Raw genomic sequence first — 288358 nt, 5'->3', positions numbered from 1 at the left:
TAGGTATCAAGGTAATGGAGGACCTCATGGGCCAAATTAGGTATCAAGGTACTGGAGGACCTCATGGGCTGAATTAGGCAATCTACGATGGGCCAAATTAGGTATCAAGTTACTGGAGGACCTCATGGGCCGAATTAGCCATTGAACGATGGGCCAAATTAGGTATTAAGGTACTGGAGGACTTCAAGGGCTAAATAAGGCATTGACCGATGTGCCGACTTTGGTATCAAGGTACTGGAGGACCTCATGGGCCGAATTAGGCAATCTACGATGGGCCAAATTAGGTATCAAGGTACTGGAGGACTTCATGGGCCGAACGATGGGCCAAATTATGTATCAAGGTACTGTAGGACTTCAAGGGCTGAATTAGGCATTGAATGTTGGGCCGAATTAGGTATCAAGGTACTGGAGGACCTCATGGGCCGAATTAGCCATTGAAGATGGGCCAAATTAGGTATTAAGGTACTGGAGGACTTCAAGGGCTGAATTAGTCATTGACCGACGTGCCGAATTAGGTATCAATGCACTGGAGGACCTCATGGGCTGAATTAGGCATTGAACGATGGGCCAAATTAGGTATCAAGGTACTGGAGGACTACATGGGCCGAATTAGGCATTGAACGATGGTCCGAGTTAGCTATCAAGGTACTGGAGGTCCTCATGGGCCGAAATAGGCATTGAACGATGGGTTGAATTAGGTATCAAGATACTGGAGGACTTCATCGGCCAAATTAGGCATTGAACGGTGGGCCAAATTAAGTATCAAGGTACTGGAGGACCTCATGGGCCGAAATAGGCATTGAACGATGGGCTAAATTAGGTATCAAGATACAGGAGGACCTCATGGGCCGAATTAGAAATTGAACGATGGGCCGAATCAGGTGTCAATTTACTGGAGGATCTCAGGGGCTGAATGAGGCATTGAACAGTGGGCCGAATTAGGTATCAAAGTGCTGGAGGACCTCATGGGCCAAATTAGGCATTGAAAGATGGGCCAAATTAGGTATTAAGGTACTGGAGGACTTCAAGGGCTAAATTAGGCATTGACCGATGTGCCGAATTAGGTATCAAAGTACTGGAGGACCTCATGGGCCGAATTAGGTATTAAGGTACGGGAGGACCTCATGGGCCGAATTAGGCAATCTACAATGGGCCAAATTAGGTATCAAGCTACTGGAGAACTTCATGGGCCGAACGATGGGCCAAATTATGTATCAAGCTACTGTAGGACTTCAAGGGCTGAATTAGGCATTGAATGTTGGGCCGAATTAGGTATCAAGGTACTGGAGGACCTCATGGGCCGAATTAGCCATTGAACGATGGGCCAAATTAGGTATTAAGGTACTGGAGGACTTCAAGGGCTAAATTAGGCATTGACCGATGTGCCGAATTAGGTATCAAGGTACTGGAGGACCTTATGGGCCGAATTAGGTATCAAGGTACTGGAGGACCTCATGGGCCGAAGGATGGGCCAAATTATGTATCAAGGTACTGTAGGACTTCAAGGGCTGAATTAGGCATTGAATGTTGGGCCGAATTAGGTATCAATGCACTGGAGGACCTCATGGGCTGAATTAGGCATTGAACGATGGGCCAAATTAGGTATCAAGGTACTGGAGGACTACATGGGCCGAATTAGGCATTGAATGATGGTCCGAATTAGGTATCAAGGTACTGGAGGTCCTCATGGGCCGAAATAGGCATTGAACGATGGGTTGAATTAGGTATCAAGGTACTGGAGGACTTCATGGGCCCAATTAGGCATTGAACGATGGGCCAAATTAGGTATCAAGGTAGTGGAGGGCCTCATGGGCCGAATTAGGCATTGAACAATGGGCCGAATTTGGTATCAAAGTACTGGAGGCCTTCATGGGCCAAATTAGGCATTGAACAATGGGCCAAATTAGGTATCAAGGTACTGGAGGACCTCAGGGGCCGAATTAGGCATTGAACGATGGGCCAAATTTGTTATCAAGGTACTGGAGGACCTCATGGGCCGAATAAGGCATTGAACAATGGGCCGAATTAGGTATCAAGGTACTCGAGGACCTCATGGGCTGAAATAGGCATTGAACGATGGGCCAAATTAGGTATCAAGGTACTGGAGGACATCATGGGGCGAATTAGGCATTGAATGTTGGGCCGAATTAGGTATCAAGGTACTGGAGGACCTCATGGGCCGAATTAGCCATTGAACGATGGGCCAAATTAGGTATTAAGGTACTGGAGGACTTCAAGGGCTAAATTAGGCATTGACCGATGTGCCGAATTAGGTATCAAGGTACTGGAGGACCTCATGGGCCGAATTAGGTATCAAGGTACTGGAGGACCTCATGGGCCGAATTAGGCATTGAACGATGGGCCAAATTTATCAAGGTACTGGAGGACCTCATAGGCCGAATAAGGCATTGAACAATGGGCCGAATTAGGTATCGAGGTACTGGAGGACCTCATGGGCCGAAATAGGGATTGAACGATGGGCCAAATTAGGTATCAAGGTACTGGAGGACATCATGGGGCGAATTAGGCATTGAATGTTGGGCCGAATTAGGTATCAAGGTACTGGAGGACATCATGGGCCGAATTAGCCATTGAACGGTGGGCCAAGTTAGGTATTAAGGTACTGGAGGACTTCAAGGGCTAAATTAGGCATTGAACGATGTGCCGAATTAGGTATCAAAGTACTGGAGGACCTCATGGGCCGAATTAGGTATCAAGGTACTGGAGGACCTCATGGGCCGAATTAGGCAATCTACGATGGGCCAAATTAGGTATCAAGGTACTGGAGGACTTCATGGGCCGAAGGATGGGCCAAATTATGTATCAAGGTACTGTAGGACTTCAAGGGCTGAATTAGGCATTGAATGTTGGGCCGAATTAGGTATCAAGGTACTGGAGGACCTCATGGGCCGAATTAGCCATTGAAGATGGGCCAAATTAGGTATTAAGGTACTGGAGGACTTCGAGGGCTGAATTAGGCATTGACCGACGTGCCGAATTAGGTATCAATGCACTGGAGGACCTCATGGGCTGAATTAGGCATTGAACGATGGGCCAAATTAGGTATCAAGGTACTGGAGGACTAGATGGGCTGAATTAGGCATTGAACGATGGTCCGAATTAGGTATCAAGGTACTGGAGGTCCTCATGGGCCGAAATAGGCATTGAACGATGGGTTGAATTAGGTATCAAGGTACTGGAGGACTTCATGGGCCAAATGAGGCATTGAACGGTGGGCTAAATTAGGTATCAAGATACAGGAGGACCTCATGGGCCGAATTAGAAATTGATCGATGGGCCGAATTAGGTGTCAATTTACTGGAGGATCTCAGGGGCTGAATGAGGCATTGAACAGTGGGCCGAATTAGGTATCAAAGTACTGGAGGACCTCACGGGCCAAATTAGGCATTGAAAGATGGGCCAAATTAGGTATCAAGGTACTGGAGGACTTCATCGGCAGAATTAGGTGTTGAACGATGGGCCAAATTAGGTATCAAGGTACTGGAGGACTTCATCGGCAGAATTAGGTGTTGAACGATGGGCCAAATTAGGTATCAAGGCACTGGAGGACTTCATGGGCTGAATTAGGCATTGAATGTTGGGCCGAATTAGGTATCAAGGTACTGGAGGACCTCATGGGCCGAATTAGCCATTGAACGATGGGCCAAATTAGGTATTAAGGTACTGGAGGACTTCAAGGGCTAAATAAGGCATTGACCGATGTGCCGACTTTGGTATCAAGGTACTGGAGGACCTCATGGGCCGAATTAGGCAATCTACGATGGGCCAAATTAGGTATCAAGGTACTGGAGGACTTCATGGGCCGAACGATGGGCCAAATTATGTATCAAGGTACTGTAGGACTTCAAGGGCTGAATTAGGCATTGAATGTTGGGCCGAATTAGGTATCAAGGTACTGGAGGACCTCATGGGCCGAATTAGCCATTGAAGATGGGCCAAATTAGGTATTAAGGTACTGGAGGACTTCAAGGGCTGAATTAGTCATTGACCGACGTGCCGAATTAGGTATCAATGCACTGGAGGACCTCATGGGCTGAATTAGGCATTGAACGATGGGCCAAATTAGGTATCAAGGTACTGGAGGACTACATGGGCCGAATTAGGCATTGAACGATGGTCCGAGTTAGCTATCAAGGTACTGGAGGTCCTCATGGGCCGAAATAGGCATTGAACGATGGGTTGAATTAGGTATCAAGATACTGGAGGACTTCATCGGCCAAATTAGGCATTGAACGGTGGGCCAAATTAAGTATCAAGGTACTGGAGGACCTCATGGGCCGAAATAGGCATTGAACGATGGGCTAAATTAGGTATCAAGATACAGGAGGACCTCATGGGCCGAATTAGAAATTGAACGATGGGCCGAATCAGGTGTCAATTTACTGGAGGATCTCAGGGGCTGAATGAGGCATTGAACAGTGGGCCGAATTAGGTATCAAAGTGCTGGAGGACCTCATGGGCCAAATAAGGCATTGAAAGATGTGCCAAATTAGGTATTAAGGTACTGGAGGACTTCAAGGGCTAAATTAGGCATTGACCGATGTGCCGAATTAGGTATCAAAGTACTGGAGGACCTCATGGGCCGAATTAGGTATTAAGGTACGGGAGGACCTCATGGGCCGAATTAGGCAATCTACAATGGGCCAAATTAGGTATCAAGCTACTGGAGAACTTCATGGGCCGAACGATGGGCCAAATTATGTATCAAGCTACTGTAGGACTTCAAGGGCTGAATTAGGCATTGAATGTTGGGCCGAATTAGGTATCAAGGTACTGGAGGACCTCATGGGCCGAATTAGCCATTGAACGATGGGCCAAATTAGGTATTAAGGTACTGGAGGACTTCAAGGGCTAAATTAGGCATTGACCGATGTGCCGAATTAGGTATCAAGGTACTGGAGGACCTTATGGGCCGAATTAGGTATCAAGGTACTGGAGGACCTCATGGGCCTAATTAGGCAATCTACGATGGGCCAAATTAGGTATCAAGGTACTGGAGGACTTCATGGGCCGAAGGATGGGCCAAATTATGTATCAAGGTACTGTAGGACTTCAAGGGCTGAATTAGGCATTGAATGTTGGGCCGAATTAGGTATCAATGCACTGGAGGACCTCATGGGCCGAATTAGCCATTGAACGATGGGCCAAATTAGGTATTAAGGTACTGGAGGACTTCAAGGGCTAAATTAGGCATTGACCGATGTGCCGAATTAGGTATCAAGGTACTGGAGGACCTTATGGGCCGAATTAGGTATCAAGGTACTGGAGGACCTCATGGGCCTAATTAGGCAATCTACGATGGGCCAAATTAGGTATCAAGGTACTGGAGGACTTCATGGGCCGAAGGATGGGCCAAATTATGTATCAAGGTACTGTAGGACTTCAAGGGCTGAATTAGGCATTGAATGTTGGGCCGAATTAGGTATCAATGCACTGGAGGACCTCATGGGCTGAATTAGGCATTGAACGATGGGCCAAATTAGGTATCAAGGTACTGGAGGACTACATGGGCCGAATTAGGCATTGAACGATGGTCCGAATTAGGTATCAAGGTACTGGAGGTCCTCATGGGCCGAAATAGGCATTGAACGATGGGTTGAATTAGGTATCAAGGTACTGGAGGACTTCATGGGCCCAATTAGGCATGGAACGATGGGCCAAATTAGGTATCAAGGTAGTGGAGGGCCTCATGGGCCGAATTAGGCATTGAACAATGGGCCGAATTTGGTATCAAAGTACTGGAGGCCTTCATGGGCCAAATTAGGCATTGAACAATGGGCCAAATTAGGTATCAAGGTACTGGAGGACCTCAGGGGCCGAATTAGGCATTGCACGATGGGCCAAATTTGTTATCAAGGTACTGGAGGACCTCATGGGCCAAATAAGGCATTGAACAATGGGCCGAATTAGGTATCAAGGTACTCGAGGACCTCATGGGCTGAAATAGGCATTGAACGATGGGCCAAATTAGGTATCAAGGTACTGGAGGACATCATGGGGCGAATTAGGCATTGAATGTTGGGCCGAATTAGGTATCAAGGTACTGGAGCACCTCATGGGCCGAATTAGCCATTGAACGATGGGCCAAATTAGGTATTAAGGTACTGGAGGACTTCAAGGGCTAAATTAGGCATTGACCGATGTGCCGAATTAGGTATCAAGGTACTGGAGGACCTCATGGGCCGAAATAGGCATTGAACGATGGGCTAAATTAGGTATCAAGATACAGGAGGACCTCATGGGCCGAATTAGAAATTGAACGATGGGCCGAATTAGGTGTCAATTTACTGGAGGATCTCAGGGGCTGAATGAGGCATTGAACAGTGGGCCGAATTAGGTATCAAAGTGCTGGAGGACCTCATGGGCCAAATAAGGCATTGAAAGATGTGCCAAATTAGGTATTAAGGTACTGGAGGACTTCAAGGGCTAAATTAGGCATTGACCGATGTGCCGAATTAGGTATCAAAGTACTGGAGGACCTCATGGGCCGAATTAGGTATTAAGGTACGGGAGGACCTCATGGGCCGAATTAGGCAATCTACAATGGGCCAAATTAGGTATCAAGCTACTGGAGAACTTCATGGGCCGAACGATGGGCCAAATTATGTATCAAGCTACTGTAGGACTTCAAGGGCTGAATTAGGCATTGAATGTTGGGCCGAATTAGGTATCAAGGTACTGGAGGACCTCATGGGCCGAATTAGCCATTGAACGATGGGCCAAATTAGGTATTAAGGTACTGGAGGACTTCAAGGGCTAAATTAGGCATTGACCGATGTGCCGAATTAGGTATCAAGGTACTGGAGGACCTTATGGGCCGAATTAGGTATCAAGGTACTGGAGGACCTCATGGGCCTAATTAGGCAATCTACGATGGGCCAAATTAGGTATCAAGGTACTGGAGGACTTCATGGGCCGAAGGATGGGCCAAATTATGTATCAAGGTACTGTAGGACTTCAAGGGCTGAATTAGGCATTGAATGTTGGGCCGAATTAGGTATCAATGCACTGGAGGACCTCATGGGCCGAATTAGCCATTGAACGATGGGCCAAATTAGGTATTAAGGTACTGGAGGACTTCAAGGGCTAAATTAGGCATTGACCGATGTGCCGAATTAGGTATCAAGGTACTGGAGGACCTTATGGGCCGAATTAGGTATCAAGGTACTGGAGGACCTCATGGGCCTAATTAGGCAATCTACGATGGGCCAAATTAGGTATCAAGGTACTGGAGGACTTCATGGGCCGAAGGATGGGCCAAATTATGTATCAAGGTACTGTAGGACTTCAAGGGCTGAATTAGGCATTGAATGTTGGGCCGAATTAGGTATCAATGCACTGGAGGACCTCATGGGCTGAATTAGGCATTGAACGATGGGCCAAATTAGGTATCAAGGTACTGGAGGACTACATGGGCCGAATTAGGCATTGAACGATGGTCCGAATTAGGTATCAAGGTACTGGAGGTCCTCATGGGCCGAAATAGGCATTGAACGATGGGTTGAATTAGGTATCAAGGTACTGGAGGACTTCATGGGCCCAATTAGGCATTGAACGATGGGCCAAATTAGGTATCAAGGTAGTGGAGGGCCTCATGGGCCGAATTAGGCATTGAACAATGGGCCGAATTTGGTATCAAAGTACTGGAGGCCTTCATGGGCCAAATTAGGCATTGAACAATGGGCCAAATTAGGTATCAAGGTACTGGAGGACCTCAGGGGCCGAATTAGGCATTGAACGATGGGCCAAATTTGTTATCAAGGTACTGGAGGACCTCATGGGCCAAATAAGGCATTGAACAATGGGCCGAATTAGGTATCAAGGTACTCGAGGACCTCATGGGCTGAAATAGGCATTGAACGATGGGCCAAATTAGGTATCAAGGTACTGGAGGACATCATGGGGCGAATTAGGCATTGAATGTTGGGCCGAATTAGGTATCAAGGTACTGGAGCACCTCATGGGCCGAATTAGGTATCAAGGTACTGGAGGACCTCATGGGCCGAATTAGGCATTGAACGATGGGCCAAATTTATCAAGGTACTGGAGGACCTCATAGGCCGAATAAGGCATTGAACAATGCGCCGAATTAGGTATCGAGGTACTGGAGGACCTCATGGGCCGAAATAGGCATTAAACGATGGGCCAAATTAGGTATCAAGGTACTGGAGGACATCATGGGGCGAATTAGGCATTGAATGTTGGGCCGAATTAGGTATCAAGGTACTGGAGGACCTCATGGGCCGAATTAGCCATTGAACGGTGTGCCAAGTTAGGTATTAAGGTACTGGAGGACTTCAAGGGCTAAATTAGGCATTGAACGATGTGCCGAATTAGGTATCAAAGTACTGGAGGACCTCATGGGCCGAATTAGGTATTAAGGTACTGGAGGACCTCATGGGCCGAATTAGGCAATCTACGATGGGCCAAATTAGGTATCAAGCTACTGGAGGACTTCATGGGCCGAACGATGGGCCAAATTATGTATCAAGGTACTGTAGGACTTCAAGGGCTGAATTAGGCATTGAATGTTGGGCCGAATTAGGTATCAATGCACTGGAGGACCTCATGGGCTGAATTAGGCATTGAACTATGGGCCAAATTAGGTATTAAGGTACTGGAGGACTTCAAGGGCTAAATTAGGCATTGACCGATGTGCCGAATTAGGTATCAAGGTACTGGAGGACCTCATGGGCCGAATTAGGTATCAAGGTACTGGAGGACCTCATGGGCCGAATTAGGCAATCTACGATGGGCCAAATTAGGTATCAAGTTACTGGAGGACTTCATGGGCCGAACGATGGGCCAAATTATGTATCAAGGTACTGTAGGACTTCAAGGGCAGAATTAGGCATTGAATGTTGGGCCGAATTAGGTATCAAGGTACTGGAGGACCTCATGGGCTGAATTAGCCATTGAACGATGGGCCAAATTAGGTATTAAGGTACTGGAGGACTTCAAGGGCTAAATAAGGCATTGACCGATGTGCCGACTTTGGTATCAAGGTACTGGAGGACCTCATGGGCCGAATTAGGCAATCTACGATGGGCCAAATTAGGTATCAAGGTACTGGAGGACTTCATGGGCCGAACGATGGGCCAAATTATGTATCAAGGTACTGTAGGACTTCAAGGGCTGAATTAGGCATTGAATGTTGGGCCGAATTAGGTATCAAGGTACTGGAGGACCTCATGGGCCGAATTAGCCATTGAAGATGGGCCAAATTAGGTATTAAGGTACTGGAGGACTTCAAGGGCTGAATTAGTCATTGACCGACGTGCCGATTTAGGTATCAATGCACTGGAGGACCTCATGGGCTGAATTAGGCATTGAACGATGGGCCAAATTAGGTATCAAGGTACTGGAGGACTACATGGGCCGAATTAGGCATTGAACGATGGTCCGAATTAGCTATCATGGTACTGGAGGTCCTCATGGGCCGAAATAGGCATTGAACGATGGGTTGAATTAGGTATCAAGATACTGGAGGACTTCATGGGCCAAATTAGGCATTGAACGGTGGGCCAAATTAAGTATCAAGGTACTGGAGGACCTCATGGGCCGAAATAGGCATTGAACGATGGGCTAAATTAGGTATCAAGATACAGGAGGACCTCATGGGCCGAATTAGAAATTGAACGATGGGCCGAATTAGGTGTCAATTTACTGGAGGATCTCAGGGGCTGAATGAGGCATTGAACAGTGGGCCGAATTAGGTATCAAGGTACTGGAGGACCTCATGGGCCGAATTAGGTATTAAGGTACGGGAGGACCTCATGGGCCGAATTAGTCAATCTACAATGGGCCAAATTAGGTATCAAGCTACTGGAGGACTTCATGGGCCGAACGATGGGCCAAATTATGTATCAAGCTACTGTAGGACTTCAAGGGCTGAATTAGGCATTGAATGTTGGGCCGAATTAGGTATCAAGGTACTGGAGGACCTCATGGGCCGAATTAGCCATTGAACAATGGGCCAAATTAGGTATTAAGGTACTGGAGGACTTCAAGGGCTAAATTAGGCATTGACCGATGTGCCGAATTAGGTATCAAGGTACTGGAGGACCTTATGGGCCGAATTAGGTATCAAGGTACTGGAGGACCTCATGGGCCTCATTAGGCAATCTACGATGGGCCAAATTAGGTATCAAGGTACTGGAGGACTTCATGGGCCGAAAGATGGGCCAAATTATGTATCAAGGTACTGTAGGACTTCAAGGGCTGAATTAGGCATTGAATGTTGGGCCGAATTAGGTATCAATGCACTGGAGGACCTCATGGGCTGAATTAGGCATTGAACGATGGGCCAAATTAGGTATCAAGGTACTGGAGGACTACATGGGCCGAATTAGGCATTGAACGATGGGCCAAATTAGGTATCAAGGTACTGGAGGTCCTCATGGGCCGAAATAGGCATTGAACGATGGGTTGAATTAGGTATCAAGGTACTGGAGGACTTCATGGGCCCAATTAGGCATTGAACGATGGGCCAAATTAGGTATCAAGGTAGTGGAGGGCCTCATGGGCCGAATGAGGCATTGAACAATGGGCCGAATTTGGTATCAAAGTACTGGAGGCCTTCATGGGCCAAATTAGGCATTGAACAATGGGCCAAATTAGGTATCAAGGTACTGAAGGACCTCAGGGGCCGAATTAGGCATTGAACGATGGGCCAAATTTGTTATCAATGTACTGGAGGACCTCATGGGCCGAATAAGGCATTGAACAATGGGCCGAATTAGGTATCAAGGTACTCGAGGACCTCATGGGCTGAAATAGGCATTGAACGATGGGCCAAATTAGGTATCAAGTTGCTGGAGGACATCATGGGGCGAATTAGGCATTGAATGTTGGGCCGAATTAGGTATCAAGGTACTGGGGGACCTCATGGGCCGAATTAGCCATTGAACGATGGGCCAAATTAGGTATTAAGGTACTGGAGGACTTCAAGGGCTAAATTAGGCATTGACCGATGTGCCGAATTAGGTATCAAGGTACTGGAGGACCTCATGGGCCGAATTAGGTATCAAGGTACTGGAGGACCTAATGGGCCGAATTAGGCATTGAACGATGGGCCAAATTTATCAAGGTACTGGAGGACCTCGTAGGCCGAATAAGGCATTGAACAATGGGCCGAATTAGGTATCGAGGTACTGGAGGACCTCATGGGCCGAAATAGACATTGAACGATGGGCCAAATTAGGTATCAAGGTACTGGAGGACATCATGGGGCGAATTAGGCATTGAAAGTTGGGCCGAATTAGGTATCAAGGTACTGGAGGACCTCATGGGCCGAATTAGCCATTGAACGGTGGGCCAAGTTAGGTATTAAGGTACTGGAGGACTTCAAGGGCTAAATTAGGCATTGACCGATGTGCCGAATTAGGTATCAAAGTACTGGAGGACCTCATGGGCCGAATTAGGTATTAAGGTACTGGAGGACCTCATGGGCCGAATTAGGCAATCTACGATGGGCCAAATTAGGTATCAAGCTACTGGAGGACTTCATGGGCCGAACGATGGGCCAAATTATGTATCAAGGTACTGTAGGACTTCAAGGGCTGAATTAGGCATTGAATGTTGGGCCGAATTAGGTATCAAGGTACTGGAGCACCTCATGGGCCGAATTAGCCATTGAACGATGGGCCAAATTAGGTATTAAGGTACTGGAGGACTTCAAGGGCTAAATTAGGCATTGACCGATGTGCCGAATTTGGTATCAAGGTACTGGAGGACCTTATGGGCCAAATTAGGTATCAAGGTACTGGAGGACATCATCGGCCGAATTAGGCAATCTACGATGGGCCAAATTAGGTATCAAGGTACTGGAGGACTTCATGGGCCGAAGGATGGGCCAAATTATGTATCAAGGTACTGTAGGACTTCAAGGGCTGAATTAGGCATTGAATGTTGGGCCGAATTAGGTATCAATGCACTGGAGGACCTCTTGGGCTGAATTAGGCATTGAACGATGGGCCAAATTAGGTATCAAGGTACTGGAGGACTACATGGGCCGAATTAGGCATTGAACGATGGTCCGAATTAGGTATCAAGGTACTGGAGGTCCTTATGGGCCGAAATAGGCATTGAACGATGGGTTGAATTAGGTATCAAGGTACTGGAAGACCTCATGGGCCGAAATAGGCATTGAACGATCGGCTAAATTAGGTATCAAGATACAGGAGGACCTCATGGGCCGAATTAGAAATTGAACGATAGGCCGAATTAGGTGTCAATTTACTGGAGGATCTCAGGGGCTGAATGAGGCATTGAACAGAGGGCCGAATTAGGTATCAAAGTACTGGAGGACCTCATGGGCCAAATTAGGCATTGAAAGATGGGCCAACTTAGGTATCAAGGTAGTGGAGGGCCTTATGGGCCGAATTAGGCATTGAACGATGGGCCGAATTTGGTATCAAAGTACTGGAGGCCTTCATGGGCCAAATTAGGCATTGAACGATGGGCCAAATTAGGTATCAAGGTACTGGAGGACCTCAGGGGACGAATTAGGCATTGAACGATGGGCCAAATTTGTTATCAAGGTACTGGAGGACCTCATGGGCCGAATAACGCATTGAACGATGGGCCAAATTAGGTATCAAGGTACTGGAGGACCTCAGGGGACGAATTAGGCATTGAACGATGGGCTAAATTAGGTATCAAGATACAGGAGGACCTCATGGGCCGAATTAGAAATTGAACGATGGGCCGAATTAGGTGTCAATTTACTGGAGGATCTCAGGGGCTGAATGAGGCATTGAACAGTGGGCCGAATTAGGTATCAAGGTACTGGAGGACCTCATGGGCCGAATTAGGTATTAAGGTACGGGAGGACCTCATGGGCCGAATTAGTCAATCTACAATAGGCCAAATTAGGTATCAAGCTACTGGAGGACTTCATGGGCCGAACGATGGGCCAAATTATGTATCAAGCTACTGTAGGACTTCAAGGGCTGAATTAGGCATTGAATGTTGGGCCGAATTAGGTATCAAGGTACTGGAGGACCTCATGGGCCGAATTAGCCATTGAACAATGGGCCAAATTAGGTATTAAGGTACTGGAGGACTTCAAGGGCTAAATTAGGCATTGACCGATGTGCCGAATTAGGTATCAAGGTACTGGAGGACCTTATGGGCCGAATTAGGTATCAAGGTACTGGAGGACCTCATGGGCCTCATTAGGCAATCTACGATGGGCCAAATTAGGTATCAAGGTACTGGAGGACTTCATGGGCCGAAAGATGGGCCAAATTATGTATCAAGGTACTGTAGGACTTCAAGGGCTGAATTAGGCATTGAATGTTGGGCCGAATTAGGTATCAATGCACTGGAGGACCTCATGGGCTGAATTAGGCATTGAACGATGGGCCAAATTAGGTATCAAGGTACTGGAGGACTACATGGGCCGAATTAGGCATTGAACGATGGTCCAAATTAGGTATCAAGGTACTGGAGGTCCTCATGGGCCGAAATAGGCATTGAACGATGGGTTGAATTAGGTATCAAGGTACTGGAGGACTTCATGGGCCCAATTAGGCATTGAACGATGGGCCAAATTAGGTATCAAGGTAGTGGAGGGCCTCATGGGCCGAATGAGGCATTGAACAATGGGCCGAATTTGGTATCAAAGTACTGGAGGCCTTCATGGGCCAAATTAGGCATTGAACAATGGGCCAAATTAGGTATCAAGGTACTGAAGGACCTCAGGGGCCGAATTAGGCATTGAACGATGGGCCAAATTTGTTATCAATGTACTGGAGGACCTCATGGGCCGAATAAGGCATTGAACAATGGGCCGAATTAGGTATCAAGGTACTCGAGGACCTCATGGGCTGAAATAGGCATTGAACGATGGGCCAAATTAGGTATCAAGGTGCTGGAGGACATCATGGGGCGAATTAGGCATTGAATGTTGGGCCGAATTAGGTATCAAGGTACTGGGGGACCTCATGGGCCGAATTAGACATTGAACGATGGGCCAAATTAGGTATTAAGGTACTGGAGGACTTCAAGGGCTAAATTAGGCATTGACCGATGTGCCGAATTAGGTATCAAGGTACTGGAGGACCTCATGGGCCGAATTAGGTATCAAGGTACTGGAGGACCTCATGGGCCGAATTAGGCATTGAACGATGGGCCAAATTTATCAAGGTACTGGAGGACCTCGTAGGCCGAATAAGGCATTGAACAATGGGCCGAATTAGGTATCGAGGTACTGGAGGACCTCATGGGCCGAAATAGACATTGAACGATGGGCCAAATTAGGTATCAAGGTACTGGAGGACATCATGGGGCGAATTAGGCATTGAATGTTGGGCCGAATTAGGTATCAAGGTACTGGAGGACCTCATGGGCCGAATTAGCCATTGAACGGTGGGCCAAGTTAGGTATTAAGGTACTGGAGGACTTCAAGGGCTAAATTAGGCATTGACCGATGTGCCGAATTAGGTATCAAAGTACTGGAGGACCTCATGGGCCGAATTAGGTATTAAGGTACTGGAGGACCTCATGGGCCGAATTAGGCAATCTACGATGGGCCAAATTAGGTATCAAGCTACTGGAGGACTTCATGGGCCGAACGATGGGCCAAATTATGTATCAAGGTACTGTAGGACTTCAAGGGCTGAATTAGGCATTGAATGTTGGGCCGAATTAGGTATCAAGGTACTGGAGCACCTCATGGGCCGAATTAGCCATTGAACGATGGGCCAAATTAGGTATTAAGGTACTGGAGGACTTCAAGGGCTAAATTAGGCATTGACCGATGTGCCGAATTTGGTATCAAGGTACTGGAGGACCTTATGGGCCGAATTAGGTATCAAGGTACTGGAGGACATCATCGGCCGAATTAGGCAATCTACGATCGGCCAAATTAGGTATCAAGGTACTGGAGGACTTCATGGGCCGAAGGATGGGCCAAATTATGTATCAAGGTACTGTAGGACTTCAAGGGCTGAATTAGGCATTGAATGTTGGGCCGAATTAGGTATCAATGCACTGGAGGACCTCTTGGGCTGAATTAGGCCTTGAACGATGGGCCAAATTAGGTATCAAGGTACTGGAGGACTACATGGGCCGAATTAGGCATTGAACGATGGTCCGAATTAGGTATCAAGGTACTGGAGGTCCTCATGGGCCGAAATAGGCATTGAACGATGGGTTGAATTAGGTATCAAGGTACTGGAAGACCTCATGGGCCGAAATAGGCATTGAACGATCGGCTAAATTAGGTATCAAGATACAGGAGGACTTCATGGGCCGAATTAGAAATTGAACGATGGGCCGAATTAGGTGTCAATTTACTGGAGGATCTCAGGGGCTGAATGAGGCATTGAACAGAGGGCCGAATTAGGTATCAAAGTACTGGAGGACCTCATGGGCCAAATTAGGCATTGAAAGATGGGCCAACTTAGGTATCAAGGTACGGGAGGACTTCATCGGCAGAATTAGGTGTTGAACAATGGGCCAAATTAGGTATCTAGGTACTGGAGGACTTCATGGGCCGAATTAGGCATTGAACGATGGGCCAACTTAGGTATCAAGGTAGTGGAGGGCCTTATGGGCCGAATTAGGCATTGAACGATGGGCCGAATTTGGTATCAAAGTACTGGAGGCCTTCATGGGCCAAATTAGGCATTGAACGATGGGCCAAATTAGGTATCAAGGTACTGGAGGACCTCAGGGGACGAATTAGGCATTGAACGATGGGCCAAATTTGTTATCAAGGTACTGGAGGACCTCATGGGCCGAATAACGCATTGAACAATGGGCCGAATTAGGTATCAAGGTACTCGAGGACCTCATGGGCTGAAATAGGCATTGAACGATGGGCCAAATTAGGTATCAAGGTACTGGAGGACATCATGGGGCGAATTAGGCATTGAATGTTGGGCCGAATTAGGTATTAAGGTACTGGAGGACCTCATGGGCCGAATTAGCCATTGAACGATGGGCCAAATTAGGTATTAAGGTACTGGAGGACTTCAAGGGCTAAATTAGGCATTGACCGATGTGCCGAATTAGGTATCAAGGTACTGGAGGACCTCATGGGCCGAATTAGGTATCAAGGTACTGGAGGACCCCATGGGCCGAATTAGGCATTGAACGATGGGCCAAATTTATCAAGGTACTGGAGGACCTCATAGGCCGAATAAGGCATTGAACAATGGGCCGAATTAGGTATCGAGGTACTGGAGGACCTCATGGGCCGAATTAGGCATTGAACGATGGGCCAAATTAGGTATTAAGGTACTGGAGGACTTCAAGGGCTAAATTAGGCATTGACCGATGTGCCGAATTACGTATCAAGGTACTGGAGGACCTTATGGGCCGAATTAGGTATCAAGCTACTGGAGGACTTCATGGGCCGAACGATGGGCCAAATTATGTATCAAGGTACTGTAGGACTTCAAGGGCTGAATTAGGCATTGAATGTTGGGCCGAATTAGGTATCAAGGTACTGGAGCACCTCATGGGCCGAATTAGCCATTGAACGATGGGCCAAATTAGGTATTAAGGTACTGGAGGACTTCAAGGGCTAAATTAGGCATTGACCGATGTGCCGAATTAGGTATCAAGGTACTGGAGGACCTTATGGGCCGAATTAGGTATCAAGGTACTGGAGGACATCATGGGCCGAATTAGACATTGAACGATGGGCCGAATTAGGTATCAAAGTACTGGAGGACCTCATGGGCCAAATTAGGCATTGAATGATGGACCAAATTAGGTTTTAAGGTAATGGAGGACTTCAAGGGCTGAATTAGGAATTGACCGACATGCAGAATTAGGTATCAATGCACTGGAGGACCTCATGGGCTGAATTAGGCATTGAACGATGGGCCAAATTAAGTATCAAGGTACTGGAGGACTACATGGGTCGAATTAGGCATTGAACGATGGTCCGAATTAGGTATCAAGGTACTGGAGGACATCATGGGCCGAATTAGACTTTGAACTATGGGCTGAAGAAGGTATCAAGGTACTGGAGGACCTCATGGGCCGAATTAGACATTGAACGATGGGCCGAATTAAGTATCAAAGTACTGGAGGACCTCATGGGCCAAATTAGGCATTGAATGATGGACCAAATTAGGTTTTAAGGTAATGGAGGACTTCAGGTGCTGAATAAGGCATTGAATGTTGGGCCGAATTAGTTATCAAGATACTAGAGGAAGTCATGGGCCGAATTAGCCCTTGAACGATGGGCCAAATTAGGTATCAAGGTACTGGAGGACTTCATGGGACAAATTAGGCATTGAATGATGGGCCAAATTAGATATCAAAGTACTGGAGGTCCTCATGGGCCGAAATAGGCATTGAACGATGGGTTGAATTATGTATCAAGATACTGGAGGACTTTATGGGCCGAATTAGGCATTGAACAATGGGCCGAATAAGATATCAAGGTACTAGAGGACCTCATGGGAAAAATTAGGCATTGAACGATGGGTCAAATTAGGTGTGAAGGTGCTGGAGGACCTCATGAGCCGAATTGGGCATTGAATGATGGGACGAATTAGGTATCAAGGTACTGGAGGAACGTATGGGCCGAAATAAGCATTGAACGATGGTTGAATTAGGTCTCAAGGTACTGGAGGACCTCATGGGCCAAATTAGGCATTGAACGATGGACCGAATTAGGTATCAAGGTACTCGTGGTCCCCATGGACCGAATTAGGCATTGAACGATGGGCCAAATTAGGTCTAATAGTACTAGAGGACCTCACGGGCCGAATGAGGCATTGAATGACGGGCCGGATTATGTATCATGGTACTGGAGGACCTCATGGGCCGAATTAGGCATTGAACGATGGGCCGAAAAAGATATCAAGGTACTGGAGGTCCTCATTGGCCAAATGAGGCATTGAACAATGGGCCGAATTAGGTCTCAAGGTACTAGAAGACCTCGTGGGCTGAATTAGGCATTGAACGATGGGATGAATTATGTATCAAGGTAGTGGAGGACCTCATGGGCTGAAATAGGTATCAAGGTACTGGAGGACCTCATGGGCCGAATTAGGCATTGAACAATGGGCCGAATTAGGTATCAAGGTACTGGAGGCCCTCATGGGCTGAAATAGGCATTGAACAATGGGCCAAATTAGGTATCAAGGTACTGGAGTACCTCATGAGCCGAATTAGGCAATCTACAAAAGGGGTAAATTAGGTATCAAGGTACTGGGGGACCTCATGGGGTGAATTAGGCATTGAACGATGGGCCAAATTAGGTATCAAGGTACTGGAGGACTTCAAGGGCTGAATTAGGCATTGAATGTTGGGCCGAATTAGGTATCAAGGTACTGGAGCACCTCATGGGCCGAATTAGCCATTGAACGATGGGCCAAATTAGGTATTAAGGTACTGGAGGACTTCAAGGGCTAAATTAGGCATTGACCGATGTGCCGAATTAGGTATCAAGGTACTGGAGGACCTTATGGGCCGAATTAGGTATCAAGGTACTGGAGGACATCATGGGCCGAATTAGACATTGAACGATGGGCCGAATTAGGTATCAAAGTACTGGAGGACCTCATGGGCCAAATTAGGCATTGAATGATGGACCAAATTAGGTTTTAAGGTAATGGAGGACTTCAAGGGCTGAATTAGGCATTGACCGACATGCAGAATTAGGTATCAATGCACTGGAGGACCTCATGGGCTGAAGTAGGCATTGAACGATGGGCCAAATTAAGTATCAAGGTACTGGAGGACTACATGGGTCGAATTAGGCATTGAACGATGGTCCGAATTAGGTATCAAGGTACTGGAGGACATCATGGGCCGAATTAGACTTTGAACTATGGGCTGAAGAAGGTATCAAGGTACTGGAGGACCTCATGGGCCGAATTAGACATTGAACGATGGGCCGAATTAGGTATCAAAGTACTGGAGGACCTCATGGGCCGAATTAGACATTGAACGATGGGCCGAATTAGGTATCAAGGTACTGGAGGACCTCATGGGCTGAAATAGGCATTGAACGATGGGCCAAATTAGGTGTCCATTTACTGGAGGCCCTCATGGGCTGAATGAGGCATTGAACAATGGGCCAAATTAGGTATCAAGGTACTGGAGTACCTCATGGGGTGAATTAGGCATTGAACGATGGGCCAAATTAGGTATCAAGGTACTGTAGGACTTCAAGGGCTGAATTAGGCATTGAATGTTGGGCCGAATTAGGTATCAAGGTACTGGAGCACCTCATGGGCCGAATTAGCCATTGAACGATGGGCCAAATTAGGTATTAAGGTACTGGAGGACTTCAAGGGCTAAATTAGGCATTGACCGATGTGCCGAATTAGGTATCAAGGTACTGGAGGACCTTATGGGCCGAATTAGGTATCAAGGTACTGGAGGACATCATGGGCCGAATTAGACATTGAACGATGGGCCGAATTAGGTATCAAAGTACTGGAGGACCTCATGGGCCAAATTAGGCATTGAATGATGGACCAAATTAGGTTTTAAGGTAATGGAGGACTTCAAGGGCTGAATTAGGAATTGACCGACATGCAGAATTAGGTATCAATGCACTGGAGGACCTCATGGGCTGAATTAGGCATTGAACGATGGGCCAAATTAAGTATCAAGGTACTGGAGGACTACATGGGTCGAATTAGGCATTGAACGATGGTCCGAATTAGGTATCAAGGTACTGGAGGACATCATGGGCCGAATTAGACTTTGAACTATGGGCTGAAGAAGGTATCAAGGTACTGGAGGACCTCATGGGCCGAATTAGACATTGAACGATGGGCCGAATTAAGTATCAAAGTACTGGAGGACCTCATGGGCCAAATTAGGCATTGAATGATGGACCAAATTAGGTTTTAAGGTAATGGAGGACTTCAGGTGCTGAATAAGGCATTGAATGTTGGGCCGAATTAGTTATCAAGATACTAGAGGAAGTCATGGGCCGAATTAGCCCTTGAACGATGGGCCAAATTAGGTATCAAGGTACTGGAGGACTTCATGGGACAAATTAGGCATTGAATGATGGGCCAAATTAGATATCAAAGTACTGGAGGTCCTCATGGGCCGAAATAGGCATTGAACGATGGGTTGAATTATGTATCAAGATACTGGAGGACTTTATGGGCCGAATTAGGCATTGAACGATGGGCCGAATAAGATATCAAGGTACTAGAGGACCTCATGGGAAAAATTAGGCATTGAACGATGGGTCAAATTAGGTGTGAAGGTGCTGGAGGACCTCATGAGCCGAATTGGGCATTGAATGATGGGACGAATTAGGTATCAAGGTACTGGAGGAACGTATGGGCCGAAATAAGCATTGAACGATGGTTGAATTAGGTCTCAAGGTACTGGAGGACCTCATGGGCCAAATTAGGCATTGAACGATGGACCGAATTAGGTATCAAGGTACTCGTGGTCCCCATGGACCGAATTAGGCATTGAACGATGGGCCAAATTAGGTCTAATAGTACTAGAGGACCTCACGGGCCGAATGAGGCATTGAATGACGGGCCGGATTATGTATCATGGTACTGGAGGACCTCATGGGCCGAATTAGGCATTGAACGATGGGCCGAAAAAGATATCAAGGTACTGGAGGTCCTCATTGGCCAAATGAGGCATTGAACAATGGGCCGAATTAGGTCTCAAGGTACTAGAAGACCTCGTGGGCTGAATTAGGCATTGAACGATGGGATGAATTATGTATCAAGGTAGTGGAGGACCTCATGGGCTGAAATAGGTATCAAGGTACTGGAGGACCTCATGGGCCGAATTAGGCATTGAACAATGGGCCGAATTAGGTATCAAGGTACTGGAGGCCCTCATGGGCTGAAATAGGCATTGAACAATGGGCCAAATTAGGTATCAAGGTACTGGAGTACCTCATGAGCCGAATTAGGCAATCTACAAAAGGGGTAAATTAGGTATCAAGGTACTGGGGGACCTCATGGGGTGAATTAGGCATTGAACGATGGGCCAAATTAGGTATCAAGGTACTGGAGGACTTCAAGGGCTGAATTAGGCATTGAATGTTGGGCCGAATTAGGTATCAAGGTACTGGAGCACCTCATGGGCCGAATTAGCCATTGAACGATGGGCCAAATTAGGTATTAAGGTACTGGAGGACTTCAAGGGCTAAATTAGGCATTGACCGATGTGCCGAATTAGGTATCAAGGTACTGGAGGACCTTATGGGCCGAATTAGGTATCAAGGTACTGGAGGACATCATGGGCCGAATTAGACATTGAACGATGGGCCGAATTAGGTATCAAAGTACTGGAGGACCTCATGGGCCAAATTAGGCATTGAATGATGGACCAAATTAGGTTTTAAGGTAATGGAGGACTTCAAGGGCTGAATTAGGCATTGACCGACATGCAGAATTAGGTATCAATGCACTGGAGGACCTCATGGGCTGAAGTAGGCATTGAACGATGGGCCAAATTAAGTATCAAGGTACTGGAGGACTACATGGGTCGAATTAGGCATTGAACGATGGTCCGAATTAGGTATCAAGGTACTGGAGGACATCATGGGCCGAATTAGACTTTGAACTATGGGCTGAAGAAGGTATCAAGGTACTGGAGGACCTCATGGGCCGAATTAGACATTGAACGATGGGCCGAATTAGGTATCAAAGTACTGGAGGACCTCATGGGCCGAATTAGACATTGAACGATGGGCCGAATTAGGTATCAAGGTACTGGAGGACCTCATGGGCTGAAATAGGCATTGAACGATGGGCCAAATTAGGTGTCCATTTACTGGAGGCCCTCATGGGCTGAATGAGGCATTGAACAATGGGCCAAATTAGGTATCAAGGTACTGGAGTACCTCATGGGGTGAATTAGGCATTGAACGATGGGCCAAATTAGGTATCAAGGTACTGGAGGACTTCAAGGGCTGAATTAGGCATTGAATGTTGGGCCGAATTAGGTATCAAGGTACTGGAGCACCTCATGGGCCGAATTAGCCATTGAACGATGGGCCAAATTAGGTATTAAGGTACTGGAGGACTTCAAGGGCTAAATTAGGCATTGACCGCTGTGCCGAATTAGGTATCAAGGTACTGGAGGACCTTATGGGCCGAATTAGGTATCAAGGTACTGGAGGACATCATGGGCCGAATTAGACATTGAACGATGGGCCGAATTAGGTATCAAAGTACTGGAGGACCTCATGGGCCAAATTAGGCATTGAATGATGGACCAAATTAGGTTTTAAGGTAATGGAGGACTTCAAGGGCTGAATTAGGCATTGACCGACATGCAGAATTAGGTATCATAGAATCATAGAATAGAATAGTAGGGTTGGAAGGGGCCTACAAGGCCATCGAGTCCAACCCCCTGCTCAATGCAGGAATCCAAGTCAGAGCATCCCTGACAAATGGCTGTCCAGCCTTGTCTTGAAGGCCTCCAGTGTGGGAGAGCCCACCACCTCCCCAGGTAATTGGTTCCATTGCCGTATTGCTCTGACACTCAGGAAGTTTTTCCTGATGTTCAGTCGGAATCTGGCTTCCTGTAACTTGAGCCCATTATTCCGTGTCCTGCACTCTGGGATGATCAAGAAGAGATCCTGGCCTTCTTCTCTGTGACAACCTTTCAAGTACTTGAAGAGCGCTATCATATCTCCCCTCAGTCTTCTCTTCTCAAGGCTAAACATGCCCAGTTCTTTCAGTCTCTCTTCATAGGGCTTTGTTTCCAGTCCCCTGATCATCTTTGTTGCCCTCCTTTGAACCCTCTCCAGCTTGTCTGCATCCTTCTTAAAGTGTGGTGCCCAGAACTGGACACAGTACTCCAGATGAGGCCTAACCAGTGCTGAGTAGAGGGGAACTAGTACTTCCCGGGATTTGGAAGCGATGCTTCTATGAATGCAGCCCAAAATAGCATTGGCCTTTTTTGCAGCCACATCACATTGTTGGCTCATATTCAGCTTGTGATCGACGACAATTCCAAGATCCTTCTCGCTCGTAGTGTGGTTGAGCCACGTATCCCCCATCTTGTAACTGTGCATTTGGTTTCTTTTTCCTAGGTGCAGAACTTGGCATTTGTCCCTATTAAATGCCATTCTGTTGTTTTCTGCCCAGCACTCCAGTCTATCCAGATCACTTTGAATTTTGTTTCTGTCTTCCAAAGTATTAGCTATCCCTCCCAATTTTGTGTCATCTGCAAATTTGATCAGCATTCCCTGCACCTCCTCCTCCAAGTCATTAATAAAAATGTTGAAGAGCACTGGGCCCAGGACTGAGCCCTGCGGTACCCCACTCGTTACCTCTCCCCAGCTTGAGAAGGTCCCATTGATAAGCACTCTTTGAGTCCGATTCTGTAGCCAACTGTGGATCCACTGGATCGTTGTTTCATCTAGCCCACTTCGAGCTAGTTTGCTCATCAGGATATCATGGGGCACTTTGTCGAAAGCTTTGCTGAAGTCGAGGTATATGATGTCTACAGCATTCCCACGGTCTACAAGGGAGGTGACTTGATCAAAAAATGAGATCAGATTTGTCTGGCAGGACTTGTTTTTGACAAATCCATGTTGGCTTCGAGTAATCACTGCATTGTTGTCAAGGTGCTTCCAGATGGATTGCTTTATGATCTGCTCCAGAATTTTCCCAGGGATTGATGTCAGACTGACTGGTCTGTAGTTCCCAGGTTCCTCCTTTTTACCCTTTTTGAAGATAGGGACAACGTTAGCCCTCCTCCAGTCATCTGGCACTTCCCCGGTCCTCCATGATTTCTCAAAGAGAATAGACAGCGGTTCTGAGAGCTCTTCTGCCAGTTCCTTTATGACTCTAGGATGCAGTTCATCTGGCCCTGGAGATTTGAACTCATTCAAAGTAATGAGGTGTTCCTTGACCATATGCCTGTCGATCTCAAGCTGCAATCCTGCCCCTTCAGCCTGTACTTCGCCTTTGCCAGGGGGGTCATAGACCCTCTTTTGGGAGAAGACTGAGCCAAAGTAGGAATTGAGCACCTCTGCCTTTTCTTTGTCATCTGTTATCATTTTGCCATCCTTATTTAATAGCTGAACAACCATTTCTTTCCTCTGCCTTTTACTATGCACGTAGCTGAAGAAAGCCTTTTTGTTGTTTTTAGCATCCCTCGCTAACCTCACCTCGTTCTCCGCTTTAGCCTTCCTGACGCCATCCCTGCAATTCTGTGCTACCTGCCTGTACTCTTCCTTTGTTACTTGGCCTTCTTTCCACTTCCTATATGTGTCCTTTTTTGTTTTCAGGTCATCCCTAAGCTTTTTGTGAAGCCACATTGGCTTCTTCTGTTGTCTTCCACCTTTTCTTCTTGTTGGAATTGTTTGTGATTGTGCCTTGAGAATTTCCTTTTTTAAAAGTTCCCACCCATCTTGGACTCCTTTTCTCGCTAGCATTGCTTGCCATGGGACCTTACTGATCATTGTTCTGAGTTTGTTAAAATCAGCTTTCCTAAAATCCAGGGTACGCGTTTGAGTACACTCGGCTTTTGCTTCCCTTAGAACCAAGAACTCAAGTACAACATGGTCGCTTTCCCCCAGAGTTCCTGTAACTGCTACTTTATCCACTAAGTCATCTCTGTTGGTTAGGATCAAGTCAAGGATAGCCGATCCTCTAGTTCCTTCCTCTACTTTCTGTAGGAGGAAGTTATCCGCCACACAAGTCAGGAATTTCCTGGAGGGGCCATGTTTTGCAGAATTTGTCTCCCAACAAATATCGGGGAAATTGAAGTCCCCCATTACTACTACATCATGCTTCCTTAAAACATTGGCTATTTGCTTTTCAAAAGTTTCATCCTTGGCTTCTCCTTGATTGGGTGGCCGGTAGTAGACTCCGACCACCAGGTTCCTTTTATTCTTTGCTCCATTTATTTCAACCCAGATGCTCTCGATGGGGCTACCAAGCTCCTCCTCCTGTATTTCTGTGCAGAGATATGTATTTTTCACATACAGTGCAACCCCGCCTCCCTTTCTGTTCCTCCTGTTCTTTTTGAACAAGTTATATCCTTCAACTGCTGTATTCCAGTCATGAGAGTCATCCCACCAAGTCTCAGTTATACCTATCAAGTCATAATTTCCCTCCTGTATTAAGAGTTCAAGTTCGTTCTGTTTGTTTCCCATACTCTGGGCATTAGTATATAGACATCGAAGACCATGTGCTTCATAGTCTGGCTTTCTTCCTACATGTGTCTGAAGACTATTATTGGGCGCTATCAGCGCTGTTCTCTCCACTGCAGTGCATGCGCCTATGTCCATTGTTACCCCCAACATTACATCTCCCTTCCCCGTAGGATTCAGTTTAAAGCCCTCCTGATGAAGTTCTTCATGCTGTGGCCAAACACATTCTTCCCAGCCTTTGTGAGGTGCAACCCATCCCTAGCCAACAGCCCATCTTCCAGGAAGTATAGCCCGTGGTCCCAGAATCCAAATCTCTCTCGTCGGCACCACCTTCGTAGCCAGTCATTCACCCGGAGTATTTTTCGTTCCCTTTCTATCCCTCTTCTAACTACTGGAAGGATGGATGAGAAAACTATCTGGGCCCCAAAGTTCTTGAGTTTCCTTCCCAAAGCTTCAAAGTCTGACGTGATCTCTTCGTAGCTCCGCTTGGCGGTATCATTTGTTCCCACATGGATGAGAAGAAAGGGATACCTGTCAGTGGGCTTTATGAGTGCAGGCAACCTTTCAGTCACGTCTCTAATCTGTCCTCCCGGGAGACAACATACCTGGCGAGTCCACGGGTCTTCGCGACATACTTGGGTCTCGATCCCACGCAGCAAGGAGTCTCCCACTACTACCACTCTTCTCTTCTTCTTCTTGTAGGCCTGGGTTTCATCGCCTCTGTTTGACTGACCTTCAGCCTCTTGCTCACTCTCATGCAGATTCCCCTGTGATTCTTCCTCTGCAGGCTGTCCTCCAGTCTCATCTGCAAGTACCTGGAATCGGTTCCACAGCTCCACCGCTTCCACTGGTGCAGAGTGGCGTATCAATGCACTGGAGGACCTCATGGGCTGAATTAGGCATTGAACGATGGGCCAAATTAAGTATCAAGGTACTGGAGGACTACATGGGTCGAATTAGGCATTGAACGATGGTCCGAATTAGGTATCAAGGTACTGGAGGACATCATGGGCCGAATTAGACTTTGAACTATGGGCTGAAGAAGGTATCAAGGTACTGGAGGACCTCATGGGCCGAATTAGACATTGAACGATGGGCCGAATTAGGTATCAAAGTACTGGAGGACCTCATGGGCCAAATTAGGCATTGAATGATGGACCAAATTAGGTTTTAAGGTAATGGAGGACTTCAGGTGCTGAATTAGGCATTGAATGTTGGGCCGAATTAGGTATCAAGATACTAGAGGAAGTCATGGGCCGAATTAGCCCTTGAACGATGGGCCAAATTAGGTATCAAGGTACTGGAGGACTTCATGGGACAAATTAGGCATTGAATGATGGGCCAAATTAGATATCAAAGTACTGGAGGTCCTCATGGGCCGAAATAGGCATTGAACGATGGGTTGAATTATGTATCAAGATACTGGAGGACTTTATGGGCCGAATTAGGCATTGAACGATGGGCCGAATAAGATATCAAGGTACTAGAGGACCTCATGGGCAAAATTAGGCATTGAACGAAGGGCCAAATTAGGTGTTAAGGTGCTGGAGGAACGTATGGGCCAAAATAAGTATTGAACGATGGTTGAATTAGGTCTCAAGGTACTGGAGGACCTCATGGGCCAAATTAGGCATTGAACGATGGACCGAATTAGGTATCAAGGTACTCGTGGTCCCCATGGACCGAATTAGGCATTGAACGATGGGCCAAATTAGGTCTAATAGTACTAGAGGACCTCACGGGCCGAATGAGGCATTGAATGACGGGCCGGATTATGTATCATGGTACTGGAGGACCTCATGGGCTGAATTAGGCATTGAACGATGGGCCGAATTAGGTATCAAGGTACTCGTGAACCTCATGGGCCGAATTAGGCATTGAACGATGGGCCGAAAAAGATATCAAGGTACTGGAGGTCCTCATTGGCCGAATGAGGCATTGAACAATGGGCCGAATTAGGTCTCAAGGTACTAGAAGACCTCGTGGGCTGAATTAGGCATTGAACGATGGGATGAATTATGTATCAAGGTAGTGGAGGACCTCATGGGCTGAATTAGGTATCAAGGTACTGGAGGACCTCATGGGCCGAATTAGGCATTGAACAATGGGCCGAATTAGGTATCAAGGTACTGGAGGACCTCATGGGCTGAAATAGGCATTGAACGATGGGCCAAATTAGGTGTCCATTTACTGGAGGCCCTCATGGGCTGAATGAGGCATTGAACAATGGGCCAAATTAGGTATCAAGGTACTGGAGTACCTCATGAGCCGACTTAGGCAATCTACAAAGGGGCAAATTAGGTATCAAGGTACTGGAGGACCTCATGGGGTGAATTAGGCATTGAACGATGGGCCAAATTAGGTATCAAGGTACTGGAGGACTTCATGGGCCAAATTAAGCATGGAACGATGGGCCGAATTAGGTATCAAGGTACTGGAAAACCTCATGGGCAGAATTAGGCATTGAACGATGGGCCAAATTAGGTATTAAGGTACTGGAGGAGTTCAGGGGCTGAATTAGGCATTGACCGATGGGCCGAATTAGGTATCAAGGTACTGGAGGACCTCCTGGGCCGAAATAGGAATTGAACGATGGGCTAAATTAGGTATCAAGATACTGGAGGACCTCATGGGCCGAATTAGGCATTGAACGATGGGCCAACTTAGGTATCAAGGTACTGGAGGACTTCATGGGCCGAATTAGGCATTGAACGATGGGCCAAATTAGGTATCAAGGTACTGGAGGACTTCATCGGCAGAATTAGGTGTTGAACGATAGCCCAAATTAGGTATCAAGATACTGGAAGGCCTCATGGGCCGAATTAGGCATTGAACGATGGGCCGAATTGGGTATCAAAGTACTGGAGGCCTTCATGGGCCAAATTAGGCATTGAACGATGGGCCAAATTAGGTATCAAGGTAATGGAGGACCTCATGGGCCAAATTAGGTATCAAGGTACTGGAGGACCTCATGGGCTGAATTAGGCAATCTACGATGGGCCAAATTAGGTATCAAGTTACTGGAGGACCTCATGGGCCGAATTAGCCATTGAACGATGGGCCAAATTAGGTATTAAGGTACTGGAGGACTTCAAGGGCTAAATAAGGCATTGACCGATGTGCCGACTTTGGTATCAAGGTACTGGAGGACCTCATGGGCCGAATTAGGCAATCTACGATGGGCCAAATTAGGTATCAAGGTACTGGAGGACTTCATGGGCCGAACGATGGGCCAAATTATGTATCAAGGTACTGTAGGACTTCAAGGGCTGAATTAGGCATTGAATGTTGGGCCGAATTAGGTATCAAGGTACTGGAGGACCTCATGGGCCGAATTAGCCATTGAAGATGGGCCAAATTAGGTATTAAGGTACTGGAGGACTTCAAGGGCTGAATTAGTCATTGACCGACGTGCCGAATTAGGTATCAATGCACTGGAGGACCTCATGGGCTGAATTAGGCATTGAACGATGGGCCAAATTAGGTATCAAGGTACTGGAGGACTACATGGGCCGAATTAGGCATTGAACGATGGTCCGAGTTAGCTATCAAGGTACTGGAGGTCCTCATGGGCCGAAATAGGCATTGAACGATGGGTTGAATTAGGTATCAAGATACTGGAGGACTTCATCGGCCAAATTAGGCATTGAACGGTGGGCCAAATTAAGTATCAAGGTACTGGAGGACCTCATGGGCCGAAATAGGCATTGAACGATGGGCTAAATTAGGTATCAAGATACAGGAGGACCTCATGGGCCGAATTAGAAATTGAACGATGGGCCGAATCAGGTGTCAATTTACTGGAGGATCTCAGGGGCTGAATGAGGCATTGAACAGTGGGCCGAATTAGGTATCAAAGTGCTGGAGGACCTCATGGGCCAAATTAGGCATTGAAAGATGGGCCAAATTAGGTATTAAGGTACTGGAGGACTTCAAGGGCTAAATTAGGCATTGACCGATGTGCCGAATTAGGTATCAAAGTACTGGAGGACCTCATGGGCCGAATTAGGTATTAAGGTACGGGAGGACCTCATGGGCCGAATTAGGCAATCTACAATGGGCCAAATTAGGTATCAAGCTACTGGAGAACTTCATGGGCCGAACGATGGGCCAAATTATGTATCAAGCTACTGTAGGACTTCAAGGGCTGAATTAGGCATTGAATGTTGGGCCGAATTAGGTATCAAGGTACTGGAGGACCTCATGGGCCGAATTAGCCATTGAACGATGGGCCAAATTAGGTATTAAGGTACTGGAGGACTTCAAGGGCTAAATTAGGCATTGACCGATGTGCCGAATTAGGTATCAAGGTACTGGAGGACCTTATGGGCCGAATTAGGTATCAAGGTACTGGAGGACCTCATGGGCCTAATTAGGCAATCTACGATGGGCCAAATTAGGTATCAAGGTACTGGAGGACTTCATGGGCCGAAGGATGGGCCAAATTATGTATCAAGGTACTGTAGGACTTCAAGGGCTGAATTAGGCATTGAATGTTGGGCCGAATTAGGTATCAATGCACTGGAGGACCTCATGGGCCGAATTAGCCATTGAACGATGGGCCAAATTAGGTATTAAGGTACTGGAGGACTTCAAGGGCTAAATTAGGCATTGACCGATGTGCCGAATTAGGTATCAAGGTACTGGAGGACCTTATGGGCCGAATTAGGTATCAAGGTACTGGAGGACCTCATGGGCCTAATTAGGCAATCTACGATGGGCCAAATTAGGTATCAAGGTACTGGAGGACTTCATGGGCCGAAGGATGGGCCAAATTATGTATCAAGGTACTGTAGGACTTCAAGGGCTGAATTAGGCATTGAATGTTGGGCCGAATTAGGTATCAATGCACTGGAGGACCTCATGGGCTGAATTAGGCATTGAACGATGGGCCAAATTAGGTATCAAGGTACTGGAGGACTACATGGGCCGAATTAGGCATTGAACGATGGTCCGAATTAGGTATCAAGGTACTGGAGGTCCTCATGGGCCGAAATAGGCATTGAACGATGGGTTGAATTAGGTATCAAGGTACTGGAGGACTTCATGGGCCCAATTAGGCATTGAACGATGGGCCAAATTAGGTATCAAGGTAGTGGAGGGCCTCATGGGCCGAATTAGGCATTGAACAATGGGCCGAATTTGGTATCAAAGTACTGGAGGCCTTCATGGGCCAAATTAGGCATTGAACAATGGGCCAAATTAGGTATCAAGGTACTGGAGGACCTCAGGGGCCGAATTAGGCATTGCACGATGGGCCAAATTTGTTATCAAGGTACTGGAGGACCTCATGGGCCAAATAAGGCATTGAACAATGGGCCGAATTAGGTATCAAGGTACTCGAGGACCTCATGGGCTGAAATAGGCATTGAACGATGGGCCAAATTAGGTATCAAGGTACTGGAGGACATCATGGGGCGAATTAGGCATTGAATGTTGGGCCGAATTAGGTATCAAGGTACTGGAGCACCTCATGGGCCGAATTAGCCATTGAACGATGGGCCAAATTAGGTATTAAGGTACTGGAGGACTTCAAGGGCTAAATTAGGCATTGACCGATGTGCCGAATTAGGTATCAAGGTACTGGAGGACCTCATGGGGCGAAATAGGCATTGAACGATGGGCTAAATTAGGTATCAAGATACAGGAGGACCTCATGGGCCGAATTAGAAATTGAACGATGGGCCGAATTAGGTGTCAATTTACTGGAGGATCTCAGGGGCTGAATGAGGCATTGAACAGTGGGCCGAATTAGGTATCAAAGTGCTGGAGGACCTCATGGGCCAAATAAGGCATTGAAAGATGTGCCAAATTAGGTATTAAGGTACTGGAGGACTTCAAGGGCTAAATTAGGCATTGACCGATGTGCCGAATTAGGTATCAAAGTACTGGAGGACCTCATGGGCCGAATTAGGTATTAAGGTACGGGAGGACCTCATGGGCCGAATTAGGCAATCTACAATGGGCCAAATTAGGTATCAAGCTACTGGAGAACTTCATGGGCCGAACGATGGGCCAAATTATGTATCAAGCTACTGTAGGACTTCAAGGGCTGAATTAGGCATTGAATGTTGGGCCGAATTAGGTATCAAGGTACTGGAGGACCTCATGGGCCGAATTAGCCATTGAACGATGGGCCAAATTAGGTATTAAGGTACTGGAGGACTTCAAGGGCTAAATTAGGCATTGACCGATGTGCCGAATTAGGTATCAAGGTACTGGAGGACCTTATGGGCCGAATTAGGTATCAAGGTACTGGAGGACCTCATGGGCCTAATTAGGCAATCTACGATGGGCCAAATTAGGTATCAAGGTACTGGAGGACTTCATGGGCCGAAGGATGGGCCAAATTATGTATCAAGGTACTGTAGGACTTCAAGGGCTGAATTAGGCATTGAATGTTGGGCCGAATTAGGTATCAATGCACTGGAGGACCTCATGGGCCGAATTAGCCATTGAACGATGGGCCAAATTAGGTATTAAGGTACTGGAGGACTTCAAGGGCTAAATTAGGCATTGACCGATGTGCCGAATTAGGTATCAAGGTACTGGAGGACCTTATGGGCCGAATTAGGTATCAAGGTACTGGAGGACCTCATGGGCCTAATTAGGCAATCTACGATGGGCCAAATTAGGTATCAAGGTACTGGAGGACTTCATGGGCCGAAGGATGGGCCAAATTATGTATCAAGGTACTGTAGGACTTCAAGGGCTGAATTAGGCATTGAATGTTGGGCCGAATTAGGTATCAATGCACTGGAGGACCTCATGGGCTGAATTAGGCATTGAACGATGGGCCAAATTAGGTATCAAGGTACTGGAGGACTACATGGGCCGAATTAGGCATTGAACGATGGTCCGAATTAGGTATCAAGGTACTGGAGGTCCTCATGGGCCGAAATAGGCATTGAACGATGGGTTGAATTAGGTATCAAGGTACTGGAGGACTTCATGGGCCCAATTAGGCATTGAACGATGGGCCAAATTAGGTATCAAGGTAGTGGAGGGCCTCATGGGCCGAATTAGGCATTGAACAATGGGCCGAATTTGGTATCAAAGTACTGGAGGCCTTCATGGGCCAAATTAGGCATTGAACAATGGGCCAAATTAGGTATCAAGGTACTGGAGGACCTCAGGGGCCGAATTAGGCATTGAACGATGGGCCAAATTTGTTATCAAGGTACTGGAGGACCTCATGGGCCAAATAAGGCATTGAACAATGGGCCGAATTAGGTATCAAGGTACTCGAGGACCTCATGGGCTGAAATAGGCATTGAACGATGGGCCAAATTAGGTATCAAGGTACTGGAGGACATCATGGGGCGAATTAGGCATTGAATGTTGGGCCGAATTAGGTATCAAGGTACTGGAGCACCTCATGGGCCGAATTAGGTATCAAGGTACTGGAGGACCTCATGGGCCGAATTAGGCATTGAACGATGGGCCAAATTTATCAAGGTACTGGAGGACCTCATAGGCCGAATAAGGCATTGAACAATGCGCCGAATTAGGTATCGAGGTACTGGAGGACCTCATGGGCCGAAATAGGCATTAAACGATGGGCCAAATTAGGTATCAAGGTACTGGAGGACATCATGGGGCGAATTAGGCATTGAATGTTGGGCCGAATTAGGTATCAAGGTACTGGAGGACCTCATGGGCCGAATTAGCCATTGAACGGTGTGCCAAGTTAGGTATTAAGGTACTGGAGGACTTCAAGGGCTAAATTAGGCATTGAACGATGTGCCGAATTAGGTATCAAAGTACTGGAGGACCTCATGGGCCGAATTAGGTATTAAGGTACTGGAGGACCTCATGGGCCGAATTAGGCAATCTACGATGGGCCAAATTAGGTATCAAGCTACTGGAGGACTTCATGGGCCGAACGATGGGCCAAATTATGTATCAAGGTACTGTAGGACTTCAAGGGCTGAATTAGGCATTGAATGTTGGGCCGAATTAGGTATCAATGCACTGGAGGACCTCATGGGCTGAATTAGGCATTGAACTATGGGCCAAATTAGGTATTAAGGTACTGGAGGACTTCAAGGGCTAAATTAGGCATTGACCGATGTGCCGAATTAGGTATCAAGGTACTGGAGGACCTCATGGGCCGAATTAGGTATCAAGGTACTGGAGGACCTCATGGGCCGAATTAGGCAATCTACGATGGGCCAAATTAGGTATCAAGTTACTGGAGGACTTCATGGGCCGAACGATGGGCCAAATTATGTATCAAGGTACTGTAGGACTTCAAGGGCAGAATTAGGCATTGAATGTTGGGCCGAATTAGGTATCAAGGTACTGGAGGACCTCATGGGCTGAATTAGCCATTGAACGATGGGCCAAATTAGGTATTAAGGTACTGGAGGACTTCAAGGGCTAAATAAGGCATTGACCGATGTGCCGACTTTGGTATCAAGGTACTGGAGGACCTCATGGGCCGAATTAGGCAATCTACGATGGGCCAAATTAGGTATCAAGGTACTGGAGGACTTCATGGGCCGAACGATGGGCCAAATTATGTATCAAGGTACTGTAGGACTTCAAGGGCTGAATTAGGCATTGAATGTTGGGCCGAATTAGGTATCAAGGTACTGGAGGACCTCATGGGCCGAATTAGCCATTGAAGATGGGCCAAATTAGGTATTAAGGTACTGGAGGACTTCAAGGGCTGAATTAGTCATTGACCGACGTGCCGATTTAGGTATCAATGCACTGGAGGACCTCATGGGCTGAATTAGGCATTGAACGATGGGCCAAATTAGGTATCAAGGTTCTGGAGGACTACATGGGCCGAATTAGGCATTGAACGATGGTCCGAATTAGCTATCATGGTACTGGAGGTCCTCATGGGCCGAAATAGGCATTGAACGATGGGTTGAATTAGGTATCAAGATACTGGAGGACTTCATGGGCCAAATTAGGCATTGAACGGTGGGCCAAATTAAGTATCAAGGTACTGGAGGACCTCATGGGCCGAAATAGGCATTGAACGATGGGCTAAATTAGGTATCAAGATACAGGAGGACCTCATGGGCCGAATTAGAAATTGAACGATGGGCCGAATTAGGTGTCAATTTACTGGAGGATCTCAGGGGCTGAATGAGGCATTGAACAGTGGGCCGAATTAGGTATCAAGGTACTGGAGGACCTCATGGGCCGAATTAGGTATTAAGGTACGGGAGGACCTCATGGGCCGAATTAGTCAATCTACAATGGGCCAAATTAGGTATCAAGCTACTGGAGGACTTCATGGGCCGAACGATGGGCCAAATTATGTATCAAGCTACTGTAGGACTTCAAGGGCTGAATTAGGCATTGAATGTTGGGCCGAATTAGGTATCAAGGTACTGGAGGACCTCATGGGCCGAATTAGCCATTGAACAATGGGCCAAATTAGGTATTAAGGTACTGGAGGACTTCAAGGGCTAAATTAGGCATTGACCGATGTGCCGAATTAGGTATCAAGGTACTGGAGGACCTTATGGGCCGAATTAGGTATCAAGGTACTGGAGGACCTCATGGGCCTCATTAGGCAATCTACGATGGGCCAAATTAGGTATCAAGGTACTGGAGGACTTCATGGGCCGAAAGATGGGCCAAATTATGTATCAAGGTACTGTAGGACTTCAAGGGCTGAATTAGGCATTGAATGTTGGGCCGAATTAGGTATCAATGCACTGGAGGACCTCATGGGCTGAATTAGGCATTGAACGATGGGCCAAATTAGGTATCAAGGTACTGGAGGACTACATGGGCCGAATTAGGCATTGAACGATGGGCCAAATTAGGTATCAAGGTACTGGAGGTCCTCATGGGCCGAAATAGGCATTGAACGATGGGTTGAATTAGGTATCAAGGTACTGGAGGACTTCATGGGCCGAATGAGGCATTGAACAATGGGCCGAATTTGGTATCAAAGTACTGGAGGCCTTCATGGGCCAAATTAGGCATTGAACAATGGGCCAAATTAGGTATCAAGGTACTGAAGGACCTCAGGGGCCGAATTAGGCATTGAACGATGGGCCAAATTTGTTATCAATGTACTGGAGGACCTCATGGGCCGAATAAGGCATTGAACAATGGGCCGAATTAGGTATCAAGGTACTCGAGGACCTCATGGGCTGAAATAGGCATTGAACGATGGGCCAAATTAGGTATCAAGTTGCTGGAGGACATCATGGGGCGAATTAGGCATTGAATGTTGGGCCGAATTAGGTATCAAGGTACTGGGGGACCTCATGGGCCGAATTAGCCATTGAACGATGGGCCAAATTAGGTATTAAGGTACTGGAGGACTTCAAGGGCTAAATTAGGCATTGACCGATGTGCCGAATTAGGTATCAAGGTACTGGAGGACCTCATGGGCCGAATTAGGTATCAAGGTACTGGAGGACCTCATGGGCCGAATTAGGCATTGAACGATGGGCCAAATTTATCAAGGTACTGGAGGACCTCGTAGGCCGAATAAGGCATTGAACAATGGGCCGAATTAGGTATCGAGGTACTGGAGGACCTCATGGGCCGAAATAGACATTGAACGATGGGCCAAATTAGGTATCAAGGTACTGGAGGACATCATGGGGCGAATTAGGCATTGAATGTTGGGCCGAATTAGGTATCAAGGTACTGGAGGACCTCATGGGCCGAATTAGCCATTGAACGGTGGGCCAAGTTAGGTATTAAGGTACTGGAGGACTTCAAGGGCTAAATTAGGCATTGACCGATGTGCCGAATTAGGTATCAAAGTACTGGAGGACCTCATGGGCCGAATTAGGTATTAAGGTACTGGAGGACCTCATGGGCCGAATTAGGCAATCTACGATGGGCCAAATTAGGTATCAAGCTACTGGAGGACTTCATGGGCCGAACGATGGGCCAAATTATGTATCAAGGTACTGTAGGACTTCAAGGGCTGAATTAGGCATTGAATGTTGGGCCGAATTAGGTATCAAGGTACTGGAGCACCTCATGGGCCGAATTAGCCATTGAACGATGGGCCAAATTAGGTATTAAGGTACTGGAGGACTTCAAGGGCTAAATTAGGCATTGACCGATGTGCCGAATTTGGTATCAAGGTACTGGAGGACCTTATGGGCCAAATTAGGTATCAAGGTACTGGAGGACATCATCGGCCGAATTAGGCAATCTACGATGGGCCAAATTAGGTATCAAGGTACTGGAGGACTTCATGGGCCGAAGGATGGGCCAAATTATGTATCAAGGTACTGTAGGACTTCAAGGGCTGAATTAGGCATTGAATGTTGGGCCGAATTAGGTATCAATGCACTGGAGGACCTCTTGGGCTGAATTAGGCATTGAACGATGGGCCAAATTAGGTATCAAGGTACTGGAGGACTACATGGGCCGAATTAGGCATTGAACGATGGTCCGAATTAGGTATCAAGGTACTGGAGGTCCTTATGGGCCGAAATAGGCTTTGAACGATGGGTTGAATTAGGTATCAAGGTACTGGAAGACCTCATGGGCCGAAATAGGCATTGAACGATCGGCTAAATTAGGTATCAAGATACAGGAGGACCTCATGGGCCGAATTAGAAATTGAACGATAGGCCGAATTAGGTGTCAATTTACTGGAGGATCTCAGGGGCTGAATGAGGCATTGAACAGAGGGCCGAATTAGGTATCAAAGTACTGGAGGACCTCATGGGCCAAATTAGGCATTGAAAGATGGGCCAACTTAGGTATCAAGGTAGTGGAGGGCCTTATGGGCCGAATTAGGCATTGAACGATGGGCCGAATTTGGTATCAAAGTACTGGAGGCCTTCATGGGCCAAATTAGGCATTGAACGATGGGCCAAATTAGGTATCAAGGTACTGGAGGACCTCAGGGGACGAATTAGGCATTGAACGATGGGCCAAATTTGTTATCAAGGTACTGGAGGACCTCATGGGCCGAATAACGCATTGAACGATGGGCCAAATTAGGTATCAAGGTACTGGAGGACCTCAGGGGACGAATTAGGCATTGAACGATGGGCTAAATTAGGTATCAAGATACAGGAGGACCTCATGGGCCGAATTAGAAATTGAACGATGGGCCGAATTAGGTGTCAATTTACTGGAGGATCTCAGGGGCTGAATGAGGCATTGAACAGTGGGCCGAATTAGGTATCAAGGTACTGGAGGACCTCATGGGCCGAATTAGGTATTAAGGTACGGGAGGACCTCATGGGCCGAATTAGTCAATCTACAATGGGCCAAATTAGGTATCAAGCTACTGGAGGACTTCATGGGCCGAACGATGGGCCAAATTATGTATCAAGCTACTGTAGGACTTCAAGGGCTGAATTAGGCATTGAATGTTGGGCCGAATTAGGTATCAAGGTACTGGAGGACCTCATGGGCCGAATTAGCCATTGAACAATGGGCCAAATTAGGTATTAAGGTACTGGAGGACTTCAAGGGCTAAATTAGGCATTGACCGATGTGCCGAATTAGGTATCAAGGTACTGGAGGACCTTATGGGCCGAATTAGGTATCAAGGTACTGGAGGACCTCATGGGCCTCATTAGGCAATCTACGATGGGCCAAATTAGGTATCAAGGTACTGGAGGACTTCATGGGCCGAAAGATGGGCCAAATTATGTATCAAGGTACTGTAGGACTTCAAGGGCTGAATTAGGCATTGAATGTTGGGCCGAATTAGGTATCAATGCACTGGAGGACCTCATGGGCTGAATTAGGCATTGAACGATGGGCCAAATTAGGTATCAAGGTACTGGAGGACTACATGGGCCGAATTAGGCATTGAACGATGGTCCAAATTAGGTATCAAGGTACTGGAGGTCCTCATGGGCCGAAATAGGCATTGAACGATGGGTTGAATTAGGTATCAAGGTACTGGAGGACTTCATGGGCCCAATTAGGCATTGAACGATGGGCCAAATTAGGTATCAAGGTAGTGGAGGGCCTCATGGGCCGAATGAGGCATTGAACAATGGGCCGAATTTGGTATCAAAGTACTGGAGGCCTTCATGGGCCAAATTAGGCATTGAACAATGGGCCAAATTAGGTATCAAGGTACTGAAGGACCTCAGGGGCCGAATTAGGCATTGAACGATGGGCCAAATTTGTTATCAATGTACTGGAGGACCTCATGGGCCGAATAAGGCATTGAACAATGGGCCGAATTAGGTATCAAGGTACTCGAGGACCTCATGGGCTGAAATAGGCATTGAACGATGGGCCAAATTAGGTATCAAGGTGCTGGAGGACATCATGGGGCGAATTAGGCATTGAATGTTGGGCCGAATTAGGTATCAAGGTACTGGGGGACCTCATGGGCCGAATTAGACATTGAACGATGGGCCAAATTAGGTATTAAGGTACTGGAGGACTTCAAGGGCTAAATTAGGCATTGACCGATGTGCCGAATTAGGTATCAAGGTACTGGAGGACCTCATGGGCCGAATTAGGTATCAAGGTACTGGAGGACCTCATGGGCCGAATTAGGCATTGAACGATGGGCCAAATTTATCAAGGTACTGGAGGACCTCGTAGGCCGAATAAGGCATTGAACAATGGGCCGAATTAGGTATCGAGGTACTGGAGGACCTCATGGGCCGAAATAGACATTGAACGATGGGCCAAATTAGGTATCAAGGTACTGGAGGACATCATGGGGCGAATTAGGCATTGAATGTTGGGCCGAATTAGGTATCAAGGTACTGGAGGACCTCATGGGCCGAATTAGCCATTGAACGGTGGGCCAAGTTAGGTATTAAGGTACTGGAGGACTTCAAGGGCTAAATTAGGCATTGACCGATGTGCCGAATTAGGTATCAAAGTACTGGAGGACCTCATGGGCCGAATTAGGTATTAAGGTACTGGAGGACCTCATGGGCCGAATTAGGCAATCTACGATGGGCCAAATTAGGTATCAAGCTACTGGAGGACTTCATGGGCCGAACGATGGGCCAAATTATGTATCAAGCTACTGTAGGACTTCAAGGGCTGAATTAGGCATTGAATGTTGGGCCGAATTAGGTATCAAGGTACTGGAGCACCTCATGGGCCGAATTAGCCATTGAACGATGGGCCAAATTAGGTATTAAGGTACTGGAGGACTTCAAGGGCTAAATTAGGCATTGACCGATGTGCCGAATTTGGTATCAAGGTACTGGAGGACCTTATGGGCCGAATTAGGTATCAAGGTACTGGAGGACATCATCGGCCGAATTAGGCAATCTACGATCGGCCAAATTAGGTATCAAGGTACTGGAGGACTTCATGGGCCGAAGGATGGGCCAAATTATGTATCAAGGTACTGTAGGACTTCAAGGGCTGAATTAGGCATTGAATGTTGGGCCGAATTAGGTATCAATGCACTGGAGGACCTCTTGGGCTGAATTAGGCCTTGAACGATGGGCCAAATTAGGTATCAAGGTACTGGAGGACTACATGGGCCGAATTAGGCATTGAACGATGGTCCGAATTAGGTATCAAGGTACTGGAGGTCCTCATGGGCCGAAATAGGCATTTAACGATGGGTTGAATTAGGTATCAAGGTACTGGAAGACCTCATGGGCCGAAATAGGCATTGAACGATCGGCTAAATTAGGTATCAAGATACAGGAGGACCTCATGGGCCGAATTAGAAATTGAACGATGGGCCGAATTAGGTGTCAATTTACTGGAGGATCTCAGGGGCTGAATGAGGCATTGAACAGAGGGCCGAATTAGGTATCAAAGTACTGGAGGACCTCATGGGCCAAATTAGGCATTGAAAGATGGGCCAACTTAGGTATCAAGGTACGGGAGGACTTCATCGGCAGAATTAGGTGTTGAACAATGGGCCAAATTAGGTATCTAGGTACTGGAGGACTTCATGGGCCGAATTAGGCATTGAACGATGGGCCAACTTAGGTATCAAGGTAGTGGAGGGCCTTATGGGCCGAATTAGGCATTGAACGATGGGCCGAATTTGGTATCAAAGTACTGGAGGCCTTCATGGGCCAAATTAGGCATTGAACGATGGGCCAAATTAGGTATCAAGGTACTGGAGGACCTCAGGGGACGAATTAGGCATTGAACGATGGGCCAAATTTGTTATCAAGGTACTGGAGGACCTCATGGGCCGAATAACGCATTGAACAATGGGCCGAATTAGGTATCAAGGTACTCGAGGACCTCATGGGCTGAAATAGGCATTGAACGATGGGCCAAATTAGGTATCAAGGTACTGGAGGACATCATGGGGCGAATTAGGCATTGAATGTTGGGCCGAATTAGGTATTAAGGTACTGGAGGACCTCATGGGCCGAATTAGCCATTGAACGATGGGCCAAATTAGGTATTAAGGTACTGGAGGACTTCAAGGGCTAAATTAGGCATTGACCGATGTGCCGAATTAGGTATCAAGGTACTGGAGGACCTCATGGGCCGAATTAGGTATCAAGGTACTGGAGGACCCCATGGGCCGAATTAGGCATTGAACGATGGGCCAAATTTATCAAGGTACTGGAGGACCTCATAGGCCGAATAAGGCATTGAACAATGGGCCGAATTAGGTATCGAGGTACTGGAGGACCCCATGGGCCGAATTAGCCATTGAACGATGGGCCAAATTTATCAAGGTACTGGAGGACTTCAAGGGCTAAATTAGGCATTGACCGATGTGCCGAATTAGGTATCAAGGTACTGGAGGACCTTATGGGCCGAATTAGGTATCAAGGTACTGGAGGACATCATGGGCCGAATTAGACATTGAACGATGGGCCGAATTAGGTATCAAAGTACTGGAGGACCTCATGGGCCAAATTAGGCATTGAATGATGGACCAAATTAGGTTTTAAGGTAATGGAGGACTTCAAGGGCTGAATTAGGAATTGACCGACATGCAGAATTAGGTATCAATGCACTGGAGGACCTCATGGGCTGAATTAGGCATTGAACGATGGGCCAAATTAAGTATCAAGGTACTGGAGGACTACATGGGTCGAATTAGGCATTGAACGATGGTCTGAATTAGGTATCAAGGTACTGGAGGACATCATGGGCCGAATTAGACTTTGAACTATGGGCTGAAGAAGGTATCAAGGTACTGGAGGACCTCATGGGCCGAATTAGACATTGAACGATGGGCCGAATTAAGTATCAAAGTACTGGAGGACCTCATGGGCCAAATTAGGCATTGAATGATGGACCAAATTAGGTTTTAAGGTAATGGAGGACTTCAGGTGCTGAATAAGGCATTGAATGTTGGGCCGAATTAGTTATCAAGATACTAGAGGAAGTCATGGGCCGAATTAGCCCTTGAACGATGGGCCAAATTAGGTATCAAGGTACTGGAGGACTTCATGGGACAAATTAGGCATTGAATGATGGGCCAAATTAGATATCAAAGTACTGGAGGTCCTCATGGGCCGAAATAGGCATTGAACGATGGGTTGAATTATGTATCAAGATACTGGAGGACTTTATGGGCCGAATTAGGCATTGAACGATGGGCCGAATAAGATATCAAGGTACTAGAGGACCTCATGGGAAAAATTAGGCATTGAACGATGGGTCAAATTAGGTGTGAAGGTGCTGGAGGACCTCATGAGCCGAATTGGGCATTGAATGATGGGACGAATTAGGTATCAAGGTACTGGAGGAACGTATGGGCCGAAATAAGCATTGAACGATGGTTGAATTAGGTCTCAAGGTACTGGAGGACCTCATGGGCCAAATTAGGCATTGAACGATGGACCGAATTAGGTATCAAGGTACTCGTGGTCCCCATGGACCGAATTAGGCATTGAACGATGGGCCAAATTAGGTCTAATAGTACTAGAGGACCTCACGGGCCGAATGAGGCATTGAATGACGGGCCGGATTATGTATCATGGTACTGGAGGACCTCATGGGCCGAATTAGGCATTGAACGATGGGCCGAAAAAGATATCAAGGTACTGGAGGTCCTCATTGGCCAAATGAGGCATTGAACAATGGGCCGAATTAGGTCTCAAGGTACTAGAAGACCTCGTGGGCTGAATTAGGCATTGAACGATGGGATGAATTATGTATCAAGGTAGTGGAGGACCTCATGGGCTGAAATAGGTATCAAGGTACTGGAGGACCTCATGGGCCGAATTAGGCATTGAACAATGGGCCGAATTAGGTATCAAGGTACTGGAGGCCCTCATGGGCTGAAATAGGCATTGAACAATGGGCCAAATTAGGTATCAAGGTACTGGAGTACCTCATGAGCCGAATTAGGCAATCTACAAAAGGGGTAAATTAGGTATCAAGGTACTGGGGGACCTCATGGGGTGAATTAGGCATTGAACGATGGGCCAAATTAGGTATCAAGGTACTGGAGGACTTCAAGGGCTGAATTAGGCATTGAATGTTGGGCCGAATTAGGTATCAAGGTACTGGAGCACCTCATGGGCCGAATTAGCCATTGAACGATGGGCCAAATTAGGTATTAAGGTACTGGAGGACTTCAAGGGCTAAATTAGGCATTGACCGATGTGCCGAATTAGGTATCAAGGTACTGGAGGACCTTATGGGCCGAATTAGGTATCAAGGTACTGGAGGACATCATGGGCCGAATTAGACATTGAACGATGGGCCGAATTAGGTATCAAAGTACTGGAGGACCTCATGGGCCAAATTAGGCATTGAATGATGGACCAAATTAGGTTTTAAGGTAATGGAGGACTTCAAGGGCTGAATTAGGCATTGACCGACATGCAGAATTAGGTATCAATGCACTGGAGGACCTCATGGGCTGAAGTAGGCATTGAACGATGGGCCAAATTAAGTATCAAGGTACTGGAGGACTACATGGGTCGAATTAGGCATTGAACGATGGTCCGAATTAGGTATCAAGGTACTGGAGGACATCATGGGCCGAATTAGACTTTGAACTATGGGCTGAAGAAGGTATCAAGGTACTGGAGGACCTCATGGGCCGAATTAGACATTGAACGATGGGCCGAATTAGGTATCAAAGTACTGGAGGACCTCATGGGCCGAATTAGACATTGAACGATGGGCCGAATTAGGTATCAAGGTACTGGAGGACCTCATGGGCTGAAATAGGCATTGAACGATGGGCCAAATTAGGTGTCCATTTACTGGAGGCCCTCATGGGCTGAATGAGGCATTGAACAATGGGCCAAATTAGGTATCAAGGTACTGGAGTACCTCATGGGGTGAATTAGGCATTGAACGATGGGCCAAATTAGGTATCAAGGTACTGGAGGACTTCAAGGGCTGAATTAGGCATTGAATGTTGGGCCGAATTAGGTATCAAGGTACTGGAGCACCTCATGGGCCGAATTAGCCATTGAACGATGGGCCAAATTAGGTATTAAGGTACTGGAGGACTTCAAGGGCTAAATTAGGCATTGACCGCTGTGCCGAATTAGGTATCAAGGTACTGGAGGACCTTATGGGCCGAATTAGGTATCAAGGTACTGGAGGACATCATGGGCCGAATTAGACATTGAACGATGGGCCGAATTAGGTATCAAAGTACTGGAGGACCTCATGGGCCAAATTAGGCATTGAATGATGGACCAAATTAGGTTTTAAGGTAATGGAGGACTTCAAGGGCTGAATTAGGCATTGACCGACATGCAGAATTAGGTATCATAGAATCATAGAATAGAATAGTAGGGTTGGAAGGGGCCTACAAGGCCATCGAGTCCAACCCCCTGCTCAATGCAGGAATCCAAGTCAGAGCATCCCTGACAAATGGCTGTCCAGCCTTGTCTTGAAGGCCTCCAGTGTGGGAGAGCCCACCACCTCCCCAGGTAATTGGTTCCATTGCCGTATTGCTCTGACACTCAGGAAGTTTTTCCTGATGTTCAGTCGGAATCTGGCTTCCTGTAACTTGAGCCCATTATTCCGTGTCCTGCACTCTGGGATGATCAAGAAGAGATCCTGGCCTTCTTCTCTGTGACAACCTTTCAAGTACTTGAAGAGCGCTATCATATCTCCCCTCAGTCTTCTCTTCTCAAGGCTAAACATGCCCAGTTCTTTCAGTCTCTCTTCATAGGGCTTTGTTTCCAGTCCCCTGATCATCTTTGTTGCCCTCCTTTGAACCCTCTCCAGCTTGTCTGCATCCTTCTTAAAGTGTGGTGCCCAGAACTGGACACAGTACTCCAGATGAGGCCTAACCAGTGCTGAGTAGAGGGGAACTAGTACTTCCCGGGATTTGGAAGCGATGCTTCTATGAATGCAGCCCAAAATAGCATTGGCCTTTTTTGCAGCCACATCACATTGTTGGCTCATATTCAGCTTGTGATCGACGACAATTCCAAGATCCTTCTCGCTCGTAGTGTGGTTGAGCCACGTATCCCCCATCTTGTAACTGTGCATTTGGTTTCTTTTTCCTAGGTGCAGAACTTGGCATTTGTCCCTATTAAATGCCATTCTGTTGTTTTCTGCCCAGCACTCCAGTCTATCCAGATCACTTTGAATTTTGTTTCTGTCTTCCAAAGTATTAGCTATCCCTCCCAATTTTGTGTCATCTGCAAATTTGATCAGCATTCCCTGCACCTCCTCCTCCAAGTCATTAATAAAAATGTTGAAGAGCACTGGGCCCAGGACTGAGCCCTGCGGTACCCCACTCGTTACCTCTCCCCAGCTTGAGAAGGTCCCATTGATAAGCACTCTTTGAGTCCGATTCTGTAGCCAACTGTGGATCCACTGGATCGTTGTTTCATCTAGCCCACTTCGAGCTAGTTTGCTCATCAGGATATCATGGGGCACTTTGTCGAAAGCTTTGCTGAAGTCGAGGTATATGATGTCTACAGCATTCCCACGGTCTACAAGGGAGGTGACTTGATCAAAAAATGAGATCAGATTTGTCTGGCAGGACTTGTTTTTGACAAATCCATGTTGGCTTCGAGTAATCACTGCATTGTTGTCAAGGTGCTTCCAGATGGATTGCTTTATGATCTGCTCCAGAATTTTCCCAGGGATTGATGTCAGACTGACTGGTCTGTAGTTCCCAGGTTCCTCCTTTTTACCCTTTTTGAAGATAGGGACAACGTTAGCCCTCCTCCAGTCATCTGGCACTTCCCCGGTCCTCCATGATTTCTCAAAGAGAATAGACAGCGGTTCTGAGAGCTCTTCTGCCAGTTCCTTTATGACTCTAGGATGCAGTTCATCTGGCCCTGGAGATTTGAACTCATTCAAAGTAATGAGGTGTTCCTTGACCATATGCCTGTCGATCTCAAGCTGCAATCCTGCCCCTTCAGCCTGTACTTCGCCTTTGCCAGGGGGGTCATAGACCCTCTTTTGGGAGAAGACTGAGCCAAAGTAGGAATTGAGCACCTCTGCCTTTTCTTTGTCATCTGTTATCATTTTGCCATCCTTATTTAATAGCTGAACAACCATTTCTTTCCTCTGCCTTTTACTATGCACGTAGCTGAAGAAAGCCTTTTTGTTGTTTTTAGCATCCCTCGCTAACCTCACCTCGTTCTCCGCTTTAGCCTTCCTGACGCCATCCCTGCAATTCTGTGCTACCTGCCTGTACTCTTCCTTTGTTACTTGGCCTTCTTTCCACTTCCTATATGTGTCCTTTTTTGTTTTCAGGTCATCCCTAAGCTTTTTGTGAAGCCACATTGGCTTCTTCTGTTGTCTTCCACCTTTTCTTCTTGTTGGAATTGTTTGTGATTGTGCCTTGAGAATTTCCTTTTTTAAAAGTTCCCACCCATCTTGGACTCCTTTTCTTGCTAGCATTGCTTGCCATGGGACCTTACTGATCATTGTTCTGAGTTTGTTAAAATCAGCTTTCCTAAAATCCAGGGTACGCGTTTGAGTACACTCGGCTTTTGCTTCCCTTAGAACCAAGAACTCAAGTACAACATGGTCGCTTTCCCCCAGAGTTCCTGTAACTGCTACTTTATCCACTAAGTCATCTCTGTTGGTTAGGATCAAGTCAAGGATAGCCGATCCTCTAGTTCCTTCCTCTACTTTCTGTAGGAGGAAGTTATCCGCCACACAAGTCAGGAATTTCCTGGAGGGGCCATGTTTTGCAGAATTTGTCTCCCAACAAATATCGGGGAAATTGAAGTCCCCCATTACTACTACATCATGCTTCCTTAAAACATTGGCTATTTGCTTTTCAAAAGTTTCATCCTTGGCTTCTCCTTGATTGGGTGGCCGGTAGTAGACTCCGACCACCAGGTTCCTTTTATTCTTTGCTCCATTTATTTCAACCCAGATGCTCTCGATGGGGCTACCAAGCTCCTCCTCCTGTATTTCTGTGCAGAGATATGTATTTTTCACATACAGTGCAACCCCGCCTCCCTTTCTGTTCCTCCTGTTCTTTTTGAACAAGTTATATCCTTCAACTGCTGTATTCCAGTCATGAGAGTCATCCCACCAAGTCTCAGTTATACCTATCAAGTCATAATTTCCCTCCTGTATTAAGAGTTCAAGTTCGTTCTGTTTGTTTCCCATACTCTGGGCATTAGTATATAGACATCGAAGACCATGTGCTTCATAGTCTGGCTTTCTTCCTACATGTGTCTGAAGACTATTATTGGGCGCTATCAGCGCTGTTCTCTCCACTGCAGTGCATGCGCCTACGTCCATTGTTACCCCCAACATTACATCTCCCTTCCCCGTAGGATTCAGTTTAAAGCCCTCCTGATGAAGTTCTTCATGCTGTGGCCAAACACATTCTTCCCAGCCTTTGTGAGGTGCAACCCATCCCTAGCCAACAGCCCATCTTCCAGGAAGTATAGCCCGTGGTCCCAGAATCCAAATCTCTCTCGTCGGCACCACCTTCGTAGCCAGTCATTCACCCGGAGTATTTTTCGTTCCCTTTCTATCCCTCTTCTAACTACTGGAAGGATGGATGAGAAAACTATCTGGGCCCCAAAGTTCTTGAGTTTCCTTCCCAAAGCTTCAAAGTCTGACGTGATCTCTTCGTAGCTCCGCTTGGCGGTATCATTTGTTCCCACATGGATGAGAAGAAAGGGATACCTGTCAGTGGGCTTTATGAGTGCAGGCAACCTTTCAGTCACGTCTCTAATCTGTCCTCCCGGGAGACAACATACCTGGCGAGTCCACGGGTCTTCGCGACATACTTGGGTCTCGATCCCACGCAGCAAGGAGTCTCCCACTACTACCACTCTTCTCTTCTTCTTCTTGTAGGCCTGGGTTTCATCGCCTCTGTTTGACTGACCTTCAGCCTCTTGCTCACTCTCATGCAGGTTCCCCTGTGATTCTTCCTCTGCAGGCTGTCCTCCAGTCTCATCTGCAAGTACCTGGAATCGGTTCCACAGCTCCACCGCTTCCACTGGTGCAGAGTGGCGTATCAATGCACTGGAGGACCTCATGGGCTGAATTAGGCATTGAATGTTGGGCCGAATTAGGTATCAAGGTACTGGAGGACCTCATGGGCCGAATTAGCCATTGAACGGTGGGCCAAGTTAGGTATTAAGGTACTGGAGGACTTCAAGGGCTAAATTAGGCATTGACCGATGTGCCGAATTAGGTATCAAAGTACTGGAGGACCTCATGGGCCGAATTAGGTATTAAGGTACTGGAGGACCTCATGGGCCGAATTAGGCAATCTACGATGGGCCAAATTAGGTATCAAGCTACTGGAGGACTTCATGGGCCGAACGATGGGCCAAATTATGTATCAAGGTACTGTAGGACTTCAAGGGCTGAATTAGGCATTGAATGTTGGGCCGAATTAGGTATCAAGGTACTGGAGCACCTCATGGGCCGAATTAGCCATTGAACGATGGGCCAAATTAGGTATTAAGGTACTGGAGGACTTCAAGGGCTAAATTAGGCATTGACCGATGTGCCGAATTTGGTATCAAGGTACTGGAGGACCTTATGGGCCAAATTAGGTATCAAGGTACTGGAGGACATCATCGGCCGAATTAGGCAATCTACGATGGGCCAAATTAGGTATCAAGGTACTGGAGGACTTCATGGGCCGAAGGATGGGCCAAATTATGTATCAAGGTACTGTAGGACTTCAAGGGCTGAATTAGGCATTGAATGTTGGGCCGAATTAGGTATCAATGCACTGGAGGACCTCTTGGGCTGAATTAGGCATTGAACGATGGGCCAAATTAGGTATCAAGGTACTGGAGGACTACATGGGCCGAATTAGGCATTGAACGATGGTCCGAATTAGGTATCAAGGTACTGGAGGTCCTTATGGGCCGAAATAGGCTTTGAACGATGGGTTGAATTAGGTATCAAGGTACTGGAAGACCTCATGGGCCGAAATAGGCATTGAACGATCGGCTAAATTAGGTATCAAGATACAGGAGGACCTCATGGGCCGAATTAGAAATTGAACGATAGGCCGAATTAGGTGTCAATTTACTGGAGGATCTCAGGGGCTGAATGAGGCATTGAACAGAGGGCCGAATTAGGTATCAAAGTACTGGAGGACCTCATGGGCCAAATTAGGCATTGAAAGATGGGCCAACTTAGGTATCAAGGTAGTGGAGGGCCTTATGGGCCGAATTAGGCATTGAACGATGGGCCGAATTTGGTATCAAAGTACTGGAGGCCTTCATGGGCCAAATTAGGCATTGAACGATGGGCCAAATTAGGTATCAAGGTACTGGAGGACCTCAGGGGACGAATTAGGCATTGAACGATGGGCCAAATTTGTTATCAAGGTACTGGAGGACCTCATGGGCCGAATAACGCATTGAACGATGGGCCAAATTAGGTATCAAGGTACTGGAGGACCTCAGGGGACGAATTAGGCATTGAACGATGGGCTAAATTAGGTATCAAGATACAGGAGGACCTCATGGGCCGAATTAGAAATTGAACGATGGGCCGAATTAGGTGTCAATTTACTGGAGGATCTCAGGGGCTGAATGAGGCATTGAACAGTGGGCCGAATTAGGTATCAAGGTACTGGAGGACCTCATGGGCCGAATTAGGTATTAAGGTACGGGAGGACCTCATGGGCCGAATTAGTCAATCTACAATGGGCCAAATTAGGTATCAAGCTACTGGAGGACTTCATGGGCCGAACGATGGGCCAAATTATGTATCAAGCTACTGTAGGACTTCAAGGGCTGAATTAGGCATTGAATGTTGGGCCGAATTAGGTATCAAGGTACTGGAGGACCTCATGGGCCGAATTAGCCATTGAACAATGGGCCAAATTAGGTATTAAGGTACTGGAGGACTTCAAGGGCTAAATTAGGCATTGACCGATGTGCCGAATTAGGTATCAAGGTACTGGAGGACCTTATGGGCCGAATTAGGTATCAAGGTACTGGAGGACCTCATGGGCCTCATTAGGCAATCTACGATGGGCCAAATTAGGTATCAAGGTACTGGAGGACTTCATGGGCCGAAAGATGGGCCAAATTATGTATCAAGGTACTGTAGGACTTCAAGGGCTGAATTAGGCATTGAATGTTGGGCCGAATTAGGTATCAATGCACTGGAGGACCTCATGGGCTGAATTAGGCATTGAACGATGGGCCAAATTAGGTATCAAGGTACTGGAGGACTACATGGGCCGAATTAGGCATTGAACGATGGTCCAAATTAGGTATCAAGGTACTGGAGGTCCTCATGGGCCGAAATAGGCATTGAACGATGGGTTGAATTAGGTATCAAGGTACTGGAGGACTTCATGGGCCCAATTAGGCATTGAACGATGGGCCAAATTAGGTATCAAGGTAGTGGAGGGCCTCATGGGCCGAATGAGGCATTGAACAATGGGCCGAATTTGGTATCAAAGTACTGGAGGCCTTCATGGGCCAAATTAGGCATTGAACAATGGGCCAAATTAGGTATCAAGGTACTGAAGGACCTCAGGGGCCGAATTAGGCATTGAACGATGGGCCAAATTTGTTATCAATGTACTGGAGGACCTCATGGGCCGAATAAGGCATTGAACAATGGGCCGAATTAGGTATCAAGGTACTCGAGGACCTCATGGGCTGAAATAGGCATTGAACGATGGGCCAAATTAGGTATCAAGGTGCTGGAGGACATCATGGGGCGAATTAGGCATTGAATGTTGGGCCGAATTAGGTATCAAGGTACTGGGGGACCTCATGGGCCGAATTAGACATTGAACGATGGGCCAAATTAGGTATTAAGGTACTGGAGGACTTCAAGGGCTAAATTAGGCATTGACCGATGTGCCGAATTAGGTATCAAGGTACTGGAGGACCTCATGGGCCGAATTAGGTATCAAGGTACTGGAGGACCTCATGGGCCGAATTAGGCATTGAACGATGGGCCAAATTTATCAAGGTACTGGAGGACCTCGTAGGCCGAATAAGGCATTGAACAATGGGCCGAATTAGGTATCGAGGTACTGGAGGACCTCATGGGCCGAAATAGACATTGAACGATGGGCCAAATTAGGTATCAAGGTACTGGAGGACATCATGGGGCGAATTAGGCATTGAATGTTGGGCCGAATTAGGTATCAAGGTACTGGAGGACCTCATGGGCCGAATTAGCCATTGAACGGTGGGCCAAGTTAGGTATTAAGGTACTGGAGGACTTCAAGGGCTAAATTAGGCATTGACCGATGTGCCGAATTAGGTATCAAAGTACTGGAGGACCTCATGGGCCGAATTAGGTATTAAGGTACTGGAGGACCTCATGGGCCGAATTAGGCAATCTACGATGGGCCAAATTAGGTATCAAGCTACTGGAGGACTTCATGGGCCGAACGATGGGCCAAATTATGTATCAAGGTACTGTAGGACTTCAAGGGCTGAATTAGGCATTGAATGTTGGGCCGAATTAGGTATCAAGGTACTGGAGCACCTCATGGGCCGAATTAGCCATTGAACGATGGGCCAAATTAGGTATTAAGGTACTGGAGGACTTCAAGGGCTAAATTAGGCATTGACCGATGTGCCGAATTTGGTATCAAGGTACTGGAGGACCTTATGGGCCGAATTAGGTATCAAGGTACTGGAGGACATCATCGGCCGAATTAGGCAATCTACGATCGGCCAAATTAGGTATCAAGGTACTGGAGGACTTCATGGGCCGAAGGATGGGCCAAATTATGTATCAAGGTACTGTAGGACTTCAAGGGCTGAATTAGGCATTGAATGTTGGGCCGAATTAGGTATCAATGCACTGGAGGACCTCTTGGGCTGAATTAGGCCTTGAACGATGGGCCAAATTAGGTATCAAGGTACTGGAGGACTACATGGGCCGAATTAGGCATTGAACGATGGTCCGAATTAGGTATCAAGGTACTGGAGGTCCTCATGGGCCGAAATAGGCATTGAACGATGGGTTGAATTAGGTATCAAGGTACTGGAAGACCTCATGGGCCGAAATAGGCATTGAACGATCGGCTAAATTAGGTATCAAGATACAGGAGGACCTCATGGGCCGAATTAGAAATTGAACGATGGGCCGAATTAGGTGTCAATTTACTGGAGGATCTCAGGGGCTGAATGAGGCATTGAACAGAGGGCCGAATTAGGTATCAAAGTACTGGAGGACCTCATGGGCCAAATTAGGCATTGAAAGATGGGCCAACTTAGGTATCAAGGTACGGGAGGACTTCATCGGCAGAATTAGGTGTTGAACAATGGGCCAAATTAGGTATCTAGGTACTGGAGGACTTCATGGGCCGAATTAGGCATTGAACGATGGGCCAACTTAGGTATCAAGGTAGTGGAGGGCCTTATGGGCCGAATTAGGCATTGAACGATGGGCCGAATTTGGTATCAAAGTACTGGAGGCCTTCATGGGCCAAATTAGGCATTGAACGATGGGCCAAATTAGGTATCAAGGTACTGGAGGACCTCAGGGGACGAATTAGGCATTGAACGATGGGCCAAATTTGTTATCAAGGTACTGGAGGACCTCATGGGCCGAATAACGCATTGAACAATGGGCCGAATTAGGTATCAAGGTACTCGAGGACCTCATGGGCTGAAATAGGCATTGAACGATGGGCCAAATTAGGTATCAAGGTACTGGAGGACATCATGGGGCGAATTAGGCATTGAATGTTGGGCCGAATTAGGTATTAAGGTACTGGAGGACCTCATGGGCCGAATTAGCCATTGAACGATGGGCCAAATTAGGTATTAAGGTACTGGAGGACTTCAAGGGCTAAATTAGGCATTGACCGATGTGCCGAATTAGGTATCAAGGTACTGGAGGACCTCATGGGCCGAATTAGGTATCAAGGTACTGGAGGACCCCATGGGCCGAATTAGCCATTGAACGATGGGCCAAATTTATCAAGGTACTGGAGGACTTCAAGGGCTAAATTAGGCATTGACCGATGTGCCGAATTAGGTATCAAGGTACTGGAGGACCTTATGGGCCGAATTAGGTATCAAGGTACTGGAGGACATCATGGGCCGAATTAGACATTGAACGATGGGCCGAATTAGGTATCAAAGTACTGGAGGACCTCATGGGCCAAATTAGGCATTGAATGATGGACCAAATTAGGTTTTAAGGTAATGGAGGACTTCAAGGGCTGAATTAGGAATTGACCGACATGCAGAATTAGGTATCAATGCACTGGAGGACCTCATGGGCTGAATTAGGCATTGAACGATGGGCCAAATTAAGTATCAAGGTACTGGAGGACTACATGGGTCGAATTAGGCATTGAACGATGGTCCGAATTAGGTATCAAGGTACTGGAGGACATCATGGGCCGAATTAGACTTTGAACTATGGGCTGAAGAAGGTATCAAGGTACTGGAGGACCTCATGGGCCGAATTAGACATTGAACGATGGGCCGAATTAAGTATCAAAGTACTGGAGGACCTCATGGGCCAAATTAGGCATTGAATGATGGACCAAATTAGGTTTTAAGGTAATGGAGGACTTCAGGTGCTGAATAAGGCATTGAATGTTGGGCCGAATTAGTTATCAAGATACTAGAGGAAGTCATGGGCCGAATTAGCCCTTGAACGATGGGCCAAATTAGGTATCAAGGTACTGGAGGACTTCATGGGACAAATTAGGCATTGAATGATGGGCCAAATTAGATATCAAAGTACTGGAGGTCCTCATGGGCCGAAATAGGCATTGAACGATGGGTTGAATTATGTATCAAGATACTGGAGGACTTTATGGGCCGAATTAGGCATTGAACGATGGGCCGAATAAGATATCAAGGTACTAGAGGACCTCATGGGAAAAATTAGGCATTGAACGATGGGTCAAATTAGGTGTGAAGGTGCTGGAGGACCTCATGAGCCGAATTGGGCATTGAATGATGGGACGAATTAGGTATCAAGGTACTGGAGGAACGTATGGGCCGAAATAAGCATTGAACGATGGTTGAATTAGGTCTCAAGGTACTGGAGGACCTCATGGGCCAAATTAGGCATTGAACGATGGACCGAATTAGGTATCAAGGTACTCGTGGTCCCCATGGACCGAATTAGGCATTGAACGATGGGCCAAATTAGGTCTAATAGTACTAGAGGACCTCACGGGCCGAATGAGGCATTGAATGACGGGCCGGATTATGTATCATGGTACTGGAGGACCTCATGGGCCGAATTAGGCATTGAACGATGGGCCGAAAAAGATATCAAGGTACTGGAGGTCCTCATTGGCCAAATGAGGCATTGAACAATGGGCCGAATTAGGTCTCAAGGTACTAGAAGACCTCGTGGGCTGAATTAGGCATTGAACGATGGGATGAATTATGTATCAAGGTAGTGGAGGACCTCATGGGCTGAAATAGGTATCAAGGTACTGGAGGACCTCATGGGCCGAATTAGGCATTGAACAATGGGCCGAATTAGGTATCAAGGTACTGGAGGCCCTCATGGGCTGAAATAGGCATTGAACAATGGGCCAAATTAGGTATCAAGGTACTGGAGTACCTCATGAGCCGAATTAGGCAATCTACAAAAGGGGTAAATTAGGTATCAAGGTACTGGGGGACCTCATGGGGTGAGTTAGGCATTGAACGATGGGCCAAATTAGGTATCAAGGTACTGGAGGACTTCAAGGGCTGAATTAGGCATTGAATGTTGGGCCGAATTAGGTATCAAGGTACTGGAGCACCTCATGGGCCGAATTAGCCATTGAACGATGGGCCAAATTAGGTATTAAGGTACTGGAGGACTTCAAGGGCTAAATTAGGCATTGACCGATGTGCCGAATTAGGTATCAAGGTACTGGAGGACCTTATGGGCCGAATTAGGTATCAAGGTACTGGAGGACATCATGGGCCGAATTAGACATTGAACGATGGGCCGAATTAGGTATCAAAGTACTGGAGGACCTCATGGGCCAAATTAGGCATTGAATGATGGACCAAATTAGGTTTTAAGGTAATGGAGGACTTCAAGGGCTGAATTAGGCATTGACCGACATGCAGAATTAGGTATCAATGCACTGGAGGACCTCATGGGCTGAAGTAGGCATTGAACGATGGGCCAAATTAAGTATCAAGGTACTGGAGGACTACATGGGTCGAATTAGGCATTGAACGATGGTCCGAATTAGGTATCAAGGTACTGGAGGACATCATGGGCCGAATTAGACTTTGAACTATGGGCTGAAGAAGGTATCAAGGTACTGGAGGACCTCATGGGCCGAATTAGACATTGAACGATGGGCCGAATTAGGTATCAAAGTACTGGAGGACCTCATGGGCCGAATTAGACATTGAACGATGGGCCGAATTAGGTATCAAGGTACTGGAGGACCTCATGGGCTGAAATAGGCATTGAACGATGGGCCAAATTAGGTGTCCATTTACTGGAGGCCCTCATGGGCTGAATGAGGCATTGAACAATGGGCCAAATTAGGTATCAAGGTACTGGAGTACCTCATGGGGTGAATTAGGCATTGAACGATGGGCCAAATTAGGTATCAAGGTACTGGAGGACTTCAAGGGCTGAATTAGGCATTGAATGTTGGGCCGAATTAGGTATCAAGGTACTGGAGCACCTCATGGGCCGAATTAGCCATTGAACGATGGGCCAAATTAGGTATTAAGGTACTGGAGGACTTCAAGGGCTAAATTAGGCATTGACCGCTGTGCCGAATTAGGTATCAAGGTACTGGAGGACCTTATGGGCCGAATTAGGTATCAAGGTACTGGAGGACATCATGGGCCGAATTAGACATTGAACGATGGGCCGAATTAGGTATCAAAGTACTGGAGGACCTCATGGGCCAAATTAGGCATTGAATGATGGACCAAATTAGGTTTTAAGGTAATGGAGGACTTCAAGGGCTGAATTAGGCATTGACCGACATGCAGAATTAGGTATCATAGAATCATAGAATAGAATAGTAGGGTTGGAAGGGGCCTACAAGGCCATCGAGTCCAACCCCCTGCTCAATGCAGGAATCCAAGTCAGAGCATCCCTGACAAATGGCTGTCCAGCCTTGTCTTGAAGGCCTCCAGTGTGGGAGAGCCCACCACCTCCCCAGGTAATTGGTTCCATTGCCGTATTGCTCTGACACTCAGGAAGTTTTTCCTGATGTTCAGTCGGAATCTGGCTTCCTGTAACTTGAGCCCATTATTCCGTGTCCTGCACTCTGGGATGATCAAGAAGAGATCCTGGCCTTCTTCTCTGTGACAACCTTTCAAGTACTTGAAGAGCGCTATCATATCTCCCCTCAGTCTTCTCTTCTCAAGGCTAAACATGCCCAGTTCTTTCAGTCTCTCTTCATAGGGCTTTGTTTCCAGTCCCCTGATCATCTTTGTTGCCCTCCTTTGAACCCTCTCCAGCTTGTCTGCATCCTTCTTAAAGTGTGGTGCCCAGAACTGGACACAGTACTCCAGATGAGGCCTAACCAGTGCTGAGTAGAGGGGAACTAGTACTTCCCGGGATTTGGAAGCGATGCTTCTATGAATGCAGCCCAAAATAGCATTGGCCTTTTTTGCAGCCACATCACATTGTTGGCTCATATTCAGCTTGTGATCGACGACAATTCCAAGATCCTTCTCGCTCGTAGTGTGGTTGAGCCACGTATCCCCCATCTTGTAACTGTGCATTTGGTTTCTTTTTCCTAGGTGCAGAACTTGGCATTTGTCCCTATTAAATGCCATTCTGTTGTTTTCTGCCCAGCACTCCAGTCTATCCAGATCACTTTGAATTTTGTTTCTGTCTTCCAAAGTATTAGCTATCCCTCCCAATTTTGTGTCATCTGCAAATTTGATCAGCATTCCCTGCACCTCCTCCTCCAAGTCATTAATAAAAATGTTGAAGAGCACTGGGCCCAGGACTGAGCCCTGCGGTACCCCACTCGTTACCTCTCCCCAGCTTGAGAAGGTCCCATTGATAAGCACTCTTTGAGTCCGATTCTGTAGCCAACTGTGGATCCACTGGATCGTTGTTTCATCTAGCCCACTTCGAGCTAGTTTGCTCATCAGGATATCATGGGGCACTTTGTCGAAAGCTTTGCTGAAGTCGAGGTATATGATGTCTACAGCATTCCCACGGTCTACAAGGGAGGTGACTTGATCAAAAAATGAGATCAGATTTGTCTGGCAGGACTTGTTTTTGACAAATCCATGTTGGCTTCGAGTAATCACTGCATTGTTGTCAAGGTGCTTCCAGATGGATTGCTTTATGATCTGCTCCAGAATTTTCCCAGGGATTGATGTCAGACTGACTGGTCTGTAGTTCCCAGGTTCCTCCTTTTTACCCTTTTTGAAGATAGGGACAACGTTAGCCCTCCTCCAGTCATCTGGCACTTCCCCGGTCCTCCATGATTTCTCAAAGAGAATAGACAGCGGTTCTGAGAGCTCTTCTGCCAGTTCCTTTATGACTCTAGGATGCAGTTCATCTGGCCCTGGAGATTTGAACTCATTCAAAGTAATGAGGTGTTCCTTGACCATATGCCTGTCGATCTCAAGCTGCAATCCTGCCCCTTCAGCCTGTACTTCGCCTTTGCCAGGGGGGTCATAGACCCTCTTTTGGGAGAAGACTGAGCCAAAGTAGGAATTGAGCACCTCTGCCTTTTCTTTGTCATCTGTTATCATTTTGCCATCCTTATTTAATAGCTGAACAACCATTTCTTTCCTCTGCCTTTTACTATGCACGTAGCTGAAGAAAGCCTTTTTGTTGTTTTTAGCATCCCTCGCTAACCTCACCTCGTTCTCCGCTTTAGCCTTCCTGACGCCATCCCTGCAATTCTGTGCTACCTGCCTGTACTCTTCCTTTGTTACTTGGCCTTCTTTCCACTTCCTATATGTGTCCTTTTTTGTTTTCAGGTCATCCCTAAGCTTTTTGTGAAGCCACATTGGCTTCTTCTGTTGTCTTCCACCTTTTCTTCTTGTTGGAATTGTTTGTGATTGTGCCTTGAGAATTTCCTTTTTTAAAAGTTCCCACCCATCTTGGACTCCTTTTCTCGCTAGCATTGCTTGCCATGGGACCTTACTGATCATTGTTCTGAGTTTGTTAAAATCAGCTTTCCTAAAATCCAGGGTACGCGTTTGAGTACACTCGGCTTTTGCTTCCCTTAGAACCAAGAACTCAAGTACAACATGGTCGCTTTCCCCCAGAGTTCCTGTAACTGCTACTTTATCCACTAAGTCATCTCTGTTGGTTAGGATCAAGTCAAGGATAGCCGATCCTCTAGTTCCTTCCTCTACTTTCTGTAGGAGGAAGTTATCCGCCACACAAGTCAGGAATTTCCTGGAGGGGCCATGTTTTGCAGAATTTGTCTCCCAACAAATATCGGGGAAATTGAAGTCCCCCATTACTACTACATCATGCTTCCTTAAAACATTGGCTATTTGCTTTTCAAAAGTTTCATCCTTGGCTTCTCCTTGATTGGGTGGCCGGTAGTAGACTCCGACCACCAGGTTCCTTTTATTCTTTGCTCCATTTATTTCAACCCAGATGCTCTCGATGGGGCTACCAAGCTCCTCCTCCTGTATTTCTGTGCAGAGATATGTATTTTTCACATACAGTGCAACCCCGCCTCCCTTTCTGTTCCTCCTGTTCTTTTTGAACAAGTTATATCCTTCAACTGCTGTATTCCAGTCATGAGAGTCATCCCACCAAGTCTCAGTTATACCTATCAAGTCATAATTTCCCTCCTGTATTAAGAGTTCAAGTTCGTTCTGTTTGTTTCCCATACTCTGGGCATTAGTATATAGACATCGAAGACCATGTGCTTCATAGTCTGGCTTTCTTCCTACATGTGTCTGAAGACTATTATTGGGCGCTATCAGCGCTGTTCTCTCCACTGCAGTGCATGCGCCTACGTCCATTGTTACCCCCAACATTACATCTCCCTTCCCCGTAGGATTCAGTTTAAAGCCCTCCTGATGAAGTTCTTCATGCTGTGGCCAAACACATTCTTCCCAGCCTTTGTGAGGTGCAACCCATCCCTAGCCAACAGCCCATCTTCCAGGAAGTATAGCCCGTGGTCCCAGAATCCAAATCTCTCTCGTCGGCACCACCTTCGTAGCCAGTCATTCACCCGGAGTATTTTTCGTTCCCTTTCTATCCCTCTTCTAACTACTGGAAGGATGGATGAGAAAACTATCTGGGCCCCAAAGTTCTTGAGTTTCCTTCCCAAAGCTTCAAAGTCTGACGTGATCTCTTCGTAGCTCCGCTTGGCGGTATCATTTGTTCCCACATGGATGAGAAGAAAGGGATACCTGTCAGTGGGCTTTATGAGTGCAGGCAACCTTTCAGTCACGTCTCTAATCTGTCCTCCCGGGAGACAACATACCTGGCGAGTCCACGGGTCTTCGCGACATACTTGGGTCTCGATCCCACGCAGCAAGGAGTCTCCCACTACTACCACTCTTCTCTTCTTCTTCTTGTAGGCCTGGGTTTCATCGCCTCTGTTTGACTGACCTTCAGCCTCTTGCTCACTCTCATGCAGGTTCCCCTGTGATTCTTCCTCTGCAGGCTGTCCTCCAGTCTCATCTGCAAGTACCTGGAATCGGTTCCACAGCTCCACCGCTTCCACTGGTGCAGAGTGGCGTATCAATGCACTGGAGGACCTCATGGGCTGAATTAGGCATTGAACGATGGGCCAAATTAAGTATCAAGGTACTGGAGGACTACATGGGTCGAATTAGGCATTGAACGATGGTCCGAATTAGGTATCAAGGTACTGGAGGACATCATGGGCCGAATTAGACTTTGAACTATGGGCTGAAGAAGGTATCAAGGTACTGGAGGACCTCATGGGCCGAATTAGACATTGAACGATGGGCCGAATTAGGTATCAAAGTACTGGAGGACCTCATGGGCCAAATTAGGCATTGAATGATGGACCAAATTAGGTTTTAAGGTAATGGAGGACTTCAGGTGCTGAATTAGGCATTGAATGTTGGGCCGAATTAGGTATCAAGATACTAGAGGAAGTCATGGGCCGAATTAGCCCTTGAACGATGGGCCAAATTAGGTATCAAGGTACTGGAGGACTTCATGGGACAAATTAGGCATTGAATGATGGGCCAAATTAGATATCAAAGTACTGGAGGTCCTCATGGGCCGAAATAGGCATTGAACGATGGGTTGAATTATGTATCAAGATACTGGAGGACTTTATGGGCCGAATTAGGCATTGAACGATGGGCCGAATAAGATATCAAGGTACTAGAGGACCTCATGGGCAAAATTAGGCATTGAACGAAGGGCCAAATTAGGTGTTAAGGTGCTGGAGGAACGTATGGGCCAAAATAAGTATTGAACGATGGTTGAATTAGGTCTCAAGGTACTGGAGGACCTCATGGGCCAAATTAGGCATTGAACGATGGACCGAATTAGGTATCAAGGTACTCGTGGTCCCCATGGACCGAATTAGGCATTGAACGATGGGCCAAATTAGGTCTAATAGTACTAGAGGACCTCACGGGCCGAATGAGGCATTGAATGACGGGCCGGATTATGTATCATGGTACTGGAGGACCTCATGGGCTGAATTAGGCATTGAACGATGGGCCGAATTAGGTATCAAGGTACTCGTGAACCTCATGGGCCGAATTAGGCATTGAACGATGGGCCGAAAAAGATATCAAGGTACTGGAGGTCCTCATTGGCCGAATGAGGCATTGAACAATGGGCCGAATTAGGTCTCAAGGTACTAGAAGACCTCGTGGGCTGAATTAGGCATTGAACGATGGGATGAATTATGTATCAAGGTAGTGGAGGACCTCATGGGCTGAATTAGGTATCAAGGTACTGGAGGACCTCATGGGCCGAATTAGGCATTGAACAATGGGCCGAATTAGGTATCAAGGTACTGGAGGACCTCATGGGCTGAAATAGGCATTGAACGATGGGCCAAATTAGGTGTCCATTTACTGGAGGCCCTCATGGGCTGAATGAGGCATTGAACAATGGGCCAAATTAGGTATCAAGGTACTGGAGTACCTCATGAGCCGACTTAGGCAATCTACAAAGGGGCAAATTAGGTATCAAGGTACTGGAGGACCTCATGGGGTGAATTAGGCATTGAACGATGGGCCAAATTAGGTATCAAGGTACTGGAGGACTTCATGGGCCAAATTAAGCATGGAACGATGGGCCGAATTAGGTATCAAGGTACTGGAAAACCTCATGGGCAGAATTAGGCATTGAACGATGGGCCAAATTAGGTATTAAGGTACTGGAGGAGTTCAGGGGCTGAATTAGGCATTGACCGATGGGCCGAATTAGGTATCAAGGTACTGGAGGACCTCCTGGGCCGAAATAGGCATTGAACGATGGGCTAAATTAGGTATCAAGATGCTGGAGGACCTCATGGGCCGAATTAGACATTGAACGATGCGCCGAATTAGGTGACAATTTACTGGAGGACGTCATGGGCTGAATGAGGCATTGAACAATGGGCCGAATTAGGTATCAAAGTACTGGAGGACCTCATGGGCCGAATTAGGTATCAAGGTACTGGAGGACCTCATGGGCCGAATTAGGCATTGAACGATGGGCCGAAATAGGTATCAAGGTGCTCGTGGACCTCATGGGCTGAAACAGACATTGAACGATGGGTTGAATTAGGTATCAAGATACTGGAGGACTTCATGGGCCGAATTAGGCATTAAACGATGGGCCGAATTAGATATCAAGGTACTCGCGGACCTCATGGGCCGAATTAGCCCTTGAACGATGGGCCGAATAAGTTATCAAGGTACTAGAGGACCTCATGAGCCGAATTAGTCATTGAACGATGGGCCACAATAGTTATCAAGGTAGTGGAGGACCTCATGGGCCAAATTAGGCATTGAACAATGGGCCAAATTATTTATCAAGGTACTGGAGGACCGCATGGGCCGAATTAGGTATCAAGGTACTGGAGGACCTCATGGGCCAAATTCGGCAATCTACAATGGGCTAAATTAGGTATCAAGGTACTGGAGGACCTCATGGGCCGAATTAGGCATTGAACAAAGGACCAAATTATGTATCAAGGTACTGTAGGACTTCAAGGGCTGAATTAGGCATTGACCGATGTGCCGAATTAGGTATCAATGTACTGGAGGACCTCATGGGCCGAATTAGGCATTGAACGATGGGCCGAATTAGGTATCAAGTAGCGGAGGACATCATGAGCCGAATTAGGCATTGAAGGTTGGGCCAAATTACGTATCAAGGTACTGGAGGAATTCATGGGCCAAATTAGTCATTGAAAGATGGGCCAAATTAGCTATCAAGGTACTGGAGGACTTCAGGGGCCGAATAAGGCATTGAACGATGTGCCAAATTACTTATCAAAGTTCTGTATAACCTCATGGGCAGAAATAGGCATTGAACGATGGGTTGAATTAGGTATCAAGTTACTCGTGGACCTCATGGGCCGAATTAGGTATCAAGGTACTCGTGGACCTCATGGGCCAAATTAGGTATCAAGGTACTCGTGGACCTCATGGGCCGAATTAGGCATTGAACGATGGGCCAAATTAGGTATTAAGGTACTGGAGGACTTCAAGGGCTAAATTAGGCATTGACCGATGTGCCGAATTACGTATCAAGGTACTGGAGGACCTTATGGGCCGAATTAGGTATCAAGCTACTGGAGGACTTCATGGGCCGAACGATGGGCCAAATTATGTATCAAGGTACTGTAGGACTTCAAGGGCTGAATTAGGCATTGAATGTTGGGCCGAATTAGGTATCAAGGTACTGGAGCACCTCATGGGCCGAATTAGCCATTGAACGATGGGCCAAATTAGGTATTAAGGTACTGGAGGACTTCAAGGGCTAAATTAGGCATTGACCGATGTGCCGAATTAGGTATCAAGGTACTGGAGGACCTTATGGGCCGAATTAGGTATCAAGGTACTGGAGGACATCATGGGCCAAATTAGACATTGAACGATGGGCCGAATTAGGTATCAAAGTACTGGAGGACCTCATGGGCCAAATTAGGCATTGAATGATGGACCAAATTAGGTTTTAAGGTAATGGAGGACTTCAAGGGCTGAATTAGGAATTGACCGACATGCAGAATTAGGTATCAATGCACTGGAGGACCTCATGGGCTGAATTAGGCATTGAACGATGGGCCAAATTAAGTATCAAGGTACTGGAGGACTACATGGGTCGAATTAGGCATTGAACGATGGTCCGAATTAGGTATCAAGGTACTGGAGGACATCATGGGCCGAATTAGACTTTGAACTATGGGCTGAAGAAGGTATCAAGGTACTGGAGGACTCATGGGCCGAATTAGACATTGAACGATGGGCCGAATTAAGTATCAAAGTACTGGAGGACCTCATGGGCCAAATTAGGCATTGAATGATGGACCAAATTAGGTTTTAAGGTAATGGAGGACTTCAGGTGCTGAATAAGGCATTGAATGTTGGGCCGAATTAGTTATCAAGATACTAGAGGAAGTCATGGGCCGAATTAGCCCTTGAACGATGGGCCAAATTAGGTATCAAGGTACTGGAGGACTTCATGGGACAAATTAGGCATTGAATGATGGGCCAAATTAGATATCAAAGTACTGGAGGTCCTCATGGGCCGAAATAGGCATTGAACGATGGGTTGAATTATGTATCAAGATACTGGAGGACTTTATGGGCCGAATTAGGCATTGAACGATGGGCCGAATAAGATATCAAGGTACTAGAGGACCTCATGGGAAAAATTAGGCATTGAACGATGGGTCAAATTAGGTGTGAAGGTGCTGGAGGACCTCATGAGCCGAATTGGGCATTGAATGATGGGACGAATTAGGTATCAAGGTACTGGAGGAACGTATGGGCCGAAATAAGCATTGAACGATGGTTGAATTAGGTCTCAAGGTACTGGAGGACCTCATGGGCCAAATTAGGCATTGAACGATGGACCGAATTAGGTATCAAGGTACTCGTGGTCCCCATGGACCGAATTAGGCATTGAACGATGGGCCAAATTAGGTCTAATAGTACTAGAGGACCTCACGGGCCGAATGAGGCATTGAATGACGGGCCGGATTATGTATCATGGTACTGGAGGACCTCATGGGCCGAATTAGGCATTGAACGATGGGCCGAAAAAGATATCAAGGTACTGGAGGTCCTCATTGGCCAAATGAGGCATTGAACAATGGGCCGAATTAGGTCTCAAGGTACTGGAGTACCTCATGAGCCGAATTAGGCAATCTACAAAAGGGGTAAATTAGGTATCAAGGTACTGGGGGACCTCATGGGGTGAATTAGGCATTGAACGATGGGCCAAATTAGGTATCAAGGTACTGGAGGACTTCAAGGGCTGAATTAGGCATTGAATGTTGGGCCGAATTAGGTATCAAGGTACTGGAGCACCTCATGGGCCGAATTAGCCATTGAACGATGGGCCAAATTAGGTATTAAGGTACTGGAGGACTTCAAGGGCTAAATTAGGCATTGACCGATGTGCCGAATTAGGTATCAAGGTACTGGAGGACCTTATGGGCCGAATTAGGTATCAAGGTACTGGAGGACATCATGGGCCGAATTAGACATTGAACGATGGGCCGAATTAGGTATCAAAGTACTGGAGGACCTCATGGGCCAAATTAGGCATTGAATGATGGACCAAATTAGGTTTTAAGGTAATGGAGGACTTCAAGGGCTGAATTAGGCATTGACCGACATGCAGAATTAGGTATCAATGCACTGGAGGACCTCATGGGCTGAAGTAGGCATTGAACGATGGGCCAAATTAAGTATCAAGGTACTGGAGGACTACATGGGTCGAATTAGGCATTGAACGATGGTCCGAATTAGGTATCAAGGTACTGGAGGACATCATGGGCCGAATTAGACTTTGAACTATGGGCTGAAGAAGGTATCAAGGTACTGGAGGACCTCATGGGCCGAATTAGACATTGAACGATGGGCCGAATTAGGTATCAAAGTACTGGAGGACCTCATGGGCCGAATTAGACATTGAACGATGGGCCGAATTAGGTATCAAGGTACTGGAGGACCTCATGGGCTGAAATAGGCATTGAACGATGGGCCAAATTAGGTGTCCATTTACTGGAGGCCCTCATGGGCTGAATGAGGCATTGAACAATGGGCCAAATTAGGTATCAAGGTACTGGAGTACCTCATGGGGTGAATTAGGCATTGAACGATGGGCCAAATTAGGTATCAAGGTACTGGAGGACTTCAAGGGCTGAATTAGGCATTGAATGTTGGGCCGAATTAGGTATCAAGGTACTGGAGCACCTCATGGGCCGAATTAGCCATTGAACGATGGGCCAAATTAGGTATTAAGGTACTGGAGGACTTCAAGGGCTAAATTAGGCATTGACCGCTGTGCCGAATTAGGTATCAAGGTACTGGAGGACCTTATGGGCCGAATTAGGTATCAAGGTACTGGAGGACATCATGGGCCGAATTAGACATTGAACGATGGGCCGAATTAGGTATCAAAGTACTGGAGGACCTCATGGGCCAAATTAGGCATTGAATGATGGACCAAATTAGGTTTTAAGGTAATGGAGGACTTCAAGGGCTGAATTAGGCATTGACCGACATGCAGAATTAGGTATCATAGAATCATAGAATAGAATAGTAGGGTTGGAAGGGGCCTACAAGGCCATCGAGTCCAACCCCCTGCTCAATGCAGGAATCCAAGTCAGAGCATCCCTGACAAATGGCTGTCCAGCCTTGTCTTGAAGGCCTCCAGTGTGGGAGAGCCCACCACCTCCCCAGGTAATTGGTTCCATTGCCGTATTGCTCTGACACTCAGGAAGTTTTTCCTGATGTTCAGTCGGAATCTGGCTTCCTGTAACTTGAGCCCATTATTCCGTGTCCTGCACTCTGGGATGATCAAGAAGAGATCCTGGCCTTCTTCTCTGTGACAACCTTTCAAGTACTTGAAGAGCGCTATCATATCTCCCCTCAGTCTTCTCTTCTCAAGGCTAAACATGCCCAGTTCTTTCAGTCTCTCTTCATAGGGCTTTGTTTCCAGTCCCCTGATCATCTTTGTTGCCCTCCTTTGAACCCTCTCCAGCTTGTCTGCATCCTTCTTAAAGTGTGGTGCCCAGAACTGGACACAGTACTCCAGATGAGGCCTAACCAGTGCTGAGTAGAGGGGAACTAGTACTTCCCGGGATTTGGAAGCGATGCTTCTATGAATGCAGCCCAAAATAGCATTGGCCTTTTTTGCAGCCACATCACATTGTTGGCTCATATTCAGCTTGTGATCGACGACAATTCCAAGATCCTTCTCGCTCGTAGTGTGGTTGAGCCACGTATCCCCCATCTTGTAACTGTGCATTTGGTTTCTTTTTCCTAGGTGCAGAACTTGGCATTTGTCCCTATTAAATGCCATTCTGTTGTTTTCTGCCCAGCACTCCAGTCTATCCAGATCACTTTGAATTTTGTTTCTGTCTTCCAAAGTATTAGCTATCCCTCCCAATTTTGTGTCATCTGCAAATTTGATCAGCATTCCCTGCACCTCCTCCTCCAAGTCATTAATAAAAATGTTGAAGAGCACTGGGCCCAGGACTGAGCCCTGCGGTACCCCACTCGTTACCTCTCCCCAGCTTGAGAAGGTCCCATTGATAAGCACTCTTTGAGTCCGATTCTGTAGCCAACTGTGGATCCACTGGATCGTTGTTTCATCTAGCCCACTTCGAGCTAGTTTGCTCATCAGGATATCATGGGGCACTTTGTCGAAAGCTTTGCTGAAGTCGAGGTATATGATGTCTACAGCATTCCCACGGTCTACAAGGGAGGTGACTTGATCAAAAAATGAGATCAGATTTGTCTGGCAGGACTTGTTTTTGACAAATCCATGTTGGCTTCGAGTAATCACTGCATTGTTGTCAAGGTGCTTCCAGATGGATTGCTTTATGATCTGCTCCAGAATTTTCCCAGGGATTGATGTCAGACTGACTGGTCTGTAGTTCCCAGGTTCCTCCTTTTTACCCTTTTTGAAGATAGGGACAACGTTAGCCCTCCTCCAGTCATCTGGCACTTCCCCGGTCCTCCATGATTTCTCAAAGAGAATAGACAGCGGTTCTGAGAGCTCTTCTGCCAGTTCCTTTATGACTCTAGGATGCAGTTCATCTGGCCCTGGAGATTTGAACTCATTCAAAGTAATGAGGTGTTCCTTGACCATATGCCTGTCGATCTCAAGCTGCAATCCTGCCCCTTCAGCCTGTACTTCGCCTTTGCCAGGGGGGTCATAGACCCTCTTTTGGGAGAAGACTGAGCCAAAGTAGGAATTGAGCACCTCTGCCTTTTCTTTGTCATCTGTTATCATTTTGCCATCCTTATTTAATAGCTGAACAACCATTTCTTTCCTCTGCCTTTTACTATGCACGTAGCTGAAGAAAGCCTTTTTGTTGTTTTTAGCATCCCTCGCTAACCTCACCTCGTTCTCCGCTTTAGCCTTCCTGACGCCATCCCTGCAATTCTGTGCTACCTGCCTGTACTCTTCCTTTGTTACTTGGCCTTCTTTCCACTTCCTATATGTGTCCTTTTTTGTTTTCAGGTCATCCCTAAGCTTTTTGTGAAGCCACATTGGCTTCTTCTGTTGTCTTCCACCTTTTCTTCTTGTTGGAATTGTTTGTGATTGTGCCTTGAGAATTTCCTTTTTTAAAAGTTCCCACCCATCTTGGACTCCTTTTCTCGCTAGCATTGCTTGCCATGGGACCTTACTGATCATTGTTCTGAGTTTGTTAAAATCAGCTTTCCTAAAATCCAGGGTACGCGTTTGAGTACACTCGGCTTTTGCTTCCCTTAGAACCAAGAACTCAAGTACAACATGGTCGCTTTCCCCCAGAGTTCCTGTAACTGCTACTTTATCCACTAAGTCATCTCTGTTGGTTAGGATCAAGTCAAGGATAGCCGATCCTCTAGTTCCTTCCTCTACTTTCTGTAGGAGGAAGTTATCCGCCACACAAGTCAGGAATTTCCTGGAGGGGCCATGTTTTGCAGAATTTGTCTCCCAACAAATATCGGGGAAATTGAAGTCCCCCATTACTACTACATCATGCTTCCTTAAAACATTGGCTATTTGCTTTTCAAAAGTTTCATCCTTGGCTTCTCCTTGATTGGGTGGCCGGTAGTAGACTCCGACCACCAGGTTCCTTTTATTCTTTGCTCCATTTATTTCAACCCAGATGCTCTCGATGGGGCTACCAAGCTCCTCCTCCTGTATTTCTGTGCAGAGATATGTATTTTTCACATACAGTGCAACCCCGCCTCCCTTTCTGTTCCTCCTGTTCTTTTTGAACAAGTTATATCCTTCAACTGCTGTATTCCAGTCATGAGAGTCATCCCACCAAGTCTCAGTTATACCTATCAAGTCATAATTTCCCTCCTGTATTAAGAGTTCAAGTTCGTTCTGTTTGTTTCCCATACTCTGGGCATTAGTATATAGACATCGAAGACCATGTGCTTCATAGTCTGGCTTTCTTCCTACATGTGTCTGAAGACTATTATTGGGCGCTATCAGCGCTGTTCTCTCCACTGCAGTGCATGCGCCTACGTCCATTGTTACCCCCAACATTACATCTCCCTTCCCCGTAGGATTCAGTTTAAAGCCCTCCTGATGAAGTTCTTCATGCTGTGGCCAAACACATTCTTCCCAGCCTTTGTGAGGTGCAACCCATCCCTAGCCAACAGCCCATCTTCCAGGAAGTATAGCCCGTGGTCCCAGAATCCAAATCTCTCTCGTCGGCACCACCTTCGTAGCCAGTCATTCACCCGGAGTATTTTTCGTTCCCTTTCTATCCCTCTTCTAACTACTGGAAGGATGGATGAGAAAACTATCTGGGCCCCAAAGTTCTTGAGTTTCCTTCCCAAAGCTTCAAAGTCTGACGTGATCTCTTCGTAGCTCCGCTTGGCGGTATCATTTGTTCCCACATGGATGAGAAGAAAGGGATACCTGTCAGTGGGCTTTATGAGTGCAGGCAACCTTTCAGTCACGTCTCTAATCTGTCCTCCCGGGAGACAACATACCTGGCGAGTCCACGGGTCTTCGCGACATACTTGGGTCTCGATCCCACGCAGCAAGGAGTCTCCCACTACTACCACTCTTCTCTTCTTCTTCTTGTAGGCCTGGGTTTCATCGCCTCTGTTTGACTGACCTTCAGCCTCTTGCTCACTCTCATGCAGGTTCCCCTGTGATTCTTCCTCTGCAGGCTGTCCTCCAGTCTCATCTGCAAGTACCTGGAATCGGTTCCACAGCTCCACCGCTTCCACTGGTGCAGAGTGGCGTATCAATGCACTGGAGGACCTCATGGGCTGAATTAGGCATTGAACGATGGGCCAAATTAAGTATCAAGGTACTGGAGGACTACATGGGTCGAATTAGGCATTGAACGATGGTCCGAATTAGGTATCAAGGTACTGGAGGACATCATGGGCCGAATTAGACTTTGAACTATGGGCTGAAGAAGGTATCAAGGTACTGGAGGACCTCATGGGCCGAATTAGACATTGAACGATGGGCCGAATTAGGTATCAAAGTACTGGAGGACCTCATGGGCCAAATTAGGCATTGAATGATGGACCAAATTAGGTTTTAAGGTAATGGAGGACTTCAGGTGCTGAATTAGGCATTGAATGTTGGGCCGAATTAGGTATCAAGATACTAGAGGAAGTCATGGGCCGAATTAGCCCTTGAACGATGGGCCAAATTAGGTATCAAGGTACTGGAGGACTTCATGGGACAAATTAGGCATTGAATGATGGGCCAAATTAGATATCAAAGTACTGGAGGTCCTCATGGGCCGAAATAGGCATTGAACGATGGGTTGAATTATGTATCAAGATACTGGAGGACTTTATGGGCCGAATTAGGCATTGAACGATGGGCCGAATAAGATATCAAGGTACTAGAGGACCTCATGGGCAAAATTAGGCATTGAACGAAGGGCCAAATTAGGTGTTAAGGTGCTGGAGGAACGTATGGGCCAAAATAAGTATTGAACGATGGTTGAATTAGGTCTCAAGGTACTGGAGGACCTCATGGGCCAAATTAGGCATTGAACGATGGACCGAATTAGGTATCAAGGTACTCGTGGTCCCCATGGACCGAATTAGGCATTGAACGATGGGCCAAATTAGGTCTAATAGTACTAGAGGACCTCACGGGCCGAATGAGGCATTGAATGACGGGCCGGATTATGTATCATGGTACTGGAGGACCTCATGGGCTGAATTAGGCATTGAACGATGGGCCGAATTAGGTATCAAGGTACTCGTGAACCTCATGGGCCGAATTAGGCATTGAACGATGGGCCGAAAAAGATATCAAGGTACTGGAGGTCCTCATTGGCCGAATGAGGCATTGAACAATGGGCCGAATTAGGTCTCAAGGTACTAGAAGACCTCGTGGGCTGAATTAGGCATTGAACGATGGGATGAATTATGTATCAAGGTAGTGGAGGACCTCATGGGCTGAATTAGGTATCAAGGTACTGGAGGACCTCATGGGCCGAATTAGGCATTGAACAATGGGCCGAATTAGGTATCAAGGTACTGGAGGACCTCATGGGCTGAAATAGGCATTGAACGATGGGCCAAATTAGGTGTCCATTTACTGGAGGCCCTCATGGGCTGAATGAGGCATTGAACAATGGGCCAAATTAGGTATCAAGGTACTGGAGTACCTCATGAGCCGACTTAGGCAATCTACAAAGGGGCAAATTAGGTATCAAGGTACTGGAGGACCTCATGGGGTGAATTAGGCATTGAACGATGGGCCAAATTAGGTATCAAGGTACTGGAGGACTTCATGGGCCAAATTAAGCATGGAACGATGGGCCGAATTAGGTATCAAGGTACTGGAAAACCTCATGGGCAGAATTAGGCATTGAACGATGGGCCAAATTAGGTATTAAGGTACTGGAGGAGTTCAGGGGCTGAATTAGGCATTGACCGATGGGCCGAATTAGGTATCAAGGTACTGGAGGACCTCCTGGGCCGAAATAGGCATTGAACGATGGGCTAAATTAGGTATCAAGATGCTGGAGGACCTCATGGGCCGAATTAGACATTGAACGATGCGCCGAATTAGGTGACAATTTACTGGAGGACGTCATGGGCTGAATGAGGCATTGAACAATGGGCCGAATTAGGTATCAAAGTACTGGAGGACCTCATGGGCCGAATTAGGTATCAAGGTACTGGAGGACCTCATGGGCCGAATTAGGCATTGAACGATGGGCCGAAATAGGTATCAAGGTGCTCGTGGACCTCATGGGCTGAAACAGACATTGAACGATGGGTTGAATTAGGTATCAAGATACTGGAGGACTTCATGGGCCGAATTAGGCATTAAACGATGGGCCGAATTAGATATCAAGGTACTCGCGGACCTCATGGGCCGAATTAGCCCTTGAACGATGGGCCGAATAAGTTATCAAGGTACTAGAGGACCTCATGAGCCGAATTAGTCATTGAACGATGGGCCACAATAGTTATCAAGGTAGTGGAGGACCTCATGGGCCAAATTAGGCATTGAACAATGGGCCAAATTATTTATCAAGGTACTGGAGGACCGCATGGGCCGAATTAGGTATCAAGGTACTGGAGGACCTCATGGGCCAAATTCGGCAATCTACAATGGGCTAAATTAGGTATCAAGGTACTGGAGGACCTCATGGGCCGAATTAGGCATTGAACAAAGGACCAAATTATGTATCAAGGTACTGTAGGACTTCAAGGGCTGAATTAGGCATTGACCGATGTGCCGAATTAGGTATCAATGTACTGGAGGACCTCATGGGCCGAATTAGGCATTGAACGATGGGCCGAATTAGGTATCAAGTAGCGGAGGACATCATGAGCCGAATTAGGCATTGAAGGTTGGGCCAAATTACGTATCAAGGTACTGGAGGAATTCATGGGCCAAATTAGTCATTGAAAGATGGGCCAAATTAGCTATCAAGGTACTGGAGGACTTCAGGGGCCGAATAAGGCATTGAACGATGTGCCAAATTACTTATCAAAGTTCTGTATAACCTCATGGGCAGAAATAGGCATTGAACGATGGGTTGAATTAGGTATCAAGTTACTCGTGGACCTCATGGGCCGAATTAGGTATCAAGGTACTCGTGGACCTCATGGGCCAAATTAGGTATCAAGGTACTCGTGGACCTCATGGGCCGAATTAGGCATTGAACGATGGGCCAAATTAGGTATTAAGGTACTGGAGGACTTCAAGGGCTAAATTAGGCATTGACCGATGTGCCGAATTACGTATCAAGGTACTGGAGGACCTTATGGGCCGAATTAGGTATCAAGCTACTGGAGGACTTCATGGGCCGAACGATGGGCCAAATTATGTATCAAGGTACTGTAGGACTTCAAGGGCTGAATTAGGCATTGAATGTTGGGCCGAATTAGGTATCAAGGTACTGGAGCACCTCATGGGCCGAATTAGCCATTGAACGATGGGCCAAATTAGGTATTAAGGTACTGGAGGACTTCAAGGGCTAAATTAGGCATTGACCGATGTGCCGAATTAGGTATCAAGGTACTGGAGGACCTTATGGGCCGAATTAGGTATCAAGGTACTGGAGGACATCATGGGCCAAATTAGACATTGAACGATGGGCCGAATTAGGTATCAAAGTACTGGAGGACCTCATGGGCCAAATTAGGCATTGAATGATGGACCAAATTAGGTTTTAAGGTAATGGAGGACTTCAAGGGCTGAATTAGGAATTGACCGACATGCAGAATTAGGTATCAATGCACTGGAGGACCTCATGGGCTGAATTAGGCATTGAACGATGGGCCAAATTAAGTATCAAGGTACTGGAGGACTACATGGGTCGAATTAGGCATTGAACGATGGTCCGAATTAGGTATCAAGGTACTGGAGGACATCATGGGCCGAATTAGACTTTGAACTATGGGCTGAAGAAGGTATCAAGGTACTGGAGGACTCATGGGCCGAATTAGACATTGAACGATGGGCCGAATTAAGTATCAAAGTACTGGAGGACCTCATGGGCCAAATTAGGCATTGAATGATGGACCAAATTAGGTTTTAAGGTAATGGAGGACTTCAGGTGCTGAATAAGGCATTGAATGTTGGGCCGAATTAGTTATCAAGATACTAGAGGAAGTCATGGGCCGAATTAGCCCTTGAACGATGGGCCAAATTAGGTATCAAGGTACTGGAGGACTTCATGGGACAAATTAGGCATTGAATGATGGGCCAAATTAGATATCAAAGTACTGGAGGTCCTCATGGGCCGAAATAGGCATTGAACGATGGGTTGAATTATGTATCAAGATACTGGAGGACTTTATGGGCCGAATTAGGCATTGAACGATGGGCCGAATAAGATATCAAGGTACTAGAGGACCTCATGGGAAAAATTAGGCATTGAACGATGGGTCAAATTAGGTGTGAAGGTGCTGGAGGACCTCATGAGCCGAATTGGGCATTGAATGATGGGACGAATTAGGTATCAAGGTACTGGAGGAACGTATGGGCCGAAATAAGCATTGAACGATGGTTGAATTAGGTCTCAAGGTACTGGAGGACCTCATGGGCCAAATTAGGCATTGAACGATGGACCGAATTAGGTATCAAGGTACTCGTGGTCCCCATGGACCGAATTAGGCATTGAACGATGGGCCAAATTAGGTCTAATAGTACTAGAGGACCTCACGGGCCGAATGAGGCATTGAATGACGGGCCGGATTATGTATCATGGTACTGGAGGACCTCATGGGCCGAATTAGGCATTGAACGATGGGCCGAAAAAGATATCAAGGTACTGGAGGTCCTCATTGGCCAAATGAGGCATTGAACAATGGGCCGAATTAGGTCTCAAGGTACTGGAGTACCTCATGAGCCGAATTAGGCAATCTACAAAAGGGGTAAATTAGGTATCAAGGTACTGGGGGACCTCATGGGGTGAATTAGGCATTGAACGATGGGCCAAATTAGGTATCAAGGTACTGGAGGACTTCAAGGGCTGAATTAGGCATTGAATGTTGGGCCGAATTAGGTATCAAGGTACTGGAGCACCTCATGGGCCGAATTAGCCATTGAACGATGGGCCAAATTAGGTATTAAGGTACTGGAGGACTTCAAGGGCTAAATTAGGCATTGACCGATGTGCCGAATTAGGTATCAAGGTACTGGAGGACCTTATGGGCCGAATTAGGTATCAAGGTACTGGAGGACATCATGGGCCGAATTAGACATTGAACGATGGGCCGAATTAGGTATCAAAGTACTGGAGGACCTCATGGGCCAAATTAGGCATTGAATGATGGACCAAATTAGGTTTTAAGGTAATGGAGGACTTCAAGGGCTGAATTAGGCATTGACCGACATGCAGAATTAGGTATCAATGCACTGGAGGACCTCATGGGCTGAAGTAGGCATTGAACGATGGGCCAAATTAAGTATCAAGGTACTGGAGGACTACATGGGTCGAATTAGGCATTGAACGATGGTCCGAATTAGGTATCAAGGTACTGGAGGACATCATGGGCCGAATTAGACTTTGAACTATGGGCTGAAGAAGGTATCAAGGTACTGGAGGACCTCATGGGCCGAATTAGACATTGAACGATGGGCCGAATTAGGTATCAAAGTACTGGAGGACCTCATGGGCCGAATTAGACATTGAACGATGGGCCGAATTAGGTATCAAGGTACTGGAGGACCTCATGGGCTGAAATAGGCATTGAACGATGGGCCAAATTAGGTGTCCATTTACTGGAGGCCCTCATGGGCTGAATGAGGCATTGAACAATGGGCCAAATTAGGTATCAAGGTACTGGAGTACCTCATGGGGTGAATTAGGCATTGAACGATGGGCCAAATTAGGTATCAAGGTACTGGAGGACTTCAAGGGCTGAATTAGGCATTGAATGTTGGGCCGAATTAGGTATCAAGGTACTGGAGCACCTCATGGGCCGAATTAGCCATTGAACGATGGGCCAAATTAGGTATTAAGGTACTGGAGGACTTCAAGGGCTAAATTAGGCATTGACCGCTGTGCCGAATTAGGTATCAAGGTACTGGAGGACCTTATGGGCCGAATTAGGTATCAAGGTACTGGAGGACATCATGGGCCGAATTAGACATTGAACGATGGGCCGAATTAGGTATCAAAGTACTGGAGGACCTCATGGGCCAAATTAGGCATTGAATGATGGACCAAATTAGGTTTTAAGGTAATGGAGGACTTCAAGGGCTGAATTAGGCATTGACCGACATGCAGAATTAGGTATCATAGAATCATAGAATAGAATAGTAGGGTTGGAAGGGGCCTACAAGGCCATCGAGTCCAACCCCCTGCTCAATGCAGGAATCCAAGTCAGAGCATCCCTGACAAATGGCTGTCCAGCCTTGTCTTGAAGGCCTCCAGTGTGGGAGAGCCCACCACCTCCCCAGGTAATTGGTTCCATTGCCGTATTGCTCTGACACTCAGGAAGTTTTTCCTGATGTTCAGTCGGAATCTGGCTTCCTGTAACTTGAGCCCATTATTCCGTGTCCTGCACTCTGGGATGATCAAGAAGAGATCCTGGCCTTCTTCTCTGTGACAACCTTTCAAGTACTTGAAGAGCGCTATCATATCTCCCCTCAGTCTTCTCTTCTCAAGGCTAAACATGCCCAGTTCTTTCAGTCTCTCTTCATAGGGCTTTGTTTCCAGTCCCCTGATCATCTTTGTTGCCCTCCTTTGAACCCTCTCCAGCTTGTCTGCATCCTTCTTAAAGTGTGGTGCCCAGAACTGGACACAGTACTCCAGATGAGGCCTAACCAGTGCTGAGTAGAGGGGAACTAGTACTTCCCGGGATTTGGAAGCGATGCTTCTATGAATGCAGCCCAAAATAGCATTGGCCTTTTTTGCAGCCACATCACATTGTTGGCTCATATTCAGCTTGTGATCGACGACAATTCCAAGATCCTTCTCGCTCGTAGTGTGGTTGAGCCACGTATCCCCCATCTTGTAACTGTGCATTTGGTTTCTTTTTCCTAGGTGCAGAACTTGGCATTTGTCCCTATTAAATGCCATTCTGTTGTTTTCTGCCCAGCACTCCAGTCTATCCAGATCACTTTGAATTTTGTTTCTGTCTTCCAAAGTATTAGCTATCCCTCCCAATTTTGTGTCATCTGCAAATTTGATCAGCATTCCCTGCACCTCCTCCTCCAAGTCATTAATAAAAATGTTGAAGAGCACTGGGCCCAGGACTGAGCCCTGCGGTACCCCACTCGTTACCTCTCCCCAGCTTGAGAAGGTCCCATTGATAAGCACTCTTTGAGTCCGATTCTGTAGCCAACTGTGGATCCACTGGATCGTTGTTTCATCTAGCCCACTTCGAGCTAGTTTGCTCATCAGGATATCATGGGGCACTTTGTCGAAAGCTTTGCTGAAGTCGAGGTATATGATGTCTACAGCATTCCCACGGTCTACAAGGGAGGTGACTTGATCAAAAAATGAGATCAGATTTGTCTGGCAGGACTTGTTTTTGACAAATCCATGTTGGCTTCGAGTAATCACTGCATTGTTGTCAAGGTGCTTCCAGATGGATTGCTTTATGATCTGCTCCAGAATTTTCCCAGGGATTGATGTCAGACTGACTGGTCTGTAGTTCCCAGGTTCCTCCTTTTTACCCTTTTTGAAGATAGGGACAACGTTAGCCCTCCTCCAGTCATCTGGCACTTCCCCGGTCCTCCATGATTTCTCAAAGAGAATAGACAGCGGTTCTGAGAGCTCTTCTGCCAGTTCCTTTATGACTCTAGGATGCAGTTCATCTGGCCCTGGAGATTTGAACTCATTCAAAGTAATGAGGTGTTCCTTGACCATATGCCTGTCGATCTCAAGCTGCAATCCTGCCCCTTCAGCCTGTACTTCGCCTTTGCCAGGGGGGTCATAGACCCTCTTTTGGGAGAAGACTGAGCCAAAGTAGGAATTGAGCACCTCTGCCTTTTCTTTGTCATCTGTTATCATTTTGCCATCCTTATTTAATAGCTGAACAACCATTTCTTTCCTCTGCCTTTTACTATGCACGTAGCTGAAGAAAGCCTTTTTGTTGTTTTTAGCATCCCTCGCTAACCTCACCTCGTTCTCCGCTTTAGCCTTCCTGACGCCATCCCTGCAATTCTGTGCTACCTGCCTGTACTCTTCCTTTGTTACTTGGCCTTCTTTCCACTTCCTATATGTGTCCTTTTTTGTTTTCAGGTCATCCCTAAGCTTTTTGTGAAGCCACATTGGCTTCTTCTGTTGTCTTCCACCTTTTCTTCTTGTTGGAATTGTTTGTGATTGTGCCTTGAGAATTTCCTTTTTTAAAAGTTCCCACCCATCTTGGACTCCTTTTCTCGCTAGCATTGCTTGCCATGGGACCTTACTGATCATTGTTCTGAGTTTGTTAAAATCAGCTTTCCTAAAATCCAGGGTACGCGTTTGAGTACACTCGGCTTTTGCTTCCCTTAGAACCAAGAACTCAAGTACAACATGGTCGCTTTCCCCCAGAGTTCCTGTAACTGCTACTTTATCCACTAAGTCATCTCTGTTGGTTAGGATCAAGTCAAGGATAGCCGATCCTCTAGTTCCTTCCTCTACTTTCTGTAGGAGGAAGTTATCCGCCACACAAGTCAGGAATTTCCTGGAGGGGCCATGTTTTGCAGAATTTGTCTCCCAACAAATATCGGGGAAATTGAAGTCCCCCATTACTACTACATCATGCTTCCTTAAAACATTGGCTATTTGCTTTTCAAAAGTTTCATCCTTGGCTTCTCCTTGATTGGGTGGCCGGTAGTAGACTCCGACCACCAGGTTCCTTTTATTCTTTGCTCCATTTATTTCAACCCAGATGCTCTCGATGGGGCTACCAAGCTCCTCCTCCTGTATTTCTGTGCAGAGATATGTATTTTTCACATACAGTGCAACCCCGCCTCCCTTTCTGTTCCTCCTGTTCTTTTTGAACAAGTTATATCCTTCAACTGCTGTATTCCAGTCATGAGAGTCATCCCACCAAGTCTCAGTTATACCTATCAAGTCATAATTTCCCTCCTGTATTAAGAGTTCAAGTTCGTTCTGTTTGTTTCCCATACTCTGGGCATTAGTATATAGACATCGAAGACCATGTGCTTCATAGTCTGGCTTTCTTCCTACATGTGTCTGAAGACTATTATTGGGCGCTATCAGCGCTGTTCTCTCCACTGCAGTGCATGCGCCTACGTCCATTGTTACCCCCAACATTACATCTCCCTTCCCCGTAGGATTCAGTTTAAAGCCCTCCTGATGAAGTTCTTCATGCTGTGGCCAAACACATTCTTCCCAGCCTTTGTGAGGTGCAACCCATCCCTAGCCAACAGCCCATCTTCCAGGAAGTATAGCCCGTGGTCCCAGAATCCAAATCTCTCTCGTCGGCACCACCTTCGTAGCCAGTCATTCACCCGGAGTATTTTTCGTTCCCTTTCTATCCCTCTTCTAACTACTGGAAGGATGGATGAGAAAACTATCTGGGCCCCAAAGTTCTTGAGTTTCCTTCCCAAAGCTTCAAAGTCTGACGTGATCTCTTCGTAGCTCCGCTTGGCGGTATCATTTGTTCCCACATGGATGAGAAGAAAGGGATACCTGTCAGTGGGCTTTATGAGTGCAGGCAACCTTTCAGTCACGTCTCTAATCTGTCCTCCCGGGAGACAACATACCTGGCGAGTCCACGGGTCTTCGCGACATACTTGGGTCTCGATCCCACGCAGCAAGGAGTCTCCCACTACTACCACTCTTCTCTTCTTCTTCTTGTAGGCCTGGGTTTCATCGCCTCTGTTTGACTGACCTTCAGCCTCTTGCTCACTCTCATGCAGGTTCCCCTGTGATTCTTCCTCTGCAGGCTGTCCTCCAGTCTCATCTGCAAGTACCTGGAATCGGTTCCACAGCTCCACCGCTTCCACTGGTGCAGAGTGGCGTATCAATGCACTGGAGGACCTCATGGGCTGAATTAGGCATTGAACGATGGGCCAAATTAAGTATCAAGGTACTGGAGGACTACATGGGTCGAATTAGGCATTGAACGATGGTCCGAATTAGGTATCAAGGTACTGGAGGACATCATGGGCCGAATTAGACTTTGAACTATGGGCTGAAGAAGGTATCAAGGTACTGGAGGACCTCATGGGCCGAATTAGACATTGAACGATGGGCCGAATTAGGTATCAAAGTACTGGAGGACCTCATGGGCCAAATTAGGCATTGAATGATGGACCAAATTAGGTTTTAAGGTAATGGAGGACTTCAGGTGCTGAATTAGGCATTGAATGTTGGGCCGAATTAGGTATCAAGATACTAGAGGAAGTCATGGGCCGAATTAGCCCTTGAACGATGGGCCAAATTAGGTATCAAGGTACTGGAGGACTTCATGGGACAAATTAGGCATTGAATGATGGGCCAAATTAGATATCAAAGTACTGGAGGTCCTCATGGGCCGAAATAGGCATTGAACGATGGGTTGAATTATGTATCAAGATACTGGAGGACTTTATGGGCCGAATTAGGCATTGAACGATGGGCCGAATAAGATATCAAGGTACTAGAGGACCTCATGGGCAAAATTAGGCATTGAACGAAGGGCCAAATTAGGTGTTAAGGTGCTGGAGGAACGTATGGGCCAAAATAAGTATTGAACGATGGTTGAATTAGGTCTCAAGGTACTGGAGGACCTCATGGGCCAAATTAGGCATTGAACGATGGACCGAATTAGGTATCAAGGTACTCGTGGTCCCCATGGACCGAATTAGGCATTGAACGATGGGCCAAATTAGGTCTAATAGTACTAGAGGACCTCACGGGCCGAATGAGGCATTGAATGACGGGCCGGATTATGTATCATGGTACTGGAGGACCTCATGGGCTGAATTAGGCATTGAACGATGGGCCGAATTAGGTATCAAGGTACTCGTGAACCTCATGGGCCGAATTAGGCATTGAACGATGGGCCGAAAAAGATATCAAGGTACTGGAGGTCCTCATTGGCCGAATGAGGCATTGAACAATGGGCCGAATTAGGTCTCAAGGTACTAGAAGACCTCGTGGGCTGAATTAGGCATTGAACGATGGGATGAATTATGTATCAAGGTAGTGGAGGACCTCATGGGCTGAATTAGGTATCAAGGTACTGGAGGACCTCATGGGCCGAATTAGGCATTGAACAATGGGCCGAATTAGGTATCAAGGTACTGGAGGACCTCATGGGCTGAAATAGGCATTGAACGATGGGCCAAATTAGGTGTCCATTTACTGGAGGCCCTCATGGGCTGAATGAGGCATTGAACAATGGGCCAAATTAGGTATCAAGGTACTGGAGTACCTCATGAGCCGACTTAGGCAATCTACAAAGGGGCAAATTAGGTATCAAGGTACTGGAGGACCTCATGGGGTGAATTAGGCATTGAACGATGGGCCAAATTAGGTATCAAGGTACTGGAGGACTTCATGGGCCAAATTAAGCATGGAACGATGGGCCGAATTAGGTATCAAGGTACTGGAAAACCTCATGGGCAGAATTAGGCATTGAACGATGGGCCAAATTAGGTATTAAGGTACTGGAGGAGTTCAGGGGCTGAATTAGGCATTGACCGATGGGCCGAATTAGGTATCAAGGTACTGGAGGACCTCCTGGGCCGAAATAGGCATTGAACGATGGGCTAAATTAGGTATCAAGATACTGGAGGACCTCATGGGCCGAATTAGACATTGAACGATGCGCCGAATTAGGTGACAATTTACTGGAGGACGTCATGGGCTGAATGAGGCATTGAACAATGGGCCGAATTAGGTATCAAAGTACTGGAGGACCTCATGGGCCGAATTAGGTATCAAGGTACTGGAGGACCTCATGGGCCGAATTAGGCATTGAACGATGGGCCGAAATAGGTATCAAGGTGCTCGTGGACCTCATGGGCTGAAACAGACATTGAACGATGGGTTGAATTAGGTATCAAGATACTGGAGGACTTCATGGGCCGAATTAGGCATTAAACGATGGGCCGAATTAGATATCAAGGTACTCGCGGACCTCATGGGCCGAATTAGCCCTTGAACGATGGGCCGAATAAGTTATCAAGGTACTAGAGGACCTCATGAGCCGAATTAGTCATTGAACGATGGGCCACAATAGTTATCAAGGTAGTGGAGGACCTCATGGGCCAAATTAGGCATTGAACAATGGGCCAAATTATTTATCAAGGTACTGGAGGACCGCATGGGCCGAATTAGGTATCAAGGTACTGGAGGACCTCATGGGCCAAATTCGGCAATCTACAATGGGCTAAATTAGGTATCAAGGTACTGGAGGACCTCATGGGCCGAATTAGGCATTGAACAAAGGACCAAATTATGTATCAAGGTACTGTAGGACTTCAAGGGCTGAATTAGGCATTGACCGATGTGCCGAATTAGGTATCAATGTACTGGAGGACCTCATGGGCCGAATTAGGCATTGAACGATGGGCCGAATTAGGTATCAAGTAGCGGAGGACATCATGAGCCGAATTAGGCATTGAAGGTTGGGCCAAATTACGTATCAAGGTACTGGAGGAATTCATGGGCCAAATTAGTCATTGAAAGATGGGCCAAATTAGCTATCAAGGTACTGGAGGACTTCAGGGGCCGAATAAGGCATTGAACGATGTGCCAAATTACTTATCAAAGTTCTGTATAACCTCATGGGCAGAAATAGGCATTGAACGATGGGTTGAATTAGGTATCAAGTTACTCGTGGACCTCATGGGCCGAATTAGGTATCAAGGTACTCGTGGACCTCATGGGCCAAATTAGGTATCAAGGTACTCGTGGACCTCATGGGCCGAATTAGGCATTGAACGATGGGCCAAATTAGGTATTAAGGTACTGGAGGACTTCAAGGGCTAAATTAGGCATTGACCGATGTGCCGAATTACGTATCAAGGTACTGGAGGACCTTATGGGCCGAATTAGGTATCAAGCTACTGGAGGACTTCATGGGCCGAACGATGGGCCAAATTATGTATCAAGGTACTGTAGGACTTCAAGGGCTGAATTAGGCATTGAATGTTGGGCCGAATTAGGTATCAAGGTACTGGAGCACCTCATGGGCCGAATTAGCCATTGAACGATGGGCCAAATTAGGTATTAAGGTACTGGAGGACTTCAAGGGCTAAATTAGGCATTGACCGATGTGCCGAATTAGGTATCAAGGTACTGGAGGACCTTATGGGCCGAATTAGGTATCAAGGTACTGGAGGACATCATGGGCCAAATTAGACATTGAACGATGGGCCGAATTAGGTATCAAAGTACTGGAGGACCTCATGGGCCAAATTAGGCATTGAATGATGGACCAAATTAGGTTTTAAGGTAATGGAGGACTTCAAGGGCTGAATTAGGAATTGACCGACATGCAGAATTAGGTATCAATGCACTGGAGGACCTCATGGGCTGAATTAGGCATTGAACGATGGGCCAAATTAAGTATCAAGGTACTGGAGGACTACATGGGTCGAATTAGGCATTGAACGATGGTCCGAATTAGGTATCAAGGTACTGGAGGACATCATGGGCCGAATTAGACTTTGAACTATGGGCTGAAGAAGGTATCAAGGTACTGGAGGACTCATGGGCCGAATTAGACATTGAACGATGGGCCGAATTAAGTATCAAAGTACTGGAGGACCTCATGGGCCAAATTAGGCATTGAATGATGGACCAAATTAGGTTTTAAGGTAATGGAGGACTTCAGGTGCTGAATAAGGCATTGAATGTTGGGCCGAATTAGTTATCAAGATACTAGAGGAAGTCATGGGCCGAATTAGCCCTTGAACGATGGGCCAAATTAGGTATCAAGGTACTGGAGGACTTCATGGGACAAATTAGGCATTGAATGATGGGCCAAATTAGATATCAAAGTACTGGAGGTCCTCATGGGCCGAAATAGGCATTGAACGATGGGTTGAATTATGTATCAAGATACTGGAGGACTTTATGGGCCGAATTAGGCATTGAACGATGGGCCGAATAAGATATCAAGGTACTAGAGGACCTCATGGGAAAAATTAGGCATTGAACGATGGGTCAAATTAGGTGTGAAGGTGCTGGAGGACCTCATGAGCCGAATTGGGCATTGAATGATGGGACGAATTAGGTATCAAGGTACTGGAGGAACGTATGGGCCGAAATAAGCATTGAACGATGGTTGAATTAGGTCTCAAGGTACTGGAGGACCTCATGGGCCAAATTAGGCATTGAACGATGGACCGAATTAGGTATCAAGGTACTCGTGGTCCCCATGGACCGAATTAGGCATTGAACGATGGGCCAAATTAGGTCTAATAGTACTAGAGGACCTCACGGGCCGAATGAGGCATTGAATGACGGGCCGGATTATGTATCATGGTACTGGAGGACCTCATGGGCCGAATTAGGCATTGAACGATGGGCCGAAAAAGATATCAAGGTACTGGAGGTCCTCATTGGCCAAATGAGGCATTGAACAATGGGCCGAATTAGGTCTCAAGGTACTGGAGTACCTCATGAGCCGAATTAGGCAATCTACAAAAGGGGTAAATTAGGTATCAAGGTACTGGGGGACCTCATGGGGTGAATTAGGCATTGAACGATGGGCCAAATTAGGTATCAAGGTACTGGAGGACTTCAAGGGCTGAATTAGGCATTGAATGTTGGGCCGAATTAGGTATCAAGGTACTGGAGCACCTCATGGGCCGAATTAGCCATTGAACGATGGGCCAAATTAGGTATTAAGGTACTGGAGGACTTCAAGGGCTAAATTAGGCATTGACCGACGTGCCGAATTAGGTATCAAGGTACTGGAGGACCTTATGGGCCGAATTAGGTATCAAGGTACTGGAGGACATCATGGGCCGAATTAGACATTGAACGATGGGCCGAATTAGGTATCAAAGTACTGGAGGACCTCATGGGCCAAATTAGGCATTGAATGATGGACCAAATTAGGTTTTAAGGTAATGGAGGACTTCAAGGGCTGAATTAGGCATTGACCGACATGCAGAATTAGGTATCAATGCACTGGAGGACCTCATGGGCTGAAGTAGGCATTGAACGATGGGCCAAATTAAGTATCAAGGTACTGGAGGACTACATGGGTCGAATTAGGCATTGAACGATGGTCCGAATTAGGTATCAAGGTACTGGAGGACATCATGGGCCGAATTAGACTTTGAACTATGGGCTGAAGAAGGTATCAAGGTACTGGAGGACCTCATGGGCCGAATTAGACATTGAACGATGGGCCGAATTAGGTATCAAAGTACTGGAGGACCTCATGGGCCGAATTAGACATTGAACGATGGGCCGAATTAGGTATCAAGGTACTGGAGGACCTCATGGGCTGAAATAGGCATTGAACGATGGGCCAAATTAGGTGTCCATTTACTGGAGGCCCTCATGGGCTGAATGAGGCATTGAACAATGGGCCAAATTAGGTATCAAGGTACTGGAGTACCTCATGGGGTGAATTAGGCATTGAACGATGGGCCAAATTAGGTATCAAGGTACTGGAGGACTTCAAGGGCTGAATTAGGCATTGAATGTTGGGCCGAATTAGGTATCAAGGTACTGGAGCACCTCATGGGCCGAATTAGCCATTGAACGATGGGCCAAATTAGGTATTAAGGTACTGGAGGACTTCAAGGGCTAAATTAGGCATTGACCGCTGTGCCGAATTAGGTATCAAGGTACTGGAGGACCTTATGGGCCGAATTAGGTATCAAGGTACTGGAGGACATCATGGGCCGAATTAGACATTGAACGATGGGCCGAATTAGGTATCAAAGTACTGGAGGACCTCATGGGCCAAATTAGGCATTGAATGATGGACCAAATTAGGTTTTAAGGTAATGGAGGACTTCAAGGGCTGAATTAGGCATTGACCGACATGCAGAATTAGGTATCATAGAATCATAGAATAGAATAGTAGGGTTGGAAGGGGCCTACAAGGCCATCGAGTCCAACCCCCTGCTCAATGCAGGAATCCAAGTCAGAGCATCCCTGACAAATGGCTGTCCAGCCTTGTCTTGAAGGCCTCCAGTGTGGGAGAGCCCACCACCTCCCCAGGTAATTGGTTCCATTGCCGTATTGCTCTGACACTCAGGAAGTTTTTCCTGATGTTCAGTCGGAATCTGGCTTCCTGTAACTTGAGCCCATTATTCCGTGTCCTGCACTCTGGGATGATCAAGAAGAGATCCTGGCCTTCTTCTCTGTGACAACCTTTCAAGTACTTGAAGAGCGCTATCATATCTCCCCTCAGTCTTCTCTTCTCAAGGCTAAACATGCCCAGTTCTTTCAGTCTCTCTTCATAGGGCTTTGTTTCCAGTCCCCTGATCATCTTTGTTGCCCTCCTTTGAACCCTCTCCAGCTTGTCTGCATCCTTCTTAAAGTGTGGTGCCCAGAACTGGACACAGTACTCCAGATGAGGCCTAACCAGTGCTGAGTAGAGGGGAACTAGTACTTCCCGGGATTTGGAAGCGATGCTTCTATGAATGCAGCCCAAAATAGCATTGGCCTTTTTTGCAGCCACATCACATTGTTGGCTCATATTCAGCTTGTGATCGACGACAATTCCAAGATCCTTCTCGCTCGTAGTGTGGTTGAGCCACGTATCCCCCATCTTGTAACTGTGCATTTGGTTTCTTTTTCCTAGGTGCAGAACTTGGCATTTGTCCCTATTAAATGCCATTCTGTTGTTTTCTGCCCAGCACTCCAGTCTATCCAGATCACTTTGAATTTTGTTTCTGTCTTCCAAAGTATTAGCTATCCCTCCCAATTTTGTGTCATCTGCAAATTTGATCAGCATTCCCTGCACCTCCTCCTCCAAGTCATTAATAAAAATGTTGAAGAGCACTGGGCCCAGGACTGAGCCCTGCGGTACCCCACTCGTTACCTCTCCCCAGCTTGAGAAGGTCCCATTGATAAGCACTCTTTGAGTCCGATTCTGTAGCCAACTGTGGATCCACTGGATCGTTGTTTCATCTAGCCCACTTCGAGCTAGTTTGCTCATCAGGATATCATGGGGCACTTTGTCGAAAGCTTTGCTGAAGTCGAGGTATATGATGTCTACAGCATTCCCACGGTCTACAAGGGAGGTGACTTGATCAAAAAATGAGATCAGATTTGTCTGGCAGGACTTGTTTTTGACAAATCCATGTTGGCTTCGAGTAATCACTGCATTGTTGTCAAGGTGCTTCCAGATGGATTGCTTTATGATCTGCTCCAGAATTTTCCCAGGGATTGATGTCAGACTGACTGGTCTGTAGTTCCCAGGTTCCTCCTTTTTACCCTTTTTGAAGATAGGGACAACGTTAGCCCTCCTCCAGTCATCTGGCACTTCCCCGGTCCTCCATGATTTCTCAAAGAGAATAGACAGCGGTTCTGAGAGCTCTTCTGCCAGTTCCTTTATGACTCTAGGATGCAGTTCATCTGGCCCTGGAGATTTGAACTCATTCAAAGTAATGAGGTGTTCCTTGACCATATGCCTGTCGATCTCAAGCTGCAATCCTGCCCCTTCAGCCTGTACTTCGCCTTTGCCAGGGGGGTCATAGACCCTCTTTTGGGAGAAGACTGAGCCAAAGTAGGAATTGAGCACCTCTGCCTTTTCTTTGTCATCTGTTATCATTTTGCCATCCTTATTTAATAGCTGAACAACCATTTCTTTCCTCTGCCTTTTACTATGCACGTAGCTGAAGAAAGCCTTTTTGTTGTTTTTAGCATCCCTCGCTAACCTCACCTCGTTCTCCGCTTTAGCCTTCCTGACGCCATCCCTGCAATTCTGTGCTACCTGCCTGTACTCTTCCTTTGTTACTTGGCCTTCTTTCCACTTCCTATATGTGTCCTTTTTTGTTTTCAGGTCATCCCTAAGCTTTTTGTGAAGCCACATTGGCTTCTTCTGTTGTCTTCCACCTTTTCTTCTTGTTGGAATTGTTTGTGATTGTGCCTTGAGAATTTCCTTTTTTAAAAGTTCCCACCCATCTTGGACTCCTTTTCTCGCTAGCATTGCTTGCCATGGGACCTTACTGATCATTGTTCTGAGTTTGTTAAAATCAGCTTTCCTAAAATCCAGGGTACGCGTTTGAGTACACTCGGCTTTTGCTTCCCTTAGAACCAAGAACTCAAGTACAACATGGTCGCTTTCCCCCAGAGTTCCTGTAACTGCTACTTTATCCACTAAGTCATCTCTGTTGGTTAGGATCAAGTCAAGGATAGCCGATCCTCTAGTTCCTTCCTCTACTTTCTGTAGGAGGAAGTTATCCGCCACACAAGTCAGGAATTTCCTGGAGGGGCCATGTTTTGCAGAATTTGTCTCCCAACAAATATCGGGGAAATTGAAGTCCCCCATTACTACTACATCATGCTTCCTTAAAACATTGGCTATTTGCTTTTCAAAAGTTTCATCCTTGGCTTCTCCTTGATTGGGTGGCCGGTAGTAGACTCCGACCACCAGGTTCCTTTTATTCTTTGCTCCATTTATTTCAACCCAGATGCTCTCGATGGGGCTACCAAGCTCCTCCTCCTGTATTTCTGTGCAGAGATATGTATTTTTCACATACAGTGCAACCCCGCCTCCCTTTCTGTTCCTCCTGTTCTTTTTGAACAAGTTATATCCTTCAACTGCTGTATTCCAGTCATGAGAGTCATCCCACCAAGTCTCAGTTATACCTATCAAGTCATAATTTCCCTCCTGTATTAAGAGTTCAAGTTCGTTCTGTTTGTTTCCCATACTCTGGGCATTAGTATATAGACATCGAAGACCATGTGCTTCATAGTCTGGCTTTCTTCCTACATGTGTCTGAAGACTATTATTGGGCGCTATCAGCGCTGTTCTCTCCACTGCAGTGCATGCGCCTACGTCCATTGTTACCCCCAACATTACATCTCCCTTCCCCGTAGGATTCAGTTTAAAGCCCTCCTGATGAAGTTCTTCATGCTGTGGCCAAACACATTCTTCCCAGCCTTTGTGAGGTGCAACCCATCCCTAGCCAACAGCCCATCTTCCAGGAAGTATAGCCCGTGGTCCCAGAATCCAAATCTCTCTCGTCGGCACCACCTTCGTAGCCAGTCATTCACCCGGAGTATTTTTCGTTCCCTTTCTATCCCTCTTCTAACTACTGGAAGGATGGATGAGAAAACTATCTGGGCCCCAAAGTTCTTGAGTTTCCTTCCCAAAGCTTCAAAGTCTGACGTGATCTCTTCGTAGCTCCGCTTGGCGGTATCATTTGTTCCCACATGGATGAGAAGAAAGGGATACCTGTCAGTGGGCTTTATGAGTGCAGGCAACCTTTCAGTCACGTCTCTAATCTGTCCTCCCGGGAGACAACATACCTGGCGAGTCCACGGGTCTTCGCGACATACTTGGGTCTCGATCCCACGCAGCAAGGAGTCTCCCACTACTACCACTCTTCTCTTCTTCTTCTTGTAGGCCTGGGTTTCATCGCCTCTGTTTGACTGACCTTCAGCCTCTTGCTCACTCTCATGCAGGTTCCCCTGTGATTCTTCCTCTGCAGGCTGTCCTCCAGTCTCATCTGCAAGTACCTGGAATCGGTTCCACAGCTCCACCGCTTCCACTGGTGCAGAGTGGCGTATCAATGCACTGGAGGACCTCATGGGCTGAATTAGGCATTGAACGATGGGCCAAATTAAGTATCAAGGTACTGGAGGACTACATGGGTCGAATTAGGCATTGAACGATGGTCCGAATTAGGTATCAAGGTACTGGAGGACATCATGGGCCGAATTAGACTTTGAACTATGGGCTGAAGAAGGTATCAAGGTACTGGAGGACCTCATGGGCCGAATTAGACATTGAACGATGGGCCGAATTAGGTATCAAAGTACTGGAGGACCTCATGGGCCAAATTAGGCATTGAATGATGGACCAAATTAGGTTTTAAGGTAATGGAGGACTTCAGGTGCTGAATTAGGCATTGAATGTTGGGCCGAATTAGGTATCAAGATACTAGAGGAAGTCATGGGCCGAATTAGCCCTTGAACGATGGGCCAAATTAGGTATCAAGGTACTGGAGGACTTCATGGGACAAATTAGGCATTGAATGATGGGCCAAATTAGATATCAAAGTACTGGAGGTCCTCATGGGCCGAAATAGGCATTGAACGATGGGTTGAATTATGTATCAAGATACTGGAGGACTTTATGGGCCGAATTAGGCATTGAACGATGGGCCGAATAAGATATCAAGGTACTAGAGGACCTCATGGGCAAAATTAGGCATTGAACGAAGGGCCAAATTAGGTGTTAAGGTGCTGGAGGAACGTATGGGCCAAAATAAGTATTGAACGATGGTTGAATTAGGTCTCAAGGTACTGGAGGACCTCATGGGCCAAATTAGGCATTGAACGATGGACCGAATTAGGTATCAAGGTACTCGTGGTCCCCATGGACCGAATTAGGCATTGAACGATGGGCCAAATTAGGTCTAATAGTACTAGAGGACCTCACGGGCCGAATGAGGCATTGAATGACGGGCCGGATTATGTATCATGGTACTGGAGGACCTCATGGGCTGAATTAGGCATTGAACGATGGGCCGAATTAGGTATCAAGGTACTCGTGAACCTCATGGGCCGAATTAGGCATTGAACGATGGGCCGAAAAAGATATCAAGGTACTGGAGGTCCTCATTGGCCGAATGAGGCATTGAACAATGGGCCGAATTAGGTCTCAAGGTACTAGAAGACCTCGTGGGCTGAATTAGGCATTGAACGATGGGATGAATTATGTATCAAGGTAGTGGAGGACCTCATGGGCTGAATTAGGTATCAAGGTACTGGAGGACCTCATGGGCCGAATTAGGCATTGAACAATGGGCCGAATTAGGTATCAAGGTACTGGAGGACCTCATGGGCTGAAATAGGCATTGAACGATGGGCCAAATTAGGTGTCCATTTACTGGAGGCCCTCATGGGCTGAATGAGGCATTGAACAATGGGCCAAATTAGGTATCAAGGTACTGGAGTACCTCATGAGCCGACTTAGGCAATCTACAAAGGGGCAAATTAGGTATCAAGGTACTGGAGGACCTCATGGGGTGAATTAGGCATTGAACGATGGGCCAAATTAGGTATCAAGGTACTGGAGGACTTCATGGGCCAAATTAAGCATGGAACGATGGGCCGAATTAGGTATCAAGGTACTGGAAAACCTCATGGGCAGAATTAGGCATTGAACGATGGGCCAAATTAGGTATTAAGGTACTGGAGGAGTTCAGGGGCTGAATTAGGCATTGACCGATGGGCCGAATTAGGTATCAAGGTACTGGAGGACCTCCTGGGCCGAAATAGGCATTGAACGATGGGCTAAATTAGGTATCAAGATATTGGAGGACCTCATGGGCCGAATTAGACATTGAACGATGCGCCGAATTAGGTGACAATTTACTGGAGGACGTCATGGGCTGAATGAGGCATTGAACAATGGGCCGAATTAGGTATCAAAGTACTGGAGGACCTCATGGGCCGAATTAGGTATCAAGGTACTGGAGGACCTCATGGGCCGAATTAGGCATTGAACGATGGGCCGAAATAGGTATCAAGGTGCTCGTGGACCTCATGGGCTGAAACAGACATTGAACGATGGGTTGAATTAGGTATCAAGATACTGGAGGACTTCATGGGCCGAATTAGGCATTAAACGATGGGCCGAATTAGATATCAAGGTACTCGCGGACCTCATGGGCCGAATTAGCCCTTGAACGATGGGCCGAATAAGTTATCAAGGTACTAGAGGACCTCATGAGCCGAATTAGTCATTGAACGATGGGCCACAATAGTTATCAAGGTAGTGGAGGACCTCATGGGCCAAATTAGGCATTGAACAATGGGCCAAATTATTTATCAAGGTACTGGAGGACCGCATGGGCCGAATTAGGTATCAAGGTACTGGAGGACCTCATGGGCCAAATTCGGCAATCTACAATGGGCTAAATTAGGTATCAAGGTACTGGAGGACCTCATGGGCCGAATTAGGCATTGAACAAAGGACCAAATTATGTATCAAGGTACTGTAGGACTTCAAGGGCTGAATTAGGCATTGACCGATGTGCCGAATTAGGTATCAATGTACTGGAGGACCTCATGGGCCGAATTAGGCATTGAACGATGGGCCGAATTAGGTATCAAGTAGCGGAGGACATCATGAGCCGAATTAGGCATTGAAGGTTGGGCCAAATTACGTATCAAGGTACTGGAGGAATTCATGGGCCAAATTAGTCATTGAAAGATGGGCCAAATTAGCTATCAAGGTACTGGAGGACTTCAGGGGCCGAATAAGGCATTGAACGATGTGCCAAATTACTTATCAAAGTTCTGTATAACCTCATGGGCAGAAATAGGCATTGAACGATGGGTTGAATTAGGTATCAAGTTACTCGTGGACCTCATGGGCCGAATTAGGTATCAAGGTACTCGTGGACCTCATGGGCCAAATTAGGTATCAAGGTACTCGTGGACCTCATGGGCCGAATTAGGCATTGAACGGTGGGCCGAATTAGGTATCAAGGTACTGGAGGACCTCCTGGGCCGAAATAAGCATTGAACGATGGGCTAAATTAGGTATCAAGATACTGGAGTACCTCATGGGCCGAATTAGACATTGAACGGTGGGCCGAATTAGGTGTCAATTTACTGGAGGACCTCATGGGCTGAATGAGGCATTGAACAATGGGCCGAATTAGATATCAAAGTACTGGAGGACCTCATGGGCCGAATTAGGTATCAAGGTACTGGAGGACCTAATGGGCCGAATTAGGCAATGTACGATGTGCCAAATTATTTAGCAAGGTACTGGAGGACCTCATGGGCCGAATTAGGCATTGAACGAAGGGCCAAATTAGATATCAAAGTACTGGAGGACCTCATGGGCCGAAATAGGCATTGAACAATGGGTTGAATTAGGTCTCAAGATACTGGAGGACTTCATGGGCCGAATTGGGCATTGAACGATGGGCCGAATTAGGTATCAAGGTTCTCGTGGACCTCATGGGCCGAAATAGGCATTGAACGATGGGTTGAATTATGTATCAAGATACCGGAGGACTTCATGGGACGAATTAGGCATTGAACGATGGGCCAAATTAGGTATCAAGGTACTCGTGGACCTCATGTGCCAAATAAGCCCTTGAACGATGGGCCAAATTAGGTATCAATGTACTGGAGGACCTCATGGGCCGAAATAGGCATTGAACGATGGGTTGAATTAGGTATCAAGATACTGGATGACTTCATGTGCCGAAGTAGGCATTGATCGATTTGCCAAATTAGGTAACAAGGTACTCGTGGACCTCATGGGCCGAATTAGGGATTGAACGATGGGCCGAATAAGATATCAAGGTACTAGAGGACCTCATGAGCCGAATTAGTCATTGAACGATTGGCCAAAATAGTTATCAAGGAACTGGAGGACCTCATGGGCCAAATTAGGCATTGAACGATGCGCCAAATTAGGTATCAAGGTGCTGGAGGACCTCATGAGCCAAATTAGGAATTGAATGATGGGCTGGATTATGTATCAATGTACTGGAGGACCTCATGGGCTGAATTAGGCATTGAACAATGGGCCAAATTTGTTATCGAGGTACTGGAGGACCTCATGGGATGAATTAGGCAATGAACAATGGGCCGAATTAGGTATCTAGGTACTGGAGGACCTCCTGGGCTGAAATAGGCATTGAACGATGGGACAAATTAGGTATCAAGATACTGGAGGACCTCATGGGCTGAATTACGCATTGAACGATGGGCCGACTTAGGTGTCAATTTCCTGGAGGCCTTCATGGGCCAAATTAGGCATTGAACGATGGGCCAAATTAGGTATCAAGGTACTGGAGGACCTCATGGGCCGAATTAGGTATTGAACGATGGGCCAAATTTATCAAGGTACTGGAGGACCTCATAGGCCAAATAAGGCATTGAACAATGGGCCGAATTATGTATCAAGGTACTGGAGGACCTCAGGGGCCGAATTAGGCATTGAACGATGGGCCGAATTTGGTATCAAAGTACTGGAGGCCTTCATGGGCCAAATTAGGCATTGAACGATGGGCCAAATTAGGTATCAAGGTACTGGAGGACCTCAGTGGCCGAATTAGGCATTGAACGATGGGCCGAATTTGGTATCAAAGTACTGGAGGCCTTCATGGGCCAAATTAGGCATTGAAAGATGGGCCAAATTAGGTATCAAGGTACTGGAGGACTTCAGGGGCCGAATAAGGCATTGAACGATGTGCCAAATTACTTATCAAAGTTCTGTATAACCTCATGGGCAGAAATAGGCATTGAACGATGGGTTGAATTAGGTATCAAGTTACTCGTGGACCTCATGGGCCGAATTAGGTATCAAGGTACTCGTGGACCTCATGGGCCAAATTAGGTATCAAGGTACTCGTGGACCTCATGGGCCCAATTAGGCATTGAACGGTGGGCCGAATTAGGTGTCAATTTACTGGAGGACCTCATGGGCTGAATGAGGCATTGAACAATGGGCCGAATTAGATATCAAAGTACTGGAGGACCTCATGGGCCGAATTAGGTATCAAGGTACTGGAGGACCTAATGGGCCGAATTAGGCAATGTACGATGTGCCAAATTATTTAGCAAGGTACTGGAGGACCTCATGGGCCGAATTAGGCATTGAACGAAGGGCCAAATTAGATATCAAAGTACTGGAGGACCTCATGGGCCGAAATAGGCATTGAACAATGGGTTGAATTAGGTCTCAAGATACTGGAGGACTTCATGGGCCGAATTGGGCATTGAACGATGGGCCGAATTAGGTATCAAGGTTCTCGTGGACCTCATGGGCCGAAATAGGCATTGAACGATGGGTTGAATTATGTATCAAGATACCGGAGGACTTCATGGGACGAATTAGGCATTGAACGATGGGCCAAATTAGGTATCAAGGTACTCGTGGACCTCATGTGCCAAATAAGCCCTTGAACGATGTGCCAAATTATTTAGCAAGGTACTGGAGGACCTCATGGGCCGAATTAGGCATTGAACGAAGGGCCAAATTAGATATCAAAGTACTGGAGGACCTCATGGGCCGAAATAGGCATTGAACAATGGGTTGAATTAGGTCTCAAGATACTGGAGGACTTCATGGGCCGAATTGGGCATTGAACGATGGGCCGAATTAGGTATCAAGGTTCTCGTGGACCTCATGGGCCGAAATAGGCATTGAACGATGGGTTGAATTATGTATCAAGATACCGGAGGACTTCATGGGACGAATTAGGCATTGAACGATGGGCCAAATTAGGTATCAAGGTACTCGTGGACCTCATGTGCCAAATAAGCCCTTGAACGATGGGCCAAATTAGGTATCAATGTACTGGAGGACCTCATGGGCCGAAATAGGCATTGAACGATGGGTTGAATTAGGTATCAAGATACTGGATGACTTCATGTGCCGAAGTAGGCATTGATCGATTTGCCAAATTAGGTAACAAGGTACTCGTGGACCTCATGGGCCGAATTAGGCATTGAACGATGGGCCGAATAAGATATCAAGGTACTAGAGGACCTCATGAGCCGAATTAGTCATTGAACGATTGGCCAAAATAGTTATCAAGGAACTGGAGGACCTCATGGGCCAAATTAGGCATTGAACGATGCGCCAAATTAGGTATCAAGGTGCTGGAGGACCTCATGAGCCAAATTAGGAATTGAATGATGGGCTGGATTATGTATCAACGTACTGGAGGACCTCATGGGCTGAATTAGGCATTGAACAATGGGCCAAATTTGTTATCGAGGTACTGGAGGACCTCATGGGATGAATTAGGCAATGAACAATGGGCCGAATTAGGTATCTAGGTACTGGAGGACCTCCTGGGCTGAAATAGGCATTGAACGATGGGACAAATTAGGTATCAAGATACTGGAGGACCTCATGGGCTGAATTACGCATTGAACGATGGGCCGACTTAGGTGTCAATTTCCTGGAGGCCTTCATGGGCCAAATTAGGCATTGAACGATGGGCCAAATTAGGTATCAAGGTACTGGAGGACCTCATGGGCCGAATTAGGTATTGAACGATGGGCCAAATTTATCAAGGTACTGGAGGACCTCATAGGCCAAATAAGGCATTGAACAATGGGCCGAATTATGTATCAAGGTACTGGAGGACCTCAGGGGCCGAATTAGGCATTGAACGATGGGCCGAATTTGGTATCAAAGTACTGGAGGCCTTCATGGGCCAAATTAGGCATTGAACGATGGGCCAAATTAGGTATCAAGGTACTGGAGGACCTCAGTGGCCGAATTAGGCATTGAACGATGGGCCGAATTTGGTATCAAAGTACTGGAGGCCTTCATGGGCCAAATTAGGCATTGAAAGATGGGCCAAATTAGGTATCAAGGTACTGGAGGACTTCAGGGGCCGAATAAGGCATTGAACGATGTGCCAAATTACTTATCAAAGTTCTGTATAACCTCATGGGCAGAAATAGGCATTGAACGATGGGTTGAATTAGGTATCAAGTTACTCGTGGACCTCATGGGCCGAATTAGGTATCAAGGTACTCGTGGACCTCATGGGCCAAATTAGGTATCAAGGTACTCGTGGACCTCATGGGCCCAATTAGGCATTGAACGGTGGGCCGAATTAGGTATCAAGGTACTGGAGGACCTCCTGGGCCGAAATAAGCATTGAACGATGGGCTAAATTAGGTATCAAGATACTGGAGTACCTCATGGGCCGAATTAGACATTGAACGGTGGGCCGAATTAGGTGTCAATTTACTGGAGGACCTCATGGGCTGAATGAGGCATTGAACAATGGGCCGAATTAGATATCAAAGTACTGGAGGACCTCATGGGCCGAATTAGGTATCAAGGTACTGGAGGACTTCATGGGCCAAATTAAGCATGGAACGATGGGCCGAATTAGGTATCAAGGTACTGGAAAACCTCATCGGCAGAATTAGGCATTGAACGATGGGCCAAATTAGGTATTAAGGTACTGGAGGAGTTCAGGGGCTGAATTAGGCATTGACCGATGGGCCGAATTAGGTATCAAGGTACTGGAGGACCTCCTGGGCCGAAATAGGCATTGAACGATGGGCTAAATTAGGTATCAAGATGCTGGAGGACCTCATGGGCCGAATTAGACATTGAACGATGCGCCGAATTAGGTGACAATTTACTGGAGGACGTCATGGGCTGAATGAGGCATTGAACAATGGGCCGAATTAGGTATCAAAGTACTGGAGGACCTCATGGGCCGAATTAGGTATCAAGGTACTGGAGGACCTCATGGGCCGAATTAGGCATTGAACGATGGGCCGAAATAGGTATCAAGGTGCTCGTGGACCTCATGGGCTGAAACAGACATTGAACGATGGGTTGAATTAGGTATCAAGATACTGGAGGACTTCATGGGCCGAATTAGGCATTAAACGATGGGCCGAATTAGATATCAAGGTACTCGCGGACCTCATGGGCCGAATTAGCCCTTGAACGATGGGCCGAATAAGTTATCAAGGTACTAGAGGACCTCATGAGCCGAATTAGTCATTGAACGATGGGCCACAATAGTTATCAAGGTAGTGGAGGACCTCATGGGCCAAATTAGGCATTGAACAATGGGCCAAATTATTTATCAAGGTACTGGAGGACCGCATGGGCCGAATTAGGTATCAAGGTACTGGAGGACCTCATGGGCCAAATTCGGCAATCTACAATGGGCTAAATTAGGTATCAAGGTACTGGAGGACCTCATGGGCCGAATTAGGCATTGAACAAAGGACCAAATTATGTATCAAGGTACTGTAGGACTTCAAGGGCTGAATTAGGCATTGACCGATGTGCCGAATTAGGTATCAATGTACTGGAGGACCTCATGGGCCGAATTAGGCATTGAACGATGGGCCGAATTAGGTATCAAGTAGCGGAGGACATCATGAGCCGAATTAGGCATTGAAGGTTGGGCCAAATTACGTATCAAGGTACTGGAGGAATTCATGGGCCAAATTAGTCATTGAAAGATGGGCCAAATTAGCTATCAAGGTACTGGAGGACTTCAGGGGCCGAATAAGGCATTGAACGATGTGCCAAATTACTTATCAAAGTTCTGTATAACCTCATGGGCAGAAATAGGCATTGAACGATGGGTTGAATTAGGTATCAAGTTACTCGTGGACCTCATGGGCCGAATTAGGTATCAAGGTACTCGTGGACCTCATGGGCCAAATTAGGTATCAAGGTACTCGTGGACCTCATGGGCCGAATTAGGCATTGAACGATGGGCCAAATTAGGTATTAAGGTACTGGAGGACTTCAAGGGCTAAATTAGGCATTGACCGATGTGCCGAATTACGTATCAAGGTACTGGAGGACCTTATGGGCCGAATTAGGTATCAAGCTACTGGAGGACTTCATGGGCCGAACGATGGGCCAAATTATGTATCAAGGTACTGTAGGACTTCAAGGGCTGAATTAGGCATTGAATGTTGGGCCGAATTAGGTATCAAGGTACTGGAGCACCTCATGGGCCGAATTAGCCATTGAACGATGGGCCAAATTAGGTATTAAGGTACTGGAGGACTTCAAGGGCTAAATTAGGCATTGACCGATGTGCCGAATTAGGTATCAAGGTACTGGAGGACCTTATGGGCCGAATTAGGTATCAAGGTACTGGAGGACATCATGGGCCAAATTAGACATTGAACGATGGGCCGAATTAGGTATCAAAGTACTGGAGGACCTCATGGGCCAAATTAGGCATTGAATGATGGACCAAATTAGGTTTTAAGGTAATGGAGGACTTCAAGGGCTGAATTAGGAATTGACCGACATGCAGAATTAGGTATCAATGCACTGGAGGACCTCATGGGCTGAATTAGGCATTGAACGATGGGCCAAATTAAGTATCAAGGTACTGGAGGACTACATGGGTCGAATTAGGCATTGAACGATGGTCCGAATTAGGTATCAAGGTACTGGAGGACATCATGGGCCGAATTAGACTTTGAACTATGGGCTGAAGAAGGTATCAAGGTACTGGAGGACTCATGGGCCGAATTAGACATTGAACGATGGGCCGAATTAAGTATCAAAGTACTGGAGGACCTCATGGGCCAAATTAGGCATTGAATGATGGACCAAATTAGGTTTTAAGGTAATGGAGGACTTCAGGTGCTGAATAAGGCATTGAATGTTGGGCCGAATTAGTTATCAAGATACTAGAGGAAGTCATGGGCCGAATTAGCCCTTGAACGATGGGCCAAATTAGGTATCAAGGTACTGGAGGACTTCATGGGACAAATTAGGCATTGAATGATGGGCCAAATTAGATATCAAAGTACTGGAGGTCCTCATGGGCCGAAATAGGCATTGAACGATGGGTTGAATTATGTATCAAGATACTGGAGGACTTTATGGGCCGAATTAGGCATTGAACGATGGGCCGAATAAGATATCAAGGTACTAGAGGACCTCATGGGAAAAATTAGGCATTGAACGATGGGTCAAATTAGGTGTGAAGGTGCTGGAGGACCTCATGAGCCGAATTGGGCATTGAATGATGGGACGAATTAGGTATCAAGGTACTGGAGGAACGTATGGGCCGAAATAAGCATTGAACGATGGTTGAATTAGGTCTCAAGGTACTGGAGGACCTCATGGGCCAAATTAGGCATTGAACGATGGACCGAATTAGGTATCAAGGTACTCGTGGTCCCCATGGACCGAATTAGGCATTGAACGATGGGCCAAATTAGGTCTAATAGTACTAGAGGACCTCACGGGCCGAATGAGGCATTGAATGACGGGCCGGATTATGTATCATGGTACTGGAGGACCTCATGGGCCGAATTAGGCATTGAACGATGGGCCGAAAAAGATATCAAGGTACTGGAGGTCCTCATTGGCCAAATGAGGCATTGAACAATGGGCCGAATTAGGTCTCAAGGTACTGGAGTACCTCATGAGCCGAATTAGGCAATCTACAAAAGGGGTAAATTAGGTATCAAGGTACTGGGGGACCTCATGGGGTGAATTAGGCATTGAACGATGGGCCAAATTAGGTATCAAGGTACTGGAGGACTTCAAGGGCTGAATTAGGCATTGAATGTTGGGCCGAATTAGGTATCAAGGTACTGGAGCACCTCATGGGCCGAATTAGCCATTGAACGATGGGCCAAATTAGGTATTAAGGTACTGGAGGACTTCAAGGGCTAAATTAGGCATTGACCGATGTGCCGAATTAGGTATCAAGGTACTGGAGGACCTTATGGGCCGAATTAGGTATCAAGGTACTGGAGGACATCATGGGCCGAATTAGACATTGAACGATGGGCCGAATTAGGTATCAAAGTACTGGAGGACCTCATGGGCCAAATTAGGCATTGAATGATGGACCAAATTAGGTTTTAAGGTAATGGAGGACTTCAAGGGCTGAATTAGGCATTGACCGACATGCAGAATTAGGTATCAATGCACTGGAGGACCTCATGGGCTGAAGTAGGCATTGAACGATGGGCCAAATTAAGTATCAAGGTACTGGAGGACTACATGGGTCGAATTAGGCATTGAACGATGGTCCGAATTAGGTATCAAGGTACTGGAGGACATCATGGGCCGAATTAGACTTTGAACTATGGGCTGAAGAAGGTATCAAGGTACTGGAGGACCTCATGGGCCGAATTAGACATTGAACGATGGGCCGAATTAGGTATCAAAGTACTGGAGGACCTCATGGGCCGAATTAGACATTGAACGATGGGCCGAATTAGGTATCAAGGTACTGGAGGACCTCATGGGCTGAAATAGGCATTGAACGATGGGCCAAATTAGGTGTCCATTTACTGGAGGCCCTCATGGGCTGAATGAGGCATTGAACAATGGGCCAAATTAGGTATCAAGGTACTGGAGTACCTCATGGGGTGAATTAGGCATTGAACGATGGGCCAAATTAGGTATCAAGGTACTGGAGGACTTCAAGGGCTGAATTAGGCATTGAATGTTGGGCCGAATTAGGTATCAAGGTACTGGAGCACCTCATGGGCCGAATTAGCCATTGAACGATGGGCCAAATTAGGTATTAAGGTACTGGAGGACTTCAAGGGCTAAATTAGGCATTGACCGCTGTGCCGAATTAGGTATCAAGGTACTGGAGGACCTTATGGGCCGAATTAGGTATCAAGGTACTGGAGGACATCATGGGCCGAATTAGACATTGAACGATGGGCCGAATTAGGTATCAAAGTACTGGAGGACCTCATGGGCCAAATTAGGCATTGAATGATGGACCAAATTAGGTTTTAAGGTAATGGAGGACTTCAAGGGCTGAATTAGGCATTGACCGACATGCAGAATTAGGTATCATAGAATCATAGAATAGAATAGTAGGGTTGGAAGGGGCCTACAAGGCCATCGAGTCCAACCCCCTGCTCAATGCAGGAATCCAAGTCAGAGCATCCCTGACAAATGGCTGTCCAGCCTTGTCTTGAAGGCCTCCAGTGTGGGAGAGCCCACCACCTCCCCAGGTAATTGGTTCCATTGCCGTATTGCTCTGACACTCAGGAAGTTTTTCCTGATGTTCAGTCGGAATCTGGCTTCCTGTAACTTGAGCCCATTATTCCGTGTCCTGCACTCTGGGATGATCAAGAAGAGATCCTGGCCTTCTTCTCTGTGACAACCTTTCAAGTACTTGAAGAGCGCTATCATATCTCCCCTCAGTCTTCTCTTCTCAAGGCTAAACATGCCCAGTTCTTTCAGTCTCTCTTCATAGGGCTTTGTTTCCAGTCCCCTGATCATCTTTGTTGCCCTCCTTTGAACCCTCTCCAGCTTGTCTGCATCCTTCTTAAAGTGTGGTGCCCAGAACTGGACACAGTACTCCAGATGAGGCCTAACCAGTGCTGAGTAGAGGGGAACTAGTACTTCCCGGGATTTGGAAGCGATGCTTCTATGAATGCAGCCCAAAATAGCATTGGCCTTTTTTGCAGCCACATCACATTGTTGGCTCATATTCAGCTTGTGATCGACGACAATTCCAAGATCCTTCTCGCTCGTAGTGTGGTTGAGCCACGTATCCCCCATCTTGTAACTGTGCATTTGGTTTCTTTTTCCTAGGTGCAGAACTTGGCATTTGTCCCTATTAAATGCCATTCTGTTGTTTTCTGCCCAGCACTCCAGTCTATCCAGATCACTTTGAATTTTGTTTCTGTCTTCCAAAGTATTAGCTATCCCTCCCAATTTTGTGTCATCTGCAAATTTGATCAGCATTCCCTGCACCTCCTCCTCCAAGTCATTAATAAAAATGTTGAAGAGCACTGGGCCCAGGACTGAGCCCTGCGGTACCCCACTCGTTACCTCTCCCCAGCTTGAGAAGGTCCCATTGAGAAGCACTCTTTGAGTCCGATTCTGTAGCCAACTGTGGATCCACTGGATCGTTGTTTCATCTAGCCCACTTCGAGCTAGTTTGCTCATCAGGATATCATGGGGCACTTTGTCGAAAGCTTTGCTGAAGTCGAGGTATATGATGTCTACAGCATTCCCACGGTCTACAAGGGAGGTGACTTGATCAAAAAATGAGATCAGATTTGTCTGGCAGGACTTGTTTTTGACAAATCCATGTTGGCTTCGAGTAATCACTGCATTGTTGTCAAGGTGCTTCCAGATGGATTGCTTTATGATCTGCTCCAGAATTTTCCCAGGGATTGATGTCAGACTGACTGGTCTGTAGTTCCCAGGTTCCTCCTTTTTACCCTTTTTGAAGATAGGGACAACGTTAGCCCTCCTCCAGTCATCTGGCACTTCCCCGGTCCTCCATGATTTCTCAAAGAGAATAGACAGCGGTTCTGAGAGCTCTTCTGCCAGTTCCTTTATGACTCTAGGATGCAGTTCATCTGGCCCTGGAGATTTGAACTCATTCAAAGTAATGAGGTGTTCCTTGACCATATGCCTGTCGATCTCAAGCTGCAATCCTGCCCCTTCAGCCTGTACTTCGCCTTTGCCAGGGGGGTCATAGACCCTCTTTTGGGAGAAGACTGAGCCAAAGTAGGAATTGAGCACCTCTGCCTTTTCTTTGTCATCTGTTATCATTTTGCCATCCTTATTTAATAGCTGAACAACCATTTCTTTCCTCTGCCTTTTACTATGCACGTAGCTGAAGAAAGCCTTTTTGTTGTTTTTAGCATCCCTCGCTAACCTCACCTCGTTCTCCGCTTTAGCCTTCCTGACGCCATCCCTGCAATTCTGTGCTACCTGCCTGTACTCTTCCTTTGTTACTTGGCCTTCTTTCCACTTCCTATATGTGTCCTTTTTTGTTTTCAGGTCATCCCTAAGCTTTTTGTGAAGCCACATTGGCTTCTTCTGTTGTCTTCCACCTTTTCTTCTTGTTGGAATTGTTTGTGATTGTGCCTTGAGAATTTCCTTTTTTAAAAGTTCCCACCCATCTTGGACTCCTTTTCTCGCTAGCATTGCTTGCCATGGGACCTTACTGATCATTGTTCTGAGTTTGTTAAAATCAGCTTTCCTAAAATCCAGGGTACGCGTTTGAGTACACTCGGCTTTTGCTTCCCTTAGAACCAAGAACTCAAGTACAACATGGTCGCTTTCCCCCAGAGTTCCTGTAACTGCTACTTTATCCACTAAGTCATCTCTGTTGGTTAGGATCAAGTCAAGGATAGCCGATCCTCTAGTTCCTTCCTCTACTTTCTGTAGGAGGAAGTTATCCGCCACACAAGTCAGGAATTTCCTGGAGGGGCCATGTTTTGCAGAATTTGTCTCCCAACAAATATCGGGGAAATTGAAGTCCCCCATTACTACTACATCATGCTTCCTTAAAACATTGGCTATTTGCTTTTCAAAAGTTTCATCCTTGGCTTCTCCTTGATTGGGTGGCCGGTAGTAGACTCCGACCACCAGGTTCCTTTTATTCTTTGCTCCATTTATTTCAACCCAGATGCTCTCGATGGGGCTACCAAGCTCCTCCTCCTGTATTTCTGTGCAGAGATATGTATTTTTCACATACAGTGCAACCCCGCCTCCCTTTCTGTTCCTCCTGTTCTTTTTGAACAAGTTATATCCTTCAACTGCTGTATTCCAGTCATGAGAGTCATCCCACCAAGTCTCAGTTATACCTATCAAGTCATAATTTCCCTCCTGTATTAAGAGTTCAAGTTCGTTCTGTTTGTTTCCCATACTCTGGGCATTAGTATATAGACATCGAAGACCATGTGCTTCATAGTCTGGCTTTCTTCCTACATGTGTCTGAAGACTATTATTGGGCGCTATCAGCGCTGTTCTCTCCACTGCAGTGCATGCGCCTACGTCCATTGTTACCCCCAACATTACATCTCCCTTCCCCGTAGGATTCAGTTTAAAGCCCTCCTGATGAAGTTCTTCATGCTGTGGCCAAACACATTCTTCCCAGCCTTTGTGAGGTGCAACCCATCCCTAGCCAACAGCCCATCTTCCAGGAAGTATAGCCCGTGGTCCCAGAATCCAAATCTCTCTCGTCGGCACCACCTTCGTAGCCAGTCATTCACCCGGAGTATTTTTCGTTCCCTTTCTATCCCTCTTCTAACTACTGGAAGGATGGATGAGAAAACTATCTGGGCCCCAAAGTTCTTGAGTTTCCTTCCCAAAGCTTCAAAGTCTGACGTGATCTCTTCGTAGCTCCGCTTGGCGGTATCATTTGTTCCCACATGGATGAGAAGAAAGGGATACCTGTCAGTGGGCTTTATGAGTGCAGGCAACCTTTCAGTCACGTCTCTAATCTGTCCTCCCGGGAGACAACATACCTGGCGAGTCCACGGGTCTTCGCGACATACTTGGGTCTCGATCCCACGCAGCAAGGAGTCTCCCACTACTACCACTCTTCTCTTCTTCTTCTTGTAGGCCTGGGTTTCATCGCCTCTGTTTGACTGACCTTCAGCCTCTTGCTCACTCTCATGCAGGTTCCCCTGTGATTCTTCCTCTGCAGGCTGTCCTCCAGTCTCATCTGCAAGTACCTGGAATCGGTTCCACAGCTCCACCGCTTCCACTGGTGCAGAGTGGCGTATCAATGCACTGGAGGACCTCATGGGCTGAATTAGGCATTGAACGATGGGCCAAATTAAGTATCAAGGTACTGGAGGACTACATGGGTCGAATTAGGCATTGAACGATGGTCCGAATTAGGTATCAAGGTACTGGAGGACATCATGGGCCGAATTAGACTTTGAACTATGGGCTGAAGAAGGTATCAAGGTACTGGAGGACCTCATGGGCCGAATTAGACATTGAACGATGGGCCGAATTAGGTATCAAAGTACTGGAGGACCTCATGGGCCAAATTAGGCATTGAATGATGGACCAAATTAGGTTTTAAGGTAATGGAGGACTTCAGGTGCTGAATTAGGCATTGAATGTTGGGCCGAATTAGGTATCAAGATACTAGAGGAAGTCATGGGCCGAATTAGCCCTTGAACGATGGGCCAAATTAGGTATCAAGGTACTGGAGGACTTCATGGGACAAATTAGGCATTGAATGATGGGCCAAATTAGATATCAAAGTACTGGAGGTCCTCATGGGCCGAAATAGGCATTGAACGATGGGTTGAATTATGTATCAAGATACTGGAGGACTTTATGGGCCGAATTAGGCATTGAACGATGGGCCGAATAAGATATCAAGGTACTAGAGGACCTCATGGGCAAAATTAGGCATTGAACGAAGGGCCAAATTAGGTGTTAAGGTGCTGGAGGAACGTATGGGCCAAAATAAGTATTGAACGATGGTTGAATTAGGTCTCAAGGTACTGGAGGACCTCATGGGCCAAATTAGGCATTGAACGATGGACCGAATTAGGTATCAAGGTACTCGTGGTCCCCATGGACCGAATTAGGCATTGAACGATGGGCCAAATTAGGTCTAATAGTACTAGAGGACCTCACGGGCCGAATGAGGCATTGAATGACGGGCCGGATTATGTATCATGGTACTGGAGGACCTCATGGGCTGAATTAGGCATTGAACGATGGGCCGAATTAGGTATCAAGGTACTCGTGAACCTCATGGGCCGAATTAGGCATTGAACGATGGGCCGAAAAAGATATCAAGGTACTGGAGGTCCTCATTGGCCGAATGAGGCATTGAACAATGGGCCGAATTAGGTCTCAAGGTACTAGAAGACCTCGTGGGCTGAATTAGGCATTGAACGATGGGATGAATTATGTATCAAGGTAGTGGAGGACCTCATGGGCTGAATTAGGTATCAAGGTACTGGAGGACCTCATGGGCCGAATTAGGCATTGAACAATGGGCCGAATTAGGTATCAAGGTACTGGAGGACCTCATGGGCTGAAATAGGCATTGAACGATGGGCCAAATTAGGTGTCCATTTACTGGAGGCCCTCATGGGCTGAATGAGGCATTGAACAATGGGCCAAATTAGGTATCAAGGTACTGGAGTACCTCATGAGCCGACTTAGGCAATCTACAAAGGGGCAAATTAGGTATCAAGGTACTGGAGGACCTCATGGGGTGAATTAGGCATTGAACGATGGGCCAAATTAGGTATCAAGGTACTGGAGGACTTCATGGGCCAAATTAAGCATGGAACGATGGGCCGAATTAGGTATCAAGGTACTGGAAAACCTCATGGGCAGAATTAGGCATTGAACGATGGGCCAAATTAGGTATTAAGGTACTGGAGGAGTTCAGGGGCTGAATTAGGCATTGACCGATGGGCCGAATTAGGTATCAAGGTACTGGAGGACCTCCTGGGCCGAAATAGGCATTGAACGATGGGCTAAATTAGGTATCAAGATACTGGAGGACCTCATGGGCCGAATTAGACATTGAACGATGCGCCGAATTAGGTGACAATTTACTGGAGGACGTCATGGGCTGAATGAGGCATTGAACAATGGGCCGAATTAGGTATCAAAGTACTGGAGGACCTCATGGGCCGAATTAGGTATCAAGGTACTGGAGGACCTCATGGGCCGAATTAGGCATTGAACGATGGGCCGAAATAGGTATCAAGGTGCTCGTGGACCTCATGGGCTGAAACAGACATTGAACGATGGGTTGAATTAGGTATCAAGATACTGGAGGACTTCATGGGCCGAATTAGGCATTAAACGATGGGCCGAATTAGATATCAAGGTACTCGCGGACCTCATGGGCCGAATTAGCCCTTGAACGATGGGCCGAATAAGTTATCAAGGTACTAGAGGACCTCATGAGCCGAATTAGTCATTGAACGATGGGCCACAATAGTTATCAAGGTAGTGGAGGACCTCATGGGCCAAATTAGGCATTGAACAATGGGCCAAATTATTTATCAAGGTACTGGAGGACCGCATGGGCCGAATTAGGTATCAAGGTACTGGAGGACCTCATGGGCCAAATTCGGCAATCTACAATGGGCTAAATTAGGTATCAAGGTACTGGAGGACCTCATGGGCCGAATTAGGCATTGAACAAAGGACCAAATTATGTATCAAGGTACTGTAGGACTTCAAGGGCTGAATTAGGCATTGACCGATGTGCCGAATTAGGTATCAATGTACTGGAGGACCTCATGGGCCGAATTAGGCATTGAACGATGGGCCGAATTAGGTATCAAGTAGCGGAGGACATCATGAGCCGAATTAGGCATTGAAGGTTGGGCCAAATTACGTATCAAGGTACTGGAGGAATTCATGGGCCAAATTAGTCATTGAAAGATGGGCCAAATTAGCTATCAAGGTACTGGAGGACTTCAGGGGCCGAATAAGGCATTGAACGATGTGCCAAATTACTTATCAAAGTTCTGTATAACCTCATGGGCAGAAATAGGCATTGAACGATGGGTTGAATTAGGTATCAAGTTACTCGTGGACCTCATGGGCCGAATTAGGTATCAAGGTACTCGTGGACCTCATGGGCCAAATTAGGTATCAAGGTACTCGTGGACCTCATGGGCCGAATTAGGCATTGAACGATGGGCCAAATTAGGTATTAAGGTACTGGAGGACTTCAAGGGCTAAATTAGGCATTGACCGATGTGCCGAATTACGTATCAAGGTACTGGAGGACCTTATGGGCCGAATTAGGTATCAAGCTACTGGAGGACTTCATGGGCCGAACGATGGGCCAAATTATGTATCAAGGTACTGTAGGACTTCAAGGGCTGAATTAGGCATTGAATGTTGGGCCGAATTAGGTATCAAGGTACTGGAGCACCTCATGGGCCGAATTAGCCATTGAACGATGGGCCAAATTAGGTATTAAGGTACTGGAGGACTTCAAGGGCTAAATTAGGCATTGACCGATGTGCCGAATTAGGTATCAAGGTACTGGAGGACCTTATGGGCCGAATTAGGTATCAAGGTACTGGAGGACATCATGGGCCAAATTAGACATTGAACGATGGGCCGAATTAGGTATCAAAGTACTGGAGGACCTCATGGGCCAAATTAGGCATTGAATGATGGACCAAATTAGGTTTTAAGGTAATGGAGGACTTCAAGGGCTGAATTAGGAATTGACCGACATGCAGAATTAGGTATCAATGCACTGGAGGACCTCATGGGCTGAATTAGGCATTGAACGATGGGCCAAATTAAGTATCAAGGTACTGGAGGACTACATGGGCTGAATGAGGCATTGAACAATGGGCCAAATTAGGTATCAAGGTACTGGAGTACCTCATGAGCCGACTTAGGCAATCTACAAAGGGGCAAATTAGGTATCAAGGTACTGGAGGACCTCATGGGGTGAATTAGGCATTGAACGATGGGCCAAATTAGGTATCAAGGTACTGGAGGACTTCATGGGCCAAATTAAGCATGGAACGATGGGCCGAATTAGGTATCAAGGTACTGGAAAACCTCATGGGCAGAATTAGGCATTGAACGATGGGCCAAATTAGGTATTAAGGTACTGGAGGAGTTCAGGGGCTGAATTAGGCATTGACCGATGGGCCGAATTAGGTATCAAGGTACTGGAGGACCTCCTGGGCCGAAATAGGCATTGAACGATGGGCTAAATTAGGTATCAAGATACTGGAGGACCTCATGGGCCGAATTAGACATTGAACGATGCGCCGAATTAGGTGACAATTTACTGGAGGACGTCATGGGCTGAATGAGGCATTGAACAATGGGCCGAATTAGGTATCAAAGTACTGGAGGACCTCATGGGCCGAATTAGGTATCAAGGTACTGGAGGACCTCATGGGCCGAATTAGGCATTGAACGATGGGCCGAAATAGGTATCAAGGTGCTCGTGGACCTCATGGGCTGAAACAGACATTGAACGATGGGTTGAATTAGGTATCAAGATACTGGAGGACTTCATGGGCCGAATTAGGCATTAAACGATGGGCCGAATTAGATATCAAGGTACTCGCGGACCTCATGGGCCGAATTAGCCCTTGAACGATGGGCCGAATAAGTTATCAAGGTACTAGAGGACCTCATGAGCCGAATTAGTCATTGAACGATGGGCCACAATAGTTATCAAGGTAGTGGAGGACCTCATGGGCCAAATTAGGCATTGAACAATGGGCCAAATTATTTATCAAGGTACTGGAGGACCGCATGGGCCGAATTAGGTATCAAGGTACTGGAGGACCTCATGGGCCAAATTCGGCAATCTACAATGGGCTAAATTAGGTATCAAGGTACTGGAGGACCTCATGGGCCGAATTAGGCATTGAACAAAGGACCAAATTATGTATCAAGGTACTGTAGGACTTCAAGGGCTGAATTAGGCATTGACCGATGTGCCGAATTAGGTATCAATGTACTGGAGGACCTCATGGGCCGAATTAGGCATTGAACGATGGGCCGAATTAGGTATCAAGTAGCGGAGGACATCATGAGCCGAATTAGGCATTGAAGGTTGGGCCAAATTACGTATCAAGGTACTGGAGGAATTCATGGGCCAAATTAGTCATTGAAAGATGGGCCAAATTAGCTATCAAGGTACTGGAGGACTTCAGGGGCCGAATAAGGCATTGAACGATGTGCCAAATTACTTATCAAAGTTCTGTATAACCTCATGGGCAGAAATAGGCATTGAACGATGGGTTGAATTAGGTATCAAGTTACTCGTGGACCTCATGGGCCGAATTAGGTATCAAGGTACTCGTGGACCTCATGGGCCAAATTAGGTATCAAGGTACTCGTGGACCTCATGGGCCGAATTAGGCATTGAACGATGGGCCAAATTAGGTATTAAGGTACTGGAGGACTTCAAGGGCTAAATTAGGCATTGACCGATGTGCCGAATTACGTATCAAGGTACTGGAGGACCTTATGGGCCGAATTAGGTATCAAGCTACTGGAGGACTTCATGGGCCGAACGATGGGCCAAATTATGTATCAAGGTACTGTAGGACTTCAAGGGCTGAATTAGGCATTGAATGTTGGGCCGAATTAGGTATCAAGGTACTGGAGCACCTCATGGGCCGAATTAGCCATTGAACGATGGGCCAAATTAGGTATTAAGGTACTGGAGGACTTCAAGGGCTAAATTAGGCATTGACCGATGTGCCGAATTAGGTATCAAGGTACTGGAGGACCTTATGGGCCGAATTAGGTATCAAGGTACTGGAGGACATCATGGGCCAAATTAGACATTGAACGATGGGCCGAATTAGGTATCAAAGTACTGGAGGACCTCATGGGCCAAATTAGGCATTGAATGATGGACCAAATTAGGTTTTAAGGTAATGGAGGACTTCAAGGGCTGAATTAGGAATTGACCGACATGCAGAATTAGGTATCAATGCACTGGAGGACCTCATGGGCTGAATTAGGCATTGAACGATGGGCCAAATTAAGTATCAAGGTACTGGAGGACTACATGGGTCGAATTAGGCATTGAACGATGGTCCGAATTAGGTATCAAGGTACTGGAGGACATCATGGGCCGAATTAGACTTTGAACTATGGGCTGAAGAAGGTATCAAGGTACTGGAGGACTCATGGGCCGAATTAGACATTGAACGATGGGCCGAATTAAGTATCAAAGTACTGGAGGACCTCATGGGCCAAATTAGGCATTGAATGATGGACCAAATTAGGTTTTAAGGTAATGGAGGACTTCAGGTGCTGAATAAGGCATTGAATGTTGGGCCGAATTAGTTATCAAGATACTAGAGGAAGTCATGGGCCGAATTAGCCCTTGAACGATGGGCCAAATTAGGTATCAAGGTACTGGAGGACTTCATGGGACAAATTAGGCATTGAATGATGGGCCAAATTAGATATCAAAGTACTGGAGGTCCTCATGGGCCGAAATAGGCATTGAACGATGGGTTGAATTATGTATCAAGATACTGGAGGACTTTATGGGCCGAATTAGGCATTGAACGATGGGCCGAATAAGATATCAAGGTACTAGAGGACCTCATGGGAAAAATTAGGCATTGAACGATGGGTCAAATTAGGTGTGAAGGTGCTGGAGGACCTCATGAGCCGAATTGGGCATTGAATGATGGGACGAATTAGGTATCAAGGTACTGGAGGAACGTATGGGCCGAAATAAGCATTGAACGATGGTTGAATTAGGTCTCAAGGTACTGGAGGACCTCATGGGCCAAATTAGGCATTGAACGATGGACCGAATTAGGTATCAAGGTACTCGTGGTCCCCATGGACCGAATTAGGCATTGAACGATGGGCCAAATTAGGTCTAATAGTACTAGAGGACCTCACGGGCCGAATGAGGCATTGAATGACGGGCCGGATTATGTATCATGGTACTGGAGGACCTCATGGGCCGAATTAGGCATTGAACGATGGGCCGAAAAAGATATCAAGGTACTGGAGGTCCTCATTGGCCAAATGAGGCATTGAACAATGGGCCGAATTAGGTCTCAAGGTACTGGAGTACCTCATGAGCCGAATTAGGCAATCTACAAAAGGGGTAAATTAGGTATCAAGGTACTGGGGGACCTCATGGGGTGAATTAGGCATTGAACGATGGGCCAAATTAGGTATCAAGGTACTGGAGGACTTCAAGGGCTGAATTAGGCATTGAATGTTGGGCCGAATTAGGTATCAAGGTACTGGAGCACCTCATGGGCCGAATTAGCCATTGAACGATGGGCCAAATTAGGTATTAAGGTACTGGAGGACTTCAAGGGCTAAATTAGGCATTGACCGATGTGCCGAATTAGGTATCAAGGTACTGGAGGACCTTATGGGCCGAATTAGGTATCAAGGTACTGGAGGACATCATGGGCCGAATTAGACATTGAACGATGGGCCGAATTAGGTATCAAAGTACTGGAGGACCTCATGGGCCAAATTAGGCATTGAATGATGGACCAAATTAGGTTTTAAGGTAATGGAGGACTTCAAGGGCTGAATTAGGCATTGACCGACATGCAGAATTAGGTATCAATGCACTGGAGGACCTCATGGGCTGAAGTAGGCATTGAACGATGGGCCAAATTAAGTATCAAGGTACTGGAGGACTACATGGGTCGAATTAGGCATTGAACGATGGTCCGAATTAGGTATCAAGGTACTGGAGGACATCATGGGCCGAATTAGACTTTGAACTATGGGCTGAAGAAGGTATCAAGGTACTGGAGGACCTCATGGGCCGAATTAGACATTGAACGATGGGCCGAATTAGGTATCAAAGTACTGGAGGACCTCATGGGCCGAATTAGACATTGAACGATGGGCCGAATTAGGTATCAAGGTACTGGAGGACCTCATGGGCTGAAATAGGCATTGAACGATGGGCCAAATTAGGTGTCCATTTACTGGAGGCCCTCATGGGCTGAATGAGGCATTGAACAATGGGCCAAATTAGGTATCAAGGTACTGGAGTACCTCATGGGGTGAATTAGGCATTGAACGATGGGCCAAATTAGGTATCAAGGTACTGGAGGACTTCAAGGGCTGAATTAGGCATTGAATGTTGGGCCGAATTAGGTATCAAGGTACTGGAGCACCTCATGGGCCGAATTAGCCATTGAACGATGGGCCAAATTAGGTATTAAGGTACTGGAGGACTTCAAGGGCTAAATTAGGCATTGACCGCTGTGCCGAATTAGGTATCAAGGTACTGGAGGACCTTATGGGCCGAATTAGGTATCAAGGTACTGGAGGACATCATGGGCCGAATTAGACATTGAACGATGGGCCGAATTAGGTATCAAAGTACTGGAGGACCTCATGGGCCAAATTAGGCATTGAATGATGGACCAAATTAGGTTTTAAGGTAATGGAGGACTTCAAGGGCTGAATTAGGCATTGACCGACATGCAGAATTAGGTATCATAGAATCATAGAATAGAATAGTAGGGTTGGAAGGGGCCTACAAGGCCATCGAGTCCAACCCCCTGCTCAATGCAGGAATCCAAGTCAGAGCATCCCTGACAAATGGCTGTCCAGCCTTGTCTTGAAGGCCTCCAGTGTGGGAGAGCCCACCACCTCCCCAGGTAATTGGTTCCATTGCCGTATTGCTCTGACACTCAGGAAGTTTTTCCTGATGTTCAGTCGGAATCTGGCTTCCTGTAACTTGAGCCCATTATTCCGTGTCCTGCACTCTGGGATGATCAAGAAGAGATCCTGGCCTTCTTCTCTGTGACAACCTTTCAAGTACTTGAAGAGCGCTATCATATCTCCCCTCAGTCTTCTCTTCTCAAGGCTAAACATGCCCAGTTCTTTCAGTCTCTCTTCATAGGGCTTTGTTTCCAGTCCCCTGATCATCTTTGTTGCCCTCCTTTGAACCCTCTCCAGCTTGTCTGCATCCTTCTTAAAGTGTGGTGCCCAGAACTGGACACAGTACTCCAGATGAGGCCTAACCAGTGCTGAGTAGAGGGGAACTAGTACTTCCCGGGATTTGGAAGCGATGCTTCTATGAATGCAGCCCAAAATAGCATTGGCCTTTTTTGCAGCCACATCACATTGTTGGCTCATATTCAGCTTGTGATCGACGACAATTCCAAGATCCTTCTCGCTCGTAGTGTGGTTGAGCCACGTATCCCCCATCTTGTAACTGTGCATTTGGTTTCTTTTTCCTAGGTGCAGAACTTGGCATTTGTCCCTATTAAATGCCATTCTGTTGTTTTCTGCCCAGCACTCCAGTCTATCCAGATCACTTTGAATTTTGTTTCTGTCTTCCAAAGTATTAGCTATCCCTCCCAATTTTGTGTCATCTGCAAATTTGATCAGCATTCCCTGCACCTCCTCCTCCAAGTCATTAATAAAAATGTTGAAGAGCACTGGGCCCAGGACTGAGCCCTGCGGTACCCCACTCGTTACCTCTCCCCAGCTTGAGAAGGTCCCATTGATAAGCACTCTTTGAGTCCGATTCTGTAGCCAACTGTGGATCCACTGGATCGTTGTTTCATCTAGCCCACTTCGAGCTAGTTTGCTCATCAGGATATCATGGGGCACTTTGTCGAAAGCTTTGCTGAAGTCGAGGTATATGATGTCTACAGCATTCCCACGGTCTACAAGGGAGGTGACTTGATCAAAAAATGAGATCAGATTTGTCTGGCAGGACTTGTTTTTGACAAATCCATGTTGGCTTCGAGTAATCACTGCATTGTTGTCAAGGTGCTTCCAGATGGATTGCTTTATGATCTGCTCCAGAATTTTCCCAGGGATTGATGTCAGACTGACTGGTCTGTAGTTCCCAGGTTCCTCCTTTTTACCCTTTTTGAAGATAGGGACAACGTTAGCCCTCCTCCAGTCATCTGGCACTTCCCCGGTCCTCCATGATTTCTCAAAGAGAATAGACAGCGGTTCTGAGAGCTCTTCTGCCAGTTCCTTTATGACTCTAGGATGCAGTTCATCTGGCCCTGGAGATTTGAACTCATTCAAAGTAATGAGGTGTTCCTTGACCATATGCCTGTCGATCTCAAGCTGCAATCCTGCCCCTTCAGCCTGTACTTCGCCTTTGCCAGGGGGGTCATAGACCCTCTTTTGGGAGAAGACTGAGCCAAAGTAGGAATTGAGCACCTCTGCCTTTTCTTTGTCATCTGTTATCATTTTGCCATCCTTATTTAATAGCTGAACAACCATTTCTTTCCTCTGCCTTTTACTATGCACGTAGCTGAAGAAAGCCTTTTTGTTGTTTTTAGCATCCCTCGCTAACCTCACCTCGTTCTCCGCTTTAGCCTTCCTGACGCCATCCCTGCAATTCTGTGCTACCTGCCTGTACTCTTCCTTTGTTACTTGGCCTTCTTTCCACTTCCTATATGTGTCCTTTTTTGTTTTCAGGTCATCCCTAAGCTTTTTGTGAAGCCACATTGGCTTCTTCTGTTGTCTTCCACCTTTTCTTCTTGTTGGAATTGTTTGTGATTGTGCCTTGAGAATTTCCTTTTTTAAAAGTTCCCACCCATCTTGGACTCCTTTTCTCGCTAGCATTGCTTGCCATGGGACCTTACTGATCATTGTTCTGAGTTTGTTAAAATCAGCTTTCCTAAAATCCAGGGTACGCGTTTGAGTACACTCGGCTTTTGCTTCCCTTAGAACCAAGAACTCAAGTACAACATGGTCGCTTTCCCCCAGAGTTCCTGTAACTGCTACTTTATCCACTAAGTCATCTCTGTTGGTTAGGATCAAGTCAAGGATAGCCGATCCTCTAGTTCCTTCCTCTACTTTCTGTAGGAGGAAGTTATCCGCCACACAAGTCAGGAATTTCCTGGAGGGGCCATGTTTTGCAGAATTTGTCTCCCAACAAATATCGGGGAAATTGAAGTCCCCCATTACTACTACATCATGCTTCCTTAAAACATTGGCTATTTGCTTTTCAAAAGTTTCATCCTTGGCTTCTCCTTGATTGGGTGGCCGGTAGTAGACTCCGACCACCAGGTTCCTTTTATTCTTTGCTCCATTTATTTCAACCCAGATGCTCTCGATGGGGCTACCAAGCTCCTCCTCCTGTATTTCTGTGCAGAGATATGTATTTTTCACATACAGTGCAACCCCGCCTCCCTTTCTGTTCCTCCTGTTCTTTTTGAACAAGTTATATCCTTCAACTGCTGTATTCCAGTCATGAGAGTCATCCCACCAAGTCTCAGTTATACCTATCAAGTCATAATTTCCCTCCTGTATTAAGAGTTCAAGTTCGTTCTGTTTGTTTCCCATACTCTGGGCATTAGTATATAGACATCGAAGACCATGTGCTTCATAGTCTGGCTTTCTTCCTACATGTGTCTGAAGACTATTATTGGGCGCTATCAGCGCTGTTCTCTCCACTGCAGTGCATGCGCCTACGTCCATTGTTACCCCCAACATTACATCTCCCTTCCCCGTAGGATTCAGTTTAAAGCCCTCCTGATGAAGTTCTTCATGCTGTGGCCAAACACATTCTTCCCAGCCTTTGTGAGGTGCAACCCATCCCTAGCCAACAGCCCATCTTCCAGGAAGTATAGCCCGTGGTCCCAGAATCCAAATCTCTCTCGTCGGCACCACCTTCGTAGCCAGTCATTCACCCGGAGTATTTTTCGTTCCCTTTCTATCCCTCTTCTAACTACTGGAAGGATGGATGAGAAAACTATCTGGGCCCCAAAGTTCTTGAGTTTCCTTCCCAAAGCTTCAAAGTCTGACGTGATCTCTTCGTAGCTCCGCTTGGCGGTATCATTTGTTCCCACATGGATGAGAAGAAAGGGATACCTGTCAGTGGGCTTTATGAGTGCAGGCAACCTTTCAGTCACGTCTCTAATCTGTCCTCCCGGGAGACAACATACCTGGCGAGTCCACGGGTCTTCGCGACATACTTGGGTCTCGATCCCACGCAGCAAGGAGTCTCCCACTACTACCACTCTTCTCTTCTTCTTCTTGTAGGCCTGGGTTTCATCGCCTCTGTTTGACTGACCTTCAGCCTCTTGCTCACTCTCATGCAGGTTCCCCTGTGATTCTTCCTCTGCAGGCTGTCCTCCAGTCTCATCTGCAAGTACCTGGAATCGGTTCCACAGCTCCACCGCTTCCACTGGTGCAGAGTGGCGTATCAATGCACTGGAGGACCTCATGGGCTGAATTAGGCATTGAACGATGGGCCAAATTAAGTATCAAGGTACTGGAGGACTACATGGGTCGAATTAGGCATTGAACGATGGTCCGAATTAGGTATCAAGGTACTGGAGGACATCATGGGCCGAATTAGACTTTGAACTATGGGCTGAAGAAGGTATCAAGGTACTGGAGGACCTCATGGGCCGAATTAGACATTGAACGATGGGCCGAATTAGGTATCAAAGTACTGGAGGACCTCATGGGCCAAATTAGGCATTGAATGATGGACCAAATTAGGTTTTAAGGTAATGGAGGACTTCAGGTGCTGAATTAGGCATTGAATGTTGGGCCGAATTAGGTATCAAGATACTAGAGGAAGTCATGGGCCGAATTAGCCCTTGAACGATGGGCCAAATTAGGTATCAAGGTACTGGAGGACTTCATGGGACAAATTAGGCATTGAATGATGGGCCAAATTAGATATCAAAGTACTGGAGGTCCTCATGGGCCGAAATAGGCATTGAACGATGGGTTGAATTATGTATCAAGATACTGGAGGACTTTATGGGCCGAATTAGGCATTGAACGATGGGCCGAATAAGATATCAAGGTACTAGAGGACCTCATGGGCAAAATTAGGCATTGAACGAAGGGCCAAATTAGGTGTTAAGGTGCTGGAGGAACGTATGGGCCAAAATAAGTATTGAACGATGGTTGAATTAGGTCTCAAGGTACTGGAGGACCTCATGGGCCAAATTAGGCATTGAACGATGGACCGAATTAGGTATCAAGGTACTCGTGGTCCCCATGGACCGAATTAGGCATTGAACGATGGGCCAAATTAGGTCTAATAGTACTAGAGGACCTCACGGGCCGAATGAGGCATTGAATGACGGGCCGGATTATGTATCATGGTACTGGAGGACCTCATGGGCTGAATTAGGCATTGAACGATGGGCCGAATTAGGTATCAAGGTACTCGTGAACCTCATGGGCCGAATTAGGCATTGAACGATGGGCCGAAAAAGATATCAAGGTACTGGAGGTCCTCATTGGCCGAATGAGGCATTGAACAATGGGCCGAATTAGGTCTCAAGGTACTAGAAGACCTCGTGGGCTGAATTAGGCATTGAACGATGGGATGAATTATGTATCAAGGTAGTGGAGGACCTCATGGGCTGAATTAGGTATCAAGGTACTGGAGGACCTCATGGGCCGAATTAGGCATTGAACAATGGGCCGAATTAGGTATCAAGGTACTGGAGGACCTCATGGGCTGAAATAGGCATTGAACGATGGGCCAAATTAGGTGTCCATTTACTGGAGGCCCTCATGGGCTGAATGAGGCATTGAACAATGGGCCAAATTAGGTATCAAGGTACTGGAGTACCTCATGAGCCGACTTAGGCAATCTACAAAGGGGCAAATTAGGTATCAAGGTACTGGAGGACCTCATGGGGTGAATTAGGCATTGAACGATGGGCCAAATTAGGTATCAAGGTACTGGAGGACTTCATGGGCCAAATTAAGCATGGAACGATGGGCCGAATTAGGTATCAAGGTACTGGAAAACCTCATGGGCAGAATTAGGCATTGAACGATGGGCCAAATTAGGTATTAAGGTACTGGAGGAGTTCAGGGGCTGAATTAGGCATTGACCGATGGGCCGAATTAGGTATCAAGGTACTGGAGGACCTCCTGGGCCGAAATAGGCATTGAACGATGGGCTAAATTAGGTATCAAGATACTGGAGGACCTCATGGGCCGAATTAGACATTGAACGATGCGCCGAATTAGGTGACAATTTACTGGAGGACGTCATGGGCTGAATGAGGCATTGAACAATGGGCCGAATTAGGTATCAAAGTACTGGAGGACCTCATGGGCCGAATTAGGTATCAAGGTACTGGAGGACCTCATGGGCCGAATTAGGCATTGAACGATGGGCCGAAATAGGTATCAAGGTGCTCGTGGACCTCATGGGCTGAAACAGACATTGAACGATGGGTTGAATTAGGTATCAAGATACTGGAGGACTTCATGGGCCGAATTAGGCATTAAACGATGGGCCGAATTAGATATCAAGGTACTCGCGGACCTCATGGGCCGAATTAGCCCTTGAACGATGGGCCGAATAAGTTATCAAGGTACTAGAGGACCTCATGAGCCGAATTAGTCATTGAACGATGGGCCACAATAGTTATCAAGGTAGTGGAGGACCTCATGGGCCAAATTAGGCATTGAACAATGGGCCAAATTATTTATCAAGGTACTGGAGGACCGCATGGGCCGAATTAGGTATCAAGGTACTGGAGGACCTCATGGGCCAAATTCGGCAATCTACAATGGGCTAAATTAGGTATCAAGGTACTGGAGGACCTCATGGGCCGAATTAGGCATTGAACAAAGGACCAAATTATGTATCAAGGTACTGTAGGACTTCAAGGGCTGAATTAGGCATTGACCGATGTGCCGAATTAGGTATCAATGTACTGGAGGACCTCATGGGCCGAATTAGGCATTGAACGATGGGCCGAATTAGGTATCAAGTAGCGGAGGACATCATGAGCCGAATTAGGCATTGAAGGTTGGGCCAAATTACGTATCAAGGTACTGGAGGAATTCATGGGCCAAATTAGTCATTGAAAGATGGGCCAAATTAGCTATCAAGGTACTGGAGGACTTCAGGGGCCGAATAAGGCATTGAACGATGTGCCAAATTACTTATCAAAGTTCTGTATAACCTCATGGGCAGAAATAGGCATTGAACGATGGGTTGAATTAGGTATCAAGTTACTCGTGGACCTCATGGGCCGAATTAGGTATCAAGGTACTCGTGGACCTCATGGGCCAAATTAGGTATCAAGGTACTCGTGGACCTCATGGGCCGAATTAGGCATTGAACGGTGGGCCGAATTAGGTATCAAGGTACTGGAGGACCTCCTGGGCCGAAATAAGCATTGAACGATGGGCTAAATTAGGTATCAAGATACTGGAGTACCTCATGGGCCGAATTAGACATTGAACGGTGGGCCGAATTAGGTGTCAATTTACTGGAGGACCTCATGGGCTGAATGAGGCATTGAACAATGGGCCGAATTAGATATCAAAGTACTGGAGGACCTCATGGGCCGAATTAGGTATCAAGGTACTGGAGGACCTAATGGGCCGAATTAGGCAATGTACGATGTGCCAAATTATTTAGCAAGGTACTGGAGGACCTCATGGGCCGAATTAGGCATTGAACGAAGGGCCAAATTAGATATCAAAGTACTGGAGGACCTCATGGGCCGAAATAGGCATTGAACAATGGGTTGAATTAGGTCTCAAGATACTGGAGGACTTCATGGGCCGAATTGGGCATTGAACGATGGGCCGAATTAGGTATCAAGGTTCTCGTGGACCTCATGGGCCGAAATAGGCATTGAACGATGGGTTGAATTATGTATCAAGATACCGGAGGACTTCATGGGACGAATTAGGCATTGAACGATGGGCCAAATTAGGTATCAAGGTACTCGTGGACCTCATGTGCCAAATAAGCCCTTGAACGATGGGCCAAATTAGGTATCAATGTACTGGAGGACCTCATGGGCCGAAATAGGCATTGAACGATGGGTTGAATTAGGTATCAAGATACTGGATGACTTCATGTGCCGAAGTAGGCATTGATCGATTTGCCAAATTAGGTAACAAGGTACTCGTGGACCTCATGGGCCGAATTAGGGATTGAACGATGGGCCGAATAAGATATCAAGGTACTAGAGGACCTCATGAGCCGAATTAGTCATTGAACGATTGGCCAAAATAGTTATCAAGGAACTGGAGGACCTCATGGGCCAAATTAGGCATTGAACGATGCGCCAAATTAGGTATCAAGGTGCTGGAGGACCTCATGAGCCAAATTAGGAATTGAATGATGGGCTGGATTATGTATCAACGTACTGGAGGACCTCATGGGCTGAATTAGGCATTGAACAATGGGCCAAATTTGTTATCGAGGTACTGGAGGACCTCATGGGATGAATTAGGCAATGAACAATGGGCCGAATTAGGTATCTAGGTACTGGAGGACCTCCTGGGCTGAAATAGGCATTGAACGATGGGACAAATTAGGTATCAAGATACTGGAGGACCTCATGGGCTGAATTACGCATTGAACGATGGGCCGACTTAGGTGTCAATTTCCTGGAGGCCTTCATGGGCCAAATTAGGCATTGAACGATGGGCCAAATTAGGTATCAAGGTACTGGAGGACCTCATGGGCCGAATTAGGTATTGAACGATGGGCCAAATTTATCAAGGTACTGGAGGACCTCATAGGCCAAATAAGGCATTGAACAATGGGCCGAATTATGTATCAAGGTACTGGAGGACCTCAGGGGCCGAATTAGGCATTGAACGATGGGCCGAATTTGGTATCAAAGTACTGGAGGCCTTCATGGGCCAAATTAGGCATTGAACGATGGGCCAAATTAGGTATCAAGGTACTGGAGGACCTCAGTGGCCGAATTAGGCATTGAACGATGGGCCGAATTTGGTATCAAAGTACTGGAGGCCTTCATGGGCCAAATTAGGCATTGAAAGATGGGCCAAATTAGGTATCAAGGTACTGGAGGACTTCAGGGGCCGAATAAGGCATTGAACGATGTGCCAAATTACTTATCAAAGTTCTGTATAACCTCATGGGCAGAAATAGGCATTGAACGATGGGTTGAATTAGGTATCAAGTTACTCGTGGACCTCATGGGCCGAATTAGGTATCAAGGTACTCGTGGACCTCATGGGCCAAATTAGGTATCAAGGTACTCGTGGACCTCATGGGCCCAATTAGGCATTGAACGGTGGGCCGAATTAGGTATCAAGGTACTGGAGGACCTCCTGGGCCGAAATAAGCATTGAACGATGGGCTAAATTAGGTATCAAGATACTGGAGTACCTCATGGGCCGAATTAGACATTGAACGGTGGGCCGAATTAGGTGTCAATTTACTGGAGGACCTCAATGGCTGAATGAGGCATTGAACAATGGGCCGAATTAGATATCAAAGTACTGGAGGACCTCATGGGCCGAATTAGGTATCAAGGTACTGGAGGACCTAATGGGCCGAATTAGGCAATGTACGATGTGCCAAATTATTTAGCAAGGTACTGGAGGACCTCATGGGCCGAATTAGGCATTGAACGAAGGGCCAAATTAGATATCAAAGTACTGGAGGACCTCATGGGCCGAAATAGGCATTGAACAATGGGTTGAATTAGGTCTCAAGATACTGGAGGACTTCATGGGCCGAATTGGGCATTGAACGATGGGCCGAATTAGGTATCAAGGTTCTCGTGGACCTCATGGGCCGAAATAGGCATTGAACGATGGGTTGAATTATGTATCAAGATACCGGAGGACTTCATGGGACGAATTAGGCATTGAACGATGGGCCAAATTAGGTATCAAGGTACTCGTGGACCTCATGTGCCAAATAAGCCCTTGAACGATGTGCCAAATTATTTAGCAAGGTACTGGAGGACCTCATGGGCCGAATTAGGCATTGAACGAAGGGCCAAATTAGATATCAAAGTACTGGAGGACCTCATGGGCCGAAATAGGCATTGAACAATGGGTTGAATTAGGTCTCAAGATACTGGAGGACTTCATGGGCCGAATTGGGCATTGAACGATGGGCCGAATTAGGTATCAAGGTTCTCGTGGACCTCATGGGCCGAAATAGGCATTGAACGATGGGTTGAATTATGTATCAAGATACCGGAGGACTTCATGGGACGAATTAGGCATTGAACGATGGGCCAAATTAGGTATCAAGGTACTCGTGGACCTCATGTGCCAAATAAGCCCTTGAACGATGGGCCAAATTAGGTATCAATGTACTGGAGGACCTCATGGGCCGAAATAGGCATTGAACGATGGGTTGAATTAGGTATCAAGATACTGGATGACTTCATGTGCCGAAGTAGGCATTGATCGATTTGCCAAATTAGGTAACAAGGTACTCGTGGACCTCATGGGCCGAATTAGGCATTGAACGATGGGCCGAATAAGATATCAAGGTACTAGAGGACCTCATGAGCCGAATTAGTCATTGAACGATTGGCCAAAATAGTTATCAAGGAACTGGAGGACCTCATGGGCCAAATTAGGCATTGAACGATGCGCCAAATTAGGTATCAAGGTGCTGGAGGACCTCATGAGCCAAATTAGGAATTGAATGATGGGCTGGATTATGTATCAACGTACTGGAGGACCTCATGGGCTGAATTAGGCATTGAACAATGGGCCAAATTTGTTATCGAGGTACTGGAGGACCTCATGGGATGAATTAGGCAATGAACAATGGGCCGAATTAGGTATCTAGGTACTGGAGGACCTCCTGGGCTGAAATAGGCATTGAACGATGGGACAAATTAGGTATCAAGATACTGGAGGACCTCATGGGCTGAATTACGCATTGAACGATGGGCCGACTTAGGTGTCAATTTCCTGGAGGCCTTCATGGGCCAAATTAGGCATTGAACGATGGGCCAAATTAGGTATCAAGGTACTGGAGGACCTCATGGGCCGAATTAGGTATTGAACGATGGGCCAAATTTATCAAGGTACTGGAGGACCTCATAGGCCAAATAAGGCATTGAACAATGGGCCGAATTATGTATCAAGGTACTGGAGGACCTCAGGGGCCGAATTAGGCATTGAACGATGGGCCGAATTTGGTATCAAAGTACTGGAGGCCTTCATGGGCCAAATTAGGCATTGAACGATGGGCCAAATTAGGTATCAAGGTACTGGAGGACCTCAGTGGCCGAATTAGGCATTGAACGATGGGCCGAATTTGGTATCAAAGTACTGGAGGCCTTCATGGGCCAAATTAGGCATTGAAAGATGGGCCAAATTAGGTATCAAGGTACTGGAGGACTTCAGGGGCCGAATAAGGCATTGAACGATGTGCCAAATTACTTATCAAAGTTCTGTATAACCTCATGGGCAGAAATAGGCATTGAACGATGGGTTGAATTAGGTATCAAGTTACTCGTGGACCTCATGGGCCGAATTAGGTATCAAGGTACTCGTGGACCTCATGGGCCAAATTAGGTATCAAGGTACTCGTGGACCTCATGGGCCCAATTAGGCATTGAACGGTGGGCCGAATTAGGTATCAAGGTACTGGAGGACCTCCTGGGCCGAAATAAGCATTGAACGATGGGCTAAATTAGGTATCAAGATACTGGAGTACCTCATGGGCCGAATTAGACATTGAACGGTGGGCCGAATTAGGTGTCAATTTACTGGAGGACCTCATGGGCTGAATGAGGCATTGAACAATGGGCCGAATTAGATATCAAAGTACTGGAGGACCTCATGGGCCGAATTAGGTATCAAGGTACTGGAGGACCTAATGGGCCGAATTAGGCAATGTACGATGTGCCAAATTATTTAGCAAGGTACTGGAGGACCTCATGGGCCGAATTAGGCATTGAACGAAGGGCCAAATTAGATATCAAAGTACTGGAGGACCTCATGGGCCGAAATAGGCATTGAACAATGGGTTGAATTAGGTCTCAAGATACTGGAGGACTTCATGGGCCGAATTGGGCATTGAACGATGGGCCGAATTAGGTATCAAGGTTCTCGTGGACCTCATGGGCCGAAATAGGCATTGAACGATGGGTTGAATTATGTATCAAGATACCGGAGGACTTCATGGGACGAATTAGGCATTGAACGATGGGCCAAATTAGGTATCAAGGTACTCGTGGACCTCATGTGCCAAATAAGCCCTTGAACGATGTGCCAAATTATTTAGCAAGGTACTGGAGGACCTCATGGGCCGAATTAGGCATTGAACGAAGGGCCAAATTAGATATCAAAGTACTGGAGGACCTCATGGGCCGAAATAGGCATTGAACAATGGGTTGAATTAGGTCTCAAGATACTGGAGGACTTCATGGGCCGAATTGGGCATTGAACGATGGGCCGAATTAGGTATCAAGGTTCTCGTGGACCTCATGGGCCGAAATAGGCATTGAACGATGGGTTGAATTATGTATCAAGATACCGGAGGACTTCATGGGACGAATTAGGCATTGAACGATGGGCCAAATTAGGTATCAAGGTACTCGTGGACCTCATGTGCCAAATAAGCCCTTGAACGATGGGCCAAATTAGGTATCAATGTACTGGAGGACCTCATGGGCCGAAATAGGCATTGAACGATGGGTTGAATTAGGTATCAAGATACTGGATGACTTCATGTGCCGAAGTAGGCATTGATCGATTTGCCAAATTAGGTAACAAGGTACTCGTGGACCTCATGGGCCGAATTAGGCATTGAACGATGGGCCGAATAAGATATCAAGGTACTAGAGGACCTCATGAGCCGAATTAGTCATTGAACGATTGGCCAAAATAGTTATCAAGGAACTGGAGGACCTCATGGGCCAAATTAGGCATTGAACGATGCGCCAAATTAGGTATCAAGGTGCTGGAGGACCTCATGAGCCAAATTAGGAATTGAATGATGGGCTGGATTATGTATCAACGTACTGGAGGACCTCATGGGCTGAATTAGGCATTGAACAATGGGCCAAATTTGTTATCGAGGTACTGGAGGACCTCATGGGATGAATTAGGCAATGAACAATGGGCCGAATTAGGTATCTAGGTACTGGAGGACCTCCTGGGCTGAAATAGGCATTGAACGATGGGACAAATTAGGTATCAAGATACTGGAGGACCTCATGGGCTGAATTACGCATTGAACGATGGGCCGACTTAGGTGTCAATTTCCTGGAGGCCTTCATGGGCCAAATTAGGCATTGAACGATGGGCCAAATTAGGTATCAAGGTACTGGAGGACCTCATGGGCCGAATTAGGTATTGAACGATGGGCCAAATTTATCAAGGTACTGGAGGACCTCATAGGCCAAATAAGGCATTGAACAATGGGCCGAATTATGTATCAAGGTACTGGAGGACCTCAGGGGCCGAATTAGGCATTGAACGATGGTCCAAATTTGGTATCAAAGTACTGGAGGCCTTCATGGGCCAAATTAGGCATTGAACGATGGGCCAAATTAGGTATCAAGGTACTGGAGGACCTCAGTGGCCGAATTAGGCATTGAACGATGGGCCGAATTAGGTATTAAGGTACTGGAGGACTTCAAGGGCTAAATTAGGCATTGACCGATGTGCCGAATTTGGTATCAAGGTACTGGAGGACCTTATGGGCCGAATTAGGTATCAAGGTACTGGAGGACATCATCGGCCGAATTAGGCAATCTACGATCGGCCAAATTAGGTATCAAGGTACTGGAGGACTTCATGGGCCGAAGGATGGGCCAAATTATGTATCAAGGTACTGTAGGACTTCAAGGGCTGAATTAGGCATTGAATGTTGGGCCGAATTAGGTATCAATGCACTGGAGGACCTCTTGGGCTGAATTAGGCCTTGAACGATGGGCCAAATTAGGTATCAAGGTACTGGAGGACTACATGGGCCGAATTAGGCATTGAACGATGGTCCGAATTAGGTATCAAGGTACTGGAGGTCCTCATGGGCCGAAATAGGCATTGAACGATGGGTTGAATTAGGTATCAAGGTACTGGAAGACCTCATGGGCCGAAATAGGCATTGAACGATCGGCTAAATTAGGTATCAAGATACAGGAGGACCTCATGGGCCGAATTAGAAATTGAACGATGGGCCGAATTAGGTGTCAATTTACTGGAGGATCTCAGGGGCTGAATGAGGCATTGAACAGAGGGCCGAATTAGGTATCAAAGTACTGGAGGACCTCATGGGCCAAATTAGGCATTGAAAGATGGGCCAACTTAGGTATCAAGGTACGGGAGGACTTCATCGGCAGAATTAGGTGTTGAACAATGGGCCAAATTAGGTATCTAGGTACTGGAGGACTTCATGGGCCGAATTAGGCATTGAACGATGGGCCAACTTAGGTATCAAGGTAGTGGAGGGCCTTATGGGCCGAATTAGGCATTGAACGATGGGCCGAATTTGGTATCAAAGTACTGGAGGCCTTCATGGGCCAAATTAGGCATTGAACGATGGGCCAAATTAGGTATCAAGGTACTGGAGGACCTCAGGGGACGAATTAGGCATTGAACGATGGGCCAAATTTGTTATCAAGGTACTGGAGGACCTCATGGGCCGAATAACGCATTGAACAATGGGCCGAATTAGGTATCAAGGTACTCGAGGACCTCATGGGCTGAAATAGGCATTGAACGATGGGCCAAATTAGGTATCAAGGTACTGGAGGACATCATGGGGCGAATTAGGCATTGAATGTTGGGCCGAATTAGGTATTAAGGTACTGGAGGACCTCATGGGCCGAATTAGCCATTGAACGATGGGCCAAATTAGGTATTAAGGTACTGGAGGACTTCAAGGGCTAAATTAGGCATTGACCGATGTGCCGAATTAGGTATCAAGGTACTGGAGGACCTCATGGGCCGAATTAGGTATCAAGGTACTGGAGGACCCCATGGGCCGAATTAGGCATTGAACGATGGGCCAAATTTATCAAGGTACTGGAGGACCTCATAGGCCGAATAAGGCATTGAACAATGGGCCGAATTAGGTATCGAGGTACTGGAGGACCTCATGGGCCGAATTAGGCATTGAACGATGGGCCAAATTAGGTATTAAGGTACTGGAGGACTTCAAGGGCTAAATTAGGCATTGACCGATGTGCCGAATTACGTATCAAGGTACTGGAGGACCTTATGGGCCGAATTAGGTATCAAGCTACTGGAGGACTTCATGGGCCGAACGATGGGCCAAATTATGTATCAAGGTACTGTAGGACTTCAAGGGCTGAATTAGGCATTGAATGTTGGGCCGAATTAGGTATCAAGGTACTGGAGCACCTCATGGGCCGAATTAGCCATTGAACGATGGGCCAAATTAGGTATTAAGGTACTGGAGGACTTCAAGGGCTAAATTAGGCATTGACCGATGTGCCGAATTAGGTATCAAGGTACTGGAGGACCTTATGGGCCGAATTAGGTATCAAGGTACTGGAGGACATCATGGGCCGAATTAGACATTGAACGATGGGCCGAATTAGGTATCAAAGTACTGGAGGACCTCATGGGCCAAATTAGGCATTGAATGATGGACCAAATTAGGTTTTAAGGTAATGGAGGACTTCAAGGGCTGAATTAGGAATTGACCGACATGCAGAATTAGGTATCAATGCACTGGAGGACCTCATGGGCTGAATTAGGCATTGAACGATGGGCCAAATTAAGTATCAAGGTACTGGAGGACTACATGGGTCGAATTAGGCATTGAACGATGGTCCGAATTAGGTATCAAGGTACTGGAGGACATCATGGGCCGAATTAGACTTTGAACTATGGGCTGAAGAAGGTATCAAGGTACTGGAGGACCTCATGGGCCGAATTAGACATTGAACGATGGGCCGAATTAAGTATCAAAGTACTGGAGGACCTCATGGGCCAAATTAGGCATTGAATGATGGACGAAATTAGGTTTTAAGGTAATGGAGGACTTCAGGTGCTGAATAAGGCATTGAATGTTGGGCCGAATTAGTTATCAAGATACTAGAGGAAGTCATGGGCCGAATTAGCCCTTGAACGATGGGCCAAATTAGGTATCAAGGTACTGGAGGACTTCATGGGACAAATTAGGCATTGAATGATGGGCCAAATTAGATATCAAAGTACTGGAGGTCCTCATGGGCCGAAATAGGCATTGAACGATGGGTTGAATTATGTATCAAGATACTGGAGGACTTTATGGGCCGAATTAGGCATTGAACGATGGGCCGAATAAGATATCAAGGTACTAGAGGACCTCATGGGAAAAATTAGGCATTGAACGATGGGTCAAATTAGGTGTGAAGGTGCTGGAGGACCTCATGAGCCGAATTGGGCATTGAATGATGGGACGAATTAGGTATCAAGGTACTGGAGGAACGTATGGGCCGAAATAAGCATTGAACGATGGTTGAATTAGGTCTCAAGGTACTGGAGGACCTCATGGGCCAAATTAGGCATTGAACGATGGACCGAATTAGGTATCAAGGTACTCGTGGTCCCCATGGACCGAATTAGGCATTGAACGATGGGCCAAATTAGGTCTAATAGTACTAGAGGACCTCACGGGCCGAATGAGGCATTGAATGACGGGCCGGATTATGTATCATGGTACTGGAGGACCTCATGGGCCGAATTAGGCATTGAACGATGGGCCGAAAAAGATATCAAGGTACTGGAGGTCCTCATTGGCCAAATGAGGCATTGAACAATGGGCCGAATTAGGTCTCAAGGTACTAGAAGACCTCGTGGGCTGAATTAGGCATTGAACGATGGGATGAATTATGTATCAAGGTAGTGGAGGACCTCATGGGCTGAAATAGGTATCAAGGTACTGGAGGACCTCATGGGCCGAATTAGGCATTGAACAATGGGCCGAATTAGGTATCAAGGTACTGGAGGCCCTCATGGGCTGAAATAGGCATTGAACAATGGGCCAAATTAGGTATCAAGGTACTGGAGTACCTCATGAGCCGAATTAGGCAATCTACAAAAGGGGTAAATTAGGTATCAAGGTACTGGGGGACCTCATGGGGTGAATTAGGCATTGAACGATGGGCCAAATTAGGTATCAAGGTACTGGAGGACTTCAAGGGCTGAATTAGGCATTGAATGTTGGGCCGAATTAGGTATCAAGGTACTGGAGCACCTCATGGGCCGAATTAGCCATTGAACGATGGGCCAAATTAGGTATTAAGGTACTGGAGGACTTCAAGGGCTAAATTAGGCATTGACCGATGTGCCGAATTAGGTATCAAGGTACTGGAGGACCTTATGGGCCGAATTAGGTATCAAGGTACTGGAGGACATCATGGGCCGAATTAGACATTGAACGATGGGCCGAATTAGGTATCAAAGTACTGGAGGACCTCATGGGCCAAATTAGGCATTGAATGATGGACCAAATTAGGTTTTAAGGTAATGGAGGACTTCAAGGGCTGAATTAGGCATTGACCGACATGCAGAATTAGGTATCAATGCACTGGAGGACCTCATGGGCTGAAGTAGGCATTGAACGATGGGCCAAATTAAGTATCAAGGTACTGGAGGACTACATGGGTCGAATTAGGCATTGAACGATGGTCCGAATTAGGTATCAAGGTACTGGAGGACATCATGGGCCGAATTAGACTTTGAACTATGGGCTGAAGAAGGTATCAAGGTACTGGAGGACCTCATGGGCCGAATTAGACATTGAACGATGGGCCGAATTAGGTATCAAAGTACTGGAGGACCTCATGGGCCGAATTAGACATTGAACGATGGGCCGAATTAGGTATCAAGGTACTGGAGGACCTCATGGGCTGAAATAGGCATTGAACGATGGGCCAAATTAGGTGTCCATTTACTGGAGGCCCTCATGGGCTGAATGAGGCATTGAACAATGGGCCAAATTAGGTATCAAGGTACTGGAGTACCTCATGGGGTGAATTAGGCATTGAACGATGGGCCAAATTAGGTATCAAGGTACTGGAGGACTTCAAGGGCTGAATTAGGCATTGAATGTTGGGCCGAATTAGGTATCAAGGTACTGGAGCACCTCATGGGCCGAATTAGCCATTGAACGATGGGCCAAATTAGGTATTAAGGTACTGGAGGACTTCAAGGGCTAAATTAGGCATTGACCGCTGTGCCGAATTAGGTATCAAGGTACTGGAGGACCTTATGGGCCGAATTAGGTATCAAGGTACTGGAGGACATCATGGGCCGAATTAGACATTGAACGATGGGCCGAATTAGGTATCAAAGTACTGGAGGACCTCATGGGCCAAATTAGGCATTGAATGATGGACCAAATTAGGTTTTAAGGTAATGGAGGACTTCAAGGGCTGAATTAGGCATTGACCGACATGCAGAATTAGGTATCATAGAATCATAGAATAGAATAGTAGGGTTGGAAGGGGCCTACAAGGCCATCGAGTCCAACCCCCTGCTCAATGCAGGAATCCAAGTCAGAGCATCCCTGACAAATGGCTGTCCAGCCTTGTCTTGAAGGCCTCCAGTGTGGGAGAGCCCACCACCTCCCCAGGTAATTGGTTCCATTGCCGTATTGCTCTGACACTCAGGAAGTTTTTCCTGATGTTCAGTCGGAATCTGGCTTCCTGTAACTTGAGCCCATTATTCCGTGTCCTGCACTCTGGGATGATCAAGAAGAGATCCTGGCCTTCTTCTCTGTGACAACCTTTCAAGTACTTGAAGAGCGCTATCATATCTCCCCTCAGTCTTCTCTTCTCAAGGCTAAACATGCCCAGTTCTTTCAGTCTCTCTTCATAGGGCTTTGTTTCCAGTCCCCTGATCATCTTTGTTGCCCTCCTTTGAACCCTCTCCAGCTTGTCTGCATCCTTCTTAAAGTGTGGTGCCCAGAACTGGACACAGTACTCCAGATGAGGCCTAACCAGTGCTGAGTAGAGGGGAACTAGTACTTCCCGGGATTTGGAAGCGATGCTTCTATGAATGCAGCCCAAAATAGCATTGGCCTTTTTTGCAGCCACATCACATTGTTGGCTCATATTCAGCTTGTGATCGACGACAATTCCAAGATCCTTCTCGCTCGTAGTGTGGTTGAGCCACGTATCCCCCATCTTGTAACTGTGCATTTGGTTTCTTTTTCCTAGGTGCAGAACTTGGCATTTGTCCCTATTAAATGCCATTCTGTTGTTTTCTGCCCAGCACTCCAGTCTATCCAGATCACTTTGAATTTTGTTTCTGTCTTCCAAAGTATTAGCTATCCCTCCCAATTTTGTGTCATCTGCAAATTTGATCAGCATTCCCTGCACCTCCTCCTCCAAGTCATTAATAAAAATGTTGAAGAGCACTGGGCCCAGGACTGAGCCCTGCGGTACCCCACTCGTTACCTCTCCCCAGCTTGAGAAGGTCCCATTGAGAAGCACTCTTTGAGTCCGATTCTGTAGCCAACTGTGGATCCACTGGATCGTTGTTTCATCTAGCCCACTTCGAGCTAGTTTGCTCATCAGGATATCATGGGGCACTTTGTCGAAAGCTTTGCTGAAGTCGAGGTATATGATGTCTACAGCATTCCCACGGTCTACAAGGGAGGTGACTTGATCAAAAAATGAGATCAGATTTGTCTGGCAGGACTTGTTTTTGACAAATCCATGTTGGCTTCGAGTAATCACTGCATTGTTGTCAAGGTGCTTCCAGATGGATTGCTTTATGATCTGCTCCAGAATTTTCCCAGGGATTGATGTCAGACTGACTGGTCTGTAGTTCCCAGGTTCCTCCTTTTTACCCTTTTTGAAGATAGGGACAACGTTAGCCCTCCTCCAGTCATCTGGCACTTCCCCGGTCCTCCATGATTTCTCAAAGAGAATAGACAGCGGTTCTGAGAGCTCTTCTGCCAGTTCCTTTATGACTCTAGGATGCAGTTCATCTGGCCCTGGAGATTTGAACTCATTCAAAGTAATGAGGTGTTCCTTGACCATATGCCTGTCGATCTCAAGCTGCAATCCTGCCCCTTCAGCCTGTACTTCGCCTTTGCCAGGGGGGTCATAGACCCTCTTTTGGGAGAAGACTGAGCCAAAGTAGGAATTGAGCACCTCTGCCTTTTCTTTGTCATCTGTTATCATTTTGCCATCCTTATTTAATAGCTGAACAACCATTTCTTTCCTCTGCCTTTTACTATGCACGTAGCTGAAGAAAGCCTTTTTGTTGTTTTTAGCATCCCTCGCTAACCTCACCTCGTTCTCCGCTTTAGCCTTCCTGACGCCATCCCTGCAATTCTGTGCTACCTGCCTGTACTCTTCCTTTGTTACTTGGCCTTCTTTCCACTTCCTATATGTGTCCTTTTTTGTTTTCAGGTCATCCCTAAGCTTTTTGTGAAGCCACATTGGCTTCTTCTGTTGTCTTCCACCTTTTCTTCTTGTTGGAATTGTTTGTGATTGTGCCTTGAGAATTTCCTTTTTTAAAAGTTCCCACCCATCTTGGACTCCTTTTCTCGCTAGCATTGCTTGCCATGGGACCTTACTGATCATTGTTCTGAGTTTGTTAAAATCAGCTTTCCTAAAATCCAGGGTACGCGTTTGAGTACACTCGGCTTTTGCTTCCCTTAGAACCAAGAACTCAAGTACAACATGGTCGCTTTCCCCCAGAGTTCCTGTAACTGCTACTTTATCCACTAAGTCATCTCTGTTGGTTAGGATCAAGTCAAGGATAGCCGATCCTCTAGTTCCTTCCTCTACTTTCTGTAGGAGGAAGTTATCCGCCACACAAGTCAGGAATTTCCTGGAGGGGCCATGTTTTGCAGAATTTGTCTCCCAACAAATATCGGGGAAATTGAAGTCCCCCATTACTACTACATCATGCTTCCTTAAAACATTGGCTATTTGCTTTTCAAAAGTTTCATCCTTGGCTTCTCCTTGATTGGGTGGCCGGTAGTAGACTCCGACCACCAGGTTCCTTTTATTCTTTGCTCCATTTATTTCAACCCAGATGCTCTCGATGGGGCTACCAAGCTCCTCCTCCTGTATTTCTGTGCAGAGATATGTATTTTTCACATACAGTGCAACCCCGCCTCCCTTTCTGTTCCTCCTGTTCTTTTTGAACAAGTTATATCCTTCAACTGCTGTATTCCAGTCATGAGAGTCATCCCACCAAGTCTCAGTTATACCTATCAAGTCATAATTTCCCTCCTGTATTAAGAGTTCAAGTTCGTTCTGTTTGTTTCCCATACTCTGGGCATTAGTATATAGACATCGAAGACCATGTGCTTCATAGTCTGGCTTTCTTCCTACATGTGTCTGAAGACTATTATTGGGCGCTATCAGCGCTGTTCTCTCCACTGCAGTGCATGCGCCTACGTCCATTGTTACCCCCAACATTACATCTCCCTTCCCCGTAGGATTCAGTTTAAAGCCCTCCTGATGAAGTTCTTCATGCTGTGGCCAAACACATTCTTCCCAGCCTTTGTGAGGTGCAACCCATCCCTAGCCAACAGCCCATCTTCCAGGAAGTATAGCCCGTGGTCCCAGAATCCAAATCTCTCTCGTCGGCACCACCTTCGTAGCCAGTCATTCACCCGGAGTATTTTTCGTTCCCTTTCTATCCCTCTTCTAACTACTGGAAGGATGGATGAGAAAACTATCTGGGCCCCAAAGTTCTTGAGTTTCCTTCCCAAAGCTTCAAAGTCTGACGTGATCTCTTCGTAGCTCCGCTTGGCGGTATCATTTGTTCCCACATGGATGAGAAGAAAGGGATACCTGTCAGTGGGCTTTATGAGTGCAGGCAACCTTTCAGTCACGTCTCTAATCTGTCCTCCCGGGAGACAACATACCTGGCGAGTCCACGGGTCTTCGCGACATACTTGGGTCTCGATCCCACGCAGCAAGGAGTCTCCCACTACTACCACTCTTCTCTTCTTCTTCTTGTAGGCCTGGGTTTCATCGCCTCTGTTTGACTGACCTTCAGCCTCTTGCTCACTCTCATGCAGGTTCCCCTGTGATTCTTCCTCTGCAGGCTGTCCTCCAGTCTCATCTGCAAGTACCTGGAATCGGTTCCACAGCTCCACCGCTTCCACTGGTGCAGAGTGGCGTATCAATGCACTGGAGGACCTCATGGGCTGAATTAGGCATTGAACGATGGGCCAAATTAAGTATCAAGGTACTGGAGGACTACATGGGTCGAATTAGGCATTGAACGATGGTCCGAATTAGGTATCAAGGTACTGGAGGACATCATGGGCCGAATTAGACTTTGAACTATGGGCTGAAGAAGGTATCAAGGTACTGGAGGACCTCATGGGCCGAATTAGACATTGAACGATGGGCCGAATTAGGTATCAAAGTACTGGAGGACCTCATGGGCCAAATTAGGCATTGAATGATGGACCAAATTAGGTTTTAAGGTAATGGAGGACTTCAGGTGCTGAATTAGGCATTGAATGTTGGGCCGAATTAGGTATCAAGATACTAGAGGAAGTCATGGGCCGAATTAGCCCTTGAACGATGGGCCAAATTAGGTATCAAGGTACTGGAGGACTTCATGGGACAAATTAGGCATTGAATGATGGGCCAAATTAGATATCAAAGTACTGGAGGTCCTCATGGGCCGAAATAGGCATTGAACGATGGGTTGAATTATGTATCAAGATACTGGAGGACTTTATGGGCCGAATTAGGCATTGAACGATGGGCCGAATAAGATATCAAGGTACTAGAGGACCTCATGGGCAAAATTAGGCATTGAACGAAGGGCCAAATTAGGTGTTAAGGTGCTGGAGGAACGTATGGGCCAAAATAAGTATTGAACGATGGTTGAATTAGGTCTCAAGGTACTGGAGGACCTCATGGGCCAAATTAGGCATTGAACGATGGACCGAATTAGGTATCAAGGTACTCGTGGTCCCCATGGACCGAATTAGGCATTGAACGATGGGCCAAATTAGGTCTAATAGTACTAGAGGACCTCACGGGCCGAATGAGGCATTGAATGACGGGCCGGATTATGTATCATGGTACTGGAGGACCTCATGGGCTGAATTAGGCATTGAACGATGGGCCGAATTAGGTATCAAGGTACTCGTGAACCTCATGGGCCGAATTAGGCATTGAACGATGGGCCGAAAAAGATATCAAGGTACTGGAGGTCCTCATTGGCCGAATGAGGCATTGAACAATGGGCCGAATTAGGTCTCAAGGTACTAGAAGACCTCGTGGGCTGAATTAGGCATTGAACGATGGGATGAATTATGTATCAAGGTAGTGGAGGACCTCATGGGCTGAATTAGGTATCAAGGTACTGGAGGACCTCATGGGCCGAATTAGGCATTGAACAATGGGCCGAATTAGGTATCAAGGTACTGGAGGACCTCATGGGCTGAAATAGGCATTGAACGATGGGCCAAATTAGGTGTCCATTTACTGGAGGCCCTCATGGGCTGAATGAGGCATTGAACAATGGGCCAAATTAGGTATCAAGGTACTGGAGTACCTCATGAGCCGACTTAGGCAATCTACAAAGGGGCAAATTAGGTATCAAGGTACTGGAGGACCTCATGGGGTGAATTAGGCATTGAACAATGGGCCAAATTAGGTATCAAGGTACTGGAGGACTTCATGGGCCAAATTAAGCATGGAACGATGGGCCGAATTAGGTATCAAGGTACTGGAAAACCTCATGGGCAGAATTAGGCATTGAACGATGGGCCAAATTAGGTATTAAGGTACTGGAGGAGTTCAGGGGCTGAATTAGGCATTGACCGATGGGCCGAATTAGGTATCAAGGTACTGGAGGACCTCCTGGGCCGAAATAGGCATTGAACGATGGGCTAAATTAGGTATCAAGATGCTGGAGGACCTCATGGGCCGAATTAGACATTGAACGATGCGCCGAATTAGGTGACAATTTACTGGAGGACGTCATGGGCTGAATGAGGCATTGAACAATGGGCCGAATTAGGTATCAAAGTACTGGAGGACCTCATGGGCCGAATTAGGTATCAAGGTACTGGAGGACCTCATGGGCCGAATTAGGCATTGAACGATGGGCCGAAATAGGTATCAAGGTGCTCGTGGACCTCATGGGCTGAAACAGACATTGAACGATGGGTTGAATTAGGTATCAAGATACTGGAGGACTTCATGGGCCGAATTAGGCATTAAACGATGGGCCGAATTAGATATCAAGGTACTCGCGGACCTCATGGGCCGAATTAGCCCTTGAACGATGGGCCGAATAAGTTATCAAGGTACTAGAGGACCTCATGAGCCGAATTAGTCATTGAACGATGGGCCACAATAGTTATCAAGGTAGTGGAGGACCTCATGGGCCAAATTAGGCATTGAACAATGGGCCAAATTATTTATCAAGGTACTGGAGGACCGCATGGGCCGAATTAGGTATCAAGGTACTGGAGGACCTCATGGGCCAAATTCGGCAATCTACAATGGGCTAAATTAGGTATCAAGGTACTGGAGGACCTCATGGGCCGAATTAGGCATTGAACAAAGGACCAAATTATGTATCAAGGTACTGTAGGACTTCAAGGGCTGAATTAGGCATTGACCGATGTGCCGAATTAGGTATCAATGTACTGGAGGACCTCATGGGCCGAATTAGGCATTGAACGATGGGCCGAATTAGGTATCAAGTAGTGAAGGACATAATGAGCCGAATTAGGCATTGAACGATGGGCCAAATTAGGTATCAAGGTATTGGAGGACTTCATGGTCCGAATTAGGCCTTGAAAGATGGGCCAAATTAGCTATCAAGGTACTGGAGGACTTCATGGGCCGAATTAGGCATTGAACGATGGGCCGAATTAGGTATCAAGTAGCGGAGGACATCATGAGCCGAATTAGGCATTGAAGGTTGGGCCAAATTACGTATCAAGGTACTGGAGGAATTCATGGGCCAAATTAGTCATTGAAAGATGGGCCAAATTAGCTATCAAGGTACTGGAGGACTTCAGGGGCCGAATAAGGCATTGAACGATGTGCCAAATTACTTATCAAAGTTCTGTATAACCTCATGGGCAGAAATAGGCATTGAACGATGGGTTGAATTAGGTATCAAGTTACTCGTGGACCTCATGGGCCGAATTAGGTATCAAGGTACTCGTGGACCTCATGGGCCAAATTAGGTATCAAGGTACTCGTGGACCTCATGGGCCGAATTAGGCATTGAACGGTGGGCCGAATTAGGTATCAAGGTACTGGAGGACCTCCTGGGCCGAAATAAGCATTGAACGATGGGCTAAATTAGGTATCAAGATACTGGAGTACCTCATGGGCCGAATTAGACATTGAACGGTGGGCCGAATTAGGTGTCAATTTACTGGAGGACCTCATGGGCTGAATGAGGCATTGAACAATGGGCCGAATTAGATATCAAAGTACTGGAGGACCTCATGGGCCGAATTAGGTATCAAGGTACTGGAGGACCTAATGGGCCGAATTAGGCAATGTACGATGTGCCAAATTATTTAGCAAGGTACTGGAGGACCTCATGGGCCGAATTAGGCATTGAACGAAGGGCCAAATTAGATATCAAAGTACTGGAGGACCTCATGGGCCGAAATAGGCATTGAACAATGGGTTGAATTAGGTCTCAAGATACTGGAGGACTTCATGGGCCGAATTGGGCATTGAACGATGGGCCGAATTAGGTATCAAGGTTCTCGTGGACCTCATGGGCCGAAATAGGCATTGAACGATGGGTTGAATTATGTATCAAGATACCGGAGGACTTCATGGGACGAATTAGGCATTGAACGATGGGCCAAATTAGGTATCAAGGTACTCGTGGACCTCATGTGCCAAATAAGCCCTTGAACGATGGGCCAAATTAGGTATCAATGTACTGGAGGACCTCATGGGCCGAAATAGGCATTGAACGATGGGTTGAATTAGGTATCAAGATACTGGATGACTTCATGTGCCGAAGTAGGCATTGATCGATTTGCCAAATTAGGTAACAAGGTACTCGTGGACCTCATGGGCCGAATTAGGCATTGAACGATGGGCCGAATAAGATATCAAGGTACTAGAGGACCTCATGAGCCGAATTAGTCATTGAACGATTGGCCAAAATAGTTATCAAGGAACTGGAGGACCTCATGGGCCAAATTAGGCATTGAACGATGCGCCAAATTAGGTATCAAGGTGCTGGAGGACCTCATGAGCCAAATTAGGAATTGAATGATGGGCTGGATTATGTATCAACGTACTGGAGGACCTCATGGGCTGAATTAGGCATTGAACAATGGGCCAAATTTGTTATCGAGGTACTGGAGGACCTCATGGGATGAATTAGGCAATGAACAATGGGCCGAATTAGGTATCTAGGTACTGGAGGACCTCCTGGGCTGAAATAGGCATTGAACGATGGGACAAATTAGGTATCAAGATACTGGAGGACCTCATGGGCTGAATTACGCATTGAACGATGGGCCGACTTAGGTGTCAATTTCCTGGAGGCCTTCATGGGCCAAATTAGGCATTGAACGATGGGCCAAATTAGGTATCAAGGTACTGGAGGACCTCATGGGCCGAATTAGGTATTGAATGATGGGCCAAATTTATCAAGGTACTGGAGGACCTCATAGGCCAAATAAGGCATTGAACAATGGGCCGAATTATGTATCAAGGTACTGGAGGACCTCAGGGGCCGAATTAGGCATTGAACGATGGGCCGAATTTGGTATCAAAGTACTGGAGGCCTTCATGGGCCAAATTAGGCATTGAACGATGGGCCAAATTAGGTATCAAGGTACTGGAGGACCTCAGTGGCCGAATTAGGCATTGAACGATGGGCCGAATTTGGTATCAAAGTACTGGAGGCCTTCATGGGCCAAATTAGGCATTGAAAGATGGGCCAAATTAGGTATCAAGGTACTGGAGGACTTCAGGGGCCGAATAAGGCATTGAACGATGTGCCAAATTACTTATCAAAGTTCTGTATAACCTCATGGGCAGAAATAGGCATTGAACGATGGGTTGAATTAGGTATCAAGTTACTCGTGGACCTCATGGGCCGAATTAGGTATCAAGGTACTCGTGGACCTCATGGGCCAAATTAGGTATCAAGGTACTCGTGGACCTCATGGGCCCAATTAGGCATTGAACGGTGGGCCGAATTAGGTATCAAGGTACTGGAGGACCTCCTGGGCCGAACTAAGCATTGAACGATGGGCTAAATTAGGTATCAAGATACTGGAGTACCTCATGGGCCGAATTAGACATTGAACGGTGGGCCGAATTAGGTGTCAATTTACTGGAGGACCTCATGGGCTGAATGAGGCATTGAACAATGGGCCGAATTAGATATCAAAGTACTGGAGGACCTCATGGGCCGAATTAGGTATCAAGGTACTGGAGGACCTAATGGGCCGAATTAGGCAATGTACGATGTGCCAAATTATTTAGCAAGGTACTGGAGGACCTCATGGGCCGAATTAGGCATTGAACGAAGGGCCAAATTAGATATCAAAGTACTGGAGGACCTCATGGGCCGAAATAGGCATTGAACAATGGGTTGAATTAGGTCTCAAGATACTGGAGGACTTCATGGGCCGAATTGGGCATTGAACGATGGGCCGAATTAGGTATCAAGGTTCTCGTGGACCTCATGGGCCGAAATAGGCATTGAACGATGGGTTGAATTATGTATCAAGATACCGGAGGACTTCATGGGACGAATTAGGCATTGAACGATGGGCCAAATTAGGTATCAAGGTACTCGTGGACCTCATGTGCCAAATAAGCCCTTGAACGATGGGCCAAATTAGGTATCAATGTACTGGAGGACCTCATGGGCCGAAATAGGCATTGAACGATGGGTTGAATTAGGTATCAAGATACTGGATGACTTCATGTGCCGAAGTAGGCATTGATCGATTTGCCAAATTAGGTAACAAGGTACTCGTGGACCTCATGGGCCGAATTAGGCATTGAACGATGGGCCGAATAAGATATCAAGGTACTAGAGGACCTCATGAGCCGAATTAGTCATTGAACGATTGGCCAAAATAGTTATCAATGAACTGGAGGACCTCATGGGCCAAATTAGGCATTGAACGATGCGCCAAATTAGGTATCAAGGTGCTGGAGGACCTCATGAGCCAAATTAGGAATTGAATGATGGGCTGGATTATGTATCAACGTACTGGAGGACCTCATGGGCTGAATTAGGCATTGAACAATGGGCCAAATTTGTTATCGAGGTACTGGAGGACCTCATGGGATGAATTAGGCAATGAACAATGGGCCGAATTAGGTATCTAGGTATTGGAGGACCTCCTGGGCTGAAATAGGCATTGAACGATGGGACAAATTAGGTATCAAGATACTGGAGGACCTCATGGGCTGAATTACGCATTGAACGATGGGCCGACTTAGGTGTCAATTTCCTGGAGGCCTTCATGGGCCAAATTAGGCATTGAACGATGGGCCAAATTAGGTATCAAGGTACTGGAGGACCTCATGGGCCGAATTAGGTATTGAACGATGGGCCAAATTTATCAAGGTACTGGAGGACCTCATAGGCCAAATAAGGCATTGAACAATGGGCCGAATTATGTATCAAGGTACTGGAGGACCTCAGGGGCCGAATTAGGCATTGAACGATGGGCCGAATTTGGTATCAAAGTACTGGAGGCCTTCATGGGCCAAATTAGGCATTGAACGATGGGCCAAATTAGGTATCAAGGTACTGGAGGACCTCAGTGGCCGAATTAGGCATTGAACGATGGGCCGAATTTGGTATCAAAGTACTGGAGGCCTTCATGGGCCAAATTAGGCATTGAAAGATGGGCCAAATTAGGTATCAAGGTACTGGAGGACTTCAGGGGCCGAATAAGGCATTGAACGATGTGCCAAATTACTTATCAAAGTTCTGTATAACCTCATGGGCAGAAATAGGCATTGAACGATGGGTTGAATTAGGTATCAAGTTACTCGTGGACCTCATGGGCCGAATTAGGTATCAAGGTACTCGTGGACCTCATGGGCCAAATTAGGTATCAAGGTACTCGTGGACCTCATGGGCCCAATTAGGCATTGAACGGTGGGCCGAATTAGGTATCAAGGTACTGGAGGACCTCCTGGGCCGAACTAAGCATTGAACGATGGGCTAAATTAGGTATCAAGATACTGGAGTACCTCATGGGCCGAATTAGACATTGAACGGTGGGCCGAATTAGGTGTCAATTTACTGGAGGACCTCATGGGCTGAATGAGGCATTGAACAATGGGCCGAATTAGATATCAAAGTACTGGAGGACCTCATGGGCCGAATTAGGTATCAAGGTACTGGAGGACCTAATGGGCCGAATTAGGCAATGTACGATGTGCCAAATTATTTAGCAAGGTACTGGAGGACCTCATGGGCCGAATTAGGCATTGAACGATGGGCCGAATTAGGTATCAAGGTTCTCGTGGACCTCATGGGCCGAAATAGGCATTGAACGATGGGTTGAATTATGTATCAAGATACCGGAGGACTTCATGGGACGAATTAGGCATTGAACGATGGGCCAAATTAGGTATCAAGGTACTCGTGGACCTCATGTGCCAAATAAGCCCTTGAACGATGGGCCAAATTATTTAGCAAGGTACTGGAGGACCTCATGGGCCGAATTAGGCATTGAACGAAGGGCCAAATTAGATATCAAAGTACTGGAGGACCTCATGGGCCGAAATAGGCATTGAACAATGGGTTGAATTAGGTCTCAAGATACTGGAGGACTTCATGGGCCGAATTGGGCATTGAACGATGGGCCGAATTAGGTATCAAGGTTCTCGTGGACCTCATGGGCCGAAATAGGCATTGAACGATGGGTTGAATTATGTATCAAGATACCGGAGGACTTCATGGGACGAATTAGGCATTGAACGATGGGCCAAATTAGGTATCAAGGTACTCGTGGACCTCATGTGCCAAATAAGCCCTTGAACGATGGGCCAAATTAGGTATCAATGTACTGGAGGACCTCATGGGCCGAAATAGGCATTGAACGATGGGCTAAATTAGGTATCAAGATACTGGAGTACCTCATGGGCCGAATTAGACATTGAACGGTGGGCCGAATTAGGTGTCAATTTACTGGAGGACCTCATGGGCTGAATGAGGCATTGAACAATGGGCCGAATTAGATATCAAAGTACTGGAGGACCTCATGGGCCGAATTAGGTATCAAGGTACTGGAGGACCTAATGGGCCGAATTAGGCAATGTACGATGTGCCAAATTATTTAGCAAGGTACTGGAGGACCTCATGGGCCGAATTAGGCATTGAACGAAGGGCCAAATTAGATATCAAAGTACTGGAGGACCTCATGGGCCGAAATAGGCATTGAACAATGGGTTGAATTAGGTCTCAAGATACTGGAGGACTTCATGGGCCGAATTGGGCATTGAACGATGGGCCGAATTAGGTATCAAGGTTCTCGTGGACCTCATGGGCCGAAATAGGCATTGAACGATGGGTTGAATTATGTATCAAGATACCGGAGGACTTCATGGGACGAATTAGGCATTGAACGATGGGCCAAATTAGGTATCAAGGTACTCGTGGACCTCATGTGCCAAATAAGCCCTTGAACGATGGGCCAAATTAGGTATCAATGTACTGGAGGACCTCATGGGCCGAAATAGGCATTGAACGATGGGTTGAATTAGGTATCAAGATACTGGATGACTTCATGTGCCGAAGTAGGCATTGATCGATTTGCCAAATTAGGTAACAAGGTACTCGTGGACCTCATGGGCCGAATTAGGCATTGAACGATGGGCCGAATAAGATATCAAGGTACTAGAGGACCTCATGAGCCGAATTAGTCATTGAACGATTGGCCAAAATAGTTATCAAGGAACTGGAGGACCTCATGGGCCAAATTAGGCATTGAACGATGCGCCAAATTAGGTATCAAGGTGCTGGAGGACCTCATGAGCCAAATTAGGAATTGAATGATGGGCTGGATTATGTATCAACGTACTGGAGGACCTCATGGGCTGAATTAGGCATTGAACAATGGGCCAAATTTGTTATCGAGGTACTGGAGGACCTCATGGGATGAATTAGGCAATGAACAATGGGCCGAATTAGGTATCTAGGTACTGGAGGACCTCCTGGGCTGAAATAGGCATTGAACGATGGGACAAATTAGGTATCAAGATACTGGAGGACCTCATGGGCTGAATTACGCATTGAACGATGGGCCGACTTAGGTGTCAATTTCCTGGAGGCCTTCATGGGCCAAATTAGGCATTGAACGATGGGCCAAATTAGGTATCAAGGTACTGGAGGACCTCATGGGCCGAATTAGGTATTGAACGATGGGCCAAATTTATCAAGGTACTGGAGGACCTCATAGGCCAAATAAGGCATTGAACAATGGGCCGAATTATGTATCAAGGTACTGGAGGACCTCAGGGGCCGAATTAGGCATTGAACGATGGGCCGAATTTGGTATCAAAGTACTGGAGGCCTTCATGGGCCAAATTAGGCATTGAACGATGGGCCAAATTAGGTATCAAGGTACTGGAGGACCTCAGTGGCCGAATTAGGCATTGAACGATGGGCCGAATTTGGTATCAAAGTACTGGAGGCCTTCATGGGCCAAATTAGGCATTGAAAGATGGGCCAAATTAGGTATCAAGGTACTGGAGGACTTCAGGGGCCGAATAAGGCATTGAACGATGTGCCAAATTACTTATCAAAGTTCTGTATAACCTCATGGGCAGAAATAGGCATTGAACGATGGGTTGAATTAGGTATCAAGTTACTCGTGGACCTCATGGGCCGAATTAGGTATCAAGGTACTCGTGGACCTCATGGGCCAAATTAGGTATCAAGGTACTCGTGGACCTCATGGGCCCAATTAGGCATTGAACGGTGGGCCGAATTAGGTATCAAGGTACTGGAGGACCTCCTGGGCCGAACTAAGCATTGAACGATGGGCTAAATTAGGTATCAAGATACTGGAGTACCTCATGGGCCGAATTAGACATTGAACGGTGGGCCGAATTAGGTGTCAATTTACTGGAGGACCTCATGGGCTGAATGAGGCATTGAACAATGGGCCGAATTAGATATCAAAGTACTGGAGGACCTCATGGGCCGAATTAGGTATCAAGGTACTGGAGGACCTAATGGGCCGAATTAGGCAATGTACGATGTGCCAAATTATTTAGCAAGGTACTGGAGGACCTCATGGGCCGAATTAGGCATTGAACGAAGGGCCAAATTAGATATCAAAGTACTGGAGGACCTCATGGGCCGAAATAGGCATTGAACAATGGGTTGAATTAGGTCTCAAGATACTGGAGGACTTCATGGGCCGAATTGGGCATTGAACGATGGGCCGAATTAGGTATCAAGGTTCTCGTGGACCTCATGGGCCGAAATAGGCATTGAACGATGGGTTGAATTATGTATCAAGATACCGGAGGACTTCATGGGACGAATTAGGCATTGAACGATGGGCCAAATTAGGTATCAAGGTACTCGTGGACCTCATGTGCCAAATAAGCCCTTGAACGATGGGCCAAATTAGGTATCAATGTACTGGAGGACCTCATGGGCCGAAATAGGCATTGAACGATGGGTTGAATTAGGTATCAAGATACTGGATGACTTCATGTGCCGAAGTAGGCATTGATCGATTTGCCAAATTAGGTAACAAGGTACTCGTGGACCTCATGGGCCGAATTAGGCATTGAACGATGGGCCGAATAAGATATCAAGGTACTAGAGGACCTCATGAGCCGAATTAGTCATTGAACGATTGGCCAAAATAGTTATCAATGAACTGGAGGACCTCATGGGCCAAATTAGGCATTGAACGATGCGCCAAATTAGGTATCAAGGTGCTGGAGGACCTCATGAGCCAAATTAGGAATTGAATGATGGGCTGGATTATGTATCAACGTACTGGAGGACCTCATGGGCTGAATTAGGCATTGAACAATGGGCCAAATTTGTTATCGAGGTACTGGAGGACCTCATGGGATGAATTAGGCAATGAACAATGGGCCGAATTAGGTATCTAGGTACTGGAGGACCTCCTGGGCTGAAATAGGCATTGAACGATGGGACAAATTAGGTATCAAGATACTGGAGGACCTCATGGGCTGAATTACGCATTGAACGATGGGCCGACTTAGGTGTCAATTTCCTGGAGGCCTTCATGGGCCAAATTAGGCATTGAACGATGGGCCAAATTAGGTATCAAGGTACTGGAGGACCTCATGGGCCGAATTAGGTATTGAACGATGGGCCAAATTTATCAAGGTACTGGAGGACCTCATAGGCCAAATAAGGCATTGAACAATGGGCCGAATTATGTATCAAGGTACTGGAGGACCTCAGGGGCCGAATTAGGCATTGAACGATGGGCCGAATTTGGTATCAAAGTACTGGAGGCCTTCATGGGCCAAATTAGGCATTGAACGATGGGCCAAATTAGGTATCAAGGTACTGGAGGACCTCAGTGGCCGAATTAGGCATTGAACGATGGGCCGAATTTGGTATCAAAGTACTGGAGGCCTTCATGGGCCAAATTAGGCATTGAAAGATGGGCCAAATTAGGTATCAAGGTACTGGAGGACTTCAGGGGCCGAATAAGGCATTGAACGATGTGCCAAATTACTTATCAAAGTTCTGTATAACCTCATGGGCAGAAATAGGCATTGAACGATGGGTTGAATTAGGTATCAAGTTACTCGTGGACCTCATGGGCCGAATTAGGTATCAAGGTACTCGTGGACCTCATGGGCCAAATTAGGTATCAAGGTACTCGTGGACCTCATGGGCCCAATTAGGCATTGAACGGTGGGCCGAATTAGGTATCAAGGTACTGGAGGACCTCCTGGGCCGAAATAAGCATTGAACGATGGGCTAAATTAGGTATCAAGATACTGGAGTACCTCATGGGCCGAATTAGACATTGAACGGTGGGCCGAATTAGGTGTCAATTTACTGGAGGACCTCATGGGCTGAATGAGGCATTGAACAATGGGCCGAATTAGATATCAAAGTACTGGAGGACCTCATGGGCCGAATTAGGTATCAAGGTACTGGAGGACCTAATGGGCCGAATTAGGCAATGTACGATGTGCCAAATTATTTAGCAAGGTACTGGAGGACCTCATGGGCCGAATTAGGCATTGAACGAAGGGCCAAATTAGATATCAAAGTACTGGAGGACCTCATGGGCCGAAATAGGCATTGAACAATGGGTTGAATTAGGTCTCAAGATACTGGAGGACTTCATGGGCCGAATTGGGCATTGAACGATGGGCCGAATTAGGTATCAAGGTTCTCGTGGACCTCATGGGCCGAAATAGGCATTGAACGATGGGTTGAATTATGTATCAAGATACCGGAGGACTTCATGGGACGAATTAGGCATTGAACGATGGGCCAAATTAGGTATCAAGGTACTCGTGGACCTCATGTGCCAAATAAGCCCTTGAACGATGGGCCAAATTATTTAGCAAGGTACTGGAGGACCTCATGGGCCGAATTAGGCATTGAACGAAGGGCCAAATTAGATATCAAAGTACTGGAGGACCTCATGGGCCGAAATAGGCATTGAACAATGGGTTGAATTAGGTCTCAAGATACTGGAGGACTTCATGGGCCGAATTGGGCATTGAACGATGGGCCGAATTAGGTATCAAGGTTCTCGTGGACCTCATGGGCCGAAATAGGCATTGAACGATGGGTTGAATTATGTATCAAGATACCGGAGGACTTCATGGGACGAATTAGGCATTGAACGATGGGCCAAATTAGGTATCAAGGTACTCGTGGACCTCATGTGCCAAATAAGCCCTTGAACGATGGGCCAAATTAGGTATCAATGTACTGGAGGACCTCATGGGCCGAAATAGGCATTGAACGATGGGTTGAATTAGGTATCAAGATACTGGATGACTTCATGTGCCGAAGTAGGCATTGATCGATTTGCCAAATTAGGTAACAAGGTACTCGTGGACCTCATGGGCCGAATTAGGCATTGAACGATGGGCCGAATAAGATATCAAGGTACTAGAGGACCTCATGAGCCGAATTAGTCATTGAACGATTGGCCAAAATAGTTATCAAGGAACTGGAGGACCTCATGGGCCAAATTAGGCATTGAACGATGCGCCAAATTAGGTATCAAGGTGCTGGAGGACCTCATGAGCCAAATTAGGAATTGAATGATGGGCTGGATTATGTATCAACGTACTGGAGGACCTCATGGGCTGAATTAGGCATTGAACAATGGGCCAAATTTGTTATCGAGGTACTGGAGGACCTCATGGGATGAATTAGGCAATGAACAATGGGCCGAATTAGGTATCTAGGTACTGGAGGACCTCCTGGGCTGAAATAGGCATTGAACGATGGGACAAATTAGGTATCAAGATACTGGAGGACCTCATGGGCTGAATTACGCATTGAACGATGGGCCGACTTAGGTGTCAATTTCCTGGAGGCCTTCATGGGCCAAATTAGGCATTGAACGATGGGCCAAATTAGGTATCAAGGTACTGGAGGACCTCATGGGCCGAATTAGGTATTGAACGATGGGCCAAATTTATCAAGGTACTGGAGGACCTCATAGGCCAAATAAGGCATTGAACAATGGGCCGAATTATGTATCAAGGTACTGGAGGACCTCAGGGGCCGAATTAGGCATTGAACGATGGGCCGAATTTGGTATCAAAGTACTGGAGGCCTTCATGGGCCAAATTAGGCATTGAACGATGGGCCAAATTAGGTATCAAGGTACTGGAGGACCTCAGTGGCCGAATTAGGCATTGAACGATGGGCCGAATTTGGTATCAAAGTACTGGAGGCCTTCATGGGCCAAATTAGGCATTGAAAGATGGGCCAAATTAGGTATCAAGGTACTGGAGGACTTCAGGGGCCGAATAAGGCATTGAACGATGTGCCAAATTACTTATCAAAGTTCTGTATAACCTCATGGGCAGAAATAGGCATTGAACGATGGGTTGAATTAGGTATCAAGTTACTCGTGGACCTCATGGGCCGAATTAGGTATCAAGGTACTCGTGGACCTCATGGGCCAAATTAGGTATCAAGGTACTCGTGGACCTCATGGGCCCAATTAGGCATTGAACGGTGGGCCGAATTAGGTATCAAGGTACTGGAGGACCTCCTGGGCCGAACTAAGCATTGAACGATGGGCTAAATTAGGTATCAAGATACTGGAGTACCTCATGGGCCGAATTAGACATTGAACGGTGGGCCGAATTAGGTGTCAATTTACTGGAGGACCTCATGGGCTGAATGAGGCATTGAACAATGGGCCGAATTAGATATCAAAGTACTGGAGGACCTCATGGGCCGAATTAGGTATCAAGGTACTGGAGGACCTAATGGGCCGAATTAGGCAATGTACGATGTGCCAAATTATTTAGCAAGGTACTGGAGGACCTCATGGGCCGAATTAGGCATTGAACGAAGGGCCAAATTAGATATCAAAGTACTGGAGGACCTCATGGGCCGAAATAGGCATTGAACAATGGGTTGAATTAGGTCTCAAGATACTGGAGGACTTCATGGGCCGAATTGGGCATTGAACGATGGGCCGAATTAGGTATCAAGGTTCTCGTGGACCTCATGGGCCGAAATAGGCATTGAACGATGGGTTGAATTATGTATCAAGATACCGGAGGACTTCATGGGACGAATTAGGCATTGAACGATGGGCCAAATTAGGTATCAAGGTACTCGTGGACCTCATGTGCCAAATAAGCCCTTGAACGATGGGCCAAATTAGGTATCAATGTACTGGAGGACCTCATGGGCCGAAATAGGCATTGAACGATGGGTTGAATTAGGTATCAAGATACTGGATGACTTCATGTGCCGAAGTAGGCATTGATCGATTTGCCAAATTAGGTAACAAGGTACTCGTGGACCTCATGGGCCGAATTAGGCATTGAACGATGGGCCGAATAAGATATCAAGGTACTAGAGGACCTCATGAGCCGAATTAGTCATTGAACGATGGGCCAAAATAGTTATCAAGGAACTGGAGGACCTCATGGGCCGAATTAGGCATTGAACGATGGGCCAAATTTATCAAGGTACTGGAGGACCTCATAGGCCAAATAAGGCATTGAACAATGGGCCGAATTATGTATCAAGGTACTGGAGGACCTCAGGGGCCGAATTAGGCATTGAACGATGGGCCGAATTTGGTATCAAAGTACTGGAGGCCTTCATGGGCCAAATTAGGCATTGAACGATGGGCCAAATTAGGTATCAAGGTACTGGAGGACCTCAGGGGCCGAATTAGGCATTGAACGATGGGCCGAATTTGGTATCAAAGTACTGGAGGCCTTCATGGGCCAAATTAGGCATTGAACGATGGGCCAAATTAGGTATCAAGGTACTGGAGGACCTCATGGGCCGAATTAGGCATTGAACGATGGGCCAAATTTATCAAGGTACTGGAGGACCTCATAGGCCGAATAAGGCATTGAACAATGGGCCGAATTAGGTATCGAGGTACTGGAGGACCTCATGGGCCGAAATAGGCATTGAACGATGGGCCAAATTAGGTATCAAGGTACTGGAGGACCTCATGGGCCGAATTAGCCATTGAAGATGGGCCGAATTAGATATCAAGGTACTGGAGGAACTCATGGGCCGAATTAGCCATTGAACGGTGGGCCAAATTAGTTATTAAGGTACTGGAGGACTTCAAGGGCTAAATTAGGCATTGACCGATGTGCCGAATTAGGTATCAAAGTACTGGAGGACCTCATGGGCCAAATTAGGCATTGAACAATGGGCCGAATTAGGTATCAAGGTACTCGTGGACCTCATGTGCCAAATTAGCCATTGAACAATGGGCCAAATTAGGTATTAAGGTACTGGAGGACTTCAAGGGCTAAATTAGGCATTGACCGCTGTGCCGAATTAGGTATCAAGGTACTGGAGGACCTTATGGGCCGAATTAGGTATCAAGGTACTGGAGGACCTCTTGGCCAGAAATAGGCATTGAACGACTGGCCGAATTAGCTATCAAGGTACTCGTGGACCTCATGGGCCGAATTAGGCATTGAACGATGGGCCAAATAAGTTATCAAGGTACTAGAGGACCTCATGAGCCGAATTAGTCATTGAACGATGGGCCACAATAGTTATCAAGGTAGTGGAGGACCTCATGGGCCAAATTAGGCATTGAACAATGGGCCAAATTATTTATCAAGGTACTGGAGGACCGCATGGGCCGAATTAGGTATCAAGGTACTGGAGGACCTCATGGGCCAAATTCGGCAATCTACAATGGGCTAAATTAGGTATCAAGGTACTGGAGGACCTCATGGGCCGAATTAGGCATTGAACAAAGGACCAAATTATGTATCAAGGTACTGTAGGACTTCAAGGGCTGAATTAGGCATTGACCGATGTGCCGAATTAGGTATCAATGTACTGGAGGACCTCATGGGCCGAATTAGGCATTGAACGATGGGCCGAATTAGGTATCAAGTAGTGGAGGACATAATGAGCCGAATTAGGCATTGAACGATGGGCCAAATTAGGTATCAAGGTATTGGAGGACTTCATGGTCCGAATTAGGCCTTGAAAGATGGGCCAAATTAGCTATCAAGGTACTGGAGGACTTCATGGGCCGAATTAGGCATTGAACGATGGGCCGAATTAGGTATCAAGTAGCGGAGGACATCATGAGCCGAATTAGGCATTGAAGGTTGGGCCAAATTACGTATCAAGGTACTGGAGGAATTCATGGGCCAAATTAGTCATTGAAAGATGGGCCAAATTAGCTATCAAGGTACTGGAGGACTTCATGGGCCGAATTAGGCATTGAACGATGTGCCAAATTACTTATCAAAGTTCTGTATAACCTCATGGGCAGAAATAGGCATTGAATGATGGGTTGAATTAGGTATCAAGTTACTCGTGGACCTCATGGGCCGAGTTAGGTATCAAGGTACTCGTGGACCTCATGGGCCAAATTAGGTATCAAGGTACTCGTGGACCTCATGGGCCGAATTAGGCATTGAACGGTTGGCCGAATTAGGTATCAAGGTACTGGAGGACCTCCTGGGCCGAAATAGGCATTGAACGATGGGCTAAATTAGGTATCAAGATACTGGAGTACCTCATGGGCCGAATTAGACATTGAACGGTGGGCCGAATTAGGTGTCAATTTACTGGAGGACCTCATGGGCTGAATGAGGCATTGAACAATGGGCCGAATTAGATATCAAAGTACTGGAGGACCTCATGGGCCGAATTAGGTATCAAGTTACTGGAGGACCTAATGGGCCGAATTAGGCAATGTACGATGTGCCAAATTATTTAGCAAGGTACTGGAGGACCTCATGGGCCGAATTAGGCATTGAACGAAGGGCCAAATTAGATATCAAAGTACTGGAGGACCTCATGGGCCGAAATAGGCATTGAACAATGGGTTGAATTAGGTCTCAAGATACTGGAGGACTTCATGGGCCGAATTGGGCATTGAACGATGGGCCGAATTAGGTATCAAGGTTCTCGTGGACCTCATGGGCCGAAATAGGCATTGAACGATGGGTTGAATTATGTATCAAGATACCGGAGGACTTCATGGGACGAATTAGGCATTGAACTATGGGCCGAATTAGGTATCAAGGTATTGGAGGACTTCATGGTCCGAATTAGGCCTTGAACGATGGGCCAAATTAGCTATCAATGTACTGGAGGACTTCATGGGCCGAATTAGGCATTGAACGATGGGCCGAATTAGGTATCAAGTAGCGGAGGACATCATGAGCCGAATTAGGCATTGAAGGTTGGGCCAAATTACGTATCAAGGTACTGGAGGAATTCATGGGCCAAATTAGTCATTGAAAGATGGGCCAAATTAGCTATCAAGGTACTGGAGGACTTCATGGGCTGAATTAGGCATTGAACGATGTGCCAAATTACTTATCAAAGTTCTGTATAACCTCATGGGCAGAAATAGGCATTGAATGATGGATTGAATTAGGTATCAAGTTACTCGTGGACCTCATGGGCCGAGTTAGGTATCAAGGTACTCGTAGACCTCATGGGCCAAATTAGGTATCAAGGTACTCGTGGACCTCATGGGCCGAATTAGGCATTGAACGGTTGGCCGAATTAGGTATCAAGGTACTGGAGGACCTCCTGGGCCGAATTAGACATTGAACGGTGGGCCGAATTAGGTGTCAATTTACTGGAGGACCTCATGGGCTGAATGAGGCATTGAACAATGGGCCGAATTAGATATCAAAGTACTGGAGGACCTCATGGGCCGAATTAGGTATCAAGGTACTGGAGGACCTAATGGGCCGAATTAGGCAATGTACGATGTGCCAAATTATTTAGCAAGGTACTGGAGGACCTCATGGGCCGAATTAGGCATTGAACGAAGGGCCAAATTAGATATCAAAGTACTGGAGGACCTCATGGGCCGAAATAGGCATTGAACAATGGGTTGAATTAGGTCTCAAGATACTGGAGGACTTCATGGGCCGAATTGGGCATTGAACGATGGGCCGAATTAGGTATCAAGGTTCTCGTGGACCTCATGGGCCGAAATAGGCATTGAACGATGGGTTGAATTATGTATCAAGATACCGGAGGACTTCATGGGACGAATTAGGCATTGAACGATGGGCCGAATTAGGTATCAAGGTACTCGTGGACCTCATGTGCCAAATAAGCCCTTGAACGATGGGCCAAATTAGGTATCAATGTACTGGAGGACCTCATGGGCCGAAATAGGCATTGAACGATGGGTTGAATTAGGTATCAAGATACTGGAGGACTTCATGTGCCGAAGTAGGCATTGATCAATTTGCCAAATTAGGTAACAAGGTACTCGTGGACCTCATGGGCCGAATTAGGCATTGAACGATGGGCCGAATAAGATATCAAGGTACTAGAGGACCTCATGAGCCGAATTAGTCATTGAACGATGGGCCAAAATAGTTATCAAGGAACTGGAGGACCTCATTGGCCAAATTTCGGCATTGAACGATGCGCCAAATTAGGTATCAAGGTGCTGGAGGACCTCATGAGCCGAATTAGGAATTGAATGATGGGCTGGATTATGTATCAACGTACTGGAGGACCTCATGGGCTGAATTAGGCATTGAACAATGGGCCAAATTTGTTATCGAGGTACTGGAGGACCTCATGGGATGAATTAGGCATTGAACAATGGGCCGAATTAGGTATCTAGGTACTGGAGGACCTCCTGGGCTGAAATAGGCATTGAACGATGGGACAAATTAGGTATCAAGATACTGGAGGACCTCATGGGCTGAATTACGCATTGAACGATGGGCCGAATTAGGTGTCAATTTCCTGGAGGACCTCATGGGCTGAATTAGGCATTGAACAATGGGCCGAATTAGGTATCAAAGTACTGGAGGACGTCATGGGCCGAATTAGGTATCAAAGTACCGGAGGACTTCATGGGCCGAATTAGGCATTGAAAGATGGGCCGAATAAGATATCAAGGTACTAGAGGACCTCATGAGCCAAATTAGTCATTGAACGATGGGCCAAAATAGTTATCAAGATACTGGAAGACCTCATGGGCCGATTTAGGTATCAAGGTATTGGAGGACCTCATGGGCCAAATTAGGCAATCTACAATGGGCCAAATTAGGTATCAAGGTACTGGAGGACCTCATGGGGCGAATTAGGCATTGAACAATGGGCCAAATTATGTATCAAGGTACTGTAGGACTTCAAGGGCTGAATTAGGCATTTACCGATGTGCCAAATTAGGTCTCAATGTACTGGGGGACCTCATGGGCCGAATTAGGCATTGAACGATGGGCCGAATTAGGTGTCACGTACTAGAGGACCTCATGGGCTGAATTAGGCATTGAATGATGGGATGAATTAGGTATCAAGGTAGTGGAGGACCTCATGGGCTGAATTAGGTATCAAGGTACTGGAGGACCTCATGGGCTGAATTATGCATTGAACGATGTGCTGAGTTAGGTATCAATGTACTGGAGGACCTCATGGGCCGAATTAGGCATTGAACGTTGGGCCAAATTAAGTATCAAGTGACTGGAGGACTTCATGGGCCAAATTAGGCATTGAATGATGGGCCAAATTAGGTATCAAGGTACTGGAGGACCTCATGGGCCGAAATAGGCATTGAACGATAGGTTGAATTAGGTATCAAGATACTGGAGGTCTTCATGGGCCGAATTAGTCATTGAACGATGGGCCGAATTAGGTATCAAGGTACTCGTGGACCTCATGGGCCAAATTAGGCATTCAACGTTGGGCCAAATTAGGTATCAAGGTACTGGAGGACCTCATGGGCCAATTTAGGCATTGAACGATGGGCCGAATTAGGTATCAAGGTACTGGTGGACCTCATGGGCCCAATTAGGCATTGAACGATGGGCCAAATTAGGTATCAAGGTACTGGGGGACCTCATGGGCTGAATTAGGCATTGAACGATGGGCCGAATTAGGTATGAAGGTAGTGGATGACCTCATGGGCTGAATTAGGTATCAAGGTACTGGAGGACTTCATGGGCCTAATTAGGCATTGAGCGATCGGCCGAATTAGGTATCAAGGTACTGGATGACCTCATGGGCCGAAATAGGCATTGAACGATGGGCCAAATTAGGTATCAAGGTACTGGGGTCCTCATGGGGTGAATTAGGCATTGAACGATGGGCCGAATTAGGTATCAAGGTAGTGGAGGACCTCATGGGCTGAATTAGGTATCAAGGTACTGGAGGACTTCATGGGCCTAATTAGGCATTGAATGATGGCCCGAATTAGGTATCAAGGTACTGGAGGACCTCATGGGCCGAATTAGCCATTGAACGATGGGCTGAATTAGGTATCAAGGTAGTGGAGGACCTCATGGGCTGAATTAGGTATCAAGGTACTGAAGGACCTCATGGGCCGAATTAGGCATTGAACGATGGGATGAATTAGGTATCAAGGTAGTGGAGGCCCTGATGGGCTGAATTAGGTTTCAAGGTACTGGAGGACCTCATGGGCCGAATTAGGCCCATGTGCAGGAGCTTCCCCACCACTGCTTTCAATATCCACTTCTCTTGATGTTTTAAATGTTTACAACACAATCTTTTAGATATGTACTCAGACCTAAGTCCAATTCGGTTCAAAGGAAAGTAAGTATGGGATGTCTTACAGGCTTTGATTCCTTTTTTCTCCCAGATGAATACCTATGGTCCAACTGTTCCTGTTTTTGGTACCATTCCCTGGAAACGCACACCCAGTGTTGCCCTTCTAACACTGGTGTTAGAGAAAGCCGCTAGCACGGCCATTTCCCAGGGGTCCGCTCCTTCCCCAGCATCTCTACAGGCAGTGTTGGAGGGTCCGCGGGCAAGCCACTTCAAGGGGCCCCCTTCTCACCACCATTGTCACCAGCTGTTCTTGGTGGTGCAAGTTGGCAGTGGCATTTCTGCCATTTCCTCCTCAGCACCACTATTGTCTGGGCCACAGTGAGAGGCAAGTGAACAAGCAGGTTGCAGGGGTGAAAAGGAGGGGCAACTCTTAGGGGCCCTTGTCAGTGGGCCCCTACTGGGGTGCAGGCCCTCAGCAGGTGCCCAGCATACCACCTGCCCTGTCTACAGTTTAGATCTCTAAGTGGGAGGTGGGTTCCAATCCATGGACACTAAGGGACTGGGCCTTCTCTCACCTTGCATTGATGGGACTGAGGGCACGATTCAGCAGGGAGGTCTCCTGTGCAAGCCCCATTGCAAAACGCTTGAGAGGGGGGCCAAAGTCGTGCTCCTGTGCTTCCACCATTCACTTGAATGGGGCTTGCCCAGGAAATCTCTCACTGGATCATGCACCAATGACCATTAACTGAAATAGCTCTAAAGGGGACTTAGACACATTCATGGAAGAGAAGGCTATATGTGGGGCTACCAATCATGATGGCTATGTGCTCTGTTTCATGTTGCGTGTCTCCAGTTGTGTGCTTGGGGACACAGACTCTGCTTACTCTTTCATTCAAATTTCTAAATATTAACGTTCTCCACTGGAAAATCTAGGAATATACCAAGAGGGAAAACGGCATTTGCTTCAGAACTGTGTATTTTAAGAAATGGCCTGTAGCCAAGCAACTGTTGGGGTCAGAGCTGTGGCCATTTGCCACCCCAAGTAATTGGACTGCATAATCTCAGGTGCTCACCCCAGGGATCGTTCCCTCCCAAGTGCCTCTTTCAAATCGTGTTTTGATTCCTCTCAAAATGTGATCACTTCATGTGACTGCTGGGTTTTGTCTCTGTCTTTGGCAGTCAGGCCAACTTACAGATCTAAACCGATCCTGCTGCACTGGTTCTATCTTGATGCCTCAGGATCACTGGTACAATATCTCTTTCTGGACAACCTAATCCTGCTTCTGTCAAGCAACATCCATCATATAGAGAGAGCTAAAGAAAAAGGTCGCCATCCAAAGAGGCTGGTTACCTGCATTTGCCAAGACTCAGAACAGAAAGGCAGTGAGGACTAGAACCTTGAAGCTGAGCACAGCAAGGAGCCAGTGTTAGGACTTATAAAAGAGTCATGTTCTGCAACTATTTTGATGGATGGGAACAAGAAGGCTCAGAGATGCTTTGGGGAATGGATGCTCCATTTCTTGCAGAGGGGAGGGAGATAAAAGTATCCTATTCTTCTTGTTTTTACTATTGTGCTAGGCACTGTGGGGAATGGAGAAGTGATATAGTTCCCTCAAATCCTAACCAAGATGCCATGTCAAAGTCTGATCTGCTGGGCCTTCAAGAGGTTCTCTCAGTTTCCTTCTGTCCTCTTTGATTCTAAGAGGGCTCAGCTTCTAAATCCAAAAGTTGCCCTTTCACTTACCATTTGCGTAATTGAGCCTAGGATTCCTGAGTGAATCGGACATTGTGCTCTGTAGTTTTTGCAGTGGTTCTTCAAGAGGGTTCTTTGGATCCGAGGCCAACTTGTAATCTAAAGTAATTAAGACAGGATGGTTGCTAGGACTTCCAGCAGCATGGTTTTAAGCTGATGGGAATTTATCCCTAAGGAACTAAGGACTTACAAAGGTATGAAGCTGCCTTAGCCCAAGTTTGAACATTGGTCTGTCTAGCCCTGGAGTGCCTACTCTTACCGGCTCTTCAGGGTCCAAAGCAGGAGCCTGTACCAACACTACTGCCTGGGACCCTTCTAACTGGAGGGGCTGAGAAGCGAAATCAGTATCTTATTTGTTTAAAAGATTTATAGACCACTCTTCAGTGGCGCTTCCAGAGCGGTTCACAAAAACAAGATAATACATAAAATAGAATAAATACAACAGTTATAAGCAAAACCTATGTAGGTCCTGTGCCACTGAACTGCAGGTCCTCCCCCCGATGCCAGCAGCCCCAAGACTCCAGGGGTGTTGAACCCTTTCAGCCTGAGGGCCGGATTCAATTCTGGAGAAGCTCTTAGAATCATAGAATCACAGAATAGTAGGGTTGGAAGGGGCCTACAAGGCCATCGAGTCCAACCCCCTGCTCAATGCAGGAGTCCAAGTCACAGCATCCCTGACAGATGGCTGTCCAGCCTCATCTTGAATGCCTCCAGTGTGGGAGAGCCCATCACCTCCGCAGGTAATTGGTTCCATTGTCGTATTGCTCTAACAGTCAGGAAGTTTTTCCTGATGTTCAGCTGGAATCTGGCTTCCTGGAACTTGAGCCCATGATTCCGTGTCCTGCACTCTGGGATGAGCGAGAAGAGATCCTGGCCTTCCTCTCTGTGACAACCTTTCAAGTACTTGAAGAGCACTATCCTATCTCCCCTCAGTCTTCTCTTCTCAAGGCTGAACATGCCCAGTTCTTTCAGTCTCTCCTCACAGGGCTTTGTTTCCAGTCCCCTGATCATCTCTGTTGCCCTCCTCTGAACCCTCTCCAGCTTGTCTGCATCCTTCTTAAAGGGCGGTGCCCAGTGTGGTGGCCTCTTGGGGGCCACATGCCTGTGGAAGGTCAGGCCAAAGGTAAAAGAGGGTGGAGCCAAAGACAAAGGCGCGGGGCCAAAAAGACCAGCATATTTTAGCTCAAAGCTCTTACCACCCTCGGAGAGGCATTTCAAGCTTTTCGAATGGGGGAAAAAACATGGATGTGGCAGGAAACCACCAAATGATTTGGGGTCAGGGTGGAGCAGGGGGAATGGGGGGGTAGTTCTCCACCAGGAGCAGGTCATTTGTTCAGCGAATGCATCTTAATTGTCCATTCAAGACTCAGCCGCCACAAAATACTTTGCATTTCAACAGAGAACAATACACTGTGCTGGTTCGCAGGGTGTGACCAGGTCATCATAGCTTGCTTAGCCTATGTTGACCCGCAGTGTGTGCCAGGTGTGTGTGACCACCAATTTGAATATGCAACCCCCAATCAGTGTCAGGGTGGAAACTGAGCCAATAGAACCCCAGAGCAGTTCTGATTCTGAGGAGGATCAGCAATCTGTGGGAGAGGAGCCAGCTCATCCCTCACAGGCACGGCAGCTGGCAGAGATTCCTCCTTCCGGCATTCCTGAGAGAGATAGTGACCCTGGCAGCAAGAGAGCGCTGGAGGGGGGCTTGCTGGATGCTCGGCGCAGATGCAGGGAGCGACGAGCAATGGAGGGCGCGGAAAGGAGGCGTAGCGCCTGTTTGGCATGCAAGCAATGGCCGCCTCCCGTGGACCCAAGGAAAAGAGGGAGGATCTCTCCCTAGCCCATAAGTTCAGGGTCTTCAAGTGACTCTCCTTCAAACAGGGATCAACTGCCTACTCCGCACATAGGCCACTCTGCTGTTCCTTGCTTAGTCGCTGGTGATTAGCATCTGAAAGAGTCATTAAGCTGTAAAGGGATTAAAGCCTTGAAAAGAAACCTTCCGTCTGTGTCTTGAGTTGTCTATTGGAGTCTACTGAAAGAGGCCGCCAGGGCGCTCCTGACAATCAGGGGTTGTGCTATGTCATGCAAACCTGGCCATCGTGGGTTATTTGAGGGTTAAGCCACCCTTGTATAACCCTACTACTAATCAACCATTCTGTGAGGGTTGTTCAACCCTTGAACAAACCATGATGGCTGGGTTCACGTAACACAGAGCAACCCCCGATCACCCTGACTGGAGGTTACAGATACAAAATGGCAGCTGCACCAGCCCGGTGTTGTGCAAACCAGGTCATTGCCACTTGGAAAACCCATTTTCCCCCAGTGACCGTGAGGACTGCAGCTAAGGTCCAAGAGAACGAGGAAATATGAGGTGGGGTGATGTGCCAACCAAAAAGTGCCAGCAAGCCCTAGCCTCAGGCACCTAGTGATGCACGTATGTGGAGCTCCACCACATGAGGTGGGAGGGGCCACTGGGACATGCATAGGGCCCTTTCTCATGCCTGCCAAATACTTGGCCAGCAGGGCCACGGCTGGCCCATGCATCGGGGATGGGGGGGGCGGTGAGTGCCACCCCATCCCCCAGTCAAAGGCCGAGGAGTTTGATTAACACTGTTAACACCCGAGCGTATGGCAGGAGAAAACAGGCAGCACGGCTTATTCAACAGCTGCTGGTGGGGAGAGGGCCACAGCAGCTAGAGCTGAACTTACGTAATGAAATCATCATAATCATGGCAACCAAGGAGATGCTTCCAAAGACCGCAAGAACTGTCCAGATGACCTTTGGGGGGAAACGTTTCTTCAGTTTCTCTGAGAATAGGAAACCAGGCGGCTCTGGTGCGGGTGCAGGCTCCGCTTTACCTTTATTAGGTTTCTCTCCAGGCACACCCTTTTTCTTGTCAGCTGCAGGAGCTTTGGGGGGAGGCTTGTTCTTGGGGGCCATGGCTTGAAGGCTAAGAAAAAAGAAATACTTGTGGAGATGACATAGCAAGGGACAAATGCACTGCCACCTGGCCTCCGTCTTTTTGGCTATTCTGGCATTTTGGCGCCGTACCCAAGACCCAACAGGTAGTAGGAAGCACAAAAGCTGGATGGTTGCTAAGCAACAGCCACTCGGGGGCAGCCCTCAGGAGGCAAGGTGGACCATGTGATTCAGGTGATGGGTCAGGGCCAGCACAGAAGAACGGCAGAAGGGCCACACCCCCTGCAACCCTCTGCGGGTGACTTTTTTCCCTGCGTTCATTGCCCAAGGCAAAGGAAGTCGGTGTGCCTGACTTTTCCTTCTGATGAAGGGGGAAGCAGAGCAAGTGGCAGCCTTCTGCATCTCTTCCTCCCTCCCAAGAAGAGTCATGGGCCACACAGACCCCGTAAATGCAGCGGAGGGGGAGGTGTGTACCACTTGGGAGCTGCCAAGTGGTACGCGGCCCTGGTGCCGCTGCTGCTGCTCATAAGAACTTCAGGAGAGCCCTGCTGGGTCAGGCCAAGGGGCCCTCTAATCCAGCCTTCTGTTCACACAGTGGCCAATGAGCTGCCCACGGGAAAACCTCAAGCAGGACACGAGCGCAACAGCACCTTCCCACCCGTGTTCCCCAGGAACTGGTGTACACAGGCATCCTGCCTCTGATACTGAAGGTGGCATAGAGCCATCAGGACTAGTAGCCACTGATGGCCTTCTCCTCCTCCAGGAATTTGTCCAATTTAATTTTTGTGAACCGCCCAGAGTGCTTTAGCTATTGGGCGGTATAGAAATAAATAAATAAATAAATAATAAAATAAAACCAAAAAAGGCCTCCTTTTCCTGCACCCCCTGAGAGTAAGGCCAAAGGAGACTGTGTGAGGGACCAAGACTTCCATGCAGGAATTCTGTCAGTGATAACTAACTGCAGGGGATGAAAAACCGACAAGTGATCAGTCCTGTTTTTGGCCTCAGGGCACTGGCTTCATAAAAGGGCAAAGCCTACTGCCCCTTGGCAAGTCATTGGCGTGGCAGCCTGAACTGAAAGAGTATCTTTTTAATGAGTTCCACAAGCCCCCAAGGCCATGTTCTTACCTCCCCCTTTCAGCCAGATCTCTTTCCACTGTGATAGTTTACTTGGGAGTAATCATGCTTCTGTTTTTGTCCATCATGAATTCTTACAGTGCATTCCTATGAATGTCTACTCAGAAGTAAGCCCCAGTAAGCTTAAACTTAATGGGGCTTACACCCAGGGAAATACATACAGGGTTGCAGCCTTACTTAGGGTTCAATCCCATGCATGTTTAGACAGAAAAAAGGCCTGCAACTCCCAGCATTCCCCGGCCAGCAGTGCAGAAGCAGTGGCAAGTTTTAAATCCCTCTTGAAACACACCTGATTCACACAAGCTTTCTTTGACCTGTGAGAGCTTCCGATACTCCTCTGCTGTTATTGTGCTGTGATGTTTTAAAATGTTTTTGATGTTTTAATTATTCATTATTTTATCTGGGCTGTTATATTGTTATGTCTTTTTTAAAATGTTTTGACTGTTTTAACATGGTGTTTTGTTCTTTTATCTTTGGTGTTCACTGCTCCGAAATCTTTGATGTGGAGCGGTATATAAATATTGCAAGTAAGTGAGTAAATAAATAAATGTTGTCCATTAATGTGAACCACTTTGAGATTCTAATATACTAAGTTGTCTAGAAGTATTTTAAGAAAGATACTAGAGAAAGTTGAATAAGAGCAGTTCCTAACACCATTTAAGGCTAGAAGGAAATTATTTGAGCCCCAAAACTGGGAGGCTGAGTTTAAATCTTCAGGGATAGCCTACGTCCGCCTATCCCACCGAGGGTGGCCCACTGCAGCACAGGGGGCAGACTGGATGGCCACGGACCGTACCTGCAGCTTGTGACTCCCCTTAGGAGCCCCGGCTACCACTCGAATGCCTCCCTGGCTCTCCCTCCAGGTCCGTTTCCCTTGGATCCTGCGCTACGTCTTGCCTGTGTCTCCCATTGCCTCTTGCCACTTCCTCCAGCTGCCCCGCTCACTTCCTCTGTCCTCTCAACATGGCGCCTTCAGGAGCCCCGTGTCTCAAGGGCTTGCCGATTGGCTGCCTGCTCCCCTGGCCAGCCAGCGCTCACAATCACCAGCACACCTGTAGCCGGGGGGGGGGGATTGTGATGCCACGTGAGGGGGGGCTGCGCTGAGGCAGCTGCAGGGTTGGCTCCCCACCTCAGACAAAGCAGCAGAGGGCACCCCCAGGGGCAGTAAAGGAAAAGCCATCGCGGGCTCTGCACTGGCTTCCTGAGCCCGGCTGTCTCCTGCCTTTGCAGTCACGGAGACAGTTTGAGGCTGAGATGAGGTTGGAACAGCTCCTAGATTGCAGCTCATCCTCCCAACACTACACTCCCTCATGTGGTTATTCATTTATACATCTCTCCCTTTTCAAACACACTGATTTGTTTAAAAAATAGAAACATTTTCACAACTGTTCTAGGAATTGTGGGAATGTGTCTCAGTGATAACATGGGCACTAGCCAATCAGCATTGTCCACAGCTGCCTTTTGCGGCAAACCTCTGAGTATGTTCATGACCCTTTTATCTGAACATTTATAGCAGGGATGTTTCTCTTACTGCAGAAGAACCCAACCCAGCTCTCACACCTCTGGGGAAGGACTACGGGATTCCAGGGCAGAAGGGGAGACCCACAGCACTCCTCAGCTGAACCTTCAAGCCCACCACATTGCACCCTTGTTCCCTACAAAGCTACACATCAGGGAGGGGGAACCTGTCCTGATGTGGTCTGTGAGACTCCCCAATTTGTTCCACAGCATTCCAGCAGGACTTGACCCCACCCCATCCCTGTGCCCAGCATGATCTTTGTCCCCAATGTGGTGCACTGGATTGGGGGGGGGGCTAAACTTCCTCACCCCCAGCACACCATGATGTGTGTGTCTGAACGCCTGGGTGGATGAGAGAGAGAATGGAGAGGGTTTGCAGGTGCCCAACTTTTGCAGGGATGCTGCGTGCGCGCGTGCACGTGTGCATGTATTGTGTGCGAATGGTGAGTGCATGTGTGTGTGAATGGTGTTTATATCCGGGAGCGAGCAGAGTGGCCATGTCCGTTTGGAGGTTTCCCAGGTGGCAAGACAGCTAGCAACCGGTGCACGGAGGCATACTGTGTCTGATACTGGAGGTGGTTTACAGCCATCATGGTAAGTAGCCATTGAGAGCCTTCTCCTCCATGAATTTGTCTCACCCCCTGTCAAAGCCATCCAAATTGGCAGCCACCACTGCATCCTGAGGTAGCGAATTCCAGAGTTTAACTCTGTGCCATGTAAAGAAGGACTTCCTTTTATCTCTCCTGAATCTCCCACCATTCAGCTTCATGACGCCCAGCCCCTGGACCTTCCATATATATATGGAAGGTCCAAGGGCTGGGCGTCATGAAGCTGAATGGTGGGAGATTCAGGAGAGATAAAAGGAAGTCCTTCTTTACATGGCATATATATATACCATGTATATATATATACATATATATATTATATTATATTATATTATAATATAATATAATTATATTAATTATAATTATATAATTATATTAATTATAATTATAATTAATTATATTATATTATATATTATACACACACACACACACACACATACACACACACTACCCAGTAGCCGAAGGTCTCTGGACAGTTCACAACAGTTAAAACCATGAAATACAACATGATAAAACGCAATATAAAAGATACTTTTTAACTAGGGCTGTGCATGGACCCCTTGATCCACTTCAGATCCTTTGAAGTGACCCCTATCCACCTCGGACCGATTCGGACCCCCTCCGCTTCGACTCAGATCCAAATCCAAAGCAAGATTCGGATATCCAGATCACCCACTTTTGGCGTTTTCCCATTGATTTGCATAGGAAAACACAAATGGTCATAATTTCTTTAGTTTTTATGATACAAGCATGAAATTGGGAGACCTCTTGACCTCCCTGGAGGGGGGCCACCTGCAAAATTTCAGACAGTTTGGCACAGTGATTTTTGTGCTGGGCACAGGTGAAATTTTATTTTTCCAGGGAAACTCCCAAAGCAAAGAGCTGTGATTTCTCCCTGTTTCCATGCACGCATGTGAAACCTGGGCCCCTCCCAGCCCCCCTCAAGAGCATCTCACCTAGCAAAGCCCAGGCAGTTTGGCCGACTGGCTTGTGTGCTAGGAGCAGGTGAAATTTGATTTTTTCCACCAAAACTCCCAAACAAAGAGCTATAACTTCTCCCTGTTTCCACGGATGTGCATGACACCTGGGCCCCTCCCAGCCCCTCTCGAGGGCATCCCACTTGCCACATTCCAGGCACTTTGGCCCACTGACTTGTGTGAATTTGATATTCCCAGAAACTCAGACCAAACTCAGAAGGGAAAGAGTGTTCAAGCAGAGGTCACTATCCCTGATCTCTGCTGCAGGTTTCTTTGAAGTGCAAAACAACACTTATTCAGAAGGATCACCGGCTCAGGCTCTCTATGGCTGAATACACACATTACCAGGCAGGCTGGAAGAGGGTTTTTTAAAATCTGCTTTTGTTTATTTCTAGCACACACCAAATGAGTATTTTGAATATATCTTGAATGAACACGGTCAGTGCCTAGCCCAGAAGGGCCACTGATTTTTGAATTCTGGAAACTTCCACCTGGTGGACCCATACTGTCAGGGTGGAAACTGAGCTGATAGAGCCCCAGAGCAGTTCTGATTCTGAGGAGGAACAGCAATCCATGGGAGAGGAGCTCGCTCATCTCTCACAAGCACAGCAGCTGGCAGAGATTCCTCCTGCCAGCATTCCTGAGAGAGATAGTGACCCTGGCAGTGAGAGAGCGCTCGAGGGGGGCTTGCTGGATGCTCAGCACAGACGCAGGGAGCAACAAGCGATGGAGGGCGCGGAAAGGAGGCGTAGCACTCGTTTGGCGCGCAAGCAACGGTCGCATCCCAAGGACCCAAGGGAAAGAGGGAGGATCTCTCCCTAGCCCATAAGTTCAGGGTGATATCACGGGATAAGCTCCCGTGATTCTCCTTCAAACGGGGACCAACTGCCTAACCTGGAGCATAGGCTACTCTGCTATCTTTCCCCAGTGCTGTTCCTTGCTTAGTCGCTGGTGATTAGCATCTGAAAGAGTCATTAAGTTGTAAAAGGATTAAAGCCTTGAAAAGAATCCTTTTGTCTGTCTCTTGAGTTGGCTATTGGAGTAGACTGAAAGAGGCCGCTAGGGCGCTCCTGACACATACTTCCCCCACCCCATCTCCTCCATGGTGGCTGCCTAAGCCTCTTGGGGGCAAGGATGGAGAGCATGCAGGCATTCCAGAGGCACCACCGGCCTTCTGCTTGCCCCTGCTGCCCGCCTGCTGGGACGTGGGGAGCTCTTCCCCAAGCAAGACTGGTGCTGCCTCCTTCAGTGCAGGAGCCGGCTGCTTGGGCTGGAGTGCCCTGGCTGTTTCCCCTGCTCAGAGGCGCCTTGCAGTGGCGGCACACGGCAGTGCTGGGATCCGCCCCCACCTGAAAGTGGCCCCACACAATGCTGCCCTGATGTCTGTGGGAGGAGGAGACACAAACTGCCTGCTTTGAGTCTGTGAGTCACCACCGGAGCAGGGGAACAATGGAAGAGGGGTCGGGTGGTGGAGACTGAGCCTCTGCCTGCTGCTCGTTCTCCTCCACACCCTGGAGGATCTGCTCCTCCTCACCCTCCACCACGCTGAGGACATCAGACCCCTCTGACCTGACGTCCATCAGCGGGCTCCCCTCTTCCCCTGCAGAAGGAGACGCTGCTCTGCCTTGGGCAAGAGTGCGACTGCTGCACCTGCCCACGCCAGCCTCCTCCAGCAGGGACCCCCGAGACCTGCAACTGGCCTCCGCGCTCTGCTGCCCTACTGCGCCGGGACGCACTACCTGGACGAGGGGACAGGCAGCTGGCCTCACGGTGCTGCTAGTGACAGCAGCACCTCGCCCACCTCTGCCCTGGCCAACACCCTGAAGATGCCTCATATTGCGCTGGATTGCTTTGCCACACAGTGGACTGTTATTGGAATAAGAAGGTAAGTAATATAAATACTATGTGTCTCATGCTTTTACCACACTGTCTTGAAATCTGGATGTACAGTGTTGGTGGAACAACAACCTAGCACACACACACACATGGACACAGTCACACAAGAGCTAAAGAAAAGCAGAACTACCTAAGCAAATGACGGGAGTCTTTAATTTATTGTTTTATATTTCATGTTCTTTTATGGAAGGCAGGGTAACTTCAAGAAATACAGGACAACAGCGTAGGCAATAAGAGCCAAATCAAACAGTAATTAAAAGAACACGTCTTTAATTTCTGTTTTGGGATAATCAACACAGAGAAGACACAGATGGTTCACTTCAGCATGGGGGGGGGGGAACCAAACACTACACACACAGGCTGCTATAATACGGCTTTCTTTAAGAATTTAGAAAGCAAGAAAAAACTAAATGCTTGAATATGACTTAAAAAGCAGGGGTGGGGCATGCCCGGAAGTCAATGTTTGCTATTAAAAATCAAAATAAGACTGGGTTTTTAAAAATCTAAAAGAGACAGAGTTGACTAACAAAAATGACAAGGAAATAGAATGGAGAAAGCAGAAGTGAGGGTCGACCTTAAACAACAAACGCAGCCTTTTCCAGAGTCCTAAATCGAGATAAACAAACACAGGAATGGCGGGGGAGTGGGGAGCATAGCAGCAACAAGCAAGGAAAAGCTATGTTAGTTTGCAAAATTATGGAAAGGAGAGATGAATCTAATCAAATACAAATAACAAACGAGTCAGAGGCAGAAAGAAATATGAGGAGGCGGCTGGAAGAGGTGCTGCAAAGGACACCATCCCAAAGGGAATGGATGATCAAGCAGTGAGGGAAGGATCCCAGTACAACCAAGCTGTTTCCTTTTCATTTAAATGTTGAGGAAAGCCTAATGGTGATCAAAATTGAATAAATTAAAGGAACAACTCCTAGGAATGCAAGTGTGCGTGCGCACGCACACATGATCATCCAGCCACACCAGCCCTCTCCCAAAGACACAGCTAGCACAATAACTGAATGCAGCCTTTCGTCAAAGTAAATATACTGCCTTCCTCAACCACTCTCTCTGATTGGGGATTCCTGTCATCAGTTCTGGCTGAGAGTTGCAATTCGCCAAAGCACACTCCCTCCTCCTCCTGCACTCGCCTTCCCGCCTCCCCCCGCATTCCCATGTCCTCTCGCCTTCTCCCTCCCTCCCTCCTCCTCCTCCTCCTCCTCACACCCCTCCGCGTGAGCATTCAGAAGTTGATACATTTTGGAGACAGGCCGCCTCAACTACTCAGGCATTAAGTAGAGCTCCGAATATCCGAGGCAGAGGAGGTGCTTCATGGGGGGGCACTTCGTGCCGGGGCGCCTCGGTACTGCTCTGACCCACCTCATATCACGAGGATTTTGCTCCAAATAAGCCCGCTTCACCTCGTTACTCAGGCTTTGTCACGAGGCGGTGCACAGCCCTATTTTTAACCATAATATAAAAGTATTAAAACTACTTTGGGGCATGGAGGACAGAGGGATAGCATTGTGAAGCTCTCACCACTGTGAGGTATATAGATGTCCTGCTCTGGAAGCATGGGACAAAAAGGGATCCACAGACACAGCAGAGGCCAAAGGAGGGCCCATCATGTCCACCCAGGCCTCCGGGGAGGAGCTGCTGTCACAGCCTTGCTGACATTGGTTACCATGCTACCAGTATCACTGCCATGCCTTGTCTGCCAGCGCAAGCAGCCAATGGGGCATGGGTGTGGCTACCACCACAGCAAAGAGCTTCCCCTTTGTGGAGGCACAACACACCCTCTATGAAAGGGTCCGGCTGTGCCCCCCTATCTGCGCATCTCCCCAACCCAGCTGGTTCGTACCCAAGCCCTCGTCCATAGTGCAACGGAGATGTGCATTCTGGTGGATGTCACCTGAACTGAGCAATGGAAGAGGGTTGAGGAGCCACAGGATGCTCTCAGCCAACATGAGGTTCACGTGGGGGTCACAGACCAAAGCAAAGCCCAGGCACTGGACCCCCAGTGAAAGCACAGCCTTGTCTTTGGAGATGGCCTCCCCCAGAGGGAGACGGAAGACCTTGATGGGGTCCCGCAGAGAAATGGGGGCAGGTGGATGAGGTGCTCAGACTGGGGCTTCCCAGCCTGTTGATAGAGGGTAGAATCCAACTGAAGTCCTGCTTAGAACAGACCCATTGAAATGAATGGGACTTAAGGTAATCCCATTCATTTCAGTGGATTAAATCTTAAGGTAGTCAATAAGTCATCCATTCATTTCAATGGGTCTACTCTAAGTAGGACTTCACTTGGAATCTACCCATAGTTTGCACCCTGACTCCACTTGCCCATGAATGGAGAAGGCAACATTAGAACTTAGTCTTCCTGGATGCTTTCCGGTGAGTCCAAAACTTCTGAAGTCCAACTTGAGGTCAGGGATGAGCCTCCCTTCTCCAAATTTCTAGGCATGGGAGAAGAGCAAGGATCCACCCCAATAGTCATGCTTAGCTTTGGAGGTATGACTTGGAAGCCTCCAAAGCCCAGTGTGAAGTCAGAGAGAAGCCCCTGCCAGGCTCTCATGTTGTCCCTGGGAAGCACGCTAGTGTGGCTTGAAAAAAATTGGCAGGGGCTGCTTCAGGGCATGCCAAGAACGCCCCCACCCCCAACTAGCAAAGTATTGGAACTGGGGCTGAGCCCCAAAATGCATGGGTGTGACTTCCAGGCCTGTGCCCAGTCAGCACAGTGGGCAAGAGAAACAGATGTTGCAGAGTCAGGATGTTTTTAACCACAAAACCCACAAGTTTTGTGCTGGCTGCAGTTTCAAAAGACCAATCTCAGGGACACCTTGGCAGCATGACTATAATATAAAGGCATCGCTCCTGATTTCAGAGGGAGCAGCTGGCCAAGGACAACAGAGCTTGAGACGTATCCACATCCACAGCTCTTGGCAAAGGCGAAAGGATGGCCCAAGAGACCAACTACGAGAACGCTGTGGGTTTTAAAGCTGACAGTAAGGGCATATTTTACTATTATTTATTTGTGTTTAAGAACGTATGCCCTACTTTTTCCTCCCAAACAAAGGAGCCAGTCAAAGTGGGATACATAACATAAAAGGCATAAAAACAATAATCAATCATTAAAACCCCATTACATGACACTAAAAGTAGCTGCAAAAGCCCGAAGTAGTGGTCAAGTAAACGAAATTAAGCAACCACAGCAGAATGCCAGGCTCCCAAGGTCTCATCCCTTGTCTTAGTTTTAGGGATGATGTTAAGGCTTCTTGTGTTTCAGGTGCAAAATAAGAGACTCCAGAAAAAGCTAATTTGGTAGGGAGTAGAGGGGCAAAGACCACTATTAGGGGAGTAAGGATTTGATCCAGGCTGTATAGGACCATAATATACTGTGAATGAGAGCTGGGGGAGCAAAATGGTAGTTTGAAATGTCTGGGAGAGTGCACCTGCTACCTCGCCTGTCTGCAATCTCCTTCCTGAAGGATGGGATACCAAGACTCATAGAATCATAGCATAGTAGGGTTGGAAGGGGCCTACAAGGCCATCGAGTCCAACCCCCTGCTCAGTGCAGGAATCCAAGTCAGACCATCCCTGTCAGATGGCTGTCCAGCCTCGTCTTGAATGCCTCCAGTGTGGGAGAGCCCACCGCCTCCCTAGGTCATGGGTTCCATTGTCATATTGCTCTTACAGTCAGGAAGTTTTTCCTGAAGTTCAGCTGGAATCTGGCTTCCTGTAACTTGAGCCCATTGTCCCGTGTCCTACACTCTGGGATGACCGAGAAGAGATCCTGGCCTTCCTCTCTGTGACAGCCTTTCAAGTACTTGAAGAGCGCTATCATATCTCCCCTCAGTCTTCTCTTCTCAAGGCTAAACATGCCCAGTTTAGTGTGGCTTGTAGTGTGGTTGAGCCACGTATCCCCCATCTTGTAACTGTGCATTTGGTTTCTTTTTCCTAGGTGCAGAACTTGGCATTTATCCCTATTAAATGTCATTCTGTTGTTTTCTGCCCAGCGCTCCAGTCTATCCAGATCACTTTGAATTTTGTTTCTGTCTTCCAAAGTATTAGCTATCCCGCCCCATTTTGTGTCATCTGCAAATCTGATCAGCATTCCCTGCACCTCCTCCTCCAAGTCATTAATACAAATGTTTAAGAGCACTGGGCCCAGGACTGAGCCCTGCGGTACCCCGCTCGTTACCTCTCCCCAGTTTGAGAAGGTCCCATTGATAAGCACTCTTTGAGTCCGATTCTGTAGCCAACTGTGGATCCACCGGATCGTTGTTTCATCTAGCCCACTTTGAGCTAGTTTGCTTATCAGGATATCATGGGGCACTTTGTTGAAAGCTTTGCTGAAGTCGAGGTATATGATGTCTACAGCATTCCCACGGTCTACAAGGGAGGTGACTTGATCAAAAAATGAGATCAGATTTGTCTGGCAGGACTTGTTCTTGACAAATCCATGTTGGCTTGGAGTAATCACGGCATTGTTGTCAAGGTGCTACCAGATGGATTCCTTTATCATCTGCTCCAGAATTTTCCCAGGCATTGATGTCAGACTGACTGGTCTGTAGTTCCCAGGTTCCTCCTTTTTACCCTTTTTGAAGATAGGGACAACGTTAGCCCTCCTCCAGTCATCTGGCACTTCCCCCGTCCTCCATGATTTCTCAAAGAGAATAGACAGCGGTTCTTCTGCCAGTTCCTTTCTTACTCTAGGATGCAGTTCATCTGGCCCTGGAGATTTGAACTCATTCAAACTAATTAGGTGTTCCTTGACCATATGCCTCCCGATCTCAAGCTGCAATCCTGCCCCTTCAGCCTGTACTTCGCCTTTGCCAGGGAGGTCATAGACCCTCTTTTGGGAAAAGACTGAGCCAAAGTAGGAATTGTGCACCTCTGCCTTTTCTTTGTCATCTGTTATCGTTTTGCCATCCTTATTTAATAGCTGAACCACCATTTCTTTCCTCTGCCTTTTACTATGCACGTAGCTGAAGAAAGCCTTTTTGTTGTTTTTAGTATCCCTTGCTAACCTCAGCTCATTCTCAGCTTTAGCCTTCCTGACGCCATCCCTGCAATTCTGTGCTACCTGCCTGTACTCTTCCTTTGTTCCTTGGCCTTCTTTCCACTTCCTATAGGTGTCCTTTTTTGTTTTCAGGTCATCCCTAAGCTTTTTGTGAAGCCACATTGGCTTCTTCTGTTGTCTTCCACCTTTTCTTCTTGTTGGAATGGTTTGTGATTGTGCCTTGAGAATTTCCTTTTTTAAAAGCTCCCACCCATCTTGGACTCCTTTTCTCGTTAGCGTCGCTTGCCATGGGACCTTACTGATCATTGTTCTGAGTTTATTAAAATCAGCTTTCCTAAAATCCAGAGTACGCATTTGACTACACTCAGCTTTTGCTTCCCTTAGAACCAAGAACTCAAGTACAACATGGTCGCTTTCCCCCAGAGTTCCTGTAACTGCTACTTTATCCACTAAGTCATCTCTGTTGGTTAGGATCAAGTCAAGGATAGCCGATCCTCTAGTTCCTTCCTCTACTTTCTGTAGGAGGAAGTTATCCACCACACAAGTCAGGAATTTCCTGGAGGGGACATGTTTTGCAGAATTTGTCTCCCAACAAATATCGGGGAAATTGAAGTCCCCCATTACTACTACATCATGCTTCCTTAAAACATTGGCTATTTGCTTTTCAAAAATTTCATCCTTGTCTTCTCCTTGATTGGGTGGCCGGTAGTAGACTCCGACCACCAGGTTCCTTTTATTCTTTGCTCCATTTATTTCAACCCAGACGCTCTCGATGGGGCTACCAAGCTCCTCCTCCTGTATTTCTGTGCAGAGATATGTATTTTTCACATACAGTGCAACCCCACCTCCCTTTCTGTTCCTCCTGTTCTTTTTGAACAAGTTATATCCTTCAATTGCTGTATTCCAGTCATGAGAGTCATCCCACCAAGTCTCAGTTATACCTATCAGGTCATAATTTCCCTCTTGTATTAAGAGTTCAAGTTCGTTCTGTTTGTGTCCACAGCATTCCCACAGCATTCCCACAGTCCACAAGGGAGGTGACTTCATCAAAAAAGTTGATCAGAATCATCTGGCAGGATTTGTTCTTGACAAATCCATGTTGGCTTCGAGTAATCACTGCATTGTTTTCAAGGTGCTTCCAGATGGATTGCTTTATCATCTGCTCCAGAATTTTCCCAGGGAATGATGTCAGACTGACTGGTCTGTAGTTCCCAGGTTCCTCCTTTTTGCCCTTTTTGAAGGTAGGGACAATGTTAGCCCTCCTCCAGTCATCTGGCCCTTCACTCGTCCTCCATGATTTCTCAGAGAGAATAGACAGTGGTTCTGAGAGTTCTTCTGCCAATTCCTTTATGACTCTACAATGCAGTTCATCTGGCCCTGGAGATTTGAACTCACGCAAAGTAATTAGGTGTTTCTTGACCATATGCCCATCGATCTCAAGCTGCAATCCTGCCCCTTCAACCTGCACTTCGCCTTTGCCAGGGGCTCATAGACCCTCTTTCGGGAGAAGACTGAGCCAAAGTAAGAACTGAGCACCTCTGCCTTTTCCTGGTCATCTGTTATCATTTTGCCATCCTTATTTAATAGCTGAACCACCATTTCTTTCCTCTGTCTTTTACTATGCACAGAGCTGAAGAAAGCCTTTTTGTTGCTTTTAGCCTCCGTCGCGAACCTCTTAGGAACAGGGAGCTAATTTGGGCATTAAAAAGGTGCTGTGTGGCTCCTCTGATGCATTGCACTGAATCTGCTGTTTTGCTTTCCACAGGAAGAATCCTTAATGTTTAGGTGATGGTTTTCAGGTGATGGTGGATGCAACCCCACACCCACAGCAAATGAAGATCAGCTCTGGGCAAGCAGATAGCTCTGCGCATTTCATTGTGCTTTGTCAGTCTGGGTAGAAATACATTTAGGGAAGCGGGGAAGTCTGTCTCGGGTGTTACAGCACAATCTCCAGGGAAGTGTTCCTGCACATGAGTGGAAGCAGCACACAGCATAGGAACACAAGAAGATGCCTTCTACAAGTTCGGGGCACTGTCTACACCAGGAGCGGGCAGAAAGTAGATCTCCAGAAGTTTTGGACTTCAACTGTCAGCATTTCTGACCATTGGCCAGGCTGGCAGGGGCTTCTGGGAGTTGAAGCCCAAAACATCTGGACATCCACCTTCTGCCCACCCCTGGTCTACCCCAGCCTCATCCAATCTAGCAGCCTCCAAGTGTGTTGAACCACAATTCCCATCATCCCTAGCCAGTGTGCTGATGGTGTGGTGATGGGAGTTGTGATTCAACACATCTGGAGAGCAACAGGTTGGGGAAGGTCTACACTGACTGGCAGCAGTGGTCTCAGACAGGAGTCTTTCTCAGCCCTACCTGGAGATGATCCCAAGAGGTGAACCTCGGCCGTTCCACACACAAAGCAGGCACAAAGCTGTGCTACGACCGTTCTCCACATAAGAACCTTGACTTCGCCATCTGAAATTTTGACAGATTGTGACTGCATCCAAAATGGGTTTTCACATCTACCTTGCCTTGATGCAGCCCCCTTCCAATTTTACATCAGGCTCAGCGGGGCAGCTCTGCTCCACTTCCTTAACTTATGGGCCACCCAAAGAAACTCATGGAAAGGAAGCTCAAGTCTGACAGAAAGAAGTATTTTGTGGACAATTAATCCATGGGATTCACTGCAGCAAGATTAAGTGAGAGTCGCTGGCTTAGATGGATTTAAAGCGGAATTAGGAAAATGCATGGAGGAGGTCTACCCATGGCTCTTAGACAGCATCCCCAGGCAGAGGCAGGACGCGTCCAAGTGTCCAATGGCAGGAACATACCAGACGAAATGGGCCTCTCCTTCTGGGCTTCCACAGGCATTTGGCTGGCTGCACCTGGGAACAGAATCCTGCATTTGATGGATGCTGCTCTCTGATCCAGCAAGACAGACCTTCCGCTCTTCTGCTGCCTCTCTGTAGCTGCACCTTATCACGGTTAACAACGCTCTGTCCAAGAGCACATGGTTGGTTCTACCGATGTCCCTGGCCCACTGGTGGCCCATGGAGGTGTTTCAGTGATGCTTAACCAATGGTTTGCCATTAATAGGGCTTAATGGGAGGGAGCTCCCAAAGTAAGGCTGAATACAACTCCCCTCCAATACATACTGTGCTAATAACAGAGGGTCCTCTGAGCTTATGCAGACTGCATTTTCCTCACCACTACCCATAGCCAGCCACTTCCCATCTGGAATTAGGAAACAATCATTTACAGCTCAGAAGACCACAACTGTCATCAGCTGGCATGGCCAGTAGCCACAGATGATGAGAGCTGTGGTTCAAAACATCTGAAGAGTGCCTCATTGGGAAGGTTAATCTATATGGTGCCAAAGTCTGAGACGCAGCAGCCAGGTGGTTCAAGTATGATCAGCTCCTCTGGCCAATCCAAGGGGTTTTTTCTTCCTGCCCGTTGCAGGGACCAATGTTGGACATGCACACCCAGTTCTCATTTGCTCCAGAAGCGATGGATAAGGCTCATCCACATGCGCTCCCTGCAATTGCCTGGGTTGAGCCTCAAACCATGAGGCTGACAACTGAAAACCCAGAAGCCCTGAGGCGGGGGGGACATAATTGAGAGCCAGGTAGCTGGCCAGATGGGTGGCTAATAAATCAAATAAATAATAAATAATTACCCCATAACCTCGGGCGAATTGGGGTTGAGACTCTCCAACCAGCCCCCAACCCCCACCCCACCCCAGCCTGTCCTGGATTTTCCCCAAATAAAAAGGGTTGTAATTGGAGTAACCTTTGTGGCAAAAACACAAATTGCCCTTCTCAAAGATTAGGGAGGGAGAATAACTAATTTTTATGTCTGGCAATGCAATATATTGAGGCAGTCCTGGGTCTGGCGATGGGAACGGAAGGAATTGCTGAGTAAAAAGAAGGTAGATTGCCACGACAGTCTGACGCAAGCAGGCTTTTGCAAGAGAGGGCTTGGTCATCTTTCTACTTCCTCTCTCTCTTTTGATTTCTGTTTTAAAAAGTAAAGCAAAACAAAACAGCTGACTAGCTGGATATCATGTATTTCCAAAGGCCTGAAAGTTCCCTTCCCCAAACTGAAGGCACGTGCTTGATGAAATCACAACGTGCCCTCCGTGCCCCGGGATCTGCCGTAGCGCCTTCTTGGCTTCCGGGCACCCCACTGAAGGGGCTGATCGGGGCCTGTGTCAAGGACAGGCATGGTGGGGCACCTGCCAAGGGCCCACACCCCAGCAGGTTCCCACTGGCAAGATTCCCCAGGAGTTGCCCCTCCACTTCCCCGTTGCAGCCTGCTTGTTCACCTGCCCAGGCGAGGGTGGTGGTGGTGGTAAAGAGCAGCTGATGCCATGGCCTCCTTTCACACTGGCTCTCTGCCTGTCAAGCAAGCCAGTGGGAGCCAGGAGGAGGAGGAAAAGCAGCTGGTAACAACGGTGTCGAGAAACGGACTCTCTGAGGGAGGGGGCCCGTGGAGGGGGACGGGCCCGTGGAGGGGGACTTGCCCAAGGGCCCTCCGAAACCTGGAGCTGGCAGTGGGGATGGTGGTGGGGCCTGCTGGAGCTTCACTGAAAACGGGGAGGGGGAGAATGTAATCTGGGTGACCACCCTGTGCTTCCAGATGGTGCTCTGGTGAGATCAGCTCCTCCCACATCTCACAAAAGGACCGTCTGCATCAAGGTCTTCCTGGCGCTTCTGGTTCTCCTGCTGAGCATCTCGCTTTCTGCAGTGGCCGTTCTGTGTAAGTGCAACAGCCCAAGTGCATTTCACACCTCCCCATGTTTGAATTCATTTCCCCTTTACTCTGGGTAGGCACAGATTTCCAGCATCCTCCTCAAGGGAGGATCAGGAGGAGCATCCTAACTTGATCCCAGTTCTATCCTTCTGCTACTTGCTAGCTGATGAGAAGACAGCCTCTGAGTATATGCAGAGCAATATTATCCCACTATTTCTTAGCTGGGGCTGCTTCCATGAAAAGCTGAAGGCCATTAACCCTCAAGCCAGAGCAACAGAGGGAACTGGCCAGCACACAGGCAGCGCTCAGGAATAACTCTTCAATTATCATCGGAGGAAAATTAGCCTTAAAACCGGGGGGAACTGGGCATGTCTGCACCCCCACCTGTATGGCGGCAGTTGGCAGGCCTGCCTGGAATGCTACCAGCCCTTCGTTGCCAGGGCCGACCCTGCTCCACAAGTGAATCTTTGGCATGCCAAAGCAGCGTGCAGTCTGAGGTGTGTGTCCCGGGATGCTTTGCAGCATCATAGAAGATGCCGTGCAGCACTGCTGTTTATATAGGCCTCCTAGATATATTTTGGGCTTTGCAGAGCGAGGAACCCTTTTCAGCCTGATTCCGGTCTGGGAAAGGTCTTGGGGGCACAAATTCCATCTCTGGGTGGGGTCAAAATGTGATTATGGCTGATTTCAAGCTCTCTAAGCAGGACTAGACTTCTGCATGTCTACTCACTGAAACTTTCAACAGTGCTTTCAAATAGCATCCCAAATACCAAGCCTCTGCATATCTAGTCACAAGCAGCGCAGTCCTCTGCATTCTTACTCACAAGTATGCAGGACAGGGCTCAGAAGTAAGCCGGACTCAGCAGCTTCCTCCCTGGGCCCTGCCCGCCCCCCTCTCCTCTGCAGGGAGCAGCTCTTGTCTCCAGATCAGCAGCCGATCAGAGCTTTTCCCTGCCAGGAGAGGGGGCAAGGCCTGGGGAATAAGCTGGCGGGTGGGGGGTTAGCCCCCACGGGCCAGAGGTTCCCCATCCCTGTCCTTAAAAGTCCCTAGAACCATTCAGAGGATGAATGAGAGGCAACGCCAACAGGAAAGATCACACCCCAGTGCAGTTTGAGTCCTCATTTCAATTGGGGATGACAAGAGAAAGGTTCAGGCAAAAGCTCCCTCTCTGTTAAAAGGTCTGGCTGCCAAGTTCTCAGCCAAAGCCCAGACCTTGCAATCTTTTCAGTCTTCTCTATCCCACACCCTCAGCACTGTCTTTGCATTCTGGGATTCAGAGGTTTACTTTGCTATCAACCTTGCCCAGGCCTTCAGGATCTGGTCAGTAAGAATCCAATAATAAATGTGTCCACTTGAATCACAACCAGCTCCAAGCCTGGCCCAAGGTGCTTTGCTTGAACTCTACAAGAACTGTGTCCTCGGAGCAGCCTTCCCCAACCTGGTGCCCTCCAGATGGGTTGGACTACAACTCCCAGGATTCATAACCACTGGCCACACTGGCTGGGGCTGATGGGAGTTGAAGTCAAAAAAATTTAGAGGGCAGCAGGCTGAGGAAGGCTGCCTCAGAGGATGCATTTTCCCAGTGCTTTGACTCACAGTCACTTCTCCTTCCCACTCTTTGCACCATCTGAAAAGAGTGTTTCAAAGGTGGTACACAAAGACGGCGTTTCCTCTCTGCTTGTAGCACTTGTTTACACGAGAAGAGGCAGTCTCTCATCCTTGGAAGTCAGGGGTGAGCAGACGTCAGGCGTGCAGGATCTTCCTCGCTTTTTACAAGAACACTGAGGTCCACCAACCGGAGCCAGATGCAAAAGTGTGGCTCTGGCAGGTGGGCGTATGCGAAGAATGCAGGAACTGAGTGCCCCAGAGCCTATGCTCAACCCAGGACTCTGCACTCAGTGCCGAAACCAAGCTCACAAATCCTTTTACACAAGTGGTTTTGCCCCAAACATTCTTTTTTCAGCGCCCTAATTTAGAGAGGAGAGGGGAAGCTCTTTAGCTGTTGCTGTTGCTAGACAATTGGGAGTCAACTCAGAAATCTTTGCCGACCTACAGCAAATCACGCAGAGACTGACCAGTAGATCCTGATCTCACCTTCACCAGTACTTTTGTTTGGAGTTTAATCCTGCAGTCGTGTGATCTGTAGATTTACAGAGACAGAGGACACTCCTGGAACTCAAAGGAGTGGTGGAGAAGATCAGAACCTCCCTGTGGCTCAGCAACATGTCTCATGTGTCAGAGAAGGCACCTGAAAGTGAGTTACAAATCTCAGAAATGTGGGCCTTAGTTTTGCCCGTGTCTGGCAGCAAAGGATGTTGGGAAAGTGGCCAATGTGTGTGGGATGGGGGGATTCTTATTTTCATCCTTGCTTTCCTCTGGAAGATTCCAGCTATTTTATGTATCATTTATAGATCACTTCTAATTTGCATAGTGAAATTGCTTTGCTGTCACAACCAATCTATGAGGTAGGTCACTATTATGCCCATTTTACAGATAAGGAATGGAGGCTCTGAGGATATGGCTTGCCCTAAGTCACACCATAGGTCCATGGCAGAGGCAGACTGGATCTTACTGGATGTCGTTACTATCTGGCTGCCTCATTCAATGCCAGAGGGTACCTTTTCCCCTGATAGAGCTCCCTATGCCTTTAAACCAGTGGTGGGAAAGTGTGGCCCTCCAGATGTGTAGGCCTACAACTCCCATCAACCCCATCTGGCATGATGAGTTGTAGGACAAAACAACTGGAGAGCCACAAGTTGCCCATCTTTGCTTTAAACAGTTGTCTGACAGATGTTCAGCAGGTGCAGCTCTTCCTCATCGCATGTCAGTGATGCCTCAGCCAGACAGAAATCTCAGAAAATATTACTTTCTTTCTGATCTCCACGTCACTCAACCCCAAATCTTGATTTGTTCTGGCATTACACCAGATTCTACACTTTCGGATGTTCAGTTCTTGGAAAACATCTATGAGGCTTTCTCTATGATCCAGACACATCTGGAGAATGTCAGTGTGTCGCGGACAGCTCTCGAAGACCATTACAGTGAGTAGGGGACACCCTTCTTCCAAGGAGATCGAAACAGCATTCTTTGGGATCCCAGATAGTCTCCCATTCAGGTCCTGGCCAGAGGGGTTCCTATTTTCTAAAACACCTCTCTGCTCCTGTGCCTTTAACACCAGCTTGATCTGAAGACATTAGCAGGTGATATTTGCCTCCATGCTAGAACCCCTGCTGATTTCTGCAGATCATGATCCAGTTAAAAGTCACAGGAGCAGATCAGGAAAGTTTTTTTTCTGGTCAAGTGGGTAATGGGTCACAGTCCTATTTACACAACTAGATATTTGAGATGGATGGATAGAAACCCCTGAATTAAGGTGACCTGATGAGAAAATGGGGGCAGGGCTCATAAACATTTAGCACTCATTTATTTACAAGATTTATAAACCACCTTTTATAGTAACCCTCCCAAGATGGTATACAACAAAACTAAAACACCTACTAGATCTAAACTTCATGTAATTTTCTTTTTGTTTATATGCTTGTCTTTGTTTTGTGGAAATTAATACAATCCTTTTTTTTAAGGGGAAAAAACCCTTAAAACCCACAAAGCGTAATAAAACAATGATTATAACAGAAGATTAACAATGCAACTGTACCATATACACAGTGGCCCTGGTAGAGTCCTAACTCAATTATAGGACATTATAGACAGGTGAACCTTTAGGGGCCACTTGAAAGCTTGCAATGATGGGGAAGCTGGAGCAAAAAGAGGGTTTTATGGGAGCAGCTTGTCATGCAGGGGCAAGAACCTGGGGAAATTCCCTCTTCTACCTTCCTTCTTCCACTTCCTCTGCTTGCAGAAGTGCAATGCGTCAACAGCACTAAAGAGCCCAGGAGTGGAAAGCAGCAGGGGAAAACATTTCTCCTACACCAGATTCATAATTTTATAAGCCTATTATTTATAAGCCTCCTACACCACTAATCTGGTGTAGGAGGTGACTAGACAAAAATGTTTTCCCCTGCTGCTTTCCACTCCTGGGCTCCTTAGTGCTGTTGACGCATTGCACTTCTGCAAGCAGAGGAAGTGGAAGAAGGAAGGCTCAGAGCAGCCTTCCCCAAATTGGTGCCCTCCAGAAGTTTTGGACTATAACTCCCATCAGCCCTGGCCAGCACAGCCAATGGATAGGAGTTATGGGAGTTGTAGTCCAAAACATCTGGAGGACAGCAGGGTGTGGAAGGCTGCCTTAGAGGCACACCAGCACTGAAGAAGCCAGACTAGAACTTTTATCATCTCTTGTCAGTCTCAAACAGAATGGACACAGAGGCCCCTGACTCCCCCCAGATCCAGCTCAGTGCCACCTAGTGAATAAACTGTATCATGACACTATCCACAGTTTATCAGAACAGAAAAGCCCAAAGGCTTTATGGCAGGCTTCCCCATGCTGGCTGGGGATGATGGGGGTTGTAGGGACAAGTCACAGATGGCTGCTTTAGAAGATGCACCAGCCCATTGATCCTGCTGGCTGCCTTTTTTGCTCTCCCAAGATTCAGACTGCATTCTTTGCTCTCAAAGGGAATGTCCTGCAATTGCTCTCTGCCGGCTGGACGTTTTACGATGGGAGCTTCTACTTCCTTTTCCAAGAGGCGAAGTCCTGGCAGGAGGCTGAGCAGGCTTGCAAGTCGTATGGGGCACACCTGACCTCTGTTGCTTCACGGAAAGAGATGGTGAGTCTGCCTTTCGAAAACTAAGTTATCTGCTCACTTAACAGATACATCAGCCTCCCCCAACTTGGTGCCCTGCAAATGTTTAGGACTTCAGCTCCCATCAGCTCCAGCCAGCATGGTCAATGGTAAAGAATACTGGGAGTTTTAGTCCAAAACATCTGCAGGGCACTGGGTTAAAGAAGGCTGAAGTACCAGAACATCTGAGCTAGCAGGGGACATTTTCTCACCCCAAGTTGCTTTGCTCTGCAATCCAAGAGCTTTAGGGCTGCCACCTTTTTACTGGCCTCTACTCCTGTGCTTTTCCCATTAGCTTCCTCTGCAGATATTGCCAGGTGAAAATGCTTCTCGGGGTTCCCGTTATGACCTGAACCCCCAGAGCAACTCCTGAAGGATCTCTTGCCTCCTTAAGAGTCCCACCTTCCTTCCTTTACCTTCCCCTTTCCAATAATGTGTGGTTTAAGCTGCAGGCATGGGGTGATTGACACTCTAGACACAGAGTTTAACTACAACTGTTTACTGGTAAATTAAAGCAAGCAAATTACAACTAAAGGTATTTACACAAGAGCTGAGTGACACAAAAGACTGAGAGAAAACGAAAGTTGCAAAACGCAAGTTCCTTTTCCCTAGCTGTACTTAGAATTCTCCAGGCTGCTTCTTCCTGCTCCCTCTACAGGCTCTGATCTACCTGACTCTGCTCTTACTCTCTCTTGCTCTCTTTATATACCCTCCTCCCTCAAAGCTGAAAATACTTCTTCAAGCCTGAAGAAATGAAACTTAACTGAGGAAATGAAACTGAAACTTAACCAGGGAAATGAAACTACTCCTCTTAGGGATACCCCCTCCCAACAAAAAAAAACTCCTTGCCTCTGTAGGCCTCAAACCTTCACAACGCTAATCTCCATGCCATGAAGAACTTCACCTGCTAATTTCTACCCATTAAGCTGCTGGTAAAGGCACAAGAACAGGGTTTTTCTGTTCAGTTTGCAATTCTGGAGTCGAGGATCCCTTGCAACATTGCAGATGATGCTGGCCACCATTCCCATAATTTGGGGGACCTGGCATGTCAATCAAACTTGGTGGGGCTTACTTCCAAGTAAGCATGCCTATGACTGAGCTGCCCGACTGCAAATCCAAGCACCCACCAGCCACTCACCGATTCCATGGGCAAGCCAGGATTTGAGATGGGCCCCTCATTCCAGAGCCCAACTGTCTCCCCTCGGGACCACAGCAGCTCTCAACTGGCTTGACATTGCTTTGCAGGATTATCTCTTCCGGGAAGCCAGAGGGCAGTCCTTTTGGATTGGACTCACAGACCAACGGGAAGAAGGCTCCTGGACTTGGGTGGATGGCACAAAATACAAGGACTTTGGGTAGGTCAAGCATGAAAGTCAGGACAGGAAGCTTCTTGTTGTAAACCAGCCTTGTGTTGCCCTCCAGATGTGTTGGACTACAACTCCCATCATTCCCATCAGCGATGAGCATTGGTCTAACACATCTGGAGGGCAATAGGTTGGCAGAGGCTGTTGAAGACTCATGCAGGCATGGCTAACTGGCAGTGGATGGGAAGAATCAGTCCTGCCATTGGGGCTAATTTGACTCTTGGCCGAGTTGCTTGCTTGGAGGAAACCAGGGACCAAACGTCAAGGGGGCCAGCAGGGCCCCCGAGCCTCAGCAGTTGCCCAGAAGGGGGAATCTCAACTGGCGTAGCTTTTCTTCCCCTTGCATGAGAGGCCACACCGCCCCATGTTCCTTGGACAGAGCAATTAATAGCATAGGAGCCCAATCCTCCTTTTCACCTGGCCAGCCTATCCAAGAGAGCCCATCTTGACACTCAAAAATCCCTTTGGAGTCCCTCTTGGTGTGCGCATCAGCAAATGCCTGCAACGCCATTCTGAAGGCAGCTTTCAACTTGATCGTGGATTGTGCAGGGCAGCTGGTCTCCATATCATCCCCTCTGGCCAGTTTTTGCATCAACTGTGAATGGATCACATGCTCTGCCTAAGGCAGTTTTCCCCAACGCTGCACTGTCCAGATGTCCCGGACTACAACTCCCATCAGCCTCCGCCAGCATGGCAAAATCGTCAGGGATTATAGAAGTTGTGGTCCAAAACATCTGGAAGGCAAAAAGCTGGGGAAGGCTGATCTAAGGTGCAGCTGTGAATCTTCATCCACTGTTTTTACCAGAAGGTTGTGTACTTTTTGGTAAGGATGTACACAGACCCACCGATTTGCTTCGCAGGCTGATTTGGATCTTCCGAATCAGCCCTGATTTGCTTCAGACCAATTTGGATGTGATCTGATTTGCTTCAGAACAGGATCAAAATTAGTCGGATTTTACATTTTCCCATTGACTTGCATTGGAAAACAGAAACGGCCATAACTATTTCAGTTTTTATGATAAATACATGAAAGTTGGAGACCTGGTAGCCCCTATGGAGGTGAATGAACCTGCCAAACTTCAGTTTGGCCCAGTAGTTTTTGTGCTAGGTGCAGATAAAATGTGTTTTTTTCATGGAATCTCTCAAAACAAAGAGCTATAATTCTTCAGTGCTTCTGCAGAAGTGCATGAAATTTGAGCACCTGGCAGCCCCTACAGAGGTGAATGAACCTGCCAAATTTCAGATAGCTTGGTCCAGTAGTTTCTGTGCTAGCCATGCATAAAATTTCCTTTTCTCGGAAACTAAAACAAAAGGTAAAAAAAAAAGGTAAGCCACGCGGGGGTTAGACATCCTAATCAGAAGGTGTTTAAGGTGACAATTAGGAGGTCACTATCCCTAATCTCTGGTGTAGGGTTTTTTTGAAGTGCAAAAGTATTTTCCTTTCGTCTGTCCTGAATCTGCCATTGACCTGAGGCAGTCATTAAGGGAAGAAAGAAAAGGTAAACATCCCTTTAGCTGCAAATTGCAATACATATTACCTGGCAAAGTCACACTGACTGAATTCAGTGGGGCTTATTAATTGAACTGCTGCACTTTCCCTACTCCACATAATTTTATAAACCTTCCCCCTTATTTGCCTTTCTTCTAAATTAAATAGGCCAAACGTTGATGGCTTTTATAGAGGAGCTGTTCCAGCCTCCTGACCATTTTGGCAGCCCCTTTTCCCCAGGAAGGGTAAGATGAAGGGAACATTAAAAAAAAAATACATATAGCCTAGCCTGATCATATTCTTCTTATGGTCATTTGATGTACACAAGAGAAAACAAGAGACAGGCAAAGTGTGCTGGAAAATTAGCAAAAGTGATGATGCTTCATATTGTGTGCATTGTGTAGTGCTTTGCCCCACAGTACATATTGGACTGTGTATTAGTGTACTGCTTTGGCCACACAGTTTGCTTGTGCACAGTAATGTGCATAGTGCACTCACACAGCGCGCACGCACACACACGACCAAAAGAAAAGCAGATACAGAAAGATAAAACTACCTACAAGCTAAGGGGTGAGGGGAAGGGAAATAATACTAAAACCTAACAGAAGAGAGAAGGGGTTGTTGTTGGGTGTGTCTGTTTTCTTGGGGGGGGGGGGTTAATAAGAATATAGAGAGTTGAAAAATGGGAAGGGTAGGAACAGTAATTGAGAAGGCCGGGGAGCCAAAGCACAAACAGTACAAAGCAAGGAAACAAACTGCTGGGTTAAAAGCTCAGCCCTGTTAGCACCTAGAGATGCCACTTTCCAAGGCTGAGTTCCCCCCTGCCAACTCCTTCTCTCCCCCTCCCTTCTATAGCCAGTTGTTACATTTGCTCAGACAGGCTGTCTGGGCTTTAGCACTGTATGAAGTGATCCGAAGCGGTCCAAAACACCCCGATCCATTTTGGAATTCAGGATTCAGTCCGAAGCCGTGCACAGCCCTACTTTTTGGTCTAGACAAGGGTTGACTCTTCTCTCCTACAGTCACTGGAGGGGAGGCAAATTTACAGTGGGTGAAACCTCAGTTCCACTTGGGCAGGGAAACAAGTCTGTGAGTGGCTCCATAATTTTATAGAACAGCGTAATTTGCTGCTCATTCTTGACTCTATTCAATTCTGGATGACTTAAATACCACCAGTATCCACTGCAGAAACTGTCCTCTTAACCTTTGACAGTTACGTTATGGGATAGCAACACAGTCAGGAGAGGAGGGGTTCAGCAGGCACACAGAAACACAGAGAATCGAGTCCTGCTCAGCTGGACATTCTGAGGATGGTTCTAGCTGATGCTCCGGAGTTCTGGTTTTCTGGTGTCAGGAAGGCTTGTCCTGTCTTATCTTGAAGGTCTGCCCACTTCCTCTGTGGCTTCAATGACAGGCACAACCATAGGCTATTTGGTAGTGTGGGGTTGTGTATACACAAACTTGGGGCACCCCTACAATGCAGGCGTTAAAGCAGGGGTGTTGAACCTCCCACCTGTGGACCAAATCCAGCCCACCTGGCATCACAACCGGCCCCCCTGGGGTTCCCCCAGGCAGTCAGGGGCGGGGCCCCTTCCCCTGGGCCATCATTTGCTGGCTTCCCCGCTTTTGTGCAGATTTTATCCCCCTATCCTAAAGGGTTGGAATACCTCTCCTAAGGCTGAGTTAGGATGCTGGGAACTGTAGTTCTGTGATGTCCAATAGGAAATAACAGCACCCTCACCAGATTACACTTCACAGTATTGGGGGTGGGGAAGCCACGATGGTTAAATCACTATGAAACCAATATAGGCTTCTAATGCAGACAGACCCCATGTGGATGGGTTTCGCTGCCACACAGCCACGGGCAAACTGAGAGCCACACTTGGGCTGGGAAGGAACGTCCTTCCATGTCCAAGGAGGGTGGTTGTCCCTCCCCACCCCCCACCCAATTGTACAGGCTGGGTCACTTCCTGGTTAGCTCTCTGCACTGCAGGCAACTTTGTGGGGATGTGTCTCCTCACATCACAATGGAGCCTGAAGTGCCTAGGTTGATGGAGGGGGAGGGGGGGTAGAGTGGCTAATTTTGCCCCACACTAACCGCACAGGCTAGGTGGCCTCTGTGTACTTGCCTAAGACAAGTCTTCCAGCTCTGACATCCAAACCCCAATGGGACCAGGGAGCATCTCCCCCACACTGCATCTCCCCCACCTTTCTTTCTAGTTTCTGGAGACAAGGACAACCTGACAACTGGCACGGGGCACCAGGGCACCAGGGCACCAGGAAGACTGTGTCCATGTCACAACCCAGTGGAATGACGTCAGCTGCACATACAGCTATAAAGGCTTCTGCAAGAAGGTCGTCTCCTGAGCAAAAGAATACAATCACTGCCTTGCCAGACCAGACTAAGGGGCTGTCTCACCCAGCATTCTGCCTCCAACAGAGGCCAGCCAAATGCCTCCAGAAGCTCACAATCAGATGCCAAACCGTAACAGACCTTATCCCACGACCGCTGAGTTTTCTCAGGCACCTTTGGCAACAGATTTCGTTAAACCCTTTTCCAAAATGCACATTTGCATAACCCTCCTACTGAATTCTTCCCTCTCCCAGTTGACACGTTGGTTTACATCCTACAGGAATGTTAAGGCACTGATGAGGGAAGGTTTTCTAGGGCAAAAGTCGTGCTGATGCTTCCTCAGCAACACTTGTTCTTCAATATATTTAACAACTCTAGCCTCAGTAATCCTTTCCACAATTTACCTGGGTCAGACATTTGGCTGATGGGCTTTCTTGTTTCCTGGACCCTCAGACTACCACCACCATTGCACAACCCCCTTTTCAATTTGGGGCTTATAATATTTTCAGCAGGGGTCCCCAACCTTTTCGGACCTGTGGGCACCTTTAGGAATTTGGGAAACTGCTGTGGGCACCAGCACAAAATGGTTCCCACAGAGGATGTGGCCACTGTGGGGATCTGGCTAGCCAAAAGAGGTACAGGGGAGAGAAAGAGAGAGGCTAGAGACTGGGAGGAGGAGAAACAGCAAGAAAAAGTGGTGAGTGGGAGAGAAAGAGCAAGGCTAGGGACAGGGAAGGAAAGGGAGGGAAACAGTGAGGAAAGAGGTTGGGTGGAGAGAAAGAGCAAGGTTGGAGGCTGGGAATGGGGAGAGGGAGAGAGCATGCGCTAAGGGGAAAGGTCTCTGTGAATGGAAGAAGATTGGGTGGGGCCAGGAAGCATCTCTTTCCTTCTCTTCCTGCCTGTTGAACAGCTGATCAGGAAGGAGAAACTGGTGCTCTAACATTTTTCAAGTTATGTTTTATTTAAAATATTTTCTTGAATGGGGCAGGGAACAGAGAGCTTTGCAAGTGCTGTTGGAGGTCCCCATGGGCACTATGTTGAGGGACCCCTGACTTTCAGGGTTCTTTGCACAGATTAATGAGATCATATAAGCAAGATGTTTTGAATATTCAAGAAGCACTGGTGAAATGGCAAGTGTTATTAAGGTTAATGGGAACATTTACAGGAAGGGCAGGCGTTGTTCAGAGAAGAGGAGGGGAGCAAACCCAGGATGCATTGCTTTCCTCTCCCTCCCTGACGTCTGTTTCTCTATTCCAGCCTTCCCCACCCTGATATTCTCCAGATGTGCTGGACTGCACTGCCCACCACTGGCCATGGGATTATGGCAGCTGCGGTCCAACACAACCGGCATGCACCAGCTTGGGGAAAGCTGCTCTCTTGCACCTCGTGATGTGGCAAAAAGACAGGCTGTGGGACCTGGTGATGCCCTGTACAGATGCCCAGTGAGGAAACCTACACCCAAACTCAGCCAAGCCTTCCACATGGACCTTTCAGGGGCCTTTTATTTGCAGAGAGAGGCGCTCACCTCCCTCTCCAGCCCCAGCACAAACTGATCGTTCAGGAAGAGCAGCTGGCCATGCGGCAGGAGCTTTCCGAGGATGGCCTCGGTCCGGTCGGCCTTAAGCAACACGTCGCTCCCCGAGCTCAGCAGCTTCAGGTGGTCGAGGAGGGGCTTCACAAGGAGCCTCAGGGTGCTCTCAGCCAGCATCAGGTTCTCGTGGGGGTCGCAGACCAGAGCAAAGCCCAGGCACTGGACACCCAGCCAGAGCACAGCCTTGTCCTCGGAGAAGGGGTCCCCCGGAGGGAGGCGGAAGACCCCGTATGGGGCGTCCTGCAGAGAAACAGGCTCATCGGGCAGCTGGACGAGGTGCTCCGCAGGGGGCTTCCCAGAGGCCTGCTGATATAGTTTGCATGCTGACTCCACTTGCCTGTGAACGGAGAGGGCAGCGCTGGAGGTTAGCCTTTGGGTCGCTTTCTGAGGAGGAACTGGGTGTGCTCCATGGCAGGGCATTTGCACTGCACACAGAACGTCCCAGGAACAAGATCCCTAGTAGATGGGCTGGGGAGGCCTCTTCCTGCCCCAGACCTTGGGGAACCACTGTTAGTCAGAGCAGACGGTCCTGGGCTACAGTGACCAATGGCTCAGGGTCAAGTACCAAGCAGTAGTAGGAGATTCCCCCCACCCCACCCCCCGAAGTTAAAACAACCAAGAGTCTTGTGGCACCTTAACGACTAACACATTTCTAAACACATAAACTTCCATGGACGTTGTATTTTTACATGTATGTTTACATTCCAACAGAATCGGAAGATAGTATTTTTAGATACAAAAGAATCAAAGATAAGTATAGAATGGGGACAACCTGGCTTGATAGCAGTACATGTGAAAAGGACCAAGGTGTCTTAGTGGATCACAAGTTGAATTAAGGCCACCACTGTGATGCGGCAGCTAAGAAAGCTAATGCACTCTTCGGCTGCATGAACAGAAACAGAATGTCCAGAATACTGGAAGTAACAGTTCCATTCTATTCTGTGTCAGGCCACATTTGGAGTACTGTGTCCAGTTCTGGGCACCCCATTTTAAGAAGGACACTGACAAGTTGGAGCGCATCCAGAGAAGAGCAGCCAGGATGGTGATGGGTCTGGAAACGCAAGGCGTCTGAGGAACGGTTGAAAGAGCTGGGCAGGTTCATGCTGGAGAGAAGATTAGGGAGAGACATGATAGCGTTCTCTAAATATCTGAAAGGCTGTCATGCAGAAGATGGAGCAGAGTTGAGCTCTGTTGCTCCGGAGGGCAGAACTAAAACCAATGGGTGGAAATTGCAGGGAAGCAGATTTCAGCTAAACATTAGGAGAAACTGCATCACAGTGAGAACTGTTAAGCAGTAGAACAGATAGTATTGGGAAGTGGTGGGTTCAGAGGCTGGATGGCCCTCTATCAGGGATGCTGTAGTTGCACCCTGCAGTGCAGAGCCTGCACTGAGCAGGGGGTTGGACTAGATGATCTCCGAAACCCCTTCTAACTCTATGATTCTATGAGACAGCCAGCACTGCAGCTTCCTTTCCTCAGTCCCCCTACCCCACTTGCTCCTGTAGGAAACCTGGACTCTTGCTCCCTCTATCAGGCAGGGGAGGGGCAGAAAAGAATAAGGGGGTAGAAAAGATGTGACTGGCTCTTCCCCTATCCAGCTGTGTATTTTAAATAATAGAGCAGAATCTCTTGGTTGAAAGCAGGGATATGAAGCTCCTCAACTGTTTGAGCCCAAGAGCTGGGCAAGTTTAAGAAGAAAGTCTTATCACTTTGGACCCAATTTTTTACCCATTTATTTTGCAAAGCAGTGCTACATTTCCTTTCTTTACTCTGTCTAAAGCCAACAAAGTTGAATGCCTGCAGAACTTGAAAGTTTTCTGAAGGAGCAAAATGGCAACAAGAGGGAAAGTAGGGGAGCTGGAGAACACAAAAAGGAGAAGAGCATAACTGCAGGCCTTGAGTGGAGCGCATAGCCATGGAGCAACACACAGCAGAAGGTCCACTCAGAGTGCTTGGAAAATGACAATGTTGTTTCTTCAGCCTCTCTGCATAACCATAAAGACTGGAAACATGTTGTTCAAAATGACCCCATGCAATCTGAGGCACTCATCATTTAAATTCTGCCCCCACAATTTCAGATGGTGAAGAAGGACTGGTTAGTACTTGGATGGGAGACCACCTGGGAATCAAGTTTCCTGCAGTGAGCAGGGGGTTGAACTCGCTGGTCTTGTAGGCCCCTTCCAACCCTATGATTCTATGAACGCTCTCTCTGAGGTAAACCATCTGTGGGCCAAGTCAGGACTGGAAGGGCATGCAGACTGATGTTCCAGTATGTTGGCACTCAACTTTGGCATTCTCTTCTTCCAAGGCTTGCCAAAGCCTGAGATCTTTCAGATCTTTAATCCACACAGCTCATGACAGCCAGGGATAGGGAAGAATTCATTTGCTGTTACCTGCCCCTTACTGCTGGCTAGGTCAGGGTTTACATCTAATTAAATAAATAAGGGAGCAATCCTACGGCCCCGAGACAGAGTCTGGTGGGCTGTAGGATATTTCCGGTTCCTGGATCCGAGGGCTGAGACAGCACTCCTACCTTGGACCCAGGAGTCCGAGTTCCTTGCCCCCTCCCCCTCACAGCCAGCATGGAGAGAACCACACTGGCTGCCTCTCCAGGGTTGCAGAAGTGACCTCGGACAGGAGGTAAAGGGTGGCGTTTCTTGGTAGGGAGGGGAGGGGAGGGGCAGCCTATGCCATCTCCTGAGGCCTTGCCAGCTTCCTTCCCTTCCACACTCCATGATACCTCAGCTAGAAGGTTGGAAAAGCCTGTGTGGCTGAAATGCAGAATGGGAGATGTGGCAGAGGTGAGGATCCCACTGCCTCTGTCTCTGCACTGGATACTGGTAAGCCTCCGGGTTCAGAGGTTTACGAATATCAAGAGTGGATCCCATAGAACTGCACCCTAAATATACTTTGAAAAACTTCTGTACTCATGTGGACTCAAGAGAACCCAAAGAGATCTCTTCCTTAAATTGCTCCATCAGATCCAGCATCCCCTTCTGACCTATCACCTTGCACCCCCCCCAGACACGCACATGCTGCAGCACCATAAGCACAACGCTGGTTTAGTTACCTTGCCACAACCAGAATCTGCTCCTTCTGGCACAGCCGCTCCTTCTCCTGACCCTGGCAGCTGGCATCTTCCAATCCTTCAGGACCAAAAACCCTGGAATACAGCACCCGACAGCGCCCTGCCTCGTCCCCAGGACGGCAGCATACGGTGTGGATCAAGAACGCATGAACCATGGAGCCGGGCTGGGGGCTGCAGAAGGCGGCACCGGAATGGAGACGTGGACTTACAGTGGAGACAGTCCCAAGAGGAAGTGCTCAGATCGAGCAGCCCCTTTCCTGCGCCTGTGGTCAGAACGCATATATTCATTACATTTCTTTCTAAACGACCCAATAGCCGCAGCAATCTGGGACGTTCCCAAAGAAGCCTTAACACGACAGAATACAGCCACGCAGTAAAACATAAAAGCACCTGAAAGTTGAAAACAGAATAAAATCAGAGTTAAAAACCGAAATAAAAGACAGCAGCTGTGCAAGGCCCTTAAAAGACACCACGGGCGCGATCCCACGCACGTTTAGCCGCGCAAGTGCCGGCTGGGGAACGCCGGGTGTTACCGGGCTTTTCTCGGTCTGAACATGCATGGGGCCGCAGCCTAGCGCTGTGGCAAAAGGCTGCGCAGGAAAACAGAAGCCTGGGGGCTTCATTCCCCGGGCAGCCTCCCTCTCTCGCCGCCCCGGGGCAGCACGGCGCCCCGTAGGCTGGGCCTGCGCGGAGCTGCAGGCCTCTTCTCTGCCTGAGCGCGCACAGGGCTGCGCCTTGGTCCGTTCGCCGGGCCGGGCCGGGCCTCAGGCGGCGACGTGCCTCGGGGCCCCGCTGCGCCCCGCTCCCCTGCGGCCAGCCCGGCCCTCGGGGAGGCTGGGCCGCGGGAACGCTCCGCCGCAGCGCAGCCGCCCCCGCCCGGGGCGCCAGCCGCCTCGGCCGCAGCGCCCGGCACCCCGCCAGGGGCCTGCGAGCCGCATCCGGAGGGCGCCGGCCGCGGGGCCGCCTGGCGCAAGGCCGCGGCGAGCCCCCCAGGGCCTGCGCGGGGCGCCGCGCTCACCCGGGCCGCGGGCAGCGGCTGCGCCGGGCCCCCGGGAGGCGGCCGAGGACGCGGAAGGCGCTCCGGAGGGAAGACCCCGGGCGAGGGGCGGCACCCCCGGCACGCGGCGCGCACCCCGGCAGCGGAGGGCGCCTGGCGACGCACGCCGGGAAGCGTCGCCTGCGAGGGAAGCCTCCGCGCGGCGTCCGCTCCAGCCGCTCGGTTTTTAAGGGCGCGTGCGCAGCAGGGAACCACGCTCGGTTCTGAAACGGAGCGGGCGCGGCCTCGCCATTCCGACGTCAAAGGAAGCCCTAGCGCCGCCAAATGATTGGCTGGCGGGAAAACAACGGGCGCGGCCACGGCCGAGTGGAGCGAAGGGAAAGAAATGGCCTGCTGGGATTGGCCAACCATTTGTCCAATGAGCGAAGAGGAGGCGAATTCATGGGGGAGCGGGGAGACTCGGCAGGGCAGCCGGCCTCGGATTGGCTAAGGGGTTTCGAAGGCAAGAATCACCCTTTAAGGACTGGCTGATCGGCGGCGCGGCGCTTTCTCGGGGGACCCAGCGCCGCGGCTCCGATGGGAGCGGCCAACGCGAGCGCGGGCTGGGGTGGTCGGGGGTCCTTTCCCGAGCTGGGCCGCCTCCCCGCACCTGGCCCCTTTCAGATGGGTGGATCACGACACATTGCGGGCGGGGATGATGGGAGCCGTGGTCGGCCGCCGGGGTTGGGGATGATGGGAGTTGTAGTCCGGCGGGCCTGGAGGCCTGCCGGGGATGAGGGTGGAGCCCTTCATAGCAGCTTCCCCACTCCGGAGCCCTGCAGATGTGTTGGACTGCAACTTCCATCATTCCCAGGCAGCCTTTTTCAAAGAAATTATTTGCAAATATAACAAAAGAAGGGGGCAGGGGGGAAGCCATGAAAGAACGAAAGAGGAGCAAAAGAGATAAAACATGTCCACAAAAATCATTTACAACATTAATCAAAGAAGGAGGGAAGGGGGGATTTAATACTTCTCTTTCAAATATATACATTAAAATAAGCAGTCCATATAGCTGAACAAGCATCCATACAAAACTGACGGCTGCAGGAGATACGTTCAAAAGTAGCAAGAGCAGTGAGATCTTCAGTCCACTGAATGATAGCTGGCGGGTCTTCCCAAGCCAGTCTTTGCAGCATTCCCAGCCAGCGTGGCCAATGGTGGCAGATTATTCAATTACATTTCTATACTGCCCAATACCCCTTCATGGATCACTGCCTTGTTGTGGCGAAGGGGCTTGCATAACTCAGTGAAGCCATAAGCTATGCCGTGCAGGGCCACCCAAGACGGACAGGTCACAGCAGAGAGTTCTGACAAAATGTGGTCCACTGGAGAAGGAAATGGCAACCCACTCCAGTATTCTTGCCAAGAAAACCCCATGGAACGTATCACAAGGCTAAAAGAGATGACGCCGGAAGATGAGCCCCTCAGGTCGGAAGGTGTCCAATATGCTACTGGGGAAGAGCAGAGGGCAGAGCAAGTAGTGCCAGAAAGAGTGAAGCGGCTGGGCCAAACCCGAAAGGACACTCAGCTGTGGATGTGTCTGGTGGTGAAAAGAAAATCCGATGCTGTAAAGAACAATATTGTTTAGGAACCTGGAATGTCAGATCAATGAATCAAGGTAAGCTGGAGGTGGTCAAACAGAAGATGGCAAGATTGAACATCGACATCTTGGGAATCAGCGAACTAAAATGGACAGGCATGGGCGAATTTAATTCAGGTGACCATCATATCTACTATTGTGGGCAAGAATTCCTTAGAAGAAATGGAGTAGCACTCATAGTCAACAAAAGGGTGGGAAAAGCAGTACTGGGGTACAATCTTAAAAATGATAGAATGATCTCAGTACGAATCCAAGGCAAACCATTCAACATCACAGTAATTCAAGTCTATGCCCCAACCACTGAGGCCGAAGAAGCTGAGGTTGATCGGTTCTATGAAGACCTACAACACCTTCTAGAACTAACACCAAAAAAAGATGTCCTCTTCATCATAGGGGATTGGAATGCTAAAGTAGGAAGTCAAGAAATCACCGAGATAACAGGCAGGCATGGCCTTGGTGTACAAAATGAAGCAGGACAAAAGCTAATAGAGTTTTGCCAAGAGAACATGTTGATCATAGCAAACACTCTTTTCCAACAGCACAAGAGGCGACTCTACACATGGACGTCACCAGATGGTCAATATCGAAATCAGATTGATTATGTCCTTTGCAGCCAAAGATGGAGAAGCTCCATACAGTCAGTAAAAACAAGACCTGGAGCTGACTGTGGCTCAGATCATGAGCTGCTTCTTGCAAAATTTCGACTTAAATTGAAGAACGTCGGGAAAACCACTAAACCGTTCAGGTATGACCTAAATCATATCCCTGATGAATATACAGTGGAGGTGAGGAATAGATTTCAGGGATTAGACCTGATAGACAGAGTGCCTGAGGAACTATGGACGGAGGTCCGTAACATTGTTCAGGAGGCAGCAACGAAATCCATCCCAAAGAAAAAGAAATGCAAGAAAGCCAAGTGGCTGTCTGATGAGGCTTTACAAGTAGCTGAGGAAAGAAGGGAAGTGAAAAGCAAGGGAGAAAGGGGAAGATATACCCAACTGAATGCAGAGTTCCAGAGAATAGCAAGGAGAGACAAGAAGGCCTTCTTAAATGAACAATGCAAAGAAATCGAGGAAAACAACAGAATGGGAAAGACTAGAGATCTCTTCAAGAAAATTGGAGATCTCAAGGGAACATTTTGTGCAAAGACGGGCATGATAAAGGACAAAGAAGGCAGGGACCTAACAGAAGCAGATGAGATTAAGAAGAGGTGGCAAGAATACACAGAAGAACTATATAGGAAAGATCTGAATGTCCCTGATAGCCATGATAGTGCGGTCACTGAACTTGAGCCGGACATCCTAGAGAGTGAAGTCAAGTGGGCCTTAGGAAGCATTAGTAACAACAAAGCTAGCGGAGATGACAGTATTCCAGCCGAGCTATTTAAAATCCTAAAAGATGATGCTGTTAAAGTGCTGCATTCAATATGTCAACAAATCTGGAACACTCAACAGTGGCCACAAGACTGGAAAAGTTCAGTTTACATTCCAGTTCCAAAGAAGGGCAACGCCAAAGAGTGTTCAAACTACCGCACAATTGCGCTCATTTCACATGCCAGCAAGGTGATGCTCAAAATCCTACAAGCTAGGCTTCAGTATGCGAACCGAGAACTACCGGAAGTACAAGCTGGGTTTAGAAGAGGCAGAGGAACTAGAGATCAAATCGCCAACATTTGCTGCATCATGGAGAAAGCAAGAGAATTCCAGAAAAACGTCTATTTCTGCTTCATTGACTACGCTAAAGCCTTTGATTGTGTGGATCACAACAAACTGTGGCAAATTCTTAAAGTGATGGGAGTACCAGACCACCTTACCTGTCTCCTTAGAAACCTGTACGAGGGTCAAGAAGCAACAGTAAGAACCGGAGATGGAACAACCGATTGGTTCAAAATTGGGAAAGGAGTACGACAAGGCTGCATATTGTCACCCTGCTTATTTAACTTATATGCAGAGTACATCATGAGAAATACCGGGTTGGATGAATCAGAGGTCAGAATTAAGATTGCCGGGAGAATTATCAACAAACTCCGATATGCAGACGATACCACCCTAATGGCAGAAAGCGAAGAGGATCTCAAGAGCCTCTTGTTGAGGGTGAAAGAGGAGAGTGCAAAAGCTGGTTTGAAACTCAACATTAAAAAAACGAAGATCATGGCATCTGGCCCCATCACTTCCTGGCATATAGAAGGGGAAGAAATGGAAGCAGTGACAGATTTTACTTTCTTGGGCTCCAAGATCACCGCAGACGGTGACTGTAGCCATGAAATTAAAAGACGCTTGCTCCTGGGGAGGAAAGCTATGGCCAACCTAGACAGCATAGTAAGAAGCAGAGACATCACCTTGCCGACAAAGGTCCGTCTAATCAAAGCTATGGTTTTCCCAGTAGTAATGTATGGCTGTGAGAGCTGGACTATAAGGAAGGCTGAGCGCCGAAGAATTGATGCTTTCGAACTGTGGTGCTGGAGAAGACTCTTACGAGTCCCCTGGACTGCAAGGAGGTCAAATCAGTCCATCCTAAAGGAAATCAACCCTGAGTGCTCATTGGAAGGACAGATAATGAAGCTGAAGCTCCAATATTTTGGCCACCTAATGTGAAGAGAAAACTCCCTGGAAAAGACCCTGATGCTGGGAAAGACTGAAGGCCAAAGGAGAAGGGGACAGCAGAGGATGAGATGGCTAGATAGCATCACGGATGCAATGAATATGAACTTAAGCACGCTCCGGGAGAGAGCGCAGGACAGGAAGGCCTGGCGTGCTATGGTCCATGGGGTCACGAAGAGTCGGACACGACTGAACGACTGAACAACAACAACTGCCCAATAGCTAAAGCTCTTGGGTTGCAGTCCTGCACATCTGGGGGGCTCTCTGTCAGGGAAGGCTGATTTTCAGCTGAATAGGAGACTGTGCTTTTCGTGGCATGCCTCTGAGGGGGTGGGCTCTGGCCCAGGAAAAAACTCATGCCATAGTAAGAGTATTAGCCTTGAAGGGGGCTCAAGGCCCTTTGTCCTTTTTGCTGTAACAAAACGTCCTGGCAATCCCTGCAGACTGTGGGGCGGGGAACCTGTGCCTCCTGTTGTTGGACTCCAGCTCCCATTAGCCCCAACCAGCATGCCCACAGTCATGGGTGACTGGAGTTGTAGTCCAGCAATAACGAGGGCCACCGCAATGCTGCTGAAAATGCTTTCTAAAATATGCCGCACTTGCGATGTGTTGGCCAGCAGGGGATGCTCCAAGACCAGGCTCGCTTTTCTTTTCCAGCATAGATCACTGCGGCCAGAGCCAAGCACATAAAAGCTGCCCTGGATCAGCCCAGAGGCCTCTCCAGCCCAGCACTCTGTTCCCACAGTGGCCGACTGGATGCCCCAGTGGGAAGCCCACAAGCAGATCATGAGTGCAACAGCCCCCTCCCGCCCATGTTCCCCAGCGACTGGTATTGAGAGGGATACTGCCTACGATGCTGGGGATAACATGTAGCCATCATGACTAGTAGCCACTGACTGCCTTAACCACCTTGAGGACAAGTGCTATTTGAACTAGACATGGATGTTAATGTTATTACATTTCTATCCCACCTTTCCTCCATGGAGCGGAAGGTTTCCTTCTGCCCTCATCCTTACAGCTCTTTGGTCATTCAGCTGAGAGAGAGACCCACAATCACTCTATGAGCTTTCTGGCTGAGGATTTGAAACCAGGATTCTTCCAAATCATAGTCCTGCAACCCCCCACCCCCTGAGCTTAGATCAACTGTTGTCTTTCAGCCTACCCTACCTCACAAGGTTGTTGTAAGGATAAATGGGGGGAGCGGGGAGAGCATGCATGACACCCTGAGCTCCTTGGAGGAAAAACAGTGTAAAACTATAACAGCAACAACAATGTAAAGTGGCTAAAAGTTGACATCATAAGTCTGACGACGCAGTTCTATTGCCCTCAGGTTCAAGCTTGGTTCTTCTGGCATGGCTAATGTGCCCCTAGCACTAAATGGCAGGCAGAAATTCAACAAGGCACATCTCACCTGTTGAGTGTGTGCTCAATATCCAGGGCATACAAAGACACAGGAGCCCTGCCCTCCCCATCTAGTGGCAACCTTCCAGCACAGGGCAAGACGACAGATTGGACTCAGCTGCCATATCTCTGAGAGATTTGCAGTAGATTAGCAACGATTTCTGACCCTCAGGCTCAGCCCAGGGTAGTTGCTGCCTGAAGCAAAGGTCAAGGCAGCTCCACCCTCTCTCCAAATACTGACACTTGACTCTTACACTGGCAGGACAAAGTTTCTTCCTGTCCTGGCTTGCCTTCCTGGGTGGGCCAAGGTTCCTGCTTCCAAGTAGAGCTCTTCCCCTTCTGACTGAGGGAGAACCAAGCCAGGGAGGGAGGGAACATCTGTGCTTTTCAGCCTACTTTCTGGCTTTTAGGGACCATGCAGAAGAAGCCTTTTAGCTTTCTCAGGATATCAACAGTAAATAGAACAAACCATGGCATACCTTTGCCAGGGGACACTATGAGAAAGTCCTCAGCAAGGGCAGGAAGCCCCTGACATAATCTTCCCCAACTAGTCACCCTCCAGATGTGCTGGACTACAAATCACATCATCCCCAGGCAGCCTGGTCAATGGGAATTGTGGTCCAACACATCTGGGGGGCGCCAGGTTGGGGAATTCTGACTGGGGAGACTTGCGTTGAGATCTTGATGGTCACCCTCTCTCAGCATAACCTATCTCGCAGGGTTGTTGTGAGGAAGAAATGAGAGCAGGGAGAAACATATATGCTGCACTGAGCTCCCTACAAGAAGGGGAGGATAAAAGGGAAGAAATAAATAAGGTGGGTTCTTTTTCTCTTGCCAGCCCTGCTCCTGAACCTTCAACAACAGCCTGCCGAAATTCTGCAAGGCAAATTCCTGGCATGGAGATGAAGCAATGGGGTAAAATTTCACCTGCTAGTTTTGCTGCTGTGCCAGGGTGTTGTAAAGGCACCTGAAGAAAGCCAATGAAAAGGGGTGGCAGTCTTAGCAGGCTTGTCACATAAGTGCCTTCGGACTCGGAGGCCCCGGGCTAAGAATAAACTTGTTCAGTATTTCTACCACACTCATCCACTTCTCACCTATGTCTCTCCCTTCCTTAGGGCATCATTGCAACAAGAGCACCCCTCTTATCCTGCTTTGTAGGTTTACCAACTAACCAGAAAAAAACAGCCTAGTGTGCTATTGTGCCGTAATGGCAGCCGCACCTGTAAATCGAACATAACTGCCTGCTAACATTCTGCTGCTTGAGCTGCTATTAAGAGCACAAGAGCAGAGACTGGTAAAAAGCTGGCAACCCTCCCCTGTGTCTCCCACTCCATGCCTCCTGGCTCACAGTTCCCCTTGCACCCAACAGCCTTTCCCGGGCCTGCTCCTTCCTTTCAGATTTTCTTCTGCAGGCTTTCCCATTCTGTATTTGATGGCAAAGCGCCATCACCTTTCAACGTTGTGTGAAAAGCAGCAGCAGAAATTCAGCCAGAGAGGCTTTCCCCGTTGCTGTCTTTCCATGTCTTTGAAATCTGCTCCAGCTGAATTTCTGCCTCTCATACCACTTTGGAGCCCAGCTGAAACCCCGTTTACCTTGCCCACTATTCCGCTGCCACTCCCCTCTCTCATCCTCATGTGCCCCTGGTTTTGGTACAGCTTGGCATCTGGGTCCCTAAAGGAAGACCCTTGCCTAGTGCACAGACCCCTTTTATGCTCCAGGCTATTGAGATCTTTTAGCAGTTGACACAGCATCTGCTCTGGATGCTGGTGCAGATCAGCAACTATTCCTCATGTTAGGTTAGCAGAAAACTATAGAAATATTTTGAAAATTAGATGTCCCTAGTTTACTCTGTCCATAAATGGGTACTTTTTTCTTATCTAGACCTCTAAAGACAGGCTAGAAGAAATCACCGATTTTGCAGATGCCTAATTCCTCAATAAGATGCTGCATCCGTGCATGCTGTTTTGTGATCTGATGTGTGGTCTGTGGGAGAGACCATGTGCTAGAGGCATCGGCTCTGGGCATATTTCTAGATCTTGCTTTGTGCTTGTGGCACATTGTACTTGTCCGGATTATGGCAGATGGACAGCGGTGGTGGTGGTGGTGGGGATGCTCAGAGCATGTGTGGGAGGCCTCCCTTCTTCTTGAATTAGAAAAGGCCCTTTCCCAGCCCTGGTGCTGCCTGCAGTCCCGGAGAACCAAAGCTAGGCCTTCTGCATGTGTGCTGCCACTGCCCTAGGGACCCGTCCAGGGCTGGCATCGCAGGCCAGTCTGGTTGGGCACCTGCCAACGGCCCACACCACGCAGGGGGGCTCACTGGCAAGAGCCCCCTGGACCCACTCCTCTTCTTCAACATTGCAACCTGTTTGTTGACCTGCCTCTTGCTCGGGCCCGGACAGTGGTGGTGGTGAGAAGCAGGAGATGCTGCTGCCGACTTGCTCTCTCCTGTCAAGCAAACAAGTGGGAGCAATGAGGACGAGGAGCGCTAGCGGCTGGTGACCGTGGTGGTGAGGGGTGGATTCACCAAGGGAGGGGGGCACGGAGGTGCTCTTGTCCCAAGGCCCGGAAAATCTGGATCTGGAGCCTGCCCTATCCCTCTCCCGTCCACCACACGTAAGTGGTCGGAGCAGGGCCTCTCATTCATGTTCCACAGTGCCTAGTAGCCAGGTGGCACAAAAATAGGTAACTAGCAAGGCATGGAATGCTACTGAAAAACAGGCGCAGGGTAAACCCCCGGAAATGTGGGCTGACGGAACCCTGCACCGGATTTTCTCCCTCCAGCTGGACATCTTTTTAAGTTTCCTGATGTCAACACAGAGCCCCAAACACTTCTTTTAAAACGTAGGAAGGAGGCGGGTTCGCGTCGTGTCACTGTGCCCAGAGCCACTTCAAGGAAGCGAGACAAGTGGAGCCCAAGACACCCTGGGCGGGACAGAGACAGCGTGGGCCCAGGGGCAGCAGGAACCGCTGTCTTGAACGGCAAGGGTTTCCTGCTCTCCAGAGGGAAGACAGTCACGCCTGGTTCCACAGCCACGTGAACAATGAGCACGTTTGCCTTCTTCTGAGCCAAGTACAACATCCACACAGTGACTCCACTCCTGGAATGACTTGGCAGGCACCCAGCCAGCGCAGTAGCAAAAGCAACAGAGGCGGCACGTTTTCGCAGAGGGCCAAGTTCACGTTGCGGGGCCCCGTGAGCCGCCCTCCTTCTCAGCCGCCTCCCGGCACCGCCTCCTCTGCCTCCAACCTTCCTGTAGCAAGCCTGTATTTAAACAGAAACTTCTCTCTTCCAGTCAGCTGTATCTAGTTTTTAAAACTGCCTCCCACTTTTTGCTGCACCAGTTAGAAATTGCATTGGAAAGTGCTATATGGGGGGGGGGGGCAGGTCTTGCCCCAGAGGGCTTCCAATCTAAGATTTGACTATAAAGGCAACAGAGGAAGGGAAGAGGGGGGGATATTCCTAGGCTTAGTTGCAGTAGGGCAGGAGTGTTGAACTTCCTTCAGCTGCATGGCTGAATTCCATTTTGGAGAAGCTCTTGGGGGCTGCATTCCTGGGGTGGGGGGGAGGCAAAAGGCGTGGAGGCAAAAACAGCAGCCTGTTTCAGCTTGAAGCTCTTCCTGCCAGGAACTTGGCCTTAGGAGAGGTAACACAACCTTTTAGAGCGGGGGTGGGGGGGCATGCAAACCTGGGAATCCATCAAACAGTCAGTGGTTGGGGAAGGGGGGTTTGGTCAAGGGAAGGAGGTGGCCCTCAAGGGAACCTCGGAGGGCCAGACTGAGACCCCAGGCCTGAGGCTCTGCCGGCTTGCAGTAAGGCCTGGGGACTGGCAGTTGGGCCATTTGCTTGGACTGTCTGCAACGGCTATGCAGCTCTCGGGTGGCGACATAAGATTTTCCAGGAACTGGGGGCCCAACCCCTCAAAACTCTACATCAGCTCCTCTCCCCTTCTCCTGAATGGCAGATGCAGAATCAGTGATGCAAAATATGGGACATTTCCATAATTTGCACAGGTCACAGCACTCCACTTTTCTTCATGTGGGATTTGAGTTATCTCGGGAGCCGCCACCGCTGGTCCAACGGCTCAGGTGAAAGGGAAGCAACTGGTGGCCCAGGGTCAAACCCAGCCCACCGAACGGTGTCCTCCGGAGGGAAAAGATGTGCGGATGAGCAGGATGTGGGGCTTGGAGGAAGGTCATGGGGGACTGCCGTGAGTCCTTGCCTCCACCCCCGATGCCTTTCTCCTCATCATATGCCCTGGCACAGAACATAAATCAGTGCTGACCAGGTTCCCAGTGCATCCCCTTGCCACAAAGAGAGTGGGCGCATCCTGCCAAGGCAGCTGCTGAACCGTTCGCTCCAACGGGCCCCAGCCAGTGAGCCAAGGCGCACATTGCAAAAGAACAAAGAAAGAAAAAAGGCTGGTTGCCTTCTATTCCATGGGAGGAGTGGAGGAAGCCTCAAGGGTGCCCGTCGCCCGGGATGGACATGGACTTCAAACGGATTATCCAACTGGATACCAGCCTGTGGCAGCCCATGATGTAGAATGGTGCCCTCATGGGCCAGGGGAGTGAGCAGCCTGTGGTTACTTGCTGCACATGCTCAGGCATGCTCTCCACTATGACAACCCACCTGTTCCATGGCTAGCCTATAAAAACTTCACATCTGACCACTGATGCTGAGCATGTACTTTCTCTGCAAAACCGCAAATAAAGCAGAGGATGGCTGAGGCTTTAACAATAGTAAGACAAGCAGAAGTTTAACCAATGCAGCTTCTTCCATCCCAGTGTCTTGCCATGGGGAAAGCTTGCCTGTTGATTCACGCCCATCATGGTGTCGTAGAAAACGCAGACTGAGTGTATACAAAAGAGGATTGCACCCCACCATTTCAGCTCTCTAGGGGCTCATGGAATAAAAATCCCTCACCCACCCTAGTTCCAAAGTGGCCTTTCAAAGCACAAGCGCACACAAACACACAAGAGTGATCTGTGATATTGTCTCTGTATGCAGAAACACTATGTGTCATCTGGGTAACTGCCATTCCCATCCTGGAAGGAACCAGACTTCCGTTCCGAAATGAAAACAATTGTTTTTTTCCATGTGATGTGGAAACAGCCCGTGAGACAGTTTCATGTGCACACCAGTTGGCAGTGCCCTTGGTTTCTCATGTGTTGACAGACAACACGTGCGCCCAAATCAGAGCCAAAACGGGAACCCAGTTAAGTCCGGAAGACCCCACCCATTGCTGAAGGCGGAGCAGGAGCGGCTGGATCTTGCCTCCGGCAGCCTGCGTTCCCGGCATAGTACTATCTTTTGTGTGAATAAAAGCACTGGTGTGTTAAAATCCAAATCTTCTCATATTTTGAGTGGCATTGTATTATGCACTTTAACATTTCAAATTTCTGCTGATAGCACCCCCAGTGCGTGTATGCAATGGACTTTTGTTTTTCAAGTGGTGCAGATTCACAAAATCCCTCCCGTTTTGCTTGCTTTGCTCTTGTTTTGGGTTTGCAGCTCATGGAAACGGAGGCACAATCCAAAGTGAAGCACTTTTCAAGCCCCCTTGATTTCAATGGGCATGAATATGCTTCTTTCTTCCACTGAAAGCAATGGGACTTAAAAGTTTTGTTTTTTGTTTTTACTCTGGCTGAATCATATTTTGGTTTTGTGTTCAAAACCAATTTTTGGTTTTGTGTTCAAAACTTTTCCAGAATGAGTTTCCCTTTCTAAAGCCGTGCCCAAATTAAAATTTCTTGTCAAAAATGTGAGGGGTATGGATTTTTTTTATCACATTAGCTAAAAATTCTGGGTTTCAGCCATGCAGCCATTATACATTTCATTTTTTTTACACTCGTTTCAGGCCTAGCATGATGTGGGGATGGGGGGTTGACACCCTTTTCATCCAGTCCAATGGATCTCTACACATCTGAAATCACTGCAAGTGCACATTTTATCCAAAATATCGTGCTTTCTAACCCTAGTTTGAGGTGGCTCAGAACGGGGGGGGGGGGGGGCTGTACCATCAGCTCCTGAGTGCACCATTAATTGCCCTGCAATAAACCTGGGGGAGGCGGTGGATGGGTTTGGACCAGTTGTTTTACTATTTTAAAATTACAAAGCACTTGGGATGCCTTGAATGTGGAAAGGTGTTTAATAAATGCAAAAACAAAATGTAAAATTATCAATACTCAAAGCACGTTTCAGCAGAATAAAAATAGGAGCAGAGCTGATCTGTCACCTACGTAAAGTACTGTTTTGTTTTGAAAGTTTTAAATAAGGTTTTCACTGGGCACCTGAAAATCAAAGCAGGCACCAGCCAAATGGACACAGCCGAGGTCCCACCACACAGAAGGCCCTGCTACCCCTGGTAGCCGGCACCCTCAACTCTGAAAGCAAGGGCCCCAACAAAGATCTTAATGGGCCTTAGTCAGGTAGTTTCCTGCACTTCGATATCCACTGTTAAATGGACAGGATAGCTCTACCCAACCAAGGAAGTCTACATTCAGGACAGCATCCATGAGTATTGGAGCTGTAAGGTCACCCTGTGAGCCATAAGGCCACAGCTGGTCTACAACAACACCCAGGAAGCCTTCCTTTAACTTGCCTACCGTAATTATATGCAATCCTTCTGGTTTAAATAAATAAGACTAATTTTTGATGTTTAGATAGGGCTGTGCATATTCCACAAACCACGCCTCAAAACAAAGCAGGGTTTGTCATGGGGCTCAGGATGTGGCATTCTAAGAAGCCTGTCATTTATGCATTTATTTCTAAATCCCCTATTTCTCACCCTCAGCAATGCAAAGACACATGCCTTATATGAAGGCCTGGAAGAAGTTAACCATTTCAGCACTTGGCAGCTTTTGAGGCCCCACATCTGCCTCGGCTGCCCTGGCTGTGGCCATCATTTTAATTCCCCACAAGGCCTGGAGTGACGTGCAGTTCCTGTACACCAGGAACACTGTGGAAAATGCCTGCCACTGCCATCGAGGAAGTCCACAGCCGAGGGCCCGCTAGCATAGCAGGGCCTCACCAGAGGACGCTTAGCCAAAGGCCTCTCAAACCTGGAGGCAGGACTGCAACTCCCATCAGTATCAGCCAGCACACTGGCTGGGAATCATTGGCGTTGCAGCCCCACATCTCTGGAGAACACCAGCTTGGTGAAGACTGTAGCTCTATCCACCCCGAGGGTAGAGAATACAAAGCCCCACTCGGAAGAGGCTGAGGCCTACTACCACCTTCGAAGGAGTTACAAAACAGAAAAGGGTTTTTTTGTCTTTGGGATTCTGCCGCTGAGCACCTGGCCCTGCTGAACAGCCGGAAAGGCCATGCGAGAAGCAGCAGCGAGTTCAGGCAGCCGGAGGGTGGCGGGCAGAGAAACGGAGCGCGCACAGCCAAGTTTTATTTTAAACCTAATGCTGACATCAGCAGCCTCCGTCAGCGCTGCCTTACCCAGGCACGCATGTTGAGCAGAACCCAACTCTCGTACCTCATGCTGGATTTTCCAAAAAGGCTGCCAGAAAGTCAGCCGTGCAAAAGGAGGCCGGGGGGGGGGGGGGGCTGTTTGAACTGCTTTGGATTAGCCGCACGTGCTGCGATGGGTGGGGGTTCTTCCCTGGGAGCCACGTGAGGAACTTCTGGCCGTTTGGGCAGGAACAATTGTAAAGAAATGTGTGCCAAGGAGGCTGGGAATTAAAACATGACAGAATCCTTGTTGTTTTTAAAAGAGGCCGTTTAATTTCCTGCAGCAGTGCTGAAATCTAAGAAGTTCGTCAAGAGCTGCTGCCATTGGAATTTGCTTTAAATGCCGTTTCTTTTAAATGCTATTTCAGAGATTTTGTTGTTTGACAAACTGTACACCCTGATAAAATCACCAGTTCAGCCAAAATTTGCATTTAAGGGGATTTAGACTGCTAGTCTAGGCACTCTTACTTGGGAGTAAGCTCCACTGGGCTTGGTTGGATTTACTTCTGAGTCAACATGCATAACATTTGGACAAGCCCCATTTTCTTATGTTTATGGACTTAAAAGATTGGTGGACCGAGGTTAAGCTATAGCAATAGCCGGAATGGAGGAGCAACACCTCCACCACACCAGTTTGCATCAAGTAACCCAGGGGTCCCCAACTTTTTTGGGTTAGCGGGCACGTTTGGAGGGTGAGTCGTGGGCACTCATAAAATGGCTGCCATGCTGGTCATAACTGGTCAGAAAACACTCAGTTCCTAGAAGGCAAACTCACGAGACTAAAAGAAAAGTAACTTGCCCAAGAACCTAAGAAAAAGGCAGAGGTGGTATCCGAGGTCTAACACATGAGACCACTCTTTTAAACCCAAATAAAGATGGCACTGGAGGGCAGTTCTTTGCTTTGCGGCACACCAGCTTCCCAGTTATTTTTAAAATAAATCTTAATAAAATACAAACTAGAGGGACAGGAAGTCTGTGGCCGCCACATTGGCAATCTCAGTGATGACCCTTATTCATGGCTTTGCGATCTCAAAACTAGACTACGGCACTGCTATTTACAGGAGCTGTCACCCTAGAATATTTGGGACTTTATTTCATCGTGCATGTTCCTAGCCCTAATGGAAGTTTATGCTTTATTATTTCTAGGATAAACATAGGATCCCATATGCAAAGGCCTAGCAACAAGAGGGGTTCATAAAGCATTCAGTGAGGGAAGGGGGATCTACAACTTTGGGGGAGGGCATGCCTGCCCAGCAATCCCATGTCGGTGGGGTTTTTGTAGGATAGCTTTAGCAGCATGACAATAGCAACAGGAGGAGGTAGGTGAAGGGTGCTGGTCATAAGCATTTCAGTTTATGTTTTTATTCTGCTCGTGCTCAGAGCTGTAGCCACTGGGTCAGGTCTCCCAACAGTACATAGGGAGAAGGGCAGACAAGATGCAGTAATGGAGTCTGGAAATCCAGTAGCAGGCCTGTAGGCAATCACCACCACCGAGCTGAGTCACACATACCCCAAGCTCCTACTTCATCCCAATGTGACTGAAAGCAGTACTAAGAGAGGCCAGAATTCCAGCTGCTTCTCACAACCTAGTAGTTTATTCGCTCCCTGATCACACATGACAGCGCAGGAAACAAAACAAAAGAAGGGCATTTTTACAACGAAATTCATGTTCAAGGGGGCGGGGGAGCACATTTGATAAGCGCAAGTGTACAGACAAGACAAAGTGAGTATCCATCTTGCAACATCCAGCAGCACACAGCTACCCTCCATCCAGAATCTCCCCCCGCCCCCCATGAGCAATAAGCAAGTTTAATGCTCTTCAACCCCAAGCGGATTAAACAGTTTACAGAAAAGCAAACTGCCCCACCCCCACTCCAGAGAGGATCCACACCTGGAAGTGGGCTTCAGCCCAATTGGAGCTGGATCAGGAGGTGCATGTTCTGAGGCAGAAAAGCCTTATTTCAGCCTTCCTTAAAGAAGGCTTCAAGCTCAAGTCTGGGACTTCAACTCCCCTTTGCTCCAGTCCTGCTTCCTTTAACCCAGGAGAGGAGCTGGGGTAAGCTCAGTGCAGCATGCAGTTGAAAGGATGGATCCTGGCCATCTAGGTAAAGGCCAGCGTGAACACTAAAGGCAAGACACTGAATTCTTAAGTTGTATTGGGCAGGAGGGGCAGGCCCTACAGACACCTACTATCCAATAGGGCAAGATTCACAGTTAGTAATCACAACCCACACCCCACACCCTGGTGCCTCACCCCCAGACATACGTGCACTAACTGGTTCACGACTATCACCACACGTGTGTCCTTTGGGGGCCATCTCAAGAGGGCACAAGGACAGCAATCAAGTTTGGGTTGCACCGAGTACATGGCGTCACACCACACAGTGGCATTGGCATTGCGATAGGTTTAATCACAGTGATGAGGTGGCTTAACAACCACATGCACGCGCACACACATCCGTACACAGAAGCCACCAATCTACGGCAAAATGGTCTCTCCCACAGAACTGGGCAGCACACCTGGAATACCATGGGTCTACACCCAATTGCAAGAGAGCAAGGGCCTCTTTTGTATGTTGCAGATCGGTAATTAAAGATGTAGGACATCCTTTCTAAATGCTTACAAATCACACAGCATCTGGATCCAAGTCCCTTCCTCTTTCTCACACACACACCAAAACGGTTGAGGAACAGAACGTTTTTCCAGAATCCTTGTCTGTCTCCATGCCCATCCCACCCACCCCAAATTCCAAGAATTACTAATGTCCCCTAAGGTTTTTCTTCTTCTTCTTCTGTATGAAGGACCCCAATGTTTGAAACAAAATATTTTTCAAGTATCCCCCTCCCACTCAGAACTTTTGACATTTCTGCCCAGGATTCTAGGCTTATTACATATAAGCTGTACGAATTAAAAGGCACTTCTATAACTTATTTCACAGGTATCCACTTCATGAGATGGAAATGACAGAGGATAGATAAATTAGACTTGCACTGGTTATTTTTTAAGAAATGCATGTTAAAAATATTCTCCCTTTAAAAAACAAAAACCTAACCTTCTTACATACTGGCACTAAATTAAAAAATTGCTTCAGGAGAGGCTAGAGTCATTTTTTTAAAAACTCACATTTTCATTAAAAATGATTCGATGCTTCAAACAGCTCCAGTAGCTGCAAATCATTCTATCTTCCCTGATCCCAAGTTGGCAAAAGGCAGATGTGGGAATGATGCATCATGCAAACAGCAGTAGTTTCTACCACTTCTTGTAATCATACGTACCAACTCACAGTAAACTGTCTCATCTCTTCCCCCCACTCCAAAGCGCCAAGTTTGTTTTGCTGTCTGGACTGATTATGCAGCTGCTTTTTTCATATACGTAGGTTTAAACCCCATAATCTGGGGGACAGCCACACCAATTCTCTTCCACCCCAGTGCAGATGGCAGGACACCGAACTGGCTGCTCATTTCCAGTACATTACTGGGATGAAGAGGTGGCGCACAGCACAGACATGTCCTTGTACAAAAAAATGCAAGAGTGGAATCAGTCCTTTCTGTGCAAACTAAGGGTTTTAAGTGCTTTCTCTCCCCTCGTTTGGGGTGTACAACTGGAAGAGGCTTACATCACAGCCAGAGACCAAAGCTGAGAAGTTATGTCCCCATTTCATGTGGGATTGGCTGCTTCATTTGAGCTTATCTATCACCCAACTGCACCTTTAGGCTTCCGTGGCACAAAAGCAGAGAAATTCATACCCAGTGCCTAGGAGGAGAGGTGGAGGTGATGGCTGGTTCTGCTGTCTTTGCTAGCAAAGTCCTCCTTACTTAAGACCATCTCAGCCCAGGAGCTCTAGCCCAGGGGGTGCCGTGGAACCCAGCCCAAGGGGTCCTTTGCCTCTTCCCCACCTCTGCAGTACTACGCAAGTGGCTGGGCAGAGAGTGCCATAAGTGTTAAGAGGGGAGGAGGGAGCAAGCAATAGCAGTGGTACCAATGGCTGCTACCATGCCCCCACAGAGATTCAATCCAGCACTACAGCAGAGTCCCCTGAGCTGGAGACATCTGGCTGCCAGCCCAACAGCATGCAGGATCAGGCCAGTAAGAGGCCCTACAGTTAAGAAAAAGAGATCTTAAAAATGTTTTTTAAAACCTCTTTTGTTTGCAAGGCAGAGAAGAAAACTCAGTGTGCCTCCCTTTCTCAGGAGGAAGATTCCACGTTATTCCTCAGATGACAGGACAGCAGCAAAAACGATGAGCTCCCTGCCCCAAAACAATGTCATTTTTGGCATGTCAGCAAAGTCACTCATCAGTTCTGAGCAGCAACTATTTCTACCAAAGCTAGGAAGCTACAGCAGATCTCAAGATCATAGTTAAGTTTGGGAATATTGTTGCAAGTAGTACAGCAAGTAGGAGAAAAGACGCACAGCAAAGTGACCTTGCAATGCCAAAAATGAAACGTGAGCACTGGGTCCCAATTCTGGTCTACTCTGGTGGTAAATCTGTGCCCAGGCTATACCGTTCCAGACAGCAGGTGGGGGGCTCACATAACTGAATGCCTCTCTGCACCAGAAGAGTGGACCCCCAGGAAGAAGCCTTCCCTACTCTCCTATGTGGAGGCAGTATTTTGGATGGAGGTGCTTTCCAGCCTGTGAGCCTCCACTGCCATCTGACATGGTACCACCTAGACACAGGACAACCATCCCACTGAGAATGAGGCATCTGTCTTCAATATTCCTATTCCAGTATTTCTACTCATTCTCCTCTAATACAGTCTTCCAAACTCCTCTCCCCAAAACATTGGAAAAACATGTATACGTAGACGAGGATCTTTCCATCATAATCCCAGGCCTTGCTTTAAAAAAATGTATACCGGCCCTATACATTTTCCTTGTTAAACCACTGGCTAACATGGAACCCTTCGATGGGCAGCTTCTGGTCTTATTTTCAAGCAAGAAAATTTAAAACAACAGGTGGGCAAATTGACACCCTCCAGAATGTTTCGGCTTACAACTCCCTTCAGCCCTAGCCAGCTTAGCCAATGGGGAGCGATCATGGTAGCTGTATGCCAAAACATCTGGAGAGCTGCAAGCTGCCAACCCAATTTAAACCTGCAGCCTAAAACCAGATGAACATCAGAACAGGCTGTGTTACTGCCTCACGCCTCTCCCAGAGGGACACCGGGGGGGGGGGGGGGAGAGGAAGAGACTTGCCCCAAACACCCCTGGCTTCCATAATCCTCCTGGCTCTTGCATCCACTCCAATTTGATTTAGATGAGATAGGCAACCTGGTGCCCTCTAGATATTTGTGCCTACAATTTCCACCAGCTCTAGCAAGCACAGCCAATTATAAGGATTATGGGAGTTGTAATCCAAAGCCTCTGGAGGGCCCCAGGTTGCCTGATTTAGACAGACAGGCAAAAAGTTTGGAAGTCAAGGAAAACTTGCTTTCACATTAAAACTTAAAAATCTTTAAAATGTATACAATTCTCAACTGCAAATTCTGTCTTTGAAACGACCAAAAATTTTTTTTTAAAATGCATCCCTTGGAAAATAATTTATTTCCAAAACTGATTCGGCATCAAAGGGCACGGAAACAAGTACAAGAGATGGATCTCACTTCACCCAATAATTTCTCCTTATTTGAAAAGGGTGTTTCCTTGCTGCATAATTTCTGCAACAATTCTGCCATCTGAACACTGAGACACCAGCCTTTCTGTATGCAAGTTTTAAAATACAGCCTCTCCGCTTGCCTCATCCCAATGAAACATTCCCACTCTTTTCTGTATATAGTTATGATTGTATCTCCAGGAATCTCCTTCCCTGCCTCAGTTCATGAAATCTGGATCGCAGCAGAAAGATATCCAACAGGCAGGTCATAAGCACCCAAAGCAGGTTCCCAATTGCATCTTGCCTCACTCACCTTCAAGCAAGACTGGAGGCTACATGACAAATCACACACACGCACACACTCACAACTAGGACACAGCTGCCATCCAGTTCACATAGCAAGATGTCTTTTGTATTGCTGGTGTGGACATTCCCAGTAGCTGCCCAATCTTCTCTGACTTGAAGGCATCAGAAGCCGAGAAGAGGAAGAAGATTCTCCCAATTTGGGTCATGTATGGAAGGGTGTTGCCCGGGGTGACAGCTTCCAAGTTAACGAAGGGGATGTCTGGCGTTCCAAGGAGCCTCTCCAACCCATGAAAAGGGCTGAGACCAGACCCGCCACAGCAAGAGACCCAACCCACAGAGGAAGATTCACAGCATCACGTTGCATTCCAGCCTGCTGGATCCAGAGGTATTGTGACTGTCAGAGGAGTTGTAAGGTGAGTAGTTGTGTCTGTCTCCCAAACGTCTTTCCATAAGCCAACGTCTCCCAAAAAGGAGCTAGCACAGTAGAGAGAGAAAAAGACCCCTTGCTTTGCTGCGTCGTAAAAGCCTGCCCTGTATAGGTGTGAGGGGAAAACAGCCTCTCCCTGACACATGCAGCAGTTGCCCCATCCTGCCTCCCCCGCCCCCAAACTATCCCCCAGGGCCTCCTCCTCCTAGCAGTTGGTGAGGCGGCTGTAGAGCTCCCGCTTGCTCTTCTCGCCAGCCCACGTGCGGCTCTTCAGGCGGAACGTGCGCAGATCTTCCTTGTAGTCCTGGTGATGCATTGGGCGGTAGTTCTGTGGCTCACAGTGCATCTGGGGGGTGACGGGGGGGGGAGGCCGGAAAAAAGAGAGAGAGAGAGGCCAGGGTTAAGGATTCATGCCAACCAAAGGCTAAGCAGGATCCTCACAGAAATGCAAATGAAATGTGTAAATGGTTGTTACTCAAAGGGCGTGGGGGGGAGCAGAGAATCAACTTGGTATGTATATGCTGGTGGCCGTCCCAGAGCAGCAACCTCTCAGCTACAGATCTGGGGAGCAACTACACCACCACCACGTTTTTTCTCCCAACTTTGTTTAGCATCCTGCCTGATTAAGTGCTGCTTCATTCCTAACGCTAATCCATGGTTCACTTAACCTGGGGTGCAGAATCTCCAACCCGCTGGCCTAGTCCTTCCCGCAGGGCACCTGCTCTGGCCTGTGCTGCGTCCTGGGACTCGCCCGCACGCGGGGAAGAGTGCTTGCTCTCTCCCCTCCGTGCAGGTGTGCCCAACATCCCCGCTTCTTGCAGCAGGGGGAAGGGGAGGGACTTATCTAGCTAGCAAGATAAACTCTGTTCCTCCATGAATTTGCTGGATCCCCCGTTAAAGCCATCTCGGCTGGTGTTACATCGAAAATGGTGCATTGTTACATATACCCCACCCCACCATTACACTCACTTGATATTGTGGGAAAAACTCTTTATAGCCGCCTTTCAAGACATACAACTCAGGATAGTGTAGAGAAGGGTAATCATTGCATGCTCTGTCTTTTTCCCGGACAAAACGGCACCTTTGAGAACAAAAGAAAGAAAACATGAGACTGAAAAGATGCCATATTAAATATGTAGATATAGATACCCAAGAGTGATCTCTGTGTTCTGGACTTCAGAGGACTGAAAGGAGAGTTCTGTTTCATGTCTGTAGTCCTCAAGGAAATGGAACTTCGAAAGCATGGACCAGGTAGAGTACGCTAACCTGGTATGTATGCTGGTGGCTGGGGCACCTATAGCCCACCCTTCCCCAACTTGGTGCCCTCCAGATGTGTTGGGCTGTAACTTGCATAATTCCCAGACAGCACAGCCAATCAACAGGACAGTGCACCCTCCATCTCTCTCCCAGGTCATCCTATAGAGCAACAAAGGCAGTTTCCATGCCAAAACCAGGCCTGAAACCCAGCTGAGAAAAAGAGGTTTCATCCCTGTGCTTGGAGTTGGCTGGCAACCACCCCCTTGCCCAGGAAGAGAACGTTAGCCACTGAACCGTGGTTATGCACATCTTCCATGTCCAAGGCTGAAGTGGTAGTAACACAGCCCCCTTTAGGGTAGCTGGGACCCGTCCCTCTCTCCAAGAGGCACTATCTACCTCCGGGACCCAGCCAGAGCCTCCCTCCCTGCTAAACGCAATAAGCCAAGAGCAGCGAGGAACATACACATAGGCGGGTCGTCAGACTTGGCCGAGCATCTTGTCTGCGTCCTCAGGCCTTAATAACTGAAACTCTTCATTAACTGAGGTATTCACATCTTAGTGGATGCGAGCAGTTTTATCTTTGAGGTGTTTCCCAAACATCCCCCACCCAGGTTGTAACCCGCAAGGCTTCCCAAGCACTCAGCTCACTATCTCAACAGCAAGAGGGTCAACAAAAAGTACTAAGTCTCCTCGCTCTCTCACTTAGGGCTTCCAGGACCCCAACGACCTCCCACCACCCACCCAATCCCCAGGGAAGCTGGCCGTTTTCATGGCACCTTGCCCCATCCAGGTAACAAAACAGCAGGATGTGCCTCTCGCGTAACTCCCGAAGGGGTGGCACCCGAGGAGGTGAATCCTGCTGCGCCAGGCTGGGGGGGAAACACCCCACTCACCCTTAAAGGGCCTCTAGTAGCAAAGAGATTGCGAAAAGCAGGAGCTGGAGCTGAGACTCAGAAGCAGAGACAGCAAGAGAAGCTACTTACATCCTGGGGCCCCTCTCGGAGGAGAACTCGCAGTGGAAAATCACAATCACCCTCTTTGCAGGGTCAAATGACACAATCGGCTTTTTGAGAAGGAACTCCTCCACATCTTTCTCCAGAGGAAGGTTAACAGCACCCTGGAGGGGGAGACAGAAGCGGCTGCAGGACTGATCCATCTATCAATTCTAGAACAACTAGAGTCATCCTCTCCCTCCCCACCACACCTGCATCAATAGGTTCCAAAAACACCTTTAAACATAGCTTTATAACAAAGTATATAGCCTTAATGAAATCAGGCATCAGTCTTAAGGGAACGAAGAGCTGCGTAAATGGGCAGGGTTTATCTTTAGTAAGGCTGCGCACCGCTTCAGTCCGAATCCTGAAGAAGGTCGGGGTGATTCAGACTGAATCGGTCCAGTTCTAGAGAGGGTTGGGATCAGGCCGAAGCGGTCTGAAGCACTTTAGACCGCTTCGGCCTGATCCAGTCAGCCACCCACCCAGCCACACGAGCCCCCTGCTCCTTACCTGTAATGTTGGGTAGATGGGCCCTTTGTGGCCGCAATCTACGCAACATTTAATTACCAGAAGAGTCGCCATTTTAAAAGAAAATGGTGACTCCCTTCAAGACAGCGACGGCTGTGGGGGCTCCCCACAGGCCCAGGTAAGAAGCAGGGGGCTTGCATGGCGGGGGGTGGGCGGGTGGCGATTCGGCTGTCCAGATCTCACTTCAGATCTGGAGGCCGAAGCAGGATGTCCTGGCCCCAGATCAGGCCGGGGCCCGATTTGAAAGCTCCGAATGGGCCTCAGAAGCAGGTCGGGGGGTCTAATTAGGCACAGCCCTAATTTTTAGTGTTAAAAACTCTCATTGTAACCTTACATCAACACGATACGTTTCCATTTGATACTTTTCACACATTTAGTGAGAATAATCAACCAACATGCACAAATGTATACACCAGCTCTTAGCCAGTACGTAAGAAAGAACGGCACAGGCTAGCATGAAGTCTTATGCTTCAGCCATAGCAAAACATGGACAAAATTCAATTAAGGGCCAGTTTAACCAAGCGGCTCACAAACCGGACATTCATCTGGCAAATATTGCTTCAAATCCCACCACTGTCACAAATTCCACTGATGTCCTTGGTAGAGTGGTGTGCTTAAACTCTGCACAAGAGGGGAATAAGTAACTGTCAACTTCACCGCATTTTTGCACGGTCAAAAGACAAAGTGTTTGGCAAGTCACGAGTGCTCAACATAGCAAAAGCCAAACAGAATCGCAACTGGTGTTCAGAAGGGGTGGCTCACGCAAAGCTTTCGCCGGCTGTTCAAATATTTTATTTATTTATCCATCGGTCTGAATTTTTTACAGCACCACTTCCATGTACAATCAGGGCAGTTTACAAAAGTTAAAAAATAGAAAGAAAATGCAATAAAAGCTAGAGGTAAGTCGAAAACTTTGACTTGATTTTTTCCCCTTCAAAAATGAGTGCGTGGGAGTGACATTTCCTTCCCCGGCTGAAAATGCAAGGGATCAGAAGAAACTTTAGACATTTTCAGAGGGCAGGTGAGTACACCGTGACAAGCAGAGGCAATGGACATTTCCCATTGTTTAAACATAGCTTGGCCGATGATAGACATTTCCCCTACACTGCCCCCCTGGAAAAGATAGGATGGCATGGGGGAGGGAGGTTGGCTCCCAACAGCAGTGCCATCAGTGGCTTATGGCAGCTACTAAAGTTTTTGTGTTTTTGTTTTAAAAGAAGGCACTTCTGCTTGCCCCACTAAATCCCCAACCTGAAAGATCTCCATAACTGAGTACGTTTTCGATGTTTTACTAGGTTTTTATTTCATTATGATTTTTATGCTTTGAACTTTTGTAAACCGCTTTGATGGATCCCAGATAAGCAGTACAGAAATACAAAAAAACACCCCTTCTCCTGCCCTCTGAAAGAAAACTGCCAGGACAGCCCCTCAACTTAAGTAGTGTGGTGTAGTGGCAAGAGTGTTGGACTGGGAGCTGGGAGATCCAGGTTCTAGTCCCCACTCAGCCATGGAAGCTCACTGGGTGACTTTGGGCCAGTCACACACTCTCAGCCCAACCCACCTCACAGGTTGTTGTTGTTGTGAGGATTAAATGGAGAGGAGGAGGAGGATAATGTAAGCCGCCTTGGGTTCCTTGCAAGAGGAAAAAAGGCGGGATATAAATGCAATAATAAATAAATAAATTAAGCACCTCGGAACCGGACAATGAATTTGCGGGCCCCATTTCAGCTCAGCTGTTACACACACACACACACACGGACGGACAGACAAGAACTCCTATAGATGGCACAATCTTGGGATTTATTTATTTTTTAAGTCTTTGCCAGGTACTGAGAAGACAGGAAAATAAATATCATAGGTGCCTCTTTGGAGACAGAATTCAACAAACGGGGCCCTCTACTCCATCCCCACCTGTGTCACCTTAGATAGCAGGGGTACCCAAAGGAAGACTAATCTCAGTGCCCAGGTTTATGCGGAGGCGGGTGTTCCTTCAGCTGCCCAGACATCCTGAATCTGTGGAGATCAGCCTTCTCACCACCTAGAGCCCTCCGTGTGTGTTGGACTACAATTCCCATAATCCCCCAGCCATCTGGAGGGCTCCAGGTGATGGGAAGGGTGGCCTAGGACTTTAAAGAAAGCCCCAGCCCTTTGAGTTGTGCTCAGAAATGGGCTGGAAGCCAGCGTGGCGGTTCAGGCCCAGGGGAGATACGACCCCTACGCCCAGCCCGCTCATGGCCCAGCGGCTCCCCTTGGCACAAAGAGGCAACCGGCATTGAACTGACCTTGATGTGCCCTCCTTCGTACTCGTACGGGTACCGGCAGTCCACGATTACGCAGTTTTCAATGATGTTGCTGAACTGACCGTTCATCACTGCCACCATCTGTGGGTGGAGACGTTGAAGAGTAAATAAATGGAGGCAGAGCGGTGTCTGTTCGTGTCATTGTGCTTCAGCACAGATGGTACTGAAGCCCACCTCCTCCCCCCACCCCCACCCCGCTGCCCCTGCCCTTTGCTTGGCTCCGCACCACCTCCCGGGGACGAGGAGGAGGCTGCTGCTTCTCCTTGCGGGCGAAGAGACAGCAAACAGCAAGGGGAAGCAGCAGCAGCAGCGGGGCAGGAGGCTCCAGGGCAGGCAGTGGCCCCCCTGCTGGGCCACGGGCCTTGGCAGGAGCCCGCAGGCGCCACCCCTGCCCTGGGACGCAGACTCTTCTTACCATTTCAGGAGAGATGTACTTCAGGTCCTGATGCTTCCCTTCCACTGTTTGCAGAACATAAGCCTGGGGGAGGGGAGGACAAAGAGAGCGGGGGGATGAGGAGCAAGTCCATTCTGCAAGCTACAGGAAGAAGGGGGAGCACTCCCCCTCCCCCCGCGTCCCAGAAGGCAGCCACGATCTTTCCCTCCTCCCATCCAATACCTTTGAGAAGTCTCCTATCAGCTCCCTGTGGTCGTTGTCCAAGATGTTTGCAATCTCACTGGGGCAGCAGGACCGGGAGCGAACCAGCCGTGGCTTCTAGGAGAGACGGGGAGAAGCGTCGACGGCTGCCGTGCGGCTATGATGGGGGAACATGGGGAGCCAAGCGGAAGAATCCAGCGGCTCCTTCAGAATGGCCAGGATCTGGTCTGAGCCTGAGCACTTAGCAGAAGCAAGCTAGGAAAGCATGCCACACCCAGGGCGGTCGCGCCTCAGGCCTATGGTTCAAATCTGACCCTCCAGGTTTCCCCAGGCCCCACCCCTTCCCTGGCCCCACCCCCTTTCCGGACTTTGGCAGTTTCCCCCCACTCTAAAAGGCTGAAATGCCTCTCCTAATGCTAAGCAACTCTCAAAGAGCTTTCCACTACAACATGCTGTTAGTTGGGGGGCCACCCCTTTTGCCTTCGGCCCCACCCACCACTGGAACGGGGTCCCCAAGCACTTCTCCAAAACCGAATTTAGCCCTTGGACTGAAAGAGGTCTGATGCCCCTGACATAGCATTTGTACAGGAACAGTGTCTTCTGAGGACACCAGCTCTGTTCATGGTGAATAAATCTACTCTGAGCTGCAGCACCTCACTCAGAGGTTAGCAATGTGGCGCCTGGCCCCCTTAGTACCCTGCCAGCCCTCTTCCTCCTCCCGCTGCCCCTCGCTGCCGCTTCTGTTCACCTCTGCAGGCAGGAAGCCGGAAGTCGCAGACCTGCCTCCCATTTTGCCAACTTCCCGTTTCCTCAGTTCTGAGGTGAAAGAAGCGGTGATGGCAGGTGGGTGTGTGAAAGAGGTGGGGGCGGGCGGGCGAGAGAAGCGGTGGCAGCACGCAGAGAGCAGCAGCGGTGCGCAGGAGGCAGAAGCGGCGGTCGGGGGGCAGAAAGTATAAGATAGCAGGAGCAGTGGTGGCAGCGGGGGAGGGAAAGGAAATCCCAAAGGGGGGGGAAAGGAAATAGGAAATCGGAGGGCAGCAAGAAAAGAGGATATCCCCCGCCAAAATGACAATTGTGCCTGTGGGCCCAGAAAAAAATGATAAATGTACCCACAGACCCAAAAAGGTTGCCCACCCTGCCCTAAATGGAAACTCCATCTACTCAGGCAGCATCTCTCTGAAGACCAGATTGCTGAGGACAAACAGCCTGAGCAGATCAGTGTGTTGGCCTCTCTGGCAAGCATCCAGGGGCACCTGGCTGGCTCCTGTGGGAAAAGGAACACTGGATGCAACGGACCTTAGTCTGATCCAGCAGGGCAGCGCAACCCTTCGCCCCCATGCAATTCAGGAGCCGTTCTTCACTCTCTTCCCCAGCCATAAACCCAGCCCAAGGCACCTAGAGCACCGGAGAACTCATGTGATGGAGTCAAGCTGCCTGCTGCAAGGGGAAGGCCCCACCACATCCAGACCAGGGAAAACTCCAAACCTCTCATTTGAAGACAGGCCATGAACAAAACCTACTCAAATATGCTTCCATATCTATGGAATTATTGTATGATTCTATGAACGCACCCCCATTTAAGCCAGCCAGCTGTGGCAAATACTTGTGCCCCAGGAAGGGGGGGGGGATTCTTCCATCAGCCAATCCTATGGAGGGGAAAAGACACAAAGCCCACCCCCCACCCCTGCCAAGTGAGTTGGGGAAGAGGGAGGCACAGGGTGCTGCCTTGGTTGCACCAAGTCTGAGCGCTGGTCTACCTACCACAGTACTGTGTGCTCAGAGAGAGATGGGTCTTTTCAGCCACCGGATCCTTATCTGACTGAAGATGCCAGGCCCTGAGCCCAGGACCTCCTGCAAGCAGAACACATGCTCTGCCACCAGGCTGTGGCCACCCCCCACTGACACAAGGACCGGACATGCTCAGGCTCCTGAGACTCCTGGTCTAAACTGACATGAGCTTCTACAAACCTCACTAAAAAAAAGAGACTGGTTGTATGGGTCGGGGGGTGCCACGCAGGCTCCGAGACAAGCCTAAAATGAAATGAAAACACACACTAGAGGAGGACGTGGATGGAGGGAAGCCTCACAGCATCCCCCCATGCTACCCCACCATCACCTCAACCGCTGTCAGAGGCTGTATGTCTGTTCATGGCGGACAGATCTGCATATGACTCTCAGCTGGGGGACACGAGCCGGAGGGTGCTCCTGCGCTCATGTCCTGCTTGTGGGTTTTGCAGGCACCTGGCCAGCCACTGTGCAAACAGAACACTGGACTAGACAGGCCTTCGGTCTGATCCAGCACAGCCTTTATCTTCTTGTGACCCTTGCTCTTCGCAGAATCCACCACAATGCATCAAGAGTTGAAAACAGCCTTCTTTCGTATGAAGGGGACCCAAAACTCTGTAAAACTGCACAAGATGTACTTGGCAACTAGGGTCCCTTTGTGTGTGCAAGAAGCTCAGAGAGCTGAAGCAAAGACGGACAGGAAAAAAGGATTTATGGCACACTAAAGGTCAGCCAGCCCCATCCCGCCAACGGGCCCCTGCCTTCAAATGTACCGGTTCTTCCGTGGTCTCCGCAATGGTGCTGCCAGCCAGGCTCTTCCGCCTCTTGGTTTTCACTGGCGTGTCTCGGTCCTGGGGGCGGTCCAGCCGCTTCAGGATGGGCCGGATGACGCTGCTGGGCAGGGACGGGGAACGGAAGAGGCGGCGACATTTGCCGGTGCCCACCGGAGTCTGCTCCAATTATGGGGAAGAAGAGAGGATGAAAGAGGGACACTGTGACATCCTGACTTGCTAGTGTCTGTCAGCATCTCCTGAGACAGGGACTTTGTGAACCGCCCAGAGAGCTTCGGCTATTGGGCGGTATAGAAATGAAATAAATAAATAAATTTATCACATGGGGCCTCAAAGGTAAGAAGCCAGGCATGTTCAGTGCCAGGGATGACGAGTAAACCATAGAAGGCAGAGAAGCTCTCCGCGCTTGCCTGTTGGTGTGGCTCAAGGTCCACCCACTTGGGCAGGGCCCTCTTCACCCTCACAACCACCTTGCAATAGAGCAGCGGAACCACTTCAGGTGGCAAAGGGGGGTGGGGCACACAACAGGAGGCTCCCCAGCATGGCCGCTCAATGTAGAAGGCTAGCACCTTTCTCCTACACATCTAGTCCTCCATGGGGTGGGACTGTTGCTTCGCTATAGGGCTGCCTTCCCCAACCCGGTATTCCTGCCGCCCCAACGTGCTGGACGGCAACACCCATCATTCCCACCAGCACGACCCATGGCAGGGTACCAGGTTGGGCTGGGCTGCCGCAGAGGAGCATTCCAGTCAAGCTGCCCTCCGCCTGCTGTCTGACGTGGCACAGGGCAGGCACACGGCTGACCTCACGGACTGAATTCTCGCCAGAGGGTGAGCCACGTTAGTGCTGGACTGGGACTCGGGAGATCTGGGTTCTAGTCCCCACTCGGCTGTGAAGCTCACTAGATGACTTTGGGCCAGTCACTGACTATCAGCCTAACCTACTTCACAGGGTTGTTGAGATAACATGGGAGAGGAGGGGGACCATGTAAGCTGCCTTGGGTTCCTTGCAAGAGGAAAAAAAGGTGGGATACAGATGTAATAATAAACCAACTAAAAAAATAACAATTCATTTCTCAGCCAGTGGGGGTTGGGTTGCTTCCAGAAGGGAAGGTCGCTACTGCTGACTCAATCCTCCATAAAATGCATTGCCTGGTTTGGCCTCTGTCTATCCTGCATCAGCCTTAGGGGCAGCAGCAACTGCCTCAGACCTCGTCAGACCATCGGCTCATCTCGCTCAGGGCAGTCTAAGCCAGTCCTCCAGATGTTTTGGACTTAAACTCCCAGCTTTCCTGACCATCAGCCCTGCTGGCAGGAGCTTCTAGGAGCAGAAGCCCAAAACATCTGGAGATCTACCCACTCCTGGTCTACATAAGCAGCAGCAGTTCCCTGGGGCCCCAAGCAGGGAGAGGCCTTCCCCAGTCCTACCTGGAGATGCTGGGACGGAACCCAAGACCAGGCGCTCCATCCCTGGGCTATGGCCCTTCCCCTTGGATTCAGCCGCTCTCACGGGCACTTCTGGCAAATACCCCCAGAGCAATAAAATACTTTGGGCAGCATCCGAGACTGCTGCTGCTCCTGCGCTCACCCTGTTGCACCACCACCAGCACCAACAGGGAATGAGCACTCCACAGAACGAGCCAAAGCACTCGTGTGGGGAATGAGACAGGTCAGCAGAGCCCCCTCCTACGCGCGTCCTTGACCGGCCCCATTCCGGAACAAGCATTTCGTCTCGTTTTTGATTGCTTTAGGCACTGCACTCGCGGTGGGTCCCACTGGCACGCGAGCAGCGGCGAACACGGCCCTTTAACCGCATCTTCAAATTCTTCCCCGAGTCCAAACTACTCCGACATTTCCACCTTGACTAATGCTTTTACCTGCATCCCAAAAGGAAGCCAGCCTCAGGGACAGCTCAGTGCAGAAGTTAGCCGCTCCATTTGCAATCTTGCCACGTTGCCGAACTGGGAAACCGAGCAAGGCATTTGTATGCCTGGTTGCTGTGTCTCCAGTCACAGTCGGACGATCACAGGGGCAAAAGAACCCTTCGTGGGTTCTTCCCCAAACCCTGCGCATGCAACTGCTTTTTGCATAATTACCCGCAATGCAGTGTGGGTTGCTGTGTTGTCCAAACCCAGCACGCAGCTTGGATTCTTACCCACCCCACAACCCACGGCTTGCAGTAGGGGTTGTGGGGTGAGTGAGAATTCCCAGGCATGGTCTGAAAGCACATGAGACAGCTACCTTGCTGAAGCTAAGCAGGTCTGGCCCATGCTTGGAGGGGAGACCACCTGGGAACCACATGTAGCCACCTTGCGTTCCACAGTGGAAGAAAGGTGGGATATAAGTGTAATAAATAAATAATAAGTCACCCCCACTGTGCTGCACGCCAGGTTTAGACAACTCGGCAACCTGCATTGCACTGCAGGTAATTGGGCAAATTGCAGTTGTGCATGCAGCATACGCAGGGATACAGAAAGAGCCCAGGATGGGTTCTTTCACCCCCATGATTGTCCGAATGTGGCCTCCGACTGGTAGGGGGCAGAGAGGGAGACGTAGACAGGGTGGATTGATTTAAATCAGCAACAAAAAGCTTGATTGAAATTACTGTTTTAAATCAAGTTTCTCATTGAAACGTTTTCATGTATTTCCTGAACAATGGTGCAAATCTGACCACTCAGCCATGTTAATTTACAACTAAATAGAGTATTATTTACCCTGTCCCATTCTTAGAAGCAGGCTTTGCATCTCTTTGTCTCACTGCATATATTTTGCACGCTTTCCTTTTTACCTATAGAGGGGATGTCTTGAAAATATTCCCATACATAAGGTCTTTCTTATGACCAGCACCCATGAGGGTTTGTGTTCAACCGCACAGTCCTACATGTATCTCCTCAGAAATAAGCTCCATTGAGTTCAATGGGGCCGACTCCCAGGCAAGTGGGTCTAGGACTGTAGCCTCAGTATGAGAACACAGGAAGATGCACACCGGACAATTTTGTCTTCTCTTTTTCTTCCCGGTGCTGCTGCTTCCTGCTTCACTCTGTCTTGGCCCAGCCTTGCCCTCCCAAAAAACAAAGTAGCAAAAAAACCAAAGCAAAATTCTCGTGACTGACAGGTCAAAGTTACTGGGCAGAAAAAAATCCAATTTTAATTTGCTTGATTTTTTGCATTATTATAAAGATCGATTTTGATCTCCCCTGCTATATTGTCTTTCTGTCTCAACAAACTCCTCTGCGTTGCTTGGCCCTACTCACCACCACATACGCACAGAACAGCAATCGTACCTCACCTGTGTCTTTGCACATGTGACTATAGTCGGAGAAACTGAAAGCCGAGAACTTGCCAGAAGTAAGACCTGCTAGTTAGGCTTTACGAAAGGGGAGAGAGGCCCTGCTACAACAAGGCAACCTGCAAGGCTATCTCAGATGCGCTTTTCATTGTAGAACCTACGCAGAAGTAGACCTACAACATTGTCCTCTCATGACATTGTGGTCTTCTGTCACCTGCATAATGTCCCCCAATTTTCAGCCTCTTACCACTTACCATTTTCTTTTTAATAAAGTATTACCTTGACAGTTTATAATACTTTTCTAATATTTTGAGTTTATAACATACTTCTGACACCCCAGACATGTGCTTTTGCCTGTGGGAGCATTTTACCACCCCAGGATACATTACAAAATGGCTTAGGGAGCAATCCTATGGACGTTTAGACACAAAAAAGTCCTATAGTTCCCAGCATTCCCCAACCAGCTGGCTGGGAATGCTGGGTGTTGTAGGACTTTTTCTGTCTAAACATGCATAGGATTGCACCCTTAAAGTAGTAAAATGCCCCACAAACATGTTTATGTATATTTATTTACAGCCACTGTATGAGGTTAACAAGGGTGGTTTTAATCTATTTGTGCTGATGTTTTCAGTTAACATAATCTGGATTTTATTGTTACCAATAATAATAACAACAACAACAAAAATAAAAATAAAATACCAGATCAGATTCATCTTCCTTTCTCATCAGTGGAGCCATCAGCAAGTTTTCCATACCCAATGGGACATCTGCATCGCCCTGAAAGAGGGAAGTAGGACTTTGTCGTTCAAGTGCGGGATGGACGTCATGGCTGCTCAACAGACCCGCCCCATGCAGGCAGCAATACAAAAGGGGAGTGTGTCTCACCTTAAGTCCCACCATTCTGCGGCAAGGAAGGCTGAAGGGGAAAATACTCAACTGCAACACGCAAGAGTACGTGGAGGCTGCTGGACAGAAAAACATTACTGTCCTCTCTAGCAACAGTGCGCTAAGCCAGTTGAGGCGGCCACTGGGTCACCAACGAGCGCTGGATGCAGAGAACAAGCGAGTTTCACTGCGTGGGCCTTCTCTTTATCAATGGGAACAAACCTCAGGATTAGATCAGGATTTCAAGGAAGACTCACTGGTAGGTCCAGAGCAACAAAAGAAGAATCTGGACATTGTAGCCCAACACATCCAGAGGACACCAGGCTGGGGAAGGTGGCTCTGTGGTTTGCTGCACTGGCACAGCCTAGCAAGGAAGCCATCAGTGCCACTGCTGATCGCTGCCTGTGAATGGGCCAGACATATTGTTCTGCCCACAGCTCAACGTCACGGACATGCCACTCTCTCCCATGGCACCTTTTGGCCCAACTGTTCCCCTCTGTATATGGATCTGTCAAGGGAGGCGAACAAGCCATGCCTCGGATGAAGCGAGCGCTGGTCTGCGGACGCTGCTGCCACAAGCCTGCTTTTGTGCAGACAGACAGGGCTGCTCCCCAGGACCTGCGAGGTCTACTTCTACAATAGAGCCGCACGTATCTTGTGAAGGCAGATCTGCACAAGCACAGACGCAGGGCGCTTGATGCAGAACGCAGGGTCCCGAGAACCTTGAGTATATGTTCAGAAAGGATTTCCTGCACCTATCCGTGGCCACAGAGACAGGTTCGAGAGTCGGACTGGCAATGCTTGGGGAAGTCTCCGAAGCAGAAGCGACAAAACCAGGGCCAAACACTAAAGCTGCAGCGTAACATTTTTGCTACCACCCACAAGGGAGAGGGGAGACACAGTGAGAGCCCCCAAGTCCAACCCTCTGCCCTTCTGAACGTGGCAAAGAACACATCAGGGCCAATCGTTCTGAAAAGGTAGCAAAAGGACAGGTGTTTCCACCGGTCCAAACTGAAGGTTGGATGCTTTCTGATGATAAAGATCTAGGTCACTTGCTCTTGATTTTTCAGTACAAAAATTCCAGCTCCCCTCAGAGAAGTAAACCAGAGCATCAACATATTCTGTGCTTCCAGGGTTTTGTCTAGGGGGCAGCGTTCAGCTTACTAGAACAACCGCCACCCCCATTTTACTCTTAAGTTAAAAACAGGGTACTCAAATGTATATAATTATTATTGCTGTCAACGGAGAACGATTAACATGCACAGTGTTTTGCAGAATAGCAAACAAGAAGCTAGGTCCCTGCCCCAAGGAGTGTACGATCTAACGTCAGACACAGAGAAGAAAAATGGAGACAAAAGGTAAAATGGGAGAAGGTGCACTTGTTTCAGTTGCATGAGCTGAGGCTTAGATTCAGTAGGCGATGACAACTATGGAGTGAAGCCAGGTTTCAAGGAGACACAGACAATGCATAGTGAAACCTCAAATGATTGGGCAGGGAGTTCCACTAGGCAAGACTGCTGGAGGGCAGCACTTGTCACAGCTCTTCACCCCACTCAGTGGCCAAGAAAAACAAAGAAAGTAACTGTAATGTTAATTATTGCTGTTGTCTGTGTGGAGGGAGGGGAGATTGTTTTCTGTATTAGTGCCGTAAAAACTCAAAAACAGGAAGTCCCACACAAAAAAGCAACAGAATTGAGGATATAAATGGACGTTTGAAGAATGAACCACGCATGTTCCACTGCAATGCCACCAAATTTATGTGGACGTATGCCCCATCGAAACGTGCAAATCAGTCTGCTTGGGACTGCTGCTCAAGACGTGGAATTTTGCTTTCTTTGGTGCAGGCCGGGATTGGGAAAAACTGTTTTAAAAGCACAGAGCACATCGAGATCACAAGATTCACGTTGAAAAGGTGATCACCCCTCCATACAATCCTCACCTTCAGCTCCTCTTCATCGAGGATTTCCATAAATCCGTCATCATCTCCATCAGCCATGAAGGAGGTGAAAGATGAGCGGCGAAGGTAGATGGGGCTTTTGGGTTCAGGTCCCACATTCTCCTTCTGAGGGCTGCAATACTGGAACAGAGGCAGCGAGAGAGAGGATGAATAGAGAACAATCAGGCTGTCCCTCAACTGTTTTCATCCAAGCTGTTCATTATAAGAATTATCGCAATCTGCCCCAGCCTGGTGCCCCGCAGATGTGTGGGACTACAGCTCCCACAATCCCCCAGCCAGCATAATCCCACACATCTGCAGGGCACCAGGCTGGGGCAGGCTATACTATGTAAAGTTTAAGAGCTGGTGCCTGCATTTGTTTTCTTCCCACCCCTCTCCTCTCCTCATTAATTTTTCCTTTCAGGTCAAGTCTTTCGGTCTTTCCCTGTAATTGTAGAGAAAGTTTCTAATGCTCATATAACCACCATGCCACTTTCTTTAAATTTTGTATTTTTCTGAAATAAAACCTTAAATAGATTTCAATGTACAATTTTGTCTATAGCGATGTTTGTCTGTCGGGATTAGCTTGGCTACCTACCGGGCTGCTTCAGACCCATTTGGTGCAGGTTCTGAGGTTAAACAGGACCGAATTTACAATGATCGGCTCCGTCATAGGTTGTTTAGTAGGATATGCAAACCCTGGTCGCTGCGTTGTTTAGGGATTAAACAACCAGAAACAAACCATGGGTTAACCACTGGGTTGTATAGTCCCTAAACAACCCAGCAGTCCAGGTTCACACATCACGCTAAGCAACTTGCAACAGAACCGATCGTGAGTTGCTGAGTAAAAGTGGAACTGGTGGGGACGCTGCAGGTAGCACATCCGCCCTCTCCTGCTTGACCCTGACAACCCATAGGTTATTTCACCCATGGGCTGTCATGTTGTGCGAACCAGGTCAATTTGTCGCAAAACCTGAAGGGGGGAAGAACATATGCCATAGTTGGTAGGCAAAACTTGGCTCCGATTGAACTTGCTTACCTAGGTATTGCCCAACTGTGGATTTATCTCCCCATGGACCATTGTGGCCAAATTTGTTTTTTTATCGACAGCATGGTAAGTTTGAAAACCCACATGCCTTTGGCATGCTCAAGACTCGACACTGTGCAAGCCCATGCATGTACATGCGTGTGCACACACACACACAAATAATTATCTCCTCACCGCCAGGACCACGCTTACCATGAGGTCTGGAGCAGAGTTCGGTCTCTGTGCAAAGGGATCCTTCTCGCCAGAAGCACCAGAGAAGCACAACCTGCTTGTAGGTCGCAGGGGTTTCTTAAAGATGACACCTTCCTGTTGAGACAGGAAGCAGAGGCATGTGACAACTTTAAAAGGGCACAGAAAGACACACTCACAGCATTCCCCAAGGGGAGGGTGGGACTGGGCGGGAGGGAATCTCACACACACAGCCTCCCAGCTTACGTTTTCCATATTGCCTTTGAGCCCTGCGTCCCTCTCGAAGGCCACAGGGCTATTGAATTCCTTGGAGTTTGAGATGTTCCTCAGTGTAGGGCTGGCACCCAGAAGCCTCGGCTGTGAAGAGGTCATAAGAACATCAGAAAAGCCCTGCTGGATCAGACCCAGGGTCCACCTAGTCCAGCGTTCTGTTCACCCAGTGGCCAACTGGCTGCCCACGGAAGCCCACAAGCAGGACAGGAGTGCGACGGGTCAAGGCATGAGAAGAATGACGCCATTTCTCCCTCCAGATCCCAGAGCTCTCTCACTCAGACAGCCCAAGAGGTTAATGCAGGTGTGGGCCACTTGCCGCCCACCAGGTGTTTTGGCCAACAACTCCCATCATCCCTCACCATTGGCCATGTTGGCTAGGGCTAACGGGATTTGCAGCCAACCAAATGTTTCATCCTACGAGTTGCCCATCCCTGGGCTAGATATTTTAAAATGCCCCCCAAGGGGGGTAAATGAATTCCTGTGTGTCCGCACACCCCACAGTCGGTTGGTCAAACAGGAGGGCTTCGCCTCGGCCCTCAAGCCCATTTTTAGCTCTATAATTTGGCACAAAGCCTTGCTTGCCTCTGAGCATGCACAGAGTATTCTCAATCACCACTGAACCACCACAAGCATCCCCCACCACACCTCTTCAGAGATTGGGGAGGGACGGCTTCTAGGTAGAAAGATGCAAGGCCTAAGGCAGCTCAAGGCGGCACCTCAGCCTTCTTAGATTTTATGCACTGAACAAGACCAGCCACTGGCCATGACAGGACTGGTTTAAGACAAAAGCAGTTGGTAAACGTACCGGCAAGGACTGGATCCTCCTGATAGGAAACGATTCACTGCGAAGGAAGAATAGAGAAGCCATCAGGCCCTTTCATCACAGCTCAACTCTGCCACATCTAAGGGCCAGTTTATACATTCAGAAGAGCAGTAAAGATTCTCAGGCCTGTGCTGCTTCAGGCACGGAGGTGTGTATTTGAGTACTCTCCCCTCACACAGGCACTTTTGCACAACGCCACTGTATCAGGCAGAAAGGAAGGAAGGAAGAAAATGTTGGCTGGGCCATGTTCCTCATCTGCTGTTTTTCAATGCACGAGGATTTTTTTTTCCCAACAAGTTTCAAACGTGCCCCCTTTCCCCACCCCCCTCCAAAGCGGTACAGCCCAGGAAAACCTTTGCAACTTGATCTTGCTGAATGTATAAACTACCCTGAGTGCCTCCTTCAATCTAGTTAAAAGGAACTATGCTTTTAGAGAGCAACCATAATGAGACTTTGCACACACAAAAAAACACCCACCACCCTTTGCTGACGCTACCTCAGAAAGGGCCCCCAGCATCTGGGGATAATAAATCCCTCTATTATTAGAGTCTACAAGTCTTGGCACGCTTAGATGAGATGCAGAATGTAGTGGGGGGGGGGGAGAAAGAGAAGCAACGGATTTCTAAAGCAAGCTTCCAGCCCAGATTGGGGAGTGGCGGGGGGGGGGGGGAGAGAGAGCGCGCGCGCGCTGGGGAGAATATATCAACAATTGCAGCACCAAAAAGCTATAAAGAAGTACGTCACTATATGGACTCCATTTTTAGAACCTTGGAGTAATTCAATTTCATTTCTGTTTAAAAATAATGGGGGAAAAAACAATCGTGTAAGAGGAGAAAAGGGAGGAAGTGGATATCAAGTCACAGGAGAGGGAAAGTCCACAGAAGCCCAAAAGCTGTACAAGAGCTTATGCCAGAGAGCAGAGTGGGAAATTGTGCCCCTTTGACTCTCGAGTGCCACTTTACCCTACAGGCCAATATGGCTGCCGTTGCTTGCATCTTTCCCAAGCAGCACTTGGAAAATGGTCATGTGCCACCTTTTCTTTAGGCCAGGAGGGGTGTCGAACCTCAGCCCCACAGAACAAGTGCAGCCTGCTGGGATCCCAGTCTGGCTATGGAGGGTTCCCCATGTAACCTGCCCCCGTTCCTTCATCATCAATCGTTTGATTTCCTGACTTTTGTGGGGGGAAAGCACATAAATGGCAGTTTTTCCCCCCATTCTAAAAAGCTGGAATGCCTGTCCTAAGGCTTCATTACAGGCTTAAGGAGAGGCTTTCTTAAGCTAAAATATGTCGCCATTTTGGCCCCGCCCCTCTTGCTTTGGCCCCACCCACCACCAGAATGCAGCCAGCAAGAGCTTCTCAGAAATGGCATTTGGCCCCTGGGCTGAAAGAGGGGTTTCTCCCCTGCTCCAGGCTGAAAAGAGGCAGAGTTCTGCAGGAGAGAGCGAATGAATGAATGAATTCAATTTCTGTATCGCCCTATAGCCAAAGCTATACATTATATAAAACATAAAATCATTCATGTAATACTACAGAAAAATAACACACACAACAACATATATCTAAAACAATAACAATCAGCCAGAGACATTCAAGAGACTCATTCTACGCTGCCAAATGCCTGTGAGAAGAGGGCAGTTTTAACCTGGCACCAAAAAAATGACAATGTTGGCGACAGGTGGGCCTCATCAGGGAGATTATTCCATAAATGGGGAGCCACCACCAAGAAGGCCCTCTCCCTTGTTGCCACCCTCTGAGCCTCCCTCAGAGGAGGCTCCCAGAGGAGGGCCTTAGATGCAGAGTGTAGTGTGTGGGGTCAGTTCATGCCAGGAGAGGCGTTCCATCAGGCATTGTGGTCCCGAGCCATGTAGGGCTTTACAGGTCAAAACCAGCACTTTGCATTCGGCTCAGAAGCATATAGGCAGCCAGTGGAAGCAGGCCAGAGTAGGTCTTTTACGTGCGACCTTCTGGTCCCCATTATTAGTTTGGCTGCTGCATTTTGCACAAGCTGCAGCTTCTGAACTGTCTTCAAAGGCAGCCCCACATAGAGCACATTGCAGTAACCTAACTTGGAAGTTACCAGAACACAAACAACTGAAGCCAGTTTATCCCTGTCCAAACAGGGGCGGAGCTGGGCCACCAACCGAAGCTGGTAGAAGGCACTCTGTGCCACTGAAGCTACTTGAGCCTCAAGTGACAAAGATGGCTCCAGGAGGACCCCCAAGCTACAAACCTGCTCCTTCAGCGGGGGCGCAACCCCATCCAGAACAGGTTGAGCACCCTCCATCCGGTCAGGAGAACCCCCCACCAACAGCACCTCAGTCTTGTCTGGACTGAGTTTCAGTTTATTAGCCTCGTCCAGTCCACTGTTGGAGCCAGGCACCGATTTAGCACATTCACAGCCTCACCCGAAGGAGACGAAAAGGAGAAATAGAGCTGCATGTCAACAGTATACTGATGTCATCAACAGTACGTTGATGACAACAGTGTCATCAACATCGGAAGCTACCTTACTTCACGTCAGGCCAAAGGTCTGTCTAGCTCAGTACTGTCTACACAGACTGGCAGCAGCTCTGCGGGGTTTCAGGCAGTTTCCCCCAGCATTCCTACCTGGAGATGCCGGGGGTTGAACCTGGGACCTTCTGTGCATAGAGCAGGGGCTCTGCCACCAAGCCAGGGGTGGACAACGTGCAGGCCGCGGGACCCACGAGGCACCCTGACCCCCGGAGGTTGCCAACCTGCACTAAGCATTTGTCCTCCCCCTGGATGTCATGTTTTAAATCTCCACAGCCTACTGCCAGAGCACTTCATACAAATTGCTTCCTTTCGGGGGAACTGCTGAGGCTACTTTGAAGCTTATTAGGGAACCTTCAGCAAGCAACATTGCAGTGGCTAGCGGGCTTCCCACAAGGACATGCTGGCCACCACAGCTGATATTCCAGGCAAGGCCCAGCTGCAGTGGGTGCTTTCTAGGGCGAGATCCCGTTCTGCATGGGTTGACAGGGGGTCTAGCAGACATGGTCATTGCTGGGGAAGGGCAGAGAGAGAGAGAGAGAGAGAGGAGAGAGAGAGACTCCACCTGGAACAGATCCCACAGTCCTCAGCAGAGCAGCGGTTCCTTGACACACACATCAGGGTGAAAATGGGTTCCTTCAGGGAAGAAGTTTTAACACTACTAGCCAAGAGCAAGAAGCAGGACTCTGACACAGGCTTCAATCCTGGCTCCAGTCCTCCAAATCTGTATGGCAAGCAAAACCTGCTTGTGCTTGGCTTCCATTCGGTAAGCGACACCCACAAGGCTGCCGCCCCGAGAGCACCCAAGTGGAGTAGCAGCCCCAGTATCAGGCAGCTCTGGACACACCTCCAGGTTCAGCTCCCCACCCTAGACAGGAAAACTACAGAATTCACTGGGGCGGTGGGGGTTCAGGTCAGCCCCTTTCTCAGCACCCTACATCACGGAGCGGCTGGGAGGAAAAAATGCTGCTCAGAATGTCTTAGCCAAAGGGAGAGCTGGGAATGGAGTTGAAAGAACTAACCTGCCTCAGGCTGACTTCAGGCAGTCAGATAAGGCCCGAGCCACTTTTCCATTTGAAGCAAGAACAGAAACAACAAAACCCCACAAACCCTAAATATTTCACTGCACTTACTTTCGGAGGACTCTGCGAGATTCAAACATGGCCCGCTCAAATCTGTTGGATGAAGAAAAACACTGACAGTCAAGAAACAGAACGGCCCCCCCCACCCCTGCTTGAGGCAGCGTTTTGCGCACAAGACACAAATTGCGAACTAGGCTTTGCTGGGTTAAGATCCGAGGCACACTGAAGGAAGGCACCCACAGGACTAACCATTCGAGCAAGCAAGCCAAGCTATGCAAGACAGTGGAACTCATTACTGTAGCAGGGCAGGGTGGGGGGGAGTTATAGTAGGAGGCAAGATTTTTCCACCCTAAAAAGCTTCATCCCTTCTCACTGTGCTAGCCGCCAGAATCCTTTCCTGCCCTCACAATCCATTAATGATAATAAGGGATGCAAATCACACATGGTGGCACAGCTATGAAGGCCTGCACTATCTTGAATCCATTAAAAAATTTTCAACACTTTAGAACTAAAACCTTTTGCAGAGTTGTCTTCAAACCCAGATGTAGGGTTTTGTCACTGGTCTATTTATTACATGTATATCTTGCCCTTCCTCCAAGGAGCTCAAAGCGTCATGGCTCCCTTCCCCATTATTTCATCACAACCATCCTGTGCGGTAGGTTATGCTGAGGGATGGTGACTGGCCCCAGACATCATGACTGAGGGGAGCTTGGAACTCGGGCCTCCCAGGTCCAGTATTAAATCAGATTCCCTGATGTCGAGGGTGTCCTTGTGCAGAGGGCTGCCTCTCTTCACTGCAGAGACGTGGCAGCATCCAGCAGCAAGGTGGGATCGAGCAGTCTTTGCTCTCCAACCCTTGGGTATGGAACTGTACCTGGAAAATTTGTAACTTCCCAAGGAAGCTGAGGGAGCCTGGCTTGGAATCCAGTTCACCCAATTCTGTCCCTTAGACCTCACTGCCTACGCTGAGAGACATAACCTTGGAGGGACCATGGTTCAGTGGTGGAGCCCCTGCTTGGCATGCAAAAGGTCCCTGGCTCGATCCCTGGCAGCATCTCCAGGTCGGGCATGGAAAGGAATCCCGCTTGAAACCCTGGAGAGCTGCTGCTGCCAGTCAGCGTCAGCAATACCGGGCTAGATGGGCCGAGGTTCTGACTCAGCATAAGGCAGCATCGTATGTTTCTCATGTTTAGGATGTGGCTGAATGACGATTAGAAAGAATGAGCCAGCTTTGGGGGGGCGAGGAGGGTGCAGAGAGTCCCTTGAGGTTGCCTGCACTTTAGAAGCACATAGAGAAACAGGAACGGGATTCACAGGAAGGCAACGGAGATGCTCAGCGGTGTGGAAAACAAGTCCCATAACTGGGTATGTTTAACCTGGAGAAAAATGAGGGGTGGGGGCATGAGACCACTCTTCCGATCCCTGAAGGGCTCAAACGCTGAGGAGGGCAAAGAACACGGCTAGTTCTGGGGAGTTACAGGAGGGGATTTTTTGGAGGAATATTAGGGGAGACATCTGGACTATGGAACCAGTACGGGGTGGGGGGAGGCCCCCGATCACTGAAGGCCTTTAAGCAGAGGCTGGGCAGCCATCTGAATTTTTTGCACTGCCCCGGGGGCTGGACTGGACGGCCTGCAAAGCCCGCGCCCACTCTAGGATTCCCCTTCTGCCACCATCCTTTTTGGCTGGAGATGCCACACGGGGACGAAAGAAGCCACCTTCTACGGAGCCAGGCCCTCGGTCCATCTGGCCCGGTGCGGTCGACACCGACTCGCAGCAGTGGCTCTCCGGTGTTTCAGGCACACGTTTTTCCAGCCCTTCCGGGGGATGCCGGGGTTCGAACCTGGGACGTGGTGCTCGCCAAGCAGGGGCTCTGCCCACTGAGCTACAGCCCCCGCTACACACACAGCGCATGCTGTGCCCCAGCCTCTGGCGCGGCCATTGCCCCCGTCTCCTGCTGCAGAGGGTTCCGGCACAAGACACACACAGCCCTTAATGGAGGCCGCTCCCCAGCTGCCCCCACCCCCAGGCCGGGCCTCTCCTTGCGCCCCTCGAGGTAATCAGCGTGGCCCTCGCTGCAGGGTAGTCTCCGGAGGCCTCAAAGAGGAACAACCGTCGCGGCTTCCCTGTTGTTGCCACCGCGGCCCGGGGCCCGCTTGGCAAGGAGGGAGGGATTCAATCAGCCCAGCAGGCTTGGCTGGGGAGAGGATGCAAGCCAGCGTGGTGGAAAATTAACAAAAAAAGAAAGGGAGGCCAAGGGTGGAAGAAAGGGCTTCCAAGGAAGAGGATCAAAGGGGCCTTTGACTAAGGCCTGGGGCTAAGCAGGGCATCCCCATGGCAACTCTTGCTGCGTGTAGCTTCCCACCTGTATGCAAATTGGGAGGGGGAGGGGGCCCCTCGGATGCCATCTGTCAGGTACACACCACACGCCCGGCCCCCAGCTGCAGCCTCCCCCCCAGCACCACACACCATCAGCGGAGTTACTGCTCTGCAGTTTAATACTGCTTAAGCCACGTTTGCATGAAGCAGAAAAGCAGATCTCTGATTTTGTTCATTCAGGGCCAGGAAGAGAATATTCAGGAGGCGTCAGCGGCACCACATGCCACGTGGTCTGTGGAACCCAGTTTCTGGAGCTTGTCCAGCCTTATCTTTGCCTATAGAAAATATATATTGGGCCACGAAAATCCAGACCAGACGAGACACAAGACAGCACCCACAAGATATCACCCCCAAACCAGCGTGCCACAAGGAGCTCCCATGCAGCCTCTAACGGCAGGACCCATCAGCCCCGAACAAACCTGGTCCACTAAGGGCAATTGGATTCACAGTCCCCCCTGCCCCATGCCCTCATCTCTAACTACAGATTCCTCAGAAGGAAATTCCCACCTACACCAATATATCTGAGGCGGGAAAGGAGAACCCGTCTACCCTCAGACAAACTGATGGCCTCTTCACAAGTGCAAACGCGAGCACAGCACAACCATTATGAAGGCCACGCACCTTTCCCCACTCACTGGCAGCCGCAGCTGAAATATGTGCGCGTCATTCAAAGCAGCTTCCATTTGCGTGCAGTTTGGGCTCTGGCATCTGTGCTCAAGTACAAAAGGTCTCTTTAGAAGAGGCCCTGACACAGCTTAATTAGAGGCGCGAAGGCTTGGGAAAAAACTGGAAAAGTTCAGGGTAGGGGATGTTTTCCCCCCCAAAAGTCCTTGGAAAAACACACGTGGGAAACAAAATTAAATGATTTTTAAAAATCATTCTTATTCCACGTCTCCACACCCCTACACCCCTTTTCCAGGCCTTCAAATCTCTAAACAGAGGGAGCCCAGAAAGTAGAATGGGAAAAGACACCCATTCTAAAGGAGTGAGCTCATTTGACACCTCTGAAAAGGAATCCATGCCATGGCAGATGAGGCTGGGGTGGGGAGAAGAGGGCTTAAGAGGCTTCATTTGGACACTCCTGAGGAATGCCATGCCTCTGAATGCAGCCCTTCCTCTCAGGGGCCAGGAGGGGAGCTAAGGAATTCAGGCAGATGTTCGCTGCTAAAAAGAAAGCACCCCCCCCCCAGCAGCCATCTGTCCTAGTTACACATTCGCCAGCCACACAGCTGTCAGGATGAAAAGCGTACAAGGCAGGTGCGAGGCAATGGCCGCAGATCTTCCTCGGCCTGTACTGGGTGAAGCAGGCACACCTATCGAACAATTAACTTGTTAAAGTCCAAGTAAATTCTACTTTTTAAAACCTCTAATTGCACAAGCTCAAAAGGGTACCTTTAAAAGATTCTAACAGACACATAAAAGAACACGTATTTTAGCACAGAAAAACTATTTTAAAGTCGGTCTTCACTACCAAAATTTAGAAGTGTGGTTAACACTTAAAAAAAAAAAAAACAAGTTCATGATCCATCAGTAAACTAATACCATTGATTTATTGGCATTGATTTCAGTCGGACAATGCCTGCTTTGCTTGCCTTTAGTTTTATGTCTGTTTGCCCTTCAAGGATCTGGAGATCTCTGCCTGTCTGCAGCCTCTCCAAGCAATCAGGGGGCAAGTTTTAATCTATTTCTAGACGTTCAATAAACTGGGTTATCTAGAACAAGTTAAACCACTGCCACAGTGCAACACATCCCAGCTCTTGTCACCATGACATATTGACCTGGTTTACATGTAACAGCAGGAAATCTTGGGTTACTTAACCCACGATTTGCTGTGGTGTGTACCGGGTGCTTTCTGCAGCCATTTCACATATTCAACCTCTGACTCGGCTGATAGGAGCTTGCTATGTGATGTCCAAATCCAGACACGATAAGTTAATCATGGGTTAAACAACCCACAGTTAACCTAGAATTATGTTAGGTTAACTGTGGGTTGTTTAGCCCACGATTAATCTATAGTGTCCAGGTTCAGTCGTCACGTAGCAACCTCTGATTGGCCCCGTCTGGGGCCGAACATGCAAAATGGCCGTGGAAGGCACCAGGCATGCACCGTGGTTTAATTAACCCATGATTTAACCACCCACATGGTTAAGTAACCCATGATTTGCTGCTGTTATCTGCAAATGTTACATCATGGGGTGCAAGGAAAAATCAAAGGCACCGTTCATGTGAAGATTCGGCACAACCACAATGTTGGGAGCTGGACCTTGCTCTGGCTTCCCAGTGTATGTTCACATGCACAACACATGCATGTGTGAGAGAATGTCACATGTGATTATGTACATGCAGGTTGATGCTATTCCTTACACAGAAAAACATGTAGCAATTTGAAAGCAGTCCTCGAGACTCATTCTGGGTTGCAAAAAGAACTTTGTAGCATCTTTCCAGTAAGCTGCTGAAGAAATCGCAAACAGGAAACCACCAGATCATGACAAGCCACTAACCATCATGCCCAGAGGAATATGCTGGATCTCCACCCCCACCCTCACACACACATCCTGCATGTTTATGTTCTGAAAACACTGCTTGGGCAAAATAATCTGTTTTTGAACTACTGAACCATCAGCTAGTAGTGGCACGCCCAAAACATCTTGCCTTCTGGTGAAAAAGGAGCTGCTAGCAGGAGGACAGACCTGTAAGTCTCCACCGGTCTCCAGCAGCAAAACAGAAACAGACAAAAAAGCTTTTCTCATACTGCTGAAGGTGGCATGAGAGAGGCATGATTTCCCATAACCTAGGCTAGCCATCCCCAAACTGGCACCCTTCAGAAGTGTTGGACTACAACACCCATCATCTCCCATGTTGGTTGGGGGTGATGGGAGCTGTAGTCCAACATGCCTGGAGGGTGCCAGGTTGTGGAGTCCTAGGCACACAACATGACAGCCCACCCTAGAATAACTTTGCTGATATGGTAAGGGAAAGGTGTGGGAAATGGGAACAAGTGATGCTCCTTCACAGAAACCCCTAGAGAACAGGAAGAATTTATTAGGGGATAGATCAGTCACTTTGGATGCAAACGGCCATGGAACACCGGCATTTCAAAGTACCGAAATCCTAGCCCTTTAAACACATTAGACAAGAGAACAGAGGCAGCGTTAAGCCACATGCTGTAAATGGATTAAGAGCGCCAGGGAACACATCCTACGCTTCGCGAAGCCACCTGAGAATGCCTGCAATAAAACTCCAGCAGCATCGTCTCCTAGCAAGGCCCCGGCCAGCAACCTCTTCCCACTCCAGCGCTGTGTCAGAGATCTCTGCAGCGTTTTCTCACCGTCAGCCCAGAGAATGCAACTGACCCTGTCAGGTTTTAACCCCCGAACTGGTTCGGAGCCTATCATGGTGCCTGCTGAAATACCTTCAGTATTGCAGTCAGGCAGAGGTTTAGGTTGGGTGCAATTCCACAGAAGTGCATTAAAGCCCAGAATGTGATGAACAGCAACAGAACTCAGCTCAGCTCTCTGAGGATGCCAGCTTTCCAATCAAGAGGGAGAAAAGGGGAGGTCCTTGCTCTCATGGTTGCAAAGAGAGGCCTGAAAGGGCACAGGCAATGCCTGCCGGATCTCAAGCAGCCAAAGGGAGTGGCTGAGTAAGTTTCCTGGAGATTGATTGTGGGAGAGGTCTTCAGTGCTCCAACTAGCAAAACCAGAATCAAAGTTGCATGGTCGCAGTTTTGCTGCTGCAGAATTTGGGGGCCCGGACATGCAGCATCTTTCATTTATTTTTTCGTGAGTTCACATAACCCTGAAAGCAGTTCAGCCAAGGATGTCAAGAACTCTTCTCCAGAGATACCCAGCCCTTTCATCATAAAAGTACAGTACCCAGAATTCCTCAAGTGATCACCACAACCCAAAGACACTCTCAAGTTGGTAGCCAGGATATGCTGGGGGGGGGGGAGGCTGAAATGAACCCCCACCCACCCTGAGGATTAGACATAAAGAAGGCGTTCCAACTTACACATCTTCAAAGATCTCCGTGTCCGACTCCATGGGGGAATTCAGCCCCACACCTGCGTAGACAACAGAAAGTTGCTCAAGTCATGGAACAGAAAAGAGCAACGCCAGAAGCACAATTCCCATGGAGGGGGGCTCCCTTACAAGCCTGTTGTCCCAGCTTTGAGATCTTCCAAGAAGGTCCTCCCCTGCAACATCACATTCCGAGTACCATGGCTCAGGAAGGTGCCAAAACAGGAAAGGGTTGGCGGGAAGAGCTACAAAGATGACAAAGGGATCCAGCAGGAGTGAAGCTGGAAGGAACTGGATGGGTTTACGGGATAACCATGCAAGAGCTGTGCAACACATTGTACCTAGAGACACAACTTATTTAGGCTGCTAGAAAAACATTCAGGACCCGCTCCCTCTCTTCCTGAAATGAGGGCCGTCTGCATGGGTGAGGTAAGCCATTTCATTGTTCCTGTTGCAAGGGGCATGAGGGTACAGGGAGGCCTCAGACCAACTCGTCAGTGGCCAGCCCCCCTCAAAAAAACCAGTCCCTGTGAGCCCCCTGACCACATGTAGAAAACTGACAGGGGAGATCCTCCTTAACCGTCATGGCTTTCCGGCCCTCTCTGCCTCCCCCTCCATTCCCTCACCCATCACTATGCCGTGCCAGCCCAGAATCCCCCAAGAGTAGCCTTCCGTGGCCTTCAGCAGCCTCTCCTCATCAGGTGGGGAGAAAGAAGTTGCCACAGTTGGGCCCTATGGGGGGCATCCCATGGGCTCTGCCACAGAGCCAGAACCGCCCCCACTCTGCCTGGGAATGACCTGCCCTGAACCAGAGCTCTGCGGCATCATTTCAAACGTGCTGGGTCTGTCTTGACGGTGAAGAAAAGATCTGCACACGCTCAGAGGTGCCCCAGAGCAGAATGCTGCTGGGGGCCTTGGTGCAGACGAAGTTCTGGAGAGGCTGCTTTCCACCTTCCAGGTTGCTTTTCACACAGCAAAGAGAAGCGCAGGGCTGGGTCATTTTTAAAAATCCCCATCACACTGTGGCGTGAGACCAAGGAGACACATCTAGGAAAGGAGCTGGTGGCCAGATCCAGCCGCTGCTGGCCACTGACCTGAATCTGCAGAGAACACCGAATCCTGGGAAGACTCCGAGGACACCGAATCCTGCGAGGACCACTCCTTCTTGAAGTCCATGCCCAGCTTCTTCTTCCTCTTCGGGGTGTCACAATCACTGTAGCCAAAAGAAAAAGAACACCAAACCGCACCATGTAAGAGCGTCAGGATATAAGGAGCATCTGTTCTCTTTTTAGATTTCATTTGCATCCTACGCCTTTCCTCCAAGAACCTCAGGGCGGCCTTCATCCATCTGATCTTTACAACCACCCTGCGAGGTAGGTTAAGCTGAGCGGGTATGACTAGCCCGAAATCACCTGGTGAGCTTTACGGCGGAGTGAAATTTGAACGTGGGCCTCGCCGGTTCTAAACCAGCACTCTAGACTCGCAACGTGTTTTAGACAGGGCTCCTGCCATGCCCTGTTCCGACGATCTCCCTCCACCTCCCTGCCTTCTATTAAACTGAACCTGGGAAAGAATGCTGCAAAAGGTCTGCTCACTCTTGGCAACTTGGTCCTGATAAAGGCACTCTGCTGCCATTCCCATCTTGCCAGAGTCACATTTTGTAGTAGTTCCTCCTGACCTGGGAAGGCTCACCAAATCTGCAGTCCTCCTGGGAGATACACAGCTGCACTTATTTGTATTTATTTATTGTATATTTAAACAGCTGGCTGGGGGACAGGGTATCTCGGAGATTTAGCAGTCATTATAGAAACCACTTTGCAGCAGATTGCAGTTAGCCACCAATCCCCCATAGAACAGGCACCTAATCATACAGCCAAGAGGGAAGCACAGAGGTGCTTTAATGATTAACCACCGCATTCAGGTTTCAGGCAGGGTGGGTTGGAGAACATGACAGGAGAGGCAGGTTGGCAAGCTTAACGTCCAAGATAACGTAATATCTTGCATCCATTTCCTCTCCACCCAGCCGCAAAATGTTCTACCAACATGAGGAAGTCAGGTTCGATGACTCGAGGGCACGGAGATGGAGAGAAGGGAAGTGACCGAGCGAAGGTCACAAGAGAAGCACAGCAAGCTGCCTAAGACCAGGACAAACTTTTGGCCCATTTCGCCCAGGATTCTCTACTTTTGACAGACAGTGGTTCTCCAAGGCTTCCCATCCCGTGGCTACTCCTGATCCTTCTGATTGGGAGGTGACAGGGTTGGACCCTGGACCTTCTGCAAGGAGAGCATGTGCTCCTCTGCCAGGGAGCAGGTTTTGGATTTGCGGGTCAGGGTCTGGCCCTTCACACTCAATGCCGCTCCCCGTGCATCCATTTCTCTGAGTACCCCACACTCCGTCCGGGCCCAGAAGCATGCCATCGTCTTGCATCCACAAGGAGAGCGCTGCCCTGCTCCTTTGTACGATCTGGGCAGAGAGGGAGAGCGCCATCAGGGAATCCCAGCTGCAACTCCTGGCTGTAAGAAAGCCAAGCGATGCCACAGGATGACCCCACGGTACTCTTCCAAACCCTGCAGAAGCTGGAAGCAGGAGGGGCCCTCCCAAAGACACAGAGGCAGGGAATTTACAAGAGAGGACACTTCAGCAAGCGGTGACAATACCCACCACAGTGACTAAGGCAGGGATGGGGATGTTGTTGGACCTCAAGTCCCAACAACCCTAGCCCGCACAGTCAATAGTGAGGAATGATGGGACTTGCAGCCCACCATCTGGAAGGCCACACATTCCCCATCCCTGGACTAGGAAGAAGAGAGGTTCAGAATTAAAGCCATCTCAAGGGTATGGCTGCAGACAGTTGCAAAAAACAACCACCCAATACAAGTCTCTTTTTGGACCATGGTATTCAACTGGGTTGAATACCATGCCAGCATTTCACATGCCAGCATTTCACTTGCTGGCATTTCACATGCCAGCAAGGTGATGCTCAAAATCCTACAAGCTAGGCTTCAGCAGTATGCGAACCGAGAACTACCGGAAGTACAAGCTGGGTTTCGAAGAGGCAGAGGAACTAGAGATCAAATCGCCAACTTTCGCTGCATCATGGAGAAAGCAAGAGAATTCCAGAAAAACATCTATTTCTGCTTCACTGACTACGCTAAAGCCTTTGATTGTGTGGATCACAACAAACTGTGGCAAATTCTTAAAGTGATGGGAGTACCAGACCACCTTACCTGTCTCCTGAGAAACCTGTACGAAGGTCAAGAAGCAACAGTAAGAACCAGACATGGAACAACCGATTGGTTCAAAATTGGGAAAGGAGTACGACAAGGCTGCATATTGTCACCCTGCTTATTTAACTTATATGCAGAGTACATCATGAGAAATGCCGGGTTGGATGAATCACAGGTCGGAATTAAGATTGCTGGGAGAATTATCAACAACCTCCGATATGCAGACGATACCACCCTAATGGCAGAAAGCGAAGAGGATCTCAAGAGCCTCTTGCTGAGGGTAAAAGAGGAGAGTGCAAAAGCTGGTTTGAAACTCAACATTAAAAAAACTAAGATCATGGCATCTGGCCCCATCACTTCCTGGCATATAGAAGGGGAAGAAATGGAAGCAGTGACAGATTTTACTTTCTTGGGCTCCAAGATCACCGCAGATGGTGACTGTAGCCATGAAATTAAAAGACGCTTGCTCCTGGGGAGGAAAGCTATGGCCAACCTAGACAGCATAGTAAGAAGCAGAGACATCACCTTGCCAACAAAGGTCCGTCTAATCAAAGCTATGGTTTTCCCAGTAGTAATGTATGGCTGTGAGAGCTGGACTATAAGGAAGGCTGAGCGCCGAAGAATTGATGCTTTCGAACTGTGGTGCTGGAGAAGACTCTTACGAGTCCCCTGGACTGCAAGGAGGTCCAATCAGTCCATCCTAAAGGAAATCAACCCTGACTGCTCATTGGAAGGACAGATACTGAAGCTGAAGCTCCAATATTTTGGCCACCTAATGCGAAGAGAAAACTCCCTGGAAAAGACCCTGATGCTGGGAAAGACTGAAGGCCAAAGGAGAAGGGGACGGCAGAGGATGAGATGGCTAGATAGCATCACGGATGCAATGAATATGAACTTGAGCACGCTCCGGGAGAGAGCGCAGGACAGGAAGGCCTGGAGTGCTATGGTCCATGGGGTCACGAAGAGTCGGACACGACTGAACAACAACAACAACAATTCAACTGGGTTACAGGCATTCTGTAATTACAGCATACATAGCCATCGTTTCACAAGTGTCCATTTTTCCTTCAAAACCTCACTTCTGCCTGGGAAGAGAAAAACCCAGTGTCCCGTCCCTCCACCACCACCACATGCAGTAAATGCAAACTTGGTTTGATGCACACATGGCAAAAAAACGGGCGCCCTGCCCCCCCCCCCAGCATGTCTTCTCCTTGCACAGAAGTGATATTGTGCAGAAAAATAGTCCAGAGAAAGGCAGCCCCGAGACAGGCCTCACCCAAGAGATTTAAAGTGGAACGGAAGCGGAAGAGGTTAGAATAAAGGGTGGGGGGGAGATAGAAGAGAGAAACTGAGATGATCAAAAGACCACCTGTGGATGGCTCAGAGGGCACTGACTGAAAGGAGCCAAGAGGGTTCTCTCCCCCTGCCCCCCCCCCGCTTGTGTTTAAGAGGAAAGAGTCCCATGGGTTACTTCACCTCACTCTCAGTTCGAATGAAAGCTAAACTCCAGCTAAAACTCCATTTTATTTTCACATCTTACATCTGTGCAAATACACACAGGATGAGACTGCAGGTCTTTCAGGCAGGGGGTTGGACTTGATGGTCTTGTAGGCTCCATCCAACCCTACTATTCTATGATTCCTCCCAAAACACAGGCTGGCTCGGGACTGCAGTCCTACCTCGCATTTCCTGAATGGAAGTGGGCAAGAATTCCTCCTTCGTACTAAAGAGAGACACCCTTCCACTGCAGAGGCCTCAGGGGGACTGCCTGGCCCATGAGGAGAACCAGTTCTTCTCTCCCCAACCCCAACCCAGCGGCAGGTGGGGTGGGGTAGAGGGAACAGCAGTGGCTCCCTGATGGTCCTCACCAGGCCCTTCCATAGTTCTAGAGGGGACCGGACTTCATATGGGACGGGACTTGCTTTCATGCAGCAGCAGCAGCCTTTACTCTATCTTAGTTAGCCACACACACCGCTGAGCCCATGCGCTCCTGCCCACCGTCAGGATATGCAAGCGTCCTCCTTCCAAAAAGCGTCAAGGCCTGCTTAGGCCCAAGGGAAAGAACTGCGGCGGGAGGGGGGTGTTTTAATGACTTCATTAACACCAGGGTGCTTATATATGGAGTGATAGGATGGTCCCACAGAAGCCCACTCAGTGCTGGATGCCCATGCTTCTGGCACAGTTATCCTCCGGGCAGCCTGGCATAGCGGTTACGGTGCGTTGGCCTAGTCGTGGGAGAGGCCCGAGCCGGTCCCTCTGGCTCATCCTAGCCTACCTGCTGTAAATCGGGGGGGGGGGGGCGCTGTACATTGTCCGGGGGAATGAATGGCAGGCGAACCACCTGCAAAAAGCCAGCCAGCTCGCGCCCTTCCTCCAGCTGCTGCTCTCCAGATATTTGGGGCTTCACCTCCCAGTCGCCCCAGCCAGCATAGCGCATGGCCTGGGATGATGGGAGCTGTGGTCCCAAGCAGCTGGAGGGCCCCAGGGCGGGGGCGGCTGGCCAAGAGCCGCGCCGTCTGGGGACGCCTGGGGGCTGCCGCCCAAGCCCTCGCCTTCTTCCCGAGCCAGCCGTGGCACAGATCCCCGAGGCTCCCCTGCCGGGGAACGTCCCCGCGCGCGTCGCAAGGGCGAACGCGGCGCGGGGGCCGGAGGGCTCCTGTCCGCCCGCAGCAGCCTCCTCGCGCCGCCGGTGTAGACGCAGCGGCGCCCGCGCCGCGGGGCGGGCAGCTCCCAGCTTGCCGCGCCGCGGCTTCCCACATGGCCTTCCTGCCCTTCCCCCAGCAGCGCCTGACAGACAGCCCGCCCGCATGCCTGCTCCCGGGAGAGGACGAGCGGCCCTCCCTTTGTTGGGCTCCAGCCTCCGCAGGCCCCACGCGGCCCCGCTGCTCGCAACCCCATCATCCGGCTGGCTGCGGATGATGGGTTTGCCGCCCAACACATCTAGGGGGGCGGCTGGGGAAGGCTGCATCCTTTCTTTGCAAAAGTCGAAACGCCGCAAACGCACACGTGTGCCGCCCGCCCCTCTAGAAACGGGTTCTCACGACACACGCATACCGCTTTTTCTTTTTGAAGGTCACTTCTGCATGCAAAGATGCGGGACAGAAGCTCCGAGTTTTGATGAAAGCCCCTGCAAAGCTGAAGAGCTGCGTCTCGCCTGCTGCAGCTCCTTTTACGCACAACACCCCCCCGCGCGCGCGCATGCAACCCTCCCCAATAAGCAGACGGACCCGCGTCTTCTTTCTCTTTAAATGTCACTCAACTGGGCGAGTTGCCCCTTCTCACCTTCCCAGGCCGGTCAGCTTGTCCATATTCAGGGCTAGATGGGTCACCGGAGACATCACACCGGCTGCGGATTCCGCGGGGAAAGGCGCCCTCGCGCCGGCGGGCTGGCTGCAAGGCAGGCCGGGCAGCTTCCTCCTCGGCCTCCGGGCTTCGTGACGCGGGCTGGGCGCGCCGGCGAGGAGCCCCCCGGTCTCCATCTGGAGCAGAAGAAAAGGCCGAGCGGCGGCGAGGGCTTGCGGGGGCTCACAGCCAGGCGTCCAGGCTGGGAAAGCGTCCCGACCGCGGCGCCCCGGAAGGCTCCGAAGCCGAGTCCCGCGCTAGCCGCCGGCGGGGCGAGAAGGGCGGCTGGCGCCCGGGCGGAGCGGGGGCGCGCCGAGAGCCCAGCTGCCGGGGAGCCACGCGCAGGAGCCGCGCGAAAGCATTCACGAGCTGCGCGGGTCTTTGCCGGCGGGGCGGGGCGGAGCGGAGCGAGGCGGGCTGTCCTCGCCCCGCAGGCGCCGTGCAAGAGCGGAGGAGCGCTTCGCAGTTACATGCGTGCGTACAGAGAAGGGAGCGCGGGGCTGCCGGCTGGGCGGCGCGCTGCTCCGATCCGCGGCGGGGGAGATCTGGAGCGGAGAGGGGCGAGGGGCCGGGCCGGGCAAGGCCGGGCAAGGCAGGGACGCGCGCCAGGAGCGAGGAGTTGGCGGCGGGGGCGGGCCGGGCGCCGGGCTCGGCTCCTCCCCGCCCGGCGACGCGGCCGGCCCTCCCCCGAGGCCCGGCCCGGCCCGGCCCGACCCGGCATCGACATTCGAAAAATAACAGAGCCAAGCGGCGCAGCCAATGGCGAACCCAGACGAAACGGGCAGGAAGCGCGGCGGGGGAGACGCTTGCCGCAACGCGCGCAAGAAGCAGCGGAGGGAGGATGTGAGCCCAGAGAAAGCGAGCGGGGGCGAGCGGGCGGGCAGGCAGGCGCGCCCGGGGCAGTTATTTTTGGACGGGCTGAAGTACTCCGATTTGTGCCTGTTGGGTTGCTTCGGCCCCTCTGCAAAGCACTGCCATTTTTCTCGCACCTTGCGCAGCCTGGGGATACCATCTTGAGAAGTGACCCAGTCCTCGCAGCAGGCTTCAGCTCTCCAGTCGTTGGACTGCAGCGCCCATCAGCCCCAGCTGGAGCTGATGGGGGTTGTAGTCCAACGCGACTGGAGGGTGTCGGGGTGGGGAACGCTGCCTCACAGGCTTGTTGGCACCAGTGGGCAACTTGTGGCCCTCCAGATTTTTTTCAGCCTGCAAGTCCCATGATGCCTCGTCATTGGTTGTGCTGGCTAGGGCTGATGGGAGTTGTAGGCCAGAGCATTTGGAGGGCCACAAGTTACCCACCTGCTGTAAGGATCGCTGCAGTAATGGAGGTGGATGGTGGTGGTAGGAAGCCCTGTTGTTGAGCAGAAGCAGACAAAGAGGTTGGTGGCACTTTCAAGGCTAACTTTTTAAAAAATATATTTAAATTTTGTGATCATTCATCACAAGAAGCACAACCCCAGGCAACGGATTATATGCTGGTGCAAGCTTTTGCATACTGGAGGCCACTTCAGTTCCTCGTAAGAAGTGGGTGTGCAGGCCATGAAAGCTTGTGCCACAAAGCTTGTTAGCCTTAGGGTGCCACAAGGCTCTTTGTTGAAATGGTGGGAAGCACTTTGAACACCCTCAAGCACTATACTGCTGCGGGAGGAAGAGAATTCCTACGGGCGGCTTTGAACAGGGCTTTCATGTGTTCAGATTATCCAAACAGCCTGGTGCTCCTATTGCGTCCAGTCCTACTGTTTTAAAAGAATGAAAGAGCTGTACACTCCTCCTGGAAGTCCAGGGGATAGCAAACATTGGGCCCAATCCACTAGAAAGTCTCTTACACAAGTCGCACAGGAATGGCTGAAAGCTGCACAAGAGGACCCATGTTGCCGTTCCCTGCAGCAGGGCTTGTGCTGGAGACCTCCCCAATGGGATCTCCTTCTCCCCATCTTTATTAACTAGAACAGTACTCAACCTTAGGAGGTCCCATGACTTGATCTGGAAGAAAACATGAGGCACCATACTGGGGTGGGGATTCCTGCCCCTGGTAAGCCCAGTATCTGTGGCCAAGGGTAGCCCCCCCCCCCAGCTGTGTCAAAACCTTAATGGGAGTGGGGGCACCTGAGATCCGACCTTGCTTGCTATGTGCAGGCTCTCCACTCTGGTTTCCATTGCTTGGCCACACAGACTAGAGCTTAATGGAGGCTTGGGGACCGGCTTTAATACATGCTTCTCATTCATTATATAGGACTTAAGTTTTGCTTCTGGTGAAGCCACAGTTGTGCCCAGCTTACAAACAGGAAACGGAGGCAAGTCAGCAGAAGTGGACCTTGTATCACTCTCAGGCAGGGCTGGGCTCAGACATTATGCTGCTCAAAGCATGTGCTATGCGCTAAAACGGCATTTCTCTCCCCCCACCCCCAACTATCCTTTGTGTTGCTGAGCACCTCTTATATCACATGATGCTTCACTGCTAAATCCATTAAAAATATTGGTGCCCTCTGGAACAGCAGCTTGAGTTGCTTTGCACCTGGGCCTACTAGCTCCACAGCCAACACCCTAGGACAGGGACAGGCAACTGCTTTTTGGGACTACAACTCCCACCAGCCACCTAGTAGCTAAAGGGCCAGATGGATCAGTATCTAATCATGTTGCAAATAATATTTTGGTATAATATTATACCAGCCTAAGCTGGTATACCAACTATGCCCTTATCTGGACAGAGACAGCCTAGCAACAGTTATCCATGCTCTGATAAGTTCTTGTCTAGATTACTGCAATGCGTTATACGTGGGGCTGCCTTTGAAAATGGTCCAGTAACTTCAGCTGGTCCAAAATAGGGCAGCAAGACTGTTATCAGGGACTGGCCAGTGAGCTTATATTATGCCAGTACTTTTTCAGCTGCACTGGCTGCCGGTCCATTTCTGGGCCCGATTCAAAGTGCTGGTATTAACATTTAAAGCCCTTAACGGCTTGGGGCCAGGTTACCTGAAGGATCGCCTCCTCCCATATGCACCTGCCCGGACCTTAAGATCATCGTCAGCGGCCCTTCTCCGTGAGCCCCTGCCAAAGGAAGTGAGGCGGGTGGCTACTAGGAGGAGGGCTTTTTCTGCTGTGGCACCCCGGCTGTGGAATGAGCTCCCTAGTGAGGTTCGCCTGGCACCTACATTGTATTCCTTTTGGCGCCAGGTGAAGACCTTTTTATTTTCCCAGGCATTTTAGCTTTCTTGACTTTTAGCTTTGCTGTTTTAAATGTATATTTTAAATTCCTGCACTGCTGCTAGGTTTTATTGTGGTTGTATTGTTATATTGTGGTTTTAATGTTCTATATATTTTATATTGTTTTATTGTGTACTGTTTGGTTTTAATTTTTGTGAACCACCCAGAGAGCTTCAGTTATTGGGCGGTATAGAAATTAAATAATAATAATAACAACAACAACAACAACAACAACAGGCTTGCAAAGGTGCAGACAGCAGTGCCAGTCTCATGGGACCAGAGTAGCAGACGACCTGAAGCAGCCCATTTTTTCCACATGCAGTTTTGGTAGAAATCCCAGCAGCTGGAAACCATGGCCCTTAAAAAAATCAAGCTAGCAAGCCTCATGGGGTCTTTCCTAAAGAAAAAGAGTTGAACCATTCCTAGGGGGAAAAAATTACGATGCCCTTTTCATTCTTTAATTGCATTGTGAAATATCTTATGTTGTTTAGCGGTTGAACTCCGCCAAGCTCTTCCTTCTATGCACAGATTTGGTGCTATCAGCTTAAAAATGAAAACAGTTGTGAAATGCAATTAAGCTGGTTTAATTGAGTTATGGAGAACGCCCTCAGGTGCTACATTCAGGGTTGAATTTCAAACAGCTCATTGAGGGAATATAACATTCCATGGGTGAGGGAGAGGCTGCTGTTTTGGAGCCACTTAATTTCAAAACATTTCAAAATTCAAGACAGAGAGACAGACAATAGAGCAGAGGGGAGAGAAGGGGGAGAGCACCTGCTTTGTACCCTGGGAAAGAATCCTGCCTGAAAACCTGGAGCGCTGTTGCTGCCAGTCAGTGTTGACAATGCTGGACCAGATGGACCAAGGGCCTGACACTGAATAAGGCACCTTATTCAACTGGCTAGTCATAGCCACAAACTGGCCGCTAGACTGATAGCGGATTGCACCAGCTTTGAGCTCTGTCATCCTAGTGTTCCTGTTTGTACATTTTAAGTCTGCTGGGGGAACCTTTCTTCTGTGCAGGGCTGCATTCCCTTAGGGGAAATCTGGCAGGTGCTGCTTGATCCCCTTTCTCACCCTGACACCCCCTTCTCTCCCCCTGCCCAGCAGGCTACCTGGGTAAGGCCAGGTCACTCTTGCCAGCAGTCCAAACTGATCACGTGCAGAGAGCTTTTGAAATTAGGCTAAGGGCCCAGGGACAGCAGGCGGCCCAGCCCAGTTTTAAAAGAAGGGAAAGATGTTTAGATCATGTACAGACATATTCAGAAATAATCATAGAATAGTAGGGTTGGAAGGGGCCTACAAGGCCAACAATGACTTATTGCGCTCGGGTTTCAAGTTTGTTTTGTTATGTTTATTGAAAAATAAATGAAAAAATATTTTAAGAAAAAAGAGAAAAGATGGAGAGGCTTAGAGAATAGGAGAGAGTCAGAAAGGGTGAGATCAGGAGAAAAACAGAAAAATCATATACATATGTATGCACGCACACACTTATTATGGAATGATCTCTCCCCTGTGATATGTCAGGCCTCAATGTTGGTGTGCTTTAGGCTTTTATTTGAAAATGTATCTTTTCACTTTAGCTTGCCCCCAGTCATGAGCAGTTTTGAACTACCTTATTGCGTTACCAATAACAAACTACAAGGTCACAATGACAAATTATCATAAAATCAGAAATGATGGCGAGAGCTTTTCTTTTACAACAGTTAAGAATAGGAAGCAAAATACAGCTAGGTATCCCAAAATGATTTGTGGGAAGGGAAGTGGTTGCATGGGAGAAGAAACTTTGTTAACATAAGAAATAAAAGGTTGCCACATAGAGAAAAGGAAGGTCAAACCCTTAGATAAGTATGTTTTGCATATTTTTAATTGGATTTCCAACAGAGCTTTTAATAAGTAAGGAACGAGAGAGAATCATGCAGATTTTTTTCCTGGCACAAGTTATATCTCAAGTAATGTCTCAGAGGTTAAAATCTGGGTGCTTCTAACTGTTTGTTTGTTTTTAATTCCTTTCAAGATGATGATTCACACAAAACCCTTTGGTTGCTCCAAAAATGGTCTGTGCCCAAGATGGGAAATTAGCTTCTATCCCAATAATGAATGGAGGGGTTAACTGCTGAAACTGATTAACTTTTTCATTCAGTTTATCAAAAGAACCATCAGTCTATTTCAGAGCCTAAGTGTGGAAAAGGACTCCTGTTCTTGAGCCTTGGAACTTTCATAAAACATTAGTTTTTGGGAGTAAAGAATAAATGATGGATGAAACAACTAAAAAAACAAAAGAAGAATTCATACTGAAATCCTGTTAAAAGGCCATACCTGAAACTAGCTTCCTCCATAGGGCAGAAATATGTAGACCAGATGAGTGATCACCGCTGATTCTGGTTAAAGGTTAAAGGTGACATTTCACCGTAGCTTTTGTGGGGCTCCCAAGAACTCAGGAAATTTCTGCTTTCTGCCTTCTTCCTCCTTCATCAGAAAAGCTTCCTACTACTTAACATGTTTGCATTTTCTAACCACAGTCCTAAATATGAAATCTGCATTTATATGTCTATAGTGCAACCTTCAAACTGAGCAGAGTGAAGATGATATTGTGTTCATTTGTTTTAAGCTAGATATGCCATTACAGTGAAAGAAGAAACTTGGGGTGGGGGGATTAATTTTTTTAAATACCAAGCTGGGTGGAAAAACAGTTACGTTTTCTTCCTAAGGTTTCCAGAAGGTTTCCAGGCCCACAGAATCAACTTAGGTTATAAAAGGACATGGGAAATCCAGGTAATATATCCTTAACCCACATTTTTTTAAAAGCATTATTGTTTAAAATCTAGTGATGACTGAGAGTTTAAATTTGGCTTCATGCTTGGAGCTGTGGCTACTGGTTTAGGCCAGCAAAGTTGAAAGGTCGAATATATTTAAGTGCTTTGAGAATGACTCCATCACGGTGCAAATTAACCTTGGCAAGGAGGGGTGGTAAATAGGTATCTCTAAACTGAATCCAGAGGTGTAATTATCTGTTTGCCACCACGTCTCAAGGGCATTAGCATTCCCTTTAAAAAGGGTGCGTGGGGAGTGAGTGTATACAACCCCCCATGGAAAAAAGATGTCAGAAACACCATTATCACCAGCTAACCTTAACATGAAGAAAGCACTGGCTCCAGCCAGATCACTCAGCAGCCAGGACTCGCATCTCTGCATGACAAATCCATGATTAGATCATTCTTTGGTTGCATCTCTAATGCGTCAGGGCTCTGGGCAATCAGTGGAAAAATAAATACAAATTGACATGAGTTTTGGAGCAGCTGGTCCTGTTATCCTCCTCCTAGCCAGATTACAGAAGAAGAGCAGTGGTTCACATTCTGCCCAGGCATTTTGCCATTCCAAAGGCTTGGGCCACCCCATCCAAGCGGTGGGCATCCAAAGATTCTTTGCTGTATCTAGGAGAAGATGCCACGAATAATGCTGTGAAAAACGGTGGCACAGTTGGCTCCTGGCAGCCTCTTCTCCACAGCCAAAGAATTGGTGAGTTAGTTCAGCTCAACCTGTGAAACTCAGGCCCACCCCATCCCTCTGCTTTGTGACCCCTGTGTGTCCCCTTAGGGTTGCATCATTCCTAGCAGCATCTGGAGAGCACCAACTTGGAGAAAGCTGCTGGTGGGAATGATGGAGTTGCAGTCCATCACATCTGGAAAGCACCAGGTTTGGGGAGGTTGCTCTAGACCCTTCTTTTAGGCACCCGGTCTCTTGGCCAGCATCTAGTACTCCCGTCTCCATCCCTCTGTCTCTATAACAAGCAGCCCCTCAATGGCAAAGCATTTTCCTAATGCTGCCCTTCAATAACTGCTTATTTATTCTGCAATAAAGCAATCTACATTCATTCATTGCATTTTTATCCCACCCTTTCTCCAAGGAGTTCAAGGCATCATTCATGGTTCATCCCCACCCATTTTTTTTCCCTTACAACAACCTTCTGAGGTAGGTTAGGCTAAGGGATAAGGGACTTACCTAAGGCCACCCAGTGAGTGTTACTGTTGTAGGGATTTGCCCCCAGGTCTCCCTGTTCTCAGCAAAACTCTCTAACCCGGCCTTCCAAATAAGCCCACGGATGTCACTAGCCTGCAAAGCGGCTAGTAGCCTATGTTTCCATGCCAGCAACACAGGAGCGGAAGCCCCCACCTCCATGGCCAGCAAGGAAAGGCAAATTACTAGACTCTTAGTAGGCTGATTAAAACTCTTGGCCTTCTACAAAACAGGCTGGCTGAGAAAGGATGGCACCAAGGGATGGGCTTAAGAACATCGGAAGAGCCCTGCTGGATCAGACTACGGATCATCTGGTCCAACATTCTGTTCCCACAGTGGCCGACCAGCTGCCCCATTGGGAAGCCCACAACTGGACATGAGCACAAGAGCACCCTCCTGATCATTTTCACTAGCACCTGGCATACAGAAGTGTTCTGCATCCAAGGTAATATGTAGCCATCAGGACTAGTAGCCATTGAGAGCCTTCTCCAGGCATTTGTCTAACCCCCTTTTAAAGCCATCCAAACTGGTGGCCATCACTACTTGCTGTGGTAGCGAATTCCATAGTTTAACTCTGTGCTGTATACTTCTTTTTTAAAAAAAAAAAAATCTGTCCTGAATCCCCCACCATTAAGCTTCATGGGATGGCCCCGGGTTCCTGCATTAGGACAGCAGGAGAACAACTGGGGAGTTCAGTGCCAGTGAAAGAAGAATGCATGTGACATTCAACTCTATCTCCCCTTTCTGTTTTACCACTATTGGCCATGCTGGCTGAGGACGATGGGAATTGCAGTCCAACCCATCTGGGAGGCACCAGGTTGGGGGAAGCCACCACTGCTTGCCACCAAGCCAGAATGGGAGAAGAACCCCACACGCGCACACGCACGCTCTCCGCACCCAATTATGTCTGGAGCTGCTACCAACTGAGCAGGTGGAAGCTGATCCCATCATCATACCCTTGTAGCAGGTAACTCCCATCTCCTCAATATCTTCCGGATGCTTCCAGGCAAAGGGCGCCTAGCACTACCCAATCATTGGGTAGCAGCAGAATGCTCTTCTGCTGTAAGCCCCAGGCATTGGGGGTGGGCTGAAGTGCTTTTTCTGGAGGGTGCATCCTGCTCTGTGTCATCCACATTAATGGGTATGACATAGCCACATGGGCAGAGAAGGCACAATTCACCTGAAAGGCCTCTTTCTTTTCATTTGTTTTTAATCTGTTTTGAAAAAAACACCAGGCAGTTACTTGGTTTGCATTAAAGCACTTATTGAGGCACAATTTAGGTCTTGTAAAAATGTTTCAAGCTGATAGAAAGCTTTTTTCAGCAGAAATCTGCAGGTCCAGGGGAAATGATGCTAAAGTGACATGATAAAATGAAGGTGGGGCAGGGGAGGAAAATGGACTGTTTGCCTTTAACGATAATGAATCCCAGTGTGTGCTTTTCATTTTAATCTCTTTGATGGAAGCTAATAAAACTTCCAGTCCCCTAGTTACACCACACGCTAAGCAAGAATTGGCGGGGGGGGGGGGTGGAGGGTTGCCTGCGAATGAAACCATGGATTGCAACCCATCTGGACCTGCCCACCAGCTCTAACCTCTTTGGGGTGGGAGATGCAGAAGAGGCCAAAATAAAGGTTCTGTTGCAACATTATTCAATACAGTGGTGAGACAAATCCCCTGATGTACTTGTGCTGGTTTAGGGAAGGGGGCAACATCACCTGATTGTCCCATCAACCTACTGTTTTGCAGTGGCTGCTGGAAGAAGTAGGATGAATTGGAGCTGTGGGTTTGGGCCAGTGCTATGGGCAATGAGAGCAAAGAAAGGTTGCAGGAGGAGCAGCGAGGGAAGGGGAAGAGACACAGAGGCCCAGCACCAGGGGCCTGATTAATTTTATTTATTTATTATTTACTAGGATAGTTATATCCTAGTAAATCAAACAATATCAGAGCGGTGAGCAATAAATATAACTAAAATGGTCCCCAAACCACAAAATGTGATAAAAACAAAATACAATGATAAAACAGAATTAAAAGACAGCAAAAATGCAGTAGGACAGACTGACCAACTTAAAAAAGCCAGGCAAGCAGAAATGTTTTGACCTGGCACCGAAACAATTGAAAGGTTGGTGCTTGTTGTTCAGTATGGGAAGGGCATTGCTTAAATGGGGTGCCATAACAGAGAAGGCTCTGATGTAGCCACCTGTGTGAAAAAAACAAGGTTCCATCTCCTGTAGTGGCTTATAAGCTGGGAGACAGGTTTCCTACCTCTCCGCAGCCTTACAGGGGCAGCTATGTAGCAGAGCATATACACTGCATGCAGAAGAGGCAGGTTCCATTCCCATCAGCATCTCCCATTAAAAGGGTTTGGGGTAGAAAGGCTGGGAAAGAGCCCTCCCCACCTGAAGCCATGGTGGTCTGCTGCTGTCAGTTGCAATGGAGTTGGTCATCGGAGATCATATATTATGCCATTCATTTTAGGGCATCTTTGAAGGTGCAAAGGGTGGTCAAGCCTTAAAAAAAACAACAGCTTTCTGAAGGAAGGAAGCAAGATAATGCAAAACATCTACAAAACGTGGCCCATCCAGGAAATTCCTGACTTGTGTGGCGGATAACTTCCTCCTACAGAAAGTAGAGGAAGGAACTAGAGGATCGGCTATCCTTGACTTCATCCTAACCAACAGAGATGACTCAGTGGATCAAGTAGCAGTTACAGGAACTCTGGGGGAAAGCGACCATGTTGTACTTGAGTTCTTGGTTCTAAGGGAAGCAAAAGCCGAGTGTAGTCAAACGCATACCCTGGATTTTAGGAAAGCTGATTTTAATAAGCTCAGAGCAAAGATAAGTAAGGTCCCATGGCAAGCGACTCTAACGAGAAAAGGAGTCCAAGATGAGCAAGAGCTTTTAAAAAAGGAAATTCTCAAGGCACAATTACAAACAATTCCAACAAGAAGAAAAGGTGGAAGACAACAGAAGAAGCCAGTATGGCTTCACAAAAAGCTTAGAGATGACCTGAAAACAAAAGAGGACACATATAGGAAATGGAAGGAAGGCCAAGCAACAAAGGAAGCGTACAGGCAGGTAGCACACAATTGCAGGGATGGCGTCAGGAAGGCTAAAGCTGAGAACGAGCTGAGGTTAGCGAGGGATACTAAAAGCAACAAAAAGGCTTTCTTCAGCTACGTGCATAGTAAAAGACAGAGGAAAGAAATGGTGGTTCAGCTATTAAATAAGGATGGCAAAATGATAGCAGGTGACAAAGAACAGGCAGATGTGCTCAATTCCTACTTTGGCTCAGTCTTCTCCCAAAAGAGGGTCTATGACCCCCCTGGCAAAGGCGAAATGCAGGCTGAAGGGGCAGGATTGCAGCTTGAGATCGATAGGCATATGGTCAAGGAACACCTAATTATTTAACTAATCTGGAGGATCCACAGTTGGCTACAGAATCGGACTCAAAGAGTGCTTATCAATGGGATCTTCTCAAACTGAGGAGAGGTAAGGAGCAGGGTACCACAGGGCTCAGTCCTGGGCCCACTGCTCTTCAACATTTTTATAAAAGACTTAGATGAGGAGGTGCAGGGAATGCTGATCAGATTTGCAGATGACACAAAATTGGGCAGGATAGCTAATACCCTGGAAGACAGAAACAAAATTCAAAGTACCTTGATAGACTGGAGCGCTGGCAGAAAACAACAGAATAAAATTTAATAGGGATAAATGCGAAGTTCTACACCTAGGAAAAAGAAACCAAATGCACAGTTACAAGAGGGGCGATACATGGCTCAACAACACTACAAGCAAGAAGGATCTTGGAATTGTTGTCGATCACAAACTGAAGATGAGCCAACAATGTGATGCGCTGCCAAAAAGGCAAATGCTCTTTTGGGCTGCATTAATAGAAGCATAGCTTCCAAATCCTGGGAAGTACTAGTTCCCCTCTACTCAGCACTGGTTAGGACTCATCTGGAGTACTGTGTCCAGTTCTGGGCACCACATTTTAAGAAGGATATAGACAAACTGGAGAGGGTTCAGAGGAGGGCAACAAAGATGATCAGGAGACTGGAAACAAAGCCCTGTGAGGAGAGACTGAAAGAACTGGGTGTGTTTAGCCTTGAGAACAGAAGTCTGACGGGAGATAGGATAGCGCTCTTCAAGTACTTGAAAGGTCACAGAGAGGAAGGCCAGGATCTCTTCTCAATCGTCCCAGAGTGCAGGACATGGAATAATGGGCTCAAGTGACAGGAAGCCAGATTCCGGCTGAACATCAGGTGAAACTTCCTGACTGTTAGAGCAATATGACAATGGAACCCATGACCTAGGGAGGTGGTGAGCTCTCCCACACTGGAGGCGTTCAAGACGAGGCTGGACAGCCAGCTGTCAGGGATGCTCTGATTTGGATTCCTGCACTGAGCAGGGGGTTGGACTCGATGGCCTTGTAGGCCCCTTCCAACCCTACTATTCTATGATTCTAATGTGATATTTATCACCTTTGTATCTTACCCTTCTTCCAAGGAGTTTGCAGGCATGGGGCAGTCATACTTGGCTTTCCCCTCCCCATCATTTTGTATTTGCAACAGCCCTGTGAAGTAAGCTACACATTGCACACAAATGCATGAAACGGAGCCCTGCCTCTGTTAAAATGTTGAAGAAAAGCAGTTTAGGTTGCAATCCTAGGCCCCAATTCTAGGACCATTTAGTCCCATTGAGTAAGTCCCATTGAATTCAATAGGACATAGAAGTCATATATAGGGTTGCACTGTTAGTGTTTGTGGGAGGGAGGGATGTAGCGGTGAGTAGCAATATGGGAGTGCTTCACTCTTTCCCTGCCTATGGCTCCCCCATTCAGAATCCCCACTCTCAGTTTCTACTGTTTTCTGCTGTTCATGCTGTTTTAAAGATTTTAAATTGTTTTTGAAGTTTCAGATTGTTTTGAAAATTTCAAATAGTTCTTAAAATTTCAAATTGTTTTGAAAATTTCAAATAGTTCTTAAAATTTCAAATTGTTTTTAAAGTTTTGAACTTGTTCTAAAGTTTTAAATTTTTAAAAGTTTTAAGTTTTTAAGTTGTTGGAAGTTTTACCTGCAAGTTATCTTGGGGGCAACTCATAAATTTACAAATAAAATATAAATAAATAACAAAATACCACCACCCCTGCACCCGCCACTCACCTGCCCAGACAGGGTTCCAGATGAGTGCAATCTCTTCTGGGTGTTTTCATTTCTTGTGGATGTGACACCAAAGGGGGACCATCACACACCCCTCTCCATCACCTTATCAGACTACCACAGGCAAGGAGGAAATTCTTCTGAGGAGGGTGGAATTAACCTCAGATATGCCCTAATCTGAAATGTAGCTGGGTTGACACCCTGCTCAGCAAACATAGGGAGGCAGGCAGAGAAGGCCCCACTGATCACAGCTGCCAAAACCTCTGGCCTTGATTGCCCTTTTGGCTGTTAGTTTCTGATGAGGAAGTTTAAGGTGGCTGCAAAATGGATTCCATCTGTCCCTTGGCTCCCCAGTCTGATGCTGGCTAATAATTCTTGGACACATCTAGGGCCAATCTTGGGAAGCTATGTGAGAAGAAGACACTTCTTCAAACGTTCAGGAGGCAGGCACGATTTCCCCTCCAGCTCCAAACGGAAAGGGCTCAGGCAGAGTGCCAAGGCCAACCTTACAATATTGCCGGTTTATCCTTCTTCCCAGTTCAGTCTATTTAGTTCTTAGGTTTGTAACCTGACCGTCCTCCAGGGAGCTCAGGGGAGCCCACATGGAGTTCTCCCAGCCTGAGACCAGCCTGGACCTGCTGAGGTTCTAGATGTAGCATAAGCGTGTCATCATAACAACAAAAGCCACGCCATGAATGACAATGCAGACAGTGCATGGGGGGGGGGATCATTAAATCATGGGCCCCACTTCCTGACTCCCTCCCCCAACAATTTTAATCAAATCATGTCCACCTCAGGAGCCTTCTAAAATAGGGCCGTCACAAAAGGTATTGGGTGGGTGTGTGGCTGTAATGTGAACACCGAAAACAATTAAAATTTTGACTCCCATGTACAAAATCTCATTCCAGGACACATAGTTATCCAAAATGTCTTTTGCAATCAGGGAGTTTCTAGGCTATTTCTGGCTGGCATTCCACGGGAAGCTTTTCATCAACAGCAACCAGATTTCCCAGTCCAGGTCCTATGACACATTCATCTTTCAAAAGCTAAAAATATCTGGCAAGCATTGTCTGTGATAAACACTTATGTGACTTTAAAAAGAAAAAAAGCCCCCCTACCCCTTCCCGCATCACCATTTCATTTGCACCTCTATCATGAGCCTGATGCTTAGGGCAAAATATCACAGGGACATTATATCTGCATTACAAATGTGAACTGGTTTAAAACCGGTTCAGTTGTCCTGGTTCCTCCACCCAGAGAATTGTTGTTTCAGGTACTGGGGGTATCTTATTGGAGAGCTGAACCCCTTTCAAAGCACCAGAGTTGTAAGAGCTCCTAGGCTACAGACTTTGGCAGATCCATGGTTTGGAAACTGATTTAAACTTGTAGACATCCCCAAATCTCAGAAGAACTGCTGCCTTATTATTCTCTACCGTGCCACGTTGCGTTCACATGGAGCATCAAAAGGAAGCTTCCTGCTTAACTTTCTCCTGCAGCCTCCCCCAACCTCGTACTCTCCAAATGTGCTGGATGGCAACTCCCAGCTGTGTTGCCCTGGCCGTGGGCATCGACCTCTCGATTTAGAGGTGCCAAGATAGTGATAAATCAGACCCAGGTTTATTTACAAGGAGATAGTTTTTGGAGTAACTTACAGCACACAGGCATACCCAATGGTTGGATCAGACAGCTTCTCTGAACCACGAGCCACTGGGTACAATGGGTTTTATACCTTACATGTTAGCAATGAGGCAGCACGACACTAGCAAGCACCCCTCGCGTTCATTCCCAGCATAGGCTAGAAGTGTTTGGTTCTCAAGCACAGCCACCTAAGATAAACAAACTTTGCTTCCCAGGCAGATCTTGATATCGGCCTTTTGCTCATCTCAACATGCTCAGAGACCTACGAGCAAGGGAATTGCACCAATAATGAACATAAGCAAGCATTATGGATCTCTAGGCCCCTCTGACACTACAAACGACTTGGCTACGCTCCTGGAGCCAATACATTACCCCATGGCCATGCTGGCTGGGGATGATGGGAGTTGCAGCCCAACACATATGGAGGGCACCAGGTCGGGGAAGGCTGGTCTACTAAGCCCTCCCATGTGGGCAATGAAATCAAAGGGTTGCCATGCCCCACCTGACTAGTCTGCCTCTTCCCAGCTGCCTGATAGTGAGAAATTAATAGGGTTGTCCTGTTTAGCAGGATCAAACCAAAGGTCCAACAAGTGCAGCATCCCATTCCACAGTGGACAGCTAGACGCTTCCAGGATGCCCAGCAACACCCTCTGCCCCGGTGCATCAGAAGAGCATAAGCGCCCTGCTGGGTCAGACCAACGGTCCATCTCGTCCAGCATTCTGTTCACACAGTGGCCAACCAGCTGTCGACCAGGAATCCACAAGCAGGGCATGAGCCCAACAGCACCATCCTACCCATGTTCCCCAGCAACTGGTGTACATAGACTCACTGCCTCTGGTACTGGCGGTAGCACACAGCCATCAAGACTAGTAGCCATTGATAGCCTTCTCCTCTAGGAATGTGTCTTAACTACCCCATTTTGAAGCCATCCAAATTGGTGGCCATCACTACATCTGTGGTAGCAAAGAAATTCCATAGTTTAACTCTGTGCTGTGTGAAGAAGTACTTCCTTTTATCTGTCCTGAATCTCCACCATTCAGCTTCATGGGATGACCCCAGGTTCTAGTATTTTGAGAGAGGGAGGAAAACATCTTCCTATACACTTTCTTCATGCCATGCATAATTCTTTATACCTCTGTCATGTTTCCCTCTTACCCTTTTTCCAAGCTAAACAATCCCAGCTGTTGCAGCCTTCTCTCATAGGGGAGATGCTCCAGACCCTTGATAATTTGAGTTGACTTTTTCTGCACTTTTTCCAGCTCTACAATGTCCTTTTTTAGGTGTAGTGACCAGAACTGTACACAGTATTCCAAGTGTGGTAACACTATACACTTGTATAGGGGCAGTATGATGTGGGCAGTTTTTTTCTCAATTCCTTTCTAATTATGCCTAACATGGAGTTTTCCTTTTTTACAGCGGCTGCACAGTGGGTTGACATCTTCATTGAGCTGTCCACCACAACCCCAAGATCTCTTTCCTGGTTGGTCACCGCCAGCTCAGATCCCATCAGGCTATACTTGAAGTTGGGATTTTAGTCCCATCATGTGACTAAAAGCTATTGCTAATAGACCTAACCTCTCCTCCTCCTCTTCCTCCATTAATTTGCCTAAGCAATCTCCTTTTGAAGCTCCCTAAGCTACTGCCCATCACCTAAGTTACTGACGGTGTTATGATATTCCACAACTGAATGCTTGTGTTGTGTGGAGAAATTCTTCCTTTTGTCTGTCCTGAATCTCTTTCCGGTCTGTTTCACTGAGAACCCTCTCAGACCCATGTTCTAGTGTTAGGAGACGGGAAGAAAAATCTCTCCATGTACTGAGGAGGAGGTACCTGGCCCTGCTCTGAAATTAGAAATGATGGCACTGCTCAGAAAATCCAACAGGCATAGCCTTTCCCTGGCTGGGAGATCTAGTGCAGGGGGGTGGGCCACATGTGACCCTCCAGATGTTTTGGCCTACAACCTCCACAATCCCTCACCATTGGCTATGCTGACCAGGCTGATGAGCGCTGTAGACCAAAACATGTGGAGGGCCACAAGTTGCCCACCCCTGGTCTAGTGCTTGGGAAAGTTGAACCTGTTGACCTCCTACATGTTTGATGTGCGGTTGGTCAAGGGACAGAAGCCCTGAAAACTAGATCTGCAAGACCCTATTTGCAAAGATGCTTCTCTCTTCCGGTCCCACCCTGGCAAACCAGGCCAGGCCAGGCTAGGGATGTCAGAGAATTCCGCCACGGATCTCGGGGAGGCCAAATGCCAGCGCATTCGGCCCCCCAAAATCGGTGGCGGAACGGTCTCCAACCCCCCCCCCCCCGGGACGAGACTTACCTGGAGCGGATCTTCCTGGCGGCGGCCAGTCTTCCGACCAGCTGCCGCCACCGCCATTTCCAGTTTTTTTTTAAAAAAAGTGATAGGCTACATAAAGATTTACGTAGCCTATCATGGCTGACTTTAAAAAAAAAACAAAAACGCGCGTACACAAATGGCGGCGGCCATGGCCGCCGCCATTTGCGTACGCGCGTTTTTGTTTTTTTTGTTTTTTATCAGCCGTGATAGGCTATGTAAACATTTACGTAGCCTATCACAGCTGACTGCAGGGACGCAAACGGTGGCAGCTATGGCTGCCGCCATTTGCGTCCCTGCTAGCCAGCGGCCGGATGTCCGGCTGCTGGCGGAGCCGGCCGGCAGCTCTGCAGAATCCCTGCGGAGCGGAGCCGGCCGGCCAGGATTCTGGGGGGGAGGAACGGAGCATCTCCCCCCCCAGCCAGGATTCCGGGAGGAGGGACGGAACGCCTCCCCCCCAGCATCAGCATAATCCGTGGAAAGGTAAGTACCTTTCGTACATCCCTAGGCCAGCCAGGCTCATGTCACAGAGCGGTCTCTCCTGCCATCTGGTGGTGTCAGGGGAATTGCAAGTATTCTAGTTAAAGAATTTTGGGACAGCCATCCCGTTCTCTGGCATTGTGCACACACACAAAGTGTGCATCCATTTCCCATTGCTTGCGCTCCTCAGTCTTCCCTTGAGGTTGCATGCTTTCCCAGGCCACAGGAAGGGGGACAATGCATTGCATTCCTGGGCGCTTAAACTAAATATTTTGTGAACTGGGAGGCTGGGAATGGAATGTGGTTCTGTGATGGCCAATTACATCATGCAAACCATTCCAGTTCACAAAATTGCATGATGTAGTTAGTGATTACGCTCCTACCCCACCCCACCCCGCCACACAAACCCATGCCACTTGGATGAGACTGGCACAGGTCTGGCTGGAGACGGTAGTCAACCAGGCCACAGGGCAACGTGGGAGGGTGTGTTTTCCAAGCAGGAAGGTTCAGTCCCCAGCAACATCCCCAGTGAACAGGCTCTTGGGTCGTAGGGCTGTGAAAGGCCTCTTTTCTGCTTGGACTGAACAGCCTCTTTCTGCCTGGATTGCCAGAGAGCCGCCACCAGTCGAAGTAGTCAATTATGGGCTAGAGAGATCAGCTGTATGGCCCAGTATTGTAAGGTCACTTTTATGTGTTCAAAATTTGCCAGGGCCCCCAAGTCTAGCAAAGAGCCCAAACAGCACGTTTTCATCTTTCACAGAAACCCCAAGGAGGTCAGGGGCATCATGAAGGTTGCAGACTCTTGTAGCTCAGGCAATGGGGTCACGCAGCAAAGCTCACCGAGAACGAGTAGACCATACCCCATGTGACGATCCTGGTGCCACTTTTCTTTGCAGTAACCCCATTACACTCCACATAAACGTCAAGCCTCTGGTCCTTAATTTTAATGGCCCCACTTTTCTGTCTCACACCTGCATCCTTCCTTTACCTCATAATCTCTCCATCTCCATCCATTCCCCATAAGTTTATCTATAGGAGTCCTGGTTTTCTTTTTTCTAGCAGGCTCCTGTGCTTTTAAAAAGCAGGAAGACGGGCAGAGGTTCAAGCAGTACAGCTTTCCAGATCACCGCTCTGGTATGCAGGGGAAAACGTCACCTGGTGAATTTCCCTCCTCGCTCCCCTGCCTGCCCCTCCTCTTGTGCCATCTCTCTCAGTCTGCAAGCCATTCCGGCAGAGACCTCTCTGTTTCATTCTTTGCAGGATGCTGAGCCAAGCCGTAAGCGCTTAATGAGTCGGCAAAGTGACAATAATGTACCTATTATTTCTGCCCGACTGCAGCTTTTTAAAGGCATGGAGGCCCTGCCAGGGCAGGCCAGGGCAGGGCAGGGCAAAACCCCCCGGAAGCCGCCTTTGCCGGGACTGCCCATTTCTCAACCAGCCCGCTGCTCTTCTGCAGGCGCGAGTAGGTGGGAACGCGCATCTCCGTGCTGCGAGGGGCGCTACCTTCCAAGGCTGTCGGCGGCCTTGCCGGCCTCCGCTCGCGCGCATTAGCCGACGATCGCGCTTGTGGCGAAGCACGGGCGCAGGCCGGCGTACTTTCGAGTCCCGGGCAGCCTCGTTTGCTCGCGCGCATGGGCGCGGCGCAGGCCCCGCGCTGCCGCAGGAGGCCGCCCGCCCCGGCCGGGGCCTGCGCGGCTCAGAGGCGCCCGCTGCCTAGCGACGCGCTGTCGCGGCGCTCGAAGAACTACCCCAGGGCCGCGGTTGCCACGGCTGCCGCGGCAAACAACATGGCCGCGCCCAGCGCCGCCGGCCGGGAGGGAGCCGGAGCGGCCGCGCAGCCGGCCCGCGGGGGCGAGTAGGCCGCCCCGCCGCAGCATGGCCCGCGCAGGGCTGGACGAGGAGAGCCTGAGCGGCCTGTACCGCTGGGTGGACGGCGTCCCGCTCTCCCGCCCCAAGCGGAACATCGCCCGCGACTTCAGCGACGGAGGTGCGCCGGGCCGGGCCCTGGCGGCGCCCCTGCCAGGCCGCGAGCCCTCGGCGCCGGGCTGCTGGTCGGCCTCGCGCGCCGGCGAGCGCAGGCTGCGCGCCGCCCCCTGCTGCGCGTGCGAGAGCGGCGCTCGCGGCCGCCCCTTCGTGACCCCCGGACCGGAGCACGCCAGCCCCCGCGCTCCGCCCCCCGGGCAAACAAACGACCGCCTGAGCAGCGGGCCGGGCGAACTGGGCGCCGCAGATCGCACGGGGCCATGGGCTGAAGGGGCCCGCGGGACCGTCCGTAGGGAAGCCTGCTTCCCGGGCGGCGCCCCGCCCCGGTGCCAGCCAGGGCGGGCCCGGGCCCGGCCCCGCTCCCGAGGTCAGGCGCATCCAGCCCTTTGCTCAGCTGCCGCGGCCTCCCCCCGTTTCGCGCGGCTTTTGTGCCCTTAGCAGCTGTGTTGTGGACGGAAATTCAGCTGGTGCCGGTCTTCCAGCGTGGAGATGGGGAAGCGTCGGCCCAGCGGAGTGTCTGCCTGTTGTGCAGTTGTTGAAGCAGGGGTGGGTGACACATGGCCTGCAGGGCACATGTGGCCCCCATTGCCCCCCTCCCCGGTGCAGCCCCCCCTTCCTAATCCAGTGGCGGGCAAAAATATTAACCCCCAAAATGGCAGTTTTAGCGCTGTAGAGAATTGTTGCTCATTTTTGGTGGCAACCTGCCGTTTCTGTAAAGAAAAGTTGGACTATGGCCCACGGAGGGAGATTCAGGGGTCAAAAATGGCCCCCAGACCTACCACAGTTGCTCCCCCTGTGTGGAAGAAATGACAAAACGGAGAGCCAACATGGCGCGATGGTTAGAGCGTTGGACTAGGACCAGGGAGGACCAGGTTCAAAACCCCATTTAGCCATGACCTTTAGAGAGATGTGTGACAGTCCCTCTAGGCACCAAATAGTTTGACACAGCCACACCCTTTCCATGTTCTGCTCTTAAAACCACAAGCTTCCTGTTGTTTGCTGGAGTAAAGGTTGTTTTGATTTCTTGGGGAACCAAATCCAACATTTGTTCAGGAGGTAGCTAAACGATATTTGCAAGAGGGAGAAAGTGACAGGGGGCATGGCAGGGGGATCCACTTTGCATGAGGGAGGGCTTGGGGCCAGTTCCCACACATCCTGTCCTAAATAGATCTGACTGCAGGCCTAGGAGCAACCTCGATCTGCCTGAAATCCTGGAGAGCTGCTGCTAGTCAGACCAGGCAATAGTGGCCTAGATGGACCAGTGGTCTGCCTTTGTATAAAGCAGATTTGTATATTTAGAGAAAGAGAGGGTTTATATTTGGGGTATCCTCAACATAAGATGTAGCTGGGTAAGACATGTTTATTCAGACTGGCTTTTGGCAGTCAGAGATAGGGAGGGATAAGGTAGAAGCGGTATCCTGTATCCCATCACCAGCTGAGTTAGATATAGAAATAAATAAGATGTCTTGCCCACTTTTACCTCCTCCTCCTCTTGCTATTTTTTTACTCCTTCAATATCTCCCCTCTTTAGCTGATTCAGACGGCATCTGCTAAACTTGGGATTTGTGGCACAAAACTAGCAACTGGTGTACATAGGCTCACTGCCTTTGGTACTGGAGGTAGCACAGAGCCCTCAAGCCACTGATAGCCTTCTCCTCTGGGTATTTGTCTAACCGCTTTTTTAAGCTATCCAAGTTGGTAGCCATCACTACATCTTGAGAAAGTGAATTCCATAGTTGATGTATGTACATAGTTAGTATATCTATGTACCTTGATGTCCAGATCTTGTGACATTTGCTGGAGCCAATCAGAAGCAGTGTTAGATCAGAAGAAGCAACTTCTGGACAGGGAGTTCCTGGCTCAGGACCCTCTCTAGAACAGAGAGAGTGTGCTTGTGCAGTTAAACCGAGATGTGAAGTTTGAGAGGGAGGGAGAGGTGTGTGTGTTTCCTATATGCTCTCTCAAGAACTACCAGTCCAGAGTTCCTTGTGCATAGGCAGGAGTGAGGTACAAAGCACCATAATAATCAAGGACTGTCCCAGGGACGATGGGAGCCAGTGTTGCTGGTAGGATTTACAGACCCCAAATATATGTGAGTAAATGTTTAGTTCACAGACTCATTTTCCAGTTAAGTGCGCATAGGCCTACAGATTTTTGCACACTGCTAATGACTGTGGCATGAGCTGAAAGCGATTGTGACTTTGACTGTAGGAGCAAGCTAGTGCTCATCAAAAATTGTAGTTGTTTTGCTATGGGAAAAAACAGTTAAGGGCACAATTGTGTGCATCTTTAGACAGAAAAAGTCCTGCAACTCCCAGCATGCCCCAGCCAGCATGGCTAGCTGGGGCATGCTGGAAGTTGTAGGACTTTTTTCTGTCTAAACCTGCATAGGGTTGCATCCTAAGCCATTTAACTGTTTTGTCTATCTACTGTGAATTTCCTAAGGAAATTGACTTTAGGGAGATATGTCATGATCTTCCAATCAAAAAGGCCAGAAAAATAAAGGCTTAAAGTGAATTGGTTTATTTATAAAATGTTTGCAGCTGTGTCAGTTCATTAGAATTTTTTTTAAATCCAAACATTGACGGGACACCTTTATTAGGAACAACCCAAAAGTTGCAGAATAGTTGGCAAGTTTGTAAGACATTTACAAAGTAGGGTGAGGTGATAGGGGGGTATGGTAGGAAAGCCCCACTGTGGGCCATGTTGTAATTTCAAAAAAGTAGAAGATGTATTTCAGAATCAAACCTGAAACGTTTCTTTCAGATCGTATGCATGGTCTAGGATTGGGGTCCAGTGGGGGGGGGGATGTTACAGGTTCATCCTGGGCTCAAGAAATGGCACTTGGGCCCACAAGCCCACAAGGTTCAACTTCCTGGCATGTTTACAAGCCACTCAAACATCTGGGCCCTTGGGAGGTCTGTGGCTTGCATGGTCAGGAAGTTGAACCACATGGGTAGACGTCTAATTCATGCACACTCAGACTGGTGTGGAAATAGCAGGCATGCCAGAGAAGGTTCACATCAAACTGCTTTGTAATGAGCCAGACCATGGGTCCATCCCGTCCAGTGCTGTCAACACGGAGTGGTGGTGGCTCTACAGGGGGTTTCCAGCACCACTGCCTGAGGTCTTTTTATTTGGAGCTGCCATGATCGGACCTGGGATCTTTCACATGCAAAGAAGGAGCTCTGCCACTGAGCAACGTGCCCGGGGTGGCCATGGGTCCTACTTTACAGAGTACCGTCTTTTATTTGAAGCTCTCCTCTATCCAAAGGGCTGCCTAGGCTTAAAAACAACAAAGAACCATATGAAGAGAAGGGGGGGCGGGGGGGTTGACGTTTCCCATCAAGAGTTTGTGTCTGTACAGCAGGCTGAGCAAGACACAGTCTCCCCCACTATAATGACATAGAAATACAGTATATTTAAATTATAGTAATTATTTGTAAATTTGCATCTATGCATATAAACTAGCAAATTTGATGCAAACCTATGTCTTCTTTTTGGGTGATACATCTCCTTGGGTGGGGGGGATGCATAAGAATCCATTTTGTGGATTCTGCTATGATTGTGTCAGACCAGACCAGATGAAACCTGTTTGAAACCTGGCTTCTGGGTAGAGCGGAGGGGAGTTTGTGGGAGGGATCAAAGGGGGGCTTTGGGACACTACCATCCTTTGGGGCACCACCAGCTCCCACTACACCCACTTCTCCCTTTTATTTCCCACCCAGTTTTGGTGGCCGAAGTGGTGAAGTTTTACTTTCCAAAAATGGTGGAAATGCACAATTATGCTCCAGCTAATTCTACTCAACAGAAACTCTCCAACTGGGGACATCTCAACAGGTCAGTATCACTGAGATGAATTCTGAATTCAAAATCCATTTCAAGATTGCAAGTTTTGAACTGGAACACGCAACTTCAGATTTCCTTGCCAGAATTTATGCACCCGTTTTGGGAGGGTTGCAATCAGAGTGGTAAATAAATATTGGATCCTAAAATTGATGTTTGAAGTTTGATATTTCCTTGCGTGATCCCTTTTTCTATGTGAATTTCACTCTGTTTTGCTACAAAATTCAACAAAACCAGCCACTGAAGTTTGAAACCTCCCCTGCGGATGTACCAATATGCTTGGGAAGGGGATGGGCTGTATTTAATAGAGCATACCCTCTTGCAGGAAAGTGCTGAGCAAGCTGAACTTCTCCATCCCAGAAGATGTAGTCCGGAAGATTGCTCAGTGCACACCAGGGGTGGTGGAGCTGGTGCTGATCCCACTGCGGCAGAAAATTGAGGAGAAGCAAAAGCAGGCCAAGATGTCGTCAAACTCCTATCAGGTTGGTAGCGTCAGGAGGCAGTGGGCAATAAGGCCCCATCAGGTTTATGGAGCAAACCCCGAAGTGTTAAGGTGTTCTCTTTACACACACCCTGTCACTGAGGTTGGTATGGGTATTTCTCTTTTTTTCAACCTTACAAACAGCAACAGGGCACTATTATGCCCATTTTACAAATGGAGGAACTGAGGGTGAGGGATAGCACTATGGCCAAAAGCACCAGCAGCCCTCTGCTAGTGTCTCAGCCAAGTTTGAACTCTGGTCTCCCACATCCAGGTGGAGCTCTTAAGTCTGTAGGCTGCACTTTTGTCTCTTGTTATGCTATAATTAGAGCTGTTCAGACTCTACACCGATGCCCAAAAGAATTCAAATTCTGCATAGAACAGACACACACACACTGCCTATTTTTTATTCTGAAGCCAATATCTAAAGGATGATAATCTGAACACTTCTTATTGTTATTTCCTAATTTTGTGTCCACTCTGGGAAAAGCAGAAAAGTGGGAGCATTGGCTAGCTGCTTGAAGAGCAGAACTGAAATGCAATTGAAACACTCTAGCTGGTAGTCCTGGAAGAAACAGGGAAGCATGTGGGAGGGCTCAGAGGAACGGGAGCCAAAAGCCACAAAGTTCACCAGTTGCTCAGGCAAGTGCTGAAAGGTGACCTGGAAGTATTTATACTGGGTGGCCAAGGTCAGCAGCAGCCAATGAGCAAAGTGGGGGCGGAGCTCAAATGATGTCTGCTAAGGGCGCAATCCTATGCATGTTTAGACAGAAAAAAGTCCTACAACTCCCAACATGCCCCAGCCATGGTTGTCTGGGGCATGGTGGGAGTTGTAGGACTTTTTTCTGCCTAAACATGCATAGGATTGCGCCCTAAGAGACTACCATGCTTCTCACAGCTGCGTGGGCTTCGGTAGGAGAATGTTCCAGGGGATCACGCCCAATGTTTGCAGTGGCATGTGGTGAAAATCGCCCAAACCACATACTGAGCCAATTTTAATTGATACCTTTCCGTGTAGAGTAGTCCCTGTCGATTAGCATTTTGGCCACTGATCTGCCATTTGCACCTGTGAACTGCAGAGGACAAAACCACCAAGTGTTGAGACCCATGTCGGTATGTGTACTAACAAGGTGTGACGGTCCCATCCCACAAAGCAAAGAAGTGGCCACCCTCCTCTCTCTCTTTCTGGAAGGCAGCAGGGGGCGCTATGCTTCCAGAGGGACTGCTTCAGACGCTGAGGAAGCAGAAGGATGTTTAAGGCTGCAATCCTATTTCCAAAAGATCGCGTGTTAATACAGGATATAAATGATTGCTGTTATGCTGAAATGCTTCTTGCTGTGCTATATTGCCGAAATCTCTGAAAAGTTGAATAAACGGGAGCGGTGGGCAGGTCAGATCTGGCTGAGAGTCTGGTTTAAGGTTAGACCACCCTTCCCTAACCTTGTGTCCTTTTAGTGTGTTGGACTTCAGCTCCCATCACTCCCAGCCAGCTGGGATGGAATGATGGGAATTGCAGTCCAACACATCTGGAGGGCACCAGGCTGGGGAAGGCTGACACAGACATTCTTTTTGCAGGAAAAGGAAGGGCTGGCAAAATTGCAGACTGTTAAACCCACACTAGCACAAGACACTCCATGGAGATGTACTGGGAAAACAGAGGCTTAATTGCCCCTAAGGTGCTCAGTCTGCATCTGGGCCGTACCACTGCAATCTTCAAGTGGCTGTGTGCAGGACTGACTGCTCCAATAAACACACACACACACACACACACACACACACACATTCCCTTCCCATAGAAGGCTAGCATGCCAGGGAGAAGGCTAATCTAGAACCCTTTTCCCTGTCATCTAGTCTTCTGTATGCAGGGAATTATTTTTGTATGGAGGAGTTTTCCATTATATGTGCCCCCTCCTGCAGCTGGGAGAGGTACAGTCCAGATCCAGGTGGCTGCTTCAGTGAGAAGTAGGCCACAGATGCACATCAGTAAAAGCTGCTCCAGGGTGGCGTGAGGTGGCGATGGCGGCGCACGCATGCCCTCTTCTTTCAAAAAGACACACGCGCTGCACAGGTTCACACCGAGCTCCTGGGACTTTTTCATGCCTTCCTCCATCTCCCTTTTGCTTCTTTCCAGGGCCGTCTACCCACCGCTGTGGGCTGCTGCAGCCTATGCTCCCTTCCGACTCCATTGCCCCAGGTCTAAGCTCTTTTTTTCCGTCACTGTTCTTTTGCCTGCTTGGAAACTTGTCTTGCTCCTTTTCCTGCCTGGCTGTCTGTCTGTCTGTCAGCCAAAGCCACAAGGCTGGGCAGGGGGTTAGGATTGCCAGATGCTGCTACTCCTAAGAAACTCCCCTTCATTTGTTGTCCATTATTCTTTGGGAATGACAGCAAGAGGGGAAGGCACTGATGTGCCCCTAAACAGAAGATATTCTCAGGTGCCTGAAAAACTTTTTATTTTGCCCAACACATTTCAGAAAGTACTTTCCTTCCTCAGGGGCCTCTTATCTTTCTCCAAATATGTCATAATAAAATCTTCCCAGTGCTCCCTCTGTTTTAAAATGCGCCGTCACTCCAAAATGAATTCTCCATTATTCCAAAAGGTCACAGCCATCCTGCGATATAACGGATGGTCCTGATTCCAGGTGATCTGGAATCTGAAAGGCCCAGGTCTGGCAATTTGAAGACATGCGGACAGTAGGCTCATTTGCATGCATAACAATAGTCCTGAGGCGAGGGTGATTTCTCCAGCCCTGCTTTGCAATGCTGAGAGAATTGTGCCTTCCGAGCTCTTAAAGCAGGGATGGGCATAGAATCATAGAGTAGTAGGGTTGGAACGGGCCTACAAGGCCATCGAGTCCAAACCCCTGCTCAATGCAGGAAAACTTGAGGCCACTTGAGCCCGCCCGTTGTTTTGACCTACAACTCCCATCTCCCTCACCATTGGCTATGCTGGCTAGGGCTGATGGGAGTTGTAGTCCAAAGCAACTGGAGGGCCACAGGTTGCCCATCCCAGTCTTAAAGGGACGGAGGCTTTGCCCTGGTTGGGATCTGGCAAGTCAAGGCCCACAGGTAAGGTCTGGGAGCTGTCCTAAGTGCTGAAATCCCCCACACCCATTTGTTAAGCCCCACTGCTAAGGGTCTAATGCCCTACTGGGGACACCAGCACAGTAGCGAAATACACAGTTATGCTGTGTTTTGGACAAGAGGGGTTTGGAAAGCTTGGGGCTTCCATCCCACCCAAATCCTTGCTGGGGTTCTAACCCATTAGAAGCAACTATGCCTGATCTCCTGAGCCATGAGGACTAGTAACTTGCTGGCTTTTTATCACTAGAAAGCAATTCAGAGGGCCTCATGGGCTCGTCAGTAGCTCCCTGATTAACTTTATGGCCTGTACTTGAGAATGTTTAGCATAAAGAAAAAATGTCAACACAAAGAGAAATGATGCCCCACAATCCCCCCTGGAGAGAGGCGCAATGGGTCTGCTATATGCTACCCAGTCCAGAGACCAAGTGGGTGAGCCTTCCTTGTAAAGGTGCCTGCATTCCCCACAGCTGTAGACTCTACTACAAGAATCATCTCACCCACTGCTGCAGTTGGAGATTCTGCTGGAACAGCAACATGTCAGAGATGTTACAGAGCTTAGAGGTTGCTGAGAATGCGCAGAAGAAATCTAGAAGATGTCAGCAAGAAGAAGGAGAAATTGTAACTCACCTGAACTGAGGATAATATACGAGAAGACGGATCTACACTGGCCGCTAGTGAACAGATGCGCTGACTCTGTGACTAATTCATCAATGGAATTAGCTGCCCACGGATGCTGTGGAACCTCCTTTCTCGGGCAAGTTCCAGGAGAGGAGCTAGGTTAGGGCTGAGTCATGCTTGCGCCATACCTCACTCAATGGACGGCAGCTGAGCAGATGACGCCTCCGCTGAAAGGCCTCTTGCTTGTGCGCTGAGCTGCTTGTGTTCAGTCGGCAGTAGCCCAGTCACCAACGGAAGCCATCGTTCGGCGTCATGGTCGCTGAGTGATGGGCTGTGCTTTGCGTTACTCACGCTCAGTCTGCGCAGCAGCACAAAGGCAGCGTGCGATGCTGGCCGCCACGAGGTGGCAGCTGCAATCCCGTGTGCGGCCTGCGCTCTGAACTCAGTGGCACATCTGAGTAAGTGGGCATGGGGCAGGGCTGCAGCTGGTTTCTTAGAACAGGAGAGCGTTGCTGGATCATATCGGAGGTTCATCCTGCCCAACACCTGGGCTCCAACAGCAGCCAGGAAACCCCCATGAGAGCGGAAGCAGAGGCAGAGGAGACGGGCAGCAGGGCCATGCCACCAGCCCAGCTGGAAGCCGCTTGCTTTTCCCCGCCTCTTCCCTCCCCGTGCTGTTTTCCTTTTGTGTCATGCCTCTTTAGATTGTAAGCCTATGGGCAGGGGCTGCCTTGTTTTTATTGATTGCATATAAGCCGCTCTGGGGGCCGTTTTGACAGAGGAGTGGGCTATAAATGCTTTTCAAAAATCAGTAATGAAGGCGAGAGCCCTTCCCCATCTTTCCCCACTCCCCAGAAACAGGTGTTCAGTGGCACTCTGCTTCTGAGAACGGGGGGGGGGGGGGGTCTATTTAGCTGTCATACTCATCGCAGCTGAAAGGCCTCCCCTCTGTGCACTTGCCTAACACTCAATTGCAGCACTTTCTGTTGGGCCGGGAAGCTTCCGAGACAGGCGACCTTGTTGTCACAGGGACTTGCCTACTCCCAGCTCTGACGTCCTAGCTCAAGCATAGGCAGGGTCTACTCCGCAGAACTCAGCTCCAGAAATTTGATGCCACAGGCCCAGAGTGGCCCAGGGGCTTGGGAAGGGCAATCTGGCAATCCTAAATTGGCTTCTGTGTTGTCGCTGCAGGAGCTTCTGCTAGCTAAAGGAGGACTCCATGGCTCCCCCACCCCATCTGAATCCCCAAGGGATGCTTTGGCCTACCCTCCCTCTTCCCAAGGTCCAGGCGGGGAGCGCTGGGGTTGGGGTTAAGTGCCCTGGGCATCTGGCTGCACTCTGCCGCCTGCTGGTGCATGAGAATCAAAACCATGATGCTCCTGGCTCATCTCCAAGTCTCCGCCCAAGACTGGCCCCAGATGTTTCCACGCTGACGGACAAGCGGTCCAGTCTCTTGGGAGCCACTCGGTGAGCCTGTTCCCTTTGCTGCCTGCTTCTTGCCACTGTCCCAGCACTTCTTCTGCCCTGCCGAGAGGCTTCCACTCTCCCCTGGCCACCAGCCTCCCTTCTGTGATGATATTCTGTTATGAGGATCAAACTGGCGGCAGACTGAAGCACCAGGGAGCCTTCAGAGTGGCCAGTGCTTGGGGAAAGAGCCCTTTTCCCGATAGGGGAGCGGGTAATTTAACTGAACAACACTGATGTAAAAGGGAGCAGTTTTCATGGAGGAAGAGAAAAGCAGGAACCCTGGACATTTTGGTGTGTGTAAATATGTTTTCTCCTTTGACTGTCAATACAGGAGCTGGGAATGCGCTCAACGCTGGAAGAGAGTAACTATCTGGATACAGGTAGGATCAGTTCGACCAGGGGTGGTATTGCATTTTGTAGCTTGAGGGCCAGATACCTATTCAGGAAACCTCTTGGGCCCACATGCCCAAGCCCAAACTGGGTGGGGCCACACACACACCCTCCCAGTATCACTATCCTATCTAGCTCCATTCAAGGTTCCCAGGGGAGCCAATCTGAAGCATTTGCCCTTACTAGAAGGGCAAGGCAAAGTCAAGTCTAGCTATGCAGGATAGCCAAGCCTTTCTGTACCCTGGACAGGTCTATGCTGGCCGGAACCAACTCAGGAAAAGCCGTTGTCTCAGCAACATGCAGAAGCCTTCTCAAGCCTTAAGAAGGCTGGCAGGTCTGGACCTGCTCTTAACTCTGTCTCTGAGGAGCTGTCTACTTCTTAAAGGGTCATTGTCCAGTTCTGCAGCCATGAGCTCCTACAGCATGGAGGTGGTGAGAACTGCATCAGAGGGGAGTCCTCTGAGTCCAAGGAGCCTGGTAAAGTTACATCCTCTGGCCTGGAAGGTCCCAGAGTCGCAGATGATGGGTTACTGGATGAAGCCTCCTCACCCCTCTGGGCCAGAGGAGAGATAGAGGCTGGAAAACAAAACACACACACACTGTCTCCCTCTTTCACACGCACCCATTTTAAAGCAGTAACCCTTTTAGACTTGGGACTGATTAGTTTATCTTGGAGAATGAAGGTCAACCACTGATCCCCAAGCTTTGCTCTCTCCTCTGGTCTTATATATTTATTTATCTTCCACCCTCCCTCTCTCAACTAGCAGCCCAGCACTGAGACTATGATTTTAGTTTTTCTAACTGAAACTAGAGTTCTGATAGTTAACTCTCAAATCTCACCAGACTGAGGCTGTGTCCTGAAGAAAGAGCCACCATGCAACTGTGGCAGGTAAAAACCATGGTGATGTTACAGTGACAAAAATGAATGGGAAATTGCTAAAAAGCATGTAGATTGATCGCATCTCTGCGAAGGAAGGACATCTGCAGAAGTGCTGATTTGCTACAATGGGATTTGAATATGCAATAAACAGATTCTCGTGGTAAAAGTAATGTAAATGTCTCTTTAAAAATAAATAAACTGAGGATAGCAAATGAAGAGCCCTGGGAAAAGGAGACGATGAGTCCCAAATTAATTCTGTCTTTGTTATGGGTTGCAGAACATGGTTTCGGAGGTTCGGCATGCCTCTTCCATCACGCTGTCTGCTTTGCATTATACAGGCTACACGTCAAAGCCCAAACCCAACAGCACCGGGATTTATATCCATGACTCCCCTGGATCTGAAAGGTAAGCGTTTAACTGTGGTGGGGCTGGCAGTATGGTGGCCAACAGATGTTGGTTAAGCAGGGGTGGGAATCCTGAAAGGAGCTCAGTTTGCATCTGCGCAACAGAATGCTCAGACTGAGGAACCAGGCCGCAGCCATAGATTTATAGGGCCTGGTGGACCACGGTCATTCCTCTTTGTCCCCAGCCCCCGTGGAGCTGTTAGCTGCAGTAGTCTCCCCTGGCCATCTGCAGTGGTAGCCCTGCAGTGCAGCAAAGGACAATCTAGCTGCGCCACCCTCTGACAAGTTCACACAGTCCCAGGAGGAGGCAAGGCAGGAGCGTTGCTGCCAAAGTCTATAGTCCGAGAGTCCTGGCCCTTTGCCTGCGGTGGAATGCAGCCTTGTGCGCATTCGATCCCCAAACGCCTTAGCAGGGCTGCTGTGTCGCATGCCCACGCTCCCCAACGGGGGACGATGCTGTGCCTTGCAACAGCCTCACAGCCTGGCCAGGACAGGGCAGCGAGAAGGTAGCAGTGCGGCAGTTTTAAAGGCCAGAGCAAGAAGCAAAGGGTTGATTAGCCCTTTGCAATGAGAGATTTCCAAAGTTATTGCAAATCAGAAGATCCCCTGGCCACACACACTCTCCCAAATCCCCCCATTCTCAGGACCCAGTGAGGATCCTGTAGGAAGGAAGGTGACAGAGTGGGGTGGGGTGGGGAGGAAGCTGTATTTCCTCATGGAGCATGTGATTAATATAAGGTAGCATAAGGGGGTGCTGAAAAAGGTTTAAACCAGCCTTCTCCAACCGGAAACCCTCCAGTTGTGTTGGACTACAATTCCCATCATCACATCCAGCGTGCTGGCTGGGGATGATGGGAGGTGCAGGCTAACACATCTGGAGGGCATCTGGTTGGAGAAGACTGGCTTAGACAAATTAATGGAAGAGGAAAGGTCTACCTGTGGCTAGCAGTGTACGGGTGTTGTGTAGCATGGTTTGTCAGGCGTCTTTTGTTCCATCATTGACAGAATCAGATCATTTTTAGGGATGTATGGGAATTTCATTCCACTTGCACAAGTGTGCATTTGCACAAGTCCCCCCCTCCCCCAAGTAAAAAACCAGTTCGGAAGTCCGCATGACTCGGAAAAAAGCAAGTCCTCTGACGAATCCGCTGGTCAGATTCACAGGAATCTGAACTTATTTGGATCTGTTGCGGATTTCTTCGACATCCTAACCAGGGGCTATAAACTATGGTAGCTAAATGGATTCTCTATGGCCAGAGGCAGCCTATCTCTGCGTACCAGATGTTGGGGGACAAACAACAGGAGGGGGGCTATTGCATGCATCCCATGCAGTCCTCCATTGGAGGCAAAGCCCTGGACTAGATCTGGACTTTGAATTTGGCCCAGCAAGCCAGCTGGATGCAGGAGGGGCGTGCTTTGGAGGAACTTATGCAGGGGCAGGGAAGATCCCCAGCTTTGGGACCATCCTGACCTCCAGAACTGTTCCCTCTCTCTAGGGAAGCTAAAGGACCACAAAGCTATACTGTGCCGCTGCAAACCGACTCCAACCTGCGCCTCCATTTGGCCGAACGGGAACAAGCCCTCCTAGCCTGTCAGGAGACAGTTCAGGTGAGGGTGGCGTGCCTCCTCTCTGGGGATCCCAGCCACATTCGCTTCCTCCCCCTGCACCCCGCAGTGATGCTCTTGTTTTGTGCTTCTCGTTTCCACAAGCAGTAGTCCATTCCAATAGGAAAGCCTTCTACAGGGTCCCCTTCCCTGTACTGGCACCTTTTGCAAACGTGCAGGTGGGAAGCAAATGCACAGACTAAAACACATACCCCAAGGAAGGCAGCAGACACGCGATGAGCGGTGATCCCCCGCACTGCAACTGTCCAGCACCAGGCCCACCTTCCCGCCTCCCCACTTACCTTCAACTTCAAAGCATGGGTGTTGAACCTCTTCCAGCCTGAGGGCTGCATTCCATTTCACAGAAGCTCTCAGGGGCCACATTCTGGTGGTGGGTGGGGCCAAGATACCAGCACATTTTCACTTCAAGCTCTTCCCGCCGGCAACGAAGCTGTGGGAGGGGCACTGCTGCCTTTCAGAACGGGGAAAGCATGGTGCAAACACCGGGAAAGCCCCAAATGACCAGAAGTTGGGGGGAAAGGGGTGTGGCCATCTGTGGAACCCCAGAGGGCCATGTTGGGGTCCAGGTAGGCTGGATTTGGCCCACAGGGCTGAGGACCAACCTCCCTGCTTCAAAGGCTGCGCCTGTCTTTCAGAAAGTTCTTAGCGTCCTTTTTCAGATTTGAAGGATTTTGCCCTCCTCGGCTCACATTCAAACTGCAAAAGCTGTTTCTTTGAGCTCCCCAGCCAGGTAGGTCAGGTGTGACTCGGATTCCATCAAAGACCCTCAATCTAGACCCTCTTGTCCCCCATTGGGCCAAACTATACAGAAACCTACAGGGGGAAGAAGGCCAGTTGTGTGGTTTTTCTCTTGTATGCTGCCTCAAGAGAGTTCCACCCTTAAAGGTGGCCTTAAAATAATTTAAAATAAAAGAAATAAATGCTACATTCCCAAGGAGCATATTTACAGCACCATGAATAACATCCTCTCCGCCTTTGCTGTATGCCTGTCTTTGTGCATAAATGCCACATTTCCTTGAATCTGAGACTGGGTTAGTCAGGGCAGACATCTCAGAAGCTGCTGGCCGTGCACCATTGGTGGAAACCCCCGCCACAGGATGTTGGGATGGCTGCACTGTGGCCACACCTCTGTGCAATTTCCACCAGGCGCTGCTGGGACCGCTAGGGGGCACTTAGAAAGTGACCCCCCTGTGTCTTCCCTTGTCTCAGATCCTACAGATGAAGGTCCGCAGACTGGAGCACCTCTTGCATCTGAAGAATGTCCGGATCGACGACCTCACTCGGCGCCTCCAGCAGGCAGAGCAGAAGCGGAAATGAATGAGCCAGCTCAAGTGCGACTCCCCAGCCTTGCAGAAGATTTCCAGACGGCCAGGCCTTCCTTGTCCCCATATGCCCACCTCTTCCTTTGCAACAGCTGCCTGCAAGCTCCAGGGAAGCTGAGATGTCAAAAGAAAGACTGGCAGAGATCCTAAGTTGAAAGAATAACAAGCGATAACTCCAGCCAGCGCAGAAAACCAGCGTAGCCAGTGCCCAAGGTCTCGTGCAGAGGCGACAAACTCCATTGGAAGAAAGACATGGATGGACATCATCCACAGCAACCTTGAAGAGGCCGTGCGCACCAGGAGGATGTGCCCTCGGTCCTCCAGGCCCCATCATTGGACGCGTGGGTGTCCCGTATTGCAGCGACTGTGCGTGCCCCTAGCGATCCGTCCCAGGGCAGATGGCTCTGGTGGGGCCCTCACCTGCCTGTGTCTGGTGGTGGCTGTGGGGAGCAGGAGGCCAGAGGAGCAGCTCACCCATGGCCACTTCCAAGCTAGGAGGGGCAAGACAGCTGCCCCGGAGTTCCCCAGTCAGGAGGTCCCTCTCTGCTGGAGTGGAGGGGTGGGAGGTGGGCAGGCATGTTCAGTTCCCCGGGACCTGTGCCCAGTCTAGTCTTCCAAGGGCTGAGGCCAGTGCCCTGCCTGCTGCCCAGCACCGCTATGTCGTTGTGCTTGCTGGCGGCTCCGGAATAGCTGGAAAGCGCAGAGGTGGGCTGTGATGGCCGTGGATGGACCGACAGGGCTTTCCATCATGCCTGGGTGGCCAGACTGGTGGGGCCTTCTCAAGAGGTGGTCTGCCAGCTCTGGGATCTTCGTACTGCAGCTTGCGAGGGCGGAACGTTGCCTTCCCCCTGGGAAACGTTCTCCTGGGGTGGTCCTCACCCTCTCGGTCCTACAGTGGGCCTCTGCCCTTCCTAGCACTGCTCTTCTACCCTGGAGAGCAGTTCTGCGTGCTCCTTTCTCTCTCTGTCCCAGTACGCGCTCCAGCCACTGGCCAGTCTGGCTATGCTCCACCGCTACGGACGTGGAGGTGGAACCTCTGCCACAGATTCCACCTCCGCGCTTGCTGTAGCTAGGGGTGGCCACGCTTCCGCTAACAGGGGAGTCGCCCGTTGGCAATATGCATGCAAAAGTGTGTGTGCAATTGTCCGCACCTCTGTGATGAGAGCGGCAGCATTGATCCCAGGTGCATACGTGCCAGCGCAAGTCCTCATCGCAGTGGCGGGCTTCCTGGTGGTCGCCTCTTGCAGGCAAATGGGATTCTTGGGCAACAGTGGAGTTCAGCCCGTTGCAGAGGCAAACTGAGTCAATGCATCTGCAGAAGACGCGCTTTGCAGCTGCTCTTATCCACCATGTCTGGCTCGGTTGCAGGAACCAGGCCTGTGCCTTGTACATAGGTTTGCTCCCCCCCACACAGGTTTTTTCCTTCTTTATTTGAAAAAGTCAAATATGTACTTATTTTAGCAAAACGAAGCTCTTGTTGTTGCAGGCTGTTGCTCAGGGGAATCATCCTAGTTTGGGATGAAGCTCCTGGAACATGAAAGGCCCTGCACTGATCCTGCCCTTCTCATCTCTTCCTCAGCCTCCCATCTCCAAACGCTCCATTGTATTTGCTGTGCCCCTGTGAATTTGGTCAAGCCGGTATGAAGGCATCCAGCAAGTTTTATAGTCATGCCTTCTCCCCAGTTTTTTTTCCTGTAAGCGGATACAGTAGGGATTTCTTAATATAATTATTAGCACCTCCATCCATTTGCCATTTCCAGGATTCTGCAGGGGAATCCATGATGCTGGTATGGAACTGATTTGAGTGTATAGTGTGAATGTTCCCATTGGCTCTACTATCTTGATATGTGCAAGCTTGATGTGGGCCTGGCCTTGGGAATTAGGAGATAATGCATCTGCCCCCCCTCCCTCAAATCTAGACCTGGCTTGCCAGTGGGGGGGTCTCATAGTAAGAACTGAGAATTCAAGAACCCAGACTGGAACCTGTTATTATCTTGTAACCTCTACTTTCCCCTCCACCATGTAATATTAGATTTTAGCATACTCAGGGCTGCAAAGGTAAATGGGAGAATAATAGATGTTTGTGTCCAGTGATTTTCAGTGCAAAGAGAACCAAGCATTGTTGGAGTTTTGAGTTGCTCCTTCTCCATGCAGGATTAGCTGAGCTATAAGGATCCGTTCTCTGGTCTCTTGCTGAACACAGCCATTAAGGCCTCCAGGTGCACATCTAGACTCTGCTTTGCTGACCTCAGTGCCTGTCATATGGACCCATGTAGAAACCCTTCATAGCAAGCCCCCTTTCTGGTATAATGGATGCAAGCATCCAGTACCTATCCTATCTAGGCCTCTACATGGGCCATATGGAATTCAATCTCAAATGGACCTCCGCATATATAATGCTGCATGGACTTTTATTATCTGTTCTGTGGGATTCAAAGTTTGACATGTGGACAGTTGTGCACCTTGCTCTGTTTAGCTCCCACAATGATCTCTCTGACATGGATCTCAGGAAGCGCCATGCAGATCTCAGAATTTTCTATAAGCACTTTACTAGGAGGTGCCTGTGCCTGTCACTAGATAGCCATTGCAAGCAAGAGTCTAAACCAGCCTTCCCCAGCCTGGTGCACTCCAGACGTGTTGGACTACAATGCCCATCATTCCCGACCAGCGTAGCATATGGCACATCTGGAGGGCTCCAGGTTGAGGAAGGTTGATGTAAGCCTTGGGCCTTCCTCCAGTGCCCCCGGCTACCCAGGGACAGCCCCCCTTCCTGACTGTTGTCTGGTGGCACCAAGCTCCATTTTTTGCTTTGGTGAAGTCGGCAGAGGTGGATTCCCTCCCACTGGTGCCTTTGGAGTGTTGCAAATAAGCAGAGAAATTGGGCGCGGCCCTGCTCATGCACCATAACATGCCACCCCAGGGTCTTGGGGATTGCAGTGGCTGCTAACACCCCAGCTGTCACATTTCTCTAGACTGCCCAGAAGGAAACTTGGCATAAGGGACTGGGGCGCTGTCAGCCAGCTGCTGCAAAGAGGTGGCCAAGACACTCCAGTCACAGGCCACCTCTTGAGGAACAGGCTGGCTCTAACACACATCCAAACCATGGCTCGTCCTGATTAAGCCGTCTTTCAGAGATACTTCAGGGCACGCCATCTAGGACTGAGGCACAGGCTGGCGCAGACACACGATTGCTGTAAGAATGCTGGGCAGTGCTGTCCGAAAGCTCCACCCTTGCGGTTTCAACAAATGCGAGATGGACACGTGGACAAGCGGGGCCTTCCAGTGGAGCCACTGTGCTGATTAGCTGCTTTTCATCAATCACTCTTCAGTCATGGCAATGCTGTTGTTGCATTTGGCTAATGCTGGGTTGTTGCGGAAGGGGAGATGGCCCTGGGAGCAACGCTAAGTTTTCAGTGTGACCTTGTGGCTTCTTTACATAAGAGCTGTCTGTCGATTTCTGAGCATTAAAGATTTTACTCCTCTCTTTCCTCTTTTTTATTTGGAGAACTTCAGCAGCAGAACCCCAAAAGTATTCTGAAGAGGACCAATACATGATTAAAGGGTTTGGGGGGTTGTAAGACAAACAGCAAGACCGGGATGGGTCAGATGCTTTTCTGAATTCTGCATTGCAGATCGCACAAAAGGGACAAAGGCAGTGTAAGCCTCACACATGAAAGAGCCCTAAGAAACCATCTGAGTAATGTTGCTGAGCTTTTGTGGTGTGGGGGTTTTTTTTGGTATGGAACACACATCACAAAATCAAAGCTCTATTCAGAAACAGTTTTTTAAAGTTTCTCAAAAATATACATTTTCCTCTCCCTCCCCTTCTGCTTCCCTTTCATAGATATTAAAATATCTGCATCTGAGAAACCAGCTGGAAGATATTTGAGGCAGGGAGGACTTGCTCTGATGAGACCAATGTTCCTTCCTCTCCCCGCACCTGATCCCTCAGCCACCAAACATCAGATTTCAGGTGGGAGAACCAGGAAGTGTGGTCGGTTCACAGGCTGTGAAAGGAAGGCAGCCTCATGGGCAATATGCATATCCGAATGTGAATGAAACATAAGAGGCTCCCCAAAATGCCTTTTCTTTGGCCATGGAGCTCTGCCTAGCATCCCCTGCAAGAGATTCTGAGGCATGCCTCTTGGAGCCCATGCTGCACCAAAGGGAAGGGTCGTACCTCACCTGCTTTGCATTGAGAAGATCCCAGGTAACATCCATGGCTTCTCCTGCCTGACACCCTGGAGAACCGCTGCCTTTTTGTGTAAGAACAGAAGAAGAGCCCTGCTCGATCAGACCAAGGGTCCATCTAGTCCAGCATTCTGTTCACACAGTGGTATAGATGTGCCTTCCCCAACTGGTGCCCTCTAGATGGTTTGGCACTAGATTGGGGAAGGCTGGTGTAGACAATGTGCTCGATGGACCAATAGTCCAACTCAGTATTAAGGCAGCTTCATAAAAATGTGAAGTTGCTCATCCAGATAGGCTGGCTGTCCATAGAGGCGAGACTCACAAGATGCTTTGGTGAATGCTAAGGCATAACTGAGCATTGTGGGAGAATTGGGCGTTGCTGACCCCACATTTATTTGGTGCATCTATCCAATAAACTAAATGCCTGACACAATATCTCCTTCAGTGATTTCCTGCCCATGGGGAAGGGTCATAGCTCAGTGGCAGAGTGCATACTTTGCTTGCAGGAGGTCCCAGGTTCGACCCCCAGCAGCATCTCCAGGTATGGCTAGGAAAGAATCCTGCCTGAAATTCTGGAGAGCCGCCGCCAGTCAGTGTCAACAATACTGAGCCAGATGGACTGATGATCTGACTCGGTATAAGGCAGCTTATTTATTTATTTTATTTATTACATTTCTATGCCATCCAATAGCCAGAGTTCTCCGCGTAGTTCAGAACAATTAAAACCATAAAATACGACATGATAAAACGTAATACATATGTTTGAAACTACAGTATATAAAAAAAATGAAAACCAAAATAAAACCTAGCATCAGGGCAAAGAATTAAAAATGCAGTAATAGATTTTATACAACAGAAACTGAAAGACAGTTGCCTGGGGAAAAGAGGAGGTCTTCACCCAGCAATGAAAAGATCACAACCAGGCGAGCCTCTCTGGGGAGTTCATTCCACATCCCGGGGGGCCACAAGAGAAAAGCTTTCTCTGGACCTGTGTTCATTAGCTGCTGCGTGCAGAAAGTGGAGATGCATGGGGGACACATGGTCTGGTGGCACTGATGCATCCCCTGCAGTGTCTCCGTAGGTCTGGACCTCAGCTTCCTGCATTCTGGTTTGGTGACTGGGTGTTAGAGCCAATGTATGAAAAACCAGGTAGAACTTTTATTTGATCCTCCAGCCAAGGTGGCTTGAAGCTGCAGGAGCATGTACAGCAGGCTTCCCAACCTGCTGCCCTCCAGATGGGCTGGACTACAACTCCCATCACCCTCAGCAGGCAATGAGCTGTAAGGTCAGGATGTGCAGGTGGGGTCCCCCTGCAAAGCTGCCCCATGGATGGGCTCTCAGAGGCCACAACAGACATTTAGAAAGCAAGCGAACAGAAAAGAATCCTTCCAGTTTCTCAGAGGGAGACGGGAAGAGGGGGGTTCCTGAAAGGCCCTCTGTGTGCAGCTGGTGTTTATGCCTTGCTTCCTGAACTTTCCCTCCATGACTCACGATGGAAACAGATCGTTTTCTGTATCATCACATTTGCTATCATTGGCAGCAAAACTGCTCTCTGGACCAAACAGAGAGCAGGTCCCTCTAGGCCATGTTCCCATCCTCTAGACCCAGAGGCCACTCTGGAATGCAAAATGCAAGGGCCACTTGGCGCTTCCACCCACTGAAAGATGCCTCTCTCTCCGGGAGGTCCATGACGAAGGCCTGTGTAAAGAGGGAGGACTGCCAGAGGGAGCAGGCACAGATTGCATATCACCTCTGTCTGCAGACCTGAACGCACCTATAGCTTGCCCTACTATGCCTGCCGTACACAGTCAGGGCTCACAGGGTCGAAGCGCTCGGCTGTTTTGAATAGCAGGGATGATGACCTCACCTGCCACCCCCCTCAGAGCTTAGCTGCCATCGCTCCCAGAAGCTGCAAGGAGGGAATGGATTTTTCCAGCAACAGACAGCTGGTTCACATAAAACAAGAAGCCGCTGGGGTTAATTTCCCCATGGGGCTTCTTGCTGCAGTGCTGGCTGCCATTTTGGAAATTCAAGCTGCGGTAGCAGCAGGCCACAGCTCGTTGTTACGTGTGAACCTGGTGAGGGTGGGTTGTTGGGGTGGTTAACAAGCCACCCGCAACCCTAAAACAAAGCCATGGGTTTTAGGTGGCTTGTTAACCACCCCACCCCAACAACCCACTGTTTCTCCAGGGTCACATGTTAGGACAAGCTGCCATGTGCCCCCACTATGGTTTGAATTTTCAAAAATGCAAAACAGCAAGCCCCACAGGGAAGTTCACCCAGGATTGCTTGCATTATGTGCGAATCAGGTCAATATGCTGTTGTGAGCTACTCCTGTTGTAATACGAAGTATTTGAGGGGTGGCTTGTACCTGAAGGGGCAGTTAAGACCCATTAGCTGTACAAAAGCCTATGAACAAGACCAAGTAGCACAAATTAATTATAGTATATCTGACAACAGGGAAGAAAGAATGGATATTTCAAGGAAACCTGACAATTCACAGCAGAGGCCTGGACTGAGCTACTTGGATTTCCCCACACACAAATATACCCAGTGCTCTCGCCACCATCCTGCACTGGTTTTCTGGCACTTTTTTCCCCATCAAGATGGCTTCTTTCGGAAGCAACCTGTTCATCTGGCTGAGTTTTGAAAGCTCAAATTAATCTGAGGGAGGTTGGGGGGGGGGTGGCATAACAAATGGGGGATGGGCAGGAAAAGAGCCCCTGCGCCTTTTTGTGCTGCCTCCCTTAGCTACAAGGGTTACCCTTGAAGACGGTTCGGAAGCTGCAGCTGGTACAGAACGCGGCGGCTCATCTGATTAAAGGCAGCCGCCGGCAAGATCACATCACTCCAGTGCTGAAGGAGTTGCACTGGTTACCAGTTGTTTTCCGGGCCAAATTCAAGGTGTTGGTTTTGACCTTTAAAACCCTATATGGTTCTGGCCCAGCCTATCTCAAGGAGCACCTCCAGCAACACCAGACAGGCCACTTCACAAGATCAGCCTCGGATGGCCTTCTCTCTGTCCCATCAGCCAGGACAGCTAGACTGGTGGGGACGAGGGACAGGGCCTTCTCTGTGGTGGCCCCCATTCTGTAGAACTCCCTCCCTAGGGAACTCCGCCATGCCCCCTCTTTAATGAGCTTCCGCCGTGCATTAAAAATGTGGTTGTTCAGGCAGGCATTTGGGGTGGGTTAGGGTATTTTAGAAAACGTTTCTATTGTAGAATTTTATTGTTTTAAACTGTTTTATTATATGCTGTACATCGCCCAGAGTGGCTGGGTGACCAGCCAGATGGGCAATTAATAAATTTAATAATAAATAAATAAATACTGCTTTTAGAAGTCTACAGTCGGAGCCATAATTTGGCTAAAATTAGAGGAGCCAAGGGGGCACATTGATTTTATGAAGGGCTCCCTCCCTCCAACCCCGGTTATTTGAGCACTGATTTAGCGTTTGTTAAGTATTTGCTATTCCAGCTGGATTTCAACGGTGTGTTTTCCCAATCATTTTATTATCCACCCTCTGACATTTTGGGATTGGTGGTCTTACTCCCAAAGGTAACAGATCATTCTACTCCTCCCATGTACTATTTTGCCTCCATAAGCATTATGGGGGGGGGAGCCAAATGTCATCAGCAATTACTTCTATTTGCAGCCTAATTTACTTAATGGCTGCAATCAGCTTCCTGCTAGTTTGTTCTGAAAGACAAGAGGGCAGATGTGGCTAGGGGTTAGAAAAAAAGTCATTGGCCCAGAAGTTCAGTACTGATCTCTCTGTACTCAGCCTCCGGTGTTGCTCTTGAGCACATTTGCCTGAAGAAGATCTCTGCCCTCTATGACCTAAAGGCTTGCTTGCTTGCTTCCAGAACCCGAGATGTCATTTGCATCAGCTTTCCCCAACCTGGTGCCTCCCGGAGGCATTGCATTGCAACTCCTACCTAGCGCATCCAGGGAAGGCTGTTGAGCATCCGGTCATTTGTTCCATGCTTTTTGTTCTCCAGAGAGCTCTGGGGAGGTAGTTTGGTGAAACCCAACCTCTTGCCTCCCCTCCCCTCACAGACCTCTGAGGAACACAGACAATGCCTGGCAAAGGAAGCAGCAGAAGAATAAGGCTGATGACTAATGGGGGGTGGAAACAAGGCCCCTCTCAGGGGCCAACCGGCATCGACTGCCTTCCATTAGTCAATTAGAGATGCTGATGAGATTACCTGAGTTATTCTGGGCTGCAGCGAAGCAAATCATTCCTTGCTGTGCCTGAGACAAATGGGGAACAGGGTGACAACATATGGAGGGGTAACACCAATCAGATTTCAGTGACTCACAGCCAGGGCTGACAAGCCAAGCTTGCAACACATGGCGTGGGTGTGGGCCGATTCCCAATGTATGTGGCAAGCACTCTGGCTGCGTGGACATCGGGGCTTGCAGAGCTAAGACTGTCCTCTTGCACTGTGGCAGTGAAGCCTCTCCATAAATGGCGTGTGCATCACCTGGGGAAGAAGAGACAGACATAGTCAGAGAGAGAAAGGTAGGCACTTGAGCCAAGTTTCCACTGAGCTGTAGACCTGTGTTTGGGCTATAACACCTCAGCGTTTAGTGTCAGTGGATGCTCAGGTGACTGAATCCACGCACAAAGAAGCCCTTCTCATAGAAAACTAACATGCAGGGAGATGGGTGTTAGGGCCTCTTTTGGAGTTTTTCATGACCCCCCAGCACTCAAACCTTCCAGTGTGCAGCAGAGGATTCTGATGAGGACAAGGCGCAGGCTGCTTCCTCAGGGGTAGGATAGTCAGTGCCTTATTCAGGTACCCCACCCCACCTGGCCAGAGCCCTACCATTGTCCTCTGGCTTAGAAGCTGAGTACCCACAGAACCTCCTTTTCCCCAGCCTCACAGAAGTCTCAGGCTACAAAATCAGGTGGGGGCCCTTTAACAGCCCAGCTCAGCTCCTTCAGGAGGTCTGGAGCTGGGTCTTGTCAGCCTATATGAGGCTTCAGCAACCTGCTGAAACAAGATCCTCCTATTGTTCTAGTTCCAACCAGCAGGACCCACTTGGAGCTATCCAAGGTCCTATTTGCTTCCTGCCTTGAACTGACTGCCATCCGATGCTACCACTTTTCCCCGTGAGCATCCAGAAATCACAGAACGGGACAGTGACCTGTTGGTTCTACCTGCAAGAACTGAGAGTCATAAGATCTTTTTAATGGTGTAGGCACAACCTTCCCCAACCCAGCACGTGTTGGGGATGATGGGAATTGTGTGCTGGTTGGGTGATGGGAATTGTAGTTCAGCACATTGGGATGGTGCTGGGTTGGGGAAGGCTGGCCTTAGAAACGTCAAGTACAGTGGAGTGCAATAACAATTTGATTTCACAGAGCCAGCTTAGCAGGTGGTTTGTCACTTTTGGCATAGAAACCACATTGCTTCAAATATGTTCTGCAAAGGAAGCTCAGCCAACATCAGTTCTGATGGTTATCTATATTCCTGGATCTCTATTGCAAACAATTCTGCTATAGCAAAGGAGTTCTCACTGGGCTAAGAATACCTCTTCATAGGGTTGGCCAAGCGCAGTCAGGGCTAGAGGTGGCAGCTGGCTGTCGGTGAGCGATACTGCACACACCTGACTTCCGAAAGCCACACATGCTTTTCTTCAAGGACCCCAGACCGGGGCTTCTATAGCCACTACTCCAAAGTCCAAGGTGGCTTTATGGGTCAGCAGCATCCTGAGATAAGCCTCTGTGCAGTAAACAGCTTCATCCGTGGGGATTGTGTCACGTGGGGCTTTATGGTTTGGATTAATGCCTGTGTACAGCAGCCTCCCCCAGCTGATGCCCTCCAGTTGTGTTGGAGATGCAACTCCCATAATTCCTGCTCATGTTCCCCAGCAACTGGCATAAAGAAGCATGACACTAAATGTACATATGGTCCAGAGTTGGGATGAAAACTGGAGTAAATCCTGCAGAAGGATTTCAGCAAAGCATCCCACCTGGCAGCCATGAAGAGAGAAAAGTGAAGTCCACCCCACCCTCTGACTGTCAGGGTGGAAACTGAGCCATAGAGCCCCAGAGCAGTTCTGATTCTGAGGAGGAACAGCAATCTGTGGGAGAGGAGCTCGCTCATCCCTCACAAGCACAGCAGCTGGCAGAGATTCCTCCTGCCAGCATTCCTGGGATAGTGACCCTGGCAGCGAGAGAGCGCTGGAGGGGGGCTTGCTGGATGCTTGGCGCAGACGCAGGGAGTGGCGACAGATGGAGGGTGTGGAAAGGAGGCGTAGCACTCGTTTGGCGTGCAAGCAACAGTCACGTCCCGAGGACCCAAGGGAAAGAGGATCTCTCCCTAGCCCATAAGTTCAGGGTTTTCCCGTGGTTCTCCTTCAAATGGGGACCAACTGCCTTACCTGGAGCTTAGGCTACTCTATCTTTCCCCAGTGCTGTTCCTTGCTTTGTCGCTAGTGATTAGTATCTGAGAGAGTCATAAAGTAATAAAGGAATAAAGTCTCAGAAAGAATTCCTCGTCGTCTGTGTCCTGAGTTGGCTATTGGTGGGGACTGCAAGAGGCAGCTAGGGCACTCCTGACAGCGACACCCCAATTGCCACCGAGTTTCTGCCAGAAAAGAGGGCCCAAGAGGGTAGGGCGGGCATGTGGAGAGAGAGAGAAGCAGAAGCAGGACTGCATCTGAACTCTTCGCATCCGTGCCCTTCTGCACAGACCCAGGGAAAATCTTTGGATGCAAGGAGGAGGAATTTCCAGTGCCAGCTGCAAAGGTATCTTATGTCTGCAGAATATGAGGTGTATTTGCTGGTATACACTTTTTAAACCTTAGAGACTTAGTGCCCACCGCCCTCTGTATTATGCAAATACAGGTGCAAAGGGATCACAGCATACCTTGATCACTTGTGCCAAGTGTAATACCATGTCCCTGTTCCATAACGTAATATTTCTGACCTATAATAAGCCCTTAATGATTCATTACTTCTCTCTCTTCACAGCTTATTCATTCTGCACCAAATTTGCTTTCTACTCAGGCACTGTTCCTTTTGGTACCTCCCATCAAAGGCAGACAAAATGGGAAAACATCCAAAATCACATGGCGAAAAGGAGAGACAATGTCCCAGGATTTAAAAAATAAAGTTTTATTCCTCTGACTAGCCCAACGTGTTTTGGCCCTGAGCCATATATTTCTGGACCTTCTTCAGGGGCTGTACAAAAAGTACAACGCATTAGTTTACATTTATAAACAAAACATTTTAAAGCAGTTAAACCTCAAAAAAACCAAGATTATGGCAACCAGCTTGATAACTGGCAAATAGAGGGAGAAAACGTGGAGGCAGTGACAGATTTTGTCTTTCTAGGCGCAAAGATGACTGCAGACGCTGACTGCAGCCAGGAAATCAGAGGACGTTTACTTCTTGGGAGGAGAGCAATGACAAATCTTGATAAAATAGTGAAGAGCAGAGACATCACGCTGACAAGAAAGGTCCGCATAGTGAAAGCAATGGTATTCCCCGTAGTAAGCTATGGCTGCGAGAGCTGGACCATAAGGAAGGCTGAACGAACGAAGAGAGATGCTTTTGAACTGTGGTGCTGGAGGAAAATTCTGAGAGTGCCTTGGACTGCAAGAAGATCAAACCAGTCCATACTCCAGGAAATCAAGCCAGACTGCTCACTTGAGGGAATGATCTTAAAGGCAAAACTGAAGTACTTTGGCCACATAATGAGAAGACAGGATACCCTGGAGAAGAGGCTGACGCTAGGGAAAGTGGAAGGCAAAAGGAAGAGGGGCCGACCAAGGGCAAGATGGATGGATGAGATTCTGGAGGTGACGGACTCGACCTTGGGGGAGCTGGGGGTGGCGACAGCTCACAGGAAGCTCTGGCGTGGGCTGGTCCATGAAGTCACGAAGAGTCGGAAGCGACTGACCGAATAAACAACAACAATCAAATTTCATATACATACTGCAACTGTGCCTATGGATGTTGTTGTTGTTCAGTCGTGTCCGACTCTTCGTGACCCCATGGACCATAGCACGCCAGGCCTTCCTGTCCTCCGCTCTCTCCCGGAGTGTGCTCAAGTCCATATTCATTGCATCGGTGATGCTATCTAGCCATCTCATCCTCTGCCATCCCCTTCTCCTTTTGCCTTCAATCTTTCCCAGCATCAAGGTCTTTTCCAGGGAGTTTTCTCTTTGCATTAGGTGGCCAAAATATTTGAGCCTCAGCTTCAGTGTCTGTCCTGTGCCTATGGATACTAACTTACATTTTTTAAATGTAGCCGCAGAGATCATTGAAAAATATAT

The 288358-nt window shown here is 48.3% G+C and overlaps 4 protein-coding genes across 12 annotated transcripts; 2 read left to right on the top strand and 2 right to left on the bottom strand.

The window, feature by feature from the left end:
* Nucleotides 1–155627: 155627 nt before the first annotated feature.
* AP5S1 (adaptor related protein complex 5 subunit sigma 1) lies at nt 155628–190518 on the bottom strand. 7 transcript variants are annotated; one of them, XM_084855262.1, is made up of 3 exons: nt 189239–190518; nt 158528–158769; nt 155628–155917 (listed from the first exon to the last, which is right to left on the bottom strand). In XM_084855262.1, the coding sequence occupies exons 1-3, from the start codon at nt 189409–189411 to the stop codon at nt 155802–155804; spliced, it is 531 nt and encodes a 176-aa protein (XP_084711388.1). In that variant the 5' UTR covers nt 189412–190518; the 3' UTR covers nt 155628–155801. The 7 variants fall into 7 exon arrangements, with proteins under 7 accessions (XP_084711388.1, XP_084711385.1, XP_084711390.1 ...); XM_084855259.1 differs by lacking the exons at nt 155628–155917; nt 158528–158769 and adding an exon at nt 179254–186505 and having other exon boundaries at nt 189239–189646; nt 190275–190518; XM_084855264.1 differs by lacking the exons at nt 155628–155917; nt 158528–158769 and adding an exon at nt 179254–187271 and having other exon boundaries at nt 189239–189519; nt 190275–190518.
* LOC146343534 (C-type lectin domain family 4 member F-like) lies at nt 167723–185962 on the top strand. Its single transcript, XM_084855257.1, is given in 8 exon segments — nt 167723–167864; nt 174518–174637; nt 176779–176886; nt 177560–177673; nt 179205–179356; nt 180617–180726; nt 184445–184487; nt 184490–185962. Coding segments are annotated over 8 exon segments (798 nt in total). The 5' UTR covers nt 167723–167815; the 3' UTR covers nt 184592–185962.
* Nucleotides 190519–203510: 12992 nt separating the features above from the next.
* CDC25B (cell division cycle 25B) lies at nt 203511–243607 on the bottom strand. 3 transcript variants are annotated; one of them, XM_084855252.1, is made up of 16 exons: nt 242881–243607; nt 237465–237583; nt 236363–236414; nt 230024–230065; nt 226361–226397; nt 225529–225639; nt 225286–225399; nt 224049–224186; nt 221924–222001; nt 217919–218095; nt 215382–215477; nt 215181–215243; nt 214748–214846; nt 211926–212059; nt 210655–210766; nt 203511–210031 (listed from the first exon to the last, which is right to left on the bottom strand). In XM_084855252.1, exons 1-16 carry the CDS (start codon nt 243075–243077, stop codon nt 209891–209893), a joined length of 1710 nt encoding a protein of 569 aa, XP_084711378.1. In that variant the 5' UTR covers nt 243078–243607; the 3' UTR covers nt 203511–209890. The 3 variants fall into 3 exon arrangements, with proteins under 3 accessions (XP_084711378.1, XP_084711380.1, XP_084711379.1); XM_084855254.1 differs by lacking the exon at nt 242881–243607 and adding an exon at nt 242653–242862; XM_084855253.1 differs by lacking the exon at nt 230024–230065 and having other exon boundaries at nt 242881–243583.
* SPEF1 (sperm flagellar and cilia associated 1) lies at nt 242842–279355 on the top strand. The gene is made up of 13 exons (XM_084855255.1): nt 242842–243783; nt 245171–245231; nt 248853–248916; nt 250392–251125; nt 258374–258437; nt 260838–261765; nt 265490–265601; nt 265933–266089; nt 268220–268282; nt 271586–271634; nt 272863–272929; nt 274425–274536; nt 275764–279355. The coding sequence occupies exons 6-13, from the start codon at nt 261654–261656 to the stop codon at nt 275869–275871; spliced, it is 780 nt and encodes a 259-aa protein (XP_084711381.1). The 5' UTR covers nt 242842–243783; nt 245171–245231; nt 248853–248916; nt 250392–251125; nt 258374–258437; nt 260838–261653; the 3' UTR covers nt 275872–279355.
* The last annotated feature ends 9003 nt before the right edge of the window (nt 279356–288358 follow it).

Source organism: Heloderma suspectum, chromosome 5 (assembly GCF_057233095.1).
Source record: "Heloderma suspectum isolate Gila_16-S chromosome 5, 16-S_ref, whole genome shotgun sequence".
Classification (NCBI taxonomy): domain Eukaryota; kingdom Metazoa; phylum Chordata; class Lepidosauria; order Squamata; family Helodermatidae; genus Heloderma; species Heloderma suspectum.
The sequence above is the reverse complement of the archived record's forward strand: the minus strand, read 5'-3'. Positions and strand labels throughout refer to the sequence as shown.

Excerpts from the sequence above, each read along its gene's own strand:
- CDC25B (XM_084855252.1), bottom strand. The coding sequence starts at position 243,077 with ATGGAGACCGGGGGGCTCCTCGCCGGCGCGCCCAGCCCGCGTCACGAA. Across the intron at positions 222,002-224,048 it reads TCGATGAAGAGGAGCTGAAG|GGCGATGCAGATGTCCCATT; the intron begins GTGAGGATTGTA and ends TCCCTCTTTCAG. Across the intron at positions 210,032-210,654 it reads AGTTTTTCCCACAATATCAA|ATGCACTGTGAGCCACAGAA; the intron begins GTGAGTGTAATG and ends GTCACCCCCCAG.
- SPEF1 (XM_084855255.1), top strand. The coding sequence starts at position 261,654 with ATGGCCCGCGCAGGGCTGGACGAGGAGAGCCTGAGCGGCCTGTACCGC. Across the intron at positions 261,766-265,489 it reads CCGCGACTTCAGCGACGGAG|TTTTGGTGGCCGAAGTGGTG; the intron begins GTGCGCCGGGCC and ends TTTCCCACCCAG. Across the intron at positions 265,602-265,932 it reads AACTGGGGACATCTCAACAG|GAAAGTGCTGAGCAAGCTGA; the intron begins GTCAGTATCACT and ends ACCCTCTTGCAG.
- AP5S1 (XM_084855259.1), bottom strand. The coding sequence starts at position 189,411 with ATGGTTCATGCGTTCTTGATCCACACCGTATGCTGCCGTCCTGGGGAC. Across the intron at positions 186,506-189,238 it reads CAGATTCTGGTTGTGGCAAG|GCAAGTGGAGTCAGCATGCA; the intron begins GTAACTAAACCA and ends CTCCGTTCACAG.